This window comes from Danio rerio, chromosome 24, assembly GCF_049306965.1.
Source record: "Danio rerio strain Tuebingen ecotype United States chromosome 24, GRCz12tu, whole genome shotgun sequence".
In the NCBI taxonomy this organism is placed as follows: Eukaryota; Metazoa; Chordata; class Actinopteri; order Cypriniformes; family Danionidae; genus Danio; species Danio rerio.
The window spans coordinates 36,197,494-36,400,000 of record NC_133199.1 but is presented as its reverse complement, the minus strand read 5'-3'; the positions used below and the strand labels follow the sequence as shown (position 1 = coordinate 36,400,000).

Below are 202,507 nucleotides of genomic sequence, written 5' to 3'. Positions count from 1 at the left end.
TGACTACATGTTTGTTTCTACCACAATAACACAACAGTATAAAGTATAGCAGTGAATTTAGCATTTGCTGGCCAAGAATTACTGTCTGTATTGACATACTTGATTATGTTTCTGGTCCACTTACTCCTGAAACAACTCTAGATAGCAATCATTATACCAATTGAATACAATTGCACACATTTATTACTTTCTCATTCAAAAGAGCTCTTTTAAATGGGACTTTGAGCTCATTTAAGTGACGCAACCATTCACTGGTATATTGTTACAACCCTGTGGCACTTCAGTTCACTCGCTGATTAGCCCTCATAAGATGAAAACAGCACGTACACAAACTCGAGCATAAGCCATTCAGTGTTTCTGTTTAAAGTGATATTTATAAATTTGTAAACAGATCTAATATTATTGGATATAATATATGATTCTATAACATAGCAGTTTGTTTGATAAAGGGGCTGCACAATATATTGTGTCAGCATTGATATCTTAATATGCACATTCGCAATAGTCTCATTGCAGGATTACAGTTGACACAACACACTTCATTATATTGCGGAGTCAATGAAAAGTTAATGTTTGCATTTTTTTTTTTAACTCGGTAAGCATTTCAAGGTAATTTAAACCACTTGGACACAAGGAATTATCATGTGTGTATATACATAACTAATTGTATGTAATCATTTGCCCAATGAAGACTTTACGGCGTTATTTTACATTTGATTATTACATTTTTAGTGCCTGAATATTGTAAGACTCCCAAGATACTGGTATAGCATTGTTTATTTTCTGTGTATCTTTGCGCTGTTGTATTTATCTATGGTTTATAATGGGTTTATTATCATTTATGCTGATACACTTCAATACAAAATCATCGCAGTTGAGGTCAAGTGTATGTAAAAATAAAAAATAATGAATAATGAACATTTTCCAAATTATGGAAGCCCGTTCCCGAGTTCCCTGAATTAATAAAAAAATAATAATTATAAATAAATTCTAAAGTCAGAATTGCAGGTTATTAAGTCAGAATTTCGAGTTAAGTATATAAGTAAATAACCTGCAATTCTGACTTAAACTCACAATTTGGACCTTATAACTCGCAACTCTGACTTAATAACTTACAATTATGACTTTACAATTCAAAGTTCTGGCTTTATGACTCCAAAATCTGACTTTATAACTCAGAATTCTGATTTTATAATTTTATTTTTTACATTGTATTTATTTTTTTATTTTTTTATTTTATACGGGCGGGCTTCCATATCAAATAGAGCAGATTCAAGTCATCTGGTGAAATTGTATTAATATAGTAATATATACAGGTATTGTAGAAAAAAAATCTATTTTGCATTGTCCATTTTTTTTTCCAATATCATGTAGCCCTTGAACCGGACAAGTTGTTTTAAAAACGCATTAAATTGATCAAAAAGAACAGTTAAGACTTTTACTTTGTACTTCAACTTTAAATAAATTAGTTTTGTAAAAAAAATTAATCTGAATTTGCACAAAAAACAAGATTATGTATGTATAAATGTTTCTATTCACCCCAAAAATAAAGTAAAAAATTACATTAAAATAATTTTTGAAAGAAACAGTAATACTGTATTATTATGTTCATAGGTAACACTTTAAAAAATAGTCTATTAGTTAATGTTAAGGTGGCATGGTGGCTCAGTGGTTACCACTATCGCCTTACACCAAAAAGGTTGTTGGTTCGAGTGCCGAGTGCATGTTTTCCCCATGTTGGCGTGGGTTTCCTCCAGGTGCTCCGGTTTCCCCCACAGTCCCCCACAGTCTAAAGACATGCGCTATAGGTGAATTGGATCAACTAAATTTACAGTGTGTGTGAATGTTAGAGTGTATGGGTGTTAACCAATACTGGGTTGCGGCTGCAAGGGCATTCGCTGTGTAAAACATATGCTGGATAAGTTGGCGGTTCATTCCACTGTGGTAAACTCTGATAAATAAGAGACTAAGCCAAAAGAAAATTAATGAATGAATAGTTCATGTTAAATAATGTATTTACTAACATTAACAAACAATTATTTATTCATTCATTCATTTACTTTTCAGCTTAGTCCCTTTATTAATCTGGGATTACCACAGCGGAATGTACCGTTATCTTATCCAGCATATGTTTTACGCAGCAGAGGCCATTCCAGCTGCAACCCATCACTGGGAAACATCCATACACTCCCATTCACACACATACACTACAGCCAATTTAGCCTACCATATGTTTTTGGATTTGTAGGGGAAACCGGATTACCCGGAGGAAACCCACACCAACAGTGGGAGAACATGCCAACTAACCCAGCCAAGGCGAGATATATCCAGCTGCAGGCCCGCAGAACCACACACGTTCTAGGCACACACAATCTAGGCAAACCATAAATGGTAACGACGGATGTTAATGTTATTAACGTCTTTTTGAACATCATCATCAATATATTTTTATATATATGATTAATAAATAGTGTACACAATAAACAATAGTGTTTACTTTACTTTATTTCACAAATATTGTGATCGAGACGGCCGAATGGGGAGCATTGTTTCCGAAGCCATTCAATATAATAGACAGAACAGTTTTTAATCAGTCATTATAGCTGATCAGTCATTATTATCTGACAATAATATGGCAGGTACACGTTTGCTGGCCTTGCTGAACGATCTAATTTGGACAGGTTTAATTTATATAATGGATTAATTTATGATGAAGGAAATAATAGCAAGTTAATGTAAGCAATAATACATTATATGTAATAAAAATCTTTTTACATGTAACAAATGTATGACACTATATTAATATTTACTCAAGCTATTTAATAGTGTTTATTAGCTTAATTTTCTAATAACCTTTTAATTAATGATTTCCCACATTTAATACTGTAGTATTTTATAGTAAGCAATAAATTGTTTTTAAACCAAAATTTAGCAATAGAAACAAATGAACTATTAATAATAAAAAATGTATAAATACATACAAACACACTCACACATATATATATATATTCATTCATTCATTTTCTTGTCGGCTTAGTCCCTTTATTAACCCGTCCCTGCTGAAAAATCCAGCTTAAACCAGCCTAGGCTGGTTGGCTGGTTTTAGCTGGTCAACCAGGCTGGTTTTAGAGGGGTTTTGGCCACTTCCAGGCTGGTTTCCAGCCATTTCCAGCCTGGTTTTAGCTGGTCAGGCTGGAAAATGACCAGCTAAATCCAGCTAAAACCAGCTTGACCAGCCTAGCAAGGCTGGGAGCCCAGCCAAAACCAGCTATGTCCAGCTTAAACCAGGCTAGGCTGGTTTAAGCTGGATTTTTTAGCAGGGGTGGTCGCCACAGCGGAATGAACTGCCAACTTATCCAGCAAGTTTTACGCAGTGGATGCCCTTCCAGCTGCAACCCATCTCTGGGAAGCATCCACACACACACTCATACACTACGGACAATTTAGCCTACCAATTCACCTGTACAGCATGTCTTTGGACTGTGGGGGAAACCGGAGCACCCGGAGCAACCGGAGCACCTGGAGGAAACCCACACGAAGGCACAGGAACATGCAAACTCCACACAGAAGCGCCAACTGAGCCGAGGTTCGAACCCGCAACCCTGTGACCTTCTTGCTGTGAAGCGTAGGTAGACAGCTCTACCTACTGCGCCACTGCCTCGCCACATATATATATATATTTAACAGCTGTGACATTTTAGTAAATTATAGTAGTTTATGTATAAACTTAGAATTTTAATCAGTTAGGATAATCAGTTTATAACTATATATATATTGTTTAAATGATTAACTAGTTTATTTTAAAAGTGACATGTTGTTTGCTTTTTATATTTTACAACAAAGTGATTTTAACCAAGTATGATTATATTAAGATCCTGAATTAGTTTATTACACTTAATCCAACAATTAGATGGTCTATACTGTTTTCTTTGTTTATGTAGACACATGAATAAAGTCAGAAGTGTATTTAACCAATTATTTTTATTTACATAATTTGCGTTCAGAAACTGCAAAGATGTTAAAATGATCGTTACGATATAATAATAATAATGACTGAAATGGGAAACCATATTTGTGAAATTTAATAGTTGGCGATAATGCTAAAGATTTAGTTACCATATATGGTTTGCCTAAATCGTGTGTCCTAGATTGTGTGTGCCTAAAACGTGTGTGGTTCTGCGGGCCTGCAGCTGGATATTATTGGCCAAGGCTCGAACCAGCGACCTTCTTGCTGTGAGGTGATCATGCTACCCACTGTGCCACTGTGACACCCAATATTTATTATGGTATTTATTCAACTCTGTTAACGTGCACTAATGTCAACAAGCACAACGTTAGATGTTAATAATGCATTAGGTTATGTTGAACTATGACAAATAAATGATTTACAAGATTATTTATTACCATTAACTAATGGACCATTATTCTAAAGTGTTACCCATTCATTTTCAGACATCCACAGCGTCTTACCCAGCATAACAGGTGAAACAAATGCACAATAAAAAAAAAATTTCCATCGTGCTGTATGAGAGAAGACCATTCACCTGAAGGCTACGAGCCTGGTGTCACTAAGCAACCGTAAAAAAAAAAACATAAAAAAATAAGTGTCCTTTATATTTGAGCCTTATTGCTGTGATCTGTTTTCACTAAGATTCTGTACAGCATCAGCAGGTGTCAGATCTAAACCTAGATGAGTGCTTTCAAGTGAAAATGAATGCTTTCTGGATATATGTTCTTGTAAAGAAGAGGTGAAGGGTTGTGTCATGTGTCTCGCGTTCATATACGGAAGCTCACTTGTGGTGATAATTAAACTGTCATAATAGTTCAATGCTATACGCAATTCCTCCAGGACGGTGACCCATTCGGGATGTAAAAAATGTGGGCGGGGCAGAGAGCCGTGGGAGAGGACCGCCCCCTTTATTACACACCTGCTTAATTGCTGTATGGACGTATAGACAAAGTCCCACATGACCGCAGTGTGATCTCCTGATGTGATGGTTCCCATTCAGCTGTTTCTCAGCACCTGTTTTCCAAATCTCTCATCAGCCACCTGCAGGAAAAAAAAAAAAAAACAAGCTGCATGATTACCCAGAAAGCCCTGCTGTAAACCTGCTGAGATTCAAATGTGAGAGTGATGATTCTGCATGTCTTGAATCTCACATTTGTGTGTGTGTGTGTGTGTGTGTATGTGTGTTTGTTTACACCATGCACTTTTTATAGATTTACATATACACAAGTGTGAAAGTTTACCCACACCTTTAATTCAAGAAGTCGCAGTGAGGGAAACTGATGAACGCACTTGTTTTGCCATTATTTATGGGGTTGTTTGAAGTGAAATTCATTAACTTCGTCATTCCAAACATGTATGGACTAACTTTGTTCAGTAGAAAACAAACAAAAGGTTTGACAGAATGTTAAAGGGGTAGTTCACCCAAAAATTTAAAATGTACCCATTTTTTTTACTTACCTTCATGTGGTTCTAAAAACGTAATAAGTTTCTTAAGTTTGTTGATATAAATGAAATGAAGACATTTTGAAGAAAGCTGAAAACCTGTAACCATTGACTTCCATCATAGGAAAAAAAAATTCTCTGGAAGTCAATTATTACAGGTTTCCAGCTTTCTTTAAAACAACTTACGTAGGTGCCAGAGTGGACATAATTCAAGCGAACGCAGAGATACTGAGTATGCGCAAGAGAGACCGAATGTATGCGCGAGAGAGACCGAATAAGCGCGAGTAAGACTGAATGTACGTATGAAAGAGACCGAGTATGCGCGAGCAAGACTGAATGACTGAGTACGCACGAGAGAGACCAAATGGACGTGAGAGTATAGAGCCGTGCGACAGAGACCGAATATTGACGCACAAGATGGACCGAGTGGACGCCGAGTGCAAATGAGAGAGACCGAGTACTGGCGCGCGAGAGAGACCGAGAGACTATTAAAGTTACTATTATTACTCACTATTACTAACAATACTGTGTTTACTAATTTGTTTCCATGAGTTCTATTTAACGTACAAATGGCAGGTTTTGTTATTACAATTGTAACGTTTGTAAAGTTATAATTTGCACTTTATTTAGAATAATTTGAGCAGTTTTGCTCACTTTAAAATGCAATTTATAACTCGGGTGTGTCCTAAAAAATAGTAAAAGTGATCATGTATATAAAATAAAATAAAAAATATAGATTAATATCTTGAAAAATGCATTTATACTTAAACAGTGTATTAAACTTTGAGCAGACATGTTGAGCACCATTAAATATAGGTCACTATTATTGTAACCCGAGGAGTGACACTGACAACAGAGTTCGGATCCACATGCAGGTTTATTGAGGAAGTCAGGCAAGCAATGGTCAACACAGGTGCAAACAGATGTGTGAAGTTACGATCGCTGGTGATCATGACAGATATGTTTCGATATGTAATAATTCATTAGGCCTGTTATATAACAAACTGATACATTATTTTTTCTTTATATGGGTTTAATCAAAGGCTATAGATTATTATAAAGGGAATTTGGTTTTATGCAGAGTTTTTAAAAAAGGGGTTATTTTTAGCCAATTACAAAACAATTGCAACAGAAAAGGAAATTCTGTGAACTCACTGATGTGATGGCAGCTCCAATCTTTTTTATTGCAGTGCCTTTGCAGTAGGCTACAGCAGTGTAACAAAATAATGAAACTTAATATTAGATGTCCCCTAAACATGTTGGAAAATTAAAGCTTGAACTAAAGTTGGCTCGGTATGCTAAATCTCTCTCTCAATTCAAATTTATATCACCAAAACATTTGTTATTGGGTCATTCCTACTACTCAGTGCCATTTGTGTCCCCAGGGCATTATATGGTACATAATATTTAAAAATGAAATTAAAAATCCTTAAAGCTTGTCTGATAACAAGAACAAGACACAATAACAAGTGCTCAAAATTAAATAAAATGTAAAATAATTACTCGATATTCAGAGCAGAAAGCTGAATTGTCATTCATTGATTAATAACAGTAAGTTTAATAGTCTCTCTCGCGTACACCTAGCCTCTCTCACGTCCACTCGGTCTCTCTCGGGCACCAATATTCGGTCTCTCTCGCGCACTAATATTCGGTCTCTCTCGTGTCCACTCGGTCTCTCTTGCATCCACTCTGTCTATCTCCCGCGCCAATACTCAGTTTCTCACACGCTCCAATACTCGGTCTCTCTCGCACGCCAATACTCGACCTCGTGTGCCAATATTCGGTCTCTCTTGCGTGCCAATACTCGGCCTCACTCGCATGCACTTGGCCTCTCTCGCGTCCATTCGGTCTCTCTCACGTGTACATTCGGTCTCTCAAGAGTATTTAGTCTCTCTGCGTTCGCTTGACTTTTTGACTTGACTTTCTGGCGCCTCATAGTATTTCACTATAATAGAAATGCTGGATTCCATACATCCGATTTGTATAGGGACAACATTAAGGAATAACTTATAAGAAATGATGCGGTTCTTCTCTAAAGAAGTAGTTACTCCACCCCTTTCAGAGCATCTTTATAGGCGTTTTGCATTATAACTAAGGTAGTTCAAACGATGGTTCTGCGACAGAGAAACTACAGGTTTTGGGAAACACTCATCACTACATTGTTCTTTCCCCAAACAATGCATAGCACTATGGTAGTTCAGCTGCGAGTTACGTCGTTTGTGATCATGACAGATATATTTTAATATGTAATAATTCATTAGGCCTGTAATATAACAAACTGATACATTATCCTTTCTATATATGGGTTTAATCAAAGGCTATAGAATACTATAAAGGGACTTTGGTTTTTGGGAAACGCACCCCTGGTCGGTTGAAGTGTATATAAATCTGGTGGATTTATACAAGAATATTATATCATTAAAAAGCAAACAGCAGCCTCTGGTGGATTTGCAAAAAAAAAAAACAGTGAGCAGACGTACTTCCGGTTACATATTGTCATGACTGTGGTTGTCCACCAGATGCCACTGTAGTTCGCCAGCAACTCCCAGCGAACTACAGTGGCTTAAGAACTACATTTCCATACATTCTTTCGCACACACACCCGGTCTGTCATATAAACTGATTTGCAACCACAGCTGTCTCCGTTCACCATTGATTACCTGGACTATATATTCAACTATTCATCCTCTGTTTGTCAGTTGGTCGTTGTCGTCGGTATGTGATCTTGCTCTAGTATCTTGTCTCAGTTGTTAAAGTCCAGTTCGAGTTAATCTGTTTAAGTTCCTCGTTTGGTTGTTACTTTGATTTTTTTATTTTTGCCACTTTCACTGCACAATAATCATTAAAATCTGCACTTGGATTCTACACCTGTTTTTGTTCCTGTTTACAATCCCGTACGTAACACATATTCTGCTGTCCCCAGAAATGTAGACCTGGATACGTATCCGCAATTAGCCTGGGGTGAAAGAGATTTCTGAGCATTTATTATCTTCTGTATTTTGCATTAATTTTTGATTTAAAGAAATTGATCAAATGCTTATGTCCTGTGTTCATTTTAAAAAATGCTGCTTGGTCATTTTTGTAACACATTAGTCCACATTCACCTTCAGTGTGAAGAACGCCAGCTAGAGCATTAATCAAAATATCAAATCTCAGATCTACAGAACAAACAAAAAAGTAAGAATAACATTCAATTAGAACAACCTTACATAACAATCACAGATTTCTTTGTTTTTTAAAGGTTATATACGGTATGAAGCTCTCAAAATCTGTTTTAATTATTTCAGGTAAAAAAGAAATCATCGCATCACAACAGATGGGCTTCCATAACAAGACTATTTAATATGTAAGAAATGGTGTTTTCTTTTTTTCTCCACGGAACTGCTGCATATTCAGTCCATGGCCAGTTAGTGATTCACTCAAACAATGCAACAAGTGACATAAAAATCCAGGGTCAGGCTACATTTACACTCTGACAGATTGGAAAGACATAAAAATTCAAGGCCGACGAAGCATTTCAGGTGAACTCCTCCATCTGTGAGTGGGTGTAGCAGGATAAAAGCTCCATTTATCTGATTCTGAAATGCTTAGAGACCACAAAACCAAACTCGGGTTTATAAAAAAGTGACTTTTGTGCTTCCACAACATGCTCGCCTCAAGCATTTAGTCAATTTACACCCGTTAGCACCCCAGTAAGAGCTCAAGTGGTTGATTAAATGTGTAAGAGGTGATGATTGTGCTGTGGATTGTGTTGTAGGTCAAGGAAAAAAAATCCTCAATGAGACCTCTCTTCTGTTCTCTTAGATAGCAAGTAGATCAATGAAGAAATAATGCAGAACTGTCCTTGATAAATGAGCATGCTGATCTATAGGATTAGTTATTAACCTGTTAGCAAACTTCCAAAAATGTACATTAACAGTTTTATAGCACTATGGAAATAATTAAACCAAGGGTTATTATTAATATGTACCCCATATACATTTCTGAGAAATGAAAGTGTAAAATACATCTCAGGAGGTACATGCTTTTTCAGATCTCAAATTTCTGTCGTGAGAGCCTTCTGGACCTGCTGTTCCACCAGAGACTGCTGTCTACTGACCGATTAACCCCCCAAAATGCTTTCTTCAACCATTCTTCGTCAGACTCAAACCCCATAATTGCTGTCAACTCTACTCTGCACCTTAAATCTGCTGATGTACGTGACGAGCCACTGGGCAAACTGGTAAAAGCAGAAAAGCCGTCCACACGGAGGTAACTGGTCAGCTGGTAGTGCGGAAAAACAAAACAGAAGCCGTCGGTGGCATCATAGCATTCGTTTTAAAAACGAAATGCAGCCACATGTAGCTCTGGCTACATAATTCATGCTCTACATAAATGTATACAGGGTACATTTTCACAATGAGCCTTTGTTGCAACAATTAGGAGACCACTTGATGACCACTTGCCATCTTTTATAGAGTTAGTTCAATCAAAATTTACAAACTTCATTACCAACCCTACTGATTTTCTTTAGTAAAAAGACGATTTTTCTTTATTTGAGCCAGGGGTTTCCAAAATTTTCAGCCCGCGACCCCCAAAATGACAATGCCAGTGACTCTTGACCCCCAATATCATCGGAGGGGATTATAAATACATATTGGTGTGCACACACACACCAATAGACACAAGTCTATTCTTCGTTTATTTTTATTTTTTATGTCTGAGTGCTGTAAATGGGCCAGAAAGTTTAAATTGGTGTTATAAAATCAATCTGCTGCATCTGACGCAATTGCTGTGTCTTTAATATAATGTATTGGGGTCGCAATCCAATAGAACTATAAGCTGCTAGAGTAACTACCTAGTACATAGTTACTATAAACAACTATTTTTTTCTCTTCAGTAGGTTATGGATAAAATATGGTCATTCTTATGGTTTAATAAAAAAAAATAGATTTTTGGAAATCACCAGGCGTCCCCCCTTTATTGTCCTGCGACCCCTCGAGGGGTTCCAACCCCCACTTTGAGAACCACTTAAGCTAAAAAAATGAACAAAACAATCATCAAAAATATTTTTAATCATTTGTTTTTAGTAATGCTATTAATAAGCACAGTGTTTTTTATATTTATTGATTTATTTCATATAATTACATAATTGTATATTTAATAATAAATATTATTAGATGCCGTTGCGCTTTTATAACATTTACAATTAGATTTATTTTACCATTATTACCATCAATTGAAAGAGTTGTTCATTAGATAATTTTTAGTTTCTCTTGACTTATTATTTATTGGTTTGAGTAAAATGTACATATTTGTTTTATTCATTGAAGTTCCGAAAACACTTCTTAAAAGCTATTTGTTAATTAGCTAAAGTTATCAGTAACAAATAAAGTTATGGATGGTAACTAATAACCTAAACATTTCCATTTTGATTGTAATGCAATAATGTGCACCTTTGTAAAGTTGCTTTGAAACAATAATTATTGTTAAAAATGCTATACAAAACAAACTTAATTTGAATTTAGAATTTTTTGTTTTCAATTAAAAAAAAACCTAAGATCTTTTTTTTAAACAATGGCAATTGTCTTTTTTATTTTTTATTTATGAATAATTTTATTTATTCAATTTAAAAGAAATGCCATCAGTAGTTTGGAGAAAATAGTAATACTAATATATGAAAATACAATTTGAAATACATTAAGATTCTATGAAAATAAAAGTACTAAAAATATCATTGAAAAGCATTACATCTTCGAGCTTAAAAATAATGTTTTTTAAATAAATATGGTCATACAAAATGTAATATACATTATTTATAAAAATGCTACTTTAAATATTAGACTTTATGTATTTTTATATATAAGCTTCAGTGATTTTCATGTTTTTCCTTCCACTGATCTGTTACCATAGTTATTGATTATGTTCTCCTGTCTCTCCGTGTTATTTTCAGCACAGAGTTTGAACATTCTTTGTCTATAATTGTATTTGCTGTGGTAAAGCTGATACAGTATGTGTTATGTGTTTTTAAACCAGGATTACCTTTATTAAAGTAGACAGCCGTTATAAACCATCCTCATCTTCCCTGCCTTGCCTGCAAATAACAGAAATATTTTAGTGAAGCTTCAAATCCTTTCTGGGGCCTGAAGTTCAAACGAGGGTTGCAAATTGCTGCTTTTGGGCTTCAGAGATCTTAATAATGAGTGCAATGAAAAGTCAAGAATGTCATTATGTTAACAGTTAACAGTTGGCACAAAATGCTGCTGCCAGAGTTATCACCAAAACTTCCAGTTTGGATCATTTCGCTCCTATTTTACATTTTAACTTCCTATTACATTTTATGTAATTTTTTTAATAAGTACTCAATAATTATTCATTCATTAATTTTCTTTTCGGCTTTATTCCACAACAGAATAAACCGCCAACTCATCCAGCACACGTTCTAGGCAGCAGATGCCCTTCCAGCAGCAACCCATTTCTGGGAAACATCCATACACACTCATTCACACACATACATTACAGACAATTTAGCCTACCCAATTCACCTGTACCGCATGTCTTTAGACTGTGGGGGAAACCGGAGCACCCGGAGGAAACCCACGCGAACACGGGGAGAGCATGCAAACTCCACACAGAAACGCCAACTGACCCAACCGAGGCTCGAACCAGCGACCTTCTTGCTGTGAAGTGACAACACTACCTACTGCGCCACTCAACAATTAGTTTTATTTCATTTATTTAGGCCCTCTTCTTTTACATACTCCATCCCAAATTGTAAGATTAAATTCTTTTTTCTCTTACGTGCTTCAAAAATCACACTGGGGTCATGAGATTCTGGTTATGTGGCTCCCTATATAATGCACTTCCTATAAAAACAGTTCAAGTCTTTGAGTTTTTAAATCTCATCTAAACTTACAGTACCTGTTCAAACATAGGTATTTACAGTGCATCCGTAAAGTATTCATAGAGCTTCACTTTTTCCACGTTTTTTTTGTTGCAGCCTTATTTCAAAATGGATTAAATATTTCCTCAAAATTCTACACACAATACTCCATAATGACAATGTGAAAAAAAAGACTTTTGAAATTGTTGCAAATTTATAAACAATAAAAAAGCCAAAAAAATCACATTTACAAACGTATTCACAGCCTTTGCTGTGAAGCTCTAAATTGAGCTCAGGTACATTCTGTTTTCACTGATCATTCTTGAGATGTTTCAGCAGCTTAATTGGAGTTCACCTGTGGTAAATTCAGTTGATTGGACATGATTTGAAAAGGCATACACCTGTCTATATAAGGTCTCAGGGTTGACAGTGCATGTCAAAGCACGAACCAAGCATGAAGACAAAGGAACTGTCTGTAGACCTCCGAGACAGGATTGTCTCGATGCACAAGGATGGGAAAGGTTACAGACAAATTTCTGCTGCTCTAAAAGTTCCAATGAGCACAGTGGCCTCCATCATCTGTAAGTGGAAGATGTTTGCAACCACCAGGATTCTTCCTAGAGCTGGCTGGCCATCTAAGCTGAGTGATCGGGGAGAAGGGCCTTAGTCAGGGAGGTGATCAATAACCAGATGATCACTCTGTCTGAGCGTAGTTTAGATCACATTAATCTCCCAACAAAAAAATTAATATCTACTCACCATCAAGTGGTTTTAAACTTTGAGTTTCTGTGTTCTGTTGAACACAAAAGAAGACATTTTGAAGAAAGCTGTAACTGTAAGCTGTAACCACTGACTTCCATGGAAAACAGAAATGCTATGGAAATGAATGGTCAATGCTTTAATGGGAAAATGTCTTTTTTTGTGTTCAACAGAAGAAAGAAACACAAAGGTTTGAACAACATAGGCTCATTCTGAAAATGTAGTCCTACATACATTTCTGGAGTTCGCGAATTATGTAGCCAGAATAACGTATGGCTGCATTTTGTCTTTAAAATTAACGCTACGGGGCGGTATGATGGCGTTCCTTTTCGCGCTTACCAGCTGACCGTTTACCTCCATGTGGATGGCTTTTCAGCTGTTACTAGAGGCTGTTGTTCAGTGGCTCGACACGTACATGGGTGGATTTGTGACATGGAACGACATTGACCACAACGACGGGGTTTGAGTCTGGTGAAGAACGGTTCCAGAAAGTAGGTATAAAAAAACAGAAGCCAACAAAAAAAATAAACAAGTAAATAACAGGGTGAGAATGTTGTAAAATCTGAAAATGTGGTAAAAATCAGGCTGCTGCAAGGGCTTTTCTTTTTCTGGATTGCTTTTGAAAACACTATTGGTTGGGTTTAGAGAAGGAGGAGGGTGGGTCAGTCGATCGGTCAGTCAGTCAGTTGACAGCGGGCTCTGGTGGATTTACAGGAGAAGACTAGGCGCAAAAGGCTGAGAGAAATTTGACAACTCAAAAGGTGTACACAGTGCCCTCTGGTGGACTCGAAAAAAAACAAAAACTGCAAAAACGCAGCTGCTTTGATGTATTTGGTGCTCTCCAGAAAGGTATACAGGGGTACATTTTCAAAATAAGCCTGGGTTGGGTTTAAAAAAAGTACAGGGTGAGTAAATGATGACAAAACTTTCCTTTTTGGGTGAAATATCCCTTTAATGTCTGTTGTTGTCTTTATTTTATTGTATTGTCACGGTTTTATGACTATGTAGGGCAGGGGTCACCAATCTCGGTCCTGGAGGGCCTGTGTCCCTGCCGGGTTTAGCTGCAACTTGCCTCTACACACCTGCCTGGATAATTCAAGTATACCTAGTAAGACCTTGCTTAGCTTGTTCAGGTGTGTTTGATTAGGTTTGGAGCTAAAATCTGCAAGTCACCGCCCCTCCAGGAACAAGTTTGGTGTCCCGTGATGTAGGTGTAACGGAGGCCAGCTAGTGTGTGCTGTGCAGGTAAACCTCACTCCTCTGACCTCTAAAGGTGCTCTAGCAACAGATGCTAGAGGCCATGGTCTTTAGCCTCCTTGGTAGAGCACCCGACTCCCATGCGGAAGATCGCCGGTTCGATACCAGCTCGGAGCAGGTTGGGTGGCGTAGGACCGGCGGGGTTACATTGGTGCCGTGTCCTGGATGGGAGTGAGGTTTAGGGGGGTGAGTGTCACGAAGGCCAGCTAGTGTGTGCTGTGCAGGTAAACCTCACTCCTCTGACCTCTAAAGGTGCTCTAGCAACAGATGCTAGAGGCCATGGTCTTTAGCCTCCTTGGTAGAGCACCCGGCTCCCATGCGGAAGATCGCCGGTTCGATACCAGTTCGGAGCAGGTTGGGTGGCGTAGGACCGGCGGGGTTACATAAGGTGTCCTTGAGTGTCATGAAAGGCACCTACTGTACAAATAAAATGAATGATAAATTCAGTAAGTGTAAATTTCTTTTATTTAAAACAGCTCAGACGTTTATTTCAGTTTGGTACTTTAGGTTTAAGGCAACTGTGGAAACCAAAGGAAAGAGTCTTAAGATGATACAATAAAATCACTTTCAGACTTGATCTTATAGTTATCGCTTTTGGAGTACCACTGTATCGCAGCTGTCTTTGTACTTTGAACGCCTAAATCACCTGTAAGTGCAATACAAAGGTTAGGTGTAAAACAATCTGCTTATTTAATTTAAGATCACAAAGAAAAGCAGGAAGGAGTCGTCCTCATGAATATTTGAGGAGCTCCTAAGACTTTATTTTAAGTTGGCGAAAGAAAATAAGCTTCACGCTCCATGGGTTCTGCTCTACGTGTTCAGCTCCAGTTACTCGCTCATCCTAGTGAGAGCAGAAAACACTTGTAAGAAACTCTAGCACTCTGACAACAGGCCCGATAAACCAATACACTTCTGTTACAGCTTCTGACACGCACGGCTGCGCTCCAGGCATCAGATGTCTTGTTCAAGGGTTTGTATGATTGAGCTGCTAAAAGCCTTGTGTTAGCTTCAAGCAGACTATCTAGCTGGTTTAACTGCAGGTAATTGGCAGAGTGCATCGCAGAGCCAGTGAATTGTGGGTCTGTCCTGCCCACCTCGACACTCTCAGACACCTCCATGTGTCAAATGAGGCAGATTTTAATGGTTCATTTAAATATCTTACTTATGCATGCAATCGATGCTGCATGATCAAATTCACTTAAAATGATTTTTAAAGGCTTTCTAAGTTGGGGGTGAGTTAATATGACAATTAATGTGTTTTATTCTATGGTCTGTTGAAATACTTGATTTTGATTGGCTGCATTGTTTTTGTTGAAACGCACAAGTAGTTCTAGTGAGTTCTGATCACAGTTTGAAATGTATGCGCTTCTCCCAAACATTAGTGTTTACCATAGCAACTTACATGTGCAGCACAGGAAACTGATGAGGATGGTTAATAATGGTGGACAGGAAATCCCAATTTTTAAAAAAAATAAAAAAATTTATTATGCCACAATTACATTAAGTTTTAATCGTTTTTCAAGCAGGAGTGTAGTTATTTTAAAGTCAAATCAGCAGTTTATGCATAAGGACAGATCAGGACAGGTATAAGAAGTGTTTGAAAATTGGCTCTGAACTCCAGGCAGTCAGCGGTAGGGCTGGGCGATTTGGCCTAAAATCAAAATCATTTTACCTCGATTAGGATTATTAAAAGATTATTTTATAAATATATAATAATTCTGACTTCAACTATATATATATATATATATATATATATATATATATATATATATATATRTGTGTGTGTGTGTGTGTGTGTGTGTGTGTGTGTGTGTGTGTATGTATATATATATATATATATATATATATATATATATATATATATATATATATATATATATATATATATACACACACATATATATAGTATATAATTATAAATTAATCATTGTAAATTAATACATACAAATGTGCTGTAAAACTAGCAGTGGGGGTAGTACGTTTGCCTCACAGCAAGAAGGTCGCTGGTTTGAGCCCCGGTTGGACCAGTTGGCATTTTTGTGTGCAGTTTGTATTCTCTCCCCGTGTTTGCATGGGTGCTCTGGTTTCCCCCACAGTCCAAAGACATGCGGTATAGGTGAACTGAGCTAAAATGGCAGTAGTTTATGTGTGTGAATGCAAGAGTGTATGGGTGCTTCCCAGCATTGGGTTGTGGCTGGAAGGGCATCAGCTTTGTAAAACATATGCTGAATAAGTTGGCGGTTTATTCCGCTGTGGCGACCCCTGATTAATAAAGGGACTAAGCTGAAAAGAAAATGAATGAGTGCTTTTGTAATTTGTAAATGTACTGGCTGCCATTAATACTCTACATTTTAGAGCAGTTTTTTTGTATAATTATAGCTAATATATTTGAACATAATTGAACAATTTAAATAGTTTTTAACAATATATGAAAACAGACATTTTTGCAACATTTCTAAATACATGTTGTAAATGACATGCATTTTATTTGTGTGAAATCCAAATATAAACTTGTTTGTCATTTATTCAATTTGCATATATTGCCATGTAACTGCTTTCTATGTGGAAACATCTAAAAGTGAGTGAATTTTAATTTTTGGGTGAAGTATTGTTAAATAAGTTGAATGATATGTTTACTCTAGTTGGCTTTTTAATTGGCTTCACTGTGCAGTGAATGATTTTGGACTGTCAAAACATGTTTTTGTTGTGTTTTCAATGTGAGTGGCATGCTGTCCACCATAATATCAGTTTGTACATAATTAAAATAACAAGTATGATATTATCCTAGATGGTGTTTATCCATTTGGTGTTGATCAAGAAAAGCTTTAAACAGTCAGAAAGCAGGTTTAAAACAGGTTTGTGCAAGCACTACATTGCCATTATCCTCTGAGCATAAAACATTAATAAAACACATAAATAACACATACAATATGCTTAAAGCTTCTTTGATGGAAAGGAGCATAAAGAAACATTCTTCAAGATTGATTTTGATCAATGCCAGTTTCATGTTACTATGCAATTTAAAGGTAAATTATGATTTTGTTTTTACAATATGTATGTAATATTACAGGATTTGTCATACATGATTCAAATAATTTAATTCCAATCTATTTATCCGTACTATTTTATTTTAAATAAATATTAGCATCATATTTTCTTCGTAAAGAAACTGTCTGCTTGGGGGGAAATAAAAAGAAATGTAAACGTATTATGATTGAAAAATATTGTTTTGAAAATACCATTTGTATAGCAATTGATTTAATTATATTACATTAGATGTATATATTTCCTGTAGCAGATTCTTTTAAAATGTTATTAGAAATGATAACAGTTCTCCAGGAATTGCAATGATGTCTTTGGCCTGGATTAATCTTAATATAAAAATGAATCTTTTAGCAGTCATCTGTCAAGCTATATAAGGCTGACTGGATCTCTGGAGATACATGTCAGTCTGTCACAGATGTTGAACGTTTGATGTTGTGATCCAGAGGAAAATGAAAGTGGAAATGAAATGTAATCACAAAACATATTCATTTTCAGCACACGAAGCATGAAGCTGAAGGAAACATTAATCTGTCATCAAATTCTTCCTCCCGAAAGGCTAATTGACTAAAAGCATGCAGCCGCGCGTAACACACACACACACACACACACGCACACACACAAACACGCGCTCACACACACAAACACACACACACATACAAACAAACACACAAACAAGCGCACACACACCAACACTAAATCAAACAGTAGGCTACACACATCTGTAGGAAACTTACATATTCTGAATCCAAGCACCCAAATTGGCTTTAAAACTGGTAAAAACATTTTCCAAATATTTCTGTCGTACTGACCACCAAGCAGAGCAGAAATTTACTTAGGTTTACCTTGTTCCCGCGCATGCGCACTGTACAATTCATTGCCTCAGCTTCGGCAACGGCTGCATTTTCGACGCACCAGCAATAGAATTAAGACTTGTAGGCCATACTGTCAAATGTTTCAGGATAATAATATTTAATAATAACGTGTTCCAGAAACAAATGGTAAGAAAACATGTTTTACTTCTGAGCTGTTCTCTCACACCTTGCAAATGTACAGTTGCTTAAGAAAACATTTGTCGTGACTTACTTAGTTCAATTTATGAACTAGTGACTTCATTAACTAGAATAAAGCTACAGTCCATAACTTGTTGTCGTTTTTTTTTTTGTTACAATTTATTCAAAGCTTTAGCCCAATTCACAATGTTATAAGGTGTGTTCTTCTAATTTGATTGGCGCCGACAGATTTTTGCAGGAATACGAGCTGCCGGTGTTCTGACGATCTGTTTTTTTTCCTCCTCAGAATGTGCAACCGTTAACGTTAGCTTAGTCTGTCATGTTTCATGTACCAAAACAGGGTTAGCACATTGTCATCTTCAAATGTCTATCAGAATGATCTTCCACATTAAATAAGAATGTAAAAACAGGGGTAGCACATATAGGCCTATTGACAGCTTCAAATATCTATCGAAATTTAACTCTATTAAACAATGTAGAAAAAGGCGTAGCCGCTTCAAATGTCTATCAGAGTGAAATACTGCCTTTTTCATTTCATTAGTTTTATATTTAATTTGTTTATTAGAGTGGTAGTTCATTCCGATTGACATTTGAAGCTGACAAGATGTGCTAACCCTGTATTTTTCAGATGAAATAAGACAGATTGAGCGACCGGTAGCACATTCTGATGAGGTAGCACAGATCGTCAGCTGGTCTTTGCGTCATTACATTTCAATATGGCAATGCTGCGGTCACACCAGAGTTTGAGTTTGCGAAATTATGTCGTACGGCTCTGCGAAAAGGGGCGGGATTAAACAAGATGATTAGACATTTGAAAAGCAAGCGATTGCTCCATATTTTAAATTTCTGTCCAGAGAGGTCATGTTTTGATCCTTGATTGGTCTCACGCAGTCTAGTGAACGATTTCGCAGGTCAGAGTTCACCAAGCTTGAACTTTGCGTCGCAGCAACCTGCGAAAATTACGGGGGGGGGGGAAGCCTAGTGTGACCACAGCTTCAGTTTAGAAGGAAATTGGGTGAGAGGGAGTGAGAATCTGAGACATACGGTAGACGTGGCGCAGCTACTGAACTTTTGACAATTCATTAACTCCATTTTCAGTATGGCATCTGTAGCTTTTCCTCAGAGTTGAAAAAATACTTAAATAATCAGTCAGTTTGTTATAAGATTCAGTATATGATAATTATTTTAGACAGTAGACTGAAATTGAAATGTACAGGTGCTAATAGCTACAATGCTATGGCACACGCAAATGCATTTGACAAGCATGCCAATGTTGTTAACATTAATTTTCATAATAAAATATAATATTTTTAATACATTGCATGGTTTTAAGTGACTTTTTGTTTTACACAGTATAAATCAGTTGCTGAACAGAAAAAAACAAGTCTAAAGATTGTAGAATAAAACTATTTTTTTTTATGATTTAATGCACTAATTTCCAAATGCAAGCATGTTGTTTTCAACTAAAAACTAGTTTTTAATGGGTAACATTTGCCAAACAATAAAAACATGTTCTGTTCCTGGAATCAATAAGACAGATGACAGAAAAAAAAAAACAGATGTGTTTTGCAATGAGGTTAAACCTCTAATTTAGTGAACTCACAGTATGCGGTATCGTTTCTCAGTAAAGAGCTCTCTGAAACAGACAGCTGTCTGTTGCGTTGTATTCTGAACTCAATAATAAAGGCTCTGATTACTTTGCTTCTCTTGAGCACTGCAATTAATTCTGCACTCATAACTGAGAGTTAAACAAGAAAACGAGTGTTTCATCAAGGACTATGGTAATTAAATCCTCATCCCTAGCAATTAGCCCTTGTAACACAGAGAGAGAGAGAGAGAGAAAAGTTGCTCAGAAACACTCAACTTTAAGGCCACTGCATGTCAAACAAGAATAATGCTGAAATGAGCTCTTATATCATGTTACTTGTTAGTCATAAGCAAATGCTTATAGAAGGTCTTTGTGGTTTATTATTAATATAAAGAAATATTTGCTACAATCATACACTGAAAAAATGTCTGTAACGGTAAAAACAGTAAAAGAAAAACCTTCGATCAAAGTATAATCTTGCTTTGGACCAACCTAAACAATTACTGCAGTTTTTTTACAGCTAAATTTATAAATTACCCTCAAAAAATATATTTTAATTATTGGTTGAAAATTAAAATGTATTTTAATATTAATCAAGGGGGGAAAAATCCACTCTAAAGTAAAATATTTTTTTATAAACCATGAAAAATAATTTAATTACTTTGGTTCGACTTAAAATCGATTGAAGTAAAATTGCTGTAAATATGATTATTTTAAATTTGCAGTGCATTTTTTTTGCATTTTAACAGATTTATTTTTACAGCATAGCTTCTGATATATCATTTTAAAGGAAAGCATACACACGATAAAGACTAAAGATGAAGACTTTCATATCACATCTATTTATTTATATGATCCGAAATTCAAGTGTTCGACCAAATTGCCCGAAGCTCCTTTCACCTCTGACCCTACTTCCTTCCCACTAATCTAACTTATAACTTGACTAAAAGCAAACTTTGATGACCTTTTCTTTTTGGTCACTGACCAGAAGCAGTTAAGCTGATATTTTTATTTATTTTTTCCCAAGATCTCAATGACCACAGGCTTTAGCAGTGAATATCTCTTTACACCAAAACCTTAACCTCTCTACTGTAAGGTCAGATAAATGACGCAAATAGACTTGGTTAATTTATGCGCATTCATTTTTGCATGAATTACCCACAAAAAACCAGAGTCCTTCCCAATTGGCAGCACAACGTGAGCTGCCTGAGGTTATTCAACCCATCTGGATGCAAACTCAACGTTCACTCACAACCATTTATAATGGCAATTTAGGTTACATGCTATTTATGTTTAATTAAATACAAAATGCAGATGAATATTTAAATCTTTCGGGGCCATTAATGATGCATACATTTTATTTGAAAAAGATAAATGCATTTTTTTTAAGACACCAAAATTATAATTTGTGAGGGATAATGAGCGGTCAGCATGGTCTAAATCAAAAATCAACATTTCTGCTTTTATCCAAAGGGTGTTATCGTAATATTAATAATGTCATGGGAGGGGACGCTAACAAGAGTTAAGGATCAAAATTCAGGTTTATTAGGAGAAGCAACGGTCAACAAGGCAAACATATGTATTCAGAAAATTCAGAGTTGTGGTCAATAAACAGGCGAACGGTCAAAGGTAGGCAGCGTAACACAGTAAGGCAAGGCAGGGATATCATGTCGTAATGCTCACAGTACAGTTAAACAAGACTCAGCAAAGATGTGTGTGTGTTTGTGTGCACGCGTGCTGTATTCAGTCCATAATGATCCTCCGGCTGTGTGTGTGTGCGTGAAATCAAATTGAATCAGAAACTGGTGTGTATTAAGTGCATGACGGAATTCGTAGTTCGTTACATGACAGAATTATAGTCCAGGTGGAGGTGTGTGTTTATCAATGATTTGTAGCCACTAGATCACTAGGGATCATAACAAATAATATCTATTCAGTTATTCCAGCTTTATTTTTGATTCTAGTAGCTAACTGTTTTTTAAATTTCTTATCTGATCATTATTATACACCCATACACTCTCATTCACACAGACACTCATACACTACGGCCAATTTAGTTCATCCAATTCACTTATAGCACATGTCTTTGGACTGTGGGGGAAACCCGAGCACCCGGAGGAAACCCACACCAACACGGCGAGTCCAACATGATTTTATCAAACAAATGTTTAAAAATATTTGTAATTTTATTGAACTTAATCTCAAAGGTCAGATAAAATCATGTATGTCTATTATGTGTCGTGCATTTCAAAAGTAGTTTTATTTGAAGTTATCCTAAATGAAGTAAAAGAGCCATTTTAAGCATGAGTCACATTTACAGTTGATTGAGACTGATCTCAGAACTCATTTTAGGACAGTTATTGTTCACTGAGCAAAGCAGCAAGCTGCATTTTTGCTAATTTAGCCAACACCCAAAGCACGGGTGCTTCTGCACGGTGGTAATCTCAAAGCTTAAAGCATTTCATAAAAATCTAACTAAAGTGAAGAATAAACTCTAACAAGTCTTTTTATTACGCCTAAGATTACTTTTATTGTCAACATTTCCCTCTCTTAATTCAATCCTACGCAAAGCATGCAGAGAACTACAAATCCCCTAACCAGGTAGTTGGACTAAAACAATTCCTTTAGTCCCAATACAAAACACTTAAGTTAACTTAATGGTTTACTTATTTAAGTAGACTGAACAGAAAACAAATAAATTGGTCAAAGAAATGACAAGAATTGTGTTGTTTCAGCTCATTTTAAACAGGTAGTTTGAACAAGCAGCAGTAATCTTTTTTTTTTAGCGTCGATGACAGAATCTTTAATGACCAACCCTATGTCCTTTCTCCTCGGTTCCTCCAAATTTCTGCACAGATTGTCCATTAGTGTGTATCTGGAGGTGGATGCCTGAGATCCATGCAGCTGCTAGGCCTACAATTACTGGATCACAACCAGTCAGGCTCTTCCATGCTGGAGTTTACTAAACAAATGTTGTTTTACTAAATGAAAACTAAGACTAAAGGCCTTGTTATACTTCAATCTATTTTTTTTTTTTTTTTACTACTAAGAGGTCAGCAGAAGAGTTAACGTTAGCTGCAAAAACACTAAACTTTGCTCCGGTTGAAACTAGACATTTTCTGTTAACTCTGATAAACTACAATTACTAATAAATAAAACTGAAATATATAAAAACGAAATAGAAGTTCACAAAATTAAAACTAAACCATTAATCAAGGAACAAAAACGAATCTGAAGTTAAAAGCTTATTAAAAAATAGTACTTAAAAATATTGAAAAATTCAAAATGATAATAACCTTGTGCTGAACACTGATTAAGGGCAGAATTGTTCATGTCATGTTGCAGTTTTACGTTATGGGACACAAGCAGCAACTAAATACATTTTAAAACTGAGGAAAAATATCATTTCTATTTTTTATTTCTTTATTTTGCACTACTTATGGCATTAATTTCTCAATCACGTTTTGCTTTATTAGTGATTAAATCATGCAGCAATTTTTTTCTCATCAGACCAAGCGTGTTCATGATTGTAATCAAGTCCAGATTCTTCCTATCTTGTTCTTAATAAAACAGTCATTTGTACTCGCCTATAGTTTCATTACAATCTAATCAAGGGATTCTGCCTGAGACAAAAGAGGAAACATGAAGCTGTCAATGTACAGCCTAAGATGAAATCCCTCTACTAGTATAGAAACACACTGAGAATAAAACATCTCAGAATTGTGGCTTTATTTTTCAAATTGCAAATTGATGAATTTGCATTTTATTTATTTTTTTATATTTACATCTTCTCACAGTCATTTCTGATCTGTCATTTTCATCTAACTGCAAAGTTTTATATTTTATTTATTTATTTTTACAAATGAATGAATTTAAAATGAAACACAGTAGTATGATATTACAATTAAACATTTATTATTATGATTATTAGATAATTAGAGAATTATATTATTAGCCTTCCTGTGTATTTTCTCCCCAATGTCTGTTTAACAGAGAGATTTTTTCAACACATTTCTAAACATAATAGTTTTAATAACTCATTTCAAATAACTGATTTATTTTATCTTTGCCATGATGACAGTAAATAATATTTGACTAGATATTTTTCAAGACACCTCTATACAGCTTAAAGAGACATTTAAAGGCTTAACTAGGTTAATTAGGTTAACTTGGCAGGTTAGGGTAATTAGGCAAGTTATTGTATAACGGGTTTGTTCTGCAGACTGTCGAAAAAATTAGCTTAAAGGGGCAAATAATTAATAATTTTGACCGTAAAATGTTTTTTTTATTATTATTATTATTAAAAACTGCTTTTATTCTAGCCAAATTAAAACAAATAAGACTTTCTCCAAGAAAAAAATATTATCAGACATTCCGTGAAAATTTCCTTATATATCCAGCCAACTTACACAGCAGATGCTCTTCCACCTGCAACACTTCACTGGGAAACACCCACATACACTCATTCACACGTATACACTACGGACAATTTAGCCTACACAATTCACTTATACCATGTCTTTGGACTTGTGGGGGAAACCGGAGCATCCGGAGGAAACCCACGCCAACACGGGGACAACATGCAAACTCCACACAGAAATGCCAACTTATCCAGCCGGGAGTCGAACCAGCGACCTTGCTGTGAGGCGATTGTGCTACCCACTACGCCACTGTGATGCCCTAATAATAATAATAATTATTATTATTATTATTTTATTAATATAATTAAATAAATGTATGTATGTATATATAAATATATATTATAATATATTTTACGTTATATATTTTGTATTCAGTTCTTAGTTTTTCTCAGAATTCTCACAGTCCTAATTTTATTTAAATTGGAATCTATTCACAGAATTTTTACAAATAAATAAATGATTAAACAATTAAACTTACAGCATGATATTACAATTAAATAAAATAATACAAATCCATTAAAAGAATATTATATTAATGTTATTATTATATTAATTATTAAATTTAAACAATTGTTTCTAATTGCTTATTATTACGTACATATGCTTTGTGCAATTAAATTTTTTCTCTGAACTCCTAAAATCCATATTTTATTCACAAATTATTTTTTTTATCTGACATTTTCTTTAAATATTAAACTTTTTTTCTTTTTTAAATGTAAAATAAATATGTAGACGTTGTAACCTTTTTCTTAAAACTCAACGACTCTGACAACATTCAGTGTCCTCAGCGGATGTTGTTGTCTAAATCTCATTATTTCATTTAAAATTGAAGCTTATTTTAACATTTAATGTTCATTATTTTAACAAGACACACAGAAGTTTATATATACACCCCAATTCCACAGCGTGAGACAGAGTTTGGCATCCAAATGATAATATGATTACATAGTTTGCAACTGTCATATACAACACAATACAAAACATCTCTCTACAATTAAAATGAGTTTTACACACACAAATATTGCATTGTTAATCCTGGCATAGGCGATATTTAATGATCTTAGAAGCATTAAGAGTCCAAACAAAGTAATAATAATAATAATATTAATAAAAACAAAATGTGTGGTTCCATGCAGGCAGATCTCTTTGAAAAATTGATGGCTAGCAAGTTATTTATTTCATTAATTTCACAACAAGCAAACACTATCAAAATCAGCAATAATGGCAATATACAGTGCTGTAAGTGGTAGCCATGGTTACACCAAAAACCTGCCACAGAAGTCAAGGTTAATTAGCATCACGAAATCACTTGCGATTAGTTTCACACATGCTGTTTCAACATAATGCAGGTCTGTTTTTTATAGCTACAATAACACAAAACCTTTGATACAGTCAATTATCACTTCATTTTAAGGATAACCTGAAATATTCTTCACACTTGCGCAGATGAAACCATTGTCCACCAGAGAGCAGAAGAGATTTCATTCATTCATTTATCTTCGGCTTAGTTTCTTATTTATCAGGGGTCACCACAGCGGAATGAACCACCAACTATTCCGGCATACGTTTTACAAAGTGAATGCCCTTCCAGCTGCAACCCAGTACTGGGAAACACCCATACACACTCATTCGCACGCACACACATACACGATCATCCAATTCAACTATAGCGCATGTTCTTGGACTGTGGGGGAAACCCGGAGGAATCTGCACGCCAACACAAGGAGAACATGCAAACTCCACACAGAAATGCCAACTGGACCAGTCGGAACTCAAACCAGTGACCTTCTTGCTTTGAGGTGACTGCAGAAGAGATATGTAAAATAGAAATAGAAGCCGATGAAGATCTGCAACGTAAACAGCATTTTTTAATAGCCTTGATCCTGTAAAGGTCATATAGAAACACACATAACTGAATTAAAGCGTGAAGTATTCCAGTCATTTAATTAGATTATTCCATGCCGTCTGTTTATCTGACACAAAGACAGGGTTTTTCTCAGTCTAAATTCAAATCAGATTTATTTATTGATACAGTAATTATGCATGTATAATTTTATTTAGGTGAAGGGAATCAAAAATAAGAATTAGTTTACTGAGTATACAGTTGAAGTCAGAATTATAAGCCCCCTGTATATTTTTCCCCCAATTTCTGTTTAATGGAAAGAAGATTTTTACAACACAATTCTAAACATGATGGTTTGTTCTGTAGGCAATTGAAAGAAAAAAAACTTTAGGGGGCTAATAATATTGATCTTAAATAGTTGTTAAAAAAATGTAAAATTGTTTTTATTCTGGTCGAAATAAAACAAATAAGACAATGTAAATAAAATAATAATATATAAATAAAATATAAATATAAAAAAATATATATTATAGGAATTACCGTGAAAAATCCATTGCTCTGTTAAACATTGTTTGGGAAATACATATATATATATATATATATATATATATATATATATATATATATATATATATATATATATATATATATATATATATTTTTTTTTTTTTTTTTTTTTAATCTACTAAAACACTTAAAAGTGACTAAAACTAAAACATTAATGGATAGTTCACCTAAAAACATCCTTCAAACCTGAGTTTCTTTCTTCTGTTGAACACCAGGAAAAATATACTGCTGAATAATAATTTAAAAAAGCCATTGACTTCATTTGTACTATAAACATCAGTGGCTGCTGTTTCCCAACATTCTTCTAATCATCTTCTTTTGTGTTCAACAGAAGAACGAAACTCATAAACATTTAGTAGCACTTGAGTGTGAATAGTGAGAAAATGTTTATTTTTATCTCTTTATACAAAAAACATGACATTTATTTATATATATATATATATATATATATATATATATATATATATATATATATATATATATATATATATATATATATATATTATTATTATTATTATTAATAAAAAAACTATTCAGTTTTCAAGTTATTAACTTACTTTCAACTGTTTGTTTTATTTTTAAATCATAATCCTACATAGAATTGCCAAATCCTCTTTCAGACTGGCACCATTTGCCTGTTATTTGCCCTTTGCTTCTACCCTAAAACAAAAAAATGGATTTGCAATTACGATCAATGAATGCCTAAATTAATATCTATAATTAATATAATAACTTTGATGAGAGGGTGTGTGTAAATTTTGTTTTTGCTAATGAAATATTTTTGTTGGTTTTTAGCACCATCTTGTGGTTTGTTGGCTGAACTGGGACATTTCAACTCGGATATTCACACCCCAGACCCCTCTAGTTTTTGAAATAATAAAGAAGTTATAGACTATTTTAAAAAATTGTAATAAATGTGAATTAATTAACACATAATGTAATGAATAATATAGAAAATTATATAAATAAAAAAATGGCATAAAATAAACAACAATAATACAATTTGGATTAAAATAATCTTAATTATAGATATCTAATAAATGTAATTATTATGATTAAAAAATGCAACATAATTAAAAAAATATATACAACATGTATTTAAATAATGGAGCGGCTCGGATGCTCAGTGGTTAGTTCATTTTCCTTCAGCTTAGTCCCTTATTTATCAGGGGTCGTCATAGCCCAATGAAATGCCAATTATTCCAGCAAAAAGACCCATACACTCTCACACACACGCTCATACAATATGGCCAATATAGCGTATTCAATTTACCTATAGCGCATGTCAGAAATGCCAACTGGCCTAGCCAAGACTCGAACCAGCGACCTTCTTGCTGCGCCACCCAACAAATACTTGCCATAAATAAATTACTAAAACTTGTTACACCTAAAATAACTTCATTTAATACTGAAAACTGCCATAATTAAGTTTGCCAAACTTAATTCATTTAATTTTAACAAGTCAAAGTAATTTGTTTAAGTTTTCACTTTTTACGGTGTATAATTTTAAACACAGAAACACCATTTTTAAAAATGACCATTTTCAGCTAGCCTAAAAATCATCAATGTTGTGTAAATGCACCCTAAAAACCTGTACATTTCAAATGATTGTATTGATTAGCATCTATTTAGGCATGCAGAGAACTAATCACTGAACATGATGAGATGATCTAATTAGCTAACCCATTACGACTAATGGTTGTGTCCAACAAATTACTTTGAATTAAATCAGAGAAATGTTCCCGTGTTGCTCATTGGCCAGATGGCTCCTACACTAATCTGTTTATTTGCATGACATGGAGGCTCGAACTGTGCAATAGCTAGAAGAAGCATTTTAATAGAGGTAAAACAGCAAGCAGACTTTCCTGGGATTACACATTTAGATGTTCTCAGAAATGTAGATCTGGGTACATATCCACAATGAGTCTGTGTTCAACATTCACTCATCATTTACTCACACTTTAATTGTTTCAAACCTTTATGGGGGTTTTCTTCTTCTTTTTTAACATAAAGCAGATATTTTGAAGAAAGCTAGAAACTGTAATCATTGGCTTCCTTAGTGTTTCTACTAAGGAAGTCTATTATGCTGAGCTGTTGTTCCCATACTGATAAACGTCTAGTGACCTGTGAGTTTTTTTTTCTATTCATACGGTTCCTTTAACAGTATCGATGTTGTAATGTCATCAAAATCAAATCAGTTAAACAGACTTTTGCAATTACTTAGTTACTCAAGCGTAAAACGAGACAAAAAGCCGTTTACTCGCACGCGCCCGTCAGAGTCGGCAGTCTAGCGCAGAAGCTCCATTGAATGCACTACTTGCACGCAGGCTCGTGACGTAGTTCCGCCTTGAAGTAATAGGGCCCGCTTAGTTCCGGTTTGTCGGTCATTGTTGCGAAGTTGGAAGAAAATGTTCAAAAAAAAGTGTGTTTACAGATTTCAGAGACAGCAGAAAGTATACAACGTACACTGCTGCGTTCCGCTGTGTACATCTTCTGCGAAATTCAACGGAAGTTTAAGTTTTCACAGTTTTCCTTCAGACGTGGACCTTAGAAAACGGTGGCTTGTAAACATACGCCGAGATGATTTTTGTCCAACCGGCAATTCCAAGGTTTGCGTAACACTTCTACTTATAGGTTCCCCAGCTACTGTCACCTGACGTCTTTCTGGTGGCTAATCGAGCCATCCAGTCACAAAATCATTCGTGTGTCCAGGGCTAAATCTGCTGCTAGAAAGCAGGAAGACGTCATGGATGTACTGCCACCATCAGAGGTAGGTTTTATACGCACAGTAAGCATGACTGTATACACAAACACAAACACACACACACACACACATATATATATATATATATATATATATATATATATATATATATATATATATATATATATATATATATATATATATATATACACACACACACACACACGCATACACATACGTGTGTGTATACTAGGGCCGTACATCCAGTTGTGTTTGGGTGTGTCCGCATACGCTGTTAGCGGATACGCTTCGTAGAGGGGGAACTGGAATTCCAGAAGGGAACAGAATCGACTACACACACACTGTTGCGTGTGGCGTTCACTCCTGCCCTTAACTATTACTTTCAATTGATCTTGTTTGTCCTTTTCAGTTTTCTATTGGTTAATCTGGTGGCGTCAGGCCTTTAAAACGAACGGAAGCGGACTTCTACGGCCCCTCATTCCTCCACGTCACCACAGTCTTTGACGGCTTTATTGTTGTGTTCTCCTTTATGCTTTCCTTTTGATATTTGTTTGGAGTGGGGAGCTCCAACCTGCTTTAGGTTTGTTTGGTTGTTTGTTATTAAGTTGTTGGGCTCCCCATCTCTTGTCAATTTGGATTGTTTTGTTGGTTATGTTATGTTAATAAATAATTTAGCTGGAGCACTTTGGCCGTTGTTTATTATGTTACGTTGTCTTTTGGTCACGAGTCTTATTTAAGTTAGGGACCGTAACACACATACACACTTGCATATAAATATATGGGGTAAAATAAATGCTCATATTATAAAGGCATGGCGGGGGGAAATGTAATTTAATACAGTGCTTCTTGTATAATCTGAGACCCACTTCATATCGGATATTGCTCAGCCAGTGGAGATCGCTTTTTTTTTTTTTTTTAAAGAAAACAAACCTTAAACACGCCGATTTTGCAACGGCATTTAGTTCACCGGAAGCGCTTAACCCAGGTTACTGGCAAATTAAAAGTCCTATGAGAATACTTCGGTATTTCTTCATAATGGTTACAGGTTTTTAGCTTTCTTCAAATATCTTCTTATGTGAAGAAAATCATTAAGCTTTGGAACTACTTTAGTTATAGTACAGTAAATAGTGAGTATATTTTCATTTTAGGGTGAACTATTCCTTTAAATGTCTGAGCTGTCAACTGAAATAAGAGACAGAGTATTGAAAACAATCTTTCTTTATATGAAGAAATCAATAGGCTACAATTTAAATGAATGAACTGTAAGTAAAATATCGCATTTGTAGTTATTGTTAAACATCTTTACTGTATTTACAGCTTGATTTTTCTAAAGCAGACTAGAGTTTGAGCATGCAAAATTCTGTCATGTAACGCTGTGAAAAGAGGCAGGATAAAACAAGATGATCAAACGTTGATAAAGCGAGAGATTGCTCCATATTTTACATTTCTGTACAGAGAGATTCAATTTTTGGGCTTGGGTTGTATTTGGAACTAACTTTTGTCAATTATTATTTGATTTAATTTTTATATTGATGTATACTTTACACTTTTGTTATGTTGTTGAATTAAATATTATTTATTTTTTTAAATACATTCTTTAATTTCATCCATCATCATTTTGTGACTTTTTTTTTCAAATATAGGTTCAGGCATTGTAACCATTTCAAAAGTATCAATTTGGCATGACTGTTATTAAAATTAGCCACCAATAACCTTAAAAAATAAACATGATTGAGAAATTCCAGCATTATGGATGTAACAAAACACAAAACATTAATTTACTTAAAAACATATGTTGGCATTGAATTGAAACATTTGTTTAGATTTTCCAAAACAACTAACCACAGAGATAAGGAATCAGAAAAATATCAATTATCAAAAATGAGGAAAATGGATGTGACCAAAAAAGTCAGTGAATTTACAGTATACAACATACTTTGAAAAATATGTGAATTAAACTGCACAACCCAAAAGAAATAATGCTAATCAAAAGGATAAGAGTTGACTCAACAAAATTTATTGATTTTATGCATTTTAAGCATGACTTTGGTAAATCAAATATAATAGTTTGAAAACATTGACAGAGACGTTTTGTTTTTCTGTTTGTACAGTACCGTAAATACTTGCTTACACAGTTAACCTAGAAACAGTTTCGTGGTTTTGTTGGAAACTTTTTTTTTCATGGAATTGTTTGATTACTGAAGTTGAACTATGGCAACCACAAATTAACCAGGTTTTTCTTTTTTTGTAACCATATATAATATATTTTGTGTACATTTCCTACCTTAATGATATCAAAACTTAAGATATACAATAATATATATTATAATAATTACACACTATGAATCATTTACTAAGCATTAGTATCTAGTGAGTTCATTATTTATTAAGCATTAATTCTACATTAACAAGCGTTAGTAATCAGTTTATAACTGCAGCTACAAATGCTGTATTCTTGACCTACAATCACATATATAATGTGCCTAATAATTGTACTGTCATAATTTATTTTTCATTACTAAATTAACTAATGCATTATTTACTAACCGTTTGTATTTAAGAGTAGTTGGTGGTTTTTAGGATCATTTGGAATGAATAATCTTATTATTCAGGCATATAGTAATGGTTACTACTGTATCTATGTTAATAAATGCTTCATTAACTCAACTTATCCAGTTTTGTGATCTAATCTAAAGTGATGACTATTTATGCTTTATAAATGCCTTATAAATGACAATTAAAGGCTCAGTATCAAATGAACAATAAGCTTTGCAAGCTTATCTAAAAAGTAAAATACCGTAAAGTTTACACATTGCCCAATAACAGGAGTGTCAAAATACGAATTAACATTGGATAAAACAACAAAAAGATATAATAATTTAACAATATTATAAGATGCAATGTTTAAACTGTGCCGTAATTTTAATTTTGACAAGATTACAAAGATTTATTTTTTATTTGATAGTTTCATTTGTGTATCTTTAAATGAATAGAAATTATTAAAGTTGTTTATGTTCTTTTTTCCTATTTAGAATTGAACTGAGCCTTTAATTGTCATTTATAAAGGGTTTATAAAGCATAAATAATTCTCACTTTGCTTTAGGTCACAAAACTGGACGTTGAGTTAAAAAAGCATTTATTAACATACAAATTAGCTATTAGCATATGCCTGAATAATAAAAATTAGAAATGTTAATTTAAATAGTTTATTAATCATTAACTTATTCTGAATGATCTTACAAAAAACCAACTATGCTTAAAAAACTGGTTTGTAAATAATGCAATACTTAATTTAGCAATAAAAAATTACCTCAATAACAAAGTGTGAAAGTACAGCTATTATGCACATTATAAATGTGGTTGTTAGTCAAGAATAGAGCTGATTTGTAGCTGCAGTTATAAACTGCTTACGCTTGGTAATGTAGAGGTAATGCTTAACAGATAATGAATTCACTCATTGCTAATGCTTAATAAATGGTTCATAGTGTGTAAGTGTTACCAATGTGATTTTTGATTAGTAATTTGCATTGCTAAGAACACAATTTAGAAAAATTTAAAGGAGATTTTCTCAGTATTTTTGTTTTTTGAACCCTCAGATTTATTAATAAGTTGTATCTCAGCCAAATATTCCCCTATCATAACAAACCATACATCCATGGAAGTTTATAGGATGTGACTCTTATACTGGTTTTGTGGTCCATGTCACATGTACACTGTAAAAAATAATTCACTGGATTTACTCAATTTTTTAAGCTATGTGGATGCAACCAATTTATATGGGCTGAATTTAAACAAACAAATTAAAAGTAGTAATGTTCAGCTTAACTTGTTTGTTTAAATGCAGCCCATATTAATTGTTTGCAACCACTTACCTCAAACAAATTAAGTAAATCCAATAAATTTTTTTTTTTAAGTCAAAGAAATACAATAACCCTAGTAATAAGAAATAAAAGACGAACACTGATTATTTTTCAAAAGGTTTATTGAATTTGTGTCAGTTTGTTGTTTGGTCTAATGGTGCAGAAGACGCGAGCTCATCACGTTTTTGGTCGTTTGTGAAAATCATACAAAACAGAAAAAGTTGAAGCAGTATTGCTGTGGTCTTCGACAGTGTAAACTACAGACATCGTGGTAAACATAAACCCAGGATAAAGCTGGTTTACTCAGTGGCCTACACTTTCAGCTTTCAGCTCTAATAACAGACCGCTCTAATGTGGCAATGCAAAGAAGGCACTTTAAAGCTGTTTTTCTTTTCTTTTCTTTTACTCTCAACAGAAACAACAGAGGAAACTTCATTCTTGTCAATTTACTCCAGCGTGGATCTTCAGTGCCTCGGGTTCACATGCAGCTCATTCCAGATCCTCGTTTTGGGTGGACTCGTTAATTATCTGCAATGGACGAAAAATCAAAAGGGTCAGATGTTATGTAATATCTTTATATTTATACAGCTGAAGTCAGAATTATTAGCCCTCTCTTTTTGGAGGGAACGGTTTTAAAAAGAAACTATTTTTTTAACACATTTCTAAGCATAATAGTTTTAATAACTCATTTCTAATATCTGATTTATTTTATCTTTGCCATGATGACAGCTCATAATTATTTACTAGATACTAGTATTCAGCTTAAAGTGCAATTTAAGGGCTTAGCTAGGCTAATTAGGCAAGTTAGCCCAGCTAACAATTTTGTGTTTAATAGACGTCTAATAGACATCTAATTGTTGACAGCTTGGCTAAAACAAGGCTAAACTTGGGCTGTCAGTGAAATGCTAATAGACAACTAAGAATAGCCCAAAACTAGACTAGTCGTCAAATAGACAGATTAGACTTGATATGTGTAGTCATTCGTTTCTGTTTATTTGATGACTAGTCTTGGCCTGTTCTTAGACAGCTATTAGATTTTTACTGAAAGCCCAAATTTAGCCTTGTTTTACCCAGGACGACTATGTTTAAATGTCTTTTAGACATCTAGTAGACATCTTTTAAAAACAAAAAATGTTTAATTATTTAAGAGGTTTAATTATTTATAATTAATGGTTAATTAGGCAAAGCTTTGTATAACGATGGTTTGTTCTGTAGACAATCAAAAAGTATATTGCTTGAGGCGGTTTATAATATTGACCTAAAATGATTTTTAAAAATATTTTAAAAAACTGCTTTCATTTTAGCTGAATTAAAAGAAATAAGACTTTCCCCAGAAGAAAAAATATACGAAAAACTGTTAAAAATTCCTCTCTCTGTTCGACATCATTTGGGAAATATTTAAAAAAGAAAAAAAAAACTGTGGGGCGAATCATTTTGACTTCAAATGTATATTAAATAAACAGAATCTTCTTGCCACTCACATGTCCGTCTCTGGTCTCGATGGTCTTAATCACTACTTTTTTTGACAGGTTGTCAATCAGAGGTCTGGTTTCCTTCATGGACTCTGCAGACAGAATTAAGCATTTTATTTTATTAATGCAATTTTTCTTTAAAGGGACAGTTTACCCCAAAAAATTAAATTCTGCCATCATTTATGCAGCCTTGACTTGTAAACCACAATAGAAGATATATTGAAGAATGGAGGAAACCTCCAACCTTTGACTTCTATATTTGTTCTTTCTACCATTGATGTCAATGGTTACAGGTTTTCAATATTGTGACCAATTTTCCCCTTTTCCTATTATAAGGATGGGAAAACAGTTTGCCTACCTGGTGCATGGTCTAAAAAGGTTGTCCTTATGGGTGTGATGTATGTTCATTAAATCTCATCTCTCATTCCCTTTAAGAGCAAGTTGAGGTCGCACAATTACACATTCGCTACATACAGTTGAAGTCAGAATTATTAGCCCCCCTGTTTATTTTTTTTCACTAATTTCTGTTTAATGGAGAGCAGATTTTTTTCAACACATTTCTGAACATAATAGTTGTAACAACTCATTTCTAATAACTGATTTATTTTATCTTTTCCATGATGACAGCTTAAAGTGACATTTAAAGGCTTAATAGGTTAATTAGGTGAACTAGGCAGGTTAGGGTAATTAGGCAAGTTATTGTATAACGATGGTTTGTTCTGTAGACTATCAGAAAAAAAAATTGCTTAAAGGGGCTAATAATTTTAAAACGGTGTTTAAAAAATTAAAAACTGCTTTTATTCTAGCCGAAATAAAACAAATAAGACTGTCTCCAGAAGAAAACATATTATCAGACATACAGTGAAAATTTCCTTGCTCTGTCAAACATCATTTAGGAAATATTCAAAAAATTCAGAGGGGGCTAATAATTTTGACTTCAAATGTTTATGGAAATCTTTGTAAGTAGAAAAACTGAACACTTTACTATAGCAAGAAACTTGGTTTCCTTTCAAAATTTATAGCATGAGCCTAATTCTACCAAAGCTCCTGAGGTGAAGAAGGCATAGGAGGAGGTAGCGGCTGTTATATTTATGTAGGAAATGATAATCTTTTACATTTATTCCTTTAAGTCTTCAAATTCTCCTGAGACCCCGCCTATTGACTTGTAGTCTGTAGTGGACATTGCGTTTTCATAAATTTTCTTTGAATTTTTTAAGCTACTCTGTCAAGTCCTGTTGTACTGTTTAGAGGACATCATGGGCTAGTGAAATGTCACTTAATTGGCTGGCATGCTAGGAACCACTTCTTACACTACATCCAAAATGGCGGACATACAAAAAAGCACATTTTATGGGAAGGAGAGAGGTATGTAAAATTTAGCTTTTTAAATGTTAAATGTTAATGTTAAAAGTTTTTTTTACTGTTATTATTACATATATATTTGTTTATTAAAGTGTCAGGAACAATATATTTAGCTTTCAAAGCTGTTAACTTGTTTGTGTTTCAAAATATCATCCTTTTTTAAATGCCCACTATAGTGGACACCAGGACCATCTTAATGTAATTAATGACTGCATGTTGTAGGAGGCAGAACTCAAGCAGAGAGGATTCTTTATAAGATAGTTGAGGGAGACTCTGACTTAGAGTCTGACAGACAGTTAGAGCATTAGAGAATGACAATCAGTTTTAAATTGCTTTCATGTTAAATTTGTTTTGGATTAATATCACTTTTTATTATTTATTTTTTGTTTTGAGTTCGGCTCTCTTTCAGACTAAACTGTTCCAGGAATTTCAATACAAAAAGAAAAAATGGCTTTTGTTTTGATTTTGTTACATTAATATTGGAATAATTTCCCTTTACAGCCATATCCTGTACAGTTTTGTTGTCTGAGTTTGGCGGTCGTTTCGAACTAAAATGGTCCTGTGGTCTACTACAATGGACAATCTGTAACTAAAAATAAAACTCTAAATTGTAGAATTTTTTTTAACCCAAATGATGTAGGAAATCACAAAAAAAAAAAAATAAATTCTTTTGGTCTCAGGAGGATATATAAAGATATTTTTGTGCTGCTGTTTTATTCTCAGATCATGTTTATTAAAAACTGCTTCACTAGTTAACATTGGTGAGCATATCTATTAACTGTTATCTTTCTGCATGATGATGTGTTTAGTTGTAATAGATTATTTTGCATTGAGAATTGTTTTCCTTACATTCATAAGGATGATGTAAAGCATACTGTACCTCGCAGGCTTAATGATGAAAAGTTGGGAAATGGTGAGGTGATCCTACAGAGAAATAAACACCAATTATGTGTAAAACCCACAATCCAATACATATTTGTGATTATTTTTAAGGATAGTAATTTGAATTTTCTTCATAAATTTTTTATACTTTGCCATTATCTTTCAAACATGTGTCAGCAAGATGTTTTTAATCATTTAAAATTAAATTTGCTCAATCGTTCTTTATAAGCACAGGCATAGGTCAACATAAGTATGTGCTTTTTTGTACATATTATATTTGCATTAATTAACATACATTATTTACATTTTTTAACCAAATATTTACATGTATTTCTTTTTTTGGTGGGGGTTATGCTTTATATATAATATGCTTTATGTCTTTATGTATTTTATGTAACTATATATAAAAACCACAATTAAATATTTGTTTTCTATTTTTAAGAACAGTCATTTTTTTCTTCACTAAATATTTATACTTTGCCATTATCCTTCAAAGTGCTGGGTTTTAACCATGTTTCAGCAAGATGTTTTTAATAATTTAAAATAACATTAAATATGATCAAGCATTCCTTATATTTTACAAGTACAGGTCAAAATAAGTATGTGCATTTATTTTTACATAACTATATTTAAGGTAAGTAACACATCTACATTGTTTACATGTTTTTTTACATTTGAAATTTATAAATGATTTTTTTATATATTATATATATATTTTTTATAATATTATATATAGACATTTTACTTGCATTTAGTATGCTTTAATTTAATATGCTTTTAATTAAATACTCATTCGTTCATTTTCTTTTTGGCTTAGCGCGGTCACACTTTACAATAAGGTTCATTAGTTAATGTTAAGTAATGCATTTATTAACATGAACAAACACTGAACAATACATTTACTACTGTATTTATTCATGTTAATAAACGTTAGTTAATGAAAATACAGTTGTTCGTTGTTAGTTCATGTTAACTCATGGTGCATTAACTAATGTTAACAAGCATGGACTTGAATGTTAATAATGCATTAGTAAATGTTCAAATATAATTAATAAATGCTGTACAAGTGTTTTTCATGATTAGTTCATGTTAGTAAATGCATTAACTAATGAACCTTTTTGTAAAGTGTTACTCTTAGTGCCTTTATTAATCAGGGGTCACTACAGTGGAATGAACCGCCAACTTATCCAGCATATATGTTTTACGCAGCGGATGCCTTTCGACGCAACCAAACACTGGGAAACACCTATACCAGGGGTTAACTGATTTACATATGTTTACATTGTTTACATATTTTTACATATTGAACATACATATTACATTTTTTTTTTTTTATTAATTATTGCGAACATTTTTCTTTTTTCTCTAACACGTCGAAATGGGATGCCTCGTATTTGACACATATATAAAAAAGCTAAATATTACCTGCTTTCTTCTCCTTCTAGCAGTTTCCTGTAGGTGGCGATCTCAATATCCAGGGCCATTTTAACATTGAGCAGATCCTGGTATTCCCGCAGATGACGTGCCATCTCATCCTTCATGTTGCGAATGTCGTCCTCCAGACGGCCGATGGTGTCCTGATAACCAGACGCCTCCATGGAGAAGCTGTCCTCTAGTTCTCTCATCTGACGCTCCAGAGACTCATTCTGAAATCATGAACGCAATGATATGCAATGTAAGTAGCCATAATTTAAGAGTTGTTATATAGTCAGATCACAGAAAAACATTTTTGTTTCTTGAAAATGAAAGTACAGATGAAATAAAATCCCTAAAACTATATATATATATATATATATATATATATATATATATATATATATATATATATATATATATATATATATATATATATATATATATATATATATTTAATATATATTTAAAGCATTTAAATGACTCAGACTAAGAATTTGTTATTCTGCATATTCCCAATTATAACTAAAACATTTAGTGTTTGAAATAAATTAAAATATTAAATCATTTTTGAGCGACTCAATTTTTTTATTTTAACTTACTTAAAGTACAACTAAAATTAAAATGACGAAAATATATAAACATAATTAAAAATATATAATTGCTAAATTATCATATTTACTCAAAATTAATTTTTATGAAATCTAAAATATTGTATTTCAGCCAGTCAACATTTCTCATTTTCATTTAGTTCAACTTCATTTAGTAAAATATATGAAAGTACACACAAAATGAAATAACTAAAATGCTTTATTAATAAATAAACTAAATAATATAAAAATAAATAGAAAATATTACTAATTATTACTAAATATTACTAATATTCCTGTTTTTCTAAACTAAAACATAGTAAATTAAATACTGATAAATATAAAATATAAATAATTATTATAAAAATAATTGTAAAAGTTTATAAACATTTTTAAAACAGTAAAATGACCTCAAAACTCCAGAAAAGTATGTGTAAAGATAGAAAAGAAAATATATTAATAAAAATGTTTTTAAATATTAAAAATATAAAAAAGTATCATCTGAAATTAAATATAAAATATATATTTTTAAAATGTATGCTGAAATAAAACATAAAATAAAGTATCATCTAAAATAAAAGATCATATAATGATTTTAAAGTACTATTATGACATGAAATGACTAAAAATACTATATTAATAACTATATTAGATAATAGGGAAAAAACTAAATAAATATAAAATATTAATAAAATCCTGTTTTGCTAAACTAAAACATAGTAAAATGTGTGTTCACTAAATATTAATAAAATACACACTAATTAAATTAAAATAACATTTTTAAAGCATTGAAACAACCTATAAATATAAACATAAAAATAAAATAAAATAATAAAAACATAAATATAAATAACTAAAAGATTATCTTAATGATACTGAAGTGCTAATATTAAATAAATAAATAACTAAAAATACTATATTAATAACTATTTTAAATAATGAAAAAAACGAATAAAATATTATTAAAATCCTGTTTTGCTAAACTAAAAAAAGTTAATTAAGTACTAACAGAGTAGAATACAGTAAATTAAATGCCAATAAAATACACACAAATTAAATTAAAATAGCTTTAAAAGTATATATACATTTTTAAAGCATTAAAATGACAAAAATATATAAGGATAAAAATTAAATACATTAATAAAAAATATCTATATACTATAAATATAAAATAAAGTATCATCTGAAATAAAATATAACAAATAAAAAGAAATATAAATTATATTTTAAATATATACTGAAATAAAATATAAAATCATCTTAACTAAAAATAATCATCTAAAATAAAATATCATATTAGTGATATTAAAGTACTATTATGAAATGAAATGACTAAAAATACTATAATAACAATATTAAATAATTGAAAAAACATTAAAAAATATAAAATAATACTAAATTAAATACTAATGCAGTAAAACAAATACTAATAAAATACATACTAATTAAATTAAAATAATGTAATAAAACATTACATTTTAAAGCATTAAAATGACTTCAAAAACAGATAAAAATAAAATTATATATATATATATATATATATATATATATATATATATATATATATATATATATATATATATATATATATATATATATATATATATATATATATATATATATATATATAGAGAGAGAGAGAGAGAGAGAGAGAGAGAGAGAGAGAGAGAGAGAGAATCTCAATGATAGTATTAAAATGCTAATAATTTATATATTTATTATATAAATATTTGTCTTTTTCTTACTGATTACATTTATAACACAATTAAATAAATATAATTTCCCAGTACCCACCGTTCCTTTGAGAGCTTCCAAGTCACAAGTGAGAGCCTGGAGCTGGCGACGGTAATCATTGGCCTCCTGTTTGGCCAGACGGATAGTTTCATTGTTTCGAGCAGCAGCTTCTGACAGGTCAGCAAACTACAAAGAAACACCAAGAGAAAAATAAAGCTCCATCTGCCTCTCTGGCTTTTGTGTTCAGTTTGTAACAACTGGACGACACACATGATTATTCTAGCTTGATGTTTAAAGATCTGAGCTAATGCTAATAGATCAATCGCTCCATTAGTCTGATCAATACTGAGAGAAAGGAGCAGATGGACTCCATAATTCCACACGTCCACCATCTGCTGCTTGTAAGAGTTGATCTTGAGATGAATCGAACTTGTTTCTGAAACATCTAATGTTGACTTAACAGATTAGCAACACCTCGGTTTGTAAAATTGCTAAATGAGCCTTTGTTGCATTGTTTAGCTGGAGACTTAAAGGGACAGTTCATCCAAAAAAAAAACAAAAAAATCTGTCATTATTTACTCATCCTACACTTGTCTGGTTTTCTTTCTTTTTTGAACACAAATAAAGATATTTTGAAGAATTTTAAAAATCTGTAACCATTGACTTCTATAGAATTTGTTTTTCGTACTAGGGAAGTCGATGGTTACAGGTTTTCAGCTTCCTTCAAAATATCTTCCTCTGTTTAACAGAACAAAGAAACTTAAAATGGTTTGGATCCACTTGAGTAAATAGAGAGTGAATTTTCATTTTTGGGTGAGGGACAGTTCAGCCAAAACTAAAGTTCTGTCATCATTTAATCATCTTACACTCGTTACAAACATGCCTGAGTTTCTTTCCTCTGTTGAACACAAAAGAAGATATTTTGAAGAATGCTGGAAACCTGTAACCATTGACATCCAGAGTAATTGTCTTTTAGTTTCTGACCTTGGATTTGTACCAATCCTCAGACTCCTGCAGGTTTCTGGAGGCCAGAGTCTCGTACTGCTGCCGGACGTCTTTCAGAGCGGCGGTCAGGTCAGGTTTGGCCACTTCCATATCGATCTGCAAATGCTGCTCCTGCATCTGGATCTGCATCTCAGCAAGTTCCTGTGGAGGTGTTAAGGAAAATATTTTTAAGTCCAAATTTATAGTTTGAGACCTATAGTGAAGTATATTGAAAATAGTATGTTGAAATGTTTGAGGTAAACTCATGAAAGTTTGAATATGGTGGAGCAAAAAATGCTGAAACAAAAAAAAATCTTAAAGGAAAATTATTTGTGAATGACTTTATTACTTTAACTTATTTAGGGTGGCAAGCTAGCTCAGTGGTTAGCACTGTCGCGTCACAACAAGAAGGTCACTGGATCCAGTCCCACCTGGGCCATTTGGCATTTCACTGTGGAGTTTGCATGTTCTTCCCATGTTGGCGTGAATTTCATCCTGGTTTCTCCCATAGTCAAAACTCATGCGCTACAGGTAAATTAGAATTAAATTTGGCTGTAGTGTATGAATGTGTGTGCGAATACGAGAGGGCACGGGTGTTTCCCAGTAATGGGTTGCGGCTGGATAGGCATCTGCTGCATAAAACATATGCCAGAATAGTTGGTGGTTCATTCCACTGTGGCGACCTCTGAAATAGAGACTAAGCCAAAGGGAAATGAATGAATGAATGAATGTTTATTTAGATGTTTTGTTTATTTTTTGATTGGCTACAGAACAAACCACTGTTGTTAAATGACTTACCTAATTAGTTAAACCTTTAAATGTCACTTTAAGCTTAATACTGGTATCTTACTAAATAACTAGTATAATATTATGTACTGTCATCATAGGAAAGACATGAGTTAATAGAAATTAGTTATTAATACTAGCATGATCAAAAATGTAAAAAAAAAATAAACATCTGTCCATGAAATAGCACTTATTTAATATTTAAAACTGTCTATCTTCTTTAAAAAAAAAAAATCAGACGGACTTAAACTTTTTTATGTGTAGTTTCTAAACTACACACATTTTGTAGTTTTTAGCTGAATATGAACAGAACATATTTGATTCTAAAATAAAATTGGCTAAAGAACAAACCATCCTTGTCTAATGACTTGCCCAATGAACTGAACTTAGTTAACTTAATTAACCTAGTTAAACCTTTTTAGTTTGACTGGAAAGTTGTATTTATTTAAAAACTTTTAGGGTTAATATTATAAGCTTCATTAAGATTCTTTTTTATTTACTGTTTTGATTGGAAACCACTGTTGTCGAATGACTTCCTTAATTAACCTAATTTACCCTGTAAGTTGCACTTTAAGCTCAATGTTGGTATCTTTAACTATTGATTTGAATAATTATCCACATTCTTTAGTTATTAAAACTAGTATGTTCAATAATGTGTTGAAAGATTGGTTCAGTTTAGTTTTTTAATGTAAAAACTGTCATGATTAAACTTATTATGCCCATTAAGAATGTTTTTGTTTCTGATTGGCTACAGAACAAACCACTATTGTTGAATGGCTTTCTTAATTAGCCTAATTAAGCCTATAGCCACTTAGCTGATGATTGATTATAAAGCTTGTTGGCATGCTGTCCCTGGAGAGAGCCCTGAGCTCATAAGATCCTCGAGCCCGGGGTTCCCTCCCATTTGCAAGGCGAGAGGGGAGTTTGAGCTCAGGTAGATCTCAAGAACTCCCCTGCTGTAGTAGCTACTGAACAGATAGTGATTGATCTTAAGAGATAACTACTTACTAGCATGTCTATGATGCTGATTTGGATTAGTCAATGAACTTAAGTTGCATGTTTTTTAATGGTGGGAGGAAACCGGGAAACCCGGGGGAAATCCATGTAAGCATGAGGAGACTGTAAACTCCGCACAGAAACGTCTGCTGGCTTGGTAAGAAGTAGAACCAGTGAGGTTTTGCTGTGAGGAACGTAGGGTATTTATAGTGGCTTAGGAATTGTCTGATTGGTAAATAATAAATTAAATAATGCGGGACCGTCTGCGAGCAATCATAAGCACGTGATCCTCTTGAAATTATTTTATAAATAAACTTCACTTAAGCCTGGGGTGTCCAAACTCCTGGGGTGTCCTGGGGGGCCAGTGTCCTGCAGATTTTAACTTCAACTTGCCTCAACACACCTGCAAGGATGTTTCTAGAAAGCCTAAGAGTTTGATTAGCTAGCCTAGGTGTGTCTGATTGGGGATGTAGCTAAAATCTGCAGGACACCGGCCCTCCAGGACCGAGTTTGGACATGCCTGACTTAAGCTCAACATTGGTATCTTTAATTATTAAATTGATTAATTATTGGCATTCTGTAGTTATTAAAAATAGCATGTTCAAAAATGTGTTGAAAAAACTAAATCTCCATGAAAATAGCACTTAATATTTAAAAATGTCTTTACTTCTTTTCAATTAAAAAAATCAGACAGACACAAACATTTTTACAAGTAGATACTATTCATATATTTATATATATATATATATATATATATATATATATATATATATATATATATATATACTTGCTGAATAAAAACAGAAAATATTTGATATTAAAAAAAATTGGCTAAAGAACAAACCATCTTTTTCTAATGACTTGCCTAATTAACTGAACATAGTTAACCTAGTTAAACCTTTTTAGTTTGACTGGAAAGTTGTATTTAATTAAAATATTAATATTATAAGCTTCATTAAGATTCTTTATTATTTTTAGTTTAGTTAATTTTTTAGTTTTTTAGTATAGTTTAATTTTAGTTTATTGGCTACAGAACAAACCACTGTTGTTGAATGACTTCATTAATGAACCCAATTAAGCCTATAACTTGCACTTTAAGCTCAATGTTGGTATCTTTAACTATTAAACTATTTAACCATTATATAAATTATCATGTTCAATAATGTGTTGAAAAAATAAACATCTCTCCATGAAATAGCAAATGGGAAATATTTAAAAATGTCTTATGTTAATAAATCAGACAGACCTCAACATTTTTACATGTATCTCTATACTACACATATTATTTAGCTGAATATAAACAGAACATATTTGATTCTGAAAATTAGTTTCTTGGCCTTGAACTAATACACTTCCTGATCCCGGAACAATGTCTCAGCTTCATTATTCTGCAGGAATTACGCCCTTTTCCATGACCCATTTAGTCACTATGGCAGCAGGTCACAAATGCCTGACAATCCCCTGATATTAACAGACCCAACAAAAGTGTCAGTCAGCCAGAAAAACCAGGACTGTGAGCAGTAAGACTGAACTCCCAGAGGATTTTAATTCAGTGTTTTGCTCACAGCAGCCCTTTTATAGTTGCTTTTGCTCAGCTTTTGTTTCCATATTTGTCACAATTTGTTTTAATAAAAATATCTTCTTTTTTATTGGAAAAATCTGAGATCATTATTGATGCTCTAAAGTAAACATGAACTTGTTAGGGTCTTTTAAGGACTTTCAAGGAGCAAATTTTAAATATTTCAATTTGCATCCAGTGTTTTTGCTGTAAATAAGAAACACATGATGAAACACATTTATGAGATCTTATTTATGATGTTTCTCAGTACCTCATCGTGAAGCTTCTTCAAGAAAGCGATCTCTTCTTGGAGGGACTCCACCTTTCTCTCCAGGTCCAGACGAGCCAGAGAGGCGTTATCAACATCCTGTGGGTGAAACACATGGAGAATTTTCCCATCTTATCGATATTAGCTTTCTTTGCATCCATCTAAAACATGTATTCTTAGTTTTTTGGGGGGGATAACGTAATTGTTTTATGTTTAATTCACTAAAATTTACGAAAATGATAAAGCTAACTTAATTGGTTTATGTTGGGACAACATGAAGAAACTGTGAATCCCAGCATTTTGTAAACTGTATTAAAATAAGTTAAAGCAACACAAAAATATTTGTTGACTTTTTGTCATTACTTTTTTTTCCATGTACAGATATTGATATACAATTAAAGTCAGAATTATTAGCCCCCCTTTAATTTTTTTTTATATATATTTTTTATTTTGGCTAGAATAAACGCAGCTTTTATTAAAGAAAAAACATTTTCAGGTAAATATTATTAACCCCTTATTAGCTATTTTTTTCTTGATAGTCTACAGAACAAACAATCAAACCAGTTATTAGAGATAAGTTATTAAAACTATTATGTTTAGAAATGTGTTGAAAAAATCTTCTCTTTGTAAAACAGAAATAGGGGAAAAATTAACAAGGGGGCTAATAATTCTGACTTCAACTCGTTCATTCATTTATTAATTTTCTTTTTGGCTTACAATTCGCTATGGTTAAGTTAAATTCAAATTTATTTAATGAGATTCATCCCAAAATAAACTCCACATGCTTTTATAATACACAGTAAAATGTCACTAAAAGAAACTAATATAAATAACTTTCTCATGAAGAAACGTATAATAGGAAATAGTAATACTGTGAAATTGTCTTTGCTCTGCTAAGTATTAGAAGTAAGTTTTGAAAATATCGACCTACAAAATTTCAACAAAATTTTCCCTTTGTTTGCTTCTCTGGATTTTTCCTATTTTTTTAACTTGTATTTAAGATTTTTCTCTAACATATTTAGATGTACAAGTTTTTGGACCGTTAACATCAATTATTTTGTTAGATAAGCTCCAGATTTGGCTTCAGTGCTGACTAAACTAATATATATGCACAAATATAATATTGTACAGCTTCCTATTAAATATAATTCTAACTTCAACTCGTTCATTCATTTATTCATTTTCTTTTTGGCTCACAATTCGCTATGGTTAAGTTGAATTTAAATTTATTTAATGAGATTCATCCCAAAATAAACTCCACATGCTTTTATAATACACAGTAAAAATGTCGCTAGAAGAAACTAATATAAATAACTTTCTCATGAAGAAACATATAATAGGAAATAGTAATACTGTGAAATTGTCTTTGCTCTGCTAAGTATTGAAAGTAAGTTTTGGAAATATCGACCTACAAAATTTCAACAAAGTACCCCTTTTTTTGCTTCTGATTTTTTTCCTATTTTTTTTTTATGTGTATTTAATATTTTTCTCTAACATATGAATTTAGATGTACTAGTTTTTGGACCGTTAACATCAATTATTTTGTTAGATAAGCTCCAGATTTGGCTTTAGTACTGACTAAACTAATATATATGCACAAATATAATATTGTACAGCTTCCTTTTAAATATAATTCTGACTTCAACTCATTCATTCGTTTATTCATTTTCTTTTTGGCTCACAATTCGCTATGGTTAAGTTGAATTTAAATTTATTTAATAAGATTCACCCCAAAATAAACTCCACATGCTTTTATAATACACAGTAAAAATGTCACTAGAAGAAACTAAAATAAATATAATATTATATAACATATTATATAACATATAATATAACATATAATAGGAAATAGTAATACTGTGAAATTGTCTTTGCTCTGATAAGTATTGGAAGTAAGTTTTGCGAAAGAATTGGAGGGCTAACAATGTCATCTTCGACTGTATGTAAATTCAACTTAACCAATGAATAACAATAGCTCGCCCGCTGCCAGTAATTTGTTCAGCTGCAGCTGTGGGTGGCAGATACTCTTTAAAACACATGCATATACACAGACACACACACATCCTCTTCTCTGCGTCCTCCATAAGTCACCAATGTCCCCTAGTTAACGCCGTCTCCTCCCATCCGCACAACAGTTTGCTTTGTCATGAACAGCCAGCCGGCTCTCAGACAAAGCTTTGTTTTCAGCGGTGTGTGTCTAAATCTGATGCTGGCCGAGAGGGCAGCTTGACCAGGCCTGCGCTGACCCTTTGATTGTGCACAGACTGCTCACAATAAGACTTGTCTTGCACACACTGACTGGACCGACTGTTAACTGATCGCAGCGTAATAGTGGCTTTGTTTGCACTCGATCAAACGTCAGGTTCAAGAATGACAACCATGCATGCGCAAATAGTTGTTTGTGGTGATTTCTTTACTGTGAATGTGAGCGGATGTACCTGTCTGAAGCTGCGGAGGCTGTTCTCAGCATCTTCTCTTTGAAGCATCTCTTCTTGAAGTCTGGAAATGAGATGCATATTTAAGCAGAGCCACACCCTTTACTATAAAAACAGCCTCGTGGAGCATCACACAGTGGATAGAAATCAGTAATCAGTTTATTTTAATTTACTGTATCAAAACATGAAGAAATTATGTTGTTTTTTTTCCTTGATAATGTTAAAAAAAAGTTTATAACAGAGATTTGCGCCAATAGAAATTCAACATGCTATTATTTGACACTGAACACTGTTTAAAAATGTCAGCTTTTTTTAAATTCAAGCCATTAACATGATTTAATATTAGCATTTATGCTATGTAAAATGGTTCCTGTTTTAAAATATTTGATTTTATCATTATGAACTGTATATCTGATCATATTTTAATGAAATGTCTTAAGAATTGTTAAATCTCTGTATTAAACAAGTCATTTTTATATATTATATAAATTAAATTATATATTTATTATATATATTTTTTATTTTAATGAAATACTGTCATAATGATTACACTATTGCACAATTGCTAGCCTATGCTTAACACTTTTTTATTTTATAGCAAACATAAAAGATTGCCTATACATTTAAAATGAAGTATTTCTAAACGAGTCATACGTTTTACAAAGCATTTTATAATGCATTGTTAGATTATACTAACAAATGTCAATTTAAGCATTACGAATGTATAGGCGATGTATTTTGGTGCATTTAAACAAAACAGATTTACTAAACAGATATATTTATTAAAATATTATTTTAGTCACCAAACATAGTTAAAAATTGATGGATAAAACAATTAAATTAAAGCAAAATATTGCAAAAACTAAGTACGACCTACAAAATTTCAACAAAATTTTCCCCTTTTTTGCTTTTCTGGATTTTTCCTCTTTTTTAAATTTGTATTTAATATTTTTCTATAACATAAATTTGGCTGTACTAGTTTTTCATTAATTATCATAAGTTATTTTGTTAGATAAGCTCCAGATTTGGCTTCAGTACTGATTAAATGTACCCTATATGCACAAATATAATATTGTATCGCTTACTATTAAATATATAAATTTAAAAGACAGATCTGTGAGGGGTGTACTTATATATGTTGAGCACTGTATTTGCCTAAAAATGCTTTTATCGAAAGAAAGAACTTTTAACCTCAATGGAACCTTTTAATTTCCCAAAAGCTTCTTTACAGTGGAAAAAGATTCTCAAAATGCTATGAAATTGTTTTAAAATAGTTTTTGAAGAACTTTTCACTAAAATTTTTGAGATCCAGAAAGGATCAATGAACAATAAGCACAATAATAAATATTTATAATAATAATAATAATATTTATATTTATCAGTAAAGTTTAATTTAGTTATGACTAACCTATAGGCTGTTTAAGTATAAAAACATAGTGAAAGTTACAAAAAAACAGACAAACATTCATCTGTTAACCTTTTAAATGCACATTAAGTTAGCATAAAATAACAAAAACAAAACGTAAAACATATTATGTGCGCCTGCAAGTTATTTAACACTTGACACTAAGTTTTTAGACAGTAATAGTGCCAGAACAGACCTCTCCTTGAGGCGCTCGATGTCCTCCCCTAGGTTGTCCCGGTCCACCTCCACTTTGCTCTTTTCCCCGGTCAGCTGATCCACCTGTCTCCGCAGCTCCCGCATCTCATCCTCGTACAGATCTCCGACCCGGGACGCTCCTTTGCCCCGCAGCTGCTCCAGCTCCGCGATCAGGATCTTGTTCTGCTGCTCCAGAAAGCGCACTTTGTCTATGTAACTGGCGAACCGGTCGTTGAGGTGCTGCATCTCCGCTTTCTCATTGGTCCGGTTGGCTTTAAACTCGGTGTTTATGGCCTCGGCAAGCCCGAAATCCAGAGTGTCGGTGGCGAGTCTGGGAAGGGGCGCGCCGGAGCGCACTCTCAAGCTTTTACTCGCGTACACGGATGGAGGCGCGCTGCTGTAGTTGTAGGACGTGCGCGAGGAGGAGACGCGCACTGGGCTGCTGTACTGCCGGCTGGAGAAAGTGGACCGCGCCGCCGCGGGACGCTCCCCGCCGAACATCCTTTTATAGGAAGATGTGCTTGTTCGACTGGCCATGGTAATCCTTTAGTTTGCGGGTTATTGTTGAAGTCTAAATATCGCACCCTGTCCAGACCAAACGGGGATACTGCGGAGGTTCGGCTGGTTTTTATAGTCCACTCCCTATGCTAATGACATAACGGTGCGGGAGGCTCTGTGACGCAGGCACGCCGCCGGGGCGGAGGGGTGAGGAGACCCTCCAGAACCTGCAGTGAGAGAGTTTCATGGGGAAAAAGCTGGAAGATTTGTTTATTTTTTGTTAGAAGATTTGTTCAATTCTTTATAAAAAATATATGCAAAATGCAGGGTTCCACACAAATCCTACATGTTATATATATATATATATATATATATATATATATATATATATATATATATATATATATATATATATATATATAATTTTTTTGTACAAATTTAAGTGAATTGAACATAAACCAATCAAGTTGTCCCCCCAAAAAACTTAAGAACTGTCTTGTTTCAACTCATTATAAATAAGTAGTTTAAACAAGCAGCAAAAGTTATTTTTACTGAGTCTGTTTAGCCAATTTATGTTTAGCATTATTTAAAAAATAAAAATGAATTAATTATTTAGGCCTTATTGATCATCATCATCATATATTAACATAGCCTCTATTCTACCAGGAAAAAGCACATTGAGATTAAAAGTCTCTTTTACAAGAGCCTCCTGGCCAAAATTAAGCAGTTCGGCTTAACAAAAAAAAAAAAAAACAGATAACATCATTCATCAAAACAAGCAAAAAAATTACAGATCAGTCAGAACATCTACAGACCAGTGTTTCAAAATCTTTTTCAAGGTATGTAGAGAAACCAACTCTTTCAACTGCAACTTTGATTGCAGGTTATTTCATGCAAGGGTTGCTATTTAAAAGCCTTTTTTCCCCTTATATCACCACTGGTACAATAAATTAAATTCCTGAGACTAAAGGCTATAGAGACAGTTTTTTTCTTTCACAAATGTACGTTTGCAGATATGAGGGGAGTAAACCCAGGATAGATTAATAGACAAAGATATACCAATGCTTGAACCGATGGGTGGACAAAGCAGACCATCCTACCTGAGAGAACAACACAAAATGATTGTGGGATTTGTGGGATGAGTGAGGGATTTAATATTTGTCATAAACCTCAGTGCACCACAGTAAACAGCATCTAATTATGCTTATTAATATTGTTGAGTTATTTTTTAATTAACTTTGGGGTAAATAGATTGAGGTATTAAGCAGATTTGTGAATAATAATTGAATAATTTAGGTAACTTCTGAAAGAAGATTTTATTCAAGTCAAATTATGTATTTATTTGTTTATTTAATGTTAGTACTATTTAATACCTAAGCATTCACTGATGGGTGTCATGGTGCTACGCAGTGGGTAGCATGATTGCCTGACAGCAAGAAGGTTGCTGGTTTGAGCTGTGAATGGGCCAGTTGGCATTTCTATGTGGAGTTTGCATGTTCTCTCCGTGTTCGCATGGGTTTTGCATGCTCCAGTTTGCCCCACAAGTGCAAGTTCAAAGACATGCAGTACATATGAATTGGGTAAGCTAAATTGACCTTAGTGTACGAGTGTGAATGAGTGTGTATGGGTGTTTCCCAGTGATGGGTTGCAGCTGGAAGGGCGTCCACTGCGTAAAACATATGCTGGATAAGTTGGCGGTTCATTCTGCTGTGGCAACCCCTGATGAATAAAGGGATTAACCTGAAAAGAAAATCAATGAATGAATGAAAGAACATTCACTAATACCAACAAAACTGGTTTTATTTGTTAAATCAAGTTAAAATGATGGTAACAATTGCAGATTACATTTGCAACACATAGCCTATTGTTTTTAAAATATTTATTTTGATAAATTGTTTGGCAACTTCTAAATTAAGATTTTTATTCAAGTCAGAATATTAAATATAATATTGCTAAAAAAAAAAGGGCAGCCTTCACAGCATGTTTTACTTGTTAAATAGCAACAAGTACAGATATAATTTGTAATAAATAATTGTATAAACGTTCATATTAATGCAATGGCAACGTCTTAATTAATATTTGATTCATGTAAAAATGTTGTGTTATTTAAGCTAAATGTATTAATTTGTTTAAATTTTATTTTATTGAATCTTTTCCACCCCTAAAAAATTATTAGATAGATCAGGTCAAAATAAAGAAGAAGAAAATCTGGTCGAAATAACGTACGGCAACAATTGCAGCTTACTGTTGCAATAAATCAATTTAATTAGCATTATTTATTCAATTATATATTAGTAGAAATAAGTTGCATTAAAAACATGAAATTGACTATGTAAAAGTTAAATAGGTTACAAAAAACGAACAACTTAATAAATTAGTAGAAAAGTCGCCTACCTCAAAGTCAATTCGAGTAATTTGTCTTTTTTAAGGTATCATTATCTACTTTAACCAAGCTGATAATAATAATAATAATAATAATAATAATAGAAGTGTCAAACGAGAAAAATAAAATAGCGGAACGTTCTACTAGTGTTTTTGTTTCTAGTCGGTCATGTTTTCGGGGACTCTCATGAGCCATGCTTGAAAAGCTGCTGTCAAAACATCACATACCTCATCTAAAAGTGAAATATGGAGAACACGGAGCGACTGAGAGTATTTGAACTATACAGCGGGATAGGAGGAATGCATTATGCTTTAAAGGGTACGACATTTGATTCAAACCTGTTGCGATTATTGACAATCATGACTATCAAGCAGCACAGTCTCTGTCTCTGTAAAATTAATAACATGACACGTATTATATTTGAGTTTTATAATCCCCACAAGTGTCACTGTTCCCGCACTGAACTGTTATTTTGTAAAGTGTTTTTTCAGAAACAAAATATGACTTTTCACACGTCTGTTTTGATATTTGTGGCTTTTTAATAGTCTTTGTCAGGCCGTTAAACAAATTAGGCATTTAAGTGTTTGTTTTGTCACACGTTATCGATTTATCCCTAAATGTCAAAATTGTTATTCATACTTCATTCTTGTGTTTCCTTCAGAGAGCTTAGTTCCAGCGGAAGTTGTAGCTGCTGTGGATGTCAACACAACAGCCAATCTAATCTACAAGCACAACTTCCCCACTACACAACTCTTGCCAAAAACCATAGAGGTCAGTCGTTGTTTCATTTTCATCTGATTATACGATGAGACATTTTGTTCGTTTTTAAATTACTTCCATGGGTTTTATACGACTTCACTTAAGTCTTTTATTTCTGTAGAAGTTTTCACTCTATATCCCATTTATTGATTACATTAAAAATGGCTAACAATTTTGTATTATATGTTTTCTAAAATGTAATGTGTTATCACTTCATTAAATACAGTTGAAATCAGAATTATTAGCCCCTATTTTATATTTTTTCTCTTTTTTTTTTATATTTCCCAAATAATGTTTAACAGAGCAAGGAAATCTTCAAAATATGTCTGATATTGTTTCTTCTGGAGAAAGTCTTATTTGTTTTATTTCGCCTAGAATAAAAGCAGTTCTTTATTTTCTTAAAATCATTTTAAGGTCAAAATTATTGGCCCCCTTAAGCTATATTTCTTTCCGATAGTCTACAGAACAAACCCTCGTTATACAATAACTTGTCTAATAATTACCCTAACCTGCCTAGTTAACCAAATTAACCTAGTTAGGCCTTTAAATGTCACTAAGTTGTATAGAAGTGTCTTGAAAAATATCTATTCAAATATTGTTTACTGTCTTCATGGCAAAGATAAAATAAATCAGTTATTAAAAATGAGTAATTAAAACTATTATGTTTAGGAACTAGGGTTGGGCATCTAAGCTATAATGCCGATCCGATACGCATCTCGATACAAAGAATACGATCCGATATATTAGCGATACATTTGTGACATATTGCGATGCAACACGATACGATTCACACCCATATCACGATACAATGCGATAATTCAGCACTAACTAATTAGATCAAGTTTATGAGATGATGTGAAAGAGGATGCTGTGCAATTGAATGAGTTTGATTATTTATTAACCAAGTAAAACCAAGACTTTTTTACAAAATGGCTTTTCTCTCAGAGCCAGAGTGTCAGTTTACAGTAGAGGGCCATTTTAGAACATATAGCACATATTATTTAAGTATTTTCACGATAAACAGAATGTATAAGTGCAATATATATTAAAAAATATATATATTTGCACTCTTTCAACATAAAGGATTATCATTGCACAACAAGAATTGTGATTTAACTTTTCAACTATAAAAACAAGTTTTACAAAGATATATTGTGCCACTGAATATTCAAAACTTAAGGTGGTGAACTAGCAGTGTTATGCTGCTTTGAAACATCACTGTCACTGTAAACAACAGGCTGATAAAAATATAACAAACCAGCAATCTTCTTGCTGTGAGGTGGTCAAACTACCCACTGTGCCACCGTGACACCCATTATTTTTATCATTATTATTATTAATATTATTATTATAATTAAATAAAAATTAACAGGAGGAGGTATTTAAATCCTTCGTTCTCTGTGACACTGGGCTGAATATCTTTGCAGATGAACAATGCAATAACATCCGTTATTGGCGTAGAGCGCACAAAACTGTTGTGCATGGAAAAAACTTTCAATGCTTTTCTCACCACTTTTGGAGCTGGTAGCTACAGTTGAAGAAGCAGTGCGAAAATGCAGGAACACTGGAAGATGCTTTCACAACAACACAGAGGCGCCGATTTAAGTGAGATATCAGATTAGTCGTACTGCCCGCGTATTTACAGATGTGCGGCACATTTTGCAAATTGCATCTGTCCTGTCAAGTCGTCCATCCTTAAATCCATAATGTTGCCATACTTTAGATTTAAAACTCAGTGGGGAATAAAATGTTTGTTTTGCTTCTCGCGCTTTCTGAGGGCGCACCACTAGCTTCATCCGCACACCTGATACATTGAGTTGTAGTGTAAGTGTACACATCCGCAAATCCTTGCTAAGGCATACTTTATGTAGGTTGATTAAATTATGCGCCAAAAACAGGTTGACAACACTTGCTAATAAATAAAAAATACATTCTATATTAAAAATATAAGCTGTATCTTGAAAAAACCGATGCATCTCGCAAAAACCGATGCATCTCGATTTGCTTCCAAAATTTCATTCATCCTCTGCTGCTCTACCGATGTACTCGCATCGTGCACGCGCATGACCGCGTATCGATACATATCGGTTAATCTTCCCATCCCTATTAGGAATGTGTTGAAAAAATAATCTCTCCGTTAAACAGAAATTGGGGAAAAAAATAAACAGGGGGGCTAATAATTCAGCGGGGCTAATAATTCTGATTGCAATTGTATACACAAAGTTGTAACCACAAAATATGAAATGTAGGTAAAATAAATATATTTTTTTAAATTGCAGTTTAATTTTGCTCAAACATTAGAGTTAAATGATTTTACAGAGAGGATTTTGGGAATCTCTTTTTATGAATCTATTTTAAAAAACTCCAGAAATTTAGCTTATAGTCAGAAGAAACCCAAGAGTCACTTACATGTTTTAAAAGTTAAAGTTAAAGTCTTAAAAGTTGTACGTTTTAAATGTTGTATATGAATATGTATAGACATATTCCTTTGTAAAAAAAAAAAAATAGATCCAAATAATATACTCATAGGTGCCATGGTGACTCCGTGGTTAGCACTGTCACCTCACAGCAAGAAGGTCACTGCTTCGAGTTAGCATTCGGTCAGTTAGCATTTCTGTGTGGAGTTTACATGTTCTCCCTGTGTTGGCGTGGGTTTCCTCCGCGTGCTCCAATTTCCCCCACTGTCCAAAGACATGCGCTATAGGTGAATTGTATGAACTAAATTGGCCGTAGTGTATGAGTGCATGTCTAAATGCGAGAGTGTATGAATATATTCGCTGTGTAAAACATATTCCGGAATAGTTAGTGGTTCCTTCTGCTGTGGTGACCTCTGATAAATGAGGGACTAAGCCGAAGGAAAATGAATGAATAAATAAATACCATCGTAATTCAGTTTTGCAGGAATTGCAGGAGTTAACATTGAATCCGCTACTAGACACAATGGAAACACTTGGGGTCCTAATAGAGACTCAGTTTTGAGGAATAATGTATCAGTGCTAATCTGCAAATAGTATATTGACAAGTATGATTATTGTCACTTGCACTTTTGCATAGATTATGTGAGGGATTATTGACCTTTATGCAAATGTAATAGCTTGTGTTAACAAAGAAAAGTCTTATTTAATTGGTTTATTGCATTCTCTTTTGTAACATCCTTATAATGGCATTTCTTCACAATGTCCCATGACTGATTTTTTTTTTAAAGCAGTCAGAGGTAAAAGTGTAACCAAGTGGTTTTTGTGGTGGTTAAAGGTCCTGTGCTTTGTCAGCATGGTAATGATGTACTTGGCACTGACCGACATTCATTAGAAATGCTTAAACAGTGTTTGATTTGGTGGGTTAAGATTAAGATGAGTGTAATTAGTATTGCTGTGCGGGAATACAGTGCCCTACATATAAGAGTACACCCCTGTTAAATCTCTCATTTAGATTCATATTTTCTATAGGAAGCTGTACAATATTATATCTGTGCATATACATAGATTAGTCAGTACTGGAGCCAAATCTGGAGCTTATCTAACAAAATAACTCATGATAACAGTCCGAAATGATTACAACCAAATTTATATGTTAGGGAAAAATATTAAATACAATTTTAAAAAGAGCAAAATCTAAAGAACAGCAAATTTTTTTATAAATTGTTGAAATTTTGTAGTTTTTAATTTCTTTCCAATATTTTACTTGAATTTAAATGTATTATCTTTCTATTTTTAAATATGTTTGGTGACTAAAATAATATTTTAATCAACATATATGTTTAATAAATTTGTTTTGTTGAAATGCACCAAAATATATTACCTATATTCACTGTAAAATGGATAAAATATTAATTTTCAAAATGGGCTGTACTCATTTATGTTCAGCACTGCATGTTTATATGGTATTGTAGAGTAAATTATTATATTTAAATACATATTTTAAAAAATGGATGCACTCTAAATGCTTTCAGATGAAGATTTGATTGATTTTTATTTACATCTCAGCATCTTAAAATAGTTAAAATAGTTTCAATAATACAAAAGTGAGACTTATGCAAGTATAAAATTATAGTGTATGCATACATATGGTTATGCTATGTGTATTTTTATATGCAAATTGTTATTTTAAGATCACTTTATGTCTACAAGGATAAGATCTTTTTTTTTTTCTATTATGTAATATAATTTGTTTAGCTCACCTCTTTTTGTGTTTTGGTCTCAGGGAATGACGTTACAGGATTTTGACAGGCTGAATTTTGACATGATTTTGATGAGCCCACCGTGTCAACCTTTCACCAGGTGATCACAATGTTTTTTATATATTTTTATTTTATTTTGTGGAACATGCAGAATAAATCTTGAGTAACTGTGGTGCCCTTTCTTTTAAATTCAGTTTTGTTTTTCCATAGAAAACACTTTTATTTAGCAAGCATACAGTGAGGGAAAGGGTATTGAACACCTCACCATTGTCTCAGAAAACATATTTCTAAAGGTGTCGTTGACTTGAAATTTTTTCGGATGTTGGTCACAACCAAAGAATTCCATATACGCAAAGAAAACAAATCTAATTAGTTTACAAATTAAGTTATGTTATGTAAGTAAAAAATTGAAATATCTCAAGGAAAAAGTATTGAACACATGAAGAAAGGGAGGTGTAGAAAGGCAGTGAAAGCCCAGACAGAAGCTAAAATCTCTCAGTAGTTCTTCAGCAACCCTCTGTCCTTGCTCAGTTTAAATGAATATCAGCTGCTTCAATCCAACATCTACATTACCATGATGATGAAGATGAAAATAGGGTGGACCTTTCAGCCAAAGAAACTCTCAAATGCTTTCAGAGAAAGAAAATCAAGCTGTAGAATGGCCCACACAATCACCTGACTTGAATCCAATAGAAAATACAAATTAAAGATCTGACTTGATAGATGAGACCCACAGAACCATCAAGGTTTCTACACTGTTTAAAAACTGAATATGAGAGGCGTCTTTAAGCTTTCATCACCAAAAAAGCTATTTATGTTAAGTATTGAATACATTTCAGTAGTTCAGTACGTTCTGCTTGTGCCATTCCATTGTTATTACACACAACTCATTTTTCAGATTGTTTTTTTGTTTTTTGTTTTTTTTATGCTTGTTTTTATGTGTGTTTTTACCAAAATCTGGTTCAACTCCATGAAAAAAAATGCTTAACTGGTTGACTAAAGCTGGTGTGTGTTTCTCAATAGGATTGGTTTGCAGGGAGATGTTGCCGACCCTAGAACAAAGAGCTTCCTGTATATCCTGGATCTTCTGCCAAGGTCAGACTGTTCAATCAATGCTCATTTTACATCCCTGTAACATTGTTTTTCTTACACCAGTTTTCAAATTTGAGTTATTTGAAGATTGTGGTCTGTTGCAAAGTCTAAGGAGCCTGTCAACACCATGTCTTCTGATTCAGACCTTTTCATGGGGGAAAACATCAACAATTCTTACAAATGCACACTGGAATTCCCCATTGCATTCTACTATATAAACATTAATACGTGATTTTGTTAGCTCACAATTTATAACACAATCACATTTAACCTATGACTTTTATAAGGTAATGCACAGATTAATTATAGTGTTGAAAACATAGAGCTGTGGAATTAATTTAACAGACCACTTGAAAATTCTTAGTTTCTCTGGATTTACTATTTATAGTAATGTGCTTAACTAAAACTTTAAACTGCTGATGCCATATCTAAAACTTATATAATACTTAAACTTATATGACATGTTTATTAATAATCATTTTCACTTTTACTGGGATAGGTCAGTGGAGATTTTACCGATAGGAAAGTGTGGGGAGCAGAGGTAGGGCAAGGATCGGCATAGGTGTGTGTGTGCGTGTGTGCGTATGCACGTGCGCGCGTGTGTGTGTGTGTGTGTATTGATTTTTCAAATTTTGTGACAAAAGATATACAGTTTTCAAAAAATATGTAATTATTAAATAAAATGTTAAATTACTTGTTTTGTCACTCGTGTTAATTCCTTTATGTGATAATGAAGTGTCCTCTTTTTCGTTCCCCAAACGAGCTCGCCTTTATAAGGGTAAAAGCAGTGTATTATTAATATCATAACAAATGTAATCCCTGATTTGTCTGAATTGACAGTTAAGTTAGCTTTTTATAAAAGAATCCAAAAAGTGTTTGTTCAGTGTTTTTATTGTATTTATATGCTTAATTTTTGTTTATATTCTTTGAAAATGCTTGCAAAATTACCTAAATGATTATAGAATTATTTATTAATAATTTTTGAGCAGTTCAAAAGGTAACACTTTACTTTGATGGTCCATTTGACTATTAGTTGACTGTCTGCTTAATATCTGTTGATACTGCTCCTTCAACAGACATTTAACTGACTACAAGAAACTTACTCTAACCCTTACCCCAAGCCTAACCCCAACCTAATAGTCTACTTATAATCTAATGAGAATTAGTTGCAATGTAACTTAAATTCAACAAACGGACCATCAAAATAAAGTGTGACCGTTCAAAACTCCTCATGAACAATCCTGATTTTCTAAATATTACAATATATATGAAGAAAAAAAATAGTGCTATCATGGCATTTTTATCTAATATCACGCAGCCTATATTTGGTGGAATAACCACAATTTTACTCCACAAGTGGAATAACCACAAATACAGCTATAAATATACACAACATTACGATTTAACCTGAAAGATGAAAGGAAAGCTTAAAGTTAACCAGTTTTCTTTTAGCATTAAAATGACTGATTCTAACATCATCTTCAATGATGTGAAGACAAACACTTCAGTTAAAATCTAAAAAAATGTTTAGTGTTTCATCTCTCTTTAGCACCGCTTTCTATAAAAAATACATTTCCTACCACAGCACTTTTTTTTGCACATCTGACATTATTAATTCATGCCTGATAAAGAATTGCTTCCTCTCCTCCCTCCCAGTTTGCCCTTTTCCAAGTTGATCTCTGCCAGCCAGAGTGCTTTTCTGTCCCAGAATGTGTTTGTGAAAGAATGTACCTCTCTCGCTCCTGCAGGCTCAGCAAGCGGCCACGCTTCATTCTGCTGGAGAATGTGAAGGGCTTTGAGAGCTCAGCTGCAAGGTAACCAGGAGCTTTCAGATCACCATGGTTATGTGGCTGTGAGCCAATCGGGTCATTCCTCTGTGTTTCTGTCACCATGGATTGTGGTAATAGGAATCTCAAAGTTTGTCCACGTTAATTTAGGGGAATAAAAGTACTTTAATATTGAAAAACTTTGCACATTGACCTTATATTGCTGTTTATTTATTTACCTTCAGATCATCCGAAATGTAGGGGATTTTTTTCTTCAACATTATGTAAGACTTTTTTAAAGGTGAAATTGTGGTCCTTGGTGATTCATAAAATGTTTAAAAGCTGCACTTTGAGAGTCCAAAGAAACCTACAGGCAAATTATAGTGTATACCCATGGCTCTTTTGGGGTCCTGTGATATAAAATTATTCTTTAAAAAAAGCGTAACATTATTTACATTTTAAGCTTTAATCCACAGTCTTAGCAAGCCTTGAGTTTTGACTGGAGCACAACAGACTGGAGCAGAGTAGATCCATTTTACGAATTAGAGCAGAATAGATCCATGTGACTATTCAAAACAGAGCAGATCCATTTGACTAATCTGAGTAGCGCTATCTGACCAATCAGTGCTGACTAGATTCATCTGAGCAATCAAAACAGAGCAGATGCATTTGACCAATCAGTGTAGAGTATTTGTATCTGACCAATCAGTGTAGAGTATATCTATCTGACCAATCAGAGTAGAGTATAACCATCTGACCTATCAGAGTAGAGAGGATCAAGCTGGCCAATAAGAGTAGTGTAGATCCATCTGACCAATTAAAACAGAGCAGATCTGTTTGACGAATCAGAGCAGAGTTGCGCCATCTGGCCTGTCAGAGTAGAGCAGTGCCATATGACCAATCAGGGTAGAGTAGCTCTATCTGACCAGTCAGAGCTGAGTAGATCCATCTGATTAATCAAAACAAAGTAGATCCATCTGACCAATCAAAGCAGAGCAGATCTATTTGACCAATCAGAGTAAAGTAGTACCATCTAGCCAATCAGAATAGAAAAGTGCCGTATGACCAATCAGAGTAAGGTAGCTCTGTCTGACCAATTGGAGCTGAGTAGATTTATCTGACCAATCAAAGCAGAGCAGATACATTTGACCAATCAGAGTAAATTAGTGCCATCTGGCCAATCAGAGAAGAGTAGTGCCGTATAACCAATCAGAGTAGAGTAGTTTTGTCTCACCAATTGGAGCTGAGTAGATTTATCTGACCAATGAAAACAGAGCAGATCCATCTGATCAGTCAGAACAAAGCAGATACAATTGACCAATCAGAGTAAACTAGCATTATCTGACTAATAAGAGCTGAGTTGATGCATCTGACCAATCAAAACAAAGCATTAGCTTTTGACTAATCAGAGCAAACTATCAAAACAGTCCAATCAAAATAGCAAATCCACCTGACCAATCAGAGTATAGGGGATCCATCTGACCAATCAAAACAGAGCCGATTTGAAAAGGAGGGGAGACTGGCACTTTGAATAAAACATTTTATGCATATTTTAAGAAAATGAAACTTATAAAAGGAACTTTTAAAATAGCATAATGGGGTGTTTTAAAACTAGCTATGATTGGTTTACTGTCTAAATGTATTTATTTAGTAGCATATCAGGAAAGCATATCTGACTGTTTCTGGTCTTTTATTATACAGGGATGCTTTGCTTCAGACCCTGAGAGAGTGCGACTACAGCTTTCAGGAGTTTCTGATTTCTCCAACATCTGTAAGGTCTCTTCATCTGCATAGTCATTAAACTGCAGCTCTCCACATCTCTTAAAAACTGCAAAGAAATCTTGTTTTGTCACACACACAGCTTGGGATCCCTAATTCTAGGCTCAGATACTTCCTGATTGCAAAGAGAGCACCAGAAACCTTCTCTTTCCCTGTTTCAACTGAGGTACTTTTCTTTTAGAAGTATTCTAAGACATTGCCGTTAGCTACTGAATACTAAAGCTTTCCATTTATTTTCAGATTATTGAGGGCTTCCCCATGTCTGAATCTACAGACGGTCTCTCTGTTCCATATGATCATCCCACATCATCTGCATCTGAGAGAGAAAAGACGATCATGTTTAAGCTAGAGACGGAAGAAGATTTGGAAAGGAAGAGAAAGCAGAACAGTCAGGAATCAGTCAGGAGGTTGCTGGACTTTCTGCAGGAGGAGGAAGAGGACATGGAGCCGTATCTGCTGCCTCCCAAAACCCTGCTCAGATACGCTCTGGTGATGGATATAGTTCAGCCAAGCAGCAGGAGATCGGTCTGCTTTACTAAAGGGTGTGTAACTTTTACACACACACACACACACACACACACACACATACAGTTGAAGTCAAAATTATTAGCCAACCTGTGAATTTTTATTTTATTTTTTCAAATATTTCCCAAGTGATGTTTAACAGGGCAAAGGATTTTTTTCATAGTATAGTAGTTTTATAGTATTTTTTTATAGTATTTGTTACAATCCTTGATGGCAATTTGTCTAGGGTATTAAAAGGAGTAACATAAAGATGACCAAAGTATAAACTGATGTTGAAAAATGGCAAAAGAAAACACCAAACAACAAATTAGCACCGCAAAAGATTTATTGCTCCCACATTATTTACAATATTTACAAACCATAAGATAAATTTGAAAAGAACCAAGACAAATAGGAGAGGGAACTGAAGTTTGCGCATGGAAATCAAAGAAATAAATATAACAAAAACATTCCCTTAATCTCCTCCCCAATCCACTAAATAAGAAAATAACAATATGAAAAGAAAAGTCTTCAGCGCAAAGCGCCCTGAACTTACTCTATCTAATAAATAAAAATACAAAATTAGCGCACTTCGCTAACTAGTGTGTCTATACATCAATAATCCTGCGTGCAAATATGTATGTCACGTGACTTACTATGTTGTTCCAGATCTCCCTTGTCAAGTCACAGAAGGTTTTGAATGGAGCATTAGCGGGCTATAGATGTAGAAACACACGTCAGAACTCTCAAACAAATCTCACTCAAAGTCATCAGTTACTCACTCAAAGTCAACATCAATAGATCTCAATCAAAGCACACATCAGTAACAGCGACAACGCACACGGACACCACCAAACAGACAACACGCCAAAACAACAACAGCTGATCTCTCCCCGTTGCCGCTTCCATTTTTAAAGGGCTCTGCAACGAACGCGATTGGCAGAGAGAGAAGTCATCGTCACACGGTTGATTAGGATTGGCAGTCCTGTCAGCCAATAGTGCTCCAAAGTAGGCGGTACCTGAGAAAATGACAGGGCCGGTACAGAGAGAGAGAGAGAGAGAGAAAGAGAGAGACAGAAAGAACATACACGCAGCAAAACTGTGCGGTTCGTAACACTCCCCCACTTAAGAATAAACTCTTTCAAAACAAACAAAAAAAAGTTTATACTCGTGACAGTGCATCCGCTAGAATATTCTCAACTCCCTTCTTGTGCCTAATATCCAGGTTGTAACTTTGCAAGAAGAGTGACCACCGTGTCAATCTCTGATTGTGATTATACAACTTTGAAAGAAATGTCAGTGGACTATGATCCGTAAAAACTATCAAAGGCTGTACACTACATCCAACATAAACTTCAAAGTGTTGCAATGCAAAAATTAAAGCAAGTGTCTCCTTTTCAATCACAGAATAGTTTAACTGATTCTTGTTAAACTTCCTCGAAAAATAACTCACCGGGTGAGCTATACCCTGCTCATCATCTTGCAGTAACACAGCACCAGCGCCAACATTACTTGCATCAACCTCAAGTTTGAATGGACGATTTAAATCAGGGGCTGCAAGAACTGGTGAACTACTCAACAGTGTTTTCACACTCTCAAATGCATATTGGCATTTTTCATCCCACACAAACGATTTAGAAGGGCTTAAGAGTGAAGTTAATGGACTAACCACAGACGAGAAGTTTCTACAGAAGCTGCGATAATAACCAGCGATTCCGAGAAATCTTCGAAGTTCACGCCGCGTCGTAGGAACTGGGAACTCAGATATAGCCTCAACTTTCGCTTCCACAGGTCGAACTTGACCATGTCCCACTTCTTTTCCCAAATAAGTCACCTTCGCCTGACCAAACTCACATTTTGTTAAGTTAAGGGTCAATGAAGCACTTGCAAAACGTTGAAATACATCACGTAATGACTTCAAATGTTCACTCCAATCTCTGGAATAAACAACAACATCATCCAAATAAGCGCTACAATTAGGAATACCGGCTAAAACAGTGTTTACTAACCTCTGAAAGGTAGCAGGTGCGTTTCGGAGTCCGAACGCCATGGCCGTATATTGTGCAAACGCATCTGGAGTGATAAAAGCAGCAATATCAGATGCTCTAGAGGAAAGTGGTATTTGCCAATAACCTTTCAGCATGTCTAATTTACTCACAAAGTTGGCATATCCTACATTGTCAACACAATCCTCCATTCTAGGAAGTGGATAGTTGTCAGGAACCGTTAGTGCATTCACTTTTCTAAAATCTGTGCAGAATCTAAAAGAACCATCAGATTTTGGCACTAAAATACATGGAGAACTCCATGGACTAGAGCTAGGCTTAGCAAGACCATTATCCAGCAAATAGTCAACCTCTTGTTGCATAACTGAACGTTTTACAGAATTTACTCTGTAAGCGTGCTGTCGGACTGGACGAGCATCTTTGACATCAATGTCATGTTGAATGACATTTGTGAGTGTTGGCACATCATTAAACAGACACTTAAATTCAGAAATTAATGTCACAAGATCGCGTTTCTGATCAACAGTCAAGTTTTTAAAATGTGAATCAAGATCTTTTAAAATCTCAGAATTAGACAAACTCACGGTAGACTGAGAAATACTTGGAAACATAAGCCCATCTTCATCAGCATCAACAGGATTTTCTGTCACAGCAACAACAGAAATAACAGCATTATCCGCCATTTTCTCAGCATCATCCTGTGCCCTCGAATGATAAAGTTTAAGCATATTCACATGACAAGTGCGTGTTTTTCGTCTTCGGTCGGGTGTACAGATCACATAATTAGTCTCGCTCAATTTTTCTTTCACTTCGTACGGTCCGAAAAATTTAGCTGACAGTGAAGAACCAGGTATAGGCATAAAAACAAGAACTGCGTCACCAGGCTTAAAAGAACGCGCAACTGCCTTTTTGTCAAATGTTCGTTTCATTTCTTTTTGCGCACGGGCAAGTGAATCTCTAGCAATTGAACAAGCGGTCTGCAACCTTGCTCGAAACTTCGTTACGTACTCTAAAACATTCGTTTTTGAATTGTCAGTTTCCAGAATTTGATCTTTTAGAACCTTCAAAGGTCCGCGCAATTGGTATCCATAGACCAACTCAGCTGGGCTAAAGCCGAGTGACTCCTGAACACTCTCTCTAATCGCGAACATCAGCATTGGAATACCTTCATCCCACTCATTACCAGTCTGCATGCAATATTTCCGTAACATCGACTTCAAAGTTTGGTGAAAACGCTCCAGAGCTCCTTGGCTTTCTGGATGGTAAGCACTGGAGGTGCGATGTGTGATTCCTAAATTTTCCATGACCTGTTTGAAAAGCTTGGACATAAAATTAGTGCCCTGGTCACTTTGCACTATTTTAGGCAAACCAAAAGTCGAGAAAAACTTAACTAATGCCTTAACAACAACAGGTGCAGTGACTTTTCTCAAAGGAATTGCTTCAGGAAATCGAGTGGCTAAACACATCACTGTGAGCAGAAATTGATTACCACTTTTGGACTTTTTAAACGGACCTACACAGTCAATAAGGACATGTTCGAATGGATCGCCAAGAACAGGTATGGGTTTTAACGGTGCTGGTGGAACAACCTGATTTGGTTTTCCCGCAATTTGACAAACATGGCAAGAACGGCAATAACGAGTTACATCACTTTTTAATCCAGGCCAGAAAAAGTGTTTTAAAATCCGATTGTAAGTTTTCCTTACACCCAGATGACCCGAAAGTGGATGATCATGTGCCAAGCATAACACATGTGGGCGATATGGGGCAGGAACAACAATCTGATAAAAAGCATCCAATTCTGCCTTGTCAGGTGACGAACACCACTTACGCATTAACAAGTTGTTGTCTAAAATGTAAGCGCTTTGTTTTGTTTTGGCCAAATCAAGTGAAATTGCAGCATTAAAAAGTGTAGTCAATGTTTTGTCTTCTTTCTGTGCAGTGATCAATTTTTCTCGTGTGATCTTTAAATGCAATGAATTCTTGTCAGTTACATCATGCAAAATCCTCACCTTTTCTGGTTTCTTTTTCTCAAAGTTCAAATTTCCCTCTCCATTTACAACAGAAGGAAAGAAAGAGTCATTCAATTCAATCTCTTTGCGCGACTGCGCACGAGTGACAGCGCACACAGGAAAAACATGAGGATAGGCTTCACCCACCTCATCAGACGTGCATTCTGTCGGTTCATCCAGAACTTCTAATAACGGCAAGACTTTTCCTCCGGCTAAATCATTGCCCAGGATAAAATCTACCCCTTTCATAGGCAGTGAAGAACAAACTGCAACACGGACAAATCCAGAACAAAGATCACTTTTTAAATGCAGATTATGCAAAGGTCTCTTTACACATCCCATTTCAATTCCTTGCACAACTACACTAGAATGACATGACGTCTCATCAGAAAATTTGATCGCACTTTCAACAATAAAACTTTGTATCGAGCCTGTATCACGAAGCATTGTGATTTCCTTTTGATCCTCATCATGACCAGTCAGAGAAATTAACCCCTTAAGAATAAAAGGACGGAACGTCTCCTCTACCTTATCTTTTGAGATTTCAGCCACACTCTGATTAAAAGTCTTTACAAAACCTACAGGTTTAGCTTGTGATTGTTGTTTTCGTTTAAGTCGGGGGCAGTCAACTATTACATGACCTTTTACATGGCAATAGTAACAGTTACGTTCATCGCCAACTCTTGGTGCATTATTTTTCGAGCGCACAAACTGTGTGTTAGATAAAATTGGAACGGCAGGTGCATTCTCCACACGTGAGTGAACAAATACGTTCTTGTGAGTTAAAATGAATTCATCAGAGAGAACAGCGGCATGTGACAATGAATTTACCTTTTGTTCGTTAAGATAAACTACCACTCTCTCAGGCAAACAATTCTTGAACTCCTCTAAAAGAACAAGCTCACGCAGTGATTTAAAATCTGCCACATCACTAGCTACACACCATTTATCAAAAAGCGTGCCCTTTTCTCTAGCAAACTCCACAAAAATTTGATTAGAAGTTTTCCTATGCGTCCTAAACTTCTGTCTATAAGCTTCAGGAACTAATTCGTATGCACGAAGTATTGCTGATTTAACTGAATCATACTTTAAACTCTCTTCAAGTGATAAAGTAGAATAAACTTCCAAAGCTTTGCCTACAAGTTTACATTGCAGTAACAAAGACCAGAACTCAGGTGGCCAGTGCAATGAAGTCGCAATGCGTTCAAACGCATTAAAATAAGAATCAACTTCAGATTCTCTGAATTGTGGAACAAGCGCAATGTGCTTACTCACGTCAAAACTTGAAGTGGATGAAGTCGACACCGGAGATACATTTGAAGAAGAAGAAGCTGGAACTGGCTGAATAGCCTCCGCAGCCTTCTTTGAAGCGTCCAACTCGAGCTGGCGCAGTCTCACCTGCGTATCAGCCTCGATTTCGAGTCTGCGTATCTGCAAACGCAAGTCAATTTCAGCCCGACGGGTGTGCTCTTGCGCATCATAATAAAGACGTGCCATGCGAACTTTCAGTCGCGCATCATCTCGTGAACCTATGGAGAATGGGGAGAACGGTTCAAACGGTGGCAAACCAACATTAGTATCAACAGCGGCCTCCACCCCTGCTTCTGCATCTGTACTGCCACTACACACGTTCTGATCTCCCATATCTAAAGAAGTCACCACCTCATCACCAGGGCTTGCATGATCAGCCGTCTCATCCATTTCAATATTTGGCGTGATAAGAACATTAAGCTCAACCAACTGCTCTGTTAACTTCTGCTTAATTTCAGCTTTACGATCCTGTCTGTTAACTACCAGTTTAAAATGATCAGCAATCAAAAACAAGTCTTGTTTCCGACAAACGTCAAGCAGCTCCAATGAAGGACTCTTAACAAATTCCTCTAAACTGAACATTTTAAATTAAAGTGTCGCGTGCTCAAAAAGTGCTGCCAACTGCTACTTCTGCAACTTACCTAAATGTCAACTACTATACAGCAATTTCTGTTGCCATCAACACAGCTTTTCTTTGGTCATTTTTCTCAAAGATTACCATCTGATAAATTTAAGAAATATTAATTTCAAAAATTACTTTTCAAAAATTATTTTCTTGATGAATTCAATTTATTCCAGATGATTTATTTTATCTTACCTTAATTGATCTTATTTAATGTCTCAGATAAATATCCTGGATGAGGCCCCATTTCATGTTACAATCCTTGATGGCAATTTGTCTAGGGTATTAAAAGGAGTAACATAAAGATGACCAAAGTATAAACTGATGTTGAAAAATGGCAAAAGAAAACACCAAACAACAAATTAGCACCGCAAAAGATTTATTGCTCCCACATTATTTACAATATTTACAAACCATAAGATAAATTTGAAAAGAACCAAGACAAATAGGAGAGGGAACTGAAGTTTGCGCATGGAAATCAAAGAAATAAATATAACAAAAACATTCCCTTAATCTCCTCCCCAATCCACTAAATAAGAAAATAACAATATGAAAAGAAAAGTCTTCAGCGCAAAGCGCCCTGAACTTACTCTATCTAATAAATAAAAATACAAAATTAGCGCACTTCGCTAACTAGTGTGTCTATACATCAATAATCCTGCGTGCAAATATGTATGTCACGTGACTTACTATGTTGTTCCAGATCTCCCTTGTCAAGTCACAGAAGGTTTTGAATGGAGCATTAGCGGGCTATAGATGTAGAAACACACGTCAGAACTCTCAAACAAATCTCACTCAAAGTCATCAGTTACTCACTCAAAGTCAACATCAATAGATCTCAATCAAAGCACACATCAGTAACAGCGACAACGCACACGGACACCACCAAACAGACAACACGCCAAAACAACAACAGCTGATCTCTCCCCGTTGCCGCTTCCGTTTTTAAAGGGCTCTGCAACGAACGCGATTGGCAGAGAGAGAAGTCATCGTCACACGGTTGATTAGGATTGGCAGTCCTGTCAGCCAATAGTGCTCCAAAGTAGGCGGTACCTGAGAAAATGACAGGGCCGGTACAGAGAGAGAGAGAGAGAGAGAAAGAGAGAGACAGAAAGAACATACACGCAGCAAAACTGTGCGGTTCGTAACATATTAAATTGTTTTTTCTTCTGGAAAAGTCTTATTTTAGTTTTATTTTGACTAAAATAAACCAGTTTAAGGTCAATATTATTAATCCCCATCAGATCTCAATCATGTATTCAGAGACGAGGAATGGTCCAAGGCTCTGTCTCATGTACAAACCTCTTCTATTTGTGCTCGTCATTCTCTTATACAATTCAAGTTATTGCATAGAGTATATTGGACTAAGGCAAAAATATCTAAAATTAACCCAGGGTTTGATCCAAGCACTTTTTGGGTATCATTTTTTAAATCATTTTCTGAGTGCTTTCTTTTAGATATTAAGCCATGCCCCCTAGAAGCATTATTTAGACATAACCCTACAACTGTTTCCTTGTCATCTACACAATCAAATGCACTCGCCTTCTGTTTAATAATTGCTAAAAGGCTTATAACACTGAACTGAAAAAATCCTTCCCCTCCCAGTTAGGTACATTGGATGTATGATCTGATGCTGTCTATTTGACACTATTTGGCAACCCTTCTTCTTACACTTTAAAAATTTAAATAATAAACAAAAAGTATGTGTGTATATGTATGCATGTGGAGTTGAAGTCAGAATTATTAGCCCCCTTGTTTATTTTTTCCCCCAGTTTCTGTTTAATGGAGAGAAGATTTTTTTTTTCTAGACATTTCTAAACATGAAAATACAACAAAAAAAAAAAAAAAATAGTTTTAATAACTAATTTCTAATAACTGATTTATTTTATCTTTGTCATGATGACGGTAAATAATATTTGACTAGATATTTTTTAAGACACATCTATACAGCTTAAAGTGACATTTAAAGGCTTAACTAGTTATTTAGGTTAACTAGGCAGGTTAGGGTAATTAGACAAGTTATTGTTTAATGATGGTTTGTTCTGTAGACTGTCAAAAAAATAGCTTAAAGGGGCCAATAATTTTGTCCCTAAAATTTTTTTAAAAAAAGTAAAAACTGCTTTTATTTTTGCTAAAATAAACAAATAAGACTTTCTCCAGAAGAAAAAATATTATCAGACATGCTGTGAAAATTTCCTTGCTCTGTTAAACACCATTAGGGAAATATTTAAAGAGCCCATATTATACATGAAATAGGGTCATATCCTGGTTGTAAGGGTCTCCAACAACAGTCTAATATGCATGCAAGGTCAAAAAACACTTTCATGGTCTTATAATCTGCATTTATTTTTACCTAATTATCCCAGCGACTCCCGTATGAATCGTCCAGTGATTCATTTGTTCCCAAACCCCTCCTTAGCACGGAGCTAATCTGCGCTGATTGGACCGATGACAGTCTGTCGCGATTGGTCGACTGCCTTCAGTCAGAGAGGGAAATGGCCAATAGCTAATCAGCAATTTAAAAAGTAATCACAGTTCATACACGCTCGATAGTATAGACGTGGATTTTAGCTGCCACACTATGGCGAGTGGATAGTGCCACGGATAACCGAACGAAGGAGACAGTCGTGTACTGGCCATACCACACACACACAAAAACACACACACACCTCCGGATGACAACGCTCCCGCTTCCGCCCGCACCCGCCAGGTTTTAGCCTGAGAACCCGCTCCGTTTTCTGCCCGCCGCGCCCGGTCCCGCTAGAGCGGAGAACACAACCAAAAATCCCCCAGTATACAGTCCAGACAGCCAAGCTGTCGTTCGTTCGTTCGTTCGCTCTCTCTCTCTCTCTCTCTCTCTCTCTCTCTCTCTCTCTCTCTCTCTCTCTCTCTCTCTCTCTCTCTCTCATACGCGCGCGTGCGCACTAACACACACACACACAAGCACCACGCAGACTCTCTCTTTCTAATTCACATAGCAATATCCGTGATATTGCTAGACAGCCCGCTCCCGTCCCAAATTAAACCCGTTACCGACCGCTCCCGCGATTTATTCGGAAATTTATTCCCGCGGCTGTCCCCGCGCCAGATTTCTGCGGCGCGGGAATAAATTTCCGAATAAATCGCGGGAGCAGAACTCTAGCACGGAGCTCCATAAACAAACAGCACGCGTCGCGTTTTTAACGTGACTTTGCACGCGATAAGATCAAATATCCAGTTAACCTGATACAGTACACGCGGTTACAAGTAACAAATCACAACTAAATACATTTGCAAGCAAGAGTAAACGAGGCAACAACTTTAACCGCACGTACTTACACTTGAGAAATGGAAGAAACCCATCCTGACGTCCATCAGTTACTCTTTACTGATCCTTCCTTTAACAAACTCAGATGAAGTATTCTTTGTAGCATGTAGCTTCCAGAAGTTTCCAACTGCTTGGTTATAATGCTGAGGTTTCATCTTTGGGTAGAGACTCAATATATCCATCTGCAGTGTGACTTCAATCGACCGGCATGTTTGTGTGCGTGTGTTTGTGGGTGTGCGTGTGTTTGTGGGTGTGTGTCTGGGTTTCTGCGTCAGAGGGCGGGGCCTCAGGTTTGAAATCTCCCGGGTTTGCGCGTGCACGTGAATAACTTGGTTTCGTTCGTACGTCATGGCGAAACACCTAATGAGTCGGTATCAAGGCGACTCGTTTGAAGCACTATGAGTCGACTCTTTTATAGATGAATCAACCGTTTTAAACACTGTATTCTTACAGATTTAAGCCTTAGCTGGATACTTCGCTTCACTTAGAGCTGTGTTACACACTACATGGAGGGGAATTTTCAAAAACCCATAATATGGGCTCTTTAAAAAAGAAAAAGGGGGGCTAATAATTCTTCAACTGTATATATATATGTTTTATTTATTAAAATGATTTTTTTGTGTGAGTTTGCTCTGTTTTTGTTAGTTTTATTCTTAGAATTCTTACAATCCTGATTTTATTCAAATTGTGAGTTTATTCAGATGTTTTGATATCTTGCATTTCCTTTGAATTTTACACAATAGAACAAAATGTAGCATAATATTAGAAATAAATAATTATTTAAAAATAATAATTATTATATTACTGTTGTATTAATTATTATCTATATATTGTTTTGTGCCATCTGTAATTATTACAGTTCTGATTTTATTAAAATGAAGTGATTATTCAGATTTTTTGATATGTTGAAATTCTGTTTTTTCTCAGAATTTTTACAAATAAATAAATCATATAAAAAATTGTAGCACCTTGATATTAGTTCAATAAAAATAATAAGAATGTATTTTTGAATATATGGATGGAAGGTGTTTTTTATTTTTATTATTTTTTATTATTAATTTATTTTCTACTGCTGTACCATTTGCATATATGCATTTATATATTTGGAATATATATATATATATATATATATATATATATATATATATATATATATATATATATATATATATATATATATATATGTATATATATATATATATATATGTATGTATATATATATGTATATATATATATATATATATATATATATATATGTATATATATATATATATATATATATATATATATATATATATATATATATATATATATATATATATATATATATATATATATGTATGTGTGGGTGTGTGTGTGTGTGTGTGTGTGTGTGTGTGTGTGTGTTATTTTTTCTGTCTTATTATTATTATTATTTTCTTTTTCTTTTTTTGCAAGAATATGGAATTGTATTACTTTATTTAGAGAGAAAGGAAATGTGAGCATATTGTGTTCTGCTGCTACTTTGGAGCAGTTGATGTCTAGTAATGGTCTAGTAAAAGTGTGGCTCTCTGATTAATATCTTTTAATAAAAAAACTGAGTTAAACTAATATTAAAACTATTAAAACTAATATTAATATATCTGCCACAGCGTGTCATGTTGTATAACATACCTGTCTAAATAAATGAAATAAATAAATAAATGTAATATGATTGCACATTGAGTCCTGGTTGACCCCAACAGATGTTTTTTTTGTGTGTGTGTACACAGGTACGGTCATTATGTAGAGGGCACGGGCTCCGTCCTGCAGTCATGTATGGATGTGGATCTGGAGACGGTGTTTAAGAATCTGGATCAGCTTTCAGAGGAAGACAAACTCAAGCAGCTCCTCAGGCTCAAGCTCAGATACTTCACTCCCAGAGAAATCAGCAGACTCATGGGCTTCCCGGATCATTTCAGTAAGACGTTTACACATTCACAACCACAGCATGTAACAGAAAAGAAAACACTTTTGAAAAGTTTTTATTTGTGCTGATATGTGTGCATCGATGTCATTTCAGAATCATAAGCTTTAAAGTCCATTTTGTCATTCCACTGAAGTGTGAATTGGTTAATGGATAACTGCATATTACTGACTTTTATGAATATGATGAGCCGTTTCAAGATTAATTTCAGACAGTTGCACACACTACCTGAACAATGTCTTGTCGCCTTTTCCAAGTTTAAGGAACAAATAATAACTTGACTTCTAGTTGATCATTTGGGATGTGGCTTATATGAAAGACAAAGAACTCTAGATTACGCTTATTTTACCAAAATAAAATATGATCATGCCTTGATTGTTCATTATTTAATTAGAATAGTAAGGTCTGACTTTGCTGAGACAAAAGTCTTGTCACTTAACAGAAATAATGTACAGTATAGAATATAAAGTCATGGTGCAGTGGAAAAAGCATTAATATAGTGTATGACTCCCATGAGCTTGGAGGACTGCATCCATACATCTCTGCAATGACTCAAATCACTTATTAATAAAGTCATCTGGAATGGCAAAGAAAACGTTCTTGCAGAACTCCCAGAGTTCTTCCAGATTCTTTGGATTCATCTTCAATGCCTCCTTCATCTTACCCCAGACATGCTCAATAATGTTCAATATCTGGTGACTGGGCTGGCCAATCCTGGAGCATCTTATTTGCTCTTACAACTGGGATTGACAGCAAGACTTTTGTCAGGCAGTGTATAATTACTATGATCAGTTCATAATCCTTGGCTTTTTACCATACATAGACGATGCTTTAAAGTCAATATTTTAGAGAATAGTGTGTTTTTTTATGGGGCTACTGAATATTTACGGTAAAACATCACTTGGTCATCGTTACTCATGTTTTTCTGTTTCAATTAATTATTGTTTTATAAATATTTCTTTGTGTTTTTCAGCATTTCCAAAGCACATTTCCTTCAAACAGCAGTACCGTGTGTTGGGGAACAGCCTGAACGTCCACGTAGTTTCACATCTTATACGTCTAATGCTCTCAAAATAGTTGTATATGTTATAGATAAATGTGATATACATTGTTGTATTTTGTTTTTATTTTCTGTAAATGTGTATATATATTAATAAATAATTTGTTGATGTTTTTACATAATGCTTGATTGATTGATTATGGTTGTTTTATTATTTGTTAACATGATTTTTGCAGGTATTAAAAATGTGTAATAATGTAAAAAAACATCTCATTTTAAAATGGTAAAATAATTATAATAATAATAATAATAATAATGATAATAGTAATAATAATAATAATAATAATAACAATATAAAAATAAAATAATAATATAATAAAATAGAGTAAAATAATAATGAAAATAATAATAATAATAATTTAATAAAAGAAATAACAATAATATAAAATAATAAAATAATAATTAAATGGTGTAAAATAATAATTGAATAAAAAATAATAATATAAAAAAATTAATTGACAATTAAAATAATAATAATAATAATAATAAGAGTAATATAATAATTGAAGAAAATAAATAATAATTGATTAAAATGAAAAATAATGAAATAAGTAGTAAAATAATAACAATAATTGTATTGTAATGTATTTTGTAAATTGTATTGTATAAAAGTAAATAATAATGATAAAATATTCGAATAAAATAAATAATTATTATTATTATTAATATTATTTTAGCATTTTGTAAAATAAGTCCTTAAATTTTGAAATGGCAAAATAATAATAATAATATAATAAAATACTAAAATTACATAATGTATTATAATTGTTCATATTATTAATATTATATAATTAAATAGAGTACAGTGAAAATAATAAAATAATAATTCTAATAAAAATAATAAATATTACTATTATTTTACCACTTCATAAAATAAAAGACCTTAAAACATCTTAAATAAAAGCAGAAAGTCTTTAGTTCCTAAAATAATGACATTGTTGAAAAAAAGACTGTTAGCATATCTATTTCTGTTTTATGCATTCTTCTACTTTATTAGAAGCATATATTCAAAGCATTTTTGTTTCAGATTTCAGTTTTACTTTTTTAAGGGGTGGTTGGTATTAATAAGATAATAACAAACAAATTATGAAGACTGATAAGAGGTTGTGCTCCAATTATATAGATTATATATACATTACAATGCAATAAATAGCCTATTATATGAGCCTCAATGCTGAAAGTGATTTTCTTCACAGCTGTTCTTTAAGGAAAATGAACCGTAAGCTTTAACTTTGGTTACTGATCTCCAAAACTCATGTGACGCCTCCTGACTCTCCACCAATAAAGTCCCGTTTTTTACATGCAACCGAGTTAAATGCCTCCTTACGTGTTTCTTTATGAGAGATTTTAGGAAATTGTGGAGTCTTCAGGCCAAAGTGCACCTGTGGCCGGTTGAGTTTTTAGCCAGATCTTGGTGTGAAGTTGCAGGAAAGTGTCTGATGAGCGTCCCGGGACGAGCTCTGTGATCATGGCTCAAACTCTGAGCTTCTCCTGGATCTTCATCTTTCTGCTCTTCTTCGCTGGACTTCAGGGTGATCGTGGTGGGCAAAACCACAGCAGGCAAAAAAGAGCAATCAGTAGCGAGCAGTAAGTCATTATCCATCAATTATTCTTGATTTTTTTTTATAGCTTGTGTTCTTGTTGCATTATTATTGTTTTGTAAAATAAATATCGTAATTGACAAGAATAAGTGAAAAATTGCAAAAATAGCATCACACGGTAATGCTTCTATTATGTATTATATGTCAATTGTATTTTTGCTCATAATTGCATTTTTCTAAGCATTATTAAATATATGGCAAATAATGAATTTACAATGGGCAGTAAGTTTTTATTTATTACTTTTTTTTTAATTTATTTAAATGCACTGTGAAACCCCAAAAGTTAAGGTAACTCAAACCATTTGAGGAAACTGATTTCGAACAAACCATTTACGTTATAAAACAAATCCTAATAAGTACTGTGAACTTAATCCATCTGAGTTCACAAAGCAATTTGAGCACATTAAAACTCAATAAATGAAGAGAACTTAAAGCAACTGAGAACTGTCAAACCTAATAAGTTAAGGCAACTCAAAACGTTTGAGGAAACTGATTGCAACAAACCATTTGAGTTAAGAAACTCTATAAGTACTGTGAACTTACTCCATTTAAGTTGAAGTAATGAGGTATTTAATGAATTCATTACATTCAACATTGAGTTCAAAACTCTTTTCAAATGAGCAGAATTAGCTTTCAGTCAGTTTTGAGTTACAGTAACTACACTTATTTTATTTGATAAAGTTGACTGTTGGGTTTTGCAGTTTATTTAAACCTCTGGAGATTTGTAATCTCTTTTTCAAGAGTTTTCTGGATTTATTAATTAAGATGAATTAGAGTAGATATTTAAGATGCATTTTAGAGTTTAAATCTTCAGTTTATTGTATTTATTTTTACTTTTTTTGTTTTATTATCAAGAGACAGTGAAGATTAATAAGCAATTTTGTCTACCAGAATTAGCCAAAGGCTATTTTACTTCTGTAATTCCCGGACAGAATGTTAAAAGTCATCCTAACGAAAATGTAAATAAAATACACTTTAAACAACTTTACAATTACAAATCACAGTCCATTAAAAATAATAAAACATACAAAGTTATTTGAAAAATAGAAAAATAAGGAAAAAAAATATTCAAATTAGTGCTATTAAGTGATTATTCGTGATTAATCGCATCCAAAATAAAAATTTTTTATTTACATAATGTGTGTATACTCACTGTGAATAAATATTGTGTATGAATAAAACATTTGTATTTATATTAATATATATATATATGCACCAAAATAAATATGAAGAGACGTATTTGTTATGCAAATACAAGCTTTTATTCGGATGTGATTCATCTTTTGACAGCATCAATTCAAATGTGTTTTTCCTGCTGTGACTTTTTTTTTTTTTTTTTTTGTTAAGATTGAACAGTCCATGTAGAATTTTTTTTACACACTTGTCAGTCATAGGTTTTTGGGCTTTTTAAGCTTTCCAGTGTGTCTTTTTTTTCTAATTGAAAGAAAACATCTAAAACGCACTATTAAGTGTTTCTTTTGTGGCACTTTTGCATAATTATTTATTTATTTATTTTTTTTAACCCTAATCTGCCTAGTTAACCTAATTAACCTGATTAAGCCTTTAAATGTCACTTTAAACTGTATAGAAGTGTCTTGAAAAATATCTAGTCAAATATTGTTTACTGTCATCATGGCAAAAATAAAATAAATCAATTATTAGAAATGAGTTATTAAAATTAACTGGGCTAATAATTCAGAGAGGCTAATAATTCGGACTTCAACTGTATATATGGCTGTTTACTGTATACTTTCTGAATTGAAAAGAGATTCTTAAAAGCTTCTCTTATACATAAAACAAAACAAAATAAATTTAGACCTTTTTTGTGCTAGAAATAAATGCAGATCATCATGTTTGATAATAATAATGCCTCATTTGCATATTTAAACAGCATTGTAGAAATCTTGTAAAGCAAAAAAGGTTTGCAAATTTTACCGTAATCACTCAACTGGGGAGCCAAGGTTAGTAATGCTTTCAGTAAAACTTACTGTCTTACCTTAATTATAGAATAATTATGCTTTGTTTTGTTCGGGACGTCAACCAAGTTATTTTTCCATAACACAGCTCTCTTCTTCCCTTGTTTTATGCTCTTTTTTAACCTGACATGGCTGATGTTATTGAGCAGTAACGGTTGTTTTAAGCAATAATTGTACAATGGGTTATAAATTAAACGAGGACGTGCTGATGATTGATTTGCAGGCCTCGTATGATTTCTGAAAACGGTCACCTCACTTTCTCTGCTGGTTACAACAAAGACATTCGCTTCACTACCTCAGGAACAGGAAGTCTGAAAGTGGGCGCAGAAGACCTCATCCTGCAGATAAACCAGGTCAGTTCTAGTAGAAATATTAATCTTATTGGAAATAACGAACTGAGAGATGTTTATGCAAGTATTTCTGTTGGTCGAACATATTCAACTTTTGTTTAACTGCTTGTTTTGTATTTATTTGGTTTTAGATTATTTTTGTGTATTACTTTTTTTAAGATTCTATGGGCTCTATGCACAGCTAGAGTTTTAGTCAACAATAAACTTCCGGTGAAAGCTTAATGTGACTATTTTCAATTTCACAAGGTTGTTTTTTACTGCAACGATATTGTATTGTAATTGTATTGTATTGTGATGTAATTACAATACACTCAGATTAATAGACTTAAGCATTCATTTAGTTATTCAAGAGGAAAACGAGATGATAGACTGTTGTAAACACTAGTGCCGTCAGTAACAACAGGCTATCCAGAAACTCCATTAAAAATACTGGGGTAAAATAAACTCATATATAAAGTATAAAAACAAATAAATAAAATAGTCATATTTTAAAGACATGATGGTCTTTAAGAAATGCACTTTAATGCAGTGCTTTTTGTCTGATCTGAGACCCACTTCATATCGTATATCTAGGGCCGGACGGAATCTGCAGACGTTTTTTGCTATTTCTGCTGAGAGTTTTGGAAAAAGTCTGTGGATTTCTGTGGAATTATTTTGGGAGTATCATAACTAAAACTTTAATATATGAAATAAATCATAATGGGCTCTATTTTGACGGTCCAAAACGCAGGGCGCAAACGCTTCCAGGGCCTTTGTTTTGCGCCGTGGCGCATGCTAAAAGGGTTGAGTTTATTTTCTTAATGAGTTGTAGGTGTGTTTTGAGAATAAACCAATCAGAGTCTCATCTCCCATTTTCTTTAAGAGCCAGCTGTGTCGCGCCAAGAGCGCATTCGCTATTTACAGGACGTAAAGTAAGTCTAAGTGGAAAAACTGAGCATTTCACAAGCAAACAGTTCACAGTTTTTTATTTTTTAACAGAAAACTGTTAAACAGAGCATCTACTGCGTGAGAATGTTAGATAATGGATCTACTTTCACTTTCGCTCTTGGATAGGGAATACTTTAAGCACAGACATCAATTAGTCTATAAATAAATTATTTTGTTTGTTAAGCGCAAATATTTGTTTCAAAACTATTTCTATATTCAGTTCTAATTTCCAGCAAACGAATAAATGAACAATAATAACAAAATGTGCTCAAAAACCTGAATTTTATCCTAAAACACATGCTGTGCCCCATATGGTCTAAAACCTGACAGGTGGGCAAATCTAAGCTTGTTTTTAATAAAACAAATATAAATATGGAGATAATAAATAATACTGCTAATAATAATAACATTATACAAAAGCAAATTGTTATGAATGAACTGAAAAAGCCTCCCGAGATGAAGAAGACATAAAAGCAGTGATTTTTCATATTTATGTAGGCTAGAAAATAAAATGTTTTGTAATATTGAATCCTTTATATTTCTATCCTATATCTATTCTTATTATATCCTAAATATATCCTTAATATTAAAATTTTTGCGTATATAAAGATATTTGCCTATTGCTCTGTTGTGCGTATTAAGCAGTGCGTAAGTGAGGCGCAACTCTGCGCTGGAGTTTAGACCGGGTTAGTTTTGGTCTAATGAAAAATATATTTTAGTTTCTCAAAATAGCAACGCGCCAGCCGTGCGCCTCAGAACGCCTTCCTTTTTAGACCAGAACGCCTATGGGCGCACATATGAGCGCTAATGCATTTGCTATTTAAACAGCATAGCGCAACGCCTCAAAACGACTCTTGCAACAAGCTGAAACTTGCAAAAGACTATTTCGCCACGTCTTGCGCCACATTGCGCTGGGTGTATGATAGGGCCCTATATCTTTTTAACTTTTATTTAATGTTTAAAATGCAAATCCAATTAGAATCAATAAAATTGGTAAATAAAGCAGGTTTGCCATATAATATATTTAGTAAAAGACAGAAAATAATACTGTACAAACTGCATTGTACATAAATCAGATGAACATTTTCATGTTAGTCAATAATTTTACTGAAATTAATAAAAAAAACTGAATATATATAAATTTACACACATTTACACAAGTAAATAAACAGAATTAATAATGGGCTAAAAATCTATGGAAATCTGTGGAAAATCTGTGTGCGCAGATTCCGGGTGGGCTTACGTATATCTAACAGGCAGTGAAGATCGCTGATTTTTAAAGAAATCAGATCTTAAACGTTACAATTTTGTAATGGAAAGACAGCTCACCGGAAGCTCTTGGGCTGCCTGGCTGAAAATGAAAAGTCCGTGTGCATGTAGCCTATTATTTGCTGCATTTTTTTTCTTTTCTGATGTTTCTTTATCTGTTAAGACAATTTTTTTTATCACATTATTAATGAATCCTTATATTTCAAAACCCTTTTAAATCTTAAAGAATGTGTTGTTTTTTTCAGAAACTTTGTAAAGTTTCATAAACTAATTTCGAGAGGAGCACGTGATATGATTGTGCATCGCTGGCCACTCATCCATAATCAGTAATAATCCAATCAGAATGATCCTAGCTTAATATAAATGGATCACTTTCTCCTTTTTGCCCTATCTTCTTTTTGGAAGAATCCCCTCTTCCACCCCATCTCCTCCTTTTTCTCCCCTTCTAAAGGGGGAGCGATCGAGACCTACCTGATCTCGGTTCTCCTGATATGCTTCTAGACCGGGCGGGAGCCCTGGGCTCAAATATCTCCGAGCTCAGGGTTCTCTCCCGGGACAGCATGCCAAACCTGCTATAAATGCCAAGCATATCTAAGTGGGAACTCTTGAAATATTTTTTGAAGGAAAAAGCAATGTGAGGAAAGCTTTGTTATAGTGCACTGGACAAGTCTCTACTGGTTCGACCGACGCATGTACGAGGCAGGAAGTTCTGTACAATTACCTAATATCGCCTTAAAGATATCAGCATAATTTTGTTATAGGACCGATAATGATAACATTAAAAATAGCATTTATTGGTCGATAACGATATGGCTGTCGCTATACATGGGGCATCCCTACTTTTCCTTGTGTCTTCTTTTATTGTTAAATTTTTCTTCAGTTTTTTTAAATTTATTTAATTGTGTATTTTTTATTGCATTAAATTTTCAATTTCAATAGAAAATTATTTCAATTTATTTTATTTCAAATATTTTATTTATTTTTTTCAATATTTTATTTAAAACCAGCACGTTTTTTTATTATACTTTTTTTGTTATTACACTTCATTCATGCACCAGTACAGACCAAGCTCTTTATAAAGTACATGTTATCAAACCAATTTGCATAAAGCTCAATCATTTTAAACTGTGTTCCAGATCAAAAAGAACAAAGAGGACATCGACACCATCAAAAACAGCGGCCCGTCTGAGGATATCAAAAACCAGCTTCATCTGCTTGACACCAGAGTCACCACACTGGAGTCAAAAGTCCAGAGCATTGAACAGGTATCACCGTAATCTCACTCAAATGATCATATGAACACCTTTATGACTCAATTGACCTTTTATGATCTTCTGCTTGCTCTCCACAGACTGTCCAGCGAAAGACGTGCAGCAGTAACCCATGCCAGAACACAGGAACCTGCTTGAACCTGCTGGATGCTTTTCATTGCCTCTGTCCTGACAACTGGCAGGTCAGTCATGGAAACAGACGTCTGTGTGTTTTGATGTCTTCATGTGTGAATCTGACCTGCTGCAACACTCTTTCCTCTTTATTTTGTGCTTAAATTTGAAGAAAAACTCTTTTTTTATTTACCTTTTTAGCTTTTTTATCTTCTTTCAGTCTAATGTAAACAAAATATAGGAAAATATATATTCTTTTGTCTCACTTTATGATTTTGTGTCTAGACTTCAATTACAGTGCAAATTTCTTTAATCTGTTTTCTCAAAATTATATTTTGAGAGTTAAAAAAATCATGTTTTTGAGATTTAAAAAAAAAGAAAACATCCAATATACAATTTTAAGTCTTTCTTTTATCTCGCTATTTTTTTATCTATACATTTGTGTCTGTATGTTTCAATTATTTAATCTGTTTTTTTTTTTTTTTGAGAAAAAAAAAATATATTTGATTTTTTTTAAGAAAACATCTAATATACAGTTTTAAATGTTTATTTTATCTCTCTTTATACATTTGTGTCTGTATATTTCAATTACAATGCACAATTCTTTAATCTGTTTTCTCAAAACATTTTTGAAAGTACAAAAAATAGTTTTTTGAATTTTTTTTAAGGAGAAAACATCCAAACTACACATTTTCTTTGTCACTTTATTCATTTTTGTCTGTAGATTTCATTTACATTGCATACTACTTTTTTCTGTTTTCTCAATTATTACAAAATTACAGTTCAAAAAATATTTTTTGACAATTAAAAAAAATCATGCAATATACACTTTTAAGAGTTTCTTTTATCTCGCTCCATGCATTTATGTCTGTAGAGTTTAATTACAATGCATAAGTCTTAAATCTTTCATCTCAAAATGACTGCAGCTCTGCACAAGACCTTTGGCCAGCGGAGAAATTAAAATGGTCGTGCCCAACTGAGTCTGGTTTCTCTCAAGGTTTTTTTTTCTTCACTCGCCTCGGTCAAGTTTTTTTTCCCTCTCCGCTGTTGCCACTAACTTGCATGGTTTGGGATCGGTAGAGCTAACCATCGATGAATTTGCTTTTCAGTATTTAAACTCTCAGTAATGATTTTAAACCACACTGAACTGAGCTAAACTGAACTGAACTTAAACACTAAAAACTGAACTACCCTGATCCAGTACTATGACCATTTATGTGAAGCTGCTTTGACACAATCTACATTTTAAAAGCGCTATACAAATAAAGCTGAATTGAATAGAATTTTTGAGAGTATTAAATAATGTTTTTTTGTGAATATTTTTAAAAGAAAACATCCAATATATACTTTTAAGAGTTTATTTTATTGCACTTCACACATTTGTTTCTGTATATTTTAGTTATGATTATTTTCCTTATCTGTTTTCTCCAAACATTTTTATTTTAAAATGAAAACATCCAATATACATTGTTAAGTGTTTACTTCATCCCTCTTTATACATTTATGTCTGAGGATTTCAATTAATTCCTTGAATCTGTTTTTTCAATGTGTTTTTTTTATCTCACTTTATACATTTGTGTATGTAGATATATATATATATATATATATATATATATATATATATATATATATATATATATATATATATATATATATATATATATATATATATTTTATTTTTTTATCCCAGCTGTTTTCAATATTTTCTGATTTATGATCATTTGTAATAAAGTAATTATATTATAGTGATAAAAGAGATTCCCAAAATTCTCTCTTTAAAAATGTTGCATCAAATGTGTCAAAAAAACAAAAACAATTTTGACTTCATTCAATGTTTAGATTTTTGTGCAGAAAAAATCTTTAACAATACCTAATTTGTGCATTCAAAACATACAGTTAACAAAAATAAATACAAAACAAAATGTTTGCAATTCTTAATGTGGTCAAACAACTGGGAAATGATGATAAACTATTAGTATTTTTTAACTCTGTTCACCTGCAGTGCCTTGAGACCCCAGTTTTCACTTGATCAAAAAAGTTTGTCCTGCTGCTGTTTTCTCTGTACTATGTGCTTCAGTTCATACATTTTGACCTGAACTAAATTTCTTGGTCTTTCTGAAGGGTCCTACATGTGCTGTGGATGTGAATGAGTGTCAGGTGTTGGCAGGAACTCCACTCGGATGTCAGAATGGAGCCACATGTAACAACACTCCTGGATCCTACACGTAATCCTGCATTATTTTTCTTCTGATCTGAGTTTTAGTGACATATAAGCCTTTAAATGTATACTTTACTGGTGTTTGTCAGGTGTACCTGTACTCCAGAATGGTACGGTCCACACTGTACATCTCGCTATGATGACTGTGCTGGTGGAAGTCAAGATCTGTGTGTTCACGGCCTCTGCATTGATTCTGACAGAGTCAATCCCAATGAGGTGATTTTATTAATTCACATTTCACTCTCCCTCCCTTCTCAATCTATCAACCATTTATACTACAGGGTTGTTGAGTGCTTGATTCTAATTGGCTGGTGAAAATTCTAATGTAGATAAACACACAGTAGAAGTTGTTCCAGGCAGGTTTTGACCACATTACAGTTCCATATCACTACGCCCAGTGACTTCAGTTGTTGTGTCTTAATGCGCATACTTGTACTACATTCCAGAAGTATGTACTTTTTTTTTTTTTTAGAAGAAAAGTACATACTTTTGAGTTTGTAACAGAAGAGCATGCAAGCTTTGGGATATACTAATTCCTCATTAACAGACAGTTATGTTGCTTATTTACATGCCCTGCTATCATCTTGCCCTGCTCTTGCCCTGCTATTGATCTGCTTAATCCAGCATAGAACCAGCTTAAACCAGCATGCAAACAGCAAAGAACCAGTTTAATCTAGCAACAAAAAAAAAAATCATAAACCAACAGGTAACCAGCAAAGAAGCAGTTTAAACAGGCAAAAACTGCTCAAACCAGCACAAGACTAGCAAAGAACCAGATTAAACCAGCAAAGAACAAGCTTAAACCAGCAAAAAAAGCTTAAACCAGCACATGACCAGCAAAGAACCAGCTTAAACCAGTAAAGAACAATCTTAAACCAGCAAAGAAGCAGTTTAAACCAGCAAACATCTGCTTAAACCAGCAAAGAACCAGCTTAGACCAGCAAAGAACCAGTTTAAACCAGCAAAGAACTGCATAAGCCAGCACATGGCCAGCAAAGAACCAGCTTAAACCAGTAAAGAACAAGCTTAAAGCAGCAAAGAAGCAGTTTAAACCAGCAAAAATCTGCTTAAACCAGCAAAGAACCAGCTTAAACCAGCAAAGAACCAGTTTAAACCAGCAAAGAACTGCTTAAACCAGCACATGACCAGCAAAGAACCAGATTAAACCAGCAAAGAGGCAGTTTAAACCAGCAAAATACTGCTTAAACCAGCACATGACCAGCAAAGAACCATCTTAAACCAGCAAAGATCCAGTTTAAACCAGCATAAAACAGCTAAAACCAGCAAAGTGTATTTTCCTGTGAATTATTACTAAATAATGCAACATTATATAATAATTCAGTGGCCTGTCATTAGTTATTTCTTGCATAGTCTAGTCTTACAGAATATTCTTAAAGCACTCTTAATATTTAGCTCAAGCATGACCATTCATTTCTCCATTGGAAATGTCAAATGTTTTTTTTTTTTTATTCTTTGCAAAACAACACAAAAAGTGTGCCTTTTTAATTCCTGATTTCAGCCCAAGTATAAGTGTATCTGTGATGCTGGCTGGACGTCTCCACCCGGAGTGGCTGCGTGCACCGCCGATATTGATGAGTGCAGTCTTCCCACCAAACCCTGCTCCACAAACCCTCCCGTGGAGTGTTTCAACACGCTGGGTTCCTTTTACTGCGGGGCCTGTCCTTCAGGTCAGATCTCTCAATCCAGCTGAGACATGCCAGATTACATTATTGTCATCTTGTCACTAGTTCATGGGCACATTTATAATTGAAGGCATGTAGCAAGAATATGTGCTAATGCTTTAGTTTAAGGACCAGTTGTTACTATTGAGCAGTGGCTATTTTTAAGATATGAGCTTAGTATTAGTTTATTTCTACTTATAGAAATCGAATAGTACCCACTACATAAACCCGACTTCTACCTTTATAACTATTAATAAGCTGCAAATATTGAGGCAAATGTAGTAGTTAAAGGTGCAATAGGTTATTCTATGTTTTGATGATGATTAATTTGTTATGATAATGTTGATGATGAAGACTATATTTGTCACATACACTTTTACATGTAGTGAAATTGGACCCCCCTGACCAAAACATCACACATTTCAGATGGAAGACAGGTCAGACGAGAGGTAGCTTTTAGAAAGAGGAAATAAGATACTTTTGGGAAGAGGGAGGTGAAAAAAAAGTTTCCTCTCAGACTGTCCTTGACGTAGGGCAGTGTGAGATCAGGGGGGGAAAGGCCCTCGTTCAAAATGCTGGTTGAAAGTCTCTGCACATCCTGATAGCTATCATTTTATTAAACGTATTTAAATGTATTTTAATATTCTGTGGTAGATGTGGGAGCTAGAAAAAACTTGTCCAGTAAAAACCTTCGGTTTGAATATTACTATAGGCGGTCCTACATGCCTGTTAAAATATGTAATTGTTGAAAATGTTCACACAGAATCACAGACGTAGTTCAGACATTGCAGGCAAACATCAGCAAACTACCTTATTTTTTATGTGTGGAATTGTTATTACTAAATGTTAGGGCTGTGCAATTAATCGAAAATCGAAAAAATGGCTTCAAACGATTATGAAAAAGCATTAATCGAGATAATTGATTATTGCATTATATAGCGCCCCCTTTTCAGCTGTACACATCTGTTGCTCCTAAAAGCGCGAAAGACCGCGTGCTTATGTGTGTGCGGCACGCGCACACAGCCAGAACCATGTGGCCGGTCAGCATTCGGCCTCATTCGCACACTGAAGCTGGAACTATACTCGTGTGGTGCCGCATGCGCACCTCGCGAAGCGGACGAGGCGCAGACATCTAAAGTCATCTTAATTTGAGCGCTTTAATGGTAAAATAGGTGTCAAAACGCAGTGTTTAGTGATTATTCATAATAACCCTAATTTGTGTAATAAACAAATGAGTTGAGGATCAAAAGACGTGAAAGAAACCGTTAAAGAGACAGCGCGCGATGTTGTTTTTATCATTAATCAAACAAAACAAGAAAATCCCTCTCTGCTCTTGACTGAAGGATTTTTTTAGCTAAAGTGTTTATCTTACAGTGAAGATGCTTAAAGCACAGTTTCATATTGTTATTCTATTGTATTTATTTCTCTTTCCTTTGCAGGGAGGAAAATAACTGTATGTATACATTGAAGTCAGAATTATTAGCCCTCCTAAATATTAGCAACCCTTTTCCTGCCCAATTTCTGTTTAATGGAAAAAAGTTTTTTAAACTTATTTTTGAACATAATCGTTTTGATATATCATTTCTGATTACTGATTTCTTTTATCTTTGCTATGATGACGGTACATAATATTTTTCTAGATGTTTTTCTAAATACAAGCATTCAGATTAAAGTGCAATTCAGAGGCTTAATAAGGGTAATTAAGCAATTCATTGTATAACAGTAGTTTACCTGCTTTTATTCTAGCTAAAATAAAACAAATAAGCCTAGAAGAAAAAAAATTATAGGAAATACTGTTAAAATTCCTTGCTCTGTTGAACATCATTTGGGAAATATTTATTTAAAAAAAAACATATTCCCAGGAGCGCTAATAATTTTGACTTCAACAGTAATCGTTTTAAATAATCGTGATTACAATTATGACCAAAATAATCGTGATTATGATTTTTCCCAAAATCGAGCAGCCATACTAAATGTACTATATTACATGTCAATTTGCATTTTTTATAGTGGGACATTGGCTTTTAGAGCTATCATGCTCATGTTAGCATTTTTCAAGATCTCCTGTTGCACCTTTTATTGCAACATGAATTTAGCATGTTCATTTATACTGGTAAAGATGTTGTCATACATGAGCTAAGACAGATAAAATATACTTAATTTCCACATAAAAAAGTCTGTTGCACCTTTCATTTTTATTTTAATTGTGAGAACTGTACTTTAAAATAAAGTGTGACCCAATGTCATTTTTGCGATTCCTCCAGGATGGCAGGGTAACGGTTACAGCTGCCAGGATGTCGATGAATGTGCCACAAACAATGGAGGCTGTTCTACTTCCCCTTTTGTGCCTTGTCTCAACACTATGGGCTCCTTCCACTGCGGACAGTGTCCTCCAGGTGAAGCTCACATCCTGATTCTCATGCACTTTAAAATAATTCTAACCCTTAGCTGCTAGGAGTGTGCTAAACACACTAAAAATGTGCTAGCAAGAGCTAAACTCTAGTATAGTAAAAGTGCACTAGCCTAACCATGTATTCTGTCATAATGATTAACATGTGTACACTGTAGGTACTGTAAGCAGGCTATAAATATGCTAGCAACATGTTTAAGGAGGCTACAAAGATGCTAACCCTTACCTTTATTATAGTAAAAATGTACTAACCTAACTATGTATTATGGCATAATGATTAACATGTGTACTGCAGTTACTATAACCAAGCTAGAAATAAGTTAGCAACATGTTTAAATATGCTACAAATGTGTTTGAAGCTAGCAATGTGGTAAAACATGCTAATAATATCCCAAAACATGCTAGCAATTACGAAAAATGTGCTAGCAACAGGCTAAATATTATAGTAAGTTTATTAGCTTAGCCATGTATTCTGCTGTAATGATTAACATTTGTACACTGTAGGTACTGAAAACATGCTAGAAATAAGCAAGCAACATGTTGAAGGATGTTAAAAGGGTGTTAGAAGTTAGCAATGTGGTAAAACATGCTAATAATATGCTAAAACATGTTACCAACTATGAAAAATGTGCTAGCAACAGACTAATCCTCAGCTTTATTTTAGTTAAAGTGTTGTAGCCTAAACATGCATTCTGAAATTATGAATAACATTTGTACACTGTGGGTACTGTAACCATGCTATAAATATGCTAGCAACATGTTTAGGGTGCTACAAAGGTGTTAGAAGCTAATAATGTGTAAAACATGCTATGCGAAAACGTTAACAACTTGAAAAAATGTGCTAGCAACCAGTTAACCCCTACCTATAGTAAAAGTGTAGTAGCTTAACCATGTATTCTGGCATGTGGTTGACATGTGTGCACTGTAGGTACTGTAAACATGCTAGAAATATGCTAGCAACATGTTTGATAATGCTACAAAGGTGCTAGAAGTTATCAATGTGATAAAACATGCTGACAATATCCCAAAACATGTTAACAACTATGAAAAATGTTAAAAAAAGGCTAACCCTAACCTTTATTTTTCATAAATGTGTAGTAGCTTAACCATGCATGATGGCATAATGATTAGCATTTGTTTACTGTAGGTACTGCAAGCACGTTATAAATATGCTAGCAAAATGTTTAAGGATGCTACAAAGGTGTTAGAAGGCTAGCAATGGGGTAAAACATTCTAATACTATACCAAAACATGTTAGCAACAATGAAAAATGTGCTAGCAACAGACTAACCCTAACCTTTATTTTTAGTAAATTTGTAGTAGCCAAACCATGTATTATGGCATAATATTTTAACTTTTGTTTAATGTAGGTACTGCATGCCTGTTATAAATATGCTAGCAACATGTTTAAGGATGCTACAAAGAGGCTAAAAGCTAGCAATGTGGTAAAACATGCTAGTAATATGCTAGAACTTTCTAGGAATGCGCTAAATCACATTAACTTAATGATGTAAAATATGTTAGCAACTATGTAAACATCCTGGAATGATGCTAGCAACATGAAGCAATGTTTAAAAGGTGCTAGAAGTAAGAAATGCTAAAATCAGTTGTAAAAACTACTTGACAGTGCTTAATCATAATACCAATCAAGTATAATGCTATAAATAGCTAGTAACATGCTGAGCATGTTAGCAGTGTGTTAGAATGTGCTGTCAATGCTAAAAGCTGCTAATTTTAAATGCTTTTTTAAATGTTTGATCATAAAGCTGTATTTAAGCATCATTATTTGAGTCTTCAATGTCACGTGACCCTGCTGAAAAATCCAGCTTAAACCAGCCTAGGCTGGTTGGTTGGTTTTAGCTGGTCAACCAGGCTGGTTTTAGAGAGGTTTTGGCCATTTCAAGACTGGCTTCCAGCCATTTCCAGCCTGGAAAATGACCAGCTAAATCCAGCTAAAACCAGCTTGGCCAGCCTGGTTTAAGCTGGACAAAACTGTTTTAGCTGGTCATCTCCCAGCCTGGAAATGGCCAAAACCCCTCTAAAACCAGCCTGGTCGACCAGCTAAAACCAGCCAACCAGCCTAGGCTGGTTTAAGCTGTTTTTTCAGTAGGGGATCCTTCAGAAAGCATTCTAATATAGCCATTTATCATTTGTATCAATGCTAAAGTTGATTCATTATAAATTTCAGGTGATCTTGCTCAATAATAGTATTACTTTAGATCTGTTAAGTTTAAAGAAGCCCCAGAAAGGCAGCTCAATTGCTTTCTAGAAGCTTCTGGAAGCATTATATGCCAGTTACATCAAAATAAGTCATTATGGGTGAACTGTGGATTTAATATCTCAACCTTCGCAATCAAGTCTTGTCCTAATTTTTTACTTTTTATATTATAATTTCCCTCCAGAGATGCATGAGAGAATGAAACCTTGGTATTTATTTGGTTATTTGTCTCTCTGTAATATATTTCAATGAGAGACATATGCTTGTAGTTTCATTTTAATCCCTCAGGGAGTGACGGCCATATAAACTCAGGCTTGAAGGATGCATTTGCTGGGTTCATTGAGTACAGTGCTGTCTGCTCGTCCTGCTAATACATTCAGCCTTACAAGTCTCAATTGACTGCTAGATTGCAGAGGAAGACCAGACACACTGAACCGATAGAGCTAAAATAGCCATTAAATGTAAGATGAGCTTGCTTGACCGCATGTGTGTGTCCTCAGGCTATGAGGGAGACGGGAAGACTTGCACTCAAGCTGACATCTGCTCCACCAACAATGGAGGATGTTTTCCACTGGCTACCTGCACTTCAACTCCAGGTACACACATCATAACTTTACTGTAGTTAGTCTTTATGGCAGCGCATGATCACCAGTAGCACATGTTATGACAGTGTCAATAAAAGCGCGTTAAATTGTGTTGTAATGAAAGCTCCTGTCATAAAAGACATAATTGCTATCTGTGTCTATTTTTACAGGTTTGTTTTAGTCTTGGCGTTTGTCTTTTGATTTAAATATATAATTTGTTATATTAATTAATGTTATATTAATTAATATAACATTCATATATAATATATAACACTATATAATATATATATATATATATATATATATATATATATATATATATATATATATATAAACACTATTGTAATTGTAATAATTATTATAATAATAATATTGCAGGGAAAATCTGAATTGCGGCATCAAAAATAGTTATTGTGTACAACAAAACAGTTATTGTGTGTACTGCACTTGTGTGAAAAAGTCTCAATTACCTTTTTATTTTATTTATTTTTGGTTTTATTTTTTTATGTGTTTATGTGTGAAAAAAAACTTCCATTGAATCATTACAAATAAATACAAAACCAATATATAGATATTTTTTTAAACTATCAAATTCAGAAATATTACGCAAAAACTGGATTTTAGTTTAAGTTCACTTCTTTTTTTTCTATTGTTTGAGCAGTTACAAGTTTTATGTGCTGCATTATATTATTCATTCATTCATTCATTCATTCATTTTCTTTTGGCTTAGTCCCTTTATTAATCAGGAGTCGCCCCAGCGGAATGAACCACCAACTTATCCAGCATATGCTTTACACAGTGGATGTCCTTCCAGCTGCAACCCAGCACTGGGAAACACCCATACACTCACATTCATACACATACACTACAGACAATTTAGCTTATCCAATTCACCTATAGCACATGACTTTGGACTGTGGGGAAACCGGAGCACCCGGAGGAAACCCACGCCAACACAGGGAGAACATGCAAACTCCACACAAATCAAATGAAATCACTTTTATTGTCACATCATCATCAGCACATGTGCTGTGATGAGTGAAAAGCTTTGGTGCTGGCTCTAGACAGTGCAAAATACAACAACATATAACAGCATACTCCCAAAAAAACAGGACAATGAAAAATTGGCAGTGTTGACAGCGATATGTACAATGAATAGGTGCGCACATAGTTGTAGGCAGTATTGTTTTAAGTATGAATTGGTTAAAGTGCAGCGCATGCTACATATTGATAGTGTGCAGTGAGGGGTATGGAAGAGTTTGTGTGGGGTGTGTTAAGTGTTCATCAGTCTGATAGTTTGAGGTAAGAAACTTTCCTTCAGTCAGCTGGTGCGTGACCGGATGCTGTGGAACCGTCTGCCTGAGGGTAACAGAGAGAAATGTCTATGGCTTGGGTGGCTGGAGTCGCTGATGATTATCTTGGCCTGGTGTAGATGTCCTGGAGGGAGGGAAACTCACCTCCTACTTTGCGTCCAGCAGTTCGCACAATCCTATGTAGGCCTTTGCGATTACTGCTAGTGCTGTTTCCATAGCAGGTGGTGATACAGCCAGACGTTATGCTCTCCACAGTGCAGGTGTAATACCAACTGATCCAGCCGGGGCTCAAACTAGCGACCTTCTTGCTGTGAGGCAATTCTGCTCACCACTGAGCCACCGTTTTGCATCCCATTAAAATATATTCTGATTATTCCTTCATTCATTTTCTTTTCAGCTTAGTCACTTTATTAGTCTGGGGTCGCCACAGCGGAATAAACCGCCAACTTATCCAGCATATGTTTTATGCAGCGGATGCTAACTTACATTGGAACCAGCGACCTTCTTGCTGTGAGGCAATTGTGCTAACCACTGAGCCACCGTTTTGCCTCGCATTAAAATATAGTCTGATTATTCATTCATTCATTTTCTTTTCAGCTTAGTCAATTTATTAATATGGGGTTGCCACAGCGGAATGAACCGCCAACTTATCCAGCATGCTTTATGCAGCGGATGCCAACTGACATTGGAACCAGCGACCTTCTTGCTGTGAGGTGACAGTGCTACCCACTGCGCCACCCTATATTTTGATTATATTATTTTAAATTATATATTTTTGGCTTGGTTCCCTAGTTTTTATGTTTAAAAAATGCTTATATTATTATATGTTTACATATATAGAATATTATTAATATGCATTTTATAATTATTTTCTTATTTTATTCTGTCTTTTTGCAGTTTATTTGATTATAAGTCATTAAAAGTATTATCAGCAAGTGCTTTTGTTATCTCATCTTTGCCATAATTAGCTCAGAAAAGTTTATTACAATCATATTTAATTATAGTTATTCGTTTTAAAAGTCACACTTACTATTTTATTCATTCTCCCTTGGCTTGGTCTCTGATTTATCAGAGGTCGCCACAGTGGAATGAACCACCAACTATTCTGGCATATGTTTTACGCAGCGGATGCTCTTCCAGTCGCAACCCAGTACTGGGAAACACCCATACACTCCTACATTCACACACACACACACACACACACTCGTACACTATGTCTAGTTTTGATTCATCTATTCACATATAGCAAATGTCTTTGGACTGTGGCGGTAACCGGATAACTTCAGTTATACATTAAATAACATCATCATTTATTTGCCTCTGTTTCCAGGAAGCACTATCCCATTATGCACCTGTCCTCCTGGTTATGTTGGTAACGGCTACGGACCCACAGGCTGTACTCAGATCAGTGACATTTGTGGCACTAGTAACCCTTGCGTCAATGGTCAATGTGAGGTTAGTAACTTCCCATAATTCTGTTTCCATCAAAATACAGCATTCCACATATCTTTACATTTGATTTCCTCACAATCTCTCAGATTTTCAAGTTTTTAAGTGTACATTTTTAGCTGCAATGGTTGCAAGCAAAACAAAACAGTTTTAGTGGTAATGTAGGTCATATGAAATGAACTGATATCACAGAATATCCAAATTTTAGGATCTGCATCAATTAGATATTTCAGAAGTTGTTGTAATGACATACATCCAGAAAGTCTTCAAAACTGGTTAGCTCTACAGCATATGAAGAAGTGTCCCAGTAGATATTTGACACCTTTTTTACATGGCAGAGAGACTAAGGGTGCTTTCACACCTGCGAATCGATTCAGTTGTTCCCAAACAAGGATTCAAATTGTTACATTGTTGCTCTTTGCTCTTGGTGCGGTTCGCTTTCACACTGCAAAGTTTCTAATCGGACCAAAAGAGCTAAAACAAGTCACGTGTGAGTAAACTCTCCTCACATTTGTCAGAGTTTCACGGTTTATTTTGCAGAGTCCTGCTTAGCTGTCAGGGGGGGGTTATGCTTTGGTGGTGTTTGACAAGGTGCGTGCGACGTGTCTGAAGAGCGAGAAGGGATGCGGTGAGAAGGGTGCGCAACATATTTGAGGCCCGGGAGAGAGACGCGTGATTACTTGGCATCGGGGTGTCTCTGTGCATTTGTGGTAGACTCGGGATGTCTGTTGAATGACCTCCCGCCCTACTCATATTTCTCTCTTCATGTATGCCTATTATATCCAAAAAACACTGTGATATAACCGGGCTCGGATCGTATCGCTTTCTCACTACAATCAATGTAGAGTTAGTTTCAATCGAGCCAAGTCACCTCATCTTGAAGCGATTGTTTTGGCACGGATCCGAGAGCGATTGGTGAATTCACATATGCCAAACGAACCGCGCTAACTGGGCAAAAGAGACAGGTTCAGAAACAAAAGCCTAGATGTGAGAGCACCCTAAGTTTGTTTAGTATTTAGGGGATGTAATATGTTCTATGCAAGATATTAAATAAAATAAAATAGCCAGTTTGTGTTGCTTCTACAAGTACTCCATTCCCTATCAGTATAAGAACACTCCAAATCTGATTCTCATTTTCACTTTAATATGCAGATTGATATTCAGATTACTGTATATAGAGATTACTGTATATAGATATTCAGATTACTGTATATAGAGATTACTGTATATAGATATTCAGATTACTGTATATAGAGGAAGTTAAACCCTTTGTAGATACATATCTGGTATTGAGCAATCTGTCTTCCAATAGAGATTCATCAGGTATGCAATGACTCCACTCATGCTATAACCCAGTGTCTTGTTTGTAAATATTTTTTAAAAGTTGTGTTTTCTCCACAATTTCTATTTAGAATACAGCCACTGGTTATGTCTGCCACTGTGATCCAGGCTGGGCAGGTCAGAACTGCGATCAGAACATGAACGAATGCTCCAGCAATCCCTGCCAGAATGGAGGAACCTGCACTGATGGCATCAATGGCTACACCTGTACCTGCACAGCACAGTGGACCGGCCCGCAGTGCCAGACTCCACAGCAAGGTGTGTGTTCGCTGCACATGTCGGTATGTGATAGCTTATGTTTTTTTTACACTAGTAACTTCATGATCTATGATGTGCTTCAGAGTGTGGAGGAATTCTAGAAAGTCCAGCCGGCACCTTCAGCTACCCTAATAATCCAGGAACCGGTGATTATGATCACCAGGTCAGCTGTGCCTGGGTCATCAGAACTGACCCAAACCAGGTAAAGATCAATTATTTAACATACATACAGTCGAATCAAAATGATTCCTGTGAATTTTGTTTCTCTTTTTTAAATATTTCCCAAATGATATTTAACAGAGCATGTAAACTTTCGAAGTATTTTCAATCCAATTTTTTCTTTTACAGTAAGTCTTATTTGTTTTATTTAAGCTAGAGTAAAAGCAGTTTTTATTTTATTTTTTTTACCATTTTAAAGTCAATAATATAGAAATTAAGCAAAAAAAACTTGCTAGAAGAGAAAAGCCAGCCTTGTTTAGCTAATAGAAAGCCAACACCAAGTTAAATAGCCTCTTACTGCAAGCTATACCTAATAAAGTGGCCAGTGAGTACAATATAAATCAATGCGATTTGTCTTTTTTGTGTTCAAAAATCTATTGTTCTTTCCAGATTCTCCGGATCACCTTCCCTTTTTTCGACATTGAGAACAGCGCCTCCTGCAACTTTGATTTCCTGCAAGTCCATGATGGCGAAAGCGCTTCGGCTTTTGTGATTGGAAAATACTGTGGCAGCGCCGCACCAGCCGAACTCTTCAGCTCCCACAATTCTCTGTACTTCTGGTTTCGCTCCGATCATTCAGTCAGTGCTGGCGGCTTCACTGTGGCCTGGCAATCGCAAGCACCAGGTAAATGATGAATGTGATATTAATATTCAAGTGATGGACGAACCACAGCTTACACAGAAGTCGCTTTCAAACCAAGCAGCTTTTTTATTTATAATATACATTTTTATAGTTACCTGCTTGATAGCATTGTGGGTCACGGGAATTTAGAAATATTCCCCGTTTATCAAGATAATTTTAAACCAAGCAGATTTTTTAACCCAATTTTAACCCAATCATACATAATAAGATGGCGATACATGTGCTCATGTTAATCTGGGCAAGGTCATGAACAGAATAAGCATAAAGCAAATGGCATGGCTAGATTTATCCTTTTTACTGTGACTTTTTCCTAGCATATAAATGCATTAAAGGGATAGTTCACTTAAAAATTACAATTCTGTCATCATTTACTCGCCCTCCACTTGTTTCAAACCTATTTGAGTTTCTTCTGTTGAACACAAAAGAACAAATACTGAAGAATGTAAAAAAATAGCCATTGACTTCCATTGAATTTAATATGGATGTTAATGGCTGCTTGTTCCCAACATTCTTCAGAATATCTTGGTTTGTGTTCGACAGAAGAAAGATCCACTTGAGGATGTGTAAATTAATAAATTATCCCTTAAACCCATGCTTTCTGTCAGTTTTAAGAATTCACTCTTAGATATTGATTGACGCTATTAGCAGGTTTGGCATGATGTCCCTGTAGAGAACCCTGAGCACGAAGATAATTGAGCCCAGGGCTCCCCCCCTGGTCAATAAGCATATAAAGGTGTCTGAGGTCAGGTAGGTCTCGAGAGTTCCCCTTGGTAAAGGAGTAAAAGGAGGAGATGGGATGGAAGGGGGGATTCTTCCAAAACAAATGTAGTAGGGCGAAATCTGCCTATTTATTGTAGGCTTGGATCAATCTGATTGGATTATTGATGATTACAGATGAGAGACCAGCTGCGATCAATCATATCACATGCTCCTCTCAAAATTATGCCACAGTCACACTACAGTTTGAGCATGCAAAATTCTGTTGTACGGCGCTGCAAAAAGGGGCGGGATTAAACGATGATTAGACATTTAAAAAGCGAGTAATTGGTCCATATTTTACATTTCTGTCCAGAGAGATCATGTTTTGATCTTTGATCAGTCTTACACAGTCATTTAATGCGATTTTGCTGGTCAGAGTTCACCAAGCTTAGACTTTGCTCCGCAACAAACTGCGAAACTTGTCAAATGAGCTTGCGTTTCCGGTCTGATGCATTCGTGTGCGTATGATTAAAAGTCTTTGGGCAGAAAAGTCCAGTGTGACCGCGGATTTACTTATTGAAGTATACATGTGTTACCTGTGACTGAAATGGTTCATTACTGTGGATTTAAGTGGATTTAAGTAAGAAGTGGAAACATAAAAATGCTTTTTCACCTCATACAGCAAAAGTAAACAATGTACATTCATCTTGAGATGATAATATGACTATATATTTGTTGCAAAAGTCTTCAGTTTTTGATAATTTAACATGACACAAATGTAATAAAAAATACTCAAAGCTGCAAATGCAACTTAGTACGTTTTAACATCACAACTGTGAAATAAATAAATAAATAAATAAACAAATAAATAAATAAAAAATTTATTTTTATAATGTTTAGTGGGACTATGAGTTATATAAATAATTCAGTTAAATTGAAATTCATTTGTATAGCACTTTCCACATTAGTTATTGTTTCCAATTAGCTTTTCAAAAGGTGCACATTATTGTATTACAGACAAAATCAGAAAAGTTTGTTAGTTACTATAACTTTATCAGTTACTAATAACTTCAACTAATTAACTAGTATCTTATAGGTAAATATATATATATATATATATATATATATATATATATATATATATATATATATATATATATATATATATATATATACACATATCAGTGTGAACACAAAATTATTTAATTCACACTTATTCTGCTTCTCTTTCAGTGTGTGGAGGACAGTTGACCAACACATACGGGGACATCAAGTCTCCCGGTTACCCAGGTAACTATCCACCAAACCGGGACTGTTATTGGACGGTGAATGTGAACCCCGGTCTGCTCATCACATTCGCTTTTGGCACTCTTAGCCTGGAGCATCACGATAACTGTAACTTTGACTTCCTGGAGGTACACAAGGCTTGTATCCACATAAAATTTTGAAGTGTTTTTTGTGTTGATGTGCTTCAGTTTCTGGCTTAATTTTGTAGATCAGAGATGGACTGCTCCCTGAAGACTCTCTTCTGGGAAAATACTGCAGTACAGCATCACCACCACCTCTACAGACCACGGGACCTTCGGCCTGGATCCACTTTCACTCAGATTTCAGCATCAGCGATCGTGGATTTCACATCACGTACACTACTTCACCATGTAAGTGCAATTTATGCTGTAAATTTAAGAGAATGGGGTATCGTAAGACCGAATAGGAAAGATAATACAGCTGTACACCAATCAAAAGTCACATTTTTTTAATATATCATGTTTTATTCCTCTTTAATAATCTCTCATGCCTAACCAAGGATGCAATTATTTGATTTAAAATATAAGAAGTGTCATATTGTAAAATATAATTTGAATTAATTCGTTCTTTTGTTTTAATTAGTGCTGGACAAAGATGTTTGAGAATATACAAAAATAATAGCTTACTCATGTTAACTTTTATTTTTAATCTTCAAAATTGTGAGAAAATTGTGGTTTTGATTTTAAGCAAAACAAATTGTGATTCTCTTTTAGCCAGAATCGTGCAGCCCTAGTCTGAACTTTAATATGGCTTAATGCTTTTCTGAACTTGATGATAAAGATTTCCTGTTTGCAGCCAGTGCTTTTAAATTGCTTGTAAAATGTGAAATATGTGCTGTAAATGTAATGCATTAGCAGTAGTTGCACTGAATTGTGGATCATTGCTTCCAAAGTGCGATATTGTCCTTTTTAAATGCTTATAAAGCAGTTTATTTGTGTTATACAGTTGTTAAAAGTCACATTGTAAGTGTTATAAACTCAAAGTGGAACATGATGCTGGGTTCAATTGGGCAAAGTAATCGAGTGTAATGTAATTTCCTCTGTTTGCCATCAGCTGATCCGGGCTGCGGGGGCGTCTTTACAGAGACCGAGGGCATCATCATCTCTCCTAACTGGCCTAATAACTATGCTCACAACAGACAGTGCATTTATATCATCAGAATGCCACGCAGTGAACAGGTGGCTCTCAACTTCACCCACATGGACCTGGAGACTCATACCGGCTGTCTTTTTGACTTTGTGGAGGTACGGTTTGTGTAATTAAAGGAATGAGGAGACATCAGAGTCTGCATTTACACTGCATGGTTCAAGTGACACAATTCCGATTGTTTATCTCCTATGTGGCATAGATCAGGCATGGCTAGGTCTACACAGAATCTGAACATGACAAAATCTGCACATTTTTAGCCCATTATTGAGTATGTTTACATGGACACCAATAATTCGATTTTAATACGATTAAGACAATACTCTAATTAAAAGTCTACCATGTAACAGCCATTTTTTATTAATTTAATCAGATTAAGGTCATAATCAAACTAAACAGAATTAAGACATGTGGAGAATGCCGATTTTAGTCGCGTTATTGAAGTGCAGTACAGACATGTAAACATCACAATCAAACTATTACCGTCGTGTAGGATTTTCGCCATATTTTGCGACAGTATATAGACCAATTACCATGTTTGTAAACATTCATGATGCGCGCAGGGAGGTGACAGAAAGCAATCAGGAGCCCTAGCATTTACAGCGAGGGAATGACATCAGATGCGGTGCAGAGTTTGTTGTTGTCTTAGAAATAAGATATTTTGATTACATATTATATATATTATTTACATAATGCTTACAGCATATTATAACAGCTCGTCACCCAGTGACAAGCACAGTGATTCAGCAAAATTAACGTTAAAGTGAGCGACGTTCATCTGACAGCTCCATTTGCGATAGTACCCACCCAATAAATATTGGATAAGATGAAGTGACCAAGCATCCAGCCCGAAATATACAATCTCAATGAAGCTCCGAGTGATTTTACAACAGAGAAGTTAAAGGTCTACAAGTCTTTGGATGCCAACAATGTTGTTCTTTGAGGTCATGTGCAATAAATATTGCTTCATGATGACCAGATTCAAGAGCTAAACACCGAGATTCCGCCTAGCCAAAGACAAGGAAACAAGACGGAGCTAACGTTATGCAAGGCCTGGGTAATTAATCACCAACACGCAAAATAACTGCATTCTGACAGTGAACTGCACCTGTATGGCAGGGTATGTGAACTTACACATAGAGGTAAAGTTGGTTTTATATTCGCACATTCAGACTTTTATCCTTAATAATATAATTTCATAAAAATATTATTTGCAAACTCTAAATAGCGAAATCATATTAACAGCAGCCCATGACTATCAAAGTACAACATTGTTCACAGTCAAATAAACAGTTAATGCTGTTTTCAAGTCACACTTGCAGGTTATTTCAGACCGAATATTCAAAGTGCCGTGGTAACGCACTTAGGGAGTGTGTCACAAGTTGTCACTGAATGAATGTGTAAATATAAAACTAAGTTTACCTTAATAAACGTAACTTTCACGTTTCATTCTTAGCATTAAGTGTCAGCAGTTTAATTAACCACATATAACTGTTTTTGCTGAAATCATTTCTGCAATCAAAAACGAGTGATGTGTATGATTCATCATAGCGTGAGCTTACCTGATATGACATGAGAACTGCAGAGTCTAGCATTTCTAATTAGCTCCTCACTTTATTCAGCTCCCATTTAGCCAAAGACGTCTGCAGTCGGTATTAAAGCAGTGTGTGGTGTATGGTAAAAGTTACGCTTTCTATTTTTGGACTCGAATTGGTCTATTCCTTACATGGCTGTTTGACACTATTCTCTGCACCTACCGAGTCAGTGAAGGACCACAGACACCTGCATTGCACAATGTGAGTTTTTTTTTCCGATATGGTGTGTGTGTGGTATTAATTTCCATTAAAACAACACTCTTCCAGCAGTTCATACTCGCATCCCATATCTCGTTTGTCATGGGAGCATGCATGAAATGTTCCCGAATGAAAGTAAAAACTGCCGAACTGCAATTAAAGTCAATAAATTAAAAATGAAACACCTGAAATTACATGAAACTCCAGATGAAATGTGGATGGCGTGAAGACAGTGACGTTAATTGAATTATGTGCTGTAACATGTAAAAAGGAACATGAAAGCAACATTCTAAAAGCAACTCATGTAAACACCTTCATTATATGATTGTCTTATTCAGATTAAGGAAAATAATTCGATTACTGATGCCTACGTAAACACAGTGAGTCTATTTAAATTTATATTTATTTAAATTAATTATTTAAATTAATTTTAGTAATATTACTGACTAATATGATAATGTTCATATGATTTATTTACAATACAGTTTCTAAAGTAATATATTCTGTCTTTTAGTAGATATATTATATGAGAGACTTACTTTGTTTACCAAATAAGTGGATCTACTTGGATTTGCATTGTAAATATTTAATAAAAGTTAAGGTATAAATTTTTATTTCATATATTAAGTTTTAATTGCGATACTCTTAAAATCATTCTGCATAAATCCACAGATTACAAAATTCCCAGCAGAAACGGCAAAAAATGTCTATCTGGCCCTAGATATTACGATCTTTCTCTCCACCAACTCAGGAATTGTTAAAATACACAGAATTATTTATTAACACTTACTTTCAGGGCAATGGAAAAGCTGGAGACTCAGGAAAGACATAGGGTGTTGACAATTCAAGACCGCACAAGGGCCTAAACAAACTCAGGGGTATAAATACAAGGTACATGATTGAACTAATAACCAACAGGGGAGGAACACAGGTGAAACTCATGAACATTAACAAACAGCGGAAAAATGGATCACATGACGCAAACATAAAGCACATGAAGGACAGCACATGGGGAAGTCACATGACATAAACACAAGACACCAGACTTTGACACTAGATATGGCCCATGTACGTGTAAGCAAGTAAAAATCACATGGATTCTGATTTACTTAAATCAGATTCTGGCTTTGTTCATATGTGGAAATGTATCCAAATGTACACGAATCATATACATGTCTTCCCATCTGCAGTGTAAGTAGTAGATCAGGTAGACCAGATTTTCACGTCGAACGTCATTAAAGCATATGCGAATGGCATTAAATCTGATGCTTTCATTTCAGAACAGACTTCAGTCCCAAACCTTAAATTTAATATACATAAATATAAAATAAAGATTTTTATATTGTCATGTTGCACAAGTTAATGCTCAAGAGATGCCCAAAGTTGGCCCATGATAACCTTTGATTTGGCCCACCATCCCATCTGAGAAGAGAGGGAGAATTATGAGGATGGTTTAGGGACTGAAATTCCTGATTTAATGTATAAGTTAACTGAAATGAAATGCTATGCTAATTAAATGTTGTAAATAAATCATTTTTTTAATGTGCGTACTGTCACCTGACGGATAGATGACAATGCAGAGACACAGATTCTGCTCGACTTGTGTATTCAGCATTGAACTCCACTGTGTTATAAATTGTTAATGTTATTTTATTGTAATAAATTATCATTGAAAATGATACTACATTAGTTAATATGATTTAAAGAAATGTTTCCAATTTATTTTTAAACATTACAAAAATAAATTAGGAAATTACCTATGGCAACTTTAAATTTCAGCCCATGGCTTTTGATGATGCCCTTCATACAACAATGTTTGGGCACCCCTGATTTAGAGAGAGGCAGAGAGAGGACACGAGCTCAACATCAGCCATATTAACAATATAAACTGATATACGACTACTGCATACATCACATGAATAAATCATGCCATGGACCAGACGCTAACATGCCTACTGGTTTAAAAAAGCCTAGATCAATAGCAGATGGCCAGATCAGAACTTTTCTGTCATAAATTGTAGCAGAACAACTTGTTAAAAAGAAAATAAAGAAAAGAAACCCTGCATACAGATTAAAAAGAGAATGGAGAAAATGGCACTCTTTTAATATCATAGCTGTTAGTCAGCACCCGCTCTTTTTTTTCTTGGCATTGTGTCTGCAGTGTAAATGCAGACATCAGTTTTTAAAGAACATCGGATTCACCATCATCTTCTGCAGTGTAAAAGCAGCCTAAGTAGCATGTTGATCTTAAACCATAAGCTTTTAAATCTGTCAGGTCCGAGACGGGACGGGTGAGACAGACCCACTGATTGGGAAGTACTGTGGAAACACCCTGCCAGCACCGATATTGTCCACCACGAATGGGCTCTGGATCCGTTTCCAGTCGGACAGCTCCGTGTCCCGTGCTGGCTTCAGGGCCATGTATGAACTTGGTGAGACATTAAATCTTCCTCTTTAAAGGTCCTGTAAAGTGGGTTGAAATCTGCATTTTTTGTTCCATGTTTGAAATAATCTCAACTGAAAATGAAGAAAGGGTGGGGCATAGAGTAGCTATTCTCCTATTAAAAAAACAGCGTTTTTATCATTGCTCTTCCAGAGAGAGTGGTTGAGCTCAAGCTCATCAAAAGAAAAGCAAATGAGAAACGTCTTGAAGGAGGCGGGGCATGTCAGACACTAGAGAGCATTTGATCGGTCAAGATTTGATGAGAAACTGAAGTATGTGGCGATGTGAAAAAAAAAAAAAACTTTAATTTTTTTTTACCCGTAAGTGACAAACTGCAAGCTTTGTATGTTTTTATTAGTTTTATGTCTTCTAAACGCGAATCTTGTCACTGCTTCAGAGCACACTAGATAAGAGATCTGCGCTGGACTAAATTTTGTATCCCACTCCTGCCAGGTTTTAATCTGAACTGACCGTTCCTGCTTATATTCAGCATTAGGTGTCCTGCTGCCCGACCCGCCCCGTTTTCTACCCGCCGCGCCCTTTCCCGCTAACGGAGGGGGCTAATGGCGACAAAACCGAAAACCACCCAGCTATACAGAGTCCAGACAGCCTATAACAAGCTGTCTGCATAAACACACACACAGACACACAGCACCACGCAAGTGACACACACACAGACAGCATCACGCGCTCTCTTAATCACACACACATACACGCACATACACAAACACATTCACACACATACACACACACATAGACAGCAACAAACAAGCTAAACAGCATCATGCTCTCTCATTCACACACATACGCGTGCTTGCTCGCTCGGGAGTCGGGAGCGATATTGTTAGACCGTCCGCTCCCGTTCAAATTACACCAGTTACTGACCGTTCCTGCGCTTTATTTGGAAAGTTATTCTCGGGCCGCAAGAAATCTGGTCGGGTCACGTGACTCCCGCGGGAATGCAGACCTCTACACTAGTCAGTAAGAGTTATTCTCTATTTCAGTAAGCTATTGTTGGCAGCATGCTTTTTGCAGCTCTGGATATGAACTGGATATGAAATATGAAAAATATTCTTAAAGTTCTCGTGATTTACCTTTAATTAGTGTACATAATTAGGTATAGTTATTACACATGTTCCGTCTAGATTTGATCTCAGACTTCATCTTATTTTTTTTCCAGCTTGTGGAGGAACCCTGTCCGGAACTGGTCAGATCCGCACTCCCTTTCATCCTGACCCGTATCCACACAACAAGGTGTGTGAGTGGGTCATAAACCAACCCGAGGGTTATGTTGTCACTCTCAACTTCCTGACCTTCGATGTCGAGGGAAGCAGCACATGCGCCTTCGATCATGTGGAGGTACAACATTAGAATTGTGCATTAGAAATTACTGACAGACTGGAGTTTACATCTCTTCTGAAGATTTAATCTCGGGCTCTCTTAGGTAAGGGACGGTCCCAGCTCTAGCTCGCCTCTAATTGGTCGATATTGTGGAGTTGAGATGCCCCCGATGCTGGAGTCCACCCAGAAATCCATGTTTATCCAGTTTAAAACAGATGCATCAGTCTCCAATCACGGTTTCACTGCTGAGTTTGGTTCTGCAGAGCAAGGTATTGTTTTCTCCCCTAAATATACTGTAGATTGTCTATTTGTACATATATTGTATATTCTTTGTAGAGAGCAGTCTACAAACTAAAATATTGGTTGCCAGACATTCAACCTAGAAATAAGGTCACTGTTGTTGGTATTATGGGATATTTGTTTATTTTATTAGCTGTATATTTTTAAAAAGTAGTCGGTTGTCTATCTGAGCAACCGAAATAAATATTTACCTTTATTACAGTATATAAATATATAGACACATAGACTCACTGGTCACTTTATTAGGTACACCTCACCAGTACTGGTTTGGGCCTCCTTTTGCCTTCAGAACTGCCTTAATCCTTTGTGGCTTGGATTCAATAAGGTACTATAAATATTCCTCAGAGATGTTGATCCATATTAACATGATAGCATCACACAGTTGCTGCAGATTTGCACATCCATGATGTAAATCTCTCATTCCTCCACATCCCAGAGGTGTGAATTCAAATCTGGTTACTATGGAGTCCATTTGAGTACAGTGTACTCATTATCATGTTCAATAAACTAGTCTGAGATGATTCATGCTATAAGACCACCACCACCAGCATGAACGGTTGACACAAAGCAGGATAAATCCATGCTTCCATGTTATTGATGTCAAATTCTGACCCTACAATCCAAATGTTGCAGCAGAAATCAAGACTCATGAGACCAGGCAATGTTTTTCCAATCTTCTCTTGTCTAATTTTGGTGAGCCTGTGTGAATTGTAGCCTCGGTTTCCTGTTCTTAGCTGACAGGAGTGGCACCCGGTGTGGTTTTCTGCTGCTGTAGCTCATCTACCTTAAGGTTGGACGTGTTGTTTGTTCAGAGATGCTCTTCTCAGTTGTAAGTTTGGTTATTTGAATTACTGTTGCCTTTCTATTTGCTTGAACCAGTCTGGCCATTCTCCTCTGACACTTGGCATTAACAAGGCATTTGCGCACAGAACTTCCGTTCACTGGATATTTTCTCTTTTTCAGACCTTTCTCTGTAAACCCTAGAGATGGTTGTGCTTGAAAATCCCAGTAGATCAGCAGTTTCTGAAATACTCAGACCAGCCTGTCTGGCATCATCAACCATGCCACGTTCAACGTCACCTAAATCTTCTTTCTAATGCTCTATTTGAAGTGCAGCAGATTGTTTTGACCATGTCTACATGCCTAAATGCATTGAGCTGCTGCCATGTGATTGGCTAATTAGAAAATTTGCGTTAACAAGCAGTTGGACAGGTGTACCTAATAAAATGGCCGGTAAGTGTAGGTTTGGATCCCAACAGAAAGCTTATTTCATGCCATGTGTTCCCTTTTGCAGGTTGTGGTGAAACTCTCACAGAACCAACAGGCTCATTTACCAGTCCAGGACACCCCACTGAATATCCTCATGGAGCAAACTGCACCTGGTACATCTCTGTTCCACCCGGACACCTCATCCGTCTGTCATTCTCCTACTTCAACATGGAGTTTCACACCAACTGCGCATACGACTATGTGGATGTCTATGATAACGGCACAGCACTGACCGGCACTCTTCTGGGCAGGTAAACACAGCCTCCATGACAGTTTAGTCCACAATCATGACTTAATTGAAGATGTGTAAATGAATGTGTTGGTTGTTTTTGTGCTCAGGTTCTGTGGGCGATCAGTTCCTCCTTCTTTAACCAGCACTGATAGTCTGATGACTGTTCTGCTGGTCTCTGACTCCAGTCTGTCTGCTGAAGGCTTTTCCGCCGACTATATCTCCATCAATGCCACCACAGGTATAATTTTATTGCAGGAACTGCTTATGAAAATCCAATTTGAAAAGCAAAAAAAAAACTGACCATGGCAAGCTATTTTAACATTTAATCCGTGAAACATACTGAGATCTAATTCCTAATATTTTTATATGCTACTGTTATCAATTCTAATATGGTTTAGCACTTATTCTTTAGAATACTACTTTTATTTATTTATTTTATTTTATTTATTTATTTAATTATTTTGTTTATTTATTTATTTATTTATTTATTTTGTTTGTTTATTTGTTTGTTGGTTCATTTATTTATTTATTCCTTCATTTGTTTGTTTATTTATTGTTTTGTTTGATGAATGTTAGTACTAATTTCAGTAGAAACAAGTTATTTATTTATTTATTTTGTTTGTTTATTTGTTTGTTGTTTTATTCATTTATTTATTTATTTTCTTTGTTTATTTGTTTGTTGGTTCATTTATTTATTTATTCCTTCATTTGTTTATTTATTTATTGTTTTGTTTAATGAAAGTTAGTACTAATTTCAGTAGCAACAAGTTATTTATTTATTTATTTTGTTTGTTTATTTGTTTTTTGTTTCATTCATTCATTTATTTTTTGTTTATTTGTTTGTTGAATGTTACTACTAATTTCTGTAGCAAAAAGTTATTTTTTATTTATTTTTTTATTTAGTTTTTGTTTATTTGTTGGTTCATTTATTTATTCATTCATTTATTTATTTGTTTGTTAAATGTTAGCACTAATTTCAGTAGCAACACGTTACTCTATTTATTTATTTAGTTTGTTTATTTGTTTATTTATTTGTTGGTTCATTTATCCATTTATTAACTAGTTACTTTTCTGTTGTTATTAATGGCATGTGAATTTTTTTCTGTTTTCTATTGGGATCTGTCATTCAGGTATTAACGTTTCAATTCCGACTATGAATTCTGTTGGTATTTTGAAGTATTACTAATACGTATTCAGTAGATAACTAGCACTTATTTGTTGAAACTATTAGATTTTTAGTCCATTCAATTACTCCACTTGCTTGCATTATTGGTGATATCTTACTATTCAAAACTGCTTTTATTTATTTTATGTCACATTTCTATTAATTTTATTATATATTTATCTTATTATTTATACTTACTGTATATTATAACTATTCAAAATGGCAACAGTAGAGTTCAATAAAAAAATCATGTGGTAAAATAGATATAAGTGCATTTTAAAATTAAATTAAAGCTTGGCATAATATAATATGAATCTTTTTAAAAATGTTTTTATGTTTGTTTGTTTTTTTTATGCGTGTACTTAGATTTACTCATTTATGGTAAGCTACACTGGCATTTACTCCATAAAATGTACTAGTATCAGATTCATTGCTACTAGTACTTATTGTTTATATTTTAGTACTTAAAACACTTGTAAATGTTTAACTAACATTAAGTATGTAATGAATAAGTACTAGCATTGAATAAATAAGAAATGGTACCTAATGTGTACTATTATACTATTAGATATTTGTGAATACAAAAATGACTAGCAGCAGTCAACACCAATGGCGTAGTGGTTAGTGCATTGACACATGTACTTCAGTGCTCACAACCTGATTTCGATTCCAAGTTCCTATGCCGATCCTTCCCCTCTTTCTGCTCCCCACACTTTCCTGTCAATAATCTCTGCTCTCCTATCCATTAAAGGTGAAAACCCTGAAAAAATAAGTATAAAATTAATAATAAAATAAATAAATAAATAACATAAATACTAGTAGCATAAAATTACATACTAGTAAGTTATAAGAACTAAATGTTAAATCTGCTTGCCATATCAGGCCTCATAGTAAATCTTGAGGTTTTTTAGAAAGTCAAGTCAGCTTAATTATCATTCTGCTGTATGTAGAGACATCCAAAGGAATAAAATGTGTATTATTTTAGCATCACATCTAGTTATTCTATTTCATTTTTCTGTACATTATCCATGCAGATTGCAGTAAGGTGTTTAGAACATCCACCGGGGAGTTGAGCTCGCCAAACTACCCCGATAATTACCCTACCAATCGAGAGTGTGTCTACAGGATCATAGTGGAAGTCAACATGCAGATCATGCTCAACTTCACTGATTTTCAACTGGAAGGGTTCAGTTCCTGTGGTTTTGATTATTTGGAGATCAGGTGAGGAGCTTTCCTGCCTCTACAGTCATTTGGTAGGTTTTGTTTTGATTTTAAACCCTTCTTCCGTTCTTTTGTAGAGATGGAGGCTATGAAACGTCACCTCTGATTGGTCGATATTGCGGAACTAACGCTCCACCTATAATAGTGTCCCATAGCAATCGGCTGTGGATGAAGTTCAGATCGGACCACTCACTCACATATAAAGGGTTCCAAGCCCACTGGGATGGCACACAGACAGGTACATGTGTGCTTTGTTTTCATCAGATTCATATTTGGCAACACACCAATAAGCCAGGCTACAATGTTTTTTTATTTATTTAAATATTTTTAAATGACTAGCCTTTGTGGGGTTTGAAATATTCCAAATAATAAAAATAATTTTTTTTAATTATAATTAATTTAAGAAGTATAATTAAATTAAATAATAATTTGTTTTATAATTAATATATGAAATAATCAACATTTGAAGTGGATCAAAAAAGTGTTTCAAAATTGTCCTAAAACAAGAATGGGTGTTATTCAATAGTTTTAGGATAATTTTGATGAAAGGTTTTGATCCACTTCTAATTTTGACTACTGCGTGTGCGCGCGTGTGTGTGTGTGTGTGTATTGTGTGTGTGTGTGTGTGTGTGTGTGTGTGTGTGTGTGTGTGTGTGTGTGTGTGTGTGTGTGTATTGTGTATTGTGTAGTTCCGGGCTATCAGGGCTATTCAATTAGTTTGTCATGGGGGCCAGTTTATGAAAAGCATTCTAAATGAAGAGCCGAAGAGATATGACTTGCAATGTAAGTGATGACACAACAACATATAAGTGTACATACATATGCTGTATTTTTGCTACTTAAGACACCCACGTTGGCTTTTTCTACATTAAAACGTTAATATATTGTATTTTTAAACTACATAACATCAGTGAATTGTGCATTGTGGCTTTTTTACAAACATATTCAAATGTTGTATTTCAAAGCACAACAAAATCAGTGTATTGCTTAAGCAGGCTTCTTCTACATTCAGACACATTCATATTTTATGTTTTGAACTGCGTAACAATTAAGGATGCAACAATTATAGATTTCGGTTGTACGATTATAAAGTCTGAAGAATAATCATGGTTTCACAGTTATCATCATTATTGTGCGTTTATTAAATTCAAGACACTACTAGTTTAGAAAATCTGCTTAGATTTTAAAGTGTTGTTTTGCTGCTCAGTAACCTTATACAGTACAAAATATTAATAAAAAACTAATAATAGACCATTTCTTTCTTTGGACTTAAAAATTAATTTTAAAAAATTGGATTTAGACATGAGTGATAATTTTACAATGAAAATAAATGACAGAACAATGAATAAATTAATAAAAATAAGAATAAATAAAAGAGTATTTGTCTAATGTTTATATATATATATATATATATATATATATATATATATATATATATATATATATATATATATACATGTATATATATATATATATATATATATATATATGTATATATATATATATGTATATATATATGTATATATATATATATATATATATATATATATATATTTATATATATATATATATATATATATATATATATATATATATATATATATATATATATATATATATATATATATATATATATTTATATATTTAGTGAAATCGGCTAATCATTGCATCCCTATTAACCATACCAGTGCATTGTACAAAAGGCCTTTTATACAAATATATCTATACAAATATACAAATGTTTTCGGCTGCCTGCACCACTCGCTTCATGTCACTTGACTCACTCTCTGCGCAGCCTTCAATCGCAGCTTATGTTGTATTGAGCAGATGCATGTCACTTCCTAGATAGCGAACATTTTCTGACTGAACTAAATTTATTGTTGAAGTCACAAATTACCTCGGGGGGCCCTGGAGTGGATACTGTAATTATATTTGATTTTAACTTTAAATCTTTACTTTAATACATTTTAATTGCATATATAAACACATTTTGCTTTACTTACTCTTTGAAGTTGTGCGTTTTATTGTAAATATTAAATTATAAATATTTATAATTTTACAAATAATAAGTGAATCCAGTTGCAAAGCAGAATACTTATTTTTAATGTGCAAGTGCCTGGACACTGATTTGTGTTTGTATACTTTGTATTCATTGTGGGGACCAAATGTATACAAGTATAGCAATGGCAGTAATTTTTGACCTTGTGGGGACATTTATTTTGGTCAACATATGAAAAACAGCTCATAAATCAAACATAATGAATTCTGAAAATGTAAAAATGTGTATTGTTCCCTGTGACGGTCGGCCTTTGGGGTAGTGTTGGAGTAAAGGGATATAATATACTGTTTGTACTAGAGCTGCACATCATGTCAATTCAGTATTGATATTGTAACGTGCACATCCACAATAGTCACATTGCAGGAAGTGCAATGTTGAGTTTATAAATTGAGATTATAGTTTATAAGGAGCCACAGTTCAGAACCTGAAGAGTTTTAGATTCATGGAAGAGTTTAACCAAAATGTAGTGAAAGTTTATCATTTGCATGTGTTCTTAAAGCATTCAGGCACCAGAGTTTCAAGCATTCAGGCACATGAAATTGTACTATTTGTATCTAATAAAGATGTATTTATTGAACTATTTAGTAAATAAAGACAATACTGTGTTATTTTTTATTTGATTATTCAATTTCTGTCCCTGAATACTGTGATGTAAAATATTTCACTTCTATCTTCCTAATAACAATCCCCATAATCTTCCAGACTAATCCTAAATCAGACAAAATGAATGATTTTTTTCCCCCAAATAGATCTGTTCAAGCTATCTGACCAAATTGTGTTCATATCGGAATATAAAATGGAGCAAAACAAAATATTGCAATGTTAAATCTTTCCAACATCGTGCAGTCCTAGTTTGTATAGTATCAAACTCATTTTTCCATGGGAAGTCCCCACGAAGATAGCTGTACAAGTGAATGTGTTGCAACTGTATCCACTTATCAACTATTAACTTGTTGCATGTCTCTGTTATAGGCTGCGGTGGGACGTTGACCACAAGCAGTGGAGGTTTCACATCTCCCAACTACCCTCTTCCCTATCCTGCCAATGCCGAATGCTACTGGCACATCAAAACCAGCGCAGGAAGCAGAATCCAGCTCAGCTTTGGAGACTTTCACCTTGAGGACACCGTGGACTGCTACTTTGACTATTTGATGGTTAGAAGACAGATTTCTAGAGTTTTTGACTCCTGTTATTAAGCTTGAATCTTTTTATTATTATTGCTTTTGTACAGTATAATATAACAATTGTTTTTACAAACTGGTGGTTACAAATCAACATGCATGAGACCGTAATGACAACTAAAAACAAGACATGCTCTCCAAATAAATTAGATTGAAAAAAATCTATAAAATAAATACAAATCGCCAGCACAATCTGCAGATTTGCCAAATTATTTAACGAATGACTCCCACATCATTAGAAAAAGTCATGGGCTGTTTCTCAATATGCGTTCTTCAGCGGTTTTGCGTCCTCGTGTTCTCGTGAAACATCATCATCAGCAGTTCAGTTCCAATACTCAAGACCGCAAGTACGGAGGACGCGTGAAACTTTCCAGATGTGTTCTTGATATCGAGGACGCACCGATGCAGACTTGAGCACCGAACTCGCTCTGGAAGTCCCAGAAGTCATTGCGACTGGAGGTGGGAAGCACAGCATTTTATCTAGATTTATTATTAAAGCTCATAGATATGAATTATTTACCTCAGGAGTTTCCCTAAATGAAACGGTGAATGTAAACATTACCATGGACATCTTAATAAAGGAATAAACACATTAAGGGTGTTTGTTTGCTGAAATTCGTATTAAAATCCGTTTTATTTATATTGTTCAACATATATTTATAATGTATTTATGCAAAATATATATTTTGAAAAGGGAAAAAACAATAAATCGTTGTATGAAGGCTGTAATGTTTAAATAATTTACCATTTAAAACACGTGAAGGTCATGTGACCATCAGGTAGAACGCAGCATCTTAATTCTCAAAGGATGCGTTCTCTGCCCTCGCGGTCTCCTGAGTTCGTTCTTCCGAGGACACCTGGCAAGACCGCTCTCCACAAGAACACAAGTCTGTTCTCTGCGTTCTTGGAATTGAGAAACAGCCATGCTCTTTCCTTTCCTTGATAAAATGGATTTTTTCTCAATGTAAAATCTTGTCCACGATCCACATATCAAATGTTGGTACTGCTTCAGACATTTTAAGTGTTGTAAAAGAAGTCATTTTGCTAAGGGAAACTGCTTGTGCTACCTATTGGCTCATTGGTGATTCTGGTGTTATGTACGTGTATGTTCCAGGTGTATGATGGCAACAATAGTAATGCTCATCAACTGGCTAAACTGTGCGGAAATCAGATTCCTGCACCCATCAGCTCGTCCAGAGAGAACATGTATGTGAAACTGCGTACAGACAGCATCATCCACACTGGCGGATTTCTGGCAAACTACCATTCTAGTGAGTGACGCTTGAAACACATGAGTGTAAAAACCTCTGTCAACCAGAGAAAACACACTGAAGTTTACCCTGATTTATGGAAGACAGCCAGTAAAATGGCATTCAGTGTAATCATATATACATTTTTAATAATAAAAAAGTATATAATCAAGCATGTTTAGAACAAGAATTATTTTATAGCATATTAAAAAACCTGTATAGGGATGTCAATACAATCCAATTCTGATTGCAATAAAATACAATACAATTTAATACAGATTAATCGTCATTTTAAATCTTCAAGCATTTGTCACTGTCTTTCATATAACTCGCATTAACCCATTTGTCAGCAAGAGGTTTTAATCAATTAAAACAGAATAATATTATGTGTTAACACTCATTATTTCATATAATCGTAATAAGTACAGAGTACAAAGTAAGCAAGTTTTCATTTTTATACAAATACATTGTTTCATTAATTTCTTTAAGATATTAATAATTAATTAAATAAATAATTGTTAATTTACTTTTGAAGTAAATGTATCTGGGTTTAAGAGGACAAAAACAATACTGTCAGAAAATATTTATTCACTGAATTCCACATTTTTCAAATTATTGCTTTAAAGGGCCATGACACCCCCCACTTTCGGTTAAAGTCTACTTCAGAATTTTTTCAAAAGATGCATGATTAATGGGCGTGGAGCTCCGCGAGCATCGGGCAGGAGTGGGCGTAGCCAGCAGGGGAGAACGTGAGCGAACGAAGCTAGCTCACAAAATGAGACAAACCGTGAGGAGATCGCATGAGTTTATAGTTTACAAAGTTAAAATGCAAAGAAATTAACAGTGATTTAATGTCCTGCTACATTTGTTATTCGTAATTTCATATACACATAACCACAATTTATATCATTATAAAGATAAGTGTGTTCATGTAAACCCTATAAATGAGGACTTCTCCCTCAATCCCCGTGTCCAGCAGACTCAGTGCAGCAGGTCTCCTGACCTGTCTATTTTAACCATTAGTCCTGCTGGTAATCTGGAGGATTTAGGCAAACACAGCAGCACAGTGATGTGTCTGAATGTGAACGAACTCCTGATAAAAGACAGCGTCCGCCATTCTCTAATTCTTGTGCTGCTCTCCCGACAAAAATGCTAGCAGCACACACACAGCTTAGCTGTATGATCGGCCCTGACAAGATTGCGGGGGAAAACATGCAACAAACCCCGTGGATGATGGAAACAAACTCATATTAGCCTTCATGAACGGCTAAATACTGTGTGCCGTGGGTCCGTGACGTGTCTCACAGCTCGGGCTTGACTCTGGCAGGTCTGGCAGGTCTCATGAATAATTAAGCAGCCGGCTCTTCTCATAGGATAAGAAAACTCCGCTATGAATAATAATGAGAAACCGACGCGTCATCATTGCACTTGCAGTACTGCGCTACGTCGCCGATTTTGATCCCGCCCCAAAAATCATTTTAAACCCGGAAGCTGAAATTAGCTGACAAAAGCTCAAAATTATCCAGTTTTCCCCACAATTAAAGCTGACAGGTGCTAACATTGTCTTAACTGATGCTCAACACACACAAATCTGTTAATATAAAAAAAAGTTCTCCAGGGTGTCCTGAACCTTTAAAGAATACCATGGTGCATTCACAGAAACCTAAAAATACCATGGTACTTTATCAAATTGTTGTTCTTTTATTTTGTAATTATGTGAATGGAAAAAGTATGACGTACACCAGGGGTGGTCAATTAATTTTTTCAAGAAGCCACATTAGACTCTTGGGCAGTTTTAGAGGGCCAGACCTATAAAAAATTCTGTGAAACTATTCAATAAACATTTATAAAAACTAAAACTAATAAACTAATTTAAAAATTAAACAAAAAGACCAGCATCACAATATCAACTTCATATGAATGCCCCAGAGTTGTTTGTTTGATTGCTTCACCTTAGTTCATTTTATTTATATATCTATTTATTCTTAAATAAATCCAGTGGCACCTGGAAATGTGAGCGCACCACATGTGCATCCCCTCCATACCTTTTTGTGCGCTAAACCCGGGTGTCTCCATTTGAAATAATAAAAACTGAGCGCTATATGAGACGTTTATATGTGAAAGTCCCCTTTTGTTGACTCGCAATATTAGACCTGTGTATTGCAAGGTCCTAAACTAAATACTTCATGCAGGTCTATCAAAGAAGTCCAGTGGCCCGCATGTGACCTTGCGGCCGTAAAATGCCCAGGTCTGACATAGACGATCAACATATAACAGTGAGCATAAAAAAAAATACATGTAATAAACAAAATACAGGAAGTTGTTAAATACTACTACTACTACTAATAATAATAATAATAATAGTAAAAATAGTAATAATGACAACAACAATAATAGTAAAAATGATAAACTAACTAGTAAAAAAGGATAAACTAAAGAACAAATGACAGAGATAGACTAAATATATACTATATATATATATACATAAACAAATTCTACACCAAAAAGAGCTATACAACTAAACATGTAATATTAGTAATATTCCATGGTACTGTTTTTGTTAATAAAAATTAGACTTTACTTATCCGCTGTGGCTTTAAATCATCCATGAATTATGCTTTGTTTTTGTATCTGCCGGTGAAGTTCATCCAGGGGACACCGACTTGTTTTGGATCTCTTCTTTTTAGTCTTGTTTTAATTATGTTTGTGAGGGTGAAATGTCACGGTTTAGAGCTCGGCGCACCACTATCTGTCTTCTTTTGTGATTTCTCTCATTCATTTGCTTTTTCTTTGGCTGTTAATAGTTTAATGCCAGCGTGTTTCCCAGACATTAAAACTTTACTGCAAGGTCAAATCCAGTTCTAGCCAACAATACCTCTCTACTTAAATCCACATGAACTGGGAGCTGCCACCGTTTGTTTTTTCTGTATTGTGATGCAGTTCCTAGAGAAACGGCAAATTAAATGGAAAAAGAGTGGGCTTGGCTTGTTTTTTTTTTTACTGCAAGCTGATTGGATGTGGTAAAGTATGCATTTTATTTAGAAAGATCTGAAAAAGAGTATGGGGAGAGTTATTACCACCAAACGGACCCCTCCTCCTCCTCCTCCTCCTCACCATTTCTGTTTGTTGTCAAAACTGACAGTAGAGGGGCGTGGTCAAGTATGTTAGCCATGCCCAATACCTCAGACAGACCTAATCTGAGCATTTAACTAAAATCAAACAGAAAAGAATGAAAGATTACAAGGGCAAACCATTTTTTTTTTCTTAATGACATGCACAGATGAATTGTTCACCATATAACAATCAATCCGAGCTAACAAAATCAAAATGGTTAGTTTTAATTTCATGTGTACTTTAAAACTGCACATATTGCTGTTCAAAGGAGTTTTTAAAACTTTAGTTCTTTGATTTACCGAATTCTTCCCATCTCATATTATTAATATCATGGGCTTTCTTTTCTCCTGTAGCTTGTAATGGTATGCTGATTGCCAATCGCAGTCGAGGAATGATCGAGAGCTTGAACTATCCCAATGACTACCCATCTCACGCCGACTGCAGCTGGACCATTCAGGCCTACATGGGCAACACCATCAACTACACATTCATAGCCTTTGAGGTGGAGCAATCCGATGGATGTGGCTACGACCATGTAAAGGTCAGCATACCATTTGTCAAACCTAATGGTGACTTTATTGTGCTTTTTTAAATGTTCCTAATTAGAGCTGGGGTGGCATGGTGGCTCAGTGGTTATCAGCACTGTGAAGGCTTTTTATACTTGACTTGCTCGCTGTTGTACTTTTGGGCAGACCAAGACAAGCATTTCCCACATAAGATTGCCAACAGTGCAGACAAATATAAAATATCGCAAATTAGAACAGGTTGGTTAATTAAATTATGCTACTGTATGTAACGTTTAGTTAGCAATAATTCTCCAGTGCCGATAGCAGAACCGTTAACGTCAGAGCTTATCAATACTTCGGTCTTTTATAATAAGTACCAAATTCCGGTACCCTTCCCTAATCTCCATATGGGCAACTTTTCTGATGTGGTCATTTTACTCGTACCCCATGTTATACTGTGTTGTACTTGTAAAATCAAGGTGTCTAGGTGATCTAGACAACAATCCCTTCTTTCTCATGGAGGACGAGAGGGACATGTATCTGAAGCATACAACAAAACAACAGCAACGTATTTCAGATTCGCAAAAATGTAGACAGTGCCCTTTAGTGGATTTGTCATCTGAAACCTGCAACGGCATGAACCCAGAGCGACATATTTTACTATTTGCATGAGGAAATAGTAGGCTAAGGCATGCATTTCCAAGTAGCTTAGGCTGAAAATATCCATTTATGCATTAATGCTAATTCCTGTTAGAAATCTTATTGGCAAAAAAAACAATATATGCATTTAGGGTGCACTGAGAAGCTTTCGAGAATAACAGTAACCTTTGTAAGGTCCACCCAGTTGGCCCAATGAAGGTGTCCACTTGTGGATAAAGGTGTCAATGCGTGTTCGGCCTTTCCAGTGCACAATGTTGTTTCAGTTTAACTTTAACTCATATCTGACTGCAATTTTAATATGAAGTGGTTTAGAAGATTAATATATTTATCTTTTGTTTTATCTGACTCCAATCATAAAACATTAGAAGATTATATCAATATATAATTTAGATAAATGTTTGAACCTATTGTCTTCACTCGTAACTATTACATTTGGTCATTCGGGTGCTCATGATGCTTAAAGTAATCGCCTCGGCCGAAGGTGTCCCTCATTGTCACACTCTCGTCTATCTTGATTATTAAATAGAGGTAATTGACTAATACTTTTATATAGTTTTTTTTATTATAAATGTAACTGACTACTGTTCTCTATAACAGTGGTTCTCAAAGTGGGGGTCGGAACCCCCTGAGGGGTCGCGGGGCAATGAAGGGGGGTCGCCTGGTGATTTCCAAAAATCTATTTATTTTTATTAAACCATAAGAATTAACATATTTTATCCATAACTATACTGAAAATAAAAATAGTCGTTTATAGTTACTATATAGTTACTATAGTAGCTTATAGTTACTAGTTCTATTGAATTGCGACCCCTGGGGTAATTACATTATATTAAAGGCAGCAATAGCGTCAGATGCATTTTGATTTTATAACATCAGGTTATACTTTTTGGCACATTTAAAGCACTGACACAAATTTAATTGGTGTGTCTGCGTCATTGCATGCAAGGTTTCTGTATTCATAACCACCTCAGAGGATATTGGGGGTCGCAAGTCACTGGTATTGTTATTTTGGGGGTCGCGGGCTGAAAAGTTTGGGAACCCCTGCTCTATAATAATTTAGGTTTAGCCAAGCCAATGGTTTCCCATGTACACTAATTTAGAACATTACATTCAAACAAGGGTCAGGCACCCTATCTAGGTTAGTCGTGCAACCCCTTGTTGCCCTTAGACAGAAATAACTTCTCTGTCTAATTTCTCTGAGAATGAGACCATTGTACCAGTCGCACTGAGACACTTCAAATGATATCAAGCATGATAGATAAAGTCACTTGGATTGATATAGAACATTCAGATGACAATTTTGAGATGACAATTCTGTGAAGAGGAGGGTGAGTGAACAGGGGGTTGCGGGAGATGTTTTAAATGTAAATGAAGAAAGGAGAGGAGTGAACTTTCCTGCATTCCCATCTGCTGGGGTGTGGAGCCAGCCCATGCTTGTATTATCAAAGACATTAATGTATCTGTGGTATCTCAAATCTTACACTTTCACTCTGACTTCGATATAGGGCTGGGCCGATAAACGATATTAAACCAAACTGCGATAAAATTTATTTCAATAGCAATGATAAGCTCTGGACCTTGATTTAAAAGTCAATCACACAGCAGAAATAAACAACAATGGCAATCTAAAAGTGTGTAGATATTAGAGATGTACTGAATTTTGTCCGGGCCTTACGGTGGCGCAAGGGGCAGCTCGATCTTCTTACAGCAAGAAGGTCGGTGGTTTTAGCCTCGGCAGGGTCAGTTGGTGTTTCTGGGTGGAATTTGTATGTTCTCCCTGTGTTGGTGAGGGGTTCATCCGGGTGCTCTTGTTTTCCCCCACCAGTCCAAAGACATGCAGTAAAGGTTAATTGGGTAGGCCAGTCCATGGTGTATGGGTGTGAATGGGAGTCTATGGATGTTTCCCAGTGATGGGTTGCAGCTGGAAGGGCATCCGCTGGGTAAAACATGTGCTGGGTAAGTTGGCGGGTCATTCCGCTGTGGCGACTCCAGAATAATAAAGGGACTAAGCTGTTTTTGGCCACTGAAAATTTATCAGCCGAAAATATGTCATGCCATTTAATGGACCCTGTCATTTTTGTGGCTTCAGTCATTGTTGGGATACTCATTTAAATCTGGAAGCATTAACAACTTATATCGAAATATATATCGTTATCGATCTGTATGAAAAATAATTATTGAGACTGCATTTTTGCCATATTGCCCAGCCCTTCGTCGATAAAATATAAAAATGCTCTGGTGATTTCCTCACCATCTTGTTTCACATGGAAACCAGCCTAGGCTGGTTGGCTGGTTTTAGTTGGTTGACCAGCCTGGTTTTAGAGGGGTTTTGGCCACTTCCAGGCTGGTTTCCAGCCATTTCTAAGCTGGTCAGGCTGGAAAATGACCAGCCAAATCCAGCTAAAACCAGCTTGACCAGCCTGGTTTAAGCTGGATATAGCTGGTTTTGGCTGGACTCCCAGCTTGGCTAGGCTGGTCAAGCTGGTTTTAGCTGGTCATCTCCCAGCCTGACCAGCTAAGTCCAGGCTGGAAATGGCTGGAAACCAGCCTGGAAGTGGCCAAAACCCCTCTAAAACCAGCCAACCAGCCTATGCTGGTTTAAGCTGGATTTTTCAGCAGGGAATGCTAATGCTAAAGCTAGTCTGCTTGACTTGAACAGAAAGTTCAGTGTTTTTCTAACTGAGTGCCATCTTCACTTCTTTTTCAAGCTTATCTTCTTTTTAAGGGTCAAGTAGTCTCATTCTTTCTGGACATTTTGTCATCGAGTTTCATTATAGAGCTTAACAGTCTTTGAAAGCATATAAATGGGCCTTTGAGTTCCTCTCCTTTCACTCGTCACCATGACAACCCAAACAGTGATGTCATCAGTGGGCCTCTTGTAGAAATGTTGAGTTTTAGCTTCTCCTCAGGCTGTTTTAAGAGAGCCATAATAAGCGTTGTTCCATACACAGACATTCAGATGTTTTTACTGGGTATTTTGGACTTGTTGATGACTTCTTCATTGTGGAATGTGCGCTTTTGTGCACAGGCCAACAATATCACAGCACACTTTTTGTTCCTAAGACTGGAGAACAGATGGTCTGAATTACTGATGTGATGTCACTAGTTGTAGTTCCTGCAAAAGGTCAATTATTCTTGGAAGGGTAGTGCAGGATGAAGCATGTTTTATACTGTGATCTGCTATTAGATCTCTCCATTTTTAACATCACTTATAAGTCTTGCTTTTTTTAGTCAAGCGGGGTGTAGAATTACATGCTCACTAGCCTACTTTTGGGACATTTTAAAAGGATATTGTTTTTACAGATGTGTAACCATACAACATGTAGCAGTTTTACCATTTTAAATAATTTATATGGGGCAGCGCGGTGGCCCAGTAGTTAGCACTGTTGCCTCACAGCAAGAAGGTCGCTGGGGCAGTTGGCGTTTCTGTGTGAAGTTTGCATGTCCTCTCCGTGTTGGCATGGGTGTCCTCTGGGTGCTCCGGTTTCACCCACAAGCCCAATTGGGTAAGCTAAGTTGTCCTTTGTGTATGTGTGTGAATGAGAGTGTATGGGCCTTTCCCAGTGATGGATTGCAGCTGGAACGGCATCCACTGCATAAAACATATGCAGGATAAGTTGGCGGTTCATTCCGCTGTGGAGAACTCAGAAAACTCCGAACTCAGAGAGCTGAAAAGAAAACGAATAAAATAATTATTTGTCACAACCATTTGTCAAAAACTGTAGAATAATCAATCATTTTGGATCATTTTAATTTCATGTATTTTAAACTTAGTTTTTGTTGTTGTTTTTGTCATCGTTAGTAATAATATTAGTATTTTTAGTATTAGTATGTTTCTGTATAATTCTGATAAATATTTATTTGAATTTTTAGTTATTTCAGCTGTAGCGAGGCAGAGGGAAAACACAAACACCGTAGATAATGTTACAAACAATGCCCCGGAGGGTGCCTTTATTTTACAAGTGATATTGGGGTGAATGAGTGCTCTTCTTAAGGGTGCGTGCTCAAGTGCTCCGGGGAGATGGTGAAGGCTGGTGAGAAGTAGAGTGTTGGATCGGTCACGAGCTGGATTCGGCTGTGGGAGAGACAGAGAGAGACAAGCGTTAGCGCAGGGAGTCATGTCAAATGAAGCTCACTTCCTCCTGTGTGGGGCTGGCTTATATCTCTCCCTGGCTGATGAGGTCCAGCTGTGAGCGATCCGAGGTTGATGAGAGATCCAGCTGGTGTGGATTTGTGCCCAGGGCGACGTGGTACTATATGACTCGCTACATTCCCCCCCCCTTAGCGTCGTCCTGGTCCTGGGTATCCTGCGAAGGAAGAGCAGTGTATTGAGAGGGGGGGTAGAATGTTTCGACAGACCTGCCCATCCTGACCAGAGCCGTGAGAGTCCGTCTGCGTTTCCGTGGGAGGCCCCGGCTCGATGTTGGACGTCGAAGTTGAAATCCTGGAGCGACAGGAACCACCTGGTGACCCGAGCGTTGTTGTTTTTCGCTGTAGCCATCCATTGTAGCGGGGCGTGGTCGGTCACCAGAGTGAATTTCCTGCCAAGGAGATAGTACCTTAGCTCCAGGATTGCCCACTTGATCGCCAGGGCCTCCTTCTCCACCGTTGCGTAGCGGGTCTCTGCGGGGGTCAGCTTCCGACTCACGTACATTATGGGATGTTCTTCATCGCCGTGGACCTGGGAGAGGACCGCGCCCAGGCCCGAGTCGGAAGCATCTGTCTGTAGAATGAAGGGGCAGCCGAAGTCAGGTGCGTGCAGTACCGGTGAGGACGTGAGGGACTTCTTTAGGGCTCGGAACGCGTCGTCGGCTTCCTTGGTCCATCTTATCCTCTCCGGCTGCCCCTTTCTGGTCAGGTCTGTCAAAGGGCTGGCTATGGATGAGAAGTTAGGTATGAAACATCTATAGTAGCCCGCTAACCCCAGAAATGCACGTACCTGGGTCTTTGTGGTGGGTTGTGGAGTTTCCTGTAGTGCCTTGACCTTGTTTTGCTGTGGCTGTATGAGACCTCGTCCAATGTGGAACCCGAGGTATCTGGCTTCGGCTAGACCCAGGTGGCATTTCTTGGGATTAGCTGTGAGCCCAGCCCGTCGAAGATCTAAGAGCACCCTCCGTAACCGGGATAGGTGTTCTTCCCATGACTCTGAGTGGACGATGAGGTCGTCCAGGTAGGCTGCTGCATATGGCTGGTGGGGCCTCAGCAGGATGTCCATCATTCTTTGGAATGTGGCTGGGGCCCCGTGGAGCCCGAAGGGAAGAACCCGGTATTGCCAGTGCCCACCGGGTGTGGAGAAGGCGGTTTTCTCCTTGGCGTCTTCACTAAGTGGTAACTGCCAGTAGCCTTTGGTGAGGTCAATGGTGGAGATAAATCGGGCTCCACCCAGCCTATCCAGCAGCTCGTCCACCCGAGGCATGGGGTATCCGTCGAACTTGGAGATCTCGTTGAGTTTCCTGAAGTCGTTGCAGAAACGGAGGGTGCCATCGGGTTTGGGGACCATCACTATTGGGCTGGACCACGGGCTACGGGATGGTTCGATGATGCCTAACCTTCTCATCTTCTGGATCTCCTCGTCGATAGCCAGCCTGCGAGCCTCTGGAACTCGATAAGGCCTTTGCCGGACGATGGTGCCAGGAGGAGTGATAATGTTGTGCTGGATGATGGAGGTTCGGCCCGGTTTCTCCGAGAACACATCCTTGAACTGACCAACCAAGGCTTGCAGCTCCGCCTTCTGGTTTGGTGAGAGTTGCTCACCTATGTGGACCACGGGAAGATTTTCTTCAGTGAAGGCAACGAGATGACCTGGAGCTGCAACCCACTTCTTCATAAGATTAATGTGGTACAGTTGTTCTTCCCGTCTTCGTCCCGGCTGACGGACTCGATAATTTACCGGCCCTACCCTTTCTACCACCGTGTATGGCCCCTTCCAGGATGCGAGGAACTTCGACGTTGTGGTAGGTATGAGTATCATCACCTTGTCCCCTGGGTGGAACTCTCTGGGTTGGGCGGGCCGGTTATACAATCTCTGCTGGGCGCGCTGGGCTTCGGTCAGGTGTTGCTTGACGATGGGCATGATTTTGTCGATGCGTTCTCTCATGTCCCGTACGTGTTCAATCACCGACCGCTGGGGGGCTGGCTCCTGCTCCCAGGCTTGCCGAGCCACATCCAATAGGCCTCGGGGTTGGCGGCCAAACAGCAGTTCGAAGGGGGTAAATCCTGTGGAGGCCTGGGGGACTTCCCTGATACCGAATAACACGTACGGGATCATGAGGTCCCAGTCGCGCCCGTCCTCTGCCACCACCCGTCGGAGCATCTGTTTCAGAGTTTTGTTGAATCGCTCGACAAGGCCGTCAGTCTGTGGATGGTACACTGAGGTTTTTAGTTGTTTTACCTTGAGGAGGTGACAGAGGTCTGCCATCAACCGGGACATGAAGGGGGTGCCCTGGTCGGTCAGTATCTCTGTTGGGATTCCCACTCGACTGCATAGCAGAAACAGCTCCTTCGCGATGGCCGATGACGTGGCTTTCCTCAAGGGAATCGCTTCAGGGTATCTGGTGGCATAATCGAGGATAACAAGGATGTGCTCATGTCCCCGGGCCGACTTCGGCAAAGGCCCTACCAAGTCCATACCAATTCGGGTGAAGGGCACGTCGATGATCGGTAGTGGTATTAGAGGGCTGGGGGGTGGTCGTTGGGGAGACGTTCTCTGGCAGATGTTACATGCCTGGCAATACCTTTTTACTTCCCCGTCTAGCCCCGGCCAATGGAAACGATCGCGGATCCTTTTCACCGTGTTGGCCGCTCCCAGATGTCCAGCCATCGGGTGGGTATGTGCCAGTTCCAAGACCGTCTCCCTCTTGGTCCTCGGAATGACCAGTAGTGTCTTCTTTTCCCCCCGCCTCTCTGCGACACAGTACAGCAGACCATTTTCCACAATGAAATGTGGGAGGGGGTGAGGGCTGGGAAGTCGCTCATTTCCGTCGATGATCCGTACTTGTGGCCAACAGTGTTTGAGCGTTTCATCTTCCCTCTGTGCTCTGCCAAAGTCACCTCCTGCGGTTATCTGTTGAAACAGATCAAAGTATAGATTAGCAGATATAGATGACTCACCCCCTCTGTCGCTCTCGGTGGTTATCAGCGCTGGTTTGCGGTCCCGATGAGCCCGTGACTTGTTCTTCTTCTTGGAACGAGCCGATAGAGCGTGGTGGTGAGTGAGGAGTTCGTCGAACCCCGGCCAGTCTCTGCCCAGTAGGAGGGACACAGGAAGATCTGGAACAACCCCGACTTCGATTCGCCAGCTACCTGGTTTCGCCGCGATGTTTCTTCGGGCGGGTACGTGGCGGGTATCACCATGCACACACGTGATCGGAATTCGCCCTTTGCTTTCATGATGGTATTTTAAAGTTTTCGGGTGGACCAGAGTGATGGCGCTTCCTGTGTCTAAGGTGGCCGTTTGTGTTTTTCCCTCTAGCTGGACTTTATGGGTGGGAGCTTCGGGAGGGATATTGCGGTGAACCGCGCACCCTGCTGTCCAGGCCGGGGTCGAGTGCGTCGTCGGCTCGGTGGGCATCGGCTCGTCCATCGGGCTAGGGACCGCTGGTCTGCCGCCTGGTCGCGCTGTGCCCTCCACCGGTCGCCAAGGTGCACTTACCCTCCGGGGTGGCAGAGCCGCTCTCTCCCCATTATCTCTGGCGATGTGAGCTTCAGCCAGCTCGATCGCCTCCACCAGGGTGGCCAGTGACTCAGGATTTCGCATGCTGGTGAGTGTTCGCAATCGTCGGGGTAACGCACGCATCATCTTCTCGATGATCACCTTCTCAGCGACCTGGACCGCCGAGGGATCTCCTCCCAATAACCATAGCCTCCCCAGGCGAGAAAGTTGAGCTGCTTGAGTTCTCACTGGTTGTTTCTCGTCATAAGACCATTGGGAAAACTGTTGGGCTGCGCTGATTGTGGATAGCCCCATTCTGGCTAATATCTCCTTTTTTAACGCTTTGTAATCTTCATTTTTAGGTGTCTCTAGTGAAAAATATGCTCGTTGCGCTTCTCCTGTGAGAAACGGAGCCAACATTCTCGCCCAGTTTTCTTTTGGCCATCCTTCTCTCTCGGCAATAACTTCAAATGTATGTAAATATGCATCAATATCATCCAGGTCGCTGAGTTTAGTGTGAGATGATGATGCGCACTCACTTCGGGAGTCGAATGGTGTCTGGCCACCTGGCGGAGCTGTTGTTCCAGTCGATCCTGTCTGGCTGTAAGTTGCTCAGAGATGGAATTCTGTTTGCTGGAGATCTCCGCTAGGTGGAGCAGTACCTCTTCCACCGACATGGCGACGGGATGTTGACAGCCGAGTAAGAGGAAGCGTGGGAGAGAGAGAGAGCGGATGCCTGTCTGTAACAAACACAGAGAAAAATTCAGCGGTTATTTTCTACTTAATGGTGAGTGTTTCTTCTGAATTTTTCCCTCTGCAATGCCTGCATTCTCCACCAGTTGTAGCGAGGCAGAGGGAAAACACAAACACCGTAGATAATGTTACAAACAATGCCCCGGAGGGTGCCTTTATTTTACAAGTGATATTGGGGTGAATGAGTGCTCTTCTTAAGGGTGCGTGCTCAAGTGCTCCGGGGAGATGGTGAAGGCTGGTGAGAAGTAGAGTGTTGGATCGGTCACGAGCTGGATTCGGCTGTGGGAGAGACAGAGAGAGACAAGCGTTAGCGCAGGGAGTCATGTCAAATGAAGCTCACTTCCTCCTGTGTGGGGCTGGCTTATATCTCTCCCTGGCTGATGAGGTCCAGCTGTGAGCGATCCGAGGTTGATGAGAGATCCAGCTGGTGTGGATTTGTGCCCAGGGCGACGTGGTACTATATGACTCGCTACACAGCACTAACCCTCATAATGTAATAGTTTATTAATGAATATTTTGAAATAATTATATTTATGTTTCCCATTATCATATCACAGTGGTTCCTCATTTATCGCTGGAGTTGTTTTTTAAAAATAACCTGCAATAGGCAAAATCCTCGAAGTGGTCAGCTTTATTTTTTCAATTATTATATAGGGGTGTCACGATTTCGATTTTTAATCGAAATCGAACTAAATTTATGCTCAATTTTGATTATCGAATCAAAAAATAGAATCGTCGATGCTGCCACGCCCCCATGTCACGTCAGCTTGGCTTGCCAAGCGGGAAAAAAACAGGCTTGTTGAAGTGCTTGTTAAACTGCAGAAGCAGGAGACCCGTCGACAGAACTTAAACCCTCTCCTCTTTCAATGAAGTCACCGGTGTGTAAGCATTTTGGATTTCCAGTGAGTTATGTTGACAACGTTCGTGTTGTCGACAAAAAAAAAAAACACAGTTTTGCAAGCTCTGCTATGTATGTATTACGTACGGTTCGTCCGATAGACAACACCGGCATCGCGATCCTCCACCCGCCCCCGTTGCAAATCCGCTCGCGAAAAGTACACACTCAGGCCCTGTTTACACTGTCTTTGTTTTTAAATTGCATTTTAGAACGACAACGATTTGACATCCACAGTGGCCTGTAGCATTTCTGAGCAGCCCTCCTTCCTCTCTACCTCTGAAAATGCACATCACGTGACCACACAGACACAGACACACTCACAGCAATATGAGCTCGAGACAGCAGGTCCAGGCAGTCAGAGGACTGCTTCAATCTTTCACCCACTTGTACTTAGTCATTTTAGCGAACACCTCAGATACTGTTGGCTGGTTCCTGTTGGTTGTGCGTGTTTTTTACCGACGCCATTATAAGGACACAGATCACTGCCTATTCACGAGTCCCGCAGAAAAAGTGATTGACAGGTGGTAATTATGTGTGTATCTTGCCTTTATTCATTTACTGTATGATTTGTTTATGGGTAAAACAAAGACCATCCAGGTCAGGTAGTTTAAACGGTAGGCTACAAATAAATAATTGGTCATTAATTAATTAATTATTCATAATCGAAAATCGAATCGAATCGTGCCTTTAGAATCGAAAATGTAATCGAATCGAGGATTTGGAGCATCGTGACACCCTTATTATTAGGCTGAAACGGAATGTAACAAAACAAAGATTCATTTATTCCGTAATTGCGCCCTACAGCTCCGTGCTGTAACTTCAACCTTTCCTTTAGCATGTCCAGAAGTCCAACTTTTTGTGCAATGGTTAGCACCTTCCTCCTATTGGGTGCTAGCGTAGGTGCCTTTGAAGGCGCAGAATGTTTTGTCGACATTGTGGGGTTTGTTGATGACAACATACAGTCCAGCATTTCAGAGTCACACTGCTAGCGATCGAAGGCTTATGTAAATGCTAGTTGAACTCATTCTGTACTGTACAGGAGACACGGCATGGAGGAGATTGATTGACAGTGGTCTACAGCCAATCAGGATGCAGAACACAATGTGCTGTAGAAAAAGCATGTGAAGTTACCTAAAAAAAAATCAGCAGAACTGTGAGGCCGTGAAAGGTGAACTGTGTTACAGCGAGGGACCACTGTAATTTTCATGTATTAGTCATTTTTGATTGTTTTAGGATAAAATTTTAAACATAAATGTTCAGTGCTTCAAGCTACGCAGAATAAAATTATAAATATTGAGCTGTCACATTAAGTTTAACATCTAACTACTGTACATGTGGCACAGCATGCTATAAAAGGCATCTTTTCCATGTTAAAATTAGTTTTTGAAACTAAATTTCTATTTTAGAAACGGTTTCTATTTCCGTGACGTCGCAGCAGAACAGCACTAGGGGGCAGCATGATGATAACAGCTTTTGTTATTTTCCCCACTAATGATATTCACAGGGACATCGTATCGACAAATAAAGGATTTTTTTCATGCAGTTCTTTGCACAACACCAAATAAATACCACAAAACAACGTGATGATTTATGTGATTTGTAATTGAATGCATTTACCTCTCCTATCTATCTCCAGATGGGCAACTTTGTCACATATATACTATTGCAGGGGTGGCCAACCCTGTTCCTGGACAGCCGCCTTCCTGCAGATTTCAGTTGCAACTATAGACTGTCAAATATATGGACGTAGTATCCGTGACATCACCCATAGGTTTCTGTAAAGCGCAAAAGAAGCCACAAGTAGGCTGTCGCCATTTTGTTCGCTCGTCATCGGACCTAGGCGGGATACCAAACAAGGGCAAAGAGGCGGAGAGTGAGCGGAGCTACAGACACCTGCTGTCATTTTCCTTGGACCTGGCTTAGAAACACTTTACTTTGGGAAAACGCTTAATACTTCATCACCTGCGACTCGTTTGTGTTCTGACCCCATGTGCTCGGCTGTACACCATATCAATAAAGTGTTTAGACTTTTAAAAATACTGTAGTAATTACATTGAGCTACTAAAAGTAAGTACATTGAGCTACTAAATATTCTTATGACGTTTTCCTACAGAAGGAAAACGCGAATTACTTCCAAACACTTCAGATATAGTCTGTGTTAGTATGCAGGACTATTGATGAAATCCAGCATAACACTGTATGACAATGCTTCAGATGACTGTACTACAGCCCATAGCTAATTAATCTGTCAGACTGTGGAGTGCATTATAGCTCTAAAGAACATTAAAAATGATAAATTATCTTAAATAAAACAAATACATTTATAGAGATGGTTTACAAGTATATAACTTGTAATAAGTAATAAGGCCACGTGAATGGTTTGTGAGCACAATTAAGTGCACACAGCATCCCATATCATCTGATAATTGTAGAGAATAATCCCAAAAGGCAACTGACTGTGTAAAGCCACATAAAGCAAAACAAAAATAGGATGAATATGCCGAAATCAGTGGCTAATCTGCCGGAGTCAGCTGAGGTGACGTGATGGCGAACAGCGAGACCTAGCTGTCAATCAAGTGGCCACACCCTTAATTTTGCATACTAAATATTACCTAATATAAAGAAAACTGATGAGTTATAAAAAAAATTCACCCCCCTCACAGTTGTCATGAAGGGTAATATTAGCTGTATGAACCAAAATCGTTCTTTGTACCAGTCTGTAAACACCTTTTTTTCTGCTGTAAAGTTGGCCATTCTAACAGTGGCTCAATTAAACTTTGCTCTATTATGGAGCCAGGAATAGCGGGTTTTCGATGATTTGCAGTTTTAGTTACTTTATTGGCCTCCTGAGGGAGAGCGGGAGGTTGCCGCTTGGTTGCTACCCATATCAAACACACCTGCCTGTAATTATCACGTGGTGTTCAGGTCCTAATTAATTGGTTCAGGTGTGTTAGATATGGGTAGCAACTGAAATCTGCCGGAAGGTGGCTCTCCAGGAACAGGGTTGGCCACCCCTGTACTATTGTATGACAAAGATCACCTCAGGGTACAGATTTTGGGCTTTATTCACTATTAAATGCTACCAATATGAGTTTAAATTCCAATTTACATGACATTCATGCCATACTGAAAGCAGCAGCAGATAGTTCACCTCAGATCTTGAAAATAAAATAACTGGCAGACGATTTGAAAATGAAAGCCAGTGACACAGTGTGAAAATGAAGCTGACACAGTGCAAACCAACTACACCAGTCACTCAGTAGCCTATTATTAATCTTAAAGAGGTTTTAATATGTGATAATTAGATTAAAATCCTTTACTAATTCATTAGGAGTGCAGTGGCCGGTGTTTAAATGTTTCTGTCATGTCAGCCAAATTGATGCAGACAGCCAAAATGCTTGTTGTGTTGCATGTTGTTAGGAACACGGTGTAACTTATTGCAAATTTTACATAAGACAGATAACATCCATAAGCAAAAAAGCACATCCACCCAAAATATTCTGACAGAAAAGGCTATTAAACATATATTTTAATATTCCATATCATTTTTATTTGAATACAAGCTCATTTTTAATGGTGGTAGTGTTCGTTAACAATACTGTACCAACCCTGGCTAGAATCCACACTATGTAGAATGTAATATATAATATGCAAATGAACCATCTGTTACTGCAATGAATGGATAGTATTGGATGAATAATTGATTTTCCTGTTCCTCTCTAGCTGTATGACGGCCCGAATGATCAAGCTAATCTAATTGGTACGTTCTGTGGAAATGTGCCTCCACCAGCCGGCACCACCAGCGGTACCAGCCTCCACATCGTCTTCCGCTCCGACATGTCCATCTCATACAGAGGCTTTCAGATGGACTGGTACCAGAATGGTAAGATCAAATACACAGCCAACTGGAAACTTTCCATGAGCAGAGTACCAAATAGTGCTTAGCCCACATGGGGTTTATGTTCATGGAAAGTACCAGGTTTTTTTGTGCACATGTGCCAGCCTCAAAAGCTTTTTGTTTAACATCCAAACCTAAGAGAAAAGAAAACTGTAGAAGGAAATAACATGGAGTCCAGCGACCTGTAGTCTCTAGAGTGATGATGTCATTGGATATGCAAGGAAAAAAGCAGTCCTAATGAACAAAGCAGGGATGTCACGCATGAAGGCTTCAATCTGATTGGCCAGCAGGGAAAAAAGAGCTTATTACCAATGATGAATGAATCCAGGAAAGAACAGAAGGGGCTTCTGGATTGTGTGCATATACAGTTGAAGTCAATATTATAAGCCCTTATTTCTTTTTTTAATATTTCCCAAAGTATGTTCAGCAGAGCAAGAAATATTTCACAGTATTGCCTTAATTATTTTTTCTTCTGGAATAAGTCTTATTTAATTTGTTTTGGCTAGAGTAAAAGCAGTTTTTAATTTCTTTCTAACCCATTTTAAGGCATGCCCATAGCCAAGAGGGTTCAGGTGGTTAGTCCAGAATTAGTTCTTTTAATTATTTTATGTAAAAAAAAAAAAAAAAATTTATATATATATATTTATTTATTTATATATTTATTTATATATATAATGAAGTGTAATTTTAAATAACTATGGCCAGCAATTCGAATCCCATGGAGCCTCAAAGCCACAATAAAGTGACTCAAGTCACGTGACAAAACCCATCGAGCGGTAATGTTTAAATATTTGATGCGACATCCTCATCCATACTGTGATGCTATGGGTCAAAATGAGAAAGAGAGATGGAAGAGAAAGCAGGCAGCAGCATCATTGTCGCAAAATATTAAACATGTTTAAAAAGACTGCCAAACAGGGTAATGCTAACTTTACTTCCACAGAGATGAGAATCTGTCACTATGAGGTTCTAGACCAACTGGCCGCATTTGCCAGGACATCCTGTATATTGGGCATTACTGATTTGCCCCATTCCCTATTTTTGCGATTAAATTTTCTGAAAAAAACGATCTAATGAAGACTTTAATACCAAACGGAGTTCACTTCACAGCAAAAGACAATAATACCATCTTGCCTGTGTTTTTAAGGTTGTTTACACATGGAGGTTCATGTATCAACGCTGCGTATGCACAAAAACTTTGTGTACGCCAGATTTCACACTCACGTTTGGATTTACTAACGATGAAATTAACGTGAGAATTTGCGCTGGTCCTTGCCTAATTCATGCCTAGCATACATGCATTTCTTGTGTGTGTTTATTTTATTTCCATTGGGAACTCCTAGCGGCAATTGTGTTAAATTGCACACTACAAAGTATCTTTGAGCCGTGCAATGGCAGCTGTATGGGACGAGATCATCCGCATGTCTAGCAGGTATATAAGGTTTCCATACCATGCAGTTGACCAGCCAAGCATTAAAACGCAATTTGCAGCGATCGCCAGTTTCCCCAATGTAATTCCATAATGTGAGTGGACACACTATGGAATTACATAGTGTCATCAGTGGAAAGTATCAAATTGCAACATCAAGTAGTTTAACGAGCAGTTTTTAACATCAAAACATGAAGTGAATGAAACCAGAAGTCTCGAGCCAAAAAGATAAAAAAAAAAAACTCAAAAAAGATTGCGCCCGCTCGTCGGCGGAAAATAAGGTGAATACAGAAGGGCTAATAAATCAGACTTCAACTATATTAGCTTATTTTCTGTAAAAAAAAAACTAAATTTGCTTCAGAATGTCAGAGTGGAAAACTCTAGAAATGAGCAGACCAAAAAAGCTCAGTCTTGAGAGACGCCCTTGTTAATCTCTTGCTATGTCAACATGAATTAATAGGAATTTATTTTATTTTTAGCACAAACCTTTAATTCAGTCCGTTCACGTTTACAGTATATCAGAGAAGAATAATGTGCTCATTAAAAACAAAACAAAAAGATATTCTTTAGCCACCTCACTTGATGATGTTTTGTGTTTACACTTTTAAATATGTGTGGTTGTTGCAATGAAACTCACCGCTGGGTCAAAAGGAAATCTTTAACTCCGCAGTTGAGCTTGTTCATATTTTACTTGTATTCGGGTTAAGACAAGCCAATATATTTTTAAGAGTGTGTGTTTTTCTATGTTTGTGTTTGTTATTTTCTTTGTAGCAACAGCAGGATCAGTGTCAGAGAAAGAGAGAGACAGACACACACACACTCTGAAATCATACAGAACCTTCAATTATTCATGCTCTCCAGTCTCAGATGAAGTCATTATTTGGAAGGAAGTGATCTTGGTTTCCATGGACACAATGTGTAGTGTAGAACACTGTAATGTAGTTATGCAATGCTCACAGCTCTGTTTTGCAGCTGTGAAAAACAGGCCAGGGGAGGAGAAAAATCACAAAGATTCAAAACAAATACAAAAAGACCTTCCTTTCATATACTGTAAAATATATATATAGAGGCATAGTTCATTCAGAATTGAAAATTCACTGGTCCAACTCCAAAGCTATTAAAGAAGTATGAAATGTTTTTTCTTCTGTAATATTAAAGAAGATGAGAAAATGCAGTTTATACTGTAAATCACCAGCGATTCTGGTGTCAGATAAAAAATGTTGGTCTCTTTTTATATGAATTGGCCTTATTTACTATGTATTTGCTTTTTAAAGCTATCATTTGGTAAAATTTGCTTATTATCCACATGTATCTGTAATTCAATTTCTGTAATTACACTTTTAATAACGCTTTTGACCCCTCCCTTACATCTTAACCCACCCTTCAACCTACCCATACCCTCAAACGTGTCCTTTACCTTACATTTATCCCACCTAAATAGCACCATGCAGCCTATTCAAATGGTGTCACTTGATCGAATGGGTGTTATCAGTGGTTATCAGCTGATAGCTATGGGCCTGTAGGCTCAGAAGGCTGTTATCATCCATCAACATGGTTAATCAGCTTTAGATCACATACAGCCGGAAGTTAACGAGAATTATTTATAATATTTATTAAATGTCCCATCAATTGTATTTTTATTAATGTCTACCCCAATCCGAAACCCAACTGTCACAGTAATGGTAAAACAAATGTGGAGTCTTCTCTATTAGTATAGCTGATTAACCATGTGGAGGGATGATAACAGCTTTCTGAGTCTACTTGTAGGCGCAGAAGGTCCCTACTGGCCCATATCTATCAGCTGATAATCACTGATAATGCCCATTCAATTGAGTAATAACATTCCATGAGGGTGCATGATCACAATAAGCACATTGTAGTCAGTGGTGGATTTAGCGATTTGGGGGCTCTAAGCAACTCCAGCCATGGAGTCCCAAGTCTCATACACCCTTTCTACTTTTATTTAATTTTTATTCATCTTTTTTATATCACTCAGTCTTCTTTTCTACGTTTTATCTTACTGTAAGCTTTACATATTAAATAAAAGGATGTCTTAAAGTGAGTTTACAACTAAAAGAAATATATATTTTTGATAAATTTGACTGCTGGACTGCTCCATGTGGTGGATTTTTTTTTTCATAATATTATTACAAAACGTTACATCATTATAATAATATGATATTTTATTGTTTATTAAATAATATTTATGTAAAAAAAATGTTTGACTCTTACTATACAAAATATGATAGAAAATTATGTTACATATAGTTTATAGATAATTTATATATAGTTATATAATATAGTATATAGTTTATATAATATATAGTTTATATAATAATTATAAGATAATTTCTAGATATTCTAGATAATTATAGATATTTATTGGGGGCCCTCAGATGTCCTGCAGCCCTAAGCAGCCGCTTACCTTGCTTATTGGTTAAATCCGCCTCTGATTTATAGTTATTCATTATGCAAGTACCTAGTAGTTAAACCACTTAATATAAAGTGGGACCAAAATCATTAATGGTCTTCTAAAGAAAAATCACATCGCCAAGATGTTGGATGGCCTGAAGTTGAGTAACATTTAAATTTTAACATGACTATTAATATTGTGAGAAAAAATGTATGGACAAATAATGCCAGAGCTATAGAAACTCCTCAATTCAGCAAATTCAGTGTTTCATGGCCACAACCCAATTGATCCATTTTGTGAATCTACAAATGTAGCTCCACCCTCTCTTTGTCCTCTCACAGACCCGTGGACGCTGGTGAGATTGATATTATTGATTAAGACGGCAGGGGTGGAGAGAATGAATCCGTTCTGACCGATCTTTCCTGAATATCACATTACACTGACCACATTTGAGTCTTTTCATGCTGTGAGGGTCAATATGGTTTCATATTTCCACTGATAAGGCATTTCTCCTGTCTGGACAGTGCAATACGGCTGCCTGTTCTCTATTTCCAAATTCAACCAGAGACTCTTCAAAGAGTATTTGACGTTAAACAAGTATTGTGGACTTTATTTCAAAAGTATACTATGGTGATTTCACAATGGGAGTTTGTTAACCTCTTATTATAATGTTATTAATGGTGTATTACTAATATTAGTGTTCCTTTATTGTGCTTCATTGAGATTTCATTTCACTCAAATGGATTTACAAACTAATAACAGGAAAGTAGTCAATGTGTCTCTCTGTTGCCCCCTGCAGGCTGTGGTGGGGAACTCTTCGGCCCTGTTGGTACATTCAACAGTCCAGGTTATCCCGGGCAATACCCTATGAACCGTGAGTGTGTCTGGCACATCCATACCAGCCCTGGTAGTAGCATCTCCATCACCATCCTTGAGTTTGATGTGGAGTATCATCCTGACTGCAACTATGATAAGCTGGAGGTATGCAAAAAATATAAGCTAGCATCCATTATACTGCATGCATTGAATATGCCCTATCGCATTTACAACCTGACCACAGTTCATGAGAGATTTTATCCCACAATGCAGGGCTCTTAATAAAGTATCAGAGGATTTTCCAGTTCCTCCACGATCTGTAAATGTAAAGCAAAATCAAGCAAACTCTTGAGAATTTTGCAGATCTCTCAATTTTTTATGACATGCCACAAATTTTCTGCAAACTCATGGCTTGGATCAGGAATGTGCAAACTCGGTCCTGGAGGGCCGGTGTCCTGCAGATTTTAAATCCAACTTGCTTCAACACACCTACAAGGATGTTTCTAGAACGCCTAGCAAGAGCTTGATTAGCTAGCCCAGGTGTGTCTGATTGGGGTTGGAACTACATTTTGCAGGACACCGGCCCTCCAGGACCGAGATGCTTTCTATGACAACATTGTGACATGTTTTCACCCAAAGAATGGTTCTTGTCGAAGCACACCTCATGTGTTGTTCAGGAGTGAAGTTCCAGTACCCTGACAGACCTTGTAAATCAGGGGTCTCAAACTCAATTTACCTGGGGGCCGCAGGAGGCAAAGTCTGGGTGAGGCTGGGCCGCATAAGGGATTACACACAAAAAAAAGTCCTCAAATGTCATTATTAACAGTTTTAATTATTTCTTCCGAACATGAAGTGTCCTGAACATTAATAGAACATTGAGTGAAGATTATGAACAGTTCTTCTGAACATGGCATCTTTTGCCTACTTCTTGCTGCCAGAGACTTGACAGCGCTTCTTCTCACAAATCTGAACCACATTTGGCTTTAGAGCGGAAGCAGTTGAGACCTATTATTGAAGTCCTAGGGAAAAAAGTGGGGGAACTCACTCAAAACTTCCATTCCCTCACCTAAAAATAAAGGCATATATATGTATAAATAAAACACCCCCACCCCACTCCAGTCACATCAGTCTGTACCAGTCTGTACCTATAATACTTCTACCTATAATATCAATATATATAAGATGCAGGGCAGGCACGTGCACACATAGGGCTCAACCTGTGCAGAGCACATGCCCTTTTTAGTCTTGCATAGAAAGTGCCCTTGCAAAATGATCAAAAGTGCCCCCGCGACTAGACACACCCTCGGTCCCGCCCTTCAGTAGGCGCGCGATAACACCGCTCTTGAGTACGCGCGCGACAACACAGCTGATCAGAACGCGCGCTACAACGCGCATTGAGTGACAAGCGCGCTGTGTACGGATAGAATCAGCGGAGCGGGGAGCGCTCTCTCTCCCCGCTCCGCTGATTCTGTCAGAGTACAGCGGTCGGCGCGGGCCACAAAATATTGCACTGAGGGCCGCAAATGGCCCGCGGGCCGCGAGTTTGAGATCCCTGTTGTAAAACAATATCCAAAATTGTTGAAATCCCAATGCGCACACACCACTTTTTTTACTCAGACATTTAAAAAGAACTTATTTTGGTGCAGTAATCACAATACCGTGAAACTGTGATATTTTTATTCAAGGTTATCATATCATCATAATTTTTATATCGGGCTATGCCTACTCCAGGCACTCGAGTGACATCAATCCAATACTCACTCTCTGTAGCATCTCGAGCGTAACAGTTTGGATAGCTGCAGTTATTCCTTCTTTTAGTTCTTCAATGTGAAACTTTAGATCTTCCTTAAATTGACAACAGAAAGAGCTTAGCTCCTTTTCTTTTTTGCAGAGTTCTTAATTTTTAAAGTTGTAGTATTCTTTTTGTGGTATCACCTTGTATTATGCAGCCCTAATCATGCATACACACCATTAGAGTTACCATGCTTTATTTACTTACTTACTTACTTACTTAATACCCATAATAATGTCAGTAAAAAATTGGAAACCCAACTCTTAAAGAAAACATTCTAACTGAATTTAAATGCTTGAATAAAAGAGTAATTTTACGTTAACAACATTTTAAACATTAATAAATATTAAACATTTGGATATTGAACATTTCATATTAAAATTACGTGTCTAAGTAATTGCATGATTAAAATTTGATTAACTTTTTTTCTTGACTCAATTGCATACTTTAGTTAGTTGTATATTTGATATTAGGTTAATTATTTTAATTACTATTTGGCTACATTTGAAACATTAAAATAAAGTTATTAAGTGCTATTTATTTAAGTGAACTCAATGGTTCTTGGTCTAAAATCAATAAATATGGTAGTCTGTGGTATGTTTTTTTATTGCAAATCAACACATACTGGTACAAATTTTAAGAATAGCTTCAGGAAAATCAGTCAGTTTAAGCTGCAAAAATCAGAACAAAAGTCCTGTGAAATCCTGGAGGGACTGATTTTCTTTCCACTTCAGTTAAAACGGTGTGTGGGTGTGTGCCTGCTCATGCCTGGTTGGCATCGGCTGGGCTCTGTGGGTGTGTGTTTTGTAGTGTAGACCTGAGGAATGCTGACCTCCACTGTAGCACTGAATGGAGCCACCAAGGCAGAAATTAACTGGAAGTCAGAGCTTAGTGAAGGGCTTAGAGACTCTCTCATATGCGCACACACACACACTTTCTGTGCCACACAGATGCCTGTCAACCAGACGTTGCTTTATAACTGCATTAATATTAATGCCCTATGGTTCATCACGTGAATTGTTTGCTTGCTCATTGTATAAATGTTTAATATGGGATGGTGTCTGCACTGTATAATGTGCTTAATGTAACAATAGAAACATAATGCGATTTGCATGGATGCCTAAGCAACAGTTTATTTGACTGATTTTTTTAAATTTTATTTTTAAGAAAACCAAGCATAATGATGATTTTATTTAAAAGTCAGGATGTCAAAAAGCAGAGAAGCTGGATTGAACTTATTTTTTTAATCCCATTTGATTTATTGTTTTGTAGTCTCATGAAGCAGAATTCTGGGTTACTTTTAATCGAAGTAACTTTGCAACTACATTAGTCTCATAAAAGGATTAGTATAGTAATCGCAGAGTTTTAGGTTAGAGTTAAGTATGTTTGTCAGTAGAAAGTCAGTTGGGGATCATCTAAAAAAGTTAACATATATTAAAAATATAGTTCTCCCAAAAATGTTTTTACTCTCCCACATACGGTTTTATACTTTTTATTAGTTTCTTTCTTCTGTTAAACACAAAAGGACATATTTAGAAATGTTCTAGTTGATGGGATTCATTAACTTCCAAAGTAGGAAGAAAAAATACTATGAAAGTCAATAGGTTCTGTCAACCAGCATTATTTTGTGTTATACTCTAATAGTCTAACTCTAATAGTCTTTGAAAAAGTGAAGGGTGAGTAAATGATGGCAGAGATTTCATTTTCAGGTGACATATCCTTTTTTAAATTTTCTAATGAATTATAGTATAAAAACTAGTACTCAGAATGTCTAATGCCGAGGTCAGACTGCATGATTTTAGCCCCGATTTCGGCTCGCCGACAGGTTTTGAGAAATCGCCGACAAATGCCTAAAATCACAGGCAAATCGCTGCTCGTGCACGTGAGTGACAATCACACAGTATGAACTATCAAAGACGCGATCTGAGAGAATCGCCGATGAGTCGCCGATGCCCGTGAGATATTTGGCGTGCTGAATATCTGGAGCAGTCGGCGATTCAAATCATGCCGTGTGAATTGAGTTTTGACTGAAAATAACATCAGCGATCGCCTACAGCCAATGAGAGAGAAGCATTCACTTGCATGTGTGTGTGTGTGTGTGTGTGTGTGTGTGTGTGTGTTTGCGCGCTCTTTTTTGGTTTATTTGGACCCACGAAATGGAGGAAAAACTAGTGGAGGTTTGACAGGACACAGGAGCAACCGTGTCTGTTTGACGTTTAATACAAAAAGAAATTAGTTTATTATCGATGTTAAAGAGAAATGGCTAATTCCCTTTAAACCCAGGTGAGCAAACATGTACATGTTCTTCCCCATTAAAGGCTTCTTTCTCATTATGTGGTTAATAACAAAATATATAATACGTGTTTTTGGCTGTAAGACGTAGTTTGGACGACGTTGTCGGCGATTCTTCCTATAGTAAAGTCATGCAATGTGAAAGCCCTTGTCACCGATCCATCTTGCAGTGTAAACAAAGCAGCGACGAAACGCTTGCCCAGATAGTCAAGCAGTGTGAAAACATCTGTGACACGACTACTTTGAAAATCATGCAGTCTGAACTCGGCATAAGGGGGCCTATAAAGAAGTTTTATTCACAATGTCTTTTGGAAACCATTAGAGTTAACAGGTTTTGCACAGATTGTGTACTAATACTTTAATGACTAGTAGTTGATGTAGTTACAAAATTGTGCACATTGTAGTTGCAAAGTTGTGATGTAATCTATGAAATGTTAATTCAGACATTTTAGAATGTCCGTTGAGGACCAATAAAATAAAGAGCTATCGGTCCCACTTTATATTTGGTGGCCTAAACTAATATGTACTTACACTGAAATTAATCATTTATTTCAATGTACTTATTGCGTACATTTTTACATTGTACTTATGATTGATTAAACACCTGCATGTAACTACATTTGTAATTAGACAGTTGACCATCCCCTACACCTTAACCCACCCTCAAACCCGGTTGAGATTACATTAAACATCAAATAAAAATGCATATTTCACAGGACCTTTCAACCTACCCATACCACTAAACATCTCCCTATCCCTACTCATGTCCCACCTCAAGTTCATTGTATTTATATTTTAGTACATATAATTAAGGCCACCTGTTATAAAGTAGAACCGTTCTATCAGATATTGTGAACTAAAACAAAAATTGTTGTGTTCAAAATATCCAAAGTGTCCCCTAACCTCTGAACTTTATTTAGGTGTATGGAGGGCCTGACCTATCTGCTCCGCGATTGGCTCAGCTCTGCACCACACGCCCTCCCAGTAACCCTCTGCAGGTGTCCAGCACAGGTAACGCTGTCACTGTTCGCTTCACATCTGATGCAGTTGTCAGTGGCAGAGGCTTCAACGCAACATGGATAGAGGTCCCAGGAGGTAAGTTACTTCTCTGTTATAGGAGATTTCAATCTGCAGTTCAATCTGTAGTTCAATATGGTTCCATTATATTTAGTGCTGGGCAACGATTAATCACAATTACTTGCATCCAGAATAAAATTTTGTTTTGACATAAAACATGTATGTTTGTATGTATGTGTACAAACACATCTATAATACACACAATACAGTTAATACAGTTGAAGTCAGAATTATTAGTCCCCCTGTTTATTTTTTCCCCCAATTTCTGTTTAAGGGAGAAAAGATTTGTTCAACACATTTCTAATCATAATATTTTTAAAAACTCATTTCTAATAACTGATTTATTTTATCTTTGCCATGATGACAGTAAATAATATTTGACTAGATATTTTTCAAGACACTTCTATTCAGCTTAAAGTGACATTTAAAGGCTTAACTAGGTTAATTAGGTAAACTAGGCAGGTTAGGGTAATTAGGCAAATAATTGTATAATGAAGGTTTGTTCTGTTGACTTAAAAAAAAAATTCCTTAAAGGGGCTAATAATTTTGTTCTTAAAATGGTGTTTATAAAATTAAAAACTGCTTTTATTCTAGCTGAAATTAAACAAATAAGACTTTCTCCAGAAGAAAAAATATTATCAGACATACTGTGAAAATTTCCTTGCTCTGTTAAACATCATTTGAACATCATTTAGGAAATATTTAAAAAAGAAAAAAAAATTCAAAGGGGACTAATATATATATATATATATATATATATATATATATATATATATATATATATATATATATATATATATGTGTGTGTGTGTGTGTGTGTGTGTGTGTGTGTGTGTGTGTGTGTGTGTGTGTGTGTGTGTGTGTGTGTGTGTGTGTGTGTGTGTGTGTAATACACTCACATACATAAAAACAAAACTTGTATACGCATATACTTATATAAATCTATCATTTTTGCACAGATAATTAAATTTACATATAATTTGTATCATATAATTTATATCTGCATTTAGATAAACATTTATCTTAAATATATGCATGCATGTATTTATTTATATATAATAAATATACAGTGTACACACATATATTATGTCAAAAAAAAGTTTATTTTGGATGTGATTAATCATGATTAATTTTTCCCCAGCATTAATTATATTATTTTTTATATTTTTATATTTTTTATATATAACAATATTTTATATTGTTTACTTTCCTTTGAAACCTTTAGGATGTGGTGGGAGCGTTACAGCCCCCAGCGGAGAGATCCACTCTCCACAGTATCCCAGCAACTACCCAGACAATGCGGACTGTTCTTGGGTCATCACGGTGGACGCAGGTCATCGAGTCTTCTTCAACTTCACTGATCTGGATATCGAAAATCAGTTCTCATGCAGTTATGACTATGTGGCTGTGAGTAACTGAGCTGTCTCTGAGCGCCTGATGCATGTCATGCCCAAATTGCTGGTATCTGTAAATTTGTGATGTTTACGATTGAAGGACAAACCTGTTCCTGGAGTGCTACTGCCCATATAGAACTCTGAGGTTGGCCAATATATGAAAATGACACATATTGACACAGTTCATAAATCATATTTGGATTTCACATATAGAAATGAAATTAATGCAACATATATTCTGAAATATTTTTTATACATAAATACATACATATGCTCAGATATATTAACTATGTTATATATGTGTTCATATGTTTCAACATGGCAATTTTGCGGTATTCTGAGATATATGTTGCATTTATGGATGGCATAGAGCAGGGATTCCCAATCTTTTTTATTCCGGGACCCACTTAGGCAAATAATCTCAAGACCCACCATAATATTTTATTATGGAAAAATGGGTTAAAAAATTTATCCATTCAAAGCAGTCAAAAATTTATGGTGTGTGGCTTTTTGGATTTTGCGATTTGATATGTACAAAATGAGGCTCAAAGTGCTTTTTGTGGGATGCTGGCTGTAACTGTGATCATTTTTTTGTTGAAAAAGATCCTCTTCTTTTTTTCAAAAGAGAATATGATCAACCTTTGATCAAGCCCCTGAATTATGATCAAGCCCCGTCACATCGCAGTAAATTCCACTGCTAGTGTAGTCATAAGAAACTAAATAGCTTTTTGATCGATTACTACAGGGGTCACCAATCCTGGTCCTGGAGGTCCGGTGTCCCTACAGGGTTTAGCTCCAACTTGCCTCAACACACCTGCCTGGATGTTTCAAGTATACCTAGCAAGACCTTGATTATCTTGTTCAGGTGTGTTTGATTAGGGTTTGAGCTAAGATCTGCAGGACACCGGCCCTCCAGGAACAAGTTTGGTGACCACTGGACTACTACAAGCTGGGAAAACGTCAGATAAATATGACAATGCAATTAACTTTATAGCTGAATAGATCTAATATGGGACAACAAATAGCTTCAAATGATAGAATACATAGCAAACATTAGAAAACATTGACAATAAAATAAAAGGTTTAGTCTATTAAAATCGATGGCCTATCCAGAAATTAAATAAAGCTATAAAATCTATTTCACTTTTAATTGTATTTGCATATTGATTAAATTTACTATAATTATTTAGTGAAGAGCAGCAAATGAATGTCTCATTGTGTTTTGTTTGATAACAGAGGTGTTAATGTAAGAAAGCACAGATCTATAATGAAGCATTCGACTACTTTAATAACTGTTTGTGCTCATTTAAGAGAAAATTAGTACTGTTTAAAATAAAACACGCAGGACGGAGCAAAAAAAAAAAACGAAAAAAAAGAAGCACTTTTTAGATGGTCTCTTACTGAGAGCTCCGCTCTGCGCGAGCTCTACCCGCTAAACGCAGATTGCGAGAGCTCAAACGACCCACAGTTTGAAAACCCCTGGCATAGAGGCTCAGTGGTTAGCACTTTCACCTCCCAGAAGGTCACTGGTTCGAGTCCCGGCATTTCAGAATCAGTTTTATTGCCAAGTGTGCTTCACACACACACAAGGAATTTGTTTTGGCTACAGAAGCTTCCAGTGTACATGAAGTGACAAATGACAACACAAAATAAATATGAAAAAAAAAAGATGATAAACATTAAACAGATGGAATGGAGAAAGTATTGCATTGTATATTGATATAAGGTGCTTTGACAAGTGTGTATGAGAAAGTATTGCACATGTTTATTGCACAGTAGGGGAGTATTTAACTGTTCATGAGGTAGATGGCCTGAGGAAAGAAACTTTTCCTGTGTCTGGCTGTTTTTGTGCTCGGTGCTCTGAAGCGCCAACCAGATGGTAAAAGTTCGAAGAGGTGTGCTGGGTGCGAGGCATCCAGAATGATTTTGCAAGCCCCTTTACTCACTCTGGAAGAGTAAATTTCTTGAATTCTAGGAAGGGTAGTGCCAGTGATTCGTTTAGCAGTCCGGACTATTTTTTGTAGTCTACGGATGTCAGATGGATTGGATGGAAACGGACAGAGGATGAATTGGATGAAAGCTCATTTCAGTTGGAATTTGTGTGTGGAGTTTGCATATTCTCCCCATGTTGGTGTGGGTTTCGTCTGGTGCTCCGGTTTCCTCCACAGTCTAAAGACATGCGCTATAGGTGAATTGGATGAACTAAATTGGCCGTAGTGTATGACTGTGTGTGTGTGTGTGTGTGTGTGTGTGTGTGTGAGTGTGTTAATCCCAATGTGTATGGGTGTTTTCCAGTACTGGGTTGCAGCTGGAATGGCATCCATTGCGTAAAACAAATGCTGGAATAGTTGGTGGTTCATTCCGCTGGGGTGACCTCTGATAAATAAGAAACTAAGCTGAAGGAAAATAAGTGAATATTGCATTTATGACATTTATTTTATATTTGTGGTATCCAAATATGAACTTGTATGTCATATATGGCATTTTGCATATATTACCATATATCAGATTTCTATATGGGTGTCCTATGGAGATTAGCTAGGGTGCAGCAAGTGTGTTTGCAGAGGTTGAAACTAAAATCTGTGGGATGCTGGTTGGTCCTTCAGGAGCTGGGATGTACAACTCTCTAACAGACCAGTGTATTACAGTTGATTAATGGCCAAAACAAAATGTTCTTCTCTAGATCCATGATGGTCCACATGAGCATTCTCCACTCCTGGCTCAAGTGTGTGGAACCTCCAGGCCTCCTCCAGTCACGTCCTCAACAAATGTCATCTATGTTCGCTTCAGGTCAGATCACAGTCTAAACCATAGAGGCTTCAGTGCTCAGTTCTCAGAAGGTAAGTCTCCTCTTCATACATGAGCCCACTTGATTGTATGATGCTTTTGTTGAATCAACCTCATTAACTGCTCTTGTGGTTTCCAGCATGTGGATCCTTTATAGTGACTGATGATGTTGGCGGGGAGATTGCATCTCCTCGGTATCCATACCCTTACCCACCCAATCAGGACTGCAGCTGGATCATACGGGCGCAGGAGCCATGTAAGTGTGCTGGTCATGGCGATCATAATTCTAGGCCCTGCACACATGAGCACTGTTATTTTGGTTGTTTGTACACAAACAAACGTTTTTGCGTTCTGTGAATGAACGTCGCCTCGTGGTTCCATCCCAAAGAGGGAAGAAATCACTTTCGCTCACGCTCACGCTCAATCTGCCCAGTTGGTGGAATGAACTCCCTAACTGCATCAGAACAGCAGAGTCACTCGCTACTTTCAAGAAACGACTAAAAACTCAACTATTTAGTCTCCACTTCACTTCCTAATCTGCAATTGCCTCTCTGAATATCACACTACCTGTACCAAAAAAAAAAAATACTAATACTACTAATACTTCCCTTCTTAGACTTTACAGACCTGAAACTTGCCTATAGCACTTATTCATTGTTGCTCTTAGTTGTGTAAATTGCTTCCTTGTCCTCATTTGTAAGTCGCTTTGGATAAAAGCGTCTGCTAAATGACTAAATGTAAATGTAAATGTAAGAAATTCCAGTGTCAGGTAACTAAAACTGAACTTTCCGAAAGTGTTGGGTGAAGATATTCTGAAACTCAGGTTACAGCGTGGCCACTAAAGCAGTTTTTGCCACATGACGTCAGCATGCTTGCTGTTCTCCTCTTTCTGATTGGCCAACACAGCTTTATTTTAATGTTGGGTTCACACCAAACGCGGTTGCAAAATTTGCGTTTAGAAGATTTAAATTTGATATAAACATGTAAAGCTTGTAGTTTCGATGGATCTCGGGTTTTATTCACGTCACCTCATACTTCAGTTTCTCATCAAATCTTCTGACCAATCAAATTCTCTTTAGTGTCTGACATGCCCCGCCCCCTTCAAGACGCTTTACATTTGATGCTCTTGATCTCAACCACTCACTTGCAGAGCTATGATAAAAACTAAACACTATTGGCTGTTTTTTATAAAAGGGGAGGAGCTACTTTAAGTCCCACACTCTCTTCATGTTTGGGTTGAGATTACATCAATCATCAAATAACAATGCACATTTCACAGCGGATCGCAATGCGTTTTTTGCATTTTTATGTGGACAGAGATTTTTTTTGTTTTTTATACAAAATTTCTATATATAAAAATAACTGTGTACGTGTGGATATAGCCTTAAAGTTGAATCCAAGACCTTCTATGCGAAATTTACTAAACTATTCTTTTTCTTTCAGTCAATCACGTGACTTTGTCCTTCACTGACTTTGAGCTTGAGATGTTGAACAGTAACTGCACTCATGATAGCGTGGAGATCTTGGATGGAGACAATGTTCAAGCACCATCTGTTGGTAAAGATAAAATCTTATTCCTGAGAAATAGAGACTTTGATTGCAATATGATAGTTTTTGTTAGTGATAACGTATTAATCTTGTTGTAGGTCGATACTGTGGGAGTAATTTGCCACACCCAGTCACTTCATTGAGCAACGCCATGGTGGTTAAGTTTGTGTCAGATCATGCAGTAGGGAGGAAAGGTTTTCGGGCGACCTACATGGCCTCAACTTCAGGTCAGATTTCTGAATTCATTTTAAAATACACTACCTGTCCTAAGTTGGAAACGGTAAGATTTGTTAATGTTTTATAAGAAGCTTATTCTACTCTCTAAAGCGGCATTTATTTGATCAAAAATACAGTCAAAACTGTTATATTGTGAATTATTATGATGATTTTAAAGGACTTTTTTCTTACGAATGTAGTGTGAAATTTGAAATTTTATTTATACCTGAATTTATGGCTGAATTTGTATCTTCATTAATCCACTCATCAGTGTAACACGATCATTCAGTAATCATTATAATATGATGTTTTTATGCCTCTTTATGATCAGCTATTATTGGTACAATATCACTAATAATCATTCTTACCCTTTTGTCTTACTTCAAAGTATCGTGAAAACTGTGACACATTGTAGGTTTAGGATTCTTTGATTAAAAAAAGTTCAAAATTAATTTTTAATATTAGAAATGTATTTACTTTCACTCATGAATCATTTATTGGGATGAATAAAAGTAAATACATATGAAATGTTACATTTGAATGGTATTACATCAATTTCACAAACTAGTAACAAAAACAATAATAACGTTAAATATTTCTTCCAGAGCAGATCAAGATGCTAGATTTTGTAAAGCATTCTGTGACACTGATGACTATCATGCTTAAAGCTGCAGTATGTAAGTTTGACACCCAGTGGTTGACCTAGGTATTGCACTCCTTGTTCAAAACACATGCAAGTTCAGGTTGTGCCTGACTATCGAGCCTAAAGGCTGATTTAAGTCATGTTTTAAATAAAAGCAACGGCACACAATAGAACGAATGTTTAGTTTTTGTCCTAACCAACACCTAAAATTTAGATTTTAGAAACGGCTTCTATTTCTTGCAGCTGAACAACAGAAAACTGACAATGATCACCTCAGATACACCTCGTGTGCTTTATTCAGTGTTAAATGCTAATAATGTGAGTTTGAATGCCATTTTACATGACTTTATTGCCATACTACTGAAAGCAGCAGCAAATACTGTAGTTCACCTCCGATCTTGAAAATAAAATAAACCATTTGAAATTAAACTTTAGAACCGTGACTAACACATATCAGTGATTCAGCATGTACATTTAATAATGTTAAAGATGTTTAATATGTAATAATTCGATTATAAACCTTACCATTTTGCAAGAGTGCAGTAAGTGCACTATTCTGTGCTTCTGATTGGCTGTATTTAAATTTCTGTCAGTTTTTGTCTGGTGTAAACAGCCAACTTGTCTATCACTGCAAATCTCGTCACCTAGCGTATTGTTAGGATAGGGTGTTACAATGTAACCTGCTCATCTAATGTTTACGTTCGTAATATTTATATTATTTGCTAATTAATAACCTCATGTAGAACTCTGAATCTGTGTCTCATTCTGGAGGCTGCTACTGTCCATCAGAGGTTGCATTTCATTCGCAGACGCATGCTTTGAGAATGAGTCAAATACTCATTTTTCCACCAAGGCAACCCGGGGTGCTGAAATATAATTGGTCAAACTGACATTGGGCCGGTTAAAGTGACCAAAACAAAGACAGACATTTTCAAAGCAGAATATCTGACTTCAGCATTGACTTTAAGATAAACAATTCAATTCAATTCAATTCAGCTTTATTTGTATAGCGCTTCACATAAATGGTCATAGTAACTGGAACAGTGTAGTTCAGTTTTTAGTGTTTAAGTTCTGTTCAGTTTAGCTCAGTTCAGTGTGATTTAAATCATTACTGTGAGTTCAAACACTGTAGAGCAAATTCGTCGATGCGTAGCTCTACTGATCCTGAACCATGCGAGCCAGTGGCGACAGTGGAGAGGGGAAAAACTTCACTTGATAGGAGAGTGAAGAAAAAAAACCTTGAGAGAAATCAGACTTATTTGGGCACGACAATTTTAATTTCTCTGCGGGCCAAAAGTCTTGTGCAGTGCTGCAGTTTCAGCGGTGGTTTGTTTACTTAGCTTGTTGCCTAAATAACTGCAAAAATATTATGGTATTTTTATGCTTTAGAAGAGTCCAAAACTTACACACAGCACCTTTAATAATCAGCTTTAAACTCCAAGAATTATTTACATTACATTACTCCAATAACATTTCAATATCCCTATAACATTTCACAATTTTACTGTATTTTTATTTAAATAAATGCCGCCTCTGTGTCCAAAATAAGCATATTATAAATTTTGTTACAAATCTTGCTACATCCAAACTGTTGACTGGTAGTCTACATTCACCCAAATTATGCTGCATTTGAACACTTGTCAGTTGCTTATGTTCTCCAGGCTGTGGTGGGCTCCTGAATATGGAGTCAGGTGCATTTAACAGTCCAAACTATCCTGATGTATACCCACCTAATGTGGAGTGTGTGTGGACCCTCACCAGTTCCCCTGGCAACCGCATACAGCTTTCTTTCATGTAAGCCAATCAAGATGATACACTGATCTCACAAATGTAATGGATGCATCAACACAATGCTTGTAATTTCTGTGATGTAGAATGTTTCAGCTTCAACCCAGTTCAGACTGCAGTAATGACTACCTGGAGATTCGGGAAGGACACTCCACTGGTGCTCTGGTTGGTCGTTTCTGTGGCGACTCCCTGCCTACCAACTACACCTCTATTACGGGCCACATACTTTGGATTAAGTTTTTTTCAGACTCCTCGATCAGTGGAGCTGGATTCAGAGCTGTGTTCTCCCACTGTAAGTCAGAGCGAAGGATTACTCTTGTCTTTTTGACTTGGAGCGTACTGAAAAACAGCTAAAACTGCAATTTGGGGGTTATGCTGATTAAAGGGTTATGAAACCCCCCGTCTCAGCAGTGTGTTTACATTTACATTTACATTTAGTCATTTAGCAGACGCTTTTATCCAAAGCGACTTAAAAATGAGGACAAGGAAGCAATTTACACAACTATAAGAGCAACAAAGTGCTGTAGGCGAGTTTCAGGTGTGTAAAGTCTAAGAAGGAAAGCATTAGTAATTTTATTTATTTATTTATTTTTTGTAGTTAGTTGAGGAGTCAGAGAGGTAGTTGCATATTAGTAAGGAAAGTGGAGACTAAATAGTTGAGTTTTTAGTTGCTTTTTAAAGACAGCGAGTGACTCTGCCGTTCTGATGCAGTTAGGGAGTTCATTCCACCAACTGGGCAGATTGAGCGCGAGCGTTCGGGAAAGCGTTTTCTTCCCTCTTTGGGATGGAACCACGAGGCGACGTTCATTCACAGAACCAAGTTTCTGGAGGTCCTATAGATCTGCACATGTGAGAGCAGATAAGAAGGGGCGCAGCCAGAAATCGCTTTGTAAGCAAACATCGGTGCTTTAAATTTGATGCGAGCAGCAACTGGCAGCCAGTGCAAATGAATGAGTAGCGGAGTGACATGTGCTCTTTTAGGTTCGTTAAAGACCACTCGTGCTGCTGCATTCTGAAGCATCTGAACAGGTTTGATAGAGTTAGAGTTTTCACACCTCTACTTTGAAAAAAGTCAGGAAAGTGAATGTTTCCACCTTTGGTAAGGTGGGTGTGTCGAGTGGCGAAAGAGGGAAGGGTTTGCATAAAAACAGGAGTTTCAAACAGCTCATTTGCACACTGCCAACACAAACATAGACGCAAGGAAGATGTACATTGAATACGTTTACATGGACATCAGTAATCTATTTATTTGCCTTAATCTGAACAAGACATTAATATGATTAATGTGTTTATATAAACTTTTTGAATGTTCCTTTTATTATCCTGTTTTACATGTTATAACACAAAGTTCAATTAACGTCATTGCGTCACCGCGCTATCCACGTTTCCTCCAGAGTTTCATGTAATTTCAGGTGTTTCATGCAGTCAGGCAGTTTCACTTTCATTCAGGAACTCTTCATTCATGCCCCTGCAGGACAAACTGAGGTATTGGATGCGCGTATGAAGTAAGGAAATAGTGTTGTTTTAATGGATATTAATACTGCACACCCAAACTCTGCATTTCGTGATGCGGGTGTCTGGGGTCCTTCACTGACTCGGTAGGTACAGAGAATAGTGTCAAACAGCTATGTGTGTATAGACTATCCTGTCGCAAAATGCAGCGACAAGTCTTACATGATAGTAATATATATATATATATATATATATATATATATATATATATATATATATATATATATATAAAAGATTTTGCTGTCATGAAAATGAATAATCTTAAATTAAATTGATGGGACAGCTGGCATGATATTTCTCATGTGACTGACGTGTGCCATCTGTCACGTTCAGTGGGTGGGGAAATGGAGCGAGGACTCAAGTGCAGGGAAAATGGGTTTATATTTATAACAAAATTAAGTAAAAGGAAAAACAAACTACCACTAAAATGGGAAAACATTAACAAAGCAATTTTACAAACAAACAAACTTGACTTGGCAAGCTGGCAGGGATCAGGGCTGGACAGACTGGACAAGGCAACATACCATGACGAATTGGCACAGGACAGCAGACATAAGGAGAATATAAGCAAAAATCATTAACAAGCAAACAGGTGAACCTAATAAACTAATAATGGGTTAACAAGGAGGGTGGGACTAGACAGGAAAGCACAAGTGAAAACACAAGCCATGTTCTCACTTAAAGCAAGTGGAATACACAGCCAATGAGAGAACTCATTAACCGCGTGTTCACATGACACTAAAGCCCGGCACATATACCCATGTACCATGTGCTAAAAACAGCACCAACAAAAGACCGAACGCAAGACACAAGTACACGATAAATAAACACTCACCGTGCACTCACACATGCAATGAACATGTTCAATCCCAGCGCCACACGAAACCAACTAGACTGAGACGCTGAGAATGAAACACCATGCTGCAGACAGATCAAACACAAGCACCAGGACAAAAGCATGGGTCACAAACATTCCCAGACCTCACGCGCCCGCATTGAGCTGGAGCGTGCACGGCCCAGGCGCGGTCGAGACGGTACTCTTACAAAAGACACACAATGACAGAAAACTCAAGCCGAGCACAACATACAAGACATGACAGGACTAGTGTCTGGACTCTGCCACCAACAACAAAAATGAACAAGACCGAAATGGCAGAATCCTGACACCATCCGCTTAAAAATGTAATGGATGTGGGCAAATGCTGTAATTTAATACAATTAAATTGAATATCGACAGACTTCTATAGATTACAAATCCTTTTGCAGTTATAATTTAGCATCGATCCTGGAGAGTCTTGCCAATCTGTTAATATACAATGTAAAACAACCACACACACACACTCCTCTAGTGTTCATGCACCTCAGGAAAGTGCTGTTTTTTTTTATTATTGGTGTTATGTAAATTTGGTAGAGTTTGGTAGAGGACATACCAAGAGTAACCCTGGTTGGACCTGAACAGTTATTTGCACTTGTTATACAAGTCTGAAGGTAGGAACTCTTGTATTGTAATATCTGAACTCTGTTTCTGCTTCTCAGTGTATGGAAATGATATCACCGGCAGTACAGGACTGATAGCTTCCCCCCTTTATCCGCGTACCTACCCAAACAATGCAGACTACCGCTGGACTGTCACTGTGGATTCAGATTCACACATCCAGATTCAATTCCTGGACATCGACATTGAAGACCTGTTCAATTGCCTTTATGACAAGCTTAAGGTCTGCTCTGTTGTTTAAAATGTAGCTTTTTGATTCTATAATGGCTCAAGTTTAATGGTATACAATGGAAATGAGGTTTAAAATCAAGATTTCCCTTTCTTAGATATATGATGGTCCAAGCACTAACTCGTTCCTTCTGGGAGAGTTCTGTGGCCTGACTCTACCCAACCCAGTAAGAAGTTCAGGCAGCGCTATAACTCTTGAGTTTCAATCTGACACTGTGATTGGAGGGAAAGGCTTCCTCATTGAGTGGACTGCTGTTCAGGGATCTGGTCCATTGCCCACTATAGAGCCAGGTTAGTTCTTCAAGGATTCCGCCTATCAATTCAAAATGTTACTCTTTGGCTTGACTATTTCTTTTATCTTTTCAGGAGCGTGTGGAGGAACACTCGTGACTGGAGACACTCCCCAGTTCTTATTTTCTCCCGGTTGGCCCGAGCTGTATCAGCACAATCTTGATTGTTCGTGGGTAATCCGGTCTCCCAGCTCTATAGTCGAGTTTAATCTTCTCTCTCTAGACATGGAGGATGAGGTGTCATGTCTTCACGACAGTCTGGACATCAGGGATGGTAGGGGTTTTGTCATATTTAGTTACTTTAAAGAATTGGTTCACACAAAAATTAAAATTTGGTTATTAATCACCACTCTAATGTTGTTCAGATTCCCTAAAACCTTTGTTCAACTTCGCAAATTAAGCTCTCTGACCCTCCATAGACAGCAGTCTATGAAGGATGAGGGAGCTCTTGAATTTCATTTAAAAATATCTTCATTTGTGTTCTGAAGATGAACGAAGGTCATAAATTTATAACAGAATTTATTTTGGGGGTGAAACAATCCTTCAACACAAATTCTAACTTGACTTTCAAGACTTAATCTTGTGTATGTTTCCTAAGGTGAAACCAACGCGTCTCCACTGATTGCTAAGGTTTGTGGGCGGCAACTGCCTGGTTCTCTGCATTCTACCGGTGATGCCATGCTCCTGAGATTCACCTCCGATGGCAGTATTAATGGCAGGGGTTTCAATGCAACCTTTTCTAGAGGTGAGCAGTCCATGAACCAAATCCTAGTCTCAATACTGCAATATGTTTTCTTTGGATTATACTTTTTAGACATTGAACCAAATTGCATTTGTGTCCTTCGTCAGGATGTGGTGGCTTCCTCCATACAGACAGAGGCGTTCTAAGTTCTCCTCAGTATCCACAAAACTACAAGCCCAACCTGAATTGCAATTGGCAAGTAATGGTGACCCCAGGGTTTAGGGTTTCTGTAACTTTCCAAAGTCCCTTTCAAGTACAAGGTTATGGCAATCAGTGTAGCACAGGTGACTACCTGGAGGTAAGTGGCTAAAGGTAAAAGTGTGATTTGGAAAAATGTGTATCATTGTGTTTGATGGAAAATATGCTTTAATTATTTTCTATTAGTTACGGAATGGACCTGATGGCAATTCACCAACCTTGTCAGGGCGTCTCTGTGGATCCAACGTTCCATCCACATTTCAGACCACAGACAACAGTCTTTATGCCCACTTTGTTTCTGATGGCTCCAATGAGGGAAATGGCTTCAAACTGTTATTTGAAGCACACAGTTCAGGTAGAAACTTAAAATAGTCCAGTGATATTTTTTGTTCATTTCCACTGAGTGGTAAGGTATAATACAGTACTATATGGTACAGTATGGTACACATTTATGTTCATTTCCTTTGCCAAAGTTACCGAAAACGCGAATCATACCATGATACTTTTTTGGCGCCTTTTCCAAAAGGGTACCTTGCAAAACAGAATGATACCAAAAAGCTGGAGCTAAAGCTGAATGCTATTGTTTTGTAGTCACCAACATGTACAACAAGCGTAATGTACAGTGCTTAAATATGGAACTTTCGTTTACAAAAGACGGCTTTTACGATTTTTATTCTTCAGGTGAGAATAACGTCAATTGCAACATTCTATTGTCCACCAAGCCTACTAAAAGAGTACCGTTGACTGTCGAAATGCAAGCCTGATCAGGTTAACCTGTACCTATTTGTACTTTATACTGTACTAAACAATAACACTCAGTGGAAACAAATCATTAGATTTATTCAACAATGAATGATTACCATTAAATTAAGAGTAAATCTTGCTGCTTGTCTCCAGCTTGTGGTGGTTTTATCGAGCTTAATGACGGAGATCCACCAGGATACATCACATCTCCTGACTATCCATCAAATTACCCCCAAAATATAGACTGTGTGTGGATTATCACTGTTCCCAATGGGGAAGCTGTACAACTCGACTTTGAGGGTGATTTCTACATCGAACCTCATTCTGGGTATGTTACAGTACATTCAATTTAAACAATAAACCACCTATCCCCACATCCCATGCCTTCATGTGCTTTCAACCACTGGTGTGGGTAGGTGGGTCTTTGTGACCAGTGCCCCGTGGCTGCAGGACCAGATGGCTGTCGCCTTTATCGGACTATATCCACATCCCCTGTTCCCATCCAATGTTGCAATGCTATGTCTATGTGTTTATGTGTTTGTGCTAGGGCGTTTTTCCCCCTGATCTCACATTGCCCTATTTCAAGGATATATGAGAGGGGCTTTTTTTTCGTCTCCCTCTTCCCTAATGTATCTAATGTCCTCTTTCTAAAAGCTACCTCTCGTCTGACCAATCTTCCCCTGAAACGTGTGATGTTTGTGTATAGTCAGGGGGGTTTAATTTCACTGCATGTAAAATTGTATGTGACAAATAAAGACTTTTCATCTTCATCATCAAAACTGCATACATTTGCCTTAACGATTTAACCATTTAGAGTAATCACAATCTTCTCTCATAGGTGTTTATTTGATTACATCGAAATCCGGGATGGTCCCACATCAGATGCTGATTTGATTGGCAGACTTTGTGGCAACACCCGCCCATCTACACAGCATTCTTCTGGCACCACCATGTATTTACGATTCCGAACTGATGCTAGTGTCACACATATTGGTTTTAAAGCCAAGTACTCCATTGGTAATCCATTTTGAATCCCACTGACATTCCAATCATTTTTTTTCCAAGCTTCAATGACTAAAAAGGTATTTTGTCCTCCTTAGCTGTATGTGGTGGTACCTACATCGGTCAAAATGGTGTCATCAGAAGCCCTGGTTTTCCTGGCTCAAATTATCCTGACAACTCTAACTGTGAATGGTACCTAGAAGGTCCTACTGGACACTATTTAACTCTCACCTACACTGCCTTCGACTTGCAGAGCTCCGCTAATTGCAACAGTGACTACGTTGAGATACGTGAATACAATGCTTCAGGTTTGGAATCTCACAACTCAAATCTAGTCTTCTTTTAAATACCCAAGGTAGTAATGTAAGATCTTCTTCTCACCAGGTCGCCTGTTGGGGAAACACTGTGGAAACAACCTTCCGGCTCCCATGGATACTGGAGACAGTTTTGCCTATGTAAAGTTTGTCAGTGATGCTAGCGCGAATGCTGGAGGGTTTAGCTTATCATTTGAAGCCAGCATTGAAGGCAAGTGTGAAATCCATAAACAAAAACAATCACATAAGCATCACAATTCATTAATAAATATGGGACTCAGTGTGCAAGGTTTCTGTGTCTGACCATTTTTAGGATAACGAATAGGAGACTTTATCTGGTAATAAAAACAAATGGTTTGTCTTGTAGAATGTGGAGGGGATCTGAATGCACCATTCGGGACCATATCATCTCCCAACTACCCCAACCTATACCCACACAGCCGAATTTGTCGCTGGAGTATCACTGTTCCTCAAGGTCGTAGGGTCACTCTTACAATCAATGACTTGAGGCTGGAGGACCAAAGTACCTGCGCATTTGACTTTGTTGAGGTGAGGTTATCTGTATGTTTTAAAGGGGGTCATCCTGTTAAATACTTTCTGTGGGTATTGTTCAATTCAGAGGTTCAGCACAGCCATTTTGGCTCTTGAATTGGTAGATCCTGAATGGTCTGACTCCCAGTGCCCCTCGATTGGATCGTTTATGTGGTACAGTCCCTGCTGGAACCCAGGTCAAGTCTTCAGGGAATACTATGACAGTCATTTTCAGCACAGATTCATCTGTGTCTAATGGTGGATTCACAGCAGACTATTCATCAGAGGAGTCAGCAGGTAGGAAAGAAGAACTTTGGCTTTAAAGTAAACACTTTTGGGGGTCCTGATTTAATTCTTGAGTCTTTGCAGTGTGTGGTGGGATTCTCAATGAACCTGGAAACTTCACCTCACCCGACTTTGGCAATGGCAACTACAGCAACAACCTGAACTGTGAATGGCTGATCCAGAACCCACATCACACAAATTCCTCCATTGTGGTTATTATAGATGAGCTGCATCTAGAGCACCACCAAACCTGTGAGTGGGACTACTTGGAGTTCAGACTGGGTAAGAGTTTCCAAATGCACTATGAGGGACACAAAACACTTTCTAATGTACCAATTCTTTCTCCTCCATTGATGATATATCTTGTCAACTGAGAGACAAAATTACAGTAAAGGAAGCCCTAGTGCATGTCCTGAATGTGATACTTCTGGGTCTCCTGTTAGCAAAATGAAACAATCAGAGAAAGTCTAGATCAGATTTCATGTGTTGTTTGTACCATGTGCTTTTTTGTCTACCGTTTTAGCCCACACACCTTGTTATCCAGTTTTCAATCATCATCTTCACCTGTCAACTTGTCTGTTTATTAGTTTTTCTCTATTCTCCTAGTGTGTTCTGTCCTGTACTGGTCTGTCATTGTTAATTCTGTGCCCATGTGTCATCATTGAGGCATCGTGATGTTTGTCATGCCAAGTGCTGTCTAGTCTTATAAAGTGTGTATGTTGCCATGTTTTCCCCCCACATGGAGGTTTACGTTGTTTTGGTTTCCTTTTGTTAAATAAAACCATTTTCATTTCCTCCAATTAAGCATTTTAACAAGGGCCGTGCGATTTATTATCAACCATCATCTTCTTTGTCTTCTTCGTCATCATTTTCTTGGTCATTTTGGTCATCATCTTCATCCTCTTGGTTGTCATCCTCTTTGTCTTTATCTGCATCTTGGTCTTCTTTGTGGTCTTGGTCGTCAACTTCTTTGTCATCATCTTGATCTTCGTGGGCATCATCTTCTTTGTCTTGGAGTACTTTGTGGTCTTGGTCATCATCTTCTTTGTCATCTTCATTGTCTTCGTCTTCATTTTCTTGGCCATCAGTTTCTTTGTCTTGGTCTTTTTCGTTTTCACTTCTTGGTCTGTCAGAGTCGGGGATAGAACCCTGGTCTCTGGTGTGTGAGGTGAGTCACGTTACCACTAAGCTTACAATAAGTAATAACAAAGTACAATCTCAGAGATGTTTGCTAATATAAGTTCAAATATTTTAAGTTTCTTTTTTAACTAACTCTCATTGCATTTTAGCGGTAAAAAACAATACAGATTATTAAGCAGAAGCTGGACTGCAAAATTAAATCGCAAATCAAATCAAAATGCTGACTCTGGCTAGTGACTTAAGAAAAAACGCTGATGGGGAAAGATTTAAAAGCAAACATTTATGACATGTTTTGTCTGTTTTCTGATATAGGAGATCACAATGGAGAGCTCTTGACTCGTTTATGTGGACAGACTCCTCCATCAATCCCCATAGTGGTGTCCACCCCTAGTCTCTGGGTTCACTTTCTGTCTGATGAGGCTGTGGGTGACCTCGGCTTCAAGGCAACATATTACTTTTCAGGTACCATCTATTACTCAGTAACACTTAAAGTCTGTGTGAAATCAAAGTTTGTAATGTGTATTTTGCACATTATTATTCTTTAGGAGAACTATTAATCCATGCTAATCCACTGACATTTTTGGTAATCTTCAATCAAAGTCTGACCGTTTCCTTCTGCATTTGGAGTGGGGGTCCTTCTATTGACGTTAGTTTGATGACAATATTTTTAACAATGCCCCTCTTTACATTAGTTTGCGATGACCCCTACTTAATATTCTGTTTTCGTTGAAAGTACATCGACATAGTACTGAAATAATAGTCTCAGCAACTTCCGGTTCACACAGACTTTAAATTAATCTCAATTGCACATGAGCTCTACTGACTGCTTTTCCTCAGAGTGTGGAGGGACACAAAGTGGAGATGGAGGTGTCATCTCTAGCCCTGGATATCCCAATGTCTACCCCAGTCCAAGCCGTTGTACATGGCTTCTTGAAGCTCCAGTGGGCCACACTGTAGTTGTAAGTTACAAGAGCTTCTTGGGATGGTGTCTTCTTTATACCTCAGCACTGAAATCGATCAATAACATAATTTGCGTATACTTTTGTCTAGCTTACATTTACATACTTTGAAGTGGAGGAGCACAGCCAGTGCGTCTGGGACTCTGTGACCATCTTCAATGGAGCCTCGTCAGGATCCCCTATTATTGGTCAATACTGTGGTCACAACTCTCCAGGAACAATCCGATCAGGCTCTAACAAATTAGTTGTGGTATTCCTTGCCGATCATACAGTGTCCAAAGGAGGATTTGCTGCCACCTGGTCAACAGACTCAACAGGTATACGTCTACTGTGCTTTCTGTAGATTTCTACTTGCTGTTGGTTTCAATTTCACTGAAATGATTTTCCCTTCAGGATGTGGAGGAATTATCCATGCTGATACAGGCACCATCAAATCTCCCAATTACCCTCAGAATTTTCCAACCAATATCGAATGTTCTTGGACTATCATTGCCCATGATGGAAACCATCTGGAAATGGGCTTTGCCAGTGACTTCCAGATCCCAGACTCGAGTGGACAGTGTCAAAACAGTTATATCAAGGTAAACCAATTATTTTTTCTATAAGAAGTATTTTGTTAGGTTTAGTACTGGGCAACCATTACAAAATTTATTCATGAATAATCTTTTGTATGCATTTTTAGATGCTAAATTCAACAAATAAATGAAAAGTAATGTATTGCACCCATTTACTGTAAAGGTAACAACTGAGGTGTTTTTATAGCAGTATCCCCTTATTAACAGTTAAAATATCTTGTAAATCTTATCTTAGCCATTAAATCTAAAACAAATCTACAGTATATTTCAATCTAAAATCTCTACTTCACTTCAGAATGTTTATTTATAGATGTCTCTCCTTACAGCATGTGCATTAGAGTTTTTTTAATGGTAGTGTTCCCTTATTAACAGTTAAAAATGTTTTGTAAATCTTATCTTAGACATTAATGGGACCAAATTAAATCTAAAATCAATCTTTACTTTAATCTAAAGTCTTTATTTTACTTCAGATTATTCATTTATGGATTTCACCAACATCTCTGCCTGCAGCAAATGTATTGGTGTTTTTATAGCAGTATTTCCTTATTAACAGTTACAAATGTCTTGTAAATCTTAACCTGGCCATTAACGGGATCAAATTAAATCTAAAAACAATCTTCATTTCAATCTAAAATCTTAACTTCAGAACATTCATTCATAGATTTCAGCAATGTTTCTGTCTGCAGCATATGTATTGGTGTTTTTATAACAGTATTCCCTTATTACAGGTACAAATGTCTTGTAAATCTTATCTTAGACATTAATGGAATAAAATTAAATCTAAAAACAATCTTTATTTCTATCTAAAATCTTTACTTCACTTCAGAATGTTCATTCACGGATTTTATAATATGCTGGTTTCACACCAAATGCAAAAACAAATATTCACGTAAGTAGATTACATACAGGAAAATTCCCGGTGGGCCGGTCCGTTTTTTTTGGCCGCGAGGGCTGGTGCTAGCTGCTTGCACTCTCAGCAGTCCCATTTTTTATTTATTTATTTATCTATTTGACCATAGCCTCACTATTTTTATTCATTATTTTGCCTCAGCTCTGCTCTTTTTATTTATTTTCTCGCAGCCCCGTGAGCAAAATACAGCCTGCAGGTTAATAATGATGTATCTATCATCATTCGACCCCAAACTGCGGCACCTTAGTGAATATAAGAATTTGAATCATTAATATTAATGAATATTACACCTTCTCAATGAAAATCAGATGATTCACTACATTAATAAATCTGCTATAACTTGATCAGAAATATAAAAAGGGGAGAAAAAGATTAAGCCATCAATAGAAAGCACTGCTGTGGTTGAGAGTCTTGTGGGTCACAGTGCAATATTTTTTTTCTCTCCACAACAGTGCCATTGTGGTCCAGTGGTCAGCACGTTTTGTTATGACGCAGCTGACCCGTGTTCGAATCTCACCTCAATAATAATTTTTTTTTTTTCACTTTTATTGTTAAGACATATAATACATTTTAGGGCTGTTGAACATTTGAAGTTGTTTTTTTGAAAAAGACGTGGTAGTGTCATTAGAAACTGAATTGGAAATGACGTTATTTTAATATAACGTAGTCAGTCGTGAACTGAGGTGGGCCAGTCTAAGGCTTGAAACTCCAGGGCTGAAAAGGAGTCCCACTCCCGCCCTGATTACATACAAAGTCAATGCAAATTCGCAAGTACAGGCAAATTTCCACTGGGCAACACAAATAACGCAGAATGAGTGATGAGAATTCACCTCAACCTCAACTTCCACAATTCAACCCAAGAATAAGATTTGCTCAAAGTGGAAAAACATCCAGCGAGTAAACGAGAGCAAGTGATGCAGTGCTCCACGTTTGCTGTGAATTAAACCCTTTAGGCCCATTCCAAATATTCCCACAGGTTGAGACATTATTCAGGGTGATACAGAGTCTTTTAAAATACTTAAAAGACTTTTAAAATACCAAAAATATATATAAAATAACTGCATTGTTACATGTCCATGTATTCATTTATTTATTTTTGCTATTTTGTTGGCCTCTAAAGTTTTATTACCTGTTTTGTTTGACCGCCAGCTTATAAGAACCTACGCGTGCAGTACTTCATTAACACTGGATAAAATAATTGTCATCACTAATTAAATAATGCGTTAAAGCATTAAAAACACTTTGAGCTCTATTTTGACGGTCCATGCGCAGAGAGCAAAACGCAGGGCTGAAAACGCTTTCAGGGTGTGTCAGAACGCATTTTTGCTAATTTACGGACGGGAAAAACTGCTTTGTGCTGTGGCGCATGGTCTAAAAGGGTTGAGTTTATTTTCTTAATGAGTTATAGGTGTGTTTTAAAAATAAACCAATTAGGGTCTCATCTCCCATTCCCTTTAAGAGCCAGCTGCGTCGCGCCAAGCAAATTAGCTATTTACAGGACGTAAAGTAAGTCTAAGTGGAAAAACTGAGCATTTCACAAGCAAACAGTTAACAGTTTGTTTTTTTTTTTTTAACAGAAAACTGTTAAACAGCATCTACTGCGTGAGAATGAGAGATAATGGATCTACTGTCACTTTCGCTCTTGGATAGGGAAAACTTTACGCACAGACATCAGTTAGTCTATAAATAATTAATTGCGTTTGTTAAGCGCAAATATTCGTTTCAAAACTATTTCTAAATTCAGTTCTAATTTCCAGCAAATGAACAAATGAACAATAATAACGAAGTGTGCTCAAAAACCTGAGTTATATCCTAAATCACATGCTGAGCCCCATATGGTCTAAAACCTGCAGGTGGGCAAATCTAAGCTTGTTTTTAATAAAACAAATATAAATATGGATATAATAAATAATACTGCTAATAATAATAACATTATACAAAAGCTAATTGTTATGAATGAACTGAAAAAGCCTCCCGAGATGTAGAAGACAAAACAGCAGTGGTTTTTCATATTTATGTAGGCTAGAAAATAATATGTTATGTAATATTTTAATCCTTTATATTTATATCCTATATCTATTCTTATTATATCCTAAATATATCCTTAATATTTAAATGTTTTCATATGTAAAGATTTTTGCCTATTGCTCTCTTGTGCGTATTAAGCAGTGCGTAAGCGAGGCGCAACTCTGCGCTGGAGTTTAGACCGGGTTTGTTTTGGTCTAATGAAAAATCTCAAAATAGCAACGCGCCAGCGGTGCGCCTTAGAACGCCTTCCTTTTTAGACCAGAACGCCTATGGGCGCACATATGAGCGCTAATGCATTTGCAATTTAAACAGTGTAGCGCAACGCCTCAAAATGACTCTTGCGCCAAGCTGAAACTAGTAAAAGACTATTGCGCCGCGCCTTGCGCCACATTGCTACAGGTGTATGATAGGGCCCAGTATCTTGCCTAGCTCTAATTAGGTTATACTCCATTGTTGCACTTTTTGTGTTTTACGATTTCTGTTTATCTGACAGATGTGGTCTGACAACATTCAGAATGATGAGAATCTCTTGGCCACCGGCTGTGGCACCACAGCCCCTGCTGCGATCATTGCACCCAGAAATGTTATCACAGCTCGTTTCCAGTCCTCCGATACACCCGGCAAAGGCTTCTCCGCTGCATTCTACACTAGTGCGTATCTTAAGTGTATGTGGCTGTTTTTGTTCTTAACTTGTCAATAATTCCACTCATGTCCCTATTCCATTTTTTAGCTTGTGGAGCCAATTTCACAGCCTCATCTGGCCGTGTAGTATCCCCAAACTACCCAGACCACTATCCAGCAAACTCCAACTGTAATTACATCATTAATGCTGGAGAACAATTTGTGGTTGTGCTCACGTTCAGAACTTTCCAGATAGAGGGTATGCACTTTGTTTTATATATTTTGTGATCTAATAATAACTAGGCAAGAATGCCACAGTTCCTTAAGCCGAATAATCAAGCCGCTCCATCTCCTCTAGCACACTCCACATGTGTCTATGATGGTGTGAAGATCTACAGTGGCACCACCGCCAGTAGTTCACCATTGGCTACTCTTTGTGGAAATACAATCCCAGGGATCTTCACCACTTTCGGACCAATGCTCATCAACTTCTACTCTGATTCCATCATCCATGACAATGGCTTCCTGGCAGAATACACCACCATACGTAAGCTTCAGCCACAAAACAAACAGTACATATAATGCAGTATGTTTGATTCTCTAAATACCATACTGACAATGATTACCAGTGTTAGGGATAGTTAATTTTTAAAGTAATATATTACAATCCTTTAATAAAGTAACTAAGGCCCTGTTTATGTGTTTTAGTTTTAAAACTGTTTACCACACTGGCATTTCATCTAGTGTCATTGAAAAGATCTCCATCCAAAATGTACATCACATGGCCATACACGCAATCTGGGCATGCATATACAAGTATAAACAGGAAGTACTTGCTTCACTTGGTATTTAGCGCTTTGGGTCTGAAAAAAAAGGCATTATAAATAAAATGTTATTATTATTGTTGTATTATTATTATTATTATTATTATTATTAGTAGTAGTAGTAGTAGTAGTATTTGGTTAATAGTCAACAACACAGGTTTAATTGCACAATGGCTGCTAAAATTTCAAGTTCATTTGTTTATAGAGCACATTTAAAAACAGTCACATGACTGACCAAAGTGCTGTACATAAGATAAAGTAAAAATAAAACAGAGACTATAAAACATAGAAATAAGACGAGAAAGATCTGAAAAAAATGTAAAAATGTAGCAGTAGAAAAGACTATTAAAATAATATTAAAATAAAATACATAATGGTGGAGCCATTCTAATGGACAACAATGCGAGCAAAGCTTCTATGTCTATATTGTTTATTGTTATGTTATAGGTACTTGACAAGTAAGGGTAGGTTACACAGTCACTACATTTACACTGCATGGTTCAAGTGACTCAATTCCGATTTTTTTTCTCCCATGTGACACAGATTGGATATTGCTATATGTATAAGCAGGAAAACATCACATGGATTCCAATTGAATCAAATTAGATCAGGCCTTGTTCATATGTGGAAATTTATCCAAAACAAATCATATGAATCTGTGTCCTCGTGTCTGCAGTGTAAGCAAGTAGATTGGATTTTTACCTGTCAATGTGAGTGGCGCGTCATTAAAACCATAGCGAATGATGTCATCTCTGCCGCTTTCATTTCAGAATGGACTTCAGCAGAGTCCCAAACCTTAAATCTCATACACGCGGACTAAAGCAGCTTTTATTGTCGTGTAGCACAAGTGTTTAAGCATGTTAACGAGAGAGCGCAACATCCGCCACGTAACCAATATAACTAATATAAAACTGTTGCATACATCACGTACATACAGTAAATCACACCATGAACATCACATTAAGATGCCAACTGGTTTAAAAAGGTCTAGATTAAAAGATGGAGAACTTTTCTGTCATAAACTATAGTAAAACAAAAAAAAGCCCTGCAAACAGATCGAAAAGGGCGCTCTTTTATTTTCAGCTGTCAGTCAGAGCGTGCTCTTTTTTTTCATGGTCATTGCACCTTTGTTGTGCGCCATTTAAATGCAGACAATCTCATACAAGTCACTTTTAAAAGATAATGTAAGCCGTCAGCAAAAAAATCAGATACAGTCAGAAATTTGGAATTGACCATTAAGATCTGCACTGTAAATGCAGCCAATGACAAGGTCCACATGGAATCTGTGCGTGCAGAAATCCACTGATTTTTAGCCCATCATTGAGTCTATTTATTTACTTGTGTAAATGTGTGAAAATTCATATTTAGTCAGTTTTTTATTAATTTCAGTAATATTACTGACTAAGACGAAAATTGTTGTATGATTTATTTGCAATACAGTTTGTAAAGTAATTTTTTCTGTCTTCAGTAGATTAATATATGAGAGACTTGCTTTATTTGCCAAATAAGTGGATCTAACTGGATCTGCATTGTAAATTGTGTTTTATAAATTAATAAATAAAAATAAAACAAATAAAAATTGGTTACGATACTCCCAAAAACATGTTACATAAATCCGCAGATTGTTTTACAAAATTCTGCGCAGAAATAGCAATTTGTATGTCTGCAGATTCTGTCTGACCCAAAAGCCCCAATAAGGGAGCCAGTTTTGGGAGCCATGCCTCCATTTTCAGATGCCTCCATTTTGCTCCGTCCACACAGATACAGAGCACCAGCATTTTAAAATTTAAATTTATTTTATTTAACAGGGACAATGCTCATAAATAAACAGTAGAACTGTAAATAAGCCAGAGTTAGCCACAAGGGCTGACTTTCATCTGTTGCCCTCTGCCAGATTTTAAAAGGCAAAACGAAAACAGCCTCTGCGGCATTTCCAAAACTCTCCATTTTCGGGGGTTGAAACCTTAGGGGCATTTTTGCAAAAGTAACTAAGATATTTTCTTGGAAATGATAAAAGTTATGCGCTACTTTACTAGTTACTTGAAAATGTAATCTGATTACATAACTCTGGTTACTTGTAATGTATTAGTTCAACACAAAGTAACGGTGTAACAAAACAAATTAAACAGTGTAATATTTTTGCAAAAGTAACTCAGATATATCTTGAAAATTTAAAAAAGTAATGCGTTACTTTACTAGTTACTTGAAAAAGTAATCTGATTACAAAACTCAGGTTACTTGTAATGGATTACCCCAACACATTACAAAAATGCCTCCATAGTATACAAGAATAATTCAGTGATTCAAGTGTTTTTGGTTGTGATGTGGGTATGATTTAAATGTAAATGTAACATATAATGTGAGATGTGGGTGTTTCTTAGATAGAGGTGTGTACATGGCATGGATGTAGGCGTGTGCTAAAGTAAGTTTGGGTTGTTTATCATGACAGCAATGCAGAGCTGATTCACTGAGTGGAATGGGAAGAATGAAAACACGCAGCACTTTTTGAACAATATGAGGGGATTTGGGAGAGTATGCAAATATGCAAGAGAATTCCATGGCAGATTCCACAGCGACATCCACACACTCATTCACAGTAAATGGGGCTCAACAGAAATGCACAGTCAATACTCTGACTGGGCTTCTCAAAAATCTGGACACCACATCACAGAGAATTCAATCTGGACCTATCTATATTTTATATTTCAAGAGCACTAAATGTCTGCAAGCGACTTTGATAAACCAACACAATCTCACGGCAATTCGTAACTTTTTCATTTAGTGGCTAAGTGGTACAAATTCGTACGATCTAATTTGTACATTTTAGTACGATTTGCGTATCACCCAATGACGGTTGGGTTTAGGGGTAGGGTTAGGTGCCACGCCTCCTTTTTAAAATCGTACATTTTCTTACGACTGAACTCGTACAAATTCGTACGAATTAGCCACTAAACTGCCAAAACGTAAAATACTTACGTTTTCTCGTGAGATCAGGCTGGATAAACACATGTTAAATTTGTAGTCTTTTAATGTCTTTTCAGCGATGTTCTAAAATGAAACCAAGATAAAAGTTTTCCCATGTGACATGCCATTTCCCAGTTTTTCAAAATTTCAAAAATTGCTAAAACTTTATTTAATTTGTCTTATTTTGCACTTGTTATTAAAGGGGTGGTCCACAGTGTATTTTTAAAGCTTGGTTGTGTTTATAAGATGCAAAGCAATATGTGCTCATGCAACTTTTCTTTGATTATATACTGCTACTCAGCTAATATGAAAATGACGTCGTATTTCCTAATTCCTCTGAAAGGCCCCCTCTCAAGAGGCTCTGATTGGTCAGCTAACATAATGTGCTGTGATTACACGCATATTTGCACTGTGTAATCAGTAGCCAAATCAGACAGAAAATGAGAGCACACAGCTGAACCTCATGCCTGCTCTCTAAAGTAAAATTTGACAAGTGTATTTTATATATGTTTGAAATAAGCATGTGAGAGACACAGCACGCGCTGCTGAAGATTGTGGCTGTTTACATCGGTTTGACTGATAAATATGAACTTGTAGGTAAATTGTTAACAGTGCCAAACAGCATTTCCTGTTGTTTACATCCTTGTTTATGTCCTCACTACAACATACCGTTAATCAGGCCCGGATTGGCTAATCGGGAGGCCGGTCCGTTTTTTGGCCATGCTCGCTTGTACTCTCAGCAGTATCACTCTTTTCATTTATTCATTTATTTATTTAGGTATTTGACCATAGCCTCACTCTTTTTATTCATTATTTTGCCGCAGCTCCGCTCTTTTTATTTATTTTCTCGCAGCCCCGTGAGCAAAATGCAGCCTGCAGGGTAATGATGATGTAATAGTAAATCATCATTTAACCCCAAACAGCGGCACCTTAGTGAATGTAAGAATTCAAATAATAAATATTAATGAATAATACACCTGCACAATGAAAATCAGATGATTCACTACTTAATAAGTCTGATATAATTTGATTCAGAAATCTTAAAGGAGGAGAAAAAGATTAAGGTGAGTCACAGTGCAATATATATTTTTTTCTCTTCCCAACACAACAGCGCCATTGTAGTCCAGTGGTCAGCGCGTTGTGTTACTACGCAGCCAACGCTTGTTCGAATCTCACCTGAATAAGCATTATTATAATTTTTTCATTTTTATTGTTAAGACATATAATACTGTTAGGTTTGTTGAACATTTGAAGTTCTAAAGCAGCTGTTTTCTTGAAAAAGACATGGTAGTGTCATTAGAAACTGAATTGGAAATTACCTTATTTTAATATAGTCAGTCGTGAACTGAGGTGGGCCGGTCTAAGGCTTAAAACTCCAGGGCTGAAAAGGAGTCCCACTACGGCCCTGCCGTTAATGCTAGAAACTGTGCATGTACTTGATTAATTTTAACAAATAAAAACACTTACAGGTTGTAGCTCACAAACCACAGCTCCTTCGGTTGAAGGTGTTTTTATCCGAATGCATCACTTAACTGAGAGAGATTCTGAAAGCTGTCCTTTGTCAAATGCTAGCTATATGTATATTTTTTATAATTCTCTGTAACATAATTCAAATTAAACTGTAAGCAATTCTCTCTTTGTGTCATGTCCTTTGGGAGCCCAAATACAAAAACAGAACAAGCTCTGTGGAAATCGCAGTGTTTGGACTGCATTTTAGCTGTCTCTGCTATAACATTACAGTGCCTGTGGCCACGCCCCTTCACTGCGCAGGGTTTGTGCGTGTGGTGAATGCGTGTTACCGGAAGCCCTTGTGATCTCACTAGCCCGCATGTATTTTTTTTGTAGTGCCTAAATTTGCTCGCTGTAGGCTTTGTTAAGCTAACTCCGTAAAAGTCAATGTCTCCCTTTGCATTGAACATTTAGAGATGTTGTTTTTGTTTACACAGCTACATTACACCTCAACTAAAGCTACTTAATTTTTGAATAATTGATTTATTTATGTGCATGTTTTAAGTTTTGTTTTAACCAGTCTTGTTTACGTTATTTCACAAAAGTAATTAATTACTAATTACATCCTTAATATTTAATTAAAATTACTAATTACTTTATGTGAAGAGTAATGTTATTACTTAATGATTAATTTAATTACTTGACTCTAATACTACGTGAAATCCCTGTAAATCTCAATGCACAGGTAATATAAATTAAACTGTTTATTTACATTTTATATCAAAACCTTTTAGTTTTATTAATAAATTGTAAAAAGATACAAATGTAATATAGAGATTTATAGGGATTTCATGTAGTATTGAGTCAAGTAACTAAATTACTCAAGTTATAAAATTACTTTTTAGATAAAGTAATTTAAATACAATTTTGAGGATGTAATTAGTAATGAATTACTATTTTGTCATGAACACATTAATAGCCCCTTTCACACAGTGATACCGGTAAATATCTGGAAAATTTCCGGAACGACTTTACCGGTATATTCAAAAAAGCGCTGTTCACACAGGCGAGGACGTTACGGAATTTTTCCGGAAAAGAGCATTCACACATCCATTCCAAAATACCGGTAAATTCTGACATCATTCACCACAAATGAGCTTTAAACGGCTGCGCTTGTATTTGTAAACATTTGACTAAATTACAAACTCTGTGGATGATCAATATTGTAAACAACTTTCGCAGGATCACTTTCGCATTTCGAGATGTTCATAATATGTGCGTGTGCAGGCACTCACGGCTGTTTCACAGGCACACGCAAAGCTTGAAGGTAAACAAACAACGGCTTATCATAAGCATCTCATCGATGATTATTTACACAGTTGGCATTAAGAAGAACATATAAACGTGATCTGACTAACTTCTAGCAGCTAAATGCGTCTGGGAAAATATTCAAAGGCTTTTATTCTCACAAACCGCGCGGACGTAAATGCGTCTGACTGTTGTGATTGGCTAAAGCAGACGTCTCACGTCAGCACGTTCTAGACGTGGACGCGCTTATTACGGCAATCTTCCTTCTGCATTCACACAGCGCAGCATTCCGGCAAATTACCGGTAATGTTACAACTTCTCTTTCCGGAAAATAGCCAGAACGAATTTACCGGTACTTTCAAAAAGGACCTGTTCACACATACAACCTTTCCGGAAAATTGCCGGTAATTTTCCGGAAAGGTCTGTATGTGTGAAAGGGGCTATTGTCATGAATTAATTTCTTGGTTTTTTAAGTGTGTTCTATTGTCAAATGCAACTTCCTTTAGTTATTAAAATTATACTGTAAAATATAATTGTATATCAAAAAATGATATGTACAGTATATAATTAGATTGCCTAAAATGCATATAAGCATTTTTCAGCATATAATTAATTTCATTACAGTAACTAATTACTTTGTAACTACTCACATCCAACAGTATTTATAACCAACATTTCCAGACCTTTAACTTTGATGATAAATTTAGATTTGGACCTTTGACCCTTACTTTAAATAAATGTTTTAATAAATAAAGGCCTGTTCTTTCTTATTTTAGCACCACTTTTTGGTTAAAAGGATTCAATTGTACATGATACATGTGTCATTGAATTTGTTTTTGTGTTTTTATCAGCATGTGGTGGGGTGTTTAATGGTACAGCTGGGACAATCGGCAGTCCATCTCATTCCATCTCCAACTACCACCACAACATCAACTGCACATACCACATATATGTCCGCAACAACCGGGTCATCAATCTCAAGTGAGTCTGATCAACAATGTGTGTTCTGTTATTATTCATAAACCAACATTTTGCATTAGGGCAGCACATTATATCATTCCAGTGTTAATATCGCAATTTACACATCCATATTAGTTACATCGCAGGGTATGCAATGTTGAGTCGGGATTGTAGCTTAGTGGCTTCAAACTGTCAAAAAACAGATGTTTGGATTGAGCCCCTTCCCCATTGGATCGCCATTCTATAGTGATCAATGATTGGCCATCTATTGAAACTATTTATATTGCAATATATAATGCAGAAAAACGAAAAATATTTTCGTTAGATTTTCCAGTATCGTGCAGTCCTACTTTGAATATATTTTGATGCAAAAGAATCTATTCAAAGTCTCATTTTACACTACTTTTTTCCCCTTCATATCTACCGTCTTTTTACCCAACCTCATTATTTCCTTCTAAATTGATGTGTACATTGGTCTCCAAACTACACATCAAAAAACTAAAATCTTTACCATCAGACATCCATCAAGACAGCTGTGTTCAAACAGAGAGACAGATGCTCAGAAAGAAAAGCATTCTGGTATTGATCATCTGTCTTTCCCTTTGTCTGCGAAAACCTACTAAGATCTATTGATGTTAGACAGGAAGCCCTTCATCCTTAATCTGTCCCCGGAGGCTTTCTTTCAGGAAAAAACACTCCTTCTCCCAGTCATTGTGTCAATTTCTGAGAAATTGGGCTTTTCTGCAGCATCATCATGGGACTGTACATGTTTGTCTTGATCTCCTACAGGTTCAACTCTTTTAATCTGGAAGCCTCCTCGACGTGTAACTTTGACTATGTGGCGGTGTATGATGGAGAAAGCACTCTTGCTCCACTGATGGGGAAGTTCTGTGGACACGAACTGCCACCCAACCTCAGGTCCTCCACCAATCACATGTTCCTGCAGTTTGTTACTGACTCGTCAGTTGCGGCGGAGGGTTGGAGAGCAACCTACAGTGAGACTTTAGGTACTGTTCCTCTGTCTTCATTGTAAAATTGCACTGTAAAAAGCGATAAGTTACTGCACTTGAACATTTTTGCAATCCTGTTGTTTTAAAAAAGTGACTAAACCTGTTGTAACGGAACTGTTAAGTTGTTTTCATTTTTTTTATTATTCACATACTTAATTGACTAAATCATTTTAAGGCATTCAAAGTAAAAAATTTAAGTCATGCAAAACAAATTTATTCAAAGCATAACATGGTCATTGAATTATTATTCTTATAATAAGAAGTTTTTTATTAACTTCACATTTAAAAAATGATGTTTGCTGCTTGTTCAAACCATTTATTAATTTAAAATGAGCTGAATCAACACAATTCAAAACGTTTTTTGGGCTAAAACTTAATTGATTTATGTTCAGTCCACTTAAATTTATACAAACAATTAAGTTAACTTAAGTTATTGATTTGTGTTGGGACAACAGGAAGGAGTTGTGTGGAACAAGCAATTTTACAGTCTTATTTTTATTTGAGAATAATAAAACATTGCATAAAGTACAATACAGCAAAAAAGATTTTTTTTTGTTGCATGTTAGTCCATCAATTTCTAGCTACCTTGATGGTTGTAAATGCATGTAGAGAACCAAAAACATCCTAAATAAAATAGAAAAGAAAAAATATATAATAAAAACTAATGAATAAGAAGTAATTTTTAAGAATTTGGGAATGCAAACAGTTTCTGGGCGACGTAGTGGCGCAGTAGGTAGTGCTGTCGCCTCACAGCAAGAAGGGCGCTGGTTTCTGTATGGTCTTTGCATGTTCTCCCTGCGTTTGCGTGGGTTTCCTCCGGGTCCTCCGGTTTCCCCCACAGTCCAAAGACATGTGGTACAGGTGAATTGGGTAGGCTAAATTGTCCGTAGTGTATGAGTGTGTATGTCAATGTGTGTGTGTGGATCTCCCCCAGAGATGGGTTGCGGCTGGAAGGGCATCCGCTGCGTAAAAATGTGCTGGATAAGATGGCACTTCATTCCGCTGTGGCGACCCCGGATTAATAAAAGGATTAAGCCGACAAGAAAATGAATTAATGAATGAATGAAACAGTTTTTTACATAAATACTAGCTCAACAAAACTAAGACATTGATATACTGTATATTTGGAAAAAAGGGCTTCCCTAACGTTTTGTTTGGAAGCCCTTTTTTCCAAATATACAGTATATCAATGTCTTAGTTTTGTTGAGCTAGTATTTATGTAAAAAACTGTTTAAGACTGTTTAAGAAACCCACGCAAACGCAGGGAGAACATGCAAAGACCATACAGAAACCAGCGCCCTTCTTGCTGTGAGGCGACTGCACTACCTACTGCGCCACTACGTCGCCCAGAAACTGTTTGCATTCCCAAATTCTTAAAAATTACTTCTTATTCATTAGTTTTTATTATATATTTTTTCTTTTCTATTTTATTTTGGATGTTTTTGGTTAAAAACACTCTACTTTTTTGGAAATTGGCTCATTTTACAACTCTCCTACAGTTAGACAGTTGAGTTTTACCATTTTTTTATCAGTTCAGCTGATCTCCATGTTTGGTGGGAGCACTTTTAGCTTAGCTAAGCATAGATCATTGTATCAAATTAGACCATTAGCATCTCCATAAAAATGTAAAAAGCAAAAAATTGAATAGTTGCTGGCAATGTTCCTTCATTATTCTGGAATGAGAATATAGTTTCTAGCATTACCAGCTTAAAAATAACCACTTCTCAATTTCCATCAGTCTTTGTACTCGATGTAACCACAAAAGAGTCAAGCTTTAAGTAGGAAAATGATCAATGTGCAGCCTGACATGTTTGTTAAAAACATTCGAGCATAAGAAACAACGTTTATGAAAATGTTTATGCGCGATGTTATTGTTGATTTGATATATGATATTTTAATTGTGGTTTCATGGAAGTGTTTAAGTAGTAGTTATATGGTCCTGAATGCCCCAAATACCTGCCCGGAGGTTTTTAAAATACGGTGGGATCATTGAACTGTTTTTCTTTGATAAAAAGAGGTTTTTTTTTTTATTATTATTATTAAAAAGTTTAATTGATTGATTTAAATATACATAATTTTAATTTCATTTCAACAAAAGAAACACGGGCAGCTCACTAGTCTGAGTCTCATCATTTCAAAAGAATTTGTGTTACTCACAGATCAACATGTCTGATTCTTTGACCTTGTTCCTATATATTTCTCATTTTGGCCTAGAACTAAGAATGCACGAATGATTTCAAAGCACAAAGACAAAGATCTCATTGAGGGCAGAACAAAGTGTTCAAGAGTGGTAAACAGTGCTTTGTTTTCTCTGAGACGTCTTATGCGCCAGTCGCTTCAGGATGACCAGGCTCTTTAAGAACTGAGCTGTGAACCCTTTTGTAGCTCATCTCTGGGGTGTGGTTGATCCGCCCCATCCTACAACTACACCAACTGTTCTTGGTGAACAACACAACTCATTCAGACAATAGGAGTCAGTGCTTGTTATTCACAATGGCAGAAAACAAGACACAAGTCTTTATCAGTCTGTGCTGTCAGAGATTCTGCCAGTAAAGCACTGCACATTCTTTTGTTTTGTCCTGCAGTTTATGTGCAAATTAAGGCCGTATTTTGTGGATGGTTAGAATTCAAATTAATTTACACTAACTATAGGGCTGGGCGGTATGACCAACATTTTACTCCACGGATTGAGAATGTTTATTTCACCTTAAAAATATCTTTCAGGATATATATATATATATTTTATAAAGGTAGTTCTTCCAGAAAATGTACAATGGGGCTTTATATAATAAATATGCTAAATAATAATTTCTCAAGTAACATTTTGTCACAGATATAAAAAAATATAAGTAAGTAACAGGAGAAGATCATTTAAATATGAGAATATAAATATGTAAACGTTTTAAGGAACTATAAAACAGTTTTTTTCCTTCAAAAATCCTAAATTAAATGAGTACAAATCTTGTATAAATATTGAAAATAAGTGATCATTACTTGTTGAAAATATCAAGCAATTGGAAGTCTCCCATTAAGCGTCTTAATCTCAGCCTCCTGCATGCTGCACTTGAGTTAGCCCCGCCCACTCATTTATATTTTGAGCTATACACAGAATAATAAATTATTTTACTGCCCACACTTTATTCTGCCGTAACGATATATGCCTTCATATCCCCCAGCTCTCACAGTTACACTGAAAAAAAAATGCTTTTCGTATTTGGGTCTTTTTTTTCTAGTCCTAATATCTAAAGATTCTCAAATAAAGAAGCATTTTCGAGACAATAAAATATATTGTTTTGCTTTCAGAAGTCTATTTTTATCTTAAAATAAGCTAAATATTCTGCCAATGACTCAAGTATAATTTAAGGCAAGTAAAAAAAAATCTAAAGGAAAATAGTATTATTTTACTTAACCCACTGAAAGATCATTTATTTTGTTTTTAAGGAAAAACTCACTTAATTTTGACTTACTAACATTTTGAAAAACGAATAAGTTAACTTCATGTTGTCCCAACACAAATCTATTGTCTGGAAACTAGGATTTTTTACAGTGTAGTCTGAGTCTCATCATCTAATTCAAAGGAGTTTATGTTATTCACAGATCAACAAGTCTACTACTTTGACCTTGTTCCTTTATAGTTCTCATTTTGGCCTAGAACTAAGAATGCATGAATGGTTTCAGTAAGCACAAAGACAAAGATCTCATTGAGGGCTGAACAAAGTGCCAATAAGGCAAGCAAAATAAACTTATTTCAATAAGAAAACAAGATTATTTTACTAAACCCCCTAAAGGATCATTTAATTTGTTTAAATGAAAAACTCACTTAATTTTGACTTATTGTTTCTGAGTATATATATATATATATATATATATATATATATATATATTACCTGTCTGGAAAATGCTTCTCGATTTGAGAATGTTTTAATATTTGAACTAGAAACAAGACAAATAAAGACTCTTTGAGAAAATGTTTTTTTGTAGTGTATATGCAGTTTATTAATAATTCATATTTTATGTAATAATTTTTATTTTATATTATATATATATATTTTATAATTATAACTGTAAATAAATGCTATATTCTACAGAATATTATAACTTTATCTATTTATTGTAATTTTTTAAATATTATTTAATGTAATTTTCTAATTTCAACTGTTTTTGTCAATCCAAATTATTTGTGTAAAATATAATATTAATACTGATTTAGTTTTCTTTTTTCAAAGAACACAAATACATTTGTTTTTAGTTTACATTTATGGTATGACTTTATATGAAAGTCTCTTTGATTTTCTTTTTTTTTTCACCAATATCTTTATCCTTTACTTATTGATTTACTTTGCCAAATTATTTATTAACATTTTGTGCATATATTATGTACTTACAAAAATAAGTAACACACTGTTCAGCTTTTTCAAAACCAAGAACTAATGACCATAAAAACAATGTAGTTATTAAATAACACAGTGAATGTATAACACTTATTTTATTCAGCTTTCCTTAAAAAGACACAGGCAGTAGATTTAAAAATGCCAATCTTCTTGTAGTTGTTTTTTTTTACAATGACACCATCATATAAATAGCCTCAAAGCTAAAAACCAAAGACAAAAACTCACATTTAGTCATTTAGTGGACTCTGCTGCCTCTTCCAGGCAGTTTCTTGTAAGCACATCCTTCAGCTCTTTTAAATCTCTTTCTCTTTGTCTCTCCAGGTCCTCAGCAGGGCTGTGGAGGTTTCCTGTCTTCCCCATCAGGAATGTTTGGTTCTCCTGATATTGACATGAATGGTCAGTATGAGCCGCATATGGACTGTATGTGGACCATCGCTGTGGAGGTCAATAAAGCCATCAACCTCACATTCACATCCTTTGAGCTTGAAGGGTCCACCGGAACCCTCTGCAGATACGATCATGTCACGGTAATAACCATCACATATATTGAAAACAAATCTAAAGCTGCAACATACTACACTACAGTTAATAGGTTATAATAATACACTTCATTCATGATGCATTTTTCCAAACTCAGAGTGTTGCAATATATAGTCTATATATGAAGAGTTTCGTTGCAAAACGAGATATATCCATTTTGAAAAATGTTGGTTATTTGACATTATTATTTAAGACATCAACAGTCAAGTTCATTCACAATTTTTGTACATTAAACTATTCCTTGAGCTCAGTGAAGGCCAGGAACACGATATTTTCAAATCCAGGATATTTTTTATTTAATTGTATGTCCATAAATAGCTCATAAATAAGTCAAAAACCAAGCCAAAATGCAACATATTATTCTTAATATTGTCAAATATCTTAAATTGGTAAAAAAAAACTATACATCATAAATATATGGAATAATATATACAAAGATTGATTAATAACAATAAGATTCTGAGTTAGTTTTGGCCAGAATGTAACACATAACATAACTTTTTTTTTTTTTTTTTTTTTTTTGCAAACCTCTATATCCACCTATATTCTACTACTGTAATATCATTAAGAAAAGCTAGTGAGTCAATGTTTTGTTTGATAAGTAAGATTAAGGTAGTTGGATAAACGACTTGTAACTTGTTACAGAAAGAGTGGAGGCTCCTTCCACACTGCTGCTGAAAACCAAACCTGTATGATCAGAGCGGGCGGAGCCACGGTGTCATCGAGTCCGCAACACAAGCTCGCCTCGCCCTGTCATATTTAATGAATTATTTCACTGTAATAATAATAATACTGACAGCTTATTTATTTGGTTGTTGTGAAAAAACAAAACCGTTTATTTTTCTCCATAACAACCTGTGCCCTTTATGTTCCCTTATAATAAATCAACAACAACAAGAATTAATGTGAGGTTTTAGGTGCAATCGCATAAATAAATCTTCAGATAGGCTACTCAGCTTCATGAAAGAAATTATTTAAAAAAAAACTTACAAAGGGCCCTTAGAAATGTTGCCTTGCAGACAGGTATCTTGTGATGGGAAGGAGCGCAGAAAAAAAGGCTCTTTCTGGTCTTCCTCTTGACATCAGCGGAGACTCGTTCCCTGCTGCATTTGTGTATTGTTGACAGAAACAGGAGTATCCTATTCTGGTCCCCTTTTGTAGCATTTTTATACACTTTTGTGAAGTTAAAGGCTTCATCTTCTATCGCTAAATCAATGAGCAAACTCGGAGCACTTCACCAGCGGCGACTCTCTTCCCAGGGGATGCTGAGCTCGTGCAGCATCCTGAATGTACTATAACTGTTATATCGCACTTTGTAAAGAAACTGGTCTGGCGGATATCGCGTTTTGTGAAAAAATAAATTTTTGTACTCTGCCTAAAATGTACATTCTTAAATGTTATTAATGGCAGCAATTCACACATAGATTAAGGTACATCGGAACAGTGATTTCCAATAATAAAATCCAAATGTCAAAAAAATGGCGTTTATCGTGTTCTGCAACCAAACTCTTCATATATTACACACTCATACACTATGGCCTATTTAGTTCATCCATTTCACCTATAGTGCATGTGTTTGGACTGTGGGGGAAACCCGGAGCGCCCGGAAGAAACCCACACAAACACAGGGAGAACATGCAAACTTCACACTGAAAGGCCAACTTGCCCAGCTAGGACTCGAACCAGTGACCTTCTTGCTGTGATTCGACAGTGCTAACCACTGAGCCACCGTGCCACTTACAAAAAAGCAAAAAAAAAAGATGACAAACTGCATAAAAATGACAGAGATAGTCACAAATTAAATGCATTACTGAAAAATGTGTCTTAAGAAGCTCCTTAAACAATCCTGAGAAACAGCATTCCCAATAATTGGGGGTAATGCAAATGCAACGTGTTGAACAAAATCACTCCATTAAACATCACTTGGGGTATATTTGAAAATTTATGATTTTTTTATTTCTGTAACTAACTGTATCTACAGATCTATGATGGTGACAGTGCTAATTTTCCACTGGTCGGCACGTTCTGTGGAGATTTGATTCCTGCGCCCTTCATCTCGGCCAGTAACTTCCTGACTGTTCACTTTATCTCGGATGGCACAGTTTCCCGCCGCGGCTTCAATGCCACCTACAGCACAGTGAACAGTGAGATTACTCTACTTCTCAACTTTGTGTACATGTATTGGCTCAAGTGATTAGACAGGATGGTGATTTAGAGGGAATACTTTAGATATAATAGGAGTAAAACATTAAGGGCCCTATCATACACCCCGGCGCAATGTGGCGCAAGGCATGACGCAACTGTTTTTTGCTAGTTTCAGTCGTTTTGACATTTTGCGGCAAGTAGTTTAAATAGCAAATGCATTTGTGCTCATATGTGCACCCATAAGCGTTCTGGTCTAAAAAAGCAGGCGTGTTTTGGTGCGTTGCTGGCGCGTTGCTATTTTGAGACACTCGAATAGTCTGTTCTTTAGACCAGAACAAACCCGGTCTAAAGTCCGGCGCAAAGTGCGCCTCGCTTACACACTGCTTAATACATACAAGATGTAGAGCAATATGCAAATATCTTTGGATATGAAAAATTGTTAAAATATTAAGGATATATATAGGATATAATAAGGATATATATATATATATATATATATATATATATATATATATATATATATATATATATATATATATATATATATATATATATATATATATATATATATATATATATATATATAGGAAATAGATATAAAGGATTAAAATATTACAAAACATATTATTTTCTAGCCTACGTGAATTTAAAAACCACTGCCTTGAATCCTTCTTTATCTCGGGGGCTTTTCAGTTCATTTAATTTACTTTTGTATAATGTTGTTATTATTATTAGCAGTATTATTTATTATATCCATATTTATATTTGTTTTATTAAAAACAAGCTTAGATTTGTCCACCTGTCAGGTTTCAGACCATATGGGGCACAGCATGTGTTTTAGGATATAACTCAGGTTTTTGAGCACACTTTGTTATTATTGTTCATTTATTCGTTTGCTGGAAATTAGAACTGAATTTAAAAATAGTTTTGAAACAAACCTTTCCATTTAACAAACGAAAATTATAATTTACAGGCTAATTGATGTCTGTGCGTACAACACGTTTCCCTATACATGAGAATTATGAGATGACTTATCTCTCATTCTGACGCTGCAGATGCTCTGTTTAACTGTTTTCTTGCTAGTAATGCTCCGTTTTTCCACTTATACTTACTTTACATCATGTAAATAGCAAATGCGCGTATGGCGCGACGCAACTGGCTCTTAAAGGGAATGGGAGATGAAACTCTGATTGGTTTATTCTCAAAACACACCTACAACTCATTAAGAGAATAAACTCAACCCTTTTAGAACATGCGCCACGGCGAAAAGCGGATTTTCCCATACTTAAAATAGCAAAAGTGGAGAATGACACGCCCTCAATGCGTTTGCGCCCTGCGCTTTCCGCTTTTAGGCATGGACCGTCAAAATAGAGCCCTAAATCTCTATGTATGCAGATGATGTTTTGGTGACTCTACAAAACTTAGGCTTGGCTTAGAAATGCCTTTGTTAATGGATATACTGAAGCTATATACAGTTGAAGTCCCCCTGTATATTTTTTTGTCCCTAATTTCTATTTAACGGAAAGAATATTTTTTGTGCCAGTGATTAGGTTCCTGAGACCCGCATTGTCTCCAGCACTTAGTGTCCTTTCCTGTTACGTATATGCTCTTTTTTTTGGCGTGATGAAAAATCTTATTAGACATTTCCATCCAAATTCTCTCCACATATGTGAGTTAGTACATTTTGATGTAAATCTACATATGTCCAACCAATGTCTTAATAAGATATTAATAGGTTTTGACACTAAACTTTACCCCCACACAAGAATTATTAAACTTTGTGTACATGTTAAATTAGGGATGTGCAATATAACGAGATATATCATATAGACAAAATGAAAAGTGTACTGTTTCATCTTATGTTCTATGCGGTGTTACAAAAAAACTTTGTTTTACGAAAGTACTTTTTCATAATTTATATAAGCGCAATATTACACATCATTACAGGGATGCAGACAGAAACATGAATAACAGCAACTTGAGAAAGTCGCAGTCTCTAAAGTACAATGTTTACATTTTGCAATTTTATTTTTTCATGTTGGACCTGTAATCATTCCTTTTTGAAAAGTGTTTTAGTTATTAATATTTATTTGAAAGTTCTACAAATAAAGTGAGATATATGATCACACACGAATGAGTACATTTCTTAGTATACACAGTTGAAGTCAGAATTATTAGCCCCCCTGTTTATTTTTTCCCCCAATTTCTGTTTAACGGAGAGAAGTTTTTTTTTTTTCAACACATTTCTAAACATAATAGTTTTAATAACTCATTTGTTTTATCTTTGCCATGATGACAGTAGATAATATTTTACTAGATATTTTTTCAAGACACTTCTATACAGCTTAAAGTGACATTTAAAGGTATAACTAGGTTCATTAGGTTAACTAGGCAGGTTAGGGTAATTAAGATGGTTTGTTCAGTAGACTATCGAAAAATTACAGCTTAAAGGGGCTATTTAATTTTGGCCTTAAATTGGTTTTAAAAAAAATAAAAACTGCTTTTATTCTAGTCAAAATAAAACAAATAATACTTTCTCTAGAAGAAAAAATATTATCAGACATACTGTAAAAATTCCCTTGCTCTGTTAAACATCATTTGGAAAAATGAAATAAAAAAAATATAAAAATAAAACAAAATCAAAGGGGAGTGAGTAATTATGACTACAACTGTACTTTAAAGTATAAAAAAAAATAGTCCTTTACATATGATCAACGAATATAAATTATTAATTTGTTTTGGAATTTTTTAAATTTACAATACTGTTTGTTTGTTTGCTTGCTTCATTTATTGAGCATATTTAAAAACAACAGATGTTGACCAAAGGGCTTTACAAAACAACCAACATACAAAATCTACACTTAAATACAGTTGAAGTCAGAATTATTAAAATTATCATGAATTTTTTTTTTCCTTTTTAAATATTTCTCAAATTATGTTTAACAGAGCAAGGAAATTTTCATAGCATGTCTGATAATATTTATTCTTCTGGGTAGTCTTATTTGTTTTATTTTGGCTAGAATAAAAGCAGCTTTTAATATTTTAAAAACATTTTAAGGTCAAAATTATTAGCCCCTTTCAGCTAAATTTTTGGAAAAAAAAAACTAAAATTGGGGAAAAGAGTAAACAGGGGGGCTAATAGTTCAGGGGGTTTAATAATTCTGACTTCAACTGTATATAAACAAAATATGTAAAACAAATTAAAATTAATTCATTGCAATCAAAAGCAAGAGACTGACGGTGATTTTTTAAAAAAAATAAGACTTAAAAGCTCCAACGGAAGAGCTTGACCTGATATGTAAAGGCAGACCATTCCACAGATGAGAGGCTGTCAAAGAAAAAGCCCTGTAATCTTTTGATTTTAACCGTAATTTGGGAACAACTAACTGGTTTTCCGACCTAATTGACCTCAATGAAGGATGCCAGTGAAGAAGCCCACCAATGTAAGTTGGTGCCAGACCATTCAAACCTTTAAAAACAAATAGCAATAACTTGTATTGAATCCTAAATTAGACTGGCAGCCAGTTAAGGGATTATAAAACTGGTGAGATAGAAATTTGTTTTGTCCCAGTTAAAAGTATATCAACTTGCTTTTTGAACAAGCTGCAGGCGTACAACTGCGAAACTCCTGCATACAAATACTATTATCAGGATATGAGATGTCTTATATTGTGATGAGATTTTTGCCATATCGCCCATTGTTGCATCAGTCATGCTAATATCCTTTTTCCACAACTTTAGGTCTTTGTGGAGGAGCTTTCAATGCCACAGCAACATCTCAGACCATCACATCTCCATTATATCCCAATGCCTACCCGCCGTTCACCTCCTGCCGCTGGGTGCTGGATGCTCCGTCTCAGGAGGGGGTGAAAGTGTCTGTACAGCAGTTCCACCTGGACACCAGCCAGAGCTGCACCAGCAACTTCCTGGAGTTTAAGGACTTCCCTGTGGTGAGATCCAGTTGCACGCATTATATACACTTAAAGAGGACCTATTATGCAAAAATTACTTTTATAATGAGGTTTAAACACAATTGTGTGGTAACAGTGTGTGAATATAAACAGATTCTAATGGTTAAAATTAATTAGTTCTAAATTTTATAATCACACTTTATAGAAACAGCTTGTTGAGACACATTGATTGTAGGTGTCATCAGAGTGGGAAAACCCCATCCATTAGTGACGATCTCTTCCTCATTAGCATAGACTGCCCTGAGTGAGAAGCAGCCATCCGCCATTACAGTTTTCATGCTGTATCTGCCAAAGATAGTGTCACAAATGATGAATGTAATCTCCATAGACGACTTTCTTCTGAGCCACTTCTTTTAACAGAAATAACGTTAGTCCTGTTCTGAATCTGACACACAGGCATTTGTTGCTCCGCCCTCTTTTGAAAAGAGGGCTGGGAGTACGATCTCATTTGAATTTAAAGCGACAGTCGTCAAAATAGCACAATTTGGATCACTAGTGTACAGTGACCCGCGTACACATGAAAAAGCATAAAGTATATATTTAATATAAAGTATACATATAATATAGTTTAATAAAAAAACTAGAACATTTTAGTTTGCAATGTTAGTGTTCTTAGATAAAAAAATTCTGAAAGGATAAACAATTTATATATTTTATTGTTGTTGTTATTATTATTTCAGCTTAGTGAAAAAAAAATTAAGAAAAACCTTAAGAGAAGTGCAATTTTAGTTTATATATACAAATTAAAGGGGGAATGAAGTATTCAGTCAAGTTGACTGAATACCTAACCCTTATTATGTACATTGGATTCCACTTTAATGAAATTATATTAAACAAACTCAGTTAATGAAACAATTTAGCATAAAATGGCATGTTTTACTATAGCTGTTAGACCTATGGTGCCGCCATCATGGAATGTCGCTGTATCTGACGTCACGGGGTTGGTTCCTTTCTCTTAACTGAACAGATACAATGGAAGTAAAGGCGACTGTAAAGCCTAATTTTACCTAATGCTTGAAGTTGTGGACGTGGAGCTGGTGCAAATACAAGCAACAGATGTGTGTCTAATATAAAAGTATAAATATTTATTTGTTTCCCCTTTTAATTACCGATTATTTGATGTGCTTTGATTCACTGTCTGTATTACGCTGCCTGACTGCCTGTCTGGATTTCCATTTCCATCCAGCCTTATTTAACCCAATGCATGACGTTGTGGAAGTGCATCGCTGAGCTGGTGCAAATACAACAAATACAAGCATTTAAGTGTCTTAAGTTGTGTGTTTTTCTTTTGTTAATACCTGTGGCTCAAACATTACCCGAGTTTGTTTAATATATTTTTTATTAAAGTAGAATCTAATGTACAAAATAAGGTAAAGTCGACTGAGTGCTTTATTTTCCTTTTAAAGACACAACAAATACAAATATTTTCAACTAGTTTTTATTTTTACATTATCAAGTTTTACTTTTATATTAATTAAACTTTTATATTCCTCGGTATGTCATTTTTTCATTTCAGTTTAGTTCACTAAATTATCACTTGATCTTATTTTATTTGTTCATTCTGTGTTTTGTTGTGTGCATTAATTCATTATTACTATTATTGTTTTTTTTATGATATAATTAGTTATTATGTAAGTTTGTACAATTATAACATTCCGTATATTAATAATCATGTTTATAATTACCTTGTTATTAACTCATAATAACATTATGAGTTCAAAGTTCATCGCTTTGTCATTAAAATCGCTGAAACGTGTTTCTGTCGTCTCTCAGGGAGATTACGGACAGGCTCATAAATTTTGCAGCGCAGATTCACATGTTCCAGATTTCTACAGTTATGGACGCACCATGCACATCACCTTCAAATCTGAGGCCTTCATGACTGGAAACGGGTTCAGTCTGAGCTATCAGGTGGCGGGTGAGTCTTTTTTCTGTGCTTGGAGAAGTGTGTTTAATCTTGTTGTTGTTGTGATTTATATTGTTGTGTGTGTATGTAGGTTGTAGCCGGGTGTATGAGCAGGAATATGGTTACCTGAAAAGCCCAGGCTGGCCTGATCTGTATCCTCATAATCTGGAGTGCAGTATCGTCCTGCAGGCACCTCAAAACAGCTTCATCTCTCTCTTCTTTACCAGTTTTGATGTAGAGACTCATCCTTCCTGCAACTTTGACTATCTTGAGGTGAGCTGAAACATATTGACATTTGTTTTTGGCTGTTATTTTTAATTTTTATAACATAATGTGTTATTATTTGACTAATATTCACTAATATGTATATATATATATATATATATATATATATATATATATATATATATATATATATATATATATATATATATATATACACACACACACATACACATACACACACACACACACAGTTGAAGTCAGAATTATTAGTCCCCCTTTTTTTCTTTTTCTAATATTTCCCAAATGATGTTTAACAGAGCAAGGAAAAATTCACAGTATGTCTGATAATATTTTTTCCTCTGGAGAAAGTCTTATTTGATTTATTTAGGCTAGAATAAAAGCAGTTTTTAATTTTTTTAAAAATCATTTAGGGTCTAAAAAATTACTAGCCCCTTTAAGCTATTTGTTTCCCGATGGTCTACAGAACAAAACATCGTTATACAATAATTTGCATAATTACCTTAACTTGCCTAGTTAACCTAATTGACCTAGTTATACCTTTAAATGTCACTTTAAGCTGTATAGAAGTGTCTTGAAAAATATCTAGTAAAATATTTACTGTCATCATGGCAAAGATAAAATAAATCAGTTATTAGAAATGAGTTATTAAAACTATTATGTTTAGAAATGTGCTGAAAAAAATGTTTCTTTCAGTTTGGGGGAAAAATAAACAGGGAGGGCTAATAATTCAGACTTCAACTGTGTGTGTGTGTGTGTATATATATATATATATATATATATATATATATATATATATATATATATATATATATATATATATATATATATATATATATATATATAAATGAGCATTAATTATTAAAAATAAAAAAATAGATAAATAAATTATAAATAAATACTTCTTACATTATCACTTGACCCTTGAAAAATGTCACATGACCCAGTGTTTGTGTTCATATGTTGCTAAAAACTAAAGTAATAAAAATACACAAAATAAAATATCAGAAGAAAAACAGTCAAATTTGCTAACAAAAAAAAGCTAACATATAATTATTTTAATTTGAGATACTAAACCTATTAAAAATAAAAATATCTAAAAATAAATAAATAGAAATTAAAATATATACCATGTTGTATATATTTTAATACAAAATATATACCATAATGTAAATGCCAATGTTAATAAAACCAAACTCTTAACATCCCCATATTTTAAGTTCAGGATCAGGTACTAAAATGATTAAAAATATACAAAAAAGGAAAGGAAAAAAAACATCTTAATCCCTAAACTAACACATACTAAACCAACAATTTTGCTAATTTAATGTATTGTTATTTGACTAATATTCACTAAAATAAAGAAGTAACTGTAACTTACCTACATTATCACCTGACCCTTAACAAATGTCACAAGACCCAGTGTTTTGTTTTCATTCCTGTTAAGCAAAATTAAATTAAAGCAATAAAAATGCACAAAATAAAATATGAGATGAAAAAAAACTGAAAGAATTGCAAAAAGCTAACATATAATTATTTTAAGTTGAGATTATATTATAAATTATTACAATATAAAATACATATACAAAAAAACTGAACTAAAATTAAACTATATAGTAAAATGCTAATGTAAAAAATTTGCCAATTGCTAATGTAAATAAAACCTAAATAATATAAATACTATAATAACATTTAAAAAAAAAAAAAAAAACTTTTTAGTAAATAAATATTTTTTTAAAAATGTCCCCTTTTGTGAAAAGAATATTGGTTATTAATCTATTTAAAAAACTACATGTAAATCTTAGATAATTTTTCAGTGCAGTACTGTAGGTGTCTGTTGCAGCACATTTAGGCAAATGCAGATCATCCAAATATTCTATGAATAAAGATGTCCATACTGTTCACAGACAGCTATGAAATAAAACCATACACTAGCACTTCTGTTAATGTCTTTTTGCTGGTGTAGGTCAGAAACGGCAGCACTGCCACATCACCTCTATTAGGAAAGCATTGTGGAAACACACTTCCCAATCCCGTCTTCCCAGGAAGCAACGAGCTCTTCATATTCTTCAAGAGTGACTTTACTACCACTCGTAATGGCTTCGAGATCACCTGGACTTCCTCACCACAGGGTATATATAAAATATTCATCATAATTCCCTTGTTATAACTAATTATATGATGATCTGTCTGATATTAAACCATAAGCTTTATATGAGTCCTAAATGTTGTCCAGGTTGTGGTGGTGTGTTATATGGAGACCACGGCTCCTTCACCAGTCCAAACTACCCTGGTACTTACGCCAACGGTAGTTCCTGTGAGTGGTCAATCAGGGCTCCTAGTGGCCGAGTAGTGACCGTCACGTTTAATCAGATCAGCATTGATGACCCAGGAGACTGTCAGAACAATTATCTGAAGCTGTTCGACGGACCAGATGCCAATTCACCTGCTGTCGGGCCGTACTGTGGATTGGTATGTGTTGAAAACTTCTGTGTTGCTATTTCATACACATTTCTGTCAGCAGGAATGGTTAAATTGATCAAGTGTTACGTTAAACATCCTGTGAAGTGATTCGAAATGGGCATTTTTGTTTGATGTGTGACGTAATTGCAATTGAAACATGAAAATTGGGCGGGACATAAAGTAGCCCCTCCCCTTTTTAAAAAACGGCCAATAGCACTTTTTTTTAAACACAGCTCTGCCAGTGATTGTTGACTGAGTGGTTGAGCTCAAGGGCATCCAATAAAAAGCAAATAAGAAGTGTATTGAAGGGGGCAGCACATGTCAGATACTAGTGAGAACATCATAAAAATTGTTGATCAACAGGGCTCTATTTTGACGGTCCATGCACAAAACGGAAAGCGCAGGGGGCAAACGCTTTCAGGGTGTGTCAGAATCCATTTTTGCTAATTTAAGGATGGGAAAATCCGCTTTGTGCCGGCGCATGGTCTAAAAGGGTTGAGTTTATTTTCTTAATGAGTTGTAGGTGTGTTTTGAGAATAAACCAATCAGAGTCTCATCTCCCATTCCCTTTAAGAGCCAGCTGCGTCTCGCCATAAGCGCATTTGCTATTTACAGGACTTAAAGTAAGTGTAAGGGGAAAAACTGAGCATCTCACAAGCAAACAGTTCACAGTTTTTTTTACAGAAAACAGTTAAACAGAGCATCTACCGCTCAAGAATGAGAGATAATCGATCTACTTTCACTTTCGCTCTAGTGGATAGGGAAATCTTTACGCACAGACATGAATTAGCCTATAAATAATTAATTTTGTTTGTTAAGCGCAAAGATTTGTTTCAAAACTATTTTTAAATTCAGTTCTAATTTCCAGCAAACGAATAAATGAACAATAATAACGAAGTGTGATCAAAAACCTGAGTTATATCTTAAAACACATGCTGTGCCCCATATGGTCTAAAACCTGCAGGTGGGCAAATATAAGCTTGTTTTTAATAAAACAAATATAAATATGGATATAATAAATAATACTGCTAATAATAATAACATTATACAAAAGCAAATTGTTATGAAGGAACTAAAAGCCTCCCAAGATGAAGAAGACATAAAAGCAGTGATTTTTCATATTTATGTAGGCTAGAAAAGAATATGTTTTGTAATATTTTAATCCTTTATATTTATTTCCTATATATATATTCTTATTATATCCTATATATAGGCCTATCCTTATTATCCCTATTATTTGCATATTGCTCTACATCTTGTGTGTAGGCTATTAAGCAGTGTGTAAGCGAGGCGCAAGACCGGGTTAGTTTTGGTCTAATGAAAAATCTATTTTAGTTTCTCAAAATAGCAACGCGCCAGCCGTGCGGCTAAGAACGCCTTCCTTTTTAGACCAGAACGCCTATGGGCGCACATATGAGCGCAAATGCATTTGCTATTTAAAGAGAGTGGCGCAACGCCTCAAAACCACTCTTGCGCCAAGCTAAAACTAGCAAACAAGTATTGCGCCCCGCCTTGCGCCACATTGCGCCGGGTGTATGATAGGGCCTACAAACTGCAGACACATCTTCTAAACGCAAATTTTGCCACTGTTGTGCATACCTGTCAACCTTCCTGTTTTCCCAGGATTCACCCGTATTTTAAAATTATATCCCGCTGTCATCTTGTCAAGGTATTTAATAAATCACCATGATGCAAACATTTTTTTGCCAACTATTATGCTAAAATTACTTAAAATTTAATCAAAGTATTAAAAATACACAAAATAAAATATCAGATGAAAAAACTGTAAAAATGGCAAAAAGCTAACATATAATTATTTTAAGTTGAGATACTAAAATTATTAAAAATAAAAATACATATATAAAAAACTAAACTAAAATTAAACCATATAGTAAACTGCTTATGTAAATAGTATTATGTAAACTAATGTAAATAAAACCAAAATAATATATATACTATAATAACATTTAAAAATAAAAATAAACTACTTTTTAGGAAATAAATATAAAAAAATTGACCCATTTTGTGAAAAGAATATTGGTTATTAGTCTATTAAAAAACATACATGTAAATCTTAGATAATATTTCAGCACAGTACTGTAGGTGTCTGTTGCTGCATATTTAGGCAAATGCAGATCATCCACATATTTTCCTGTATTTCTCCCGTATTTTCAATCTTTCTATGAAGGGTGGCAATAGACATTAAAGGGCCGATCCTCCCTATACGCAAACTATACAGCCGGACCACCAGGGGGCACCTCTTGCTCTTAAATGTGAATCTGTTCAGTGCTTTCATTGTATTTAGGCACAAAAACATTAAATAAATATAAAAACGCTGGGATTTACATTTCCATAACAGGCACCGTTGCCCCTCATATGTGATCCTCAAAACAGTGGCTGCGTCCAAAATCACCTACAGTACTCAGTAGGAACTGCATTTGAATTTAAACATACTACTCGACCGTTAGAAAAGTGCGTTCTATACTACATCTACTACATCTGCCATTTTGTCATGATTATGTAACCTACCAACGTCAGTTGCGTCACTTCACTCCCAGTCATGAGTTCACTCGTGGTGCATCATGGGATAGCACAGCGTACATGGGATGCACACTTCAGAGTCTTGCTGGAAGTGGTCGGTTATCAGGCTACTTCTCGCACACTGATTTTTGAATTCTATGAGTTTGGACATACTACACATCTCGCATACTGTTTTTAGTGTACTATATAGTATGGAAGTATGCGATTTCGGACGCAGCCAGTCAGTCCATGTAGCAGTGCGAGACTGTCAGACGCGCTCCATGGTGATAAATAGATGCTGTGTCCCAAACGGATTCTGACGCGTTTTGAAGCGTAGCGAAAGTGGACACTGGGTTTTGGGTGCATGTTTGAACGTACATGTACACATAATAATAATAATAATAATAATAATAATAATAATAATAATGATGATGATAATAACATCTAATCATGTTGATTTTGGTGGGTTTTCTTTTAAACACAACTAATTTCGACTTAAAAAAGCATAAAAAGTTAGGGGAAAAAAGCAAATACTTTTATTATATATTTGTGCATTTTTAAAGAGACACCTCTGTTTTTTAGAGGATATGCCTTATTGTCACATCCCATTTTTGACAGGTATGGTTGTGGAGCACACTGACTAAGACCTAAAAAATGTTACTTTGTTTTCACGGTATGTCAGGGTTCTGCCACTCTGGTCTTGTAAATTCTTGTTTTGGTGGCAGATCTCGGACACTACCTGTGTCTGGTCCTGTTTCTGTCTCTGTGTGCGCGCGCGCCGTCGTGGGTGTAAGCAGAGTGTGCGCGCTCCTGCTTGACGCGGCCGCGCGCGCGCTCTGCGTCCCTCAGATGCGTGCGCTCTTGTACTCGTGTTTGTGTTTTCGTCTGTCAGCAGCGTGGTGTTTCATTCCCAGCGTCTCAGTCTTGTTGGTTTCGGTTTTGGTCGGCGCTGGGATGAAGCATGCATGCTGCATGTGTGAGCGCACGGTGAGTGTTTTCATTCATTGTGTGCTCGTGTCTTGCGTCTTTTGTCAAAGCACGTGGCTCGGTGTTTACATTGTGTTCACGTGTTTTTGTCGTGTGCTTCAGTGTTGTGTTATGTGAGCGCATGGCTTGTATTGTCTCTCTGTGTCATGCGCTCTCCCGTCTATTGTCTAGTCCCACCCTCCTTGTTAACCCATTATTAGTTAATTGTGTTCACCTGTGTGTCAATTTACTTTTTGCTTTATAATCCCCCTCATGTTTTCAGTCCTTTGCCAGTTCGTTGTCTACACTCCCCGTGTTCCTGCTCCATTCTTGCCTTGTCTTGTCAGTCCAGCTAAGTTTGTGTGTTTTGTTAATGTTTTCCCCCTCGGGGTAGTTTTGTTTTGCCTTTTGTTTTTACTTTATTATTACTAAAACCCTTATTTGTTGCAATTGAGTCCTCGCTCCTTTTCCCCTCACCCGACCTTGACACGGTAACTTTAAAAATTATGTTTTTTGTTGTAAAAGAATTTGGTTTTAAAATAAAAGCAGTGTTCATCAAAGAATCCTGAAAAAATTGTTAATAAGCAGCAAAACTTTTTTCAAATTTGTTAAAATATTAAAATGAATGTTTTTATTCTGTTTTTATGACTGGAGTAATGATGCTGAGTATTCGTCTTTGGATTAGAGGGATGAATAAAATATTAAAATGTGTTAAAATAGAAGTTATACTGTACAATATTTTACTGCAATTCAAATGTTTACTGCATACGTCTGTTTTTACTTTATTTCTGATCAGATAAATGGAAAACTGGTGAGAGGTTTGGCCTTTTAAAGACATTTTTTTTAATCATATATCCCTTTGTAAATAGATTTTTTTTGTTTGTTTCTTTTTGCAGGAGACAAATATCGCTCCTTTCAGAGCTTCTTCAAACCTCGTATTTGTGAAATTCTCGGCTCAGTCTGCTGTTCTTCCATCAGGATTCAGACTCACCTGGAGCAGCTGAGAAGAAATTATTTTAAATATTAATAATATTCACACACACACACACAAACACACTTGGCGATCATGTAAACAGTGTCATTAAGTGGCAAATCAAACATAATGTACAAATCATCCATCATCTGTAGATAATTGTTTAAAGAATGAATTCATGTATGTATTTTAATGTCTTTTATTTGAAAATAAAGATGTTTGATGTAGTACTTGAGTAACTGTTGTGAAGACAAAGGTCCAGTTTAGCAAACAGGGTCTAGGAGTCTAGGCCTTAGTTAAATTAGGCTATTTAAGCCACATTTATAAAAATGGCCTTAGAAAATATATATGACCGGTGTGCACCTGGAGACCAAAAAATGACAATGACGTATTTTGAGAAATCTCACCGCAAGTTATTTTGAGTTTAGATATGCAATTTAATCTTGACCAGCCTTAAACCTTGACAATGAAACCAGGGGAAAGAGTTTAAAACTGTGCCAGACATTGCTTCTTCATATAAGGGTAATATTTGCTCTCCTGATATTGATTTAAAGAGCATTTTCCCTTACATAAAAACGTGTTATTCTGTAAAAATACCTTACTATATTCTGTGTAGTCACGTCATGTAGTCATGTCAAGTACTTCTATCACACCAATCAATTTAAACACTATAAACTTGTACCATTCATTTATTCATTTTCCTTTGGCTTGGTAACTTCTATTATTAGGTGTCGCCACAGCGGAATGAACCAGCAACTTATCCAGCATATGTTTTACGCAGCGGATGCCCTTCCAGCTGCAACCAAATACTGGGAAACACCCATCCATACTCATTCACACACACACTACAGCCAATTCAGTTTATTCAATTCACCTCTAGTGACTGTGGGGCAATTTTTTTACTCTCCCTCAAGTTGTTCCAAACCTTTATGAGTTTCTTTTTTCTGTTGAACACAAAAGAAGATATTTTGAAGAATGTTGGAAACCTGTAACCGTTGACTTCCATAGTGAAAAAAGCAAATACTATGGAAGTTAATGGTTACAGGTAACCAACATTTTTCAAATTAACTTCTGTTGTGTTCAACGGAAGAAAGGAATTGAGGTTTGTTACAAGTGAAGGGTATAAGGTCGTACTCACACTAGGTACAGTTGCCTCGAACCGGGCCAAAGCACGCTTGTCCCCCCTCCCGTCTCCCCTGACGGCCCGCGCTCACACCACAAATGGGCCTCGGCACGCTTACGTCATCGCTGCTGCGCTGTTCAGTGAGAAGCGCTCTCTCACTCAGCAGCACAGTGGAGATTTCTCTAGTTATATCGTTTCAGTCGTTTGATATGCTGTCAAATATTTCGCCAAACAGTCCTTAGGGATTCGGGGACACGCAGTCAGATATTTCGCTGAACAGATCCGCCACTTTTGGCGCTCATAAACAATCATAAAGCCCTCGTGCTGCAGGAATGAGGAGGTCTGCTGAAGGTGCGCAGCTGTCGTGCAGTGAGGAGTTCTTGTCTTTAATAAACTACGGCAGTTTGCGTTCACTGAACAGCAAGAATGATTAATAAATCCATATGAAACAGCTCTGTAAAAGTCACGTCTCACTTTCAGTTTCGGGCTTTGGCGCGTTTTGCACTCACACACAAGCGTACCGCGCCAAAGCCCAAGTGAACCGCGCTCTTGCACACCTCTTCCAACCAGGCCAGGGCCGGCCAAGTGAACCGTGCTTGAGCCCGATTCAGCGCACTCACACTTCTCAAACGATCCGGGAAACAGGCCTGGGCACGGTACGGATGGCATAGTGTGAGTAGGCCCTAAGTCAGGGGTGTCCAAACTCCGTCCTGGTGGTCCGCTGTCCTGCTGAATTTAGCTTCAACTTGTGTTAACAACTGAAAAGCAAGAGCTTGATCAGCTGGTTCAGGTGTGTTTGATTAAGGTTGGAGCTAAATTCTGCAGGACACTGGCCCTCCAGGACCGAGTATGGACACCCCTGGTATAAGTAAATGATGACAGAATTAATTTGTTTTGGGCGAACTAGCCCTTTTAAGGAGTATTTTCCCTTACATAAAATAATTTTATAAATAATCACCTCATTTTAATCTGTGTTGTCATGTATGTCAAGTTCTTAAATTACACAAATCAACCAAAATACTACAAATATTGCCATTATTATTATTATTATGTTTATGTGATAGTATGTAAATTATTGAGGATACTTAGTGTAGAGCTTATGAAAGATTAGGAAATCACTATTGTAAAGTATTATAGTAACGACTATTAATACCGATTAACAGCTAGAAGTAATGCCACGTCATAATCAGGGAACACGAGTGAAACTTCTCAATCCTTGAGGTCAATGTAACGTGAGTTATGCAAAAAATAAAAATCAGAAATAATACCTGAAACCGCGAAATAAGCCTCGACTCTTGTTTATGTTTGGTTAGCATTAAAAATCCAGTCAGTGAGCGAGTGCCACTCAACGAATTCCAGCATTTTCAACAGTAACCAATCTAACACCTCTGATTGGCTGCTGCGTTTCTAAATTCAACAGACATCTGCATGATTGGTTACAATGCACAGCCTTGCGAAATAAAGTAAAATGCTACTTAAATGAGCTGCATTGGTTTACTTTATACACGCAACAATATTTTATGACTGCTTATCTTGAATTTACTAGGCATTTTGGAGCCAAAGTCTCAATTAATTTCAGAATCTGAGTTTAAAAAATGTTTAGGGAGGCATACATGCGCTAAAATCATCTCATTGCTATCTATAAGAAAAAAAAAAACAACTGGCATTAAAAGACTTCTTGTGTTTTAAATATCTCCACTGAGGTCAATTTGCATTCTTGCACTCATTCCAAAAGCTGTGAGTGTTTGGCAGTATTTGAGTGTTCAATCTAGTTGTAACTGTGATATGCTCTTCTCTCTGGCCTTCATCCAAACCTGGCATCTCAGATCTGCTGAATTATTCTCAACACACTCAAAGCAGTAAGACTAAGGGTGACAATAGAGACTGAAGGGAGATTAAAAGCTGTCTGAGGCAGATACAGCCTATAGTATGAATGTATCTGCTGTCTAGTTTTTTGCCTTTTTAGATAACAAACATTTCATGCAGTCTTTCATTTATAAATCTCTGCAAAATGTTCTCGTAAAGTCAAAGAGACGTCTGGGAAAAGTGTCCCAGCTGTCTGATCTGGAATGAAGGCTTTTCACAGGGTCAAAGTTCATGAGAAGCTCTGTATAAAAAATAAAATAAAAAAATAAGATGTTGACTTTGGAAACAGAGCAGAAAAATGAGCTCTGTGGAGAATTTTATTTTATGATTTCTGTCTATTACTAGATTTATAGCATGGATTTGAGTCATACATTAATATTTATTTTATTGTAATAGAACAGAGATGCCCAAACTAGGGCCTGCGGGCCAAAGTTGGCCCATGATAACCTTTGATTTGGCCCACCATCCCATCTGAGAAGAGAGAGAGAAATATAAGGATGGTTTAGAGCAGTGGTCACCAAACTTGTTGCTGGAGGGCAAGTGTCCTGCAGATTTTAGCTCCAACCCTAATCAAACACACCTGAACAAGCTAATCAAGCTCTTACTAGGTATATTGAAACATCCAGGCAGGTGTGTTGAGGCAAGTTGGAGCTAAACCCTGCAGGGACACCGGCCCTCCAGGACCGAGATTGGTGACCCCTGGTTTAGAGCCTGTAATTTCTAATTTAATATAACCTTTTTTTTCTTTTGTTTGTTTTATTGCTACAAAAAAACTAACTTAAATTAAATGTTTCAAGTAAATGTTGTAAATAAATCAGATATTTTTTAAATGTACACACTGCCCCTTGAGGGATAGAGAACAATGCAGAGACATCAGTGAGCAACTGAAGGCAAAGGCAAATTCTGCAAATTCTTGACCGGTGTATTCAGCATTGAACTCTACGGTTGTTTATTTATTCATTCATTCATTTTCTTGTTGGCTTTGTCGAGTTCTTATGGGTTACACACACCAGTATCTGCTTCTAACTCGAAAGAGCTTCAGCCAATAACAGGGGACACAGGGAACAACTCCAAGGCTTTTCAGCTTTTGTATTTTAACTTTCAGTTTGCCCAATAATACAATACTGTAGCGCTTGAACAGTAGTAGCGATACCAGTAGCAGCGATAGCAATAGGTTGATAACCTTAGAAAAGGAACAAAATATATAAAATATACATTATTCACAATACTGACTTAAACAAACACAATGTAATATAAATAAAGACAGTTCCTTCACAAATTTTGTCTCAGCATTATTAATTTGCATATCAAAATAATACTTCCCAATATTAATGCAAGCACCCCACTTTACATAAACCATTCACATAAATGAACAGCATGATTAACTTAATATTGTGCACAAAGTATTATAATGCACAAAATAATGAACTACAGTGCAACAAAATAGTAGCTGTCTTTTATATTGCACATATATTATGAATAAGGCAATGCATGTGGCAGTCCTTGTAATTAGAAAAAGTCAATTCTCATACCATCAGTGTCCCTGAGATGACCAAATGCTGATGTGCCTTCCCTTCCTTACTCACTGCAGCTTAAAACTTTCTGCATGCAATCGTGAAAGTTTATTAATGCAGCGATCGCGTTCTTCAGCTTTCACATCGCGTCTGCATGCATGCACTATAGAAGTAAAGTTGGTTTTATATTTGCACATTCGCATTTACGCTCCCCTAATAAAATATTAGAAAACTATTGTTTGCAAATTCCAAATAGCGAAATCACACTAGCAGACAACTATTATCAAACTACAACAGCGTTCATGGTCAAAGAAATCATGCTAGTGTTGTTTGAAGTGTTACTTACATGCGATTTCAGACCGAATATTCAATATCGCGTGAAAAACAACAAAGGGACCGTGTCACAAGTTCTCAGGTTGTTGAAAAACGAACAAAAGGAATTCAGCCAACTACTATAACGGTACACATCACTTACATTTTGCATTACAATGACATGTTTTTATTGATTAATATATTTCATGTAATTATATATATATATATATATATATATATATATATATATATATATATATATATATATATATATATATATATATATATATACACACACACAATTTTTTTATGTTTCTGATTTGTATGTAACCTTGTCATTTGATTTGTTTAAATAGGTTTTGAAATCATGGCCTGTGCACATCAACATCTGTGGACCCTGCAAAACATGCATGCAACCTGTGCCTTGCTGTTTTCCTTACCTCTGTCTTACCCATTGTCTTAACTAAATATTGTAACACTGTCATTTCTGTTTTTTCTGTTTATGGCATGTTGTTGTACATTAAACTATCATTATATCATAAATAGTGTGCATTTATTATGATCATTATAATTTGTTGATCCTACAATGATTGGACAACAAAAAAAATTACACATTTACATACACAATGAAAAACAAACACTACAGAAATTATGCTCTAAAATATTACTATAAACTATTGTAGAACATATATTTCTCCAAACTTACTTGTGAGTGATAGATATTATTATTACAGATGTCTGATATTAATTTGTTCATGCTACAATTATTTCACAACAAAATATTAAGATATTTACATTCATGAAAAACACACTACAGAAATTATGCTCACAAATATTAATAAAAAATTTCACACCATATTTTTCTCAAAAAGTGCTTGTGAGTGATAGGGGATATTATGACTGATGTCTGATATTAATTTGTTAATCCTAAAATGATTGAACAACAAGATATTACGATATCTGTGTTTAACATGAAAAACATACTGTAGAAAATATGATTAGAATTATCAATTTAAATTTATTTACAAGATATATTTATGAAAAGCTACTTATGAGTGATACACAATATTACTACTGATGCCTAATATTAATTTGTTGATGCTACAATGGTTGGACTTAAAGAAATTTAGACATCTACATCCACAATGAAAAACACTACAGAAAATATGCAAACAAATATTAATATAAATTATTTCTCAACATATATTTATGAAAATGTACTTGTGAGTGATAGATAATATAATTATTGATGTCTGATATTAATTTATTGATCCTACAATAATTGTAAAGCAAGATATTAGGATATCTGCATTTACCATGAAAAAAAAACTGAGGAAAAAATGCTTATAATTATCAATATAGTTTTTTTTTACAAAATAAATTTATGAAAAGCTACTTGTGAGTCATAGATAATATTATTACTGATGGCTGGATTTTTAATTTCTTTAGCCTACATTTATTTCACAACAAGATATTAAGATATTTAGATTAATGAAAAACACTACAGAAATTATGCTTATAAATATTAATATTAATTCATATCTAACATACATTTATTAAACGGTGCTTGTGAGTGATAGACAATAGTATTACTGATGTCCGATTTTCATTTGTTGACCCTACAATGATTGTGAAACAAGATATCAGGATGTTTACATTCACAATGAAACACACACTACAGAAATTATGTGCATAAATAAAGCATATTAATTAATGTACAGGATATATTTATGAAAAGGTCCTTGTGAGTTATAGATAATATTATTAACGATGTCTGATTTTAATTTGTTGCTCCTACAACATTTGGACATTAGAAAATTAAGATTTTTACTTTTACAATGAAAAACACACTACAGAAATTATGTGCACATAAAAATTAATATAAATTATTGCAAACTATATATTTATGAAAATGTGCTTGTTAGTGATAGACAATATAATTATTGATGCCTGATGTTTATTTGCTGACCCTACAATGATTTTGAAACAAGATATTATCATATTTACAATCATTAAAAACACACACTGCAGAAATTATGAACACAAATTTTAATATAAATTAATATACATTATATATTTATGAAAAGCTTCTTGTGAGTGATAGACAATATTACTGCTGATGTCTGATAATAGTTTGTTGACGCTACAAACAAGATATTAAGATATTTACATTTATGAAAAAGACACACTACAGCAATTATGATCATATATATTAATGATTTTTTTTACACCATATATTTCTCTAAAAGTACTTGTGAGTGATAGATAATATTATGACTGATGTCTGATATTAATTTCTTTATCCTACAATGATTTCACAACAACATATTAAGACATCTGCGTTTACTATAAAAAAACATATGCTGTGGAAAATATGCTTATAATTATCAATATAAATTTATTTACAACATATATTTATGAAAAGCTTCTTGTGAGTGATAGACAATATTACTGCTGATGTCTGATAATAGTTTGTTTACACTACAATTATTGTGAAACAAGATATTAAGATATCAACGTTTACCATGAAAAATATGTACTGTAGAAAATATGCTTATAAAAATTAATATTAAATTGTTTGCAACACGTATTTATATAAGGCTACTTGTGAGTGATAGGGGATATCATAACTGATGTTTGATGTTCAATTGTTGATGCTACAGTGATTGGGCAACAAAATATTAAGATATTTACATTCACTGTGATGAAAAACACTACAGAAATTATGCTTATAAATATGAATATAAATTCATTTACAACATATAGTTGTGAAAATGTACTTGAGAGTAATAGATAATATACTTATTGATGTCTGATTTTAATTTGTTAATCCTACAATGATTTTGAAACAAGATATTAATATATTTTACAATAAAAAAAAAACACTATAGAAAATATGCTTTAAAAGTCCACCTTAATAATTGTTGTGCACAATAGTAAAATAATATTTCAATGGTGGTGGTAATGGTGGTATTGATTTCAAGCATGAATCTTTATTTTTGTTGTACTCGTATAACTTATTTTAAGAATATTGTAAGTATTTATGTCACTTTTTATGTTAGCCTAAAGTCAAAGTCATTAATGTGTGTTTTTTTTTAAATATATATAAAAATAGTTTCCCAGAGATGGGTTGTGGCTGGAAGGGCATCCGCTGCATAAAATCTTGCTGGATAAGTTGGCGGTTCATTCCGCTGTGGCGACCCCGGATTAATAAAAACTAAGCTGAAAAGAAAATGAATGAATGACTTAATAAAAATATTTTTCATTAGCATAATTTTTCCAGCATTTGTCTACATGTTCTAGTCTAGTGTACTCATCATTTCTTTTACTAATAACATCTCTTTCAATATTATTTTGTATTTTTTTTTAAGTTTGCTTACAACCACTGCATGTATTTAATCTTTTTATTTAAAAATATAAAATTATGTTTTTTATACATTGTAATTTAACCAATTTTTCCCACATCAATCTTCATGTTGTGGTGACATCAATTGTTTTACTGATAATATTTATTTATTTCAATATTTTTCTCGTATTATTTAAGTTTGCCTATAATCAATCTTCTATACATTTACAGGTGTAAAAAAGTACTTTAAAATATATTAGTTTAAGCAAAATTATTTCCCACATGAGTCTTCATTTTATGTTGTACTCACATCAATTATTTTACTAATGTGCACAGCAATTATTATGGTGAACTTTTAAAGCATATTTTCTATCGAGTTTTTTTTTTTTTTTTCAAAATCATTGTATTAACAAATTAAAATCAGACATCAATAAGTATATTATCTATTACTCTCAAGTACATTTTCACAACTATATGTTGTAAATGAATGTATATTCATATTTATAAGCATAATTTCTGTAGTGTTTTTCATCACAGTGAATGTAAATATCTTAATATCTTGTTGCCCAATCACTGTAGCATCAACAAATTAACATCAGACATCAGTCATAATATACCCTATCACTCACAAGTAGCCTTATACAAATACATGTTGTAAACAAATTTATATCAATATTTATAAGCATATTTTCTACAGTACATATTTTTCATGGTAAACGTTGATATCTTAATATCTTGTTTCACAATAATTGTAGTGTCAACAAACTATTATCAGACATCAGTAGTAATATTGTCTATCACTCACAAGAAGCTTTTCATAAATATATCTTGCAAATAAATTTATATTGATAATTATAAGCATATTTTCCACAGCATATGTTTTTTATAGTAAACACAGATATCTTAATATTTTGTTCCACAATCATTGTAGGATTAACAAATTAAAATCAGCCATCAGCAGTAATATTGTCTATCAATCACACGTACATGTTTCTACAATTAGCAAAATATGAACCTATAGTTGTAATTACAATGTAACAAAACAGTTAAAACAATGAACAACACATACAGTGTCCAATCATTGTAGCATCAACAAATTGAAATTAGCCATCGGTTATCATATTGTCTATCACTTACAAGTACCTTTTTATATATGTTTATATGTTGTAAATGAATTTATATAACTATTTGTGATCATAATTTCAGTAGTTTATTTTTTTCTGTGAATGTAAATATCTTAATATCTTGTTTTACAATCATTGTAGGATCAACAAATTAACACCAGACATCAGTAATATTATTGTCTATAACTTACAGAAATTTGTGGAGAAATATATGGTGTAAAATAATTTAAATGAAAATTTACGACCATATTTTTTTTAGTGTATGATTTTCACAGTGAATGTAAATAACTTAACTTCTTAATGTGCAATCATTGTAGGATCAACAAATTGCTATCAGACATCAGTAATAATATTATCTATCACTCACAAGTACCTTTTGAGAAATATATGTCATTAAAAAATTATATAAATATTTGTGTGAATATTTACTGTAGTGTGTTTTTCAGTGTGAATGTAAATATCTTGTTTCACAATAATTGTAGCATCAACAAACCATTATCGGACATCAGCAGTAATATTGTCTATCACTCACAAGAAGCTTTTCATAAATATATGTTGTAAATAAATTTATATTGATAATTATAAGCATATTTTCCACAGCATATGTTTTTTTATAGTAAACACAGATGTCTTAATATGTTATTGTGAAATCATTGTAGGATAAAGAAATTAATATCAGACATCAGTCATAATATTATCTATCACTCACAAGTACTTTTAGAGAAATATATGGTGTAAAACAAATTCATTAATATTTATCATCATAATTGCTGTAGTGTGTCTTTTTCATAAATGTAAATATCTTAATATCTTGTTTGTAGCGTCAACAAACTATTATCAGACATCAGCAGTAATATTGTCTATCACTCACAAGAAGCTTTTCATAAATATTTAATGTATATTAATTTATATTAAAATTTGTGTGCATAATTTCTGCAGTGTGTGTTTTTAATGATTGTAAATATGATAATATCTTGTTTCAAAATCATTGTAGGGTCAGCAAATAAACATCAGGCATCAATAATTATATTGTCTATCACTAACAAGCACATTTTGATAAATATATGGTTTGCATTAATTTATATTTATTTTTATGTGAACAATTTCTGTAGTGTGTGTTTTTCATTGTAAATGTAAAAATCTTAATTTCCCAATGTCCAAATGTTGTAGGAGCAACAAATTAAAATCAGACATCGTTAATAATATTATCTATGACTCACAAGTAGCTTTTCATAAATATATTTTGTAAAAAAAACTATATTGATAATTATAAGCATTTTTTCCTCAGTTTTTTTTTCATGGTAAATGCAGATATCCTAATATCTTGCTTTACAATTATTGTAGGATCAATAAATTAATATCAGACATCAATAATTATATTATCTATCACTCACAAGTACATT

The 202,507-nt window shown here is 35.5% G+C and overlaps 5 protein-coding genes and 1 long non-coding RNA gene across 17 annotated transcripts in view; 3 read left to right on the top strand and 3 right to left on the bottom strand.

Annotated features, from left to right (window-relative positions):
- Positions 1-18,280, bottom strand: part of pde1ca (phosphodiesterase 1C, calmodulin-dependent a) — a 203,505-nt gene extending 185,225 nt beyond the window's left edge. For 4 of the 10 annotated variants that reach the window (XM_073940951.1, XM_073940954.1, XM_073940957.1 and 1 more), the window contains exons 1-3: positions 18,110-18,220; positions 11,474-11,525; positions 4,929-5,050 (exon numbers count right to left, since the gene is read on the bottom strand). The gene's annotated coding sequence lies outside the window, so the exon portion shown is untranslated. Of the gene's footprint in view, positions 1-4,928; positions 5,051-11,473; positions 11,526-18,109 lie in introns of all 10 variants that reach the window. The other 6 variants (XM_073940952.1, XM_073940959.1, XM_073940962.1 and 3 more) reach the window with 2 other exon arrangements.
- A 15,213-nt stretch (positions 18,281-33,493) lies between these two features.
- vim (vimentin) lies at positions 33,494-50,073 on the bottom strand. Of its 2 annotated transcripts, NM_131872.2 has the most exon segments (9): positions 33,494-33,917; positions 34,871-34,953; positions 37,104-37,147; positions 38,531-38,751; positions 40,903-41,028; positions 41,827-41,988; positions 45,438-45,533; positions 47,873-47,933; positions 49,471-50,050. In NM_131872.2, coding segments are annotated over 9 exon segments (1,368 nt in total). In that variant the 5' UTR covers positions 50,007-50,050; the 3' UTR covers positions 33,494-33,878.
- Positions 50,074-52,530: 2,457 nt separating this feature from the next.
- trdmt1 (tRNA aspartic acid methyltransferase 1) lies at positions 52,531-74,805 on the top strand. Its single transcript, NM_001018143.1, has 10 exons — positions 52,531-52,668; positions 53,012-53,121; positions 57,310-57,386; positions 58,310-58,381; positions 60,127-60,192; positions 61,846-61,915; positions 62,006-62,089; positions 62,164-62,465; positions 73,437-73,624; positions 74,604-74,805. The coding sequence occupies exons 1-10, from the start codon at positions 52,596-52,598 to the stop codon at positions 74,705-74,707; spliced, it is 1,146 nt and encodes a 381-aa protein (NP_001018153.1). The 5' UTR covers positions 52,531-52,595; the 3' UTR covers positions 74,708-74,805.
- On the bottom strand, positions 62,756-69,296 carry LOC141380744 (uncharacterized). 2 transcript variants are annotated; one of them, XM_073940949.1, is made up of 3 exons: positions 69,069-69,296; positions 67,721-67,974; positions 62,756-66,711 (listed from the first exon to the last, which is right to left on the bottom strand). In XM_073940949.1, the coding sequence occupies exon 3, from the start codon at positions 66,692-66,694 to the stop codon at positions 63,590-63,592; it is 3,105 nt and encodes a 1,034-aa protein (XP_073797050.1). In that variant the 5' UTR covers positions 66,695-66,711; positions 67,721-67,974; positions 69,069-69,296; the 3' UTR covers positions 62,756-63,589. The 2 variants fall into 2 exon arrangements, with proteins under 2 accessions (XP_073797050.1, XP_073797049.1); XM_073940948.1 differs by having other exon boundaries at positions 62,756-67,974.
- Positions 74,806-76,029: 1,224 nt separating the features above from the next.
- Positions 76,030-192,046, top strand: cubn (cubilin (intrinsic factor-cobalamin receptor)). The gene is made up of 66 exons (XM_021470374.3): positions 76,030-76,277; positions 78,491-78,620; positions 81,950-82,078; positions 82,165-82,266; positions 84,317-84,420; positions 84,503-84,629; positions 85,933-86,101; positions 88,360-88,491; positions 91,224-91,319; positions 93,951-94,075; positions 95,482-95,668; positions 95,752-95,870; positions 96,278-96,512; positions 98,463-98,644; positions 98,725-98,887; positions 99,591-99,781; positions 103,752-103,908; positions 105,100-105,278; positions 105,364-105,529; positions 106,855-107,080; positions 107,169-107,299; positions 109,261-109,447; positions 109,525-109,685; positions 112,479-112,660; positions 113,802-113,958; positions 117,405-117,592; positions 131,243-131,402; positions 136,059-136,240; positions 141,080-141,254; positions 142,462-142,643; positions 145,314-145,470; positions 145,557-145,673; positions 146,861-146,974; positions 147,064-147,192; positions 149,486-149,618; positions 149,699-149,904; positions 152,661-152,842; positions 152,946-153,138; positions 153,214-153,411; positions 153,736-153,882; positions 153,987-154,177; positions 154,264-154,432; positions 154,975-155,149; positions 155,660-155,838; positions 155,922-156,131; positions 156,208-156,348; positions 156,505-156,686; positions 156,794-156,965; positions 157,038-157,235; positions 158,406-158,555; positions 158,931-159,052; positions 159,144-159,369; positions 159,446-159,633; positions 163,059-163,215; positions 163,296-163,445; positions 163,545-163,733; positions 170,583-170,712; positions 171,481-171,698; positions 176,414-176,619; positions 178,614-178,776; positions 182,519-182,727; positions 184,522-184,666; positions 184,746-184,927; positions 186,864-187,029; positions 187,134-187,369; positions 191,743-192,046. Exons 1-66 carry the CDS (start codon positions 76,159-76,161, stop codon positions 191,848-191,850), a joined length of 10,881 nt encoding a protein of 3,626 aa, XP_021326049.2. The 5' UTR covers positions 76,030-76,158; the 3' UTR covers positions 191,851-192,046.
- A 4,630-nt stretch (positions 192,047-196,676) lies between these two features.
- On the top strand, positions 196,677-197,177 carry LOC101883052 (uncharacterized). Its single transcript, XR_223061.6, has 2 exons — positions 196,677-196,782; positions 196,991-197,177. It is a non-coding gene; the product is annotated as an uncharacterized lncRNA (long non-coding RNA).
- Positions 197,178-202,507: the final 5,330 nt, after the last annotated feature.

Excerpts from the sequence above, each read along its gene's own strand:
- vim (XM_021470110.3), bottom strand. The coding sequence starts at position 50,006 with ATGGCCAGTCGAACAAGCACATCTTCCTATAAAAGGATGTTCGGCGGG. Across the intron at positions 45,534-47,872 it reads GCCTCCGCAGCTTCAGACAG|GATGTTGATAACGCCTCTCT; the intron begins GTACATCCGCTC and ends TTTCACCCACAG. Across the intron at positions 38,752-40,902 it reads TGGAAGCTCTCAAAGGAACG|AATGAGTCTCTGGAGCGTCA; the intron begins GTGGGTACTGGG and ends TCATGATTTCAG.
- trdmt1 (NM_001018143.1), top strand. The coding sequence starts at position 52,596 with ATGGAGAACACGGAGCGACTGAGAGTATTTGAACTATACAGCGGGATA. Across the intron at positions 58,382-60,126 it reads ATCCTGGATCTTCTGCCAAG|GCTCAGCAAGCGGCCACGCT; the intron begins GTCAGACTGTTC and ends TCGCTCCTGCAG. Across the intron at positions 73,625-74,603 it reads GGGCTTCCCGGATCATTTCA|CATTTCCAAAGCACATTTCC; the intron begins GTAAGACGTTTA and ends TGTGTTTTTCAG.
- LOC141380744 (XM_073940948.1), bottom strand. The coding sequence starts at position 67,942 with ATGGCACGTCTTTATTATGATGCGCAAGAGCACACCCGTCGGGCTGAA.
- cubn (XM_021470374.3), top strand. The coding sequence starts at position 76,159 with ATGGCTCAAACTCTGAGCTTCTCCTGGATCTTCATCTTTCTGCTCTTC. Across the intron at positions 131,403-136,058 it reads GATGGACTGGTACCAGAATG|GCTGTGGTGGGGAACTCTTC; the intron begins GTAAGATCAAAT and ends TGCCCCCTGCAG. Across the intron at positions 142,644-145,313 it reads GCAGTTATGACTATGTGGCT|ATCCATGATGGTCCACATGA; the intron begins GTGAGTAACTGA and ends GTTCTTCTCTAG.